Source organism: Archocentrus centrarchus, unplaced genomic scaffold (genome assembly GCF_007364275.1).
Source record: "Archocentrus centrarchus isolate MPI-CPG fArcCen1 unplaced genomic scaffold, fArcCen1 scaffold_95_ctg1, whole genome shotgun sequence".
NCBI lineage: Eukaryota > Metazoa > Chordata > Actinopteri > Cichliformes > Cichlidae > Archocentrus > Archocentrus centrarchus.
In genome coordinates this window covers 1,556-289,913 of record NW_022060304.1, presented here as the reverse complement: position 1 = coordinate 289,913, position 288,358 = coordinate 1,556, and the positions used below count along the sequence as shown (strand labels likewise).

At 41.5% G+C, this 288,358-nt stretch overlaps 4 protein-coding genes across 11 annotated transcripts; all 4 read left to right on the top strand.

Moving 5' to 3' along the window:
• The first annotated feature begins 58,503 nt into the window (after positions 1 to 58,503).
• On the top strand, positions 58,504 to 102,160 carry ttll4 (tubulin tyrosine ligase-like family, member 4). Of its 4 annotated transcripts, none has more exons than XM_030726037.1 (21): positions 58,504 to 58,644; positions 60,989 to 62,140; positions 63,925 to 64,351; positions 72,682 to 72,829; positions 72,917 to 72,993; positions 73,084 to 73,147; positions 85,593 to 85,711; positions 89,977 to 90,087; positions 92,727 to 92,803; positions 92,898 to 93,092; positions 94,713 to 94,795; positions 94,900 to 95,028; positions 95,120 to 95,242; positions 96,075 to 96,173; positions 96,588 to 96,722; positions 96,813 to 96,950; positions 97,038 to 97,134; positions 97,857 to 98,067; positions 98,615 to 98,682; positions 98,777 to 98,847; positions 99,974 to 102,160. In XM_030726037.1, the coding sequence occupies exons 2-21, from the start codon at positions 61,550 to 61,552 to the stop codon at positions 99,996 to 99,998; spliced, it is 2,988 nt and encodes a 995-aa protein (XP_030581897.1). In that variant the 5' UTR covers positions 58,504 to 58,644; positions 60,989 to 61,549; the 3' UTR covers positions 99,999 to 102,160. The 4 variants fall into 4 exon arrangements, 3 of the variants coding, with proteins under 3 accessions (XP_030581897.1, XP_030581895.1, XP_030581896.1); XM_030726035.1 differs by having other exon boundaries at positions 72,661 to 72,829; positions 99,974 to 102,155; XM_030726036.1 differs by having other exon boundaries at positions 58,527 to 58,648; positions 72,661 to 72,829; positions 99,974 to 102,155.
• Positions 102,161 to 112,969: 10,809 nt separating this feature from the next.
• Positions 112,970 to 116,449, top strand: LOC115778023 (lisH domain-containing protein C1711.05-like). Its single transcript, XM_030726038.1, has 6 exons — positions 112,970 to 113,017; positions 113,603 to 113,734; positions 114,085 to 114,234; positions 115,718 to 115,846; positions 115,951 to 116,069; positions 116,251 to 116,449. Exons 3-5 carry the CDS (start codon positions 114,121 to 114,123, stop codon positions 115,975 to 115,977), a joined length of 270 nt encoding a protein of 89 aa, XP_030581898.1. The 5' UTR covers positions 112,970 to 113,017; positions 113,603 to 113,734; positions 114,085 to 114,120; the 3' UTR covers positions 115,978 to 116,069; positions 116,251 to 116,449.
• A 9,348-nt stretch (positions 116,450 to 125,797) lies between these two features.
• Positions 125,798 to 219,505, top strand: fer1l6 (fer-1 like family member 6). Its single transcript, XM_030726029.1, has 48 exons — positions 125,798 to 126,050; positions 129,210 to 129,388; positions 135,765 to 135,847; positions 138,587 to 138,591; positions 141,001 to 141,112; positions 146,891 to 146,945; positions 147,152 to 147,283; positions 147,452 to 147,514; positions 147,671 to 147,749; positions 148,124 to 148,280; positions 154,210 to 154,396; positions 155,179 to 155,280; positions 162,624 to 162,714; positions 162,907 to 163,024; positions 163,172 to 163,403; positions 166,452 to 166,560; positions 166,726 to 166,969; positions 168,624 to 168,744; positions 171,065 to 171,165; positions 178,274 to 178,376; positions 178,836 to 178,955; positions 179,198 to 179,350; positions 179,541 to 179,712; positions 185,704 to 185,828; positions 187,553 to 187,687; positions 187,779 to 187,928; positions 190,149 to 190,256; positions 190,368 to 190,430; positions 190,637 to 190,735; positions 192,815 to 193,034; positions 193,935 to 194,077; positions 194,171 to 194,293; positions 194,389 to 194,434; positions 201,244 to 201,288; positions 201,819 to 201,916; positions 202,672 to 202,800; positions 204,029 to 204,169; positions 205,668 to 205,795; positions 205,879 to 206,049; positions 206,283 to 206,437; positions 206,930 to 207,072; positions 207,321 to 207,409; positions 207,511 to 207,609; positions 208,590 to 208,710; positions 208,819 to 208,939; positions 216,248 to 216,405; positions 216,501 to 216,601; positions 218,479 to 219,505. Exons 1-48 carry the CDS (start codon positions 125,798 to 125,800, stop codon positions 218,657 to 218,659), a joined length of 6,063 nt encoding a protein of 2,020 aa, XP_030581889.1. The 3' UTR covers positions 218,660 to 219,505.
• Positions 219,506 to 229,522: 10,017 nt separating this feature from the next.
• LOC115778020 (trichohyalin) lies at positions 229,523 to 273,176 on the top strand. 5 transcript variants are annotated; one of them, XM_030726031.1, is made up of 23 exons: positions 229,523 to 229,607; positions 232,318 to 232,487; positions 232,563 to 232,700; positions 232,780 to 232,857; positions 232,966 to 233,036; positions 239,151 to 239,316; positions 239,421 to 239,527; positions 239,658 to 240,041; positions 240,161 to 240,287; positions 250,916 to 251,050; positions 251,703 to 251,851; positions 252,240 to 252,383; positions 252,458 to 252,536; positions 252,761 to 252,838; positions 252,949 to 253,095; positions 253,222 to 253,331; positions 253,517 to 253,658; positions 253,771 to 253,964; positions 254,045 to 254,172; positions 263,257 to 266,033; positions 271,773 to 271,889; positions 272,724 to 272,870; positions 273,009 to 273,176. In XM_030726031.1, the coding sequence occupies exons 2-23, from the start codon at positions 232,347 to 232,349 to the stop codon at positions 273,174 to 273,176; spliced, it is 5,727 nt and encodes a 1,908-aa protein (XP_030581891.1). In that variant the 5' UTR covers positions 229,523 to 229,607; positions 232,318 to 232,346. The 5 variants fall into 5 exon arrangements, with proteins under 5 accessions (XP_030581891.1, XP_030581892.1, XP_030581894.1 ...); XM_030726032.1 differs by having other exon boundaries at positions 229,588 to 229,607; positions 232,304 to 232,487; XM_030726034.1 differs by lacking the exon at positions 229,523 to 229,607 and adding an exon at positions 229,608 to 229,745 and having other exon boundaries at positions 232,969 to 233,036.
• The last annotated feature ends 15,182 nt before the right edge of the window (positions 273,177 to 288,358 follow it).

Here is a 288,358-nt window from a genome sequence, read left to right as displayed (position 1 = left end):
TCACAGTCCTCAGCCTCCCCGGTAAGGACTCTGCCAGGGTGCTGCAAGGGAGGGTCTGCCTGTTAGTCAAACCTCGGACCCAAGAGGAACAATGCGGATTTTGTCCTGGTTGTAGAACACTGGACCAGCTCTTTATCCTCTTGAGGATATTCAAGTGTGCGTGGGAGTTTGCCCAACCAGTCTACATGTGCTTTCTGGACTTGGAGAAGGCATTCGACCGTGTCCCTTGGGGTATCCTGTGGGAGGTTGTGCGGGAGTATGGGGTGTCTGGCTTGTTGTTGCAGGCCACTCAGTCCCTGTACAGCCGCAGTGAGAACTTGGTCCGTATAGCCGGCAGTAAGTCGGACTCGTTTTCTGTGGGTGTTGGACTCTGCCAGGGCTGCCCTTTTTCACCAATTCTGTTCATAATTTTTATGGATAGAATTTCTAGGCGTAGCCATGTGGTGGAAGGCTTTGTCCTTGGTGGCCTCAGAATCTCGTCTCTGCTCTTTGCGGATGATGCGGTCCTGTTGGCTTCATCGGGGGGGTCGCCTCCAGCTCGCAGTGGAACAGTTCGCAGCTGAGTGTGAAGTGGCTGGCATGAGAATCAGCACTACTAAGTCAGAGGCCATGGTCCTCAGCCGGAAAATGGTGGAGTGCCCTCTCCGGCTCAGGGACGAGTTGCTGCCCCAGGTGGAGGAGTTCAAGTATCTCGGGGTCTTGTTCACGAGTGATGGGAGAACGGAACGGGAGATCGACAGACAGATCGGGGCTGCTTCTGCAGTGATGCGGATGCTGCACTGGTCTGTCGTGGTGAAGAAGGAGCTTAGTGTAAAAGCGAAGTAGAGGTAGAGGTAAAGCAGGTCTCCAGGGTTGGTGGATCAATCCCTGGCTGCTCCAGTCTGCATGCCAAAGTATACTTGAGCAAGATACAGAACCCCAAGTTGCTCTCTGACGCATCCTTCGGCGTATGAGTGTGTGTAAATGTTAGAGAGAAAGCACTTAGCTGTAGAAGGAAGTGCTTGTATGACTGTGTGTGAATGGGTGACTGAGGCATGTTGTATAAAGTGCTTTCAGTGCTCAAAGTTGAGTAGAAAAATTCCCTATGAAAACCAGTCCATTTAAATGTGTGTAATATTAAGGACACGTGAGCATCATGAGACATCAACAGGGAGCAACAAAAAGAAAAATCCAACTTAAACTCCCAATTAACTCTTGTTTCAAAAATTTTAAAAAATTAATATTTATCTCAAAATGAATTAGGAATAAATTGGACTGCCCAGCACAACATCGGTACAGCTTCAGTGCAGTAGATTAATATTACCTCGCATGTAGTGAATAACATCAGAACACAGTGAAACATTATAAACAAGGACAAACTGAACTCTGAGCATTTGAAGGAATCAAAGCTCAAATACAGTCTTTTAAAGACAGTACGTGTTTATATTTGTGTGTCACACAGTGGTGTGGACATCCCAGCATCAGTCAACACATTAATCAGTGCATCCTCCTGCTTGTGGTGTTCAAGCCAGCAATTATTTTTTTGCTGAAAACAGTCCATTGTGGTTGTCACCTTGCTGCAGGCCGCAATCTTTGTTCTCTGTTGGAGCCAGAAGAGCTACTCAGAGATCCTAGCTTGGTTAGATACTCACTATTAGGCCTGAATTGCTCTTCTGCACTGGGTCTTTGAGCGTGCTACGCACACAAGCGGCTGCCATCTACTGCAGTGACGTGCAGTCAGGGGAGGCAGGTGAGGCACGGCCTCACCTGTCATCGTGGAAATATAAAATTAAAAAATAAATTAAATGGTTATATTCATTCAGTGATTTGTATTTTAAAGTTCTTTTCCATTTAACTACACCATTTTTAGATTAGTTTTTTCAAAATCGCTGAATTTTTGCATTTGCCGGTCAAATACTAAGAGACGAACGGTGAGGCACCAGCCCGGCGAGCCGCACCACGGATTGCGCAATCCGTGGTGCGGCTCAGTATAGTCATTGCCAATGACTACTAACTGTGCTGGCATGCTATGCAGTGAGACCGGATTACTTTCCCTTTGCATGTGGCTATTAAAATGTTCTAACACTTTTACTATATGAACTAAATTTCTATATTTTAGCTGGTGTATATAATGCACAGTTTTTTTTTTTGTTGTTTTTTTCATTAACAACTGTATGTGTGTGTAATGCATTCTTGTGTTGAGCGATCATGAAACTGCTGCGAAGAGACACTAGGTGAGGCACGCAGTTCTCGTGCCTCATGGTAGGGGGCGCTGGTGATCCCAGGGACTCTACGACTCCTCGGCGGCAAGCTACCATAAACAGTTAGCAAGGCCAGTTAGTTTTTCCTGTTGCTTGGCCTTATGTTCAACATGGAAGATTACATAACTCAACTGAAAGAATTTTCTAAACTGGACTTTCAATCGAAGCAGAAGATAATAATTAAAGGAAGACCAACACCGGAGCTAAAAGGTTTGCTTCAGACTATGTTAATGTTAAACAAAACAACTGTTGCCAATCAAATGGTGAATAAGCTATATGTTTGTAAATCTGATGTGATGACGTCAGTGCCTCACCAGTCACGACCCTCACCGCACGTCACTGATCTACTGTGTGTGTTAACTACCTTGTGGTTGTGTCCCAGTGTTTTATCTATTAGCATTGAATCTCTGACAATGGGCTCTATGTATAAAAATGGTTGTAATTACTAAACAGTTAATGGAATACTTGTGTTCAGTTGTTTGAATTGAAGCTGAACATCTGCATTTCCATAACATCTTGATTGTTTAACATCCCTGTGGTAGTTTACAGTGGCAAAATAATAAGTATCATTGTCCAAAAACTGTAAAATTGTACAGTATAAATTTCACAAAATATACATTTACAACAATATTACTCTTATCACCTTCTGGTAGCATCTTGCAGCTGCCATAGTATGAAAGTACAGTATTTATATACCTAATGTTTGCTCACATAATTTAAAAATGCATTGGCATCATTGTTTTGTCTTTAATTTTACTTGCCACACATTCACCTCCTGGTCTTTTTATTGCTCTCTCGCTCTGTTTGCTGCCATGTGTTTCTTTTGGACAAACCTGTTCTCTCTCTTGCTCTCTGCATCCTCTATTTGTGACCTTCTCTCTCGCTTTCTGTCTGGCAGTCCAGACAGTAACAGACATGTGGCTTTATTAATTCATAGTAAAGTTGGTTAAAGTCTGCAGGAGGATTTCAGACAGCTCAACTCTCTTCTTGAAATAGCACAGGTGTCATGAGTCATTGAGTGATTTGCCATCATCTCAGCCCACTCTTCCTTTTTGTCACTTAATTTTTTTTTAAATATCCAAAAGATTTTTGGTAATGCTTTGGATAACCTCTGCAAAAATGTTTAGGATATTTTCAGTTTATGCTGACAAAATGAAAATGAAAATATTTTTGTTCATCTGACACGCAATTCAATGACTAGTCTCTTTTTTTCTTTTTTAAACAATTTCAATGTTTTCTGTTTTTCCTTTGAGAGGTTATGGTGAAGTTTAAGTGTTAAACTAAAGATCTATAAGCATGCTAGTGTGTTTAAGTGAAATGAATATTCACAAAGTCAAAGTCAAGAGAAGATAATTTTTTGGGGGTCTTGATCAGCTTTTCTTTGCCCTTCTTTTTTCCCTGTTCTTTCTAGTAGTGGCATCGGGTGACTTTTACAATCTGTTATAGTATCAGGAGTGATTTGCAGCAGAAGCTTAACAGTCAGAATGAAAGGGAGATCCACAAGAGGGTAATGAGACCTGCAATGGCATTGGCAGATGTTTAGGTTTTCAATGGGAGTGACCAAAAGAGACAGGATTAGAAACAAGTTTATCAGAAGGACAACTCAAGGCAGTTTGGAGAAAGAGTGAGAGGCAAACCTGAGATGATATGGACATATACAGAAGTAGAATGGTATATACTGGACAAAGGATATTGAAGGATATCTTCAGCTCTCAGCGGAGACGGTCGCACTTTTCTTCTCTCCCCAGCCCTTCCTTTTTCCCCTTGCTTTGCTGCTTGCTGCTTTAGAGCCTCTCTTCACACAACTTCCAAACTGGAATTTATAATTATGGATCTGGTCAGCTGGTCTCTTAACGCCATTGTTTTGATAAAATTTTCACCATGAGGAGATTGGGGGAAGGAGAACCCTATTCCCTCTTATCAATTGACATTCCAGCTGGCTACGTTATGGTTCCTGTGTGGTGTGGAAGATGACGTGCATTCAATGGAATACACACATTCGGCTTATTGACACTGGGATTTCTCCAAATTGGACCTGGAGATACCTGGCTTGTCATTGCAATAAAGAAGCCTAGGCAGCTGTCTGGCCTTGGTAAGGCTGCTTATGATGGGAATGCAGGAAGAAGGTACAGACTCAAACTCAGACTCTGTATATCTGCAGCTGATTTGGAGGGGTAAGATCTTGGAGATGTATGTATCTGTTTCTGTACGGTGAAAGAACGAACCAAGAAGCTTCAGATGAATTGGATTTTTTCACCACAGAGAGGTGCCAGTAAGACTGAAGGCTGTCAACAAATTAATCAATACAGTCTGTACCAAAACAAGTCGCAGAATCAGGAATTTGGCTCCCTGGCGGCCTTGGACTGCCACTTATCAAATTGTCTCTGGGATGTTTTGTAAATAGATGCTCTACGCCCCGCTGTCCTGTCTTCTTCTGACCTGTGTTGGACTGATCTCCCTGACCTAGCTGCTGATGAACTCTACATCTTATTAGAACGGTTAGCTGAGGAGGGAGTTTGAGTCAGCCCCACAGTAGCTACTGTACAGTAGCAATCATTCAGCCGTCCTTCCATTTTATTCCGCTTATCCTTTGCATGGGTGGGGGGGGGGGGGGCTACGCCAGCTGTCATGGGTTTCCAAATTTTCCTGGACCCAGTGAGCGGACAAAACAACCAATAACAATGAAACTGAATTTATTTAAAGTGAAGGGAAAACAGTGGCAGTGAATTGGAGTAGGTAAACAAGTCAGGCAATTAGGGAGAGTCTGAAAGAGAAGGAGAGGGAGCATTAGGGTGCCTCCAAACCCTACAAGGCATGTAGGGATTGGAGGCCTTACTTTGGATCCAGAGAGCAAATGGCTGAGGAGGTCTGAGGAAAGACTAGAGAGTGTGGAGGACGACACGGCATTCTCTCCACCACAAAGGTGGAGAGAATGCCGACGAAGCCCACTCATCCACCTGAGAGAAAACAACACAAAATCACCATAGCCAGCTGTGACATAAAGTTTGTACTCTCAGCTACAAGAGCAGACCCACCCAGAGATGAAACTGAACACTGGGAGAGAATCTGGGCGAAAGAGGTATCAAACAACATCAATGCAAGGGGGTAGTGGACCACAGCAACTTTCCAGGATAAGTACTGGCTGAAAATGAGTCTCTGGAATGAAGAGCTGGATAGCACCAGAACCTGACAGGAGCCATGCCTACAGGCTGAAGAAGCTAACAATACACAAACAAGGGGCCTACTAACAGCAGGTACTCACCCAGATTGGCTAACACATTGCAGAACAGTTATGATCATGAAGAATCCCCAAAAGGATACAACTTCATCAACCTACCAGTCAATTACCTCTCTCTCCACAATGTGAAAGCTCATCACAGGCATTGTAAGCTGAGTACAAGCTTACAGTACATAGTCTAAGTTGTGGCTCAGTCAATACACAAGCACAACTTAGAAAGCATTGAAAATAACACCAGAGGGCCAGAGCACTAGCTCCTGCATGATAGAGCAGTACACCGGGACTCCTGACCACTGCCTGGACTCACTGTAAGAAAGCGTGCAACTCAGTGCTCCACACATAGATACTGGAGTGCTTCGCATTATACACAGCTAATAGTGTGCTAATAACATTCATCTGGAACTCAGTGGGACTGTGCAAGACAACACTGGAAGACCTTTATTTGGCTTGGAAAAATAGTTTGTTGCTCCATAAAAAATTCTCCATAAAGGTAGGACATCTTGCTATTCCTCACTGATAGGAGAAAATAACAACCCCAGGTTTCTTTTGAGCACTTTGGCTGACAAAAAGTATTGCACTAACTAGTGATGACTTCATGAAGTTCTTCAGTTACAATTTTAATCATTAGAGGAAAAAAAAATATTCATTGCTGTCCCACTGTATTATGTAGATCAACTTTTAAAAGTGCTAAAATTTATTTAAACTCTTTTTCTCTGATCTTTCAGAGGCGCTATGCTGTAGTGATGCAAGGACTCAATGCAAATCTCTGTTTCAAAACATAGCAACATGCCATGGACTGCAAAAATTTAAGTGATTAGTTTTCTCCACCAGCTTATTTTTAGACAGCTTCAAAGGTAATAAAGAATCATGTCTAGGAATTTTTTCAATAATTTCAACACTCGGTAAAGCACGCCAAAGAAGATCTGGATAGTTTATAGATTTCTATAGACAAGTGTTTCAAGCAAATTGTCGTGGGGAAACTGGATAAGACACCAGTTCCCTTCAGCAGCAAATCAGCTACATCCAGAAGACTCCCCAGAGGCAGCCTCTCCACAAATCAGCACTGTGGTGGACATTTTGGGGTCCCTAAATAAAAAAATAAAAAAAAAAACTAAACTGTGCAGCTTTGATGCACGCCTGGCCCTTTTGGAAGGCCGTGCGGGATTCTGTAGAGTTCAGCCAACAGCAGGTGGAAACACTCACAATGAAAATGTTGTCCTCAGGGAGGAATAAAAATAAAAAAATAAAGAAACTGTTATTGAGCTCCAGGCCCACAGCATGAGGGGAAACCTTGTGTTTTCAGGCATCCCAGAGAAGGCAGAAGAAGCCCTGAAAAACTACAGTGAAAGAGTTATACAAACTCACCTGAAGCTCCTGGAGGACATCATGAACAGAATCGCCTTCCATTGTGTTCAACACCTGAAAGGGAAGCGACCTGGAGGTCACAGACCCAGAGGGATTGTTTTGAGCAAAAAGAAATGGTGAAGCGCTGTGGCCAGGAGCTGAGGTGACCTTGAACCATCCCTTAGTTATGCTGCTATCGGCCTAGGTTGTTGGGGGGGGGGGGTCCCATAATGTACTGAGTATATTTTTCTTTCACTTCTTTTCACTCTGTTTATACCCCACTCTGTATTAAATAATTAGTCATTATTAATTTCTGGATCTCTTCCACAGTGCGTCTTTTGTGTCTCCCTCCCCTCACTCCCAGCTGTTCATGGTAGATGACTGCCCCTCCCTGAGCCTGGTTCTGCCAGCAGTTTCTTCCTGTTAAAAGGGAATTTTTTCTTCCCACTGTCACCAACTGCTTTCTCATAGGGGGCCGTTTTGATTGTTGGGTTTTCGCTGTAATTATTTTAGGGTTTTTACCTACAATATAAAATATCTTGAGGCAACTGTATATTGTGATCTGGCGCTGTATAAATAAAATCGAATTGAATTGAACTGAATGTGCACTTCTTAACTTGTTGGAAGCTCCAAGATTTAGAATAAATTATAATAAAATAAGTACAGCACCATAAGAAAATACAAAAGAGAGCATGGCAGAAAGGTGCTTTACTGAGAAGAAAAGACAGAAGATCACCTACAGACAGAATCTCACAGAAAAGTGGAATTCAGCACATGGTCTGTTGTCTGTTTGATGCATGTTTTTTGTGACTGAGCACGCACACACACCTACACACCCTTATTAAAATGCCATAGCCAGTCTGTGTAGCAGAAAGGGCAGTCTCAGTGCTTCATCTCTTAATCATGATTGCTCTCGCTGTCTCTTATCTTATTTAGTCACTGTTGGTGTTTTTTTACAGGGCAAGTAAGGCTTGAAAATGGCCAAATTTTCTTACAACAAGACCAACAAAATCAACATTAAGCATTTTGATATCTAAGATAAGAAACAAAAGAATTTATTTTCTCTAAAATGTTGCAGGAAAGCTAGATCTTGATCTAGAGTGGTGTGGCTGTGGCACAGGAGAGCTACTATGAATGAATGAATGAATGAATGAATGAATGAATGAATGAAGGAATGAAGGTTTTATTGCCATGTGGGTGAACAGGTTCACACATTGGAAATAGCAATTAACAGAGCACCCATCCAAGAATACAACAAACACAAACACAACACGGGGGGACAGGTGTCCTGAGGTTATGCAGCCGACTTACAGCGCTACCTTTACAGTTCCCCGAAAAAGAAAACAACACATATCATGGGGTAGTTAGGTTAAAAAAAAGTCATCTGGTACAGTGCTCAAAAAGAGCACCACACCAGGGTCCAAAAAAACCACCTTAGCAAAGCATATTTGCACATTTAAAGCCAGCATAGCAATATGGTGCGTGAGGTCAGGTCAGGAGGGGATGCAGACGGAGACGAGAAGGTGGGGGCATTGTGGAGCCAGATGCCAGCTCCTAGCCAAAACAGTTCGCTGATAGTGATGGAATTTAATCGGCGGCCGTGGTACACCAGATCCAGCTTCACAAATCACAGAGAAGAGTGGGGGGGAAGAGCGACCGTCACACATAGTCCTGGAGCGATATGATTGCCAGCCAAGGCCGGCAGGGGAGCCGAATTCCTGATAATGCAGATGTTGTTTTGGAACAGGCTGCTTGTTTTGTTTTTTTTCCAACAGCCTTCAGTCTCACTGGGAGCCATTCAGTAAATCCAATATTCCAAATTCATTAGTTACCGTCCTCACTGTGCAGAACCGAACTATATCTCCACATCTAACCCCTCTCGCCTGCGAGCACGTTAACTTTACGGCTCAGGTCCACCAGGCTTTGAGTCTGAGTCTGTACGGCTCTGGACAGGCTGTCCACCTGGGTCGGCAGCCTCTGCAGATGTCGAACTGCCGCCCAGATTTTCTTGATTTCCTGGTAAATCAGGTATCCTCCGAGCCCAAACAGAAAAGATACCGCTACCAAAAGGCCGAATATGTAGGCGTCTTCCATGTCTTCGACCTCAAGGGCCGAGAAGCAGACAGGTCTCCACAAGCTCCAAGAATCGATGATGTATCCAACCGGGTCTGTTCCGCTCGGACACGCAGGCTCCCCTTTCCCCGAAAAAAATTCGATCAATGATGGTCAAGAATCAAGAATCAAGAATGCCTTTATTAGTCCCACAAATGGGAAAATTGCATTTAACAGAACATCCATCCAAAACAAGCATAAACATAACACAGACAGGGGGGACAGATGTCTGAGGTCATGCAGCCGTTTCTCAACGGCGCTACCTTTAGCAGAATGACAGAAAGAGATACATTGGGATAGTTAGGTTCAAAAAAATCATCTCATACTGTGTTCATAAAGAACACCTTATGAGGTTCCAAAAAACACCTCAGCAAAAGCATATTGCACATATAAAGCCGGGATAGCAGTATGGTGGGTCAGGGTCAGGAGGGGATGCAGACGGAGACGAGAGGGTGGGGGGGGGGGGGCATTGTGGAGCCCAGATGCCAGCTCCTAGCCAAAACAGTTCGCTGATAGTGATGGAAGTTCATCAGCGGCCTTGGTACACCAGATCCAGCTTCACAAATCACAGAGAGGGCTGAGGGGGAGAGCGGCCGTCACGCATAGCTCTGGAGAGATATGATTGCCAGCCAAGGCCGGTTAGGGAGCCGAATTCTGATAATGCAGATGTTGTTTTGGAACAGGCTGCTTGTTTTTTTTCAACAGCCTTCAGTCTCACTGGGAAACCATTCAATAAATCCAATAATCCAAATTCATTAGTTACCGTCCTCACTGTGCAGAACCGTACCTTATCTCCAGATCGAACCCCTCTCACCTGCTACTCCCCAAGTCTATGGCTCAGGTCCATCAGGCTTTGAGTCTGAGTCTGTACGGTTCTGGTCAGCCCGTCCACCTGGGTCGGCAGCCTCTGCAGATGTCGAACTGCCGTCCAGGTTTTCTTGATTTCTCGGTAAATCAGGTATCCTCCGAGCCCAAGCAGAAAAGATACCGCTACCAGATAGCCAAATATGTAAGCGTCTTCCACGTCTTCGACCTCGAGGGCCGAGAAGCACACAGGTCTCCACGAGCTCCAAGAATCGATGACGTATCCAACCGGGTCTGTTCCACTTGGACACGCAGGCTCCCCTTTCCCAGATCTCATAGTGGAAAAAATTCGATCAATGGTCGTGAATGGTCAGTTTGCCAGATCCGTGTTGCTATCAATCTTATTCTTATTCGGACAGTGTGTAAGAGACGCTCTCACAGCAAGCAGCAAGCGGAGAGATGGGGAGGGCAGGGAGAGAGAGATAGTGCGACCGTCTCCGACAAGAGCAGGAAGAGAAGTCCTAATTGGAAGGTTGGTGGTTTGATCCCTGGCTGCTCTATTCTGCATGCCAAAGTGTCCTTGAGCAAGATACTGAACCCCAAGTTGCTCATCGGAGTGTGATTATGTGTGTGAATGTTACAAAGAACTTCCTGCTCTTGTCGGAGACGGTCGCACTATCTCTCTCTCCCTGCCCTCCCCATCTCTCCGCTTGCTGCTTGCTGTGAGAGCGTCTTTTACACACTGTCCGAATAAGAACAAGATTGAAACATGGATCTGGCAAACTGGGCATTCTCCATCATTGATCGAATTTTTTCCACTATGAGATCCGGGACAGGGGAGCCTGCGTGTCCGAGTGGAACAGACCCGGTTGGATACGTCATCGACTCTTGGAGCTTGTGGAGACCTGTGTGCTTCTCAGCCCTTGGAGTGGAAGACGTGGAAGACGCATATATATTCGGCCTTTTGGTAGCGGTATCTTCTCTGTTTGGGCTCGGTGGATACCTGCTTTACTGGCAAATTAAGAAAATCTGGATGGCGGTTCGACATCTGCAGAGGCTGCCGACCCAGGTGGAAGGGCTGAGCAGAGCCGTACAAACTCAGACTCAAAGCCTGGTGGACCTGAGCCGCAAGATTAGCGGGCTCGCAGGCGAGAGGGGTTAGATCAGGAGATATAGTTCGGTTCTGCACAGTGAGGACGGCAATCAACGAATTTGGAATATTGGATTTTTGAATGGTTTCCCAGTAAGACTGAAGGCTGTTGGAAAACAAGCAGCCTGTTCCAAAACAACATTTGTTATCAGGAATTCGGCTCCCCTGCCGGCCTTGGGTTGGCAACCATATCTCTCTCCAGGGCTCTGTGTGCGGCTGCTCTTTCCCCCACTCCGCGTTGTGATTTGTGAAGCTGGGTCTGGTGTACCATGGCCGCTGATGAAATTCCACCACTATCAGCGAACTGTTTTGGCTGGATCATGGCATCTGGCTCCACAATGCCCCCACCTCTCGTCTCCATCTGCATTCCCTCCTGACCTGACCTCACCTACCGCCGCTGTCCTAGCTTTACATGTGCAAATGCTTTGCTAAGGTGGTTTTTTTGGACCCTGGTATAGTGCTCTTTTTGAGCACTGTACCAGATGACTTTTTTTTTAACCTAACTTCCCCGTGATGTGTTGTTTTCTCCTCCTGCCAAAGGTAGCGCTGCAAGTCGGCTGCATGACCCTAGGACACATATCCCCCCATGTGTGTTGTGTTTTGTGTATTCTTGGATGGTGTTCTGTAACTGCAATTTCCAATGTGTGAACTTGTTCACCCACATGGCAATAAACTTCATTCATTCATTCGGATATAGAAAGTGCTTGTATGAATGCGTGTGTGAATGGGTAAATGAGGCGTGTTGTAGAAAGGCCCAATAAGAACCAGTCCATTTTCCATCTATACATACAATTCATGTTCAATATTGAGTCAGAAGCTGTGCATCAGCAAAGAGTTAGCAGTTTAAAGGTATTTCCCACTTTAGCTGCATTAATAGCTTTTCTTTGTAGGTTTGCAATAATTTTGGACATAACTGAAAACTGTGTTCAAGTGAATTAAGATAATTGAAAAGCTCATGGACAAGGGCTTGTCCCTAACTCATGTTGGTAATTTTTTTATTGCATTAATAGTAATAAGTATTTGCAAATAACTTGATTATTAATATTTCTCTTCAGCTGTGTCTTAGTAACTCCAGTTCACATGAAGGTGCATCTGATGAGGTGCACAATGAGAGCAGCGAAAGGAGAAAGCATCACCCAAATTAATAGCAGTATGTAATAAAGACTCACACTGACCTGAAGTGAGAAGAGTAAATGTTAATGTTCCTACATTTCAATTTCCAAACTCAGGAAAGCAATATTTTTAAGTTGAGGTTGATGTCTTACACATAAAAGAATGATTCCAAGTCACTCAGAGTGAGGAATAGAGTTTATTAATTTCACATAGCAGATACCCAAAGAGAAGGCATCGGTGCTGTATTGGAATTGGAAACAGTGGACTAGTGCATCGCTATGTATTATGAGTGCATAACTTCATTCAAACTGACAACGACAAAGTGTACTATATACCTGAACGATGTACTCTAATTGTTAAAAAAAAAAAACATGAATGAATGGTGCACACCTCTCATATTTAATAGCTGCCATCTTAGCTTTGTAGCAGAGGTGGAATTAATAGCAACCATTTTATTCAGCCACAAGGAAGATGTACATCAAGGTGATACACAGGATAAAACATGGACTGGTGTGAAAAATCAAGCAAATGAAGGCTACTAAATGGTGATAGCTGTGGTTGCAAAAAGAAAAAACTCCCAATACTATAGAAGTCTATAGGAAAACCACTTCTGGCTTAACCTCTAATCACTTTCCTGCTGAGTTTGTGGGCTCAGTTACTTGTTAAGTCTTGGTCATACTTTGTTTCATAATGAAAAAAATTATCTATGGTATGAAACTGCACACTCCTTGGCAAACAAGTCAATCACAAGTCAAAAGCCAATGAGGTTCATAATGAGTCTCGCCCTGACACATTTCTTTTGTGGTGACAGCGGAAATGTGCAACTCAAGGCTTCAAAATGAGACTTCAGGAAACAATGGGTTATGTCACTGTAGCTACATCCATCTTTTCTATTGTCTATGATCAAGGCCAATACAATACAATACTAAAGCTAGCTAGCAAGCTATCAGACAATATGAGGTTTTTTTATTTTTATTTCAGGCATTTAATGTTACATGTTGTACTTGTGATGTTTATGTGTGTTTAACTTTCTTCAGTTTAAATGTGGTCAGAGGATCAAAAATTTGTAAAGGTTTGAAACAGTATTCAAAATTCACACACCAAGCAAGTAAGTATATAATGCACATAGTTTAATACAGGAGTCTACAGGTTTATGAGTCTCCCTTAAAATACAGGCAGTTCCAAAAGTGATGGTTAAAATTTTGGTTCATTTGAACTGTTTTTTTTTTCATTTTTCCCAATAAAGTGTGGCTTCACCATGCACACTTATGAAAGGAGATGCAGTTAGCAAAATTGTCAGCCTTGGCTGTTACTTCATGTGTCCCTTCTGTCAGACTAAAAACAAATGTTTAAAATGCGTGTAATTTTGGCAAAGAAAAGTGCTATGTGAGCATTTATTCCCCTGATCTCAGTGAAGTTCCATCTGGTCTTTTGAATTTTGAGAAACTGTAAAATTTGGAGAGCTTCTAATATAATTCAGAATTCCCACTCTCTAAGAATTTTGATTTCAGGCCTGAAGTAAGCAGCACCATCCTGACACAAGTTGCCTAAAACGCATTGCTTATCTTGTGGTTTAACTACCATTTTAATGTTTAGTTGTCCTTTGGAAATTTGTGCTAACAAAGGAGTATGTCCTGTCCTTACCGGACTAATCAGCAGACAAAAATGCAGAATGCTAAAACTGTGTGAGCAATATCAGCTTTTCTGTGAGAAATCTAAAACCAAAATGATAAAAGTTGCTTTGTTTCAATACAATCATATCAATAGCTGTTTATAACAATTAACATAAATTAAAGCCGCAAGCGGCGATGAGCGGGCCCTCGCACCCGGCGCGCGTCGACCCCTGGCGCGCTCCAGCCAAGCCGCGCGTCGACCCGTGGCACGCTCCAGCCGAACCGCGCTCGGAGGTTCTCGCAGACGAGAGAGTAGCTGGCTCACCCGGCTGCTGACGGCTCAGCAGGCTAGCCGTACTTCGCGTCGATCGTCTCCCGCTTCCACTAGGTGGCGTCGGTGAGTGCCCACTAATTAATATGTCACAATGCTCTATGTAATGCCTGCAGCCATCAATGAAACTGTAATGACCATAGGATGATGAGTATCAGTGTCCTACTGATTTCCTGTTGCCACTAGGTGGCGTTATGAGTGTGAAACAAAGCTGATAGAGGGGTGTGTCCGGTCTCCCTTACCCTCCCATTAAGCCTGTGAAGTTTGAGGCAGATCGGACAATGTATGTCAGAGATGTAACAATTTGGTGCACTGTGGTATATGAGTAAAATCCCACATTTAGAGGGTTGCTACGGCAACAGCGTTCAATATTCTACAAAACCATGAATATCTTTTGATGGGCTACTTGTGTAGATGATCTGGAGCCATTTTGGTGTGACTGGATGAAAAGCTGTAGTAGAAGATGATTCAAATAGCAGGCCTGAAAAATGTGAAAAATGCTGCAAAAATGACACCTTAATTAGAACATGTGAGGCTTCCTGTTGGATTTCGGCTATCGGTCCAAGAGACTTTTTGTACGTGTTAGGATGTTACTTCAGCATGCACGATTTCAGGTACACAGACCAAGCACTGCCCTGGGGCTGATGTTAAGAACCTATCTGGGCCTGAAATGGAAAAAAAGTCCAAATTCAGAGGGTTGCTACGGCAACACCGTTCAATATTCTACAAAACCATGAATATCTTTTGATGGGCTACTTGTGTGGATGATCTGGAGCCATTTTGGTCTCACTGGGTCAAATGCCCTAGGAGGAGTTGAGGCAAAAAGGCCTGAAAAAGGCGAAAAATGCTGCAAAAATGACACTTTAAAGTAAACGTGGCTGACTTCCTGTTGGGTTTGGGCTATCGGTCCAAGTGAGTTTTTTGTAGATGTTAGCATCTTACATCAGCAGGCACATTTTCAGGTACATAGAGAAAGCACAGCCCAGGGGCTGATGTTTAGAATCTCTGTGAATTTGAAATTGAAAAAAGTCCAAATTCACAGGGTTGCCATGGCAACACCGTTCAATATTCTACAAAACCCTGAATAACTTTTGATGGGCTACTTGTGTAGATGATCTGGAGCCAATTTGGTGTCACTGGGTGAAATGCCCTAGGACAAGTTCGTTCAAATAGCAGGCGTGGAAATCGCAAAAATTGACACCTTCAATTGAAGATGGCCGACTTCCTGTAGGGTTTAGGGTATGGGTCCAAGAGACTTTTTTGTACGTCTTAGTATGTTACATGAGCATGTACATTTTCATACATGTAGATAAAACGTAGCTCCGGGGCTACTCAAAAAACTTGCTATTTTAAGATATTCCGAGCTGCCAGTAGGCGGCGCTCTAACGTTTATGGACTTTATGCATATGAGTGTGTTCAGGGCAGCATGCTTATCACACCACTGAAGTTTGAGCCAGATTGGGCAAGTTGGCTTTGAGTTACAGCCATTTTTGTCTTCATGGCGAATCATCGAACTTTGCCGTCCCATAAGGGTCACGCCCTTTTGTCAAAAACTCACAGTTTTGAAAACACAGTAAGTCCAACTTCTTAAGGCTTTCCAGGTGAAATTTGAGATGGTTCTGCTAAACCACCTTGGAGCTGGACCTCCAAGTGTAAAATATGACATTTCCTGTTCCCACTAGGTGGCGCTGCGACTGATATTAAATATTGTCATATGTATGTGTTCAGGGGGGCACCCTCATCCTACTGGAGAAGTTTGATGCACATTGGATCATGTAGGTATGAATGAGAGGCAATCAAAATTTCATGGCGAATGATCAAAGTTCAAAGGGGCATAAGGACCCCTCCCCCTTGGCAAAAACTCACCATTTTCGAGATTTAGATTCCCCTGGGGGTGTAGGTTAGACAAACCAAATATGAAGATGATAACGTCTAAAACCTCTGAGTTATTAGAAAAAGTGTGAGGGCTGCAAATCGCCAAATTTGCATAATTAATTCAAAATGGCGGACTTCCTGTTGGGTTTAGGGCATGGCTCCAAGAGGATTTTTTGTGCGCCTGGACATGATATACATGTGTATGAAGTTTCATTCATGTACGTGAAACACAGCGGTGGGGCTCCAGTTTAGGGGGCGCTAGCGAGCCATTTGGGCGCGCCCTTGCCCGAGCCCATTAAAATACTTAAATTTTCACCAGGTGTGACGCATGTGCAAAGTTTCATGAGTTTTTGAATATGATAAAGCCCCCAAAAAGCCAATTCATTTGCCTGAATAATAATAATAATAATAATTAAAGCCGCAAGCGGCGATGAGCGGGCCCTCGCACCCGGCGCGCGTCGACCCCTGGCGCGCTCCAGCCAAGCCGCGCGTCGACCCGTGGCACGCTCCAGCCGAACCGCGCTCGGAGGTTCTCGCAGACGAGAGAGTAGCTGGCTCACCCGGCTGCTGACAGCTCAGCAGGCTAGCCGTACTTCGCGTCGATCGTCTCCCGCTTCCACTAGGTGGCGTCGGTGAGTGCCCACTAATTAATATGTCACAATGCTCTATGTAATGCCTGCAGCCATCAATGAAACTGTAATGACCATAGGATGATGAGTATCAGTGTCCTACTGATTTCCTGTTGCCACTAGGTGGCGTTATGAGTGTGAAACAAAGCTGATAGAGGGGTGTGTCCAGTCTCCCTTACCCTCCCATTAAGCCTGTGAAGTTTGAGGCAGATCGGACAATGTATGTCAGAGATGTAACAATTTGGTGCACTGTGGTATATGAGTAAAATCCCACATTTAGAGGGTTGCTACGGCAACACCGTTCAATATTCTACAAAACCATGAATATCTTTTGATGGGCTACTTGTGTAGATGATCTGGAGCCATTTTGGTGTGACTGGATGAAAAGCTGTAGTAGAAGATGATTCAAATAGCAGGCCTGAAAAATGTGAAAAATGCTGCAAAAATGACACCTTAATTAGAACATGTCAGGCTTCCTGTTGGATTTCGGCTATCGGTCCAAAAGACTTTTTTGTACGTCTTAGGATGTTACTTCAGCATGCACGATTTCAGGTACACAGACCAAGCACTGCCCTGGGGCTGATGTTTAGAACCTATCTGGGCCTGAAATGGAAAAAAAGTCCAAATTCAGAGGGTTGCTACGGCAACACCGTTCAATATTCTACAAAACCATGAATATCTTTTGATGGGCTACTTGTGTGGATGATCTGGAGCCATTTTGGTCTCACTGGGTCAAATGCCCTAGGAGGAGTTGAGGCAAAAAGGCCTGAAAAAGGCGAAAAATGCTGCAAAAATGACACTTTAAAGTAAACGTGGCTGACTTCCTGTTGGGTTTGGGCTATCGGTCCAAGAGAGTTTTTTGTAGATGTTAGCATCTTACATCAGCAGGCACATTTTCAGGTACATAGAGAAAGCACAGCCCAGGGGCTGATGTTTAGAATCTCTGTGAATTTGAAATTGAAAAAAGTCCAAATTCAGAGGGTTGCCATGGCAACACCGTTCAATATTCTACAAAACCCTGAATAACTTTTGATGGGCTACTTGTGTAGATCATCTGGAGCCAATTTGGTGTCACTGGGTGAAATGCCCTAGGACAAGTTCGTTCAAATAGCAGGCGTGGAAATCGCAAAAATTGACACCTTCAATTGAAGATGGCCGACTTCCTGTAGGGTTTAGGGTATGGGTCCAAGAGACTTTTTTGTACGTCTTAGTATGTTACATGAGCATGTACATTTTCATACATGTAGATAAAACGTAGCTCCGGGGCTACTCAAAAAACTTGCTATTTTAAGATATTCCGAGCTGCCACTAGGCGGCGCTCTAACGTTTATGAACTTTATGCATATGAGTGTGTTCAGGGCAGCATGCTTATCACACCACTGAAGTTTGAGCCAGATTGGGCAAGTTGGCTTTGAGTTACAGCCATTTTTGTGTTCATGGCGAATCATCGAACTTTGCCGTCCCATAAGGGTCACGCCCTTTTGTCAAAAACTCACAGTTTTGAAAACACAGTAAGTCCAACTTCTTAAGGCTTTCCAGGTGAAATTTGAGATGGTTCTGCTAAACCACCTTGGAGCTGGACGTCCAAGTGTAAAATATGACATTTCCTGTTCCCACTAGGTGGCGCTGCGACTGATATTAAATATTGTCATATGTATGTGTTCAGGGGGGCACCCTCATCCTACTGGAGAAGTTTGATGCACATTGGATCATGTAGGTATGAATGAGAGGCAATCAAAATTTCATGGCGAATGATCAAAGTTCAAAGGGGCATAAGGACCCCTCCCCCTTGGCAAAAACTCACCATTTTCGAGATTTAGATTCCCCTGGGGGTGTAGGTTAGACAAACCAAATATGAAGATGATAACGTCTAAAACCTCTGAGTTATTAGAAAAAGTGTGAGGGCTGCAAATCGCCAAATTTGCATAATTAATTCAAAATGGCGGACTTCCTGTTGGGTTTAGGGCATGGCTCCAAGAGGATTTTTTGTGCGCCTGGACATGATATACATGTGTATGAAGTTTCATTCATGTACGTGAAACACAGCGGTGGGGCTCCAGTTTAGGGGGCGCTAGCGAGCCATTTGGGCGCGCCCTTGCCCGAGCCCATTAAAATACTTAAATTTTCACCAGGTGTGACGCATGTGCAAAGTTTCATGAGTTTTTGAATATGATAAAGCCCCCAAAAAGCCAATTCATTTGCCTGAATAATAAAAATAATAATAATAATAATAAACGAAGCAATTACAATAGGGCCTTCGCACAGTTCGTGCTCGGGCCCTAATAATAATAATTAAAGCCGCAAGCGGCGATGAGCGGGCCCTCGCACCCGGCGCGCGTCGACCCCTGGCGCGCTTCAGCCAAGCCGCGCGTCGACCCGTGGCACGCTCCAGCCGAACCGCGCTCGGAGGTTCTCGCAGACGAGAGAGTAGCTGGCTCACCCGGCTGCTGACGGCTCAGCAGGCTAGCCGTACTTCGCGTCGATCGTCTCCCGCTTCCACTAGGTGGCGTCGGTGAGTGCCCACTAATTAATATGTCACAATGCTCTATGTAATGCCTGCAGCCATCAATGAAACTGTAATGACCATAGGATGATGAGTATCAGTGTCCTACTGATTTCCTGTTGCCACTAGGTGGCGTTATGAGTGTGAAACAAAGCTGATAGAGGGGTGTGTCCGGTCTCCCTTACCCTCCCATTAAGCCTGTGAAGTTTGAGGCAGATCGGACAATGTATGTCAGAGATGTAACAATTTGGTGCACTGTGGTATATGAGTAAAATCCCACATTTAGAGGGTTGCTACGGCAACACCGTTCAATATTCTACAAAACCATGAATATCTTTTGATGGGCTACTTGTGTAGATGATCTGGAGCCATTTTGGTGTGACTGGATGAAAAGCTGTAGTAGAAGATGATTCAAATAGCAGGCCTGAAAAATGTGAAAAATGCTGCAAAAATGACACCTTAATTAGAACATGTCAGGCTTCCTGTTGGATTTCGGCTATCGGTCCAAGAGACGTTTTTGTACGTGTTAGGATGTTACTTCAGCATGCACGATTTCAGGTACACAGACCAAGCACTGCCCTGGGGCTGATGTTTAGAACCTATCTGGGCCTGAAATGGAAAAAAAGTCCAAATTCAGAGGGTTGCTACGGCAACACCGTTCAATATTCTACAAAACCATGAATATCTTTTGATGGGCTACTTGTGTGGATGATCTGGAGCCATTTTGGTCTCACTGGGTCAAATGCCCTAGGAGGAGTTGAGGCAAAAAGGCCTGAAAAAGGCGAAAAATGCTGCAAAAATGACACTTTAAAGTAAACGTGGCTGACTTCCTGTTGGGTTTGGGCTATCGGTCCAAGAGAGTTTTTTGTAGATGTTAGCATCTTACATCAGCAGGCACATTTTCAGGTACATAGAGAAAGCACAGCCCAGGGGCTGATGTTTAGAATCTCTGTGAATTTGAAATTGAAAAAAGTCCAAATTCAGAGGGTTGCCATGGCAACACCGTTCAATATTCTACAAAACCCTGAATAACTTTTGATGGGCTACTTGTGTAGATGATCTGGAGCCAATATGGTGTCAGTGGGTGAAATGCCCTAGGACGAGTTCGTTCAAATAGCAGGCGTGGAAATCGCAAAAATTGACACCTTCAATTGAAGATGGCCGACTTCCTGTAGGGTTTGGGGTATGGGTCCAAGAGACTTTTTTGTACGTCTTAGTATGTTACATGAGCCTGTACATTTTCATACATGTAGATAAAACGTAGCTCCGGGGCTACTCAAAAAACATGCTATTTTAAGATATTCCGAGCTGCCACTAGGCGGCGCTCTAACGTTTATGGACTTTATGCATATGAATGTGTTCAGGGCAGCATGCTTATCACACCACTGAAGTTTGAGCCAGATTGGGCAAGTTGGCTTTGAGTTACAGCCATTTTTGTGTTCATGGCGAATCATCGAACTTTGCCGTCCCATAAGGGTCACGCCCTTTTGTCAAAAACTCACAGTTTTGAAAACACAGTAAGTCCAACTTCTTAAGGCTTTCCAGGTGAAATTTGAGATGGTTCTGCTAAACCACCTTGGAGCTGGACCTCCAAGTGTAAAATATGACATTTCCTGTTCCCACTAGGTGGCGCTGCGACTGATATTAAATATTTTCATATGTATGTGTTCAGGGGGGCACCCTCATCCTACTGGAGAAGTTTGATGCACATTGGATCATGTAGGTATGAATGAGAGGCAATCAAAATTTCATGGCGAATGATCAAAGTTCAAAGGGGCATAAGGACCCCTCCCCCTTGGCAAAAACTCACCATTTTCGAGATTTAGATTCCCCTGGGGGTGTAGGTTAGACAAACCAAATATGAAGATGATAACGTCTAAAACCTGTGAGTTATTAGAAAAAGTGTGAGGGCTGCAAATCGCCAAATTTGCATAATTAATTCAAAATTGCGGACTTCCTGTTGAGTTTAGGGCATGGCTCCCAGAGGATTTTTTGTGCGCCTGGACATGATATACATGTGTATGAAGTTTCATTCATGTACGTGAAACACAGCGGTGGGGCTCCAGTTTAGGGGGCGCTAGCGAGCCATTTGGGCGCGCCCTTGCCCGAGCCCATTAAAATACTTAAATTTTCAGCAGGTGTGACGCATGTGCAAAGTTTCATGAGTTTTTGAATATGATAAAGCCCCCAAAAAGCCAATTCATTTGCCTGAATAATAATAATAAAAAAAAAATAATAATAATAATAATAAACGAAGCAATTACAATAGGGCCTTCGCACAGTTCGTGCTCGGGCCCTAAATATAGGCTTTTTCACTAGCTGTTTAGTTTCTTTCAGTAAAGACTATACCCCAAGCAGCTCCATGCTGCAGCTGCTGCTGAACAGCAGCCAATTTCTGGACAAAAGGATTAAAAGGGAGCGTGCAGTTACTTTGAAGCATTATCTAATTTCATTGGTCACTGACACTGAAAAATTGCATGTATAGAAACACATGCAGTGCTATGCAAATGTGATCAAAACTGCTTGAAAGGTTTGCTGACTTTATGTCAGAATCCTCATTATAGCTTGAAAGCAAAAAGGAGAAAGAAGAGAAGAAAACTGCTGCAAAGGAATGAAAGAGACTAAGTGGGGATACATACAAAAGTAGAACGAAGTCAATCCCATGCAGAAACTGCAAGAAGAGAGCAAATGCAAATAAATAAAGGAATGAAGGCAGGGGAGAAACTGTGGTATAGACAAAAATAGCGAGAGATGATTTGTTTGAGAGATGAAATGTTTAAGTGCCCAAGAGATGCGGCGTCCACACAGACACACACTCACACAATGGGCAGAGCATAAGCTTGCACTGGTCTCTGAGAGTGCCTGTCCTCTTGCTGAACTCACAAAAACACAAACAAGCACACACACCAGAAACACAGTGTTCAGGACAGCCCCTTTGGGATGAGCTGTCATCTCTATGGTTACAATCTAAGTTCAGAGTTAGGACAGAAAATACACACACACACACACCAACACCCACCACATACATTGGTTAACACATACACTCACATGCACAAGCAAATATGTAGTTTTGGACTGCAAACGTTTATGGTGTGTGTCCATAATTCATTCTCTTTTTAAGTCTCCCAGTATGTCGCCATGTCATTCTTTTAGTTGGCCCTTCTGTGTTTCTGGTGCCAAAGCGCAGTCGGCAGGTTCTGGCAGCCCTGGTACTCTCGCCGCATCTCGCCATCTGTTAGAGGTGGTGTGGCATTGCAGGGGGCACCAGCCAAGGTCACATTTAAAAGACCCACCAATGGCTCCAGGAGGCGAGACATCCCAGCACCCTGACACATTATTTGTGGAAAAGGATATTAGAAAAGGGTTCAGGAGAGTAAAAAAGAAAGCAAAAATTCCCTCTAAAAAGTCACCTTTCCCAGGTGGTCCATCAGACAGGTGGCAGGACTTATGAAGGACCAGCTGCTGTCCTCCCAGCCTGGGCTCAACCTCTGGTTCAGGTGAGCATAAGTCGGCCTGGCCTGGCTCTGGATCAGAACTACGTTGAGGTGTTTCTGAGAGCCTTGCAGCCGCTTGGACAGAACACCACTATAGCTCTGATCCACAAATAGCAGGACACGAGTCGCTCTGCAGCCAGCCAGGTCAGCCAGCAGCTCATTGACTGAATATCGCTCCTTTAGATCTGCCTGGTAAAAGAAAGAGAGGAAGGAGAGAGAGGGTGAATCTTAAAGAAATCAATGACTTCATCAATAAAATGAGTTTCCGTAGAATGTGAAGGCAAACATGGATTAAAAGGGAACACGTGCTAGACATACTAGAAAGAAAAGTAGTCAAGATGCCAATCCACAACGTTTGTGTCAACAGCAGGAAAGAAGAAAGTCAAATATCATGATATAAAACAGATTTTTATTTCTGACTGGGACAGAGTCAGCACGTACTTTTTAATCCACTAACCAATTTGTCTTATTGCTGTACCATGCTCACTTTAAAAAAATACAGTGGTATGCAAAAGTTTGGGCACCCCTGATAATTTTCATGATTTTCTTCTATAAATCATTGGTTGTTCGGATCAGCAATTTCAGTCAAATTTATCATATAGCAGATGAATACAGTGATATTTGAGAAGGGAAATGAAGTTTATAGGATTTACAGAAAGTGTGCAATAATTATTTAAACAGAATTATGCAGGTGCATAAGTTTGGGCACCCTTGTCGTTTTATTGATTTGAATACCTTTAGCACTAATTATTGGAACACAAAATTTGTTTTGTAAGCTGACTGACCCTTGACCTACATACACAGTTAAATCCAATTATGAGAAAGGGTTAAGGTGGCCAATTGCAAGTGTTTCTCCTCTTTTCATCTTCTCTGAAGAGTGGCAACATGGGAGCCTCCAAACAACTCTCAAATGAGCTGAAAACAAAGATTGTTCAACATCCTGGTTTAGGGGAAGGATCCAAAAAGCTCTCTCAGAGATTTCAGCTGTCAGTTTCCACTGTGAGGAACATAGTGAGGAAATGGAAGACCACAGGCACAGTTCTAGTTAAGGCCCGAAATGGCAGGTCAAGAAAAATCTCAGATAGGCAGAGGTGAAGGATGGTGAGAACAGTCATAGTCAACCCACAGAGCAGCTCCAAAGACCTACAACATCATCTTGCTGCAGATGGTGTCACTGTGCATCGTTCAACTATTCAGTGCACTTTGCACAAGGAGAAGCTGTATGGGAGAGTAATACAGAAGAAGCCTTTTCTGCACACACGCCACAAACAGAGTCGGTATGCTAAAGCACATTTGGACAAGCCAGCTTCATTTTGGAATAAGGTGCTGTAGACTAATGAAACTAAAATGGTAAATGGTAAATGGACTAGTTCTTATATAGCGCTTTTCTACTCAGTATGAGTACTCAAAGCGCTTAAAACTGAGTTATTTGGACATAACAAGGGGCATGATGGAAAAAGAACACAGTACTCCAAGACAAACACTTGGCACCCACAGTAAAATTTGGTGATGGTTCCATCATGCTGTGGGGCTGTGTGGGCAGTGCAGGTACTGGGAATCTTGTTAAAGTTGAGGGTCGCATGGATTCCAGTCAAAATCAGTAGATTCTTGAGAACAATGTTCAAGAATCAGTGACAAAGTTAAAGTTGTGTCGGGGCTGGATACTTCAACAAGACAACGACCCTAAACACTGCTCAGAATCTACTGAATCATTCATGCAGAGGAACAAGTACAACGTTCTGGAACGACCATCTCAGTCCCCAGACCTGAATATTATTGAAAATCTGTGGTGGGATTTAAAGCGGGCTGTCCATGCTCAGAAACCATCAAACATGACTGAATGTTTTGGAAAGAAGAATAGTCCAAAATGCCTTCAACCAGAATCCAGACTCTCATTGGAAGCTATAGGAAGCTTTTAGAGGCTGTTATTTCTGCAAAAGGAGGATCTACTAAATATTGATGTCATTTTTCTGTTGGGGTGCCCAAACTTATGCACCTGCATAATGTAGTTTAAATAATTATTGAGAAAGGAACACAGCTTTATAAGTTTTTGTTTGTTTGTTTGTTTGTTTTGGTTTTGGTTTCTCATTCACCCATTCATACACACATTCATACAAGCACTTTCTACATCTAATTGCAGTCTATCTGACATTCACACAATCACACATGAACACATTAGGAGAAACTTTGGGTTCAGGCCCAAGGATGCTTCAGCAGGAAGACTAGAGCAGCCACCAACAGATGACCTGCTCTATCTCCTGAGCCACAATCACCTAATACAAAGTTCCCATTTTCAGAGGCTCAAATGTAATTTTACAAATGACTGACATGCAGTTTCATGGCCAGGTGAAGCCTGTGCTCTCATTAAACTATGACAAATTAATCAGATAAATCAGATACAAACATTTGCTGTTGATTCCATGTTTCTCCCTGCAATAGACTAGTGACCTCTCCAGGGTATACTCAGAAATACAGTTGACTGAGTGGTCTGTGTCTGTGCGTGCATGTGTGGTCAGAGGAACTATCTTATCCAGCTCATCTGTGTTGTGCTGCGTTTCCATTAGTACCTACTCAGCGCATCACGACTCTGCACGGTATGTAGGCTTTTCCATTAGGTGACCAGGTACCAGGTACTTTTTAGTACCCACAGTGCCGGGGTTCCAAGTAATCTGAGGTGATCCTAAACTGTGACTTCAAAGAACAGCATGCCATTGGTTGGCCAGGGAGTGTCGTCACTAGCTGAGTCATGAGAGCGACTCTTTCACCAGAATCAACCGTGCCATTTTTAAAACCTGACAGCAAGAAAATAGAGGCACGCAAACCAACACTGTGGTCAAATGAGGAGATGCAGACATTTCTGTGCTTGGTGGCAGATGAGATGAGAAATGAGAAAGTGTATCACGATGTCTCTGAGTTAATAGCTGTGTATGAGTATGCAAATTACGTCAAGAGACTACTCCCTGTGCTGCATATTGACTCCACCCACACTGAGGTGGTACTCAATTGTAATGGAAACAAAACAAGACCATGTCAAGTCGAGTTGAGTCATGCTGAGTAGGTACTAGGGATGCGCCGATCCGATATTCAGTATCGGTATCGGTCCGATACTGGCCTAAATTACTGGATCGGATATCGGAAAGAATTAAAAAAACGTAATCCGATACATTAAATAACGTTTCGCTCACATTAGCTGCATTACAGGGCTCAGTCATCTTCTTCTTCTTGTGGGTTTGCGGTTGACCAAACCAGCTTAGAGCTGCATTACCGCCACGTACTGGAATGGAGTGGGGGATCAGGAGTTAGAAAACAACCCCCTCAGATCCTCCGTCGCTGCGACGGATTCCCTTTGACACTGAGCGATCATCGCTGACATGTTTTTCCGCCTCCACCGCTCTCTGCCTTGTTTGTGTGTTGTGCTCGCTGTGCTGAGAATCAGCTGTTATTTTTTTCTCTACTTCAGCTCCCGGACATACTGCTAGCGAGCGCAGCTATTAGCACTAGTGACCGTCTGGTACCGGAAGAACCCCTTCCCCGTCAAAATATTTTTGATACTTTAATCCCTGATTTGTGACTAAATATGGACCTGCAGTAGAAACGTATTTAGGAGAATGCTTGTAAATATAAAGCATTACAAGATTGCGCTCATGCAGCCACCAGTTTTTCACGTGAACACTGATGACGCAACAGCAGCAATCAGCTGATTTACGTGCAGTCTGTCTGCACAAGCGGAAAGAGGCGGAGCCGGCACGCTCAGATGGAGCAGAAGGAAATGTTTTTCTAGTGTCCAAAAGAAGCTTTTTCGTCCCTGTAACCTACATTAAACCTTTACTGGGAAACAGCTGGAAGTCCTTCAATAAACAACCTGATCAGTAAGTGAAGAAAAGAGAACTTTGTAGCTGCTCCATCCACCCTGTTTGTTTCACACAGGGAAAAACTGCAGTACAGAAGTTAAAATATGCAGATGAACTGTTAATATGAAAAAAGTATTTCTTATCCAGTTACTTGAGTAATCAATATAAATAGAATACACAATTGCTAAAATAATCGATAGCTGCAGCCCTAATGAAATTTGCAACATGCCGTAAGCATCACCTTCTCACACAGAAGCAACAGGATTCAGGTGATAGTTATTGTTGTAAATAAAGTTTATTTATATAGCGTTTTTCACAGACAGAAAAGCGCTGTACAATAATTAAAACACAATATCACCTCCCCCCCCCCACCACCCCCAGAAAACACTATGTTAAAAACATAATAACATTACCATATTAAAAGAAAAAGAATAAAAATAAAGTCAGAAACCAGAAAGTCTGGTTAAACAGAAAAGTTTTCAACTATTTTTTAAATGATGCCACAGAGTCAGCTAAATGGAGCTGGAGTGGTAAACAGTTCCAGAGCTTTGGTGCCACTGCCTAAAAAGCTCTGCCCGCCCTGGTCCTTAGTCTTGTATGTGGGACAACTAAAAAACTTTGATTTTGTTGTGTGAGAGACTGTTGACTTCTTTTAAAAAAATATTTTTTAAATGTTTTTAAATGCCTGGATCAATTTTAAATATCGGATTTATATCGGTATCGGCCGATAGCCAAATGTAAAATATCGGTATCGATATCGGTATCGGACATAAAAAAGTGGTATCGTGCCATCCCTAGTAGGTACTAGTGGAAAAGAGGCATTAGTGCTCTGCTTTTAAAGACACTAGAGTTGTTTCACTTTGAAGTGAATGTGAATTCAATTTAGTTTCAATTCACTTTATTTATAGAGCGCCAAATCACAACAAACAATTGCCTCAAGGTGCTTTATACTGTAGGAATGTGAATGTGTATATCTATGTGTATGCTGAACGCTGTTGGTATTATGGTCTTGGCATAATTTCTTGACCAAATATGCCTGAGCTTCAGGCCACAAACTGATGACCTGACATTCTCAATCATCATTTTTTTTTTTTTTTACAGCAATTACAGTCGTCAAAGTCCTGAAGCAGCAAAGCAGTGCCAGACCATCACACTACCACTATCATGACTTCGACGTTTAATTTATGAAATGCTGTTTTATGCCAGATATAACAAGATGGAAATCTTAAAGAAAAGTCAACTTTTATCTTTTCAGTACACAGAATATGTCCCCAAAAGTCTTGGGGATCATCAAGATGTTTTTTGGCAAATGTGGCAAATGTGAGATGGTGTCTTGGTGTTTTTGCCTCAGTGAATGCCGTTTTGCCCAGTCTCTTTTGCCCAGTCTCTTTTTCACTGTTGAAATGTGTACACTGACCTTAACTGAGACAAATGAGGCCTGTAGCTCTTTAGATGTTATTCTGGGTTCTCTTGTGACCTTCTGGATGAGCCAATGATTTGCTCTTAGAGTAGTTTTGGTAGGCCAGCCACTCTGGGAAATGTTTACCATCGTTCAAAATTCTCTCCATTTGTCGATAACAGCTCTCAGCATAGTTCATTGGAGTCCTACAGCCTTAAAAATTACTTTGTAACCTTTTCCAGACTGACAGATGTAAATGACTTTGTTTCTCATCTGTTCTTGAGTTCATTTGATGTATTGCTTTTGGAGATCTTTTAGCCTACTTCTATTTAAGTGATTTCTTGATTCAGCGGGTCTGGTAGTAATCAGGCTTGGGTGTGGCTAGTGAAATTGAACTAGACCTTTTCAAAAAATGCAGTTAATCAATTCTTTTAGGGCATTTTTCCCTTTAGTGGAGACTAGAGCAGTGTATATAGGGAGAAAGAGAAGGGAAAGACTCAAACCCAGGCCTCTGCAATTTGGCCACACAGCAAATGATTGCCTGCACTGTTGGAGCACTGCCCAGTCCAGTTTTGCAATCAGTTTCATTACAGTATATAAACAGTCTGTGGTTAGATGCAGCAGTGCATTGTTTAGGCACTCAAGATATTCATTCCCTTGGAGAAGGCAGGCTCAGTTATTCCCAAGTGACAACCTATGAAAAATTAAGCCACTGTTAAAATCTGCAGTTCCTCTATTCTACTTGAGTTTGGCTCTTAAAGAGAGTAAATCTCCATAAAATAGCATGTTAAAATGTCCAATTTTACAGGAGAAATAAACATGTTTACAGTTCCCCTTTAAGGCAACTGTTACATTGTGAATTTTTAAAAACTCCCCACCAGTTCAGTTTTCAAGTCATTGAATTGGTCCTCTTGACCGTGCTTGTACTGTTGTTGCCTTTTAAAACATTTTAATACAATTATTGAACCAAATGACCAGCCAGTTTATCAAGATTGTGTGTCAGTGAGTGCAATTTTAGTTATCAGTCTGTTACCTGATACTAATTAGCACATGTGTGCTTGTGCATTACACTCATACACTTTACGGCTGCAGCTTGTTAACCAAGCTAGCTAGCATTACCTGATAACTTGCCACTCCACACTCCTGTTCCAGTGTGGTCACAACAAGCTAGAGACAGCAATAATGCTAAAAGGCAGTCTTTAAACCAGTGATGTCGTAGTAGCTAAGCTGATCATACAGTTTGTGGTTTTACAGCCACATACATTTGTTTTACTTTCTGAAGATAAAAAAGAAAATGGTGAGCTAAAGTAAGATTACAAAAGGTAAGATAGCTCTTTTGGTTTAATTCTTTTGTTACTTACTATAGAAACATTTAGGTCATATCCCATTTTAAAAGTTGTTTCCTGTTTTGATTGAAAACAGATGAGATCAGTTGCCACTACTAAGTTTTCATCTTGGTTTATATTTTATTTATCCTAATATAGTTCAGTGTGTGTGTGTGTGTGTGTGTGTCCATCCCTCTTACAATGCCATTAAGGTTGGCATCCCAAAGGAGCATGGTGCCATCATTGCATGTTGGTGAGTTCAGATATAAAACCAGCGTGTCGGCACAGTGCTGCTTCCTGCAGATGTATGACACATGATTACGGATCACCGTTTTCTCTGCAGAGTATGCACCTTCCACATCCTCTGCAAGTGGAGGACAGGGAAGAGGAGTCAGACATTTTACACACGTTTTAACGGACATAGTCAGTCGGTCAACAGCTTGTAAAATTTGGCTCTTTACTTTGCATCCAGACTGAGTAAATCCTGCACAGATATAGCTCTTTTTTTTTTATCTAAAATCAGATTTCTGTCTTGATATATATCAATTCTGATCATTCACTAACATAATAATAAAATACTAACAGAAGTCACAGTAAGTACTTTGAGTATATTTTGTGCATTTACTGCATTTTGAATACAGCATCTTTGTTATAGACATAGAATGCTCTTGTTAACAAAACTCAATAAACATACATACAATGCAGTGAAATAAGTTTAGTCCAAGTAAAAAATTAAAAACGAAGAGTTTCTAGTTAAACATAAGTAAAAAGTAAACTTTTGGCATGAAATATACTTTAAGTATCAAAAGATTGTGAGATTATTCAGAATGTATCAGAGTAATAAGTACCTATATCTAATTTATTATTTCTAATAATAATATAGAATCTAAATAATAAGTGAATAATTTGTAAGTTGATTACATTTTTTTACTGATCAGACATTGCAGTGCAAATAAAGTTATCAAGTAAAGTAGTGGACATGTACAAAGTAAAGAACACTTCACCGCTGCTGTTTTACCATGTTTGGATCAGTTGCAATAGAGTAATGGCATCCTACCAGGAAGTTGTCCACTGCTGCTGAAGAAGGTCTTGATGTGATCCTTATGGAAGCCGTTGTTCCTGAGCATTTTATAAAACCTTTGAAGATTCTGAATATGATGCTGGAAAATCATCTGCTGCTGCCAGCCACCTACACACACACATACACACACGCACGCACACACACACACACACACACACACACACACACACACACACACACACACACACACACACACACACACACACATACTAGGTAAAGTTTTTGTTAACATTATTTTTTGTCCTTTTTGGGTACAATAAAACTCGTAGTTTGGAAATTACACCTGTGCCTATATGTTTTTGGCTGCTTGGTCCATGATAGTTTCCATCACTGTACACGGACCTCAGTTCAGTTCTTCTTCTATCCCTAACCCTAGACCAAGCACTGATATTAAAAAATGATGATCAACATTATGGGGAGCTGTTCTCCACAACATGAACTATATCACTGTTTAGTGATGGCAGTTGACATGTAACCATATAAGGAAATTTATGGTAAATCCTAACTTGCCCTAGTGATAAAGTATCTTCCATAAAAAAATGCTCTTTGCTGATGTTTCATAAGCTGCATGTTTCTTTCTGTTTTGTTTCTGGACCAGTTTCATCCATGAAGCAACATTTTTCTGTGGAACCTGAACTGTTGATACCAGTTACCATACCATACATACCATGATACCATATAGTTGGTACCAGTTTTTGACACAGAGAAAAACATATTTTTGAGTTCACTGTGCCAAGTTTAGAGTTCAATATACTATTAAAAATATGTGCATACATATTTTTTTACTTACTGAATATGCTCAAAAATTTGTTTGTTTATTTACCGCCTCCATTGAGTGTCTTCACCTTAAAGATTCCCAGTGTAATGTTGAACACAAATATATTTTTATCTTTATATTAAACTGCCACGATTTTTGCAAACTTTTCTTTTTCTTGTAAATATAGTTTTATAAAAAAAATCTGTTTAAGTTAAAATGAAGTATATGCATGAAAACTAATTATTTTTTGTGCAACTAAAATGTCAGTTTGAACAGTCAGAGTTTGTATAGAGTGTGCAAAACATTTTTTTTTTTTTGGCTGTTTACATCAAACTTTAAGGTAGAATTTGGGTTTGCAATGCATCCGCTCACTTACACATTTTCAACATATCCCAAAAATAATGAAGTTGTTTACCTAAATTTAATTAACAAAATTCATTGGAAAGTGTTTCATATTGTAAGGAATAGACCCTACAATAATAAAGAGAAACCCAAAGATCACATTGTTCCCAATGAACACTTTGCAACAGTGGGAAAGAAGAACTCCCCTGTACCAGGAAGAGACTTCTGACTTGTAGGGTGGCTGTAGCTCAGGAGGTAGAGCAGGACACCTACCAATCAAAAGGTCAGCAGTTCGATTCCTGGCTACTCTACGCTGCATGCCAACGTATCCTTGGGCAAAATACCCAACCCCAAGTGTTGGAGTGTTAGATAATAAAAGCACTTAGCTTAGTTAATCATGGAAGTGCTTGTGTGAATGGGGAAAATGTAAACATGTTGTATAAGGACTTTGAGTGCTCAGACAGGTTAGAAAAGCGCTGTATAAGAACTAGCCCATTTACTTCTGCCATAATGAGGTTAGGGGCAGCCACCAGCTGAAGGGTGAATGACCAAATCTTATCTAAAACTCTACTCATCTAAAAACAGTGACAGCTTTCACATCTACCACCTTACAAGTCAACTACCCATATAGCTGCTTTAAGCTCATATGACAACAGCCATGAGGTAGCAGAGTGTTGTTTTTAAAATAAACATGCCAAAAAGAACCTTGTGAGGATCTTGTATATTGTTGTAATAACATAACTTTACTGTAAACATTAGTTTGGTGGCTTGCGTGAAATATGTAAAACAGCTAACTGATCATCTGCAGAGGAACGGTTTATTTGAAGAGTTTCAGTCAGGTTTCAGAATTCATCACAGTACAGAAACAGCATTAGTGAAGGTTACAAATGATCTTCTTAGAGCCTCTGACAGTGGACTCATCTCTGTTCTTGTCCTGTTGGACCTCAGTGCAGCTTTGATACTGTTGATCATAACATTTTATTACAGAGATTAGAGCTTGCTATAGGTATTAAAGGTACTGCATTGCAGTGGTTTGAATCATATTTATCTCATAGACTCCAATTTGTTCATGTAAATGGGGAGTCTTCTTCACACATGAAGGTTAATTATGGAGTTCCACAGGGTTCTGTGCTAGGACCAATTCTATTTACATTATACATGCTTCCCTTAGGCAGTATTATTAGAAAGCATTGCATCAATTTTCATTGTTATGCAGATGATACATAAAGGCCTGGATGACCTCTAATTTCTTGGAGTCATTTTTGACCAGGATATGTCCTTCAATGCACATATTAAACAAATATGTATGACCGCTTTTTTGCATTTGCACAATATTTCTAAAATTAGAAACATCCTTTCTCAGAGTGATGCTGAAAAGTTACTTTATGCATTTATTACTTCTAGGCTGGACTATTGTAATTCATTATTATCAGGCTGTCCTAAAAGCTCCCTGAAAAGCCTTCAGCTGATCCAAAATGCTGCAGCTAGAGTACTGACAGGGACTAGAAAGAGAGAGCAGATTTCTCCCATATTGGCTTCTCTTCATTGGCTCCCTGTTAAATCTAGAATAGAATTTAAAATTCTTCTCCTCACATACAAGGTCTTGAATAATCAGGCCCCATCTTATCACAAAGACCTTATAGCACCGTATCACCCCAACACTCTCAGACTGCTGGCTTACTTGTGGTTCCTAGGATACTTAAGAGTAGAATGGGAGGCAGAGCCTTCAGTTTTCAGGCCCCTCTTCTGTGGAACCAGCTCCCAGCTTGGATTCAGGAGACAGACACCGTCTCTATTTTAAGATTAGGCTTCAAACTTTCCTTTATGATAAAGCTTACAGTATAGTTAGGGCTGGATCGGGTAACCCTGAACCATCCATGAGTTATGCTGCAATAGGCCTAGGCTGCTGGGGGGTTCCCATAATGCACTGTTTCTTTTCATTCACCTTATTTACTCTGTTTATACTTCACTCTATATTTAATCATTAATTATTATTATTAGTCTCTGACTCTCTTCCACAGCATGTCTTTTGTCCTGTCTCTCTCCCCTCAGCCCCCAAGAAAGTTTTTCCTTCCCACTGTTGCCAAATGCTTCCTCATAGGGGGTCATTTTTGACTGTTGGTTTTCCTCTGCATTGTTGTAGGGTCTTTACCTACAATAATACAGCCTTGAGGTGACTGTTGTGATTTGGTGCTATATAAATAAAATTGAATTGAATTGAATTGCATGACATGAATAACATGCAACCAAAATGAAACACACCATAATATATATGACAGATTTATCTGTTTTTTAACATTGCCAGAAACATTTGCGGTTAATAAATAAGTCAGCAAAATACTATTGCATGATGCTGATCCAGACTTTAAAGTCTGAGGGCTAAGTCCAAATAAATTATGTCTGGAATGAGAAGCTAAGTTAAGCTAAGTTAGTTATTAAAATTTTGGAATTTGTATCATTCTTTGTGGTGTTTCATGAAAAAAATATTAACGTTTAGAGTAAATGTGTTTGCCTAGATTCCTAGCCTTTGTCATCCCTCCTCAATGAACTCCAGACATTAAAACATACCTTGATAAACTTCTGTATAGTCTCTTGTGTTTGTGCATTTAATGTATCTTTTCTAATGAAGCCATCCATTCATTGTCACAGGAGGGTTAAAACCTATCCCAGCGGTCATACGGTGAGGGATACAGTGCCCCCTGGACAGGTGGCCAGTCTGTTGCAGGGCTAACAGAGAGGCCGTCAACCATTCCCTCTTACATTCACACCTATGGTCAGTTTAGAATCAGCAAACTCTATGCATGTCTGGACTGTGGGAGGAAGTTGGAGTACCTGGAGAAAACATGCAAATCCCACACAGAAAGGTCCCAGAGAGGATTTGAACCCACGACCTGCTTGGTAAGAAGCAACAGTGCTAGCCACGCCACCACATGCCACCACACCACATCCCACCACACTACTGTGCTGTTACATTCTATATGGCTGTGTAGTGTTGACAGTTGGCATATAACCCTACTAACTTAATTACTACAAAAATTTTCTGCCAAGGTTTATTTTATGAGACCATTGCATAGATGAAAAAACACAGCCTACCTGAGATGAGCACAGCATGGTCACAGGTCTGGTAGAGGCGACAGGAGAGGTGAGTGGCCAGTGGCTGCTGATTGCAGCGTCTGGTGTTTTTATTCAACTCACAGCTTGACATGGGTAAATTAGGAGAGCTCATGGGCAGCAGCTGAGGACACCTTGCAAACTCTGTGTGGTCTGTCCAGGAAATAGAAAAGTATCACAGAAAAGGCACAGGTGCTTGTCTTAAAAGACTTTAATCAAAGCAAAGACTTAGGCCTGATACTGTACATCTCCGGATATCATGTGAAATCAGTCTTGGTGTCCTATACTCACAAGTCACAGTTTGCCTGTGTGGGTCACAATTAGGGAATATGTAATTTGCACATATTTGCAGGATGCAAATATGTAGTTTTTTTTATAGGGATTTTCTATGTTTGGCAAAGTTATAAAATACTATTTTCCCAGCTTTTTTTTTCTCATGAGACCAAAGTTGCTCACAGAGGCTTGAGAGGTGGGCAGTCTTGCTCCTCAAGAAAACAGTTTTGATTTTCACTCAAACTCTGAATACAGTGTAACAAAATTAGACTTCAAAACTCAGGTGGAGTTTAACAGTTTTGTTTTCAATCTCTTATATTTTGTATATTACATATTGTATATTTTGTATTTTAGTCATCTGAAAAGCATTGCACTGAAGTTTAAGTTGTGGTTTTGGCATTTTTCAAAAATATTGAGTGGATTGCAATGACATGGCAGTGATGTTCAAGGTTTCCAGAGGATGAGTGCTGATGTCTTTCTTGATGCTGCTGTCAGCAGTTTATTTATTTTTTTTGGTTGTGAGCAAGTTATTAGTGTAATTCTTTTAAAAAAAGTACCTGGCAAAACTGGTGGAAACACTGACATTAAGTCTCTGCTTAAAACAATGTAGTCACACTGTGACTAATGTAATGATCATAACATTTCTATAGTGATATGTACCCTATCTTCTACTTAATGGGTGGGCCGATCTGAAAGAAACGAACAGTCACACATAGAGTGATTGTGTTTCAAGAAAAGATTTATTAAAAATACCAGTTCTATGGATTTTCATATATGTCATGTTCATTTCGTTATTCCCCTGCACATGCAAAGTTATGTTCTCACATCATGCTCAACGTACATCACAGTACGTACTTTTAACAGTTACCAAAATTTGTATTCATGATAAAATTTTGTTTGAAGTGCAGCAGTTTCAATAAATTCATGTATTTTTTAATGCAGTAATTTACTGTCAATTATTGTTATTAAAAGCCTGTAGAGAAAACAATAAAAACAATACTTTTACTTTCATGTTTATCTACGTGTACATTTTGTCTCATTTGTTGCATAGTAACCTGCTTGTCTGTATAATCATTCCTTCTCCCCAATGTCAGTATTAGTATCAGTATTTAGTGTCAATCAGCTCTAATGGTCTAAGAATGGTCTAAGTCATTTAAGATTTCCTTGTGATGAATAATTTTGTCATGAATTCTTTTTTTCTGAAAAAAGTACATCCTGGCAACACTCCAGAAGCAGACAACATGTCTTTGTAGCACAGATTTCATATTAGTAGTATTTTCTAATAAGACCAGACACTGGAATGTTTGCTGGGTAGAGATGCACCGAATTATAAACTGCTCTCACTCTGTCCTGAACTACCAGGTGCCCTTCCTCTCCTCTGGTGATGTTTCTCTGGGGAGTTTGAAAGGATCCTACCCCAGCTTGGCCTTCAGAGATCGCTGGCAATCCTCTTGTGACAAAGCCTAACCTCTGCTTCCTTGTCAGCATCCTTTCCCTACCACTTCCTGCCAGTCCTGACTTGGATTGTTTTGTTGATCCCCTGAGTCTCTGTACCACTTATCTTGTTCTTGTTGCCTTTAATTCTTCCTCTGAGGAAGTCAGAGGGCTCCACTACAAAGCCAAATTAATGGCTTAGTGAGCTATGTCAACCTGAAATTTTTCTGTGTCACAAAAGTGGCCCTCTTTTTACCTGGCTAAATAACTGTGGTAAGTTGTGCTGATCATATAACCTGGTATATGTTCAAAGTTTTGGTTTTAAATCAGCTGAAAGCACATTTTCACAATTTGTTTTTATTTACAGCATGTTTTAGGTGCAATATAGATTCTCTGCTGAGAGAATACATTTTATATGTGGAAGCTGTTAAGTTGTATCTTACTAACATCACAAATGTCCAGATGTAAAGTTACAGCAACACAAACTGGGTTTTGTTATTGGAATCTGCATTGCAGTTAGTGATGCAGAAAATGTATAAATGTTTTTATATTTAAGCCACTTTTACACAGCTTGAATTGCAGCTAATAGAGAACAGAACATCAAAAACACCTATTCAATCAATAAAATTAATTTCACTTTGATCAGGCAACAAACTAAAGTGATTTCCTTATCTCTTTTATTCTTATCTTTCTTATCTTTATTAGGCTATGGGACAGTAACATTTAATATTTAAATGTATCCAGTTTAAAGTTTCAGAGCTATAATGGGCAGTCGTCACCTTAGAAATAAACAGCAGCACCAAGAGCACACTCAGCAATAAAATAATAACACAATAATGTATTTATTTTGAATTAATAAATGCCAAGATTAACAGCTTTCTACAGCATTAACTCATCCATCCATTTTCTTCCACTTATCCAGGGCCGGGTCCTGGGGTCAGCAGCCTAAGCAGAAAAGCCCAGACCTCCCTCTCCCCACCCACCTCATCCAGCTCATATGAGGGGACCCCAAGGCGGATAATCTCTCCAGTGTGTCCTGAGTCTGCTCCGTGGCCTCCTTCCAGTAGGACATGCCTGGAACAGCTCAACCAAGAGGTGCCCAGGAGACAACCTAGTCAGATACCCAAACCACCTCATCTGGCTCCTTTCAATGTGGAGAAGCACCAGCTCTACTCTGAGCCTCTCCCGAATGGCTGCACTCCTCATCCTATCTCTAAGGGAGAGGCCAGCCAGCCTTTTGGGGAAGCTCATTTATGTCACTTGTATTTGTCATTAGACCCCTCCTGGGGTAAAAGAGGATATAGTAGGATGTCATTAACACACCAAAAAAATGAACAAATGAATAAAAATGGATATGTCAACAGATTACCCATGTCCAAATGCAGACACAAATTCTTTACAAAACATTGCATTTACATTCATTAGTGATTCTATCACTAATGAAAACCCTTATGTTGCAAAGACAGCTAGTGAAAATTAGTGAATGGTTTATAGGAATGTAGCACAATGTACACAATGTAGGATAATATATAATATACTGTAAATAGTCCGGCACATCATGCACATTGTATATAGTGTTATTATTATTAGTAGTATTAAGGTTAATATTGTTTGTTGATTTTATATATATTCTTTTCTTAATAGTGTGAATTATTATATCTTTATTTATATTTATAATAACTGCGGCTGCTGTTACACCCAAATTTCCCCTCTGTGGGACAATAAAGGCTGTTTCTTCTTCTTCTTCTTCTTCTTCTAGCTGAATTTCACAATAATGCAAAATAAATACTTTTTAACAGAAAATTCTTAATCATGAAAATGAAGAAAATTCCATTTTCATCCAACTTTCATGTTGGATTGAGCAAAAATGACATAATGACACAAAAATATCAGTAGATATTCTAATCTGAAAAGAAAATTCTGGCATTTCCTGTGGTACTCTGAGAAAATTATATTGTTATATATATATGCATATTTTTCATTTTTGAGGCCTACTCTACCTACCATTTCGAGACCCTACTGCCCTGGAGGAGTCTTCTCATTCAGGTTAAGTTGAAAATATACTAAGAGGGATTAAAAATAACCACTCAAGTACCACTGTAAAATATTTTGTACATTAATATAGCAAACTATTGAAGAGTAATGAAAACTGGATTAGTAGCTCATTTCACGTGAGTAGACTTGGCATATGGCGCATCAATAATCCAATCCTAACCCCCCTAATCCAGCCCTAACCCTAATGCCACAACTGCTATAGGCAAGCAGGGATCAGACAATTGGCATGTTGACTGAAAAATGTATGCTGCAAGAATTGTAATGTATATGAAAATGCTACATTGTTACATTTTAATGTCTCTTAGTATATTTTAAACCAACCTGAACAAGAAGCACTCAGTGTATAAACATCCACTCACTCAATTTTTTTTCTAAATGTGGCAATATACAGTACACCACACTAGAATCATAGTTACTAAGTTATAAGACTTTTTGTCAGCTTTCAATCAATAAACTATTAAGTTGACCTTGAAAACATTGGTGGGTGTAATCCAAATTTGAATGGATTGTTAACATGACTCCACTCTGCACACCTATAAAGTTTTGCTTCCTGGCTGTAGCTCAGGAGGTAAAGCATGCCACCTACTGATCGGAAGGTCGGCGGTTCAATTCCTGGCTACTTCAGGCTGCATGCCAATGTATCCTTGGGCAAGATACTTAACCCCAAGTTGCTCTCCGACGCAAGCGTTGGAGTGTGAATGTTAGACAATAAAAGCACTTAGCTTAGTTAATCATGGAAGTGCTTGTATGAATGGGGTAAATGTAAACATGTTGCATTAGCACTTTGAGTGCTCAGATAGAGTAGAAAAGCGCTATATAAGAACTAGTCCATTTACCAATGACATTCGTGCACGCATGTGCTACCAGAAACAAAACCTCTTTGGCAGAGGTAATTGTAAGACTCTTCTGGGGCAGTAGGTCTCAAAAATCAAAAATATGTAAAGATTTTTCACAATGGGCTGTTAAGGTAATCAAATGTCTAGCATTTCCTTCTGAAAGAGCATTTTTAAGTATGCTTGCAATTTAAATGCAATTCCTTCTCTCTTTCCTACACTCAACTTTGAATCAAGCTTTACTTCATCTTCTATTCATATTTACACTAACAGTCTTCACTTTACCACATTTTTTCATATCTTCAGGGTTTTATTACTATGTATCCATTTTGCCCTGGACAGTAACCTCATATGCCTCATCTAATTCATTTAAAACATTCCTAATTGACTCCTGATTTAAACCATCAGCAAACCATCGCCTTTCTCTGAGACCAAAAAATATCTAGGCTGGCCTCTATCAATATGAATTTTTTATATTTGACTTTTTCTGGCACTTAATTCATGAGTTCAAGACAGATCACTGTGCTTATGAGATAATTTATCCAAAATATCAACTTTAAAATCCCCTACGTAAGACATGAATGAAGATGATTACGTAATCAATAGAGCTAATATTATCAAATATTGTCTTTCCAATAACCAAGTCTTTCCTGAAACTACCGTTTATGTGTAGGCCAAGTGTTTAGCAAAGTTCATTCAACAATTTTCCATTATTTCCATGTCTATCTAAATTATACCTCTGAGTACAAACACCTAAAGATTCCAGTAACTTGAACCTTGTTTTATCAAAGAAAACTCCAAATTACTAGTTACAGAATCCTTTAATTCTAAGAATGTCATGCCATGACTTCAAGCCTGTCCTTGGATTAAAATCACTAATAAAGTACACAGGAACATTAAACCTGACTTGAATAGTCTTCTATAATCTCCTTAAAGATATAATTATCATAGCCAGACCTCCACATATCTTACTTCAGCATCAACCAACATCCATAGCACATTGTTAAATACACTATCCACAACTTTACACTTTTTCAGTACCCTCCTTTCAACCCTGATTGCTAATCCATGTTTTACCCTAAAGGGTACATTCTTATCTTTTCTATATGTATGAAATATATTGAAATTATCAAGACTTTCACAATAGATGATAACAGTTTTAGGTTCACTCAGCTAGTGAAATAAAACTTTTTAATAATCTAACTTCTTAGGGAAGGGAGCCACAGTGAAGTTCAAACAGGAATGGGGAAAGACATGTGCAGAGATGATATAGTGGATACACTGGACAAAGGATGTTGAAAATGGATCTTTCAGGCAGGAAGAAAAGTTCACGGAAGTAGTGAAGGAGAACATACTGGTGTGATGCTAGGGTTCAGGTGAGATGGAGGCAGATGATCTGCTGTGGTGACCTCTAAAGGGAGCAGCACAAAGAAAAAGACAATGTTGTAGTCACTCAACCATATTTTGTTCGTTGTTTTGTGGAAATGTGGGGATCATGTAATTGGCTACAAAAGCGTTCCAATAGAAGAAACACCGTAGACTCCTATTTAAGGCTCTTGTGTATTTATATCAGTTGTTGGCCTTTTTGCTGTTATCACATGTTTATGTCAGTTTAGCATGGAGTCATTGCATATACTCCCGAACACAGACCACAGTGGTGCTAATTAGTTGTCATGGTAAAACCAAAGGGGAAAATATGCCTACCCAACCGCTGCATGTTTGTTGAAAGGATTGAGCTGTGATTCGTTCAGACGTGCTAAATCAATAAATGGAGCAATTAGAGACCTACCAACACATTTGAGTCTTTGTGTTCGGTTACTATCTCTGACTCCGACCACCAGTGGAAGGAAGTGGACCTCGCAGAGCCCTCCAATGGCATTCTCAAGCAGGAGGCTACCACTGCTACTGTTAATGGTGCCACTGTACCTTTCTGGCCTGGTTTGGCGATGCTTCAGCTGGTTCTGACAGTGACCCTTTAAAGCTAGAGTCAAACACTCATCACCTGAAAACACAAAGGTAGAAGACAGTGAGAGAAAGAACTATAGGGTCACAGTTTCCTGCAATGGTGAATGAAATGGAAATTGTGATTGCTGGGGAAGTAAAAATTAATTAGAAAGTTTGTCAGCTTGGCCTCCACTTCTCAGCTTTATAAGTTAAAATATATTTAACAAAACATTTAACACATTACATTGGAATGTCAAAAATAAAAAAAATTAAGTAATATCCAATGACAACAGGAGAGAGCTTGAAGCAGGTACGAGTGAAGAAATCTATTGACTGATATATAACAGGGTGGTAAATGCATTAGTAGATTAACTACAAAGCCAAATGCCATCTAGAGGCCACTTTCTTACTTGGCTAAAGCTAAAGCAAAGCAAGGAAGCTAGAGAAGAGTTGGTAAACTTTTTAAGAAATCGCTTACACAGTTTTTAAATTAAATCAGATGTAGTTTTAAGGCAATAAAGTAGTGTAGGGCTCTAACAACTTGTTTTACAGCCCTTTGGTACATCCCAAAGCTCAATAATTGTGAAAATAACAAACGATCTTGGATTCTATTAGTCCAGAGACGTTAAAGGGAATTTTATACAACTGACCTGTTAGCCATCACCATACTAGAATGACATCTGAATTACAGTAGTGTCAGACGGCTTCTGTTTAAATGCAACGGCAAAGGCACAACAGTGCTGTGTGTGCATGCATGAATAATTGACAGGTGTATGTTTATGTAACACAAACTCAGCTGAACATCTGGCCTTAACCCCTCTCACAGTGGGAGGTCATAAACTTGTGCTTTAACACACATGGCTTTTAGAAGAGTTGCAAGGACACACATGCTTCATAGAGAGCTTTTGTTTTGACTTCCTTTGGACCAGTTGTGCAGGAATAAAGCACTTTAAAAACTACCCTCCTTTTGACTATGTCCAGTAAAGCTATAGTTTGCCACAGCCACTGTGCAGCTTTAGATACATGCAAATTAATTGTGAAGTTCTCAACAATACTCACATCTGTCTCCTTGTGAATGATTAAGGTCATGTATCAAACTAACCTGTAAGTCTGTGCAACTTCTGAGTTAAGTGGCGCAAACAAGAGAAGTTAATACTGGCAATTGCAAGAGAGGTGGCCAGAAGTGATGGAGCTGTAAAGTTGTTTCATTATAGGAGGAGAAACACACAGGTAACACAGGAACCTTTATTGAGGTGAAGAAAATAATTCCTAAGGCAGCAAACAAAAATATGAACTTCAGGCAAGGCAGGAAATCCAAAAGCAAGCAAGCATGTGCACGCGTGCGCACACACACACACACACACACACACACACACACACACACACACACACACACACACACTAAAAGATAACACAGTATGACTCAACAGGTAAACTGAGACTTCAAATAGACACGTGAGGTAATTAAGGGAAGTGGACACAGGAGGGTGACAACTGAAACTAATTAAAACAGCAAAGGAAGTAAAAATGAGTACAAGGTACAAGAGACAAATGACTATCAGAATAAAGCAGGAAGTGAATTATTGAAAACACTCAATATAGACAGGACGGGGAACAAGGGCTCATAGAAAACAAAGGAGCCAAGAGTCAAAATCTACCAGAGAATACAAGACAATAATAAAACAATGAACATGATATCAAGATATACCAAATGTTTTACACTGCACAACTGCACAAGTTTTCAGCCAAGAACTCACTGAAAATCAAGTTGTTTGTATAAAAATACTATTTTACACAAAATGTTTTATCTTTGGCATTTTTCATAGTTTCAACTAAAGAAATTGGAATAAATTGTGTTTTGAAACAGGTTATTATTGTAGTAAAAAGGATACAACTTAAAATTGGTTCTTTACCAAGTTGTCTGATATGTGTAGATTGGCTCGTCGTGTGAGTTACGCAACTTTTTAGTGCTGGAATGATTCATAGCTCAGTGTTAAATGGCTTAATGAACTAAAAAAAAAAAAATGGTCAGCTGCAAGGAATGTACTGAAAATAACTGAAAACCCTTCAGAAATCCTGCTCAAGACCACTTTAAAAATTCAAGAAAGTCTGTCTCCCTGGAAGCAATAACCATTGCTACTGTTACTGTAATCAGAATAAATCTTTCTAGAATGCAGTGCTGTAAAGCATCAATGACCTACATTCAATAGTTTTCTCATTATTTTCATTACGTAAGTGTATAGGATGTGCAGATAGAGAAAAAAAATCTAAAATATTTTCCTATCTGCACTTGTGCTACAATCAGCTGGTTTCAGTTTTTATGCAGAGGAAGGAAAAAAATATGGTGTATTCTACAATTTTTGAGAATTAAAGATTTGAACATTAATTTTATTATCATTTCATGAATAGACAAGAATTTGATGTTAAAGTGCACGATGTATCCAGGACAGAAACAACTGCTGATAACAAGAGTCTTTTCATCCATCCATCCATCCATTTTCTTCCGCTTATCCGGGGCCGGGTCGCGGGGGCAGAAGCCTAAGCAGAGAAGCCCAGGCTTCCCTCTCCCCAGCCACCTCCTCCAGCTCATCCGGAGGGACCCCAAGGCGTTCCCAGGCCAGCCGAGATACATAATCTCTCCAGCGTGTCCTGGGTCTACCACGGGGCCTCTTCCCGGTGGGACATGCCCGGAACACCTCACCCAAGAGGCGGCCAGGAGGCATCCTAATCAGATGCCCGAGCCACCTCAACTGGCTCCTGTCGATGTGGAGGAGCAGCGGCTCTACTCTGAGCCCCTCCTGGATGGCCGCACTCCTCACCTTATCTCTAAGGGAGAGGCCAGCCACCCTTCGAAGGAAACTCATTTCTGCCGCTTGTATTCGCGATCTTGTTCTTTCGGTCACTACCCAAAGCTCGTGACCATAGGTGAGGGTAGGAACGTAGATTGACCGGTAAATCGAGAGCTTCGCTTTTACGCTAAGCTCCCTCTTCACCATGACGGACCGGTGCAGCGTCCGCATCACTGCAGAAGCAGCCCCGATCTGCCTGTCGATCTCCCGTTCCCTTCTCCCATCACTCGTGAACAAGACCCCGAGATACTTAAACTCCTCCACTTGAGGCAAGAACTCGTTCCTGAGCCGTAGATGGCACTCCACCCTTTTCCGGCTGAGGACCATGGCCTCAGACTTAGAGGTGCTGATTCTCATGCCAGCCGCTTCACACTCTGCTGCGAACCGTTCCACTGCGAGCTGGAGGCCCCCCCTGATGAAGCCAACAGGACCACATTATCTGCAAAGAGCAGAGATGAGACTCTGAGGCCACCAAGGAAGAAGCCTTCCGCCACCTGGCTACGCCTAGAAATTCTGTCCATAAAAATTATGAACAGAATCGGTGACAAAGGGCAGCCCTGACGGAGTCCAACACCCACAGGAAACAAATCCGACTTATTACCGGCTATACGGACCAAGCTCTCACTGTGGTTGTACAAGGACTGAATGGCCCGCAACAATGGGCCAGACACCCCATACTCCCGCAGAACCTCCCAAAGGACACCCCGAGGGACACGGTCGAATGCCTTCTCCAAGTCCACAAAGCACAGGTAGACTAGTTGGGCAAACTCCCACGCACACTCGAATATCCTTAAGAGGATAAAGAGCTGGTCCAGCATTCCACGACCAGGACGAAAATCGCATTGTTCCTCCTGGATCCGAGGTTCGACTAACGGACGGACCCTCCTTTCCAGCACCCTGGCATAGACCTTACCGGGAAGGCTGAGTAGTGTGATCCCCCGAAAGTTGGAGCACACCCTCCGGTCTCCCTTCTTAAAGATGGGGACCACGACCCCGGTCTGCCAATCCAATGGCACTGCCCCAGATCTCCACGCGATGTTGCAGAGGCGTGTCAACCAAGACAGCCCTACAACATCCAGAGCCTTCAGGAACTCAGGGCGAATCTCGTCCACCCCAGGGGCTCTGCCACCAAGGAGTTGTTTAACTACCTCAGTGACCTCACCCCCAGTGATGGTCAAGTCATCCCCCTCATCCCCAGACTCTGCTTCCACTACAGAAGGCGTGTCAGTGGGATTCAGAAGGTCCTCGAAGTATTCCTTCCACCGTCCGACTAGAAGAAGAGAAGAAGAAACAGCCTTTATTGTCCCACAGAGGGGAAATTTGGGTGTAACAGCAGCCGCAGTTATTATGAATATAAATAAAGATATAATAATTCACACTATTAAGAAAAGAATATATATAAAATCAACAAACAATATTAACCTTAATACTACTAATAATAATAACACTATATACAATGTACATGATGTGCCTGTGTGTTGAACCTTAACAGGCCGGACTATTTACAGTATATTATATTTTATCCTACATTGTGTAGGCTATTGTGGTTTTTGTTGGGAGCAGTGATGGTTATAAAGTCTTACAGCTGCTGGGAGGAAGGATCTGCGGCAGGGTTATAATAGTTTTGGATTTTACATTATAGTTTAGTTTTAGTTAGTTTTTACTTTTTTTCTCTAATTCAGTTAGTTTTAATTAGTTTTCAGAGTGGTTTTGCTCGTTTTTATTAGTTTTTATTTTTGGTTTTATGCTTAGTTTTAGTTAGTTTCAGTATTAGTTTTAGTATTTTCATACTTAATCAGGTACGCTTTAAAGATACCCTTTAAAGAAATATATTCAGCAACCAACTGTTCACAGACAGCAGAACTACATGCTAAATGTGTGTAATATTAAGGACACACATGAACATCAACAGGGAGAAACTGCTAACAATATGAACTCCAAAACTCGATAAATTCTACAATAAACTCCCAATAAAGTTCAGCCTCAGTGCAGCAGATTAACAACAGCTACATGTGGTGTTTGACAAAAACAAACTCCTTGAAGGAGTCAAAGCTCAAATCCAGCTGCATCCTGATGTTCTCTCCACCTGATGCTGCTTCTGTTTTGGAGCTAGCTTGGTTAGATGCTCGCTGATTAGACTTGCAGGGTCTTTGCGGCCTATGTAGCCTACGGGAGTGTTCGACCTCATGTCCGCATTTATGCATGTATAGCTGGATTGCATGTGTTAATTACCTTGTGGTTGTGTGCTGGGGTTTTTTGGTCCTCGCTCTTTGTGCTCAGTTTTTAGGGTGCAAACATATTTGTCCCTGTTTTTTCACTTTCTTCATTCCTTCACGTCCATTCCCATAGTTTCAGCAGCTCCCTCCGGGAATTTGCTGACATTTGTGAGTCCTTATATTGATGCTTTGATTATTAGTCCTGATTGTTATTATCTGACTGATAAAGTAGCCGGAAACGCACAAGGACTAAACACAACGTTGTGGCTGCGTTGACCCGACGAGTAGTCACGTTTCTCTGGAGGTGGAGGCCGGGTTGCCTTGTAGGATGAGAGCGGTTTCCGTATAGCTGCCTTGTGTGCGCTTCTCAGGTCTACTTTGATGTTGGTGTTTTTTTTCCTGACTAAGAAGTGTTCCGTACATCATCCACAACATCATCCACAACAAGACACTCGCTGCTATCTGTGCTATCATAGTAAAAAAAAAAAAAAAAAAAACACCACATGGGACTCTCTGAGGAGCAGCGCGGTGTGCGCACGCACGCACATGCGCACCCATTTGCCCGACGGCGTTCCGAGCTTAAACTCGGAGAGAGGAAAAAAATGATTTCATATCAATCCACAAGACTTTTGAAAAAATAACAATATCTATAATTTCAGTTAGTTTTAGTTAGTTTTGTAAACTCACAATTCAGTTTTAGTTAGTTGTCGTTTCTTCCTTTTAATTTTAGTTTTTATTTATTTCAGTTAACGACAATGTTTTTTCAATTTCAGTTTTCGTTATTTCGTTCGTTTTCGTTAACTATAATAACCCTGATCTGCGGTAACGCTCCTTTGTGCATTTAGGATGCAGCAGTCTGTCACTGAAGGAGCTCTCCAGCTCAGCAACAGTTTCATGCATGGGATGGGAGACCTTATCCATCAGTGATGTTATTTTGGTCAGAGTCCTTCTGTCTCCCACCACCTGCACTGAGTCGAGAGGACATCCTAGGACAGAGCTGGCTTTCCTGATGAGCTTGACTATAGCCTCAGTTGAAGTCAGCAGCACCCCCCCCCCGCACTATAAACAGTGTGAGTGAAGCACTGCTTTCCCCTCCTGAGTCGCCTGACGGTTTGCCAGAATCGCTTCGATGCCGTCCGAAAGTCTTTTTCCATAGCCTCACCGAACTCCTCCCACACCCGAGTTTTTGCTTTGGCCACTACCCGAGCTGCATTCCGCTTGGCCTGTCGATACCTGTCAGCTGCCTCCGGAGTCCCACAGGCTAACCAAGCCCGATAGGACTCTTTCTTCAGCTTGATGGCTCCCTTCACCTCCGGTGACCACCATCTGGTTCGGGGGTTACCACCACGACAGGCACCAATGACCTTGCAGCCACAGCTCTGAGCAGCAGCCTCAACAATGGAGGTGCGGAACATGGTCCATTCGGACTCAATGTCCTCAGCCTCCCTCGGAATGCTGTCGAAGTTCTGCCGGAGGTGGGAGTTGAAGATCTCCCGGACTGGGGCTTCTGCCAGGCGTTCCCAGCGCACCCTCACAATACGTTTAGGTGTGCCAGGTCTGTCCAGCATCTTCCCCCGCCACCTGATCCAACTCGCCACCAGGTGGTGATCAGTTGACAGCTCAGCTCCTCTCTTCACCCGAGTGTCCAGAACATACGGCCGCAGATCTGATGATACGATTACAAAATCAATCATCGACCTGCGACCTAGGGTGTCCTGGTGCCATGTGCACTTATGGACATCCCTGTGTTTGAACACGGTGTTTGTTATGGACAAACTGTGGTTTGCACAGAGGTCCAACAACAAAACACCATTCGGGTTCAGATCGGGCAGGCCGTTCCTCCCAATCACGCCCCTCCAGGTCTCACTGTCATTGCCCACGTGAGCGTTGAAGTCTCCCAGCAAGACTATGGAGTCACCAGATGGAGCACTCTCCAGCACCCCACCCAGCAACTCCAAAAAGGGTGGGTACCCTGAACTGTCATTCGGCGCATATGCGCAAACAACAGTCAGGACCCGTTCCCCAGCCCGAAGGCGCAGGGAAACTACCCTCTCGTCCACCGGTGAAAACTCCGACGTACAGGCAGCAAGCCGGGGGGATACAAGAATACCCACCCCAGGCTCGCCGCCTCTCACAGAGGGCAACTCCAGACTGGAACAGAGTCCAGCCCTTCTCCAGGAGACTGGTTCCAGAGCCCAGGCCATGCGTTGAGGTGAGCCCAACTATATCTAGCTGGTATCTCTCAACCTCACGCACTAGCTCAGGCTCCTTCCCCACCAGAGAGGTGACATTCCATGTCCCAATAGCCAGTTTCGATAGCCGGGGATCAGTCCGCCAGGGCCTCCGCCCTCGGCCACCGCCCGACACACACTGCACCCGACCCCTACGACACCTCCTGCAGGTGGTGGGCCTGCAGGAGGGCGGGCCCATGTAACCTCTTCGGGCTGCGCCCGGCCAAGCACCACGGGCTAATGCCTGGCCACCAGACGCTCTCCCTCGAGCTCCCTCCCCAGGTCTGGCTCCAGGGTGGGGCCCCGGTAACCCTATCCCGGGCAGGGTAAACTGTTCCCTTGTTTTTTCACTCATAAGGGTCTTCTGAACCGCTCTTTGTCTGGACCCTCACCCAGGACCAGTTTGCCATGGGAGACCCTACCAGGGGGACAAGCCCCCAGACAACATAGCTCCTGGGATCACTGGGACACACAAACCCCTCCACCACGATAAGGTGGCGATTCACGGAGGAGAGAGAGAGAGTCTTTTCAATTATCTGCAAATACAACATGCCAATACAAAGCTAGAAGTGAAGAACCCAGAATGGTATTAAACTCTGAGTGATTGCTGACTCCACCCAAACAGCCTGAGCCAGATTTTCAGCAGGTAACAGACGCAGTGAGGAGCAGCCAGCCTTGTAGCCTCCAATTTTGCCTGTATTTGTTTCTCCAAGAGAATCACTGTGATGACTGCTACACTGTAAACCCAGATTTTGATTTGACTTAAAAATATTTAATTCATATTACTTAAAATTGCCTAGAATGTGAACATTACTTGTAGACTGAGTAGACTGTACTTATTGATGGTCTACCTTATTGTAATTACAGTGCCTTGCGAAAGTATTCGGCCCCCTTGAACTTTTCAACCTTTTGCCACATTTCAGGCTTCAAACATAAAGATATAAAATTTTAACTTTTTGTGAAGAATCAACAACAAGTGGGACACAATCGTGAAGTGGAATAAAATTTATTGGATGTGTCAAACTTTTTTAACAAATAAAAAACTGAAAAGTGGGGCGTGCAATATTATTCGGCCCCCTTGCGTTAATACTTTGTAGCTCCACCTTTTGCTGCAATTACAGCTGCAAGTCTCTTGGGGTATGTCTCTATCAGTTTTGCACATGGAGAGACTGAACTTCTTGCCCATTCTTCCTTGCAAAACAGCTCGAGCTCAGTGAGGTTGGATGGAGAGCATTTGTGAACAGCAGTCTTCAGCTCTTTCCACAGATTCTCGATTGGATTCAGGTCTGGACTTTGACTTGGCCGTTCCAACACCTGGATACGTTTATTTGTGAACCTTTCATTGTAGATTTGGCTTTATGTTTTGGATCATTGTCTTGTTGGAAGATAAATCCCCATCCCAGTCTCAGGTCTCTTGCAGACTCCAACAGGTTTTCTTCCAGAATGGTCCTGTATTTGGCCCCATCCATCTTCCAATCAATTTTGACCATCTTCCCTGTCCCTGCTGACGAAAAGCAGGCCCAAACCATGATGCTGCCACCACCGTGTTTGACAGTGAGGATGGTGTGTTCAGGGTGATGAGCTGTGTTGCTTTTACGCCAAACGTATCGTTTTGCATTGTGGCCTAACAGTTCGATTTTGGTTTGATCTGACCAGAGCACCTTCTTCCACATGTTTGGTGTGTCTCCCAGGTGGCTTGTGGCAAACTTTAAACGGGACTTTTTATGGATATCTTTGAGAAATGGCTTTCTTCTTGCCACTCTTCCATAAAGGCCAGATTTGTGCAGTGTACGACTGATTGTTGTCCTATGGACAGACTCTCCCACCTCAGCTGTAGATCTCTGCAGTTCATCCAGAGTGATCATGGGCCTCTAGGCCGCATCTCTGATCAGTCTTCTCCTTGTTTGAGATGAAAGTTTAGAGGGATGGCTGGGTCTTGGTAGATCTGCAGTGGTCTGATACTCCTTCCATTTCAATATGATTGCTTGCACAATGCTCCTTGAGATGTTTAAAGCTTGGGAAATCTTTTTGTATCCAAATCCGGCTTTGAACTTCTCCACAACAGTATCTCAGACCTGCCTGGTGTGTTCCTTGGTCTTCATGATGCTCTCTGCACTTTGAACAGAACCCTGAGACTATCACAGAGCAGGTGCATTTATACGGAGACTTGATTACACACAGGTGGATTCTATTTATCATCATCAGTCATTTGGGACAACATTGGATCATTCAGAGATCCTCACTGAACTTCTGGAGTGAGTTTTCTGCACTGAAAGTAAAGGGGCCGAATAATATTGCACGCCCCACTTTTCAGTTTTTTATTTGTTAAAAAAGTTTGACACATCCAATAAATTTTATTCCACTTCACGATTGTGTCCCACTTGTTGTTAATTCTTCACAAAAAATAAAAATTTTATATCTTTATGTTTGAAGCCTGAAATGTGGCAAAAGGTTGAAAAGTTCAAGGGGGCCGAATACTTTCGCAAGGCACTGTATGTGTTTGAATTCAAGCAACTTAATATCAGGTTTTGCACCTGCTAAAAATCTAGGTTATACTGGTTTTAACAGACTGGATTAATACACAGCAGCACAGTGGCATAGTGGTTAGCACTACTGCCTCACAGCTAGAATGACATCTAGAAGGTCTGAGTTAATTTCCACCTTGGCCCAAGCCTCTCGCTGTGTGGAGTTTGAAAGAGTAGATATTTGGCCTTTTTGTTTGTTTTTTTCTTCACCTTCTGGATCTCTACTTGTACAGTTTTTTTTTTTTAGTGTTCCACAAATGTTATTTGTAAATGTTAATGTACCAGTGTTCAGGGCTGAGTTTTATCATGTTTGTTTATTTACCAAATTTAAACAGACACAGTTCAACATTGTAAGAAATATTCTTGATACTGAGCAGCATGGTGGTGTGGTGGTTAGTTGGTCAATTAGAACATACAATTTAGTTCAATTGGTAATGGAGTAGTGCTTACTTAACAAGCTGAGTTAAATAAATGGGTGAATGATTGCGTAGCCCCTTAACTGGCCAGGGCCTGCCGTTTGTAGTCCTTTTTATATGGCAGGCTAGACCCTCCCATTTTTAATTGACACCTCATTCGGCCAATCATGTAACTGGCTGTACCAAATCACCTGACAAAGCTACGTGACGCCCTCTGAGTATCACTGGCTCTAGCAAACCCATTTCTTAACATGATTGGCCGAATGAGGTGTCAATCAAAATGGGAGGGTCTAGCCTGCCATATAAAATGCACTTCATTCAGCTGGCGGACCAGACGGGGCCAGTTAATAGGCTATGAAATGGGTTTTTCAGAGCCAATAATAACTAGAAGGTGTTATGTAGTTTTTGTCAGGTGATTTTTTTGCTGCCAGTTAAGAGGTTAAACTAAGTATCTTCAGTTACTGAAACTCTGTTATTAGTACATTCTACTTAGATCGTCCATTCCATTCCAAAAGGGCTCAAGTACATTGAACATAGTCCCCTACCAATTATTCAACTGATGCTCATTACTTAAAAAATTTAAGGCATCGAGTTACCTTGTTTTTTTTTAAGTAGATTCAACTTATCCGGGTTTACAGTGCATGAAGTAAATGGACTAGTTCTTATATAGCGCTTTTCTACTCAGATATGAGCACTCAAAGCGCTTACACAACACGTTCACATTTACCCCATGCACACGCATTCATACAAGCACTTCTATGATTAATTAATTAAGCTAAGTGCTTTAATCGTCTAACATTCACTCACATTCATACTCCGACGGAACGGTCGGAGAGCAACTTGGGGTTAAGTATCATGCCCAAGGATACATTGGCACGCAGCCTGCAGTAGCCAGGAATTGAACCACTGACCTTCCAATCAGTAGGTGACCTGCTCTACCTACTGAGCGACAGCCACCCCACTGGTCTGTCTGGTCTGTTTCAGCTTTTACTTTTGGCATCGTGTTCATAATTAAAAACACAACAAGAAAGATCACGTGTTTTTGTCATTGTGAGTGACTGTAGCCTGAAATTTATATTGGTGTAGCTTGCTGACTGCTCAGCGGCAGACAAGAAAGCTCTGCAGAGAGTAACCAGGACAGCAGAAAAAGTAATTGGTAGCCCTCTGCCCACGCTGGCGGACATCGCTAACTCCCACGGACTTTGCCAAGCCAGGAAAATTTCCACAGACACCACCCACCCCGGCCATATGCTGTTCAGCCATCTGCCATCAAGCAAAGGGTTCAGGTCCCAGAAATGCAGAACCAACAGACTGAAAAACAGTTTCTATCTGTGGGCTTTCAGACTCCTGAATACATCATATTCACTCACCAGCTCCTCCATCCCATAAAACAATCACAGAGCAACAAAAACTGAACTGTGGAAATGCCTTTCCCCTCAGTAATTAGTGCAATATTCTCCTTCTGCAATACCTCAGACCCTTGTGCAATATAACCCATGTGCAATTCAATTGCATTATTTATTAATAGATATTTATTTAACAGGTCCCCTTGCTGAGAATATGTGGGATGTCAATATTCTTGCTGTGTGAATGCTGCTTTTCTGTTGTATTTCTATCTTGTTCTTACACACACTATATATGTGTGTGTGTGTGTGTATACATGTGTATATATGTACGTATATGTATATTACGGTAATTCTTGTAGTGATGCACTGACCAGCAGCAGCCGTCAAAATTTTGTCATGCACTTGTGCTTCTGATCTTATCTGATATTGTTATCCAGAAATTATGTGACAGTGCACCTCAGTCCTTTTTGTAGAGTAATGCAAAAGTAAAGTATAGCTTAGTGTAGGGAGTAATTAAGTAACGTGTTACTTTTTTAAAAGAAACAAACTATAATGTGTAATATTTTGTGTGCCATGACTCTGAAACTGATAATAATTAACTGTATTATCCAAAACTGAACAAAAAGGATAGCTCATTTGAAGTGTATATTGCTGAATGAGGTAATACAATGCTGATTTACAATATGGCTAACCAATCTAAATATTGCAAGTGTTATAAATGCATTAAAATGACAACATTCAAGTTGCACTTATCGCTTTTGCCAAACAATGTTAATTTTTGGCATAGTTAAATAAAACAGTCAATCAAAAATATTTCAAATCAGGACTGCATGAAGCCATCAGACTGTATTTTAAAGATCAATGTATAGCTACCATAATGTCTCCCATTGGTTTGTGGGCTACTAGGCTTTGAAGTTAAGTATTGTGGCTATTGCCTTGTTGGTCTTTTGAAACTTGACTTGACAAATTAGTCAGTAGCAACTTGTCAGTCACAGTTTGCATGAAAGATGGCCAATGACCCTTAGATCACATTTTTACCATAATTGGCTCAAGGTATTAACCCGTAATGTCCTGGGTCTTTTTAGACCCCAGAGGACAAAAGGTGTATGGAAATTGGGAGAACATTACGAGGGTTAAAAAAATTCCTATTTTTATCCTATGGAGTCAACGGATGCTGAGGAACAGGCAAAAGTTGTGTGTGTGTGTGTGTGTGTGTGTGTGTGTGTGTGTGTGTGTGTGTGTGTGTGTGTGTGTGTGTGTGAGAGAGAGAGAGAGAGAGAGAGAGAGAAAGAGAGAGAGAGAGATAAAAAGAGAGAGAGAGGTGAAAGAGAGACAGCGATATTGATAGGGATTTTAAAAATTTTGCGCTTTTGGAGTGTTTAGTTAGTGTGTAGTGTGTTTACTGTGTGGTGTAGTTATGGACAAGGCAGGTACTAACTAAATTGCCACCAAAGGCAGACTCAAATATAAATGCTGTCCAGGTGTACAGCAGGAGGAGTGACACACCTGGAAGTGTCAGGCCTGTGATGTGCCTCTCTGTCTTTTAATAATAATAAGTTGTGTGGCTTCTTATTATGACACCTGATTGTTCTGTAAATGCAAAAAATGCCTGAGGTAATGTCTGCATTTTAATGTAACTAGTAGGATAGAACTTTGCTAAATTTGTGCATAGATTTGTTTTGAAAATTATAACTTTTATTTTTCACCTTGAGGCAACTGTTTGTTGTGATTTGGCGCCATATAAACAAAACTGAATTGAACTGAATTTGTATCTCCATCTCTTCATATCTCCACTAAAAAAAGACACATCATCCTAATATGTTGTAGTAAAAAGCATGTCACTATTGTCCATGGACACGTAACATTTGATTGGAATATGATCCGGATGTGACACAATTTTAGACTTTCTATCAATCGTCAAATCCCCTAATATCGTCCACCTGACAAATCATGGCCCTGGTGGGCCACAAAGGTACTGCAGGTGGGCCGCTGTCATGACTTTTCTTCCAAAGAAAATTATTCCCATGAGTGCCGCCTACTCCAGAGATGTTATCAAATAAAAATTTATAAAGAACCAGTAAACCAGTAAAATGCAACACTTGTGGAAATCACTTCTATTTATTGCAGGTTAAAGTGAAGTGAATGTGATTGACTGAACAGGGACTCTTGGTGTGTGTTCTGAGTTTCCATCAGTGTCAAAGAGACTCAGTCCTGATTTAGGATCATATTTTAACATTAACAGGATAATAAAATTGTTTGCCAACAGCAAACAAAGAAAGTGCAATAAAGTTGCATCTACAAATGTATATATTTATTACTGATGCTCATCACCAAAGATTTTAGATATCAAAAAACTTCTTACTGAGGTAAGAAGTGAATCACCTTCATAACACAGAAATCCCTGAAGTTACCTGGATAAGCCAAAATCCTGTTTCATAGTACAGGGCCCAGAGGAGTTGCCTCCTGTTGGCAAACAGATGCATGTAAATTTAAGGTAATTTTTTTATCCCATGGCTAGCCCATCTTTTATGTAAACTCTATTGAGCCATAACACAAGGATCATCACTAAATCAACTAGCAGTGAAATTTTTGACTTTGGCACTGTAATTCATACTTTGTTTATAAACTCTCAAAGTACATGCATTGGAGAACTGTCCATGTCTGGAGACTCACCCAGGTAAATACCATCCAAGTGGGAACATCTCTTCTTTGTTACATTCAAATCCACATAAAAAAGGACCACTGGGTGTCCAAAGTTCTCGCCAGGGCTGGGATCGAGCACCAACACGGCATCATGGGCCATGGAGCGGGGACGAGACTGCTGGTGTCTGTGGGAACCCTGCCCCCCATTCAGCACCTGGCTGATGTGGAAACCACCCTGCAGCTTGGAGCTCAACATCCCGACTGAGGAGTCTGGTAGGATGGCCAAAACTTTGTCAGAGTGACCTAGAGGGATGTGAAACAATCAACTGTATCTAATAGCTGATACTATGCAGCTATTTAATACATACTTAATAATGAATAACGACACATTGACAATATACTACCATACAGAGGAAGATACAACTTCTAGAAACTTTTTTTTGTGTACAAACAAAAAAAAACTATTTGTGTTATGAATATTTAAAAAAAAAAGAAAAGTCAGCCTTTGCTTTTGTTGCTCTTGACTTTTTGATAGCGAGTGGGGTTGAAATGTTGAAACCTATTGTTCTTTTTGGGGGTTGCACAATGGACTTTAGTCCATTATGTTTGATTTTTTTTACCAAATGATAATCTTCACTGGGCACATGTGGAATCCTGTGGTCTCACTGCCTCGTTACATGAATTTATACTCAGACACAGTGTAAAAAAATAAATAAAAAAATAAAAACCTGCCAAATCAGGGTGACAATCTGATTTTTAAACTTAAACACGTAGAAAATGTACATTGAACACAATCTATGACCAAATAATAAGATGTCACTGTTGGCCCCTACCTGCAGTGGTACAAGGCTCTGACACATATACAGCCATAGAGGACAGCGGCAGATGGGCGTGCTGCCTGCACTCAGCCTCAGAGAGGGAGGACAGGCGACGGCAGTGGTCCAGCTGGTTGCGCTGCAGTGACTGGAGGCCTGAGCGGACCCAGCGCTCCAGCCTGCCCGGGGTTACGCCGCCTGCTGGGGCCTCCAGTGCAGTGTGGAAAATGAGAATGGAAAAGGAAACTGCAAGAGGCACTCCAAACTGCATTTTCACACCTGGGTTTTCTAACTAGTCCAAAGTTTTTGTTTTTCCCTTTTAAGTGTTTTCCTTTCTTCTGGATTCTTTAGTTGTAAAGTTCTTTTTTCTCTTTTTCTTATTGATTTTTTCAAACCTTTTCTGTTTATCCTCTCTTTTTTCCTCTTAAACTCTTATGTTGTTGAACTTTTTTTTTCCTAGTCTTTCAGTCTGAATTATCAAAATCTGAGGTACAGCTTTTTCCCATCTGACAAGCTGATATTCATGTATCTTTATCCTTCTTCTGTTCAGTTTGTTCTTCTTACTTTAGTTGGAATAAGACACAAATGTTGCTCTGCAGAATTGTTGTCCATTGATGGGCTGACAGAAAGACTGTTCTCCTCTGTTTCTTCTTTGTTTTACTTCATCTTTATTGTCAAAATGTTTTCTCCTTTAATTCTTCTTTTCTTTGGACGCAGTGGGCACCAACATCTTTTTCTGGATGATCTTACAATGAAGCACCTTCTTTTCTTGCTTTTTTCTTTATTCCTATTTTCTTCTTGATCTCAGAAGGAGAAAATATATCCAAAAATCTCCAAAGGTGTACTTGTTTGGGTTTGTCTTTTTCTTCTTTATTTTTCTCTGAAGCTGGATTATTTTAGTAGGTGAGAAATCATCCTCAGTTATTACATCTAGTTTCTTCTTCTGTTTGTCCTGCAGACTGTCCCCAGCTCAGAGGAAAGAAGCACTCCTGCTACTCAACTCACTGCTTAGCTGCTCAGTTTCAATCAGCGTGCGGTCTCCTGCTCCCTTACACTCTCCTACACAGTACACACACCTTTTAAACTCTCTCTCTCTCTCTCTCTCTCACACACACACACACACACACAGTGCAAGACAAATGTAAAAGGAGTAAACAGAGGATGAAAGGATGATTGATGGTCAGAAAAAGGGGTGAGGAAAGCAGTGATAAAAGTGAAATGAGATGAAATTTGGGAAAGGAAGGAAAAGAATCAGACAGGGAAGAAAAGAAAGATGAGATGAATAAAAAAAAGACAGTGGAAATGTCAACTAAGTGAAAAACAAGGGCAAAGATAAAAGTTTAAAAAGAAGAAATAAGGAGAGAAGGAGTACTGGAAGGCAAGAGTACAGCAGGAAAGAGGATAGAACTAGAAAATAATGGAAAAGGGGATCATTGGGAGAAGAAGGAAAGAAACTGTAAAAGAAAATAAAGGAAAGGACAGAAAAAAGAAAGGACAAGAGGCATTGAGAGCAGGGAAAACAGAAGTGGGAAGTATAGAAAGAGGAAAGAAGGGTAAACAAGGGACAGGGGAAAGAAAAAAGAAGGGAAGGAGGAGAACATGACTGAGTAACAGCAAGAAGCAAAACAGCATGATAAATGGGATGCATGTAGGGAGTTAAGAAGTGAGAAGAACAAGAACTGGCAGGAGGAATCAATGGAGACTCTAGTCACCCCTCTAGTGGTGAAAGGTAGAAAATACAAGACCCAATTTTTTGTGATAGTATATTAGAACGTAGTATATGGTGTATAATGATATTACTAAAGACATCCGACAAGGAAACTGAGATTAATTAAAATAAAGTTTAATTTAAGAGCTGTTATGCAAAGGATTTCAGGAGATTACTGTTATCTTATTTTAATGTTTATTTATTATGTTTATTTGCGTGTGTCTGTTACGTGGAAGAGGGGGAGGTTCATTTAAATCAGACAGAGAGAAGCTTAAAAAAAAAAAGAAAAAAAAAAAGGGAGGCAACCAAGGAGTAAGTAAACAGGATGCTATTTATTAAAAACAACAAAATAAAATTAACACAAGGCGAGCTCAAAGTCCAGCAAAGCATCATGTACACATTTCAGTTTTCACTATGGCCATCGCAACACAGTTCTCTTTATCTTTCACCATATTATGAAGTCCCTTGTTGTTTTCTTCCATAGCCATGGGTGTATCAGCTCTGTTGGTTCTCCTTTGTCTCTTGGGTCAGCTCCAGTTCATTCTTTTTCTGGTTTTCACTCCATTTCTCTGTGTCCTCACTGCAGTTCCATCTTGCTGCTTCCTCTGCCTGCTCCCCTCTTCTTCGCTGCTCCTCCAGTCTTTATAAAGATGCCCCAGCAGGTGTTGCCCATTCCCCTAATTGATGTGGCAGGAAGTAAAACCTAAACAATAAAAGCATGCAATACAAACATTTAAAAACATGCAAATATAAAACCAAATAAAACCTACAAGACATTAAAATTCTGCCACATTACATGTCCACAGTGTTGATCTGCCTTAGGACCAATCACTAGCACAGAATCGGATCCAATGAAGTGGCTGATCTTTACCAGGTGGCGGCGGTAACGCTCAGCCAAAAATCCTCACGAAGAAGTGCCGTTCTAAGCGCTGTCTCAATAGACGATCTTGGTTCATGATGATGTGACACTGCAGTGTGAGAAACTTCAACAAGTAGCTAGTTACCCGATTACGTCCACCATCTTTAGACATTACAGGAGTCAAAGTAGGTATTAACCATATTTTGATACCCTCATAGAAAGCCTGTTTTTCTAATTGTACCCTCCGGGCAGCCCTTAGAACGCCCGACAACAGTTTGTGTTGGATTTGTGTGGGTTGCTAAGCTAACGTTATGTGAAGGTATTCTGTGGGTTGTCGCGCTAAACGGAAGCACATGACAGGTTAGTTAAACTGGCCTTATGTGTCGCGTCGTTTTACTACACCAACGCATGGGCGCATTGTTTTAATGGAAACGTATAGCCTCAGCTAACGTTATTTATTTATTTTTCACTTAATTACCAGACTTGTAAGCAAGCTAATGTGAAGCTAAACTTGAATCGGCATGTCAGCTCACACGTGAATGCCCCTGCTTTCTCTGGACACTCGTCGCTCTGACGGGAGCAAAAACTAGCAAATAGACTGACAAATAGCAACAGCGACAGCTGTAAACATGAGGTGCTGTAGTTTGCTTCAGGCTAGCTAACTTCCATCATTCATTCACAGAGCTGGTACACGTAGCACATTTTTATCGATACCCTTAATATTATCTGAAGCATCTCAGCAGGAACATAAAAGCACCCCAAAATGAAAATATACGCGAAGTGCAAAAAGCCGTTCTCATTATGGTTGGGCAATATGTTCGGATTTTCAACTCTGCAACCGTCATTCGAACAGCTGTTATAGTGATGGGAGACTGTAGCTGACTGGGGTTCTTTTTTTAATATATTATTTAGGGTTTAAAATAAAGTATGGCATCAAGCCTAAGGAAACAGCAATGGCAAGAAGAACATCTCTGCTTGTAGACTCAATGAACAGCAAAAATTGTAAAGTTTGCCTGGCACTGGCCTGGCTCATCTTCATGTGTATTCTTATATAAATTCGTTCAGTCTCTCTCTTTTTTTTTAATGTGTAAAATGATTCACTTGTCTCTCCCTCACTCTTGACCATGCCCTCCCATCACACAGCAGAGTCTTTCAGATTTAAACTAGCATTCAAAACAACAGACAGAATGCCCTTCTGTTTAGTCATGTTTCAAGATGATGATGGACTAATACAGCCTGTGAGAAACTTTATAGGTAAAATATTTACCAGATTAAAATCTCAGAGAGTCAGACCATTACATTAGCGACATAATTTGACCAATAACAACAAAAGAAGAACTCCTAAGAAAATAAACTGATAAAATGAACCAACCACCAATAGCTGATATATTTGTCGATTCGCCTAGTGCTAATCTCCAAACATTAAGTGATGAAGATACAACATTTCTAAGTAGTTTCATGTGAATCTGTAACTTGCTTTAGGAGCAAGTATAATTGTGATTATAAGTATGGGACAAATGTTTGGATTTTCTGCATTGTGTATGCATTGTGTGTATATATATATATATATATATATATAATTAGGGGTGGGACTTGATTAAAAAAATTAATCGAATTAATTACAAGCTTTGTAATTAATTAATCGAAATTAATCGCATTTTAATCGCATTTCAATATTTGACATGAGAAATATTTAAGTTTAGTTGATGAATAAATCAATATACATAAGCTTAAACTTCAAAATTTTGTTTATTTTCCCACCAGTCTACTACACAGACCAACAAAGGGTGGAAGAGCTCCTGTGATAAGCAAACTCCTGAAATTAAAGTTAAGCATCATAACTGGATAGTTTTATTCAACATTAATGTCTCACTTGTTATAGTTGGAAATTAATCATTCTCTCAGCTGTATTCCTTGATGTTGAAATGTGTTATGCTTGTTTTAACAGCTTATTTTGATTAAAGACTTAAAATTAAACCACAAAAAGGAGAAAAAGTTCGTTCTCCGTTTAACAGCTGCTTTTACACAGCTGTGCTTCGCACTCACGGTTGCTAGGCGACATGAGCTACGCAGAGGTGACGGCAGCTGATATGAAGGCTAGCCGCTCACTTCCGGCCTTTGTGGTGTTCGTGGGCTGCGAAAGACGTGGGCCGGGTCCTTCGCAGGATGCGGCCCCTAATTTGGACATTGTGCGTCGATATAATCTGTATGCCGGGAACTCGTGCACTGAGAAACGTTCCACCGTGCAAAGTGCGATTAAAATGCGTTAAAATTTTTAACCCGTTAATTTCCCCATAATTAATTAATCGAAATTAACGCGTTAAAGTCCCACCCCTAATATATATATATAATGTATATGTGTTTTTTTTCAATAATCAAAACTTTGGATTACATGGCATATGTCCCTATTGCATTTAAAATGGCTCAAATATGTGTTTTTGTTTTTGCATAAGAAGGAATAGTGAATGATGATATTGTGAAAGGACTGGATTTTCGCAAACTGACTGTTTTTTTTTCTTGTATTTGCAGTTTCAGGACTGAAAGTGGACAGTTGAGTTTGCTGTACAGTGACTGAGAAAGATATGATGACTCTAAGGATTCTCCTTGAAGTTCTGATACCTTAGTTTGAGCAACTTTGCACAGCCAAATTTCTTAGCCCAGCAGTATATGAGAAGATGAAGGAGAAAGAACTTCCTGCTCGTGCTACATCAGTTAATGCCCTCAAGACTTAAGATTGGTCTTGAATTAGCCACGTGTCCTTCACCTAAAAATTTATAAACCTGTAACAACACCATGAGCCAATGTTGTCCTGCTGACCTCCAGCCCAGATGAGAGGCCCAAGTGTCATTGCAGTAGTGATTACTGTTGGTCTAGATTTATCAAGAACTAGTTATCTATTCAGTTGGAGTTGACCTTGAAAATCATTACCACTTTGAGTGTCACCAAGAGAGGGAATAGAGAGATTATTGTATACAAGCTTTCAGCCCTTTGTTCATTTGGTTGTTTCAGCTTTCCTTTTCTGGGATCACCCAAGACCTGTGCTACAAATCCCAGCCTTTAGAAGTAAGCACATCTTTGCTTGGCTTTACGATGCCCACCAACCAGTCCTCCCCCTGGGGTGGAGGGAAGCTTCTGACTTGTTCTAGTGCAGATCATCCCATCAATGAAACCTCTGTCAGTACACAAGCCAAAACAGTTAGAACTACAGAAGTGCCTTATAGTTATATATCCCTTGAGCCATCTAGAAAAAACAACCAAGCCAAATCTTTAATGTCAACTGATGTTGCCTCACCACCTCCTTCTTTAAGTCAGATATCAGCGGCAACACCTGTGGTTGCTGTGTGGGAAAAAGGAGATGGCAACTTCATCGCTGTGCCAGATGAAATTCTAAGCCCAAACCAACTTCTGGTACCAGGGCTTAAGCAGTCTGGCTGCAACCTTACAGAGACTAGTACCTCTTCTTCTGTCTTCAAGATGGAATACCAGGCGGGGTTTAATGTCCAGCTGTCAGGCACCATGCCGAAATATACATCACTCGAGACCTCTCAGTCTGAAAACATTTCGGCAGTGAAGAGTCATCAGGCTGTCACATGTGTTGCTCCCTTGGGACTGGAGGCAATTTGCCATCAAGACCTGTTGATTATGGGGAAGCATGCTCCCCACCACACCAACGGGCTGACAGTGAGTGTTTATCTTTTCCAGCACTGATAACACAGCAGCAAATTTCCAGATATTTTTAGAGATGCACCTGTTTTATTATAAGAAAATGACAGTCCTGTTTTTGAAGTATTTGTTGCTGTTTACCAGTGAAACTATGTTATGGTGTCAATAAGCATTGTTTTATTTGCAGATAAATGACTCGGCAGGGCCAGTATCAACTAATACTGATATTTAGCCAGTGTGTTGGTTCATCCCTATATTTTTTATCCTTTCAGTAGCTAGCCAGAGTGGCCATAAGAATGTTTAATGGCTGGATTTAAGGTTAATTTCTTTAGTACTTGCTGTCTATGTGGAACTAAATTGGATACATGCACCTGGGCCACCAAGTAATCTATGCCTCTGTAGTAAAAGAAAAACATTCACTAATATAGTGGCAAAAACATGGTTGCAGCTAGACATCCACGTAGGGGTGGGCAGTTTATTGTTTTTGTAACTTGTTTGGTCATGATAAACATGTGTTTTGGTTTTACACATCAGGGAGATCTGTTTCCCACAGGTGATGTACCTGCCACATTAACCATGAGTTGCAGGCAGTCAGTGCTTCCTGCAGGCAGTTATTTCGAACCGAGTTTGCAGTTGCACAGTTAATTGTGCTTAACGGCAAAGTTTTTATGGTTATTTGGTAAAAATGTAAAATGCAGCAAAATATTTAATTTACACATTCATTGTTTATTTCTGATTTATTGCGAAGTGTTGATATTCAAATATGTTTAAATATTGTGTATTCACAAAAATATTTTTTACACAAACAATAGAAATACACCAACTAATTATGGGGCGCAGTCTAAATTTAATGTTTTTGGTCTCTTGCTGACGAAAGCATATTTGTTATTCCTACAGTGGCCATCATAGCTAGGATTATGCATTTGCATTGGAAGGGCCAAGAAAACTGTTGACTGTAATCTGCAATCTATTTACATCTGGCCGTGTGATTTTAATACTTTTAACTTTCTTAATAGTGTGAATTATTATATCTTTATTTATATTTATAATAACTGCGGCTGCTGTTACACCCAAATTTCCCCTCTGTGGGACAATAAAGGCTGTTTCTTCTTCTTTCTTCTTCTTAAGAAGGATTTTGACAGAGTGTGGTGTGCTGGATGCATTTTTGGTGGGCTCATTTTCAGACAGATTTAGAGGGTGGCCTGTGCCATCAACCAGTGGTTGCTTGATGGGTGTATTTGTTGTGTGGTTAGCTCAGCAGCAGAGCTTCTAGTGTTTGAACACCAACTAGTTTCTTTGTCATCAGAGGGGTGTGCTGCAAAGTAAGAGTGATGGGTCAGTGAGCTATGTTGTGTTTCAAGCCTGTATTTTCAATGTCACAAAGGCAGAAGTCTTTTTACCTGGTTATGTCACCATGGTGACATATGCTAAATGCATAAGCTGTTCCAGAGTAGGTCTGACTTTAGTACATGGGGTTCAGATGTTACATTTTATACCAAAGAAGAATGAGTGACACACCAAAAGCTGGTTTTTTTTGTGAGCATGCACAGAGACTGAAGATGAAAAGCTGCGTTAACAAAAAAAGTTGATAACCCTCATTGGTATCTGTCTGGGGTTTCAGGTTTTGTCAGGCCAGCTAACACAATAAAAAGGCTGTCTTTGTTGAACTTGCTTCATGATGTACCCCTCAGACCTTTAGTTTGATTTGCATCTCTTTATAACATCTCTTCTATATTAGGTAAGCTTTATGTAAGTCTGTCTTCTCCTCTATGTCTGATATTGCCTTGTTTTTCCCTCCTTAGCATGAGCCTGCAGATTGTTTCTCTATGCCACCAGTGCCTGATATCTGCCTTAGTCTTTGTGAAAATCAGGGGCCAACTGTGAGGAAGGATGCCTCCAGTCTTAACAACACAAAAACAGAGATAAGAAGCACAAGAGGAGAAGCAAAACCTATGCAGAGGAGTTGTTCAGCTCAATCAGCAACAAAATGCGGGCAGACACAGAACAGCAGCACAACTTCTTTTGAGACTTCTTTTGACTGTCAGTTCCTTGTGAGAGGTGTTCCTCTCACAGATTTGGGAGCAACTACAAACAGCAAGCCCCAAACAAGTGCAACCAAGCAGACCCCAGGCAGAAGTATCAATCCCTTTCCAAACAATCCAATGCCAGCTTTGAATTGTGCCAGTGCCAGTCAGGCGGAGAAGACATCACCATTGGAGGCTGCTACAGGTAATCAGAGCTGTTTGTTTCCTTAATATGTACTAAAGCTGTTGAAAGGAACCCAGGAAGAGGAGACTGTCTGGGTATCAAATATGATTGAGTCAGCAAGCTAATTTAAAGATACAGGCAGTCATTTTTTGAGTTTATATATGTACTGTAGATATTGATTAGTGTGCAATTATGTCATGAAACAAATTGATGTGTTCTCATAAACTTAGAATTAAACTTAGAAGAACTTATTTTGTTGTTCCAAAAAAACAACAAAATAGTGGCTGGGGAGGACTTTGTCTTATTCTTGACCTGCAAATCTTGAACAAATACCTGCAAACATACAAGTTCAAGATGCTAGTACTCAGACAGCTTTAGCCGTTGGCCCGGTGGATTGGTTTACAGCAGTTGATCTAAAAGATGCTTGCTTTCATGTAACTATACACCTGCATCACTGAGGTTTGCATTTGAGGATTTAGCCTACAAATGCCTGGTGCTGCCATTCGGGCTGTCTCTCGCTCCTTGCACTTTCACAAAATGTGCCAAGGCAGCGTTGGCTCCCCTTAGAGAGAGGGTCATCTGCATTTAATTCAGTTCAATTTTATTTATATAGCGCCAAATCACAATAAACAGTTGCCTCATTATATTGTATGGCAGGAGTCCTCAAATCCAGGCCTCGAGGTCCGGTGTCCTGCAGGTTTTGGATGTGTCCCTGATCCAACACACCTGAATCAAATGACTGAATTACCTCCTCAGTATGCAGTCAAGTTTTCCGGAGTCCTGCTAATGACTTCTATATTTGACTCAGGTGTGTTGAAGCAGAAACACATCTAAAACCTGAAGGACACCGGACCTCGAGACCTGGATTTGAGGATCCCTGTTGTATGGTAAAGACCACAGAAGGCATTTTAACCTATCTAGATGACTAGGCACTTATAGCGGGCTCAAGACAGCAGGCGGCAATGCCGCTGTTGCTGGTTGTGTCACACATTTAGGCATGGGGTTTTTCTGTGACTTTTCAGAAAAGCTCACTTAGCCCAAGTCAGCAGAACTCTTTTCTTCGGGCTTGAAATATGTTGTAGCACAAAGTGATCGCGTTTCACTACTGCCTTGCTCAGTTTCAGTTAGTGCGAAGACTGCCTTTCCAAACAATCCTACAGTTGTTGGGGATGATGGCATCTATGATTGCCGTGGTGTCCGTTGGACTGTTAGGGATGAGAGCTTTTCAGCATTGGACTCTCTCACACTCACTCTATACCGAATGTCCATTTGCTAGTGCTAATGTCTGTGGCTGCTTGCAAATTCAGAATCAGAATCAGAATCAGAAGGTTTTTATTGCCATATGGGTGAACAGGTTCACAGCCTTAGGAAATTGCTGCGGTACTTCGTGCGTACAGAAAAAAACAAATAAGTATAAAAACTATAAGACAATATACAAGTATACAAATTGCAAATATACAGAGATATTAGAGCTATAACTATAGCACAATATTACAAAATTACAAAATATACAGTGCAGAGACTAATTAAAAGATAGAAGAATGTAGACTATATTCCACTAATATGTACATCAGTGCAATCAGACAGGTGCATAGACATAGGGTCATCAGCGTTTGTGGAGGGTGGTGGTAACAGTCTTAGGGTAATTGTTCATGAGTCCAACAGCAGAGGGGAAGAAACTGTTCTTATGGCGGGAGGTTCTGGTCCGTATGGACCGTAGCCTCCTGCCTGAGGGGAGAGGGTCAAAAAGTCTGTGCCCAGGGTGAGAGTGGTCGGCTGTGATCCGACCTGCACGCCCCAGTGTCCTGGAGGTGTACAGGTCCTGGAGAGATGGGAGGTTACAGCCAATCACCTTCTCAGCAGAGTGCACAATGCGCTGTAGTCTCTGTTTGTCCCTAGTGGTGGCTCCAGCGTACCACACAGTGATGGAGGAGGTGAGGATGGACTCAATGATGACAGTATAGAACTGCACCATGGTCCTTGCTGGCAAGTTGAATTTCTTCAACTGCCGCAGGAAGTACATCCTCTGCTGGGCCTTTTTGATGACAGAGGTGATGGTGGGCTCCCACTTGAGGTCCTGGGTGATGGTAGTTCCCAGGAAGCGAGAAGAGTCCACTGTGGTGATGGGGGTGTCAGTCAGGATGATGGAGGGTAGAGGGGCTGTGTGCTTCCTAAAGTCCACTATAATCTCCACTGTCTTCTGGGCGTTCAGTACCAGGTTATTGTGGCTGCACCAGGACGCCAGACGTTTGACCTCCATCCTGTAGGCCGACTCGTCCCCGTCTGAGATGAGTCCGATGAGAGTCATGTCGTCTGCAAACTTAATAAGCTTGACAGACTGGTGGTCAGAGGTGCAGCAGTTGGTATACAGGGAGAAGAGCAGAGGAGAGAGGACACAGCCCTGAGGAGTGCCAGTGCTGATGGTCCGGGAGTCCGAGACATTCTTCCCCAGCCTCACGTGCTGCTTCCTGTTCGTCAGGAAGTCAGTGATCCACCTGCAGATGGGATCTGGCACGTTCATCTGGGACAGCTTTTCTTGGAGGAGATCAGGGATGATGGTGTTGAAGGCAGAGCTGAAGTCCACAAACAGGATCCTGGCGTAGGTTCCCTGGGAGTCCAGATGCTGTAGGATGAAGTGCAGAGTCAGGTTGATGGCGTCGTCCACAGACCTGTTGGCTCTGTAGGCAAACTGCAGGGGGTCCAGAAGGGGGGCTGTGAGGGACTTGAGGTGGGACAGCACCAGACGCTCAAATGACTTCATGACCACAGAAGTCAGTGCCACAGGTCTGTAGTCATTTAGTCCAGTGATCCTTGGCTTCTTGGGGACAGGAACAATGGTAGCAGTTTTAAAGCAGACAGGCACGTGGCAAGCCTCCAGTGAGGAGTTGAAGATGTTCGTGAACAATGGGGCAAGCTCGTTAGCACAGTGTCTCAGTGTGGCAGGTGAGACACCATCTGGACCTGGCGCTTTGCGAGCTTTGACACTCCTGAACTGCTTTAGCACCTGGTCCTCCTGAATACAAAAGACTGTGGGGGTGGGGGAGGAGGGGGACTCTGGGGTGGAAGTCCTTGATGATGTGGGCTTCTCTGAGGTGTGGGGAGTGGGGGAGGTTGGGGGGTGAATATTTGTGAACTCGTTCAGTCTATTTGCAGTTTGTAGGTCGTCTGTGGAGTGGGGGGTTTTAGGCTTGTAGTTGGTAATCTGCCTAAAACTTTTCCATACAGAGGCCGCGTCGTTCTCTGAGATCTGCTGCTGTATATTCTCAGAGTGATGTGATCTAGCAGTGGCCACTTCCTTGCTAAACCTGTACTTGGCCTCTTTGTAGCAGTCTTTGTCCCCACTTTTAAAAGCCTCCCTCTTCTCTATCCACAGCTGCTTCAGTTTGGGAGTAAACCAGGGTTTGTCACTGTTATAACACACCCTGGTGCGTGATGGCACAATGCTGTCCTCGCAGAAGTGGATATACGAGGTTACAGTGTCCGTGTAGTCATCCAGACTGTCACAGGCAGCCCTCATTGAGTCCCAGTCTGTAGTTTCGAAGCATGTGCGGAGCTCCTCCACAGCCTCACGGGTCCACTGCTTTGTTGTCCTCACCACAGGTTTGAGAGCTTCAGCCTCTGTCTGTACGCGGGGATCAGGTGGATCATGTCGTGGTCAGAGAGGCCGAGTGCAGCGCGGGGCACTGCGTGATAAGCCCCGCTTATCGTGCTGTAGCAGTGGTCTAATGTCTTCTCCTCTCTGGTCGGACATGTGATATATTGTTTATATTTGGGAAGTTCCTGTCTCAGGCTGGCTTTATTAAAGTCCCCAAGTACGATGATAAGAGAGTCCGGGTATGTCCGCTCCATGCACAGAATCTGCTCTGTGAGCGCGCACTGGGCCTCGTGCACGTCCGCGTCCGGCGGGATGTAAACAGCAGCCAGTATGAATGAAGCGAACTCCCGCGGAGAGTAAAACGGTTTACAGTGAATGAAAAGATATTCCAGTGAGGGAGAGCAGTGCTTAGCAATCTCTGTCACATCCGTACACCAGCCACTGTTTATGTAGAAGCAGACTCCTCCACCTGTAGCCTTGCCGGAAAGCGCAGCTTGCCGGTCTGCGCGGAGGAGATGAAATCCCTCCAACTGGAGCGCGCAGTCCGGTATCTCCTCACACAGCCATGACTCCGTGAAGCATAACACACAGGATTTGGAAAAGTCTCTATTCATGCTCCTCATCAGTATCAGTTCGTCCATTTTGTTCCTAAGTGAACGCACGTTGGAGAGGAAAATCCCAGGTAAGGCTGTGCGTAATCCACGTCTCCTTAGCCTCACAAGCACGCCAGCGCGCTTCCCTCTCTTTCGGCGTCTCACTTTCTGGGCCAGAGTGTGTAATAAATCCGCCGCAGATGCGCCAAAAACAGGAAATAAATCCGAAGGTGTTGTGGACCTAATGTTGAAAAGCTCTTCTCTGGTGTAAGAATACCCAGAAGAGTGTCCAGACACAGAAATAACGCACAAAAACAAACAAAACAGAGCGCACCGAAGTACCAGGGCATCCATTCGCAGCGCCATCTTGGACTAGTCTGTCCAAATTGTGATGATAGCGATCCGTTCTGATAGCTAACAGCTGAAATTCTCTGCGACAGCACCTCAGCCAGGTGCAGCACCAGGCAATCAACTGCTAGTTAGAACCCTGATAAGTAAGGACCTTAACTTTAAATCTCTGTCCTTTAAGAACTTTAAGAAATGAATTAATGCTGGAATTTATATAGCAAAGGCATAAAAAAAGATTTTTGATGAAAATCTGATAGCAAAAATCTGTTCAGAAATCGTGTTCTGACGTGTTCTGTGGTGGGCGAAACCATTTCCATCCATTCATCCCTTTTACTGCTCTCCCAGAAGTACTCATAGTAGATTGCTTATTTGAAATAAATAGCAATTCAGCCTGGCATTAATATCCCAAAATGTCATCAAACAATTAAAGCACACTGAAGAATAAAAACGTATCCAAGACAAAAACATTTTTGGTGTTCCGATCAGCTGTTCGTCTGAAACAATAGAAACAATTCCAGAATTACTGTCAGGGGATTTTACAGCACTAAGCGGCTGAATTAGGTAGCCCATGTACGTACATATTGCTATTTGGTGTCCCGGAGGCAGTGTACGTTATTTATCAGATGATTTCTCGTGTCACCAAAATTACATCTAAAGTTACATCAAAGTAATAATCCATGGATTTTTAACCAAGGTAAAGTACAAATACTTTAGCATCTCTACCTATTGAATTATGACAATTTTTTAGCTAAAATGTGAAGTTTAATAGCAGTGGCCAACCACGCTGAATTTGAACTGTCTTTTGTTTGGGACACAAGTGTGTGATTTACCTGTCCTTAATTTGCAGTTTTTCTCAGATAGCTGGGATTCATTTTGGTTTGATAGATTTAAAAAAAAAAAAGCATTCTTTTCCATCATTGTTTTGGGCATGTCCAGCTGACATTTTATAGAGCTGCCAATATGTTGAGGTCAATTTAATTATTAATGTGTCATTTTGGGAATAAAACCTCCCGGCTATAATGAAAATAATCATTTTTTTAACATCTATGTAACACATTTGTACAGTTTAGTGTGGAATGACCTATATATGTGTATAGGTATGTATACAAATGTGTGTGTACAGAGACTGTATGGCCTACAACAATGGGCCAGACACCCCATACTCCCACAAGGATACCCCGAGGGACACAGTTGAATGCCTTCTCCGAGTCCACAAAGCACATTTAGACTGGTTGGGCAAACTCCCACGCTCACTCAGATATCCTTGAGAGGATAAAGAGCTGGTCCAGCGTTCCGCGACCAGGACGAAAACTGCATTGTTCCTCCTGGATCCGAGGTTCGACTAACGGGCGGACCCTCCTTTCCAGCACCGTGGCATAGACCTTACCGGGGAGGCTGAGGAGTGTGATTCCCCGAAAGTTGGAGCACACCCTCCGGTCTCCCTTCTTAAAGATGGGGACCACCACCCTGGTCTGCCAATCCAATGGCACTGCCCCAGATCTCCACGCGATGTTGCAGAGGCGTGTCAACCAAGACAGCCCTACAACATCCAGAGCCTTCAGGAACTCAGGGTGAATCTCATCCACCCCAGGGGCCCTGCCACCAAGGAGTTGTTTAACTGCCTCAGTGACCTCGTCCCCAGTGATGGGCAAGTCATCTCCCTCGTCCCCAGACACTGCTTCCACTATAGAAGGCGTGTCAGTGGGATTCAGAAGTGAACAGGACTGCTAGATGGTCAGAGTTGCCAGCTTGAGGAATCTTGAGGAATTTAGTAATCTAGTATTCTATTGATTATTCCATCGATTAATCAAGTAAGTGAATAAGAAATACTTTTGTCTTCTTAACAGTTCATCTGCATATTTTAGCTTTCATAGATTTACTGTAGATTTTTCATTGTGTGAAACAAACACTGGTGGATGGAGCAACTACAAAGTTCTCTTTTCTTCACGTTGATACTTGCTGATCAGGTGCTCGATGAAGGACCTCCAGCTGGTCTTCAGTAAAGTTTTTTTTTTATTACTTTCTGGTAGCTAAGAGCTGAAATTCTCAGCACACCGAGCACAAAATGCATACACACACACACACACACACACACACACACACACACACACACACACACACACACACGGGTGTAGAGCAGTGTATTTTTTTGTCAAGTTTTTATTACACACTAGTCACTTTTGGACCTTGAATCTTCCACCTGACAAAGAATGGGAAACTGATAAAGGTTAGTTAGCGACCTCCCAAGTTTACATTCATACATTGATTTACATTGAAGAGTGATATGCTCACTTTCCTTCATTGTAGCTACCACGTAACCATATAAAGGCTTACATCTATGCATCCTTGCTCATTTGCTGCACTCACATTATAGGGCATAAAAGCACATGAACACACACCAAATCTAGCTTGTCCAGCTGATACAATTCTGTCAGAACTCATTTTGCTTCTTTAAAGCATTCCAAAGACACAGTGTAAAGGTGTAAAAAATTTTATTTTAGGCCTTAGTTTAGGTTGTATGTATGCCTTATTTTATTTGATGTTACTGTATTTGAGCTTATTTATATTTGCATTTAAGAAAATATTTTCTTCAAAAAACTTAATATTCATATAGCACCAAATCACAACAGTCACCTCAAGGTGCATTATATTGTTAGATAAAAACCCTACAATAAATCTAAAGCATCACAATTTCTAAAGTGGAAACAAATGCGCAGTTAATTTTAAAAGACCTTATTAAGACAGAAATATTTATTATCTGATAAATCAATTAATCAAAGGAGTAATCAGTATAATATCCATCCGTCCGTCAATCCATCCATCCATCCATCCATCCATTCATTCATTTATTAATTTTCCTCCGCTTACCTGGGGCCGGGACGTGGGGGCAGCAGCCTAAGCAGAGAAGCCCAGACCTCCCTCTCCCTAGCCACCTCCAGTAGCTCCACCTGGGGCAACAGCTCATCCCTGAGCTGGAACTCCGCCCTTTTTCAGCTGAGGACATTGGCCTCAGACTTAGAGGTGCTGATTCTCATGCCAGACGCTTCACACTCGGCTGCGAACCATTCCACTGCAAGCTGGAGGCCACCACCTGACGAGATTCTGAGGCCACCAAGGCGGAAACCTTCCGCCACATTGGCTAAACCTTGAAATTCTGTCCATAAAAATGGTGACAAAGCGCAGCCCTGGCGAAGTCCAACACCCACAGGAAATTAGTCTCTGACTTATTGCTGGCAAAACGGACCAAGCGCTCGCTTGTACAGGGACTGAGTGCAGAGCATACAGACACCCCATACTCCCGCAGCATGTCCCATAGATATCCCAAGGTATGCGGTTGAATGCCTTTTCCAAGTCCACAAAACACTTGTAGACTGGATGGGCAAACTCCCACGCAAACTCAGATATTCTAGAGAGGATAATGAGCTGGTCCAGCATTCTGCGACCAGGATGAAAACTGCATTGTTTCTCTTGAATCATAGGTTTGACTTAACGGACGGACCGTCCTTTCCAAAAATCTTTTTTTTTTTTTTTGCAAAACAATTAAATGGTTCGGAAAAAAAACATGCTAGGGTAACCCTGCCCAGGACACTCTCCCAAATCAGATTCTTTAGATTTCTTAAGATTTTCAAGATTTAATTTCCTGATTGAAATAAAGGAGGATTGTTTGTTTTTTTTGTTTTTTTTTTTTAAAGATAATGTATACAAATTATTCAGTATGAATCCCACTTTTGGAATCACAGTGTGGTATGGTTTTCCATACAAGTTGCCCTGCATAACTCTTGTTTCACATACAGATGTGCCCTGCTGTCCTGCAGGAGCTTTGGTGGGCTCAGTGACCAATCAGATCTCAGCTATTCACCTCACAAGGCAGGGATACCCAGCCTCAGCATTATCTTCCTTCCCATCTCTTTCTTCTGCCTCACTGACACAGGAATGCCTGCTTGAAGAGACTCAGCCCTGTGGGTGAGAATCATCTGGTTTGAATTTCAGGTTTTCCTCTTTCACAGCTTTACTCAAGAGTATTTCACCTTGTGTTCATTTTCCCCCCAGCCCAGTGTATGTTGCACAAATAGATGGAGAAGAAGAGGAGCTGCCTGATGAGCTGGAAAATGCTGGTAGTGATGGTGGTAAGGTGTTCAATTAAACTGCATCATACTTGTTTGGCAATTAATCAACTGACAGTTTGTTCTATTGATGATAACCACTGTCATTTTTAGATGAGTCAGACTGCTCATCCATCATTTGCACTTCATCCAGAACATCCATCACTGTCCTCTCCAGGTAAGACATGCTAAAAACGCACGTACGCACACTGAAGAGTTCAGATATAAAACCCTCTATGTCCACCTGGCAACTTTTCTTTTAAAAGGGTCAGAGTCCTGTGTTAAAATTCAGTAATTTAATTTTACACACAATAATGAGGTTATTATTAAGAGAAAAAATTGCCTTTTTTACTCCACCTCCGGAGGGGAAACAGGGTATTGCTTTTGGGATGTTTACCTTTTTGTTTGTTAACAGAATTGCAGAAAAAATACCAGCCTGGTTCATATTGAATTTACGTGAAAGATGGCCATTGACCCCCTAGATCACGAGTCAAGGGTTAAAAAAAAAATTAGGAAATCCAGAAAATTTGAAAAAACAATCTCTATTTTTGGCCCTCTCGAGTTGACAGACGCACCTGCACGTCCAAATGAAATTGTCGATTTAAGATAAATAACAGCAGGATGCAGCCTCGGTGAGTCTCCAGTTTAATTTGTATTGAAAATGCAGACCTCAAACTACATACCAGTGTTAGTGCATGTTTTTTATTTGTGAAAGAAGACTCCTAAAACACTTTAATTAAAAAAATATAACATTTAATATATTAAAGAATTAGAAGATATCACATGTACATGTGGGCAGTCTTGTTCAGGGAGACACAGGCCTTCCCAGTCAGCTGCCTGTACTCCCCTCCCCAGAAGAGCACTGCTCTAAGCTAAACATAACAATCTTATACTACAAGCGCTATCTACAAGTGCTATCAATTCAAAAACAGTGGTTGGTTCCGGCATCATGGCACGAGCTTCTCCAATCAGCAATAAGAGCTCCGTAAAAGAAGCACACACCTCCCCCATCACATATTCCCAGTCATGACTTGGCAGTTTTATTCTCCTTATCAACAGGGTGCGATGACCTACACACACCTCCTTAGACACAGATGTACATGTCTTGGCAAAACCTTTAAGGATAAGATAAACATATTCTTCTCCAAGACCGAGAAGGTCATAAATAAGATGAACATATTGCCCAAAGGCCTGAATTTAGTCTGGCACTGTCTGTTGCTTTCTGTCTAATGTATTATTTAATTATTTAATTTTAATAGAAAAGCAATTTGACAAAGTACCGTATTTTTTGGACTATAAGGCACACCTAAAATCCTTAAATTTTCTCAAAAATCGGCAGTGCACCGTATGTATGGATTCTTGTTGTGCTTACTGACCTTGAACCAATTTTATGTGGTACACTGCGCTCAAAATCTGTCAGTATGTTTTAGTGCGACCTTGGTAAGGGACGCTTAACAAATATCAACATTTTTCAGAGCGTACAAAGTGTAGGGGGGGGCAAGTGTAACACCCAGCGTATGCTTTTCAAATAGTTAGAAAATTTCGCGCCGTTTGTGTAATTTGAGTGCTGCCGTCTGACCGCCGATGGCCGAGGCATCCACACCACTGCACCATTGTGTGGTCTGCAGCGATATTTCCTCCGGTCTCGCAGATCAGTTCAAAGGCCTCATTGAATTCTGTAAAATAGTCTATCATCGATTCACAAAATGACTCTACTGATGATATTAGACAGGAACAAGCTGTGAGTGCAGCGCAGCAGGTGTGGAAAGCAGCAAAGCCACCGGAGATAAATTCAACAAAGAAGTGTTCCAAAAATGGAAACGTTATGCTGTAAACCACAGAAAACGATGATGGATTTTATTCAACATGTTCCTGGCCTATTTCCATCTATGCTGGCCTGTATATTTGTGCGTAATCTGGCGATCGCGGCCGGCACAGTTTTGCCAACTTTTGTGTAACAAAACTTGCTGTGGGCTGTCTCAAAAGTTGCTAAAGGACGAATCGAGGTCCGGGGGTGTGTGTGCTGTCCTCCTTGGTGCCAAAGAGAGGTCCGGGCGACGCCACAGCGTACGAGCAGTACGAGCACTACGAGTACACAAAACACGGTGACAGCGGAGTTTTCAGGTTTCCGGTATTGTGTCAAAAAGGGATTTCCTTTTTTTTTTTTTTTTTAATATTTTTTCTTTGCTTATATCGGTAAATATACTGATGCACAGGATTTATGAAGGGCTTATATATAAAATGAAGAAATGACTTGTTCTTACCCTCATTAATAAAGAATATATTGTAGTGTCTGTTAAGACATTGAAGAAGATGGCGAGAGATTGCCAGCAAAAGTTTCCCTTTTATTAACAATTAAATGGTTGGTGTGTGCCACAACCAAAACAAAACAGTAACAACAACGAGACTGACTCAGATAATGACGAGAGGGAACCCGGCATGCTTGATGCCCAAATTGCCCAAGCTGTTCAACTCAGACACTGAAGATGAGGAATTTGATAGATTTGTGGAAGATGAATGATTTAAAATGTGTGTATTTTTCTGTATTTGTTACAACTGAACAATATTGTGAATGAGTTGAATAAAGTTCGACTTACCTGACGCTTTTGTTCGTTCTACATATGTTTTATCATGCGCCTTATACCCCGGTGCGCCTTATGTATGAAAATAGACCCGTTCATTGATAGTGTGCATTATAATGCAGTGCGCCTTATGGTCCACAAAATCCAGTCCTCGCGCTGCCATGCAGGTACAATTTGCTGTGAGGACTTAGTTCTCTGACTTGTTTGCAATGAGCCATATAGCAGATGAACACAGTGATATTTGAGAAGTGAAATGAAGTTTATAGGATTTACGGAAAGTGTGCAATAATTATTTAAACTAAATTAGGCAGGTGCATACGTTTGGGCACCCCAATAAAAAAATCAATATTTAGTCGATCCTCCTCTTGCAGAAATAACAGCCTCTAAAAGCTTCCTATAGCTTCCAATGAGAGTCTGGATTCTGGTTGAAGGCATTTTGGACTATTCTGCTTTCTGAAGCATCTCCAGTTCAGTCATGTTTGATGGTTTCTGAGCATGGACAGCCCGCTTTAAATCCCACCACAGATCTTCAATAATATTCAGGTCTGGGACTGAGATGGCCGTTCCAGAACGTTGTACTTGTTCCTCTGCATGAATGATTCAGTAGATTTTGAGCAGTGTTTAGGGTCGTTGTCTTGTTGAAGTATCCAGCCCCGGCACAGCTTCAACTTTGTCACTGATTCTTGAACATTGTTCTCAAGAATCTAATGATATTGACTGGAATCCATGCGACCCTCAACTTTAACAAGATTCCCAGTACCTGCACTGGCCACACAGCCCCACAGCATGATGGAACCACCACCAAATTTTACTGTGGGTACCAAGTGTTTGTCTTGGAGTGCTGTGTTCTTTTTCCACCATGCATACGCCCAGTGTTATGTCCAAATAACTCTTGTCTTGTCCAAATGTGCTTTAGTTTACCTCAAGTGATTCTGTTTGTGGCATGTGTGCAGAAAAGGCTTCTTCTGTATTACACTCCCATACAGCTTCTCCTTGTGAAAGTGCGCTGAATTGTTGAACGATGTACAGTGATACCATCTGCAGCAAGATGATGTTGTAGGTCTTTGGAGCTGCTCTGTGGGTTGACTATGACTGTTCTCACCATCCTTCGCCTCTACCTATCTGAGATTTTTCTTGACCTGCCTTTACGGGCATTAACTGGAACTGTGCCTGTGGTCTTCCATTTCCTTACTATGTTCCTCACAGTGGAAACTGACAGCTGAAATCTCTGAGAGAGCTTTTTGGATCCTTCCCCTAAATCAGGATGTTGAACAATCTTTGTATTCAACTCATTTGGGAGTTGTTTGGAGGCTCCCATGTTGCCACTCTTCAGAGAAGATGAAAAGAGGAGAAACACTTGCAATTGGCCACCTTAACCCTTTCTCATAATTGGATTCAGCTGTGTATCAGAGGCGATTGCTCTAAGACTGCAAGGGAAGCTCAGCTTCCCCTAAAATGTCAAAAAATAAGTGATCAAATATGGTAAATGGTAAATGGACTAGCTCTTATATAGCGCTTTTCTACTCAATCAGAGCACTCAAAGCGCTTACACAACATGTTTTACATTTACCCATGCACTCACATTCATACAAGCACTTCCATGTTTCTACTAAGCTAAGTGCTTTTAATTAACTATCATTCACACACATTCATACTCCGACAGGACGGTCGGAGAGCAACTTGGGGTTAAGTATCTTGCCCAAGGATACATTGGCATGTAGCCTGGAGTAGCCAGGAATCGAACCGCTGACCTTCCGATCAGTAGGTGACCTGCTCTATCTACTGAGCTACAGCCACCCCACTGAGCTACAGCCACCCCACTGAGCTACAGCCACTCCTCAATGCTTCAACATACAGTCATCAATGAGGGCTCTAATCAAAGATACTATCCTGAGGAATCCTGTACTACACACAAAATTACTGAATAAATCATAAATAAAGCCATATTAATCCAATAAAATATGAATGACACTATTGTACATTGTAAAAAAAAAACTAGTCACAAAACAAATCACCATTTCTGTAAATGCTATTTTATTTTTCAGAGTAATGTAAAAAAAAAACACAGCACAGCAAACTGCAACTATTTAAAATTATTCTGCTCTACCCCCACCCCCCCTCACATGGAATTTTCAATGTGCCACCGGTTATAACAGTCTCTGTTTGGGACAAAGCACAATGGCTTGTCACATGTGGTGCACTGGCCCTTCTGGCCCGTGCTGTAACAGGCATTAGATCCTCTTCATCAGATGAAGAAGCCTCTTCCACCATCTTCTCTTTGGCTGGCTGCCACTCATGATCAGAGGTTCCCCTAATTTGTAAAAGAAGGAAAATGTCAGGCCTTCATGCACCAAAAACCCAGTCATTTTTCAGTGATTCCCTTACACACACAAATAAATACATTGTATATCAAAAAAAGTTACAGTAAATGCAGACAGTGCATACACACATAAAATAAAAACCACACAATCCTCCCAGTAGTCCTTGTCTGATACAAAATGTACAACCTCCTCCCATACAATAACCCCCACCCCCAACTTGTAAAACTTTAGACACTTACTGGTCATCTCCATCGGAAAACGAACTTCTTCTGATGTTGGATCATCAGTTGAACCCGAAAAGTCTGATGCTGAAACATCACTCTCTCTCCGTGTGAGCAATTCCACAACCTCCTGAGCGCTGAACTTGGTCTTGCCGGCGGCCCGCTGTGCCATTTCGCAAAACTCCAAAACAACGATGCGATCACGACGAATCTCAAATGAAGCTCTGAGACGTTGTCCACCTCACCTTGCCCTTTTATCAGGTGATGCTGACGTAATAGAGAAGCCCGCGAAACCCCCAATCAATACTTACAGTACACCTTTCCCTACCCCCAAACACCTGGCACCTTTCAATATGTAAATCACACCACTATACAGCGCCCACGCAAACACACAATATAAGTGGCGCCACAGCGGCGCACGGTTATATTTTCTGTGTAATGGTGCATGCCAAGCTCAGCATTACATACATATTTACATCAGAACGGCATATAATACGAGGACGAGCTGAGAATAAAAACTTACCTTCTGCCTTCTGAGTAACAGGTGTTCATTTGCAGCGATAAAACTGGTCAAATCAGCGACGACATTCTCTAATACAAAATAATCCACTCTCGTGAGTCATTTAGTCACTTCGTTGAATAAATGTAGTCTGTTTTTGATGCATTCTGACAATCCGTTGCCGAGAGAAAACATTGTAAATACTGTTTATGCACGTCAGCGCATAGACTCCTACTTCCTGTTTGGTTTACGCATGGAGGACGCACCGACTACGCACTGAATACGCAGGGAGTTTATGCCTTCATGTGAAAACACACCCCATAGTGCCATATACCCACGTGTCGGGAATTTTATTGGCTATCCATCTGTGCTTTTAGATTTCGGGTTAGAGTTGACCAATAAGAACGATTGGAGAACATTTGGGGGCATGTCCTTAAATGTCACATGACGCTCTCTGGATATTATTGGCTCTGGAAAATCCATTTCATAACATGATTGGCTAAATGAGGTGTCAATCGAATTCTGAGGGTCTAGTCTGTCATATAAAAGCATCGTGAGGGCGAACGGCAGCGTTACTGTGACGCTATGAGGCTTCAAAGTCGGAAATCGCTACAGAGGGCCCGCGGGCGGGCCCTTGCCAGTTAACAGGTTAAACTCCACCATATTTCTGTTTCCTAAGTGCACGCTCATTGTTACCTACGTCATCATTGTTTACAAACAGGAAAAGAGTCAATTCTTCCACTTCCTAAGAAGGACCGATATAATGAATTGAATTAATTCTGAACCGGTGGCACTTGCCTCACAATGAAGCCATTGGAGAGGCTCTTTCTTAGCCTTCTCAGACCCTAGATGCAACATGACCAGGTCAGCAGCTGGCATACTGGGCAGGCTGGTGTGGAGAACGCCATCCTCTACCTGCTACACCAAGCGCATGTGTACCTGGATAAGGGAAGCGACACAGAGGATCCTCTTCTTGGATTTCTCAAGGGCCTTTAAAACCATCCTTCTCCTTATGCTTCAGGATAAACTGAACAGGATGCCAGTGGACCCTTGCCTGGTTACCTGGATCTCCAGCTACCTCACCAACAGGCTGAAGTACATCACGTCTGACACCGTGATCAGCAGCACTGGAGCACCCCAGGGGACTTCTCTTCACCATGTACACTGCATATTTCTGCTACTTCTCTGAGTTGTTTTACATTCAGAATTTTGCTTATGGTACAGCCATTGGGGGTGTGTCATTGATGACAGAGAGGAGGAGTATAGGAGCCTGATGAGTAACTTTGCTGTCTGGTACCACAGGAACCAACTGCAGCTCAAGACAAAACCAAGGAGCTGGTCATTGACTTTAGGAAGTCCAGACCAAGGTCACGACTGGTTCTTATTGAGGAAATAGAGGTGGAGGCTGTAGACTTTTACAAATATCTTGAACTGTGGCTGAACAGCAAGCTGTACTTCCTGAGGAGGCTGCAGTCTTCTAACATCTGCAGGAATCTCCTGGGGATGTTTTGTCAGTCCATCATAACAAGTGTTCTGTTGTACACCGTGGCGTGGTAGGGGGACAGCACATCCAGGAAGGACAAAGCCTGAGCCTTGCCAGGAAATTACTGTGACAGTTTGTTAAACATCCAGGTGGACATTTGTGAGCTTGAGACATGCCACAATCTTTTTTATTAATTTAATGAAGAAAGATTTGGTGCTCTTCCACTGATACATCCTCCTTATCTTTATCATGATTCTCTTATAGTAGACACATGATTGCTGCAGTTGTGATTGTTATGGTTTCTTTTTCACCTCTTTCAGGATTGCGCATAATAATCTTAGTGTGATCTTTGCAGGACACCCACTCTTAGGGAGAGTAGCAACAGTATTGAACTTTAAGACAGTTTGTCAGGTTGTGGATTAATAATAATGGTTTTTGAAATGCTTCTTTGTGCTTCTTCTAAGGTCCTGTGAAAGTGACTGAGGCATAGTTCACACCAGCCATGCTTTCTTAGGAACTTTTTCAGTAATCACGCTTTGTGTGACTTTATCTACAAGGAGGTTTGCATTGAAAACTCACAATTCCAGTGTCCTCTCCTAACTGGAATACCTGACTCTAAGTAGCTTTTGTGAAGGTGGGAGAAAATAGAATTGGCACAGAAATCCTGACCTGACATACCACCTGAGCTGCAGCAGTTCCAGTCTTTCAGTAACCAGTAGTTATACTATGACGTTATTTGTAGTTTTTTCCCATTTTCTTCAGAAGCTTACATATAAAGATTTGAACATCTTTTTCAGGGCCTGTTGTTCTATGTTTCTCCTAAACTAGTGTCAAATGTCCATCCATCAGAGCTTGTGAACTCTTTCGGGCTCTCTTTCATCCTCTCTCACTGTATTGTTAAAAGGGGCTGAAAGCAGCAGAGTGTGGTGGAAAGGTCTGCTGCATTGTACATCATATTGTTGTCCACTGTGATGGCCTCAATGGTAGAACTCCCTACCAAAGACTAGGAGCGGATTCTCTGTTAAAATGGCCTGGATAGGGACTGTTATTGTCACTTCTTCCCCCCTTTTAACACCACTCATTTGTTTATGTTCATCTACATACACTGACACTCCACTCCCACTCCCTGAAAGCGATAGTTGCTTTATGTCACGTACCTGTCAGCTGCGGAAGAATTTCAGTTGAGAAAGATCATCTGTCCTTCATATGACTGTCATGTGAGTGTTTTAGCATATTTATCTGATGGAGTTGACTGTGTGTACAAAAAATACATGCCATTTAATATTTGTTATTTGTTTCTGTAATGTTCGGCCATCTTTGGATCTCCACTAGCAAAACTGTTCTATCAGAAGGTCTGCCTCTTACTTTGTGTGAGTGGAGTAAGAGACTTGACATCAAACAAGCGTCACATTACAGTACAACTGTGAACTTGACTTGTGTTACAAAATTTGGTCAATGTAACTCTAAATGCATTGCTTTTTAATGTTGCTGTAGTTTGCTTAATTGTAACAATTTAAAGAAAGGTTTGGTGTGGTTGCCCACCTCTGGACTGACTGCAGACAGTTGAAAATCTCTCTTCTCAACACTTGTCTCTAAGATTAGACTTTTTCAGTACCAATTTGATACCAGCTGTATTCCTCACTGTAAGGATGAGATGTAATATATTTTTCCTATGTAGTGACAGTGTCTGCCATGACTTGAACTTTACTTTGCTATCTTATTAAATTAAAACTGAAATTAATTTTACTGAATTAGTATTAGTTATTATTAGTAACAATAGTATTTACTATTACTCCAGTACAACTGCATTGATACACATTGCCAGCATTGAGGCGTACTCGTTCCCATTGGGTTTTGGACTCCGCTGGGGTTGCCTTTTGTCTTTTGTTTCATTCATAATTTTTTCGTGGAAAGAATTTCTAGGTGCAGTCAAGTCATGGAAGGTTTCCAATTTCGTGGTTTCAGGACCTTGTCTCTGCTTTTTTGTCGATGATGTGGTTCTGTTGGCTTTATCAGGTGGTGGCTTCCAGCTCATACTGGGGTTGTTTGTAGCAAGAAAAGCAATCAACACTTCCAAATTCAAGGCCCTGGTTCTCTGCTGGAAAAAAAGTGGAGCCCCACTCAGGATAATGGACAAGTTGCTCACCCAAATGGAGGAGTTCAAGTATTTTCATTTCTTGTTTACAAGTGAGGGAGAGTGCATCGGGAGATTGACAGATGGTCTGGGGATGCATCTACAGGGATGTGGGCACTGTACCGGTCTTTCGTGGTAAAGAGAGAGTGGAGTGTGAAAGTGAAGCTGTCAGTTGACCATATGATCTAAGTTCCTGCACTCATCAGTGGTCACAAGCTCTTAGTAGTGAATCAAAGTAATCATGGATACTAGCTGTGGAAAATAGCTTCTTTTATAGCGAAGCGAAGCTTTTATAGCGAAGCTATAAAAGAAGCTATCGCTCTCCTATAGCGATAGGGTGAGGAGTACAGTCATTTGGGAGAGCCATCACTTCTCCACATTTTAAAGAACCAATTGAGGTGGTTTAGACATCTGACTAGGAAGCCTGCTGGGTGAGGTGTTCCAGCATTTCCTCGCCTCCTGGGTGAGGTGTTCCAGCATTTCCTACCAAGTGGAGGTCTCGGTGCAGACCCAGGGCACGCTGGAGAGATATCTCTCTCTGGAGCGAAACGCTATGCTGTAGTAAAGCGAGACTTTGTGAATCTCAGCAGCATTGCACATGGTGGCATGACGCTAACTACAAACTCTTGAGTGGTTAGTTTTTTCCGCCAATTCACTGCCAGACAGCGTTAAATGAAATAAATGTATATAGATTTCCAGCTTAATTTTAATTATCTTCAGCAACCTGGAGGATGGTGACGAGGACCTGGACAGTTTACTGCATTATATTGACGGGTGTTTTGAATGAGTCATCTTGTTGAACACAGACAAGACACCAACTTCCTCCACCATCAAAAGAGAACCTGCCCTAAAGATTCCCTGAGACGGCATCTCCACCTACCAGCAACACTGTGGACATTTTCAGTCCATAAATAGCAAGTTGTCAAGCTTTGTTGCTCACCTGGCCCTAGTGGAAATCCTCCACCAAGAGTTTCAGACCTTGTGGGAATCTGTAGAATTCAGCCAGCAGCAGGCGGAAACACTAGCTGCGGAAAACTGCGTCCTCAGGGAGTCGATGAAATCCCTCACCGAGGGAATGACCCAGCTCTCAGAAGAAAATTAAAAAATTTAAAAAAAGGTTATCGAGCTACGGGCCCACAGCATGAGGGAAAACTGCATATTTTCAGGCTCCCAATCTGGAAAAAGTTCATGCAAGGAGGCTCCCGGGCTGTCATCGCAGTCGATAAACTTTATGTGAACGGATAACTTTATTGTGATCAAAATACCATGAATTGGCTGTATTGCTCGACCAGGTGATCTGTGTCCACACCAACATTTCTTTCTTCTTATTTAACTGGGTCAATAGGCACGTCTGCATAGAACAGTTAATGCTGAATTAATCAGCATACTGTGTTGTTGGGTTTTTTTTGCTTATTTGTTTGTTTTTTGTTTTGTTTTTGGGATTTTTTTTTTTTTTTTAACCCCAATTTTGACATTGTTGTTTTAGATCACTTTCGGAATGTTTTTCTGGTGATTGTACTGTTTTTTTCATTTACGTCTCTTTTCACACCCCTTCCCTTCACTTTCCGCACTCAGCAATATGATTGCATTTTCTTTAATGCTGCAATTTGCCACACAAACATACAGCACATACACAGCTATGCAGGACAGGCACATAACAACATACAGCGTGCACACACATACACCTTTAGTGAACACACAACAATCCACCAGCTAGTTTAAACATGAGCACACTGAAGTTTGTCTCATGAAATGTACGCGGAGTTGGTTCGAGGGAAAAGCGAGTCAAAATTATTAATCAGTTAAATGATTTATAATCTGACATTGTGTTTCTACAGGAAACACATCTGATATGATACTTATGATAGTAGGAGACTTCAACCTGGTGTTTAATGCAGATATTGACAGGCTCACTACAGCAGTGAGTCAAAGGAACTGGCAGTCTGCAGACATTCTTAAACAATACATGAAGGATTTTGATCTTTGTGATGCTTGGCATTCACATCTCCCCAGTCTGAGGGATTATACTTTTTTCTCAGCAGTACACCACTCACACTCTCACTTAGACTACTTTTTAGTTTGCAGCTCCATGATGATGGATATCACAGACACACAGATTCATCCTATCACTATCAGTGATCATGCACCAGTGTCTCTCTCTCTCTGACACAGAAGAGAGTCACACCACCAATTAGGAACTGGAGATTTAATACATCATTACTTAAAGAACAAGATTTCATTAATTATTTCAAAAAGGAGTGGGCAATGTATTTAGAAAATAATGATCTGCCTGGAATATCACCATGTGTTCTTTGGGAAGCAGGAAAGGCAGTAATGCAGAGGAAAATAATATCTTACTGCTTGCATAAGAAAAATAAAGAAAACACACAAAATTAAATCTTTAGAAACTGCCTATGCTGCTTCACCACAAGAATGTATAATTAACAACCTGAGAAAACTAAAACTGGAATTAAAGGAAATAACTGATAGGAAGACACAATTCCTGTTGCAGAGGCTGCGTTTAGAAAACTTTGAACATGGAAATAAAAAAAATCATATCAGATGATATTTTTTCTAACATTCACATATATTCACACTCCAATGAACACATCAGTAAGCAACTTAGGGGTTCATGGGGTCTAAGGCTACTTTGGTATGCAGACTGGAACAACCATCAACCTTCCAATTAGCAGATGACCTCCTGAGCTACAGCCATCCCAACTCTGAGAATTGTTCAGTTGGTAAATGGCTTTACACTAAAGAATGTCAGATGTAGCCAATAATATCTTTGCAGATTATCGGCTGCCTTACTTAATGAGAGCTGCAAAGTTGTAGAAGTCCACATCTAGCTCTAATGTATGAGTGTGACTAATTGGAAAAATGGGACTTTAGGCTGTGCTGCCACAACAGGCGGGACAGATGTTTTGGAGCATTGTGTAACTGAGGCCTTAGCTTTCCCACCGGCAACCAGTGCACTCCTGCTGACAGTAAACACAGAAGAACATAAAGTGGAACTGAATAAATTAGCATGGTCTCTTCAATATCCTATCCAATATTTTTAGTTATGATCAGCCTGTTATCCAATCCAAAAATCAGCTAAGTGCGTCCTCATCTAAGCTAATGTTGACTGACATATTCAGTGAAAATGGAGTCTCATACACATGTCCTGTGAGATTAAATGACTTAAGCTATTTAAAAAATGTTGTCCATTTGGACTGGCTACATAAAAAGAAGTCAGCGCATGGGTGTTTGTTTTATCATACCTTAAATAAACAGATTTCTTTGTTTCTTTGTTACTGAGATGATGGTGCAGAGGTATCTATTGATCATGAATGTTGTTCACTCCTTTGTCTTTGGTTTCTCTGTTTGTGTCTTTCTGTTAGTATCGAGGAGCCGATGTTGTTGGGGGCAGGAGATGATCAAGAAGAGCAACCGGCACTAATTCCCAGTTTGTTCCCCCTCATCTCTCCAACCCTCTATTTTAGTACTGCCAACGAGAAAGGTTAGGATTCTGACAGATTTGACTATAATATTTAGCTAACTGACAATCACTGAGATGTGATGGTAATTTTCATGCCTTCACAACTTATGAGACCCTGTAACGTCTTGATTTATGACTTTATAATAATTCTACATTATCTCATTTATGCCTGCTTGTCTTTTGAGGTCACCAAACTCTGTTTCATAATTGCAGTGCCCTTGATAAAAACACTTCATAAAATCTCAAAATCATCTAGATGTGGTTAAAAAAAATGCTGTTCCTGCATATTTTTAGACTGCACGGATGCTGCTAGGTTGCAAATATTTGCAGTACTTGTTAATCTAGAAATTATGGTCTTGATCTAAAGGTCTGCATTTCTGGTGAATTCACAACTGAATCAACTGACTGCTATATTGTCTTTGAGTTGGCAAAAGACATTCTTCCTATTCACTAATTTACTACTTGATTAAATAGGGGGAAAAAATTCAGATTTGTTAACTAGTCTTAACCTGTTAACTGGCCACTCCAAAATCACCAAAAACGCCTGAAAAAGCATACCCAAATTAAATCAGCTGCTGTTCCTGAACTCTTTGGAGTACATGCAAAAGCTTGGGCTCTTTGTTAAGAAGACAACCTATATTTTTCATTTTTGCAAATGCTGTAACTGTAATGAGTATGTAGCTATTAAGTTTGGAACACAGAAAAATTAGACAATTGTTTTTATGTAACTACACACTGAGAGTAGAAGGTATGGATTGGAAAATATAATGAAGCTATAGAATGAAGTCTTTTTACCGTGTATATCAAATTTTATCACGATAGCACAACAACCTACTGTTTTGTAAAGGTTTTTGTGTGTTGATGTCCAGGCGTGGTCTCACATGTGCCATTTGGAGACTCCGAGTGCCACATGTGAGCAGCCTTTGTTATACAGACTTCAAATGGCTGCAACTCCTCAGTGCTTCAACATACAGTCATCAATGGGGGCTCTAATCAAAGATACTACCCTGAGGAATCCTCTGCTATACACAAAGTTACTGATAATGTGAATTAATTATAAGTATGGACATATAAATCAGAGGTTGCCCTAATTTGTAAAAGAGGGAAAATGCTTGGCCTTCATTCACAAAAACCCCAGTCTATTTTTAATGATTCCTTCACACACACGCCAAACTAAATAAATTGCATATTGATCAACAGTTACAGTGAATGTAAACTCTACATATACACATAAAAAAAACCCCACAATCCTCCCAATTGTCCTGATATACAACCTACATCCTCCTCGCAAACAATTACCCCAACCCCAAACACAAAGGAGCCCAAAGCCCACCACCAACCAAATATCACAAATATCAATAAACAGTGCACTTAGCCATTGTATAACCGCCATGAAAGCCCATCGAGACATCCATATTTACATCTAAACGGCATATAATACGAGCACGAGCTGGGAGTAAAAACTTAGACTTACTATGAAATGCCTTTTGAGTAACAGCTGTTCGTTCGTGTTCATTCCGGAGCGATAAACCGGTCGAATCAGCGACAAAGTCCTCTAATAAATAATAATCCACTGTCATGAGTCACTTTGTCATTTCGTTGAAGAAAAATAGCTTGTTTTGAGATATTTATACAATCCGTTAGTGAGAAAAATTACTCTAAACACTCTCGAGTCACTACAGCGCACAGAGTCTTACTTCCGGCTTGACTTTGCGCACGTAATACGCACTCATTGTGCAGCAACTTTGTGGGTCCATGTCAAATGGCTGCACTCCTTACCCTATCTCTAAGGGAGAGGCCAGCCACTCTTCAGAGGAAGCTCATTTCTCCTGCTTGTATTCGCAATCTCATTCTTTCAGTCACTACCCAAACCTCATGACCATAGGTGAGAGTAGGGATGCAGACTGACCAGTAAATCGACAATTTTGCTTTCACAACCCTTTTCCACCACCAGGGTTCCGATGCCCATGCTGTTCCCAAAAGAACCAGCGAAAAGCTTAGGAACGGGCCCACGTTTCCACCGCACTTGCAAACCACTCCTTTTATGTATGAGTGTGGGTGGGTCCTTGGCTGGACACAGAAACCGAAGAGCGCAAACGTGGGAGAACACGCTCCCCTTTCTTGTGCTGCGAACACATTTTACGGTCCAAACCAAACTACTGCAGCATCTTTGTGCAGAACAGAGGTAAACACAGACAGAAAATACGAGCAAGGCGACAAGTACGCACTTTGCATCCTTTTATCTGTGATATGAACTGATACAAAGCAGCAAGTTCAGCCTTAAGACCCAACCTAATTCACAGCCTTGAAAATAGCTTCGCTTTTCTCATGTAATACACATATAATATGGTAGAAAACTTTGTTAAGATGGAAAAGTCACGCCCTTCTGCCGCTTTTGTCACGCTTTCTTGGTTCGAGACCAGCTAGCTTGCGGGGCCCGAGTTGAACCCGTTTTTCGGCTGAGCACCAAGTGCGTTCGTGGTGGAAAAACCGCTGAACAGTTCAAATGCTGGCACCGGAACCCCATTAGTGGAAAAGCGGCTACACTCAGCTCCCTCTGTACCACGACAGACCGGTGCCGTGTCCGCATCACTGCAGACGCAGTTGTCAATCTCCTGCACTCTCACACTCTTCTCCTGCCACTCATGAACAAGACCCTGAGATAATTAGTCCTCTACCTCGGTCACTCCACCCTTTTCCAGCTGACAACCCATGGCTTCAGACTTAGAGGTGCTAATTCTGATGCCAGCCGCTTCACACTTGGCTTTGAACAGTTCTACTGTGAGCTGGATGGAGGCCACCACCTGATGAAGCCAACAGGACTGCATCATCTGCAAAGAGCAGAGATGAGACTTCCGCCACTTGGCTACGCCTAGGAATTCTGTCCATAAACATTATGAACAGAATCGGTGACAAAGAGCAGCCCTGGTGAAGTCCAACACCCACGGGAAACAAGTCCAACTTGTAGTACGGACCAAGCTCTCATTGCAGATGTAAAGTTACTGAATGGCCCACAACAACGACACCCCATACTCCCTCAGCACCTCCCACAGGTGCTCAGGGAGTATGGGGTGTCTGTTATTATCATCAAGATAACAGAAAACCTGTTTGTTGTAGACACCAGATAGGTGTCTTCTTAGTCTTGATTCATTCTTAGATCAGTGTTAAGAGGCTTAAAAAACATTCCCCTAGAGGTGTTTATTGACCCACTATTGTTTATGTCACATACACCAAGGTGTGAAAAAATTGTGAGACTTTGGCCCACTCTATCACCTGAAGAAAGGTGTGAGTGGGGGTTGAGGCACCTGGGCTTAGGACGTCATTATAAATGGGGGAAAGTTAATATCATAATTCACCACCTCTGTTCAGTGATGACAGTGACATAAATAGCTTCTCACTCTGAATTGGGAACATTAGCATCTTTGAAAGAATGCCCTTTTTCTTTTGGTGCAGATGTACAGCTGACTCTTGTCCCGTTGAGGTGGCTCTTTAATGTTTTGCCATGCGTTTGTGGTTTCTCCAATGTATTTAATGTATGTACCGCACAGCATATGCTATGTTGCTTAGCGTTTGGGAGTTTTGTCCTTGGATTGAAAAGGTTTTTTTCTTAGTATGACTAGGTTTGAAGTAAACTGGGATGTCATGCTTGGAGAAAATTCTCCTGAGTTTCTCTGACGCATGTGATTATGCACATGATAAATAGTGGATCAACCAACACCTTTGGGGAACAACCTCCACTGGGCTTTAAATACCTGGGACTCTCCACCATTTGGTTTTAGAACTGAAGAAGCCTTTCGAATGAGAGGTGAAATGTCTTCTAGAAACGTAAAGAAGTCCAGTCACCTTTTTCAAGGTCCAGTCATTAAGGATTTTCTTGGCACAAACCAGTGGGTATCGTTATCATAGTCTACATCAGGGATCCTCACATCCAGGACTCGAGAGCCGGTGTCCTGTAGGTTTTAGGTGTGTCCCTGATCCAACACACCTGAATCAGATGGCTGAATTACCTCCTCAGTATGCAGTCAAGTGTTCCAGAGTCCTGCTAATGACTTCTATATTTGACTCAGGTGTGTTGAAGCAGAGACACATCTAAAATCTGCAGGTCTCGAGGCCTGGATGTGAGGATCCCTGGTCTACATGATCAAAGTCCTGCTCAAGGTTATTAGATCCATGTCTCACAGTGTCTTGCTGTGAAATTAACTGAGCATATTAGCATTGTACCTGGACTCTGTGTTGGCATAGCATGTTTTACTTGTTAAAATAATTCATAGATGTGTTTTTTGCAGTGGAGCTGCTGCCTGCAGAACAAAGACGACTACTGAAATGGAAGATGAGCACTATAACTCCCAATGTTGTCAAGCAAACCATCGCTAGATCACACTTCAGAGTCACAAAGAGTAAGTTGTTAGACATTGGTGTCCAGTGACACACACTGCTGAGATTGGTTATTTGAAAAACTCTGGTATTAGATGTTGTAATTGCTTTATAATGCAGCTTTTGGCTTGTTTACAAGAATGCTCACCATTTTTTGTTCTTTCTATTCTTTATAAATCATTTGTCTCTGTATTCAATGTATCTCTGAGTGTCCTATTCACTTTGAGATGTCACATTAGACTAGACTAGATATCTTATTCATCATTAAAATGTATATTCATGATTTTAAGCAGCAACTAGAAAAAAAGCATTTCCTGAAGAAAATGCACTGTGAATGCTGCAAGCTGAAAGATTGCAGCTGAAATGCTAAGAAATGCTTCAAAGAGCTGAAACTTTGTTTGCTGGATGAGCTTCAACAGCTGAATTGCTGAATAGCTGAACAGCTGGATAGCTGAAAGGCTTGGCTTTATTTTAAAGCTTAAATGGTGTCTCTAGCTGAATGTATGCTGAACTTATTACATTTCAAAGCACAGCTGAACAGCTGAACTGCTGAACAGCTGGATAGCTGAACAGCTGAATAGCTGAAAGGCTTGGCTTTATTTTAAAGCCTAAATGGTGTCTCTAGCTGAAATGCAAGGAAATGCTCCAAAGAGCTTAAATCTGGCTGAAAGAGTTTAAGCTGGTGAATGAATGCTCAATGGAAAAATTTTAAAGTTTGGAGTAAAGTGGGACTTGAACCTGCTCTGTTTGCTTCTTGTGCATTGATGGTCCCCTTTTCTACCACTGAGCCAACAGTAGTGTCACACAAGCAGTGAGGTTTGCAAGCATACATATTGGAGAGCTCTGCCAAGCTGAGTGCTTGTAAATGCGCCAATTGAAAACACCTGCCAGGTGCACTGCTTACCTGCTGAGATGCATGCACTCTGTCAAATTTGCCTCGGTGCACCTGTCAAATAACTGCTTCTAAGTCAAAAACCGTAGCTCCTATCAAAATCATTTTTGAACTGTGAGCGTCACAAGGACCTGCTCTAAACAGTGGTGTAATTTTTATTTTCCTGGGCTCAAAAGTGTGGCCGTGGGAGCAGTTTAAAAAAGGTGCTCATTTCTGCTTTGGAGAAAATCACCTCTCTGAAATTACTATGGAGGTTAATGAAGGAGTTGGAAGGTACTCCCTCTGTTTGAAGCCTCACAGTTTCAAAATTGTACATTTGACAGGGTTTAAAGACACATTGTTTGAAAGTAGAGAAGCAGAAATCATGGCTGTAGAGTGAAGAGTGTGGACACAGCGGCAGTTTAAATATAAATTTTCCACATGAATGTTTTGAAGTCTCCCACTCTACTAATCAGGCTCCCACTCTAGTAAACGCAATACACAACCATTATAAACTCTGAAATGCCTGAAAAAACACCTTAAACTTAAACTGTGCTTAAACCGTAAAAGATTTTGAAACACCAAGTAATAGCTGAATAGCTGAAAGTCTTGGCTGCATTTTAAAGTTTAAATGGTTTTTGTAGCTGAAAGTATGCTGAAGTTATTAGCTTTTAAACCCTGAAAGGATTTGAAAAGGATTTGAAACTTCTTTAAGGTCCTTTAAGGTGTGGCAGATAAATGCAACAAAATAAATGATACAACCGGCATTAAAACTGGGATATTTTCTACATATAGTAGTAAACATCAACTCAGTGTACTGAAGAAATTTAAATAATAAGAGTGTGGCTGCTTAAGCTTTTATGTTTCTGCGTGTTCATTTATCGAACAGGAATGACACAGAACAACGGAATACACATATATGTGTGTGTATGTATGTATGTATCAGTGGCGGATGCTGGTCTTTCAAAGAGGGGAAGCTCAATTTCGGCCTACATCATAAAATGTGTCGGTTTATTTATACAGCAGCACCCGCTGGACAGAAACTGCGATAGAAGTCTGAAAGAGTGATAGAAGTCAGTCTCCAAACACAAGCAGCTACAAATTAAACACTCTGAAGACGCTCAGCGTCCACACTGTTTAAAGCACTGTGAAGCGGCAGGAATGAGTGAGAGGAAAGCCGCGTCGTTACCAGCGATAAGAAGCTGATTCTGAACAAAAGTTGAGCGCGTTGTAGCGCACATTTAGTCAATGACATGTACACACAACAGTATATATTTGATTTCACATGGAGAGTGACTGCAGAGCTGCGTTGTCGAGCCTCAGAGTGTGTCAGCTTAGCACGTGGCTGTATCAGCCTCACTGCTACCCCCGGTGTTGCTAAATATAGATCATAAATGGACTAGTTCTTATATAGCGCTTTTCTACTCTAGTTAAGCACTCAAAGCGCTTATACAAGCATTATGTAGGTCAGCCTACGTAGTTCGTTAGGCACGGGAGCCAGTGAAGCTTCTGGGTTTAATTTTAGCGGTAAGGTATCACGTGATCGAGACAAGCGTCTTGACATGTGTCAAAAGTGAGTCATAGATGGATGTAATGGAGAGAATCCACCCACTTTTCAAAATAAAAAATTGTTCAGACTCAGATAATAAATACATGTAAGTTATTTATTCTTTCAGTGCTACCTGATACCAAATGACCCACAGACCAGGGATTGGGGACCTCTGCTTTAGATGATAAGGTAGCACTTGTCCCTGGTTGATAAACATGTTTGTTGCTCTGTTATTCATATAGAAAGCCATGACTGGTTGGGCTGCTGGGGACACCATATGAAGTCTCCAGGCTTCAAAGTGATTGGAAGCCACCAGAAGGTAAGAGCTTAGACATGGGCTAATCTTGATGGTGCACCAATAAAGTCCAGAATTGTACTTGATTTGGTTTTGTTTGTATTTGTGTGTCTCCTAGCTGAACCATTTTCCAGGAACATTTCAGATTGGGAGGAAAGACCGGCTGTGGCGAAACCTGTCCAAGATGCAAGTTCGCTTCGGCAAACAAGAGTTCAACTTTTTCCCACGGACCTTTGTCCTTCCTCAGGACATCAAGCTGCTCCGCAAAGCCTGGGAGGATGGAGGCTCCAAGCAAAAATGGATCATCAAACCTGTATGTTCAGTTCATTTTGTCAAGTTAATTACCAAAGCTCTGCAGGCAAATCTATGAGCATCCATTGTAATAGATGGGCGGGACAATTTCTGCTATATTTATTAAGCAGGGAAAATTAGCATAAACAGAACACTGATTGAAGTGAAAAGTTCTGCAGTTGGTCTATTAACTGTATGCAAATTTATAAACACATTTATGAATTCAAATCGGTGAGAGGCACCTGAAGGAGAATCAATATACTCTAATGTGAGGGCGAACTTTTCAAATGAATTGGCATATTTTGGGGTCATGGAGGTGAACTTGTTCTTATATGGACTGGTTGTTATATAGTGCTTTTCTACTCTACACAAGTACTCAAAGCGTTTTATTCAGCATGTTTCATCTACCCATTCACAAACACATCTAAGTGCAGTCTGTTTAACATACACAATCACACTACGATCAATGCAACTGAGGGTTCAGTATATTGGTATAACCAGAGCCAGAGCCAGCCCTTCTCTGGATAACTCTAACAGACAAGAGAGAGCACAGAATTTAGAGAATTACAAACAAATATAATTAGAATTTAAATCTGAAATATGTGTATAGGAGCAGGTCTGTAGGTTGTGTAGAAGAATGCAAAGTATTATTTACTATCAGAACTTCACAAATTAGTGTGTTAAGGCAGTACAGTGCTATGTGTTGTAAATGTGTGCATTCCACATCTAGTTTGTGCACGTCAGTTGAGGCTCCAGGTGTAGTCAAAGAAAGGAATTAGTCTCAAGCACCTATGCGCAACAGACAGTTTCTGCAAAATCCCAGATTAGATTCAGGGATGTCAGACCTTCTACCTGCACCAATTACACATGCTCTGTCATTTCTGCCCAATAGAAAAACTTCATCACCCTGGCATTGCTCACAAAGTAACTCTCCTAGTAGCAACTCTCACAGCTACATAAGTGACAACATAAAATGTGTTCTTATCAGGTGTTACATTTGCACTAAATTGCCTGCCCTGATCCACTTATTAAATCAACTGTAAGATTCATTTATATATGCTAATATTCTAAACTTCTACAAATGAATATGCACTAAGGCTAGTTGCCAAAAAACTATTCCATAGTTTTCCATTTCAAAAATCCCTCAGTGTTGCAATAATAAGAATTTTTCACAAGTGTAATTAGGAGACATTGACAAATGTCTCTCTTTGTCTCGTCTTTCTAGTCAAGGAGGGAAAACAAAAGCAAACTGAATGTGAACTTGTCTTATATTTGTGGCTGTAAGTAAACCTATGCAAGTGAAGTATTACACCAGATGTATGCTTTTCTCTAGTAGTGCTTTTTTATTCATATTGGAATATAGTATTTTAGGATTAAATGAACCATCAAGCTCCTCAAGTAGGACAAGATTTCTTTAACCTTTATTTAACCAGGAAGTGAAACTCTTGAAATTTATCATTTATTTTGAGTCTGTGTCCTGGGCTGACATACACAGCGCTATAATCTAGCATGTTTTTCAATGGTGAGAGAAACACATTCAAGCACAGTAAGAACATGCAAGCAATAAAATATGTTTAGCTCTTTTATTTTTTAGTTTATCACTTTGACTTTTCTATGCTCTTTTTTTCCTCATTTTTAACAGCCTGCGTCAGCCAGAGGAATAGGGATTCAGGTTATTCACAAATGGAGTCAGATGCCTCGTAAGAGACCACTACTTGTTCAGAAGTAAGTAGCCCAGAATAATACTTCACTGGTTTAGAGCTAAGCAGCCTACAGATCATTTTCAAAGTATGTAACGCAATGTTACTGAGCTAACATATTGTTTGCAGGTATCTCCACAAGCCCTATCTCATCAGTGGGAGCAAGTTTGACTTGCGGATCTACGTCTATGTGACATCTTACAACCCACTGAGAATTTATATGTTCTCAGATGGACTGGTTCGATTTGCTAGCTGCAAGTGAGTTTTCCACCACATTGAACATATCTGATGCATTCACATGGAATGTATATAAATGAGATTCAGTTAGCATATCAGTGCATTCTTCCAGGTATTCATCTTCCCTGAAGACCCTGAGTAACAAGTTCATGCACCTGACCAACTACAGTGTCAACAAGAAGAACTCTGAATACCAGACAAACAGTGATGACAAGGCCTGCCAAGGGCACAAATGGTAACAGACAGAGAGAAGTTTGAATCCCAGGTTATTTGAAGAGTGTAACAGGGATTATAGTCTGTTCCAGATGCAAACACAATAAGTTGCGGACACCGCTAAGAAATCAGTATTCTTGTTGTACTTCTTGGAAGTTGGTCCAAAAGGCTCACGCATAGTTCGTGCACTGTAGTATTGTGGTCATCCGCATTTAGGCATGTCATTTGTCCTGTCTCCCTCCCCTCATTCCCAACCGGTCAAGGCAGATGACTGCCCCTCCCTGAGCCTGGTTCTGCTGGAGGTTTCTTCCTGTTAAAAGGGAGTTTTCCCCTTGCCACTGTTCCCAAATGCTTACTCATAGTGGTTGTCTGATTGAGATTTTCTCTGTATTAGTATAGGGTCTTTACCTTACAATATAATGTGCTTTGAGGTGACTGTTGTGATTTGACACTACATAAATAAAATTTAATTGCATTGAACTGAATGCAAGGTTTATGGTACTGTATTGGTTTCATTTCTTTTGGTTGGAAAATTGAAGCCAGTGCATCCATGTTTGATACTGTTCATGTTTAGAATCAGGGAGGGGCAACCGTCTGCTGTGATCAGATGGGGAGTCAGGGCAAACAGAATAGAGGAGCAAAGAGAGAGACTGAAGAATACTCAGAGCTTGATAGAATATACCTGGGAACCTGAGGTGACAGATTCTTTTCAGTATTCCAGTCGTAGCCTTTGTGGATCAATGGAAGGCTCAAGGAGCTTTTAGCATAACCCGATAAGGAAATACAATACTCCAATCTAGAATACATCTCCATTATATCTTTGAATGACTTATGAGTTTGCTTTATGTTTTCAGGGCTTTGAAGGCCTTATGGCAGTATCTTGGGATGAAGGGAATCAATACCACCCTGCTATGGGAGAAGATTAAAGACATTGTGATCAAAACTATCATAGCGTAAGTTTGTCCATTTGGTCACTGAGTGGCTCCAGAGCTGCAGGGCTGTTTGTTTGTTTGTTTGTTTGTTTGTTTGTTTGTTTGTTTGGGTTTTGTTTTGTTTTTAGCGAAAACTAGCCAGCTTGGTTAGATAGCCGCATCCATAAACTATACTCATGCACAGACAAACACATACCTGCTAGTTAGTATTGAATTGGAGACTAATAAAATACTAGAATTTCACTCACTAAAACTGATGCACAAAGTTCTTGTGTAGTCTGCACCTCACAACTAACCATTTTTGTCATATACTTCGATTAAAAATTACATCAGCATAAAAGACCACTGTTCTAAAGAGGGAAACTGTCCATGAAAATAATGATAATGATGAAGATGATGAAATCAGCATCCTCCCTCCTGTGTGTTGGTCATCAGGTCAGAGCCATACGTTAGCAGCCTGATGAAGATGCATGTTCGGACACCTTACAGCTGTCATGAGCTGTTTGGCTTCGACATCATGCTGGATGAGAACCTCAAACCCTGGATCCTGGAAGTGAACATATCACCCAGGTAACAAATACACACACACACACACACTAAAATCACATGTGTTTTTAAACCAAATATTTAACTGTTAGTACATCTGTAACTCTGATCCAGCCTTCATTCCAACACTGGACTGGATGTTTCCATAAAGGGTCAGATGATCAAAGATCTCCTGAACTTGGCTGGCTTTCGTATTCCTCCAAGAGAAGATGTGACTACCCCGTGCAGCAGTGCATCCAGCTCCACTAATAGGTAAGAATTTGATACTTCCCCTCTGTGGTTATCAGCTGCAGCCTCAAAAATGACCTTATAATTGAATTAACGTGTGTGTGTGTGTAGTTTGTGTGGAGGAAACAGAGAGAAGACCAAACTGGATCTGTCTGCTGATGAGAAGCTCAAACGAGCATTTTATCTTACACAGCGTTACGCCAACCAGGTAAACACACACACAGAACCAATTTGTGCCAAAGGACCTAAACTAATAATAAAGCAGTATAGTGTATGCTGAGTTAGACAAGTAATTTTACATAGTGAAAGCTTTCATTTTAGTTGAGCTAAAGTTGAAGAGTAAGCTTAAGTGGACAACTAAAGAAGCTTCATGTTAAAGGTTTTTACTTTTTAGCTCTGCTGTTTCGAAGTCTGTTCCTCAAAAACATTAACATTGGACATAAATTCAGAATGATGGGACCTAGAATGTTCAAATTCACACCATAGATCAAACTTCACACACATCTTCACTTACCATAATAGCACTTTAAAACCCCGTCCCCTTAACAGCAGGCCATCGCCACCAATACTCCTGTTACCTGCCTGACTCTATCACCACTTAGACATCCAATTAAACATACTTTTCATTACCGTAATTACCATTTGTCCTGTCAGAAAAATTCAAATGTTTCTGAAAACTAAAAAATTGCGCTTCACTCCCAACAAAGGGTTGTTATGGTATTGTTGCTGGAAGTCTGCAAACGGTGGGATATTTGAAATATGTTCACATGGTGAACACTGAAAGAAAAAGACACCTGCTTACCTTTAACAACTACCCAATGTGCCTCTTCTATGGTAGATGGTGGATGTACAACTCTATAATCAGTACTGATTTCACTAATTAGCAAAGAAACACAGCAGGTCTCATTTGTTTCCTTTTTTCTCTGTCAGGACTTCCTGTCAACAGTGTTGGATGTTTTGACTCCAGAGGATGTCCGGGTACTGGCAGAGAGTGAAGATGAGCTGAATCGTCGAGGAGAGTTTGAGCGCATTTTCCCATCACCGTCATCATCTCGCTACCTTAACTTCTTTGAGTGTTCAAGATACCTCAACATCCTGCTGGATCAGTGGGAGCAAAAGTACTGGAACAACAGGACAACATGTATGTTTTCTGCTACTTCGCAGTAATAATAAAATACAGGAACCTCACTGGTATTACTTTAGGTTTCAGGATGACCGTATTAATGGAGATGGAGTTTGAAGCATTAACTCTGAGTATGGTGGAAAATTTCTTATTTGCTGAACAGGAACAGTGGTTTTAGAAAAAAGCCAGTTCAAGTTCCCGTGGTCAATTAAAAAGACAGTGTGACAAAGTCAAGACCTGGAAGTGTTATCTTTGCAAATGATGTTTTTAAGATTCTTAGAAAAATTGGAGACAATACATTTTGTAAATCAGTTATAAAAATGCTGTGATTGAATTAATTTTTTTATGCTGTAGTTATACCAATGGGCTAGGAGGCAGCTAACCTTGTAGCATAATTATGTTCATCTTCTATTTGTCCACTGGCAACTTCACACTAGGTTGAAGTTGGCAGGGTTGCCAGTTGCTTAGTTTTCCTGTGAATTTGGCTACTTTGACTAGCACAAAGACACAGAGGGCACAGAAAACAATGAAACTGCAGCTTGGGCTTTCTTTGTCTTATGTATAGGTGTCAGTCTACTGAGAACACTCTGCCAGGAAGGTGTCCATCTGGGAACCAGTGACCCTGCTCACATGGTGAGAAACTGCATAATGATGGAAGTAAATGTAAAACTGGAAGAGGTACTGAAATGCTGAACCCTTCTATCTGTCTCTGTTTGTGTCTGCATAGTGGTCCAAGTCTAACTACATCTCCAAGTTTGAACACAAAAGGCAAGATGTGGCTAGCCCTTCCAGATCCAGGTACACAAAATAAAAACTGTCAGGAGTACACCAACACTGCTTTCTTTTTCCCAACAGATAAATAGACCAAAATATTTAATAGACCAGCGTACCCACTAGAAAATATGGCCAATTCACGTTTTCTGCATGTCCAAAAAGGTGGTGTGACTCCTCATAACTATAGAGGGGCCTATTCTGCTCATTTCCAACTTACGTTTTTATTCTTGGACACTATTAGGGCAGCTTTTATATGATTGACATTTCAAACTATTCCTTATTTATCTTATACTGGGACTTGGTGCTTCCCTTCATCCTATATCCAAAACCAGCTGTTTTAGCTTCCTCTTCCTCCTTTTAAGGCAACTTTCACAGTATCTTCGGATTGATTGATGTTTGCAAACAGGTTTGATCAGCAAGGATTCACAACCAGAGCTGTGTGCCTGAGATGACCATATTCCCTATATGACATTATACAGAGCCAGAAGAGTAGAACCAGAACAATGTGAAACTGGGCTAGTGTATGTTTAAAGCCTGAGCTTATACTGGCTTTATTACAACCTCAGTTCCAAAAAAGCTGTAAAAAATATAAAAATATAATGCAATGATTTGCAAATCTCATAAACTCATATTTTTTCAAAATGAAACACGGAATCATATCAAATTTTTAAACTGAGAAAATATCCCATTTTAAGAAAAATATTAGCTGATTTTGAATCTGATGGTAGCAACCTTTTATTTGCAGATTGGTGAACCTCTGCCTGTCCTTATAGTTGGGACTCTCTGCCCCTTTAACATCATTTTTTGTACCTAGTCTGTTACTGACCTGTTCCCAGTTTTAATGACACTTGAAAGTCATTGCATTCTGTTTCTATTTACATATTACACTGTGTCTCAGCTTTTTGTGGCTGTAGAAGACTTAGAAATGTTTAATATGAACATTACTATGAATATGATAAGCGCATAGTGCTGTTTTGCTGTTCTATCACCCCAATAGAGTTCCAAAGATTTGGAGAGGAAATGCCAAGCACTGCACATGTGTTCTGGCAGCATGTGATGTAATATGGAAATTAGAATAGTGAAAGATCTGGATTTATTGAGCACTAAACTCTAAATGAACTCTGCTCTTCTCTCCTGTGTTGTCTTCCAGGGTGGTGGTCAGCCATCAGCTCTAGTCCCAATGTAATGGCAGTACTGATGAGAATCACCAGTGGTGCCTGTGCCAGCCCTCACCCACAGCCTGTTGCCCTAGCAGTTTGCCTCGCCCTGATGATCTTATTTCCTAACCCAGAACATGCACAAAGCTCAGGACCTGTTTAGCCCCATCCTCTAAATAGTGCTTCCATTTTAGTCCTCATGAAGCACTGTAGGAAGGAGTGGATTTTTTAGGGTTTCACCTTTTTTCTTTGTTTTTTGTTTTGTTTTAAACTAATAATCACTCATATGGCATCCACTGTTGCTTTAAGAGGCTAAATGTAGAACCGAACTATGCCAAGCCATCACTGTCATCATCAAATGTGCCTAATTTATCATCAAGTTTATATAAGTTTCATAAAATCCACATTTTTTTTTCTACTTTGACAGCAATACATGGGGCAGACAGTGTTACCTAGTAATTGGCAATGTGAACCTGGTCCTTGGAAACACATTCAGCCATGTAGAATGAGTACTGAATTTTGAATATTCAATACTGAATGTGCCTTAAGACAACTAAAGAAGAGTACACAGACAAAGCAGTGCACACTGCACCGAAGCCTTACATCATCATTCTGCTAAAAACTTAAACCAATAACTGTTGTTTTTGTGAATCAAGTGGGAGCTTTTGGTGTGACTGGTAGATGGTTTGTAACTGATGTTCCCCATCCCAATTTTTATGCTGTTATGTTTGTAGCAGAGGACAACATGTAACTGCAGGATTGTCTGAGTTTAAGGATGTGTTACTTGGCCAGGGTCTTATTTCATGTTGTCACACCAAATCACAGAAATGTGTTCTTTTTAATCATGGTGCCATTTTCTGGATTCAACACCTGCTAAGAACAAGATCCTCCAATATGATCTTCTTACACATGTTGGTCCTCAGTGTTCTTTGGTACTGAACTCAGACTTTTAATGAGACACACTGGGTTCCTCACAGCTGTTCTTTTAACACCCACACACAGAGGCTAAACTTGTTCTGAAGTTGAAATGATGAGTAATGACAGTACTGTGATTTTAATCTGCATATTGGTTTATTATCAAAAAGGCATTTTGAGCCTTTCTGGGCTCTTGTTACACAAATTGAGGGATTTGGGAGCTCTAATTATCACTATTAACCTTTGTGTTCCCTGGGTGATGTGTTAATGGGTGTTTGACAGAATCTCATTTTAGTTAATGATAGTGACTTATGGGGTGTAGCTTGATGTGCATGTTGGTATTATTTCATCTTTAATTTGCAAAAAGGGCTTTTCTACATATAGTATTTCTTGGAGGCTGTCAAAATGGGAGTAAAGCGGCAGAATTTAAAGGGGAAATGCAGCTTCTTTCAACAGTGCATTTCCTAATAGTGTGTCTGTTGTGTCTCTGTATTATACTAACATTGCTCTCTGTTACAGAGACTCAAAAAAGCTAGAAAGCTTCAGGGCGCTCACAGTCTCCTCCAGACACTGATACACACTATTTGGTGTGACTATTTGTTCCCCCCAAAGGTGGGGAGTACAGTGTTAGTTATAGAGCCACAACAGTCACACAAGGCTAAAATAAACATATATATGATCCTTTAAGCCCACAGAAGTTGAATTAGAAAGCTCCACTTAGACTCTGTGAGCAGGGGTAGTTTTAAACTCGATAGGGCTGAATTGGTGTTCACAGGTGAGTTCTTTTTTCCTGAAGCATCTTATTTAAAAACAAAAAAACACAGTTACTGCGAGATGATTTCAATTTAAAAATAAACTACTTGAAATATTGTGAGGCACCTTCTGTGAAATCTGACAAATATCAGAGCAAACTGGCTGCACGTGTACAAACAATGTTTCAGCTGTCACATGTAATGTTACTCACTGTTACATAATTATTTTCAGTTTCCTGCCTCTTTTACAGCAGGAACTTTAAAGGAGACCTACTTTGCTGTGTTTTTCTTCTTGGATTACACTGAGCTGTACAGCCTGTGCTTAGTCTTTGTTGCAGATGACCATATCTAGAAACCTGTGACAAACTGATGCTTACAAGTACAAAAAACAAAGAAAAAGCATGCATTTAAAAAACTCTTTAAAGTTTAAAGCTTGAAGTTTTGGCTCTCGGGGATCATGGGCTGTAGCTCAGGACGTAGAGCAGGTCACCTGCTAGTTGAAAGGTTAGTAGTTAAATCCCTGGATGCTCCAGCTCCTCCTGCCTGACTGTGCCAAAGTATCCTTGGGCAATGTGTGTAAATGTTAGCTTGAAAGCAGCAGGGATTGAACCACCAACCTTCCCATTAGTAGGTGATCAGCTCTATCACCTGAGCTACAGCCACCCCAAGTATTGTATAAAGCATTTTGAGAAGTAGAAATGCGCTATATAAGAACCAGTCCATTTGCCATTACTTTATAGCATTATTTGCAGCTGCTGACAAATGATATGGTTACTTATTCATGATTTAATGCAAGAATATTAAAAGGTGCATATTACACACAAAATGAGGTAAGGCAAGCAAAGTCCATCCATCCATCCATTCGCTTCCGCACATCCTGTTAAGGGTCGCGGGGGGGCTGGAGCCTATCCCAGCTGTCATAGGGCGAGAGGCAGGGTACACCCTGAACAGGTCGCCAGCCTGTTGCAGGGCCAACACAGAGGGACAGACAACCTTTCACACTCACATTCATGCTCTCATTCACACCTTTGGGCAATTTAGATTAGCCAATTAACCTAACCCCAGTAAGTGCATGTCTTTGGAATGTGGGAGGAAACCGGAGTACCCGGAGGAAACCCAAGCAAGCACGGGGAGAACATGCAAACTCCACACAGAGAGAAGGAGAGGCCTGGGCCAAGGTGGAATCGAACCCAGGCCTTCCAGATGGTATTCTAACTGTGAGGCAGCAGTGCTAACCACTACGCCACCGTGCTGCCAAGCAAGCAAAGTCAACAAACGCTGACTATTATCTCTCTTCTCACTCATACAATTCATTGCATTCAGGTGTTCCAATCACTTCCATGGCCACAGGCCTATAAAACCAAGCACCTAGGCATGCAGACTGCTTCCCCAAACATTTGTGAAAGAATGAATAGCTCTCAGGAGCTCCATGAATTCCAGTGGCATGATAGGATGCCGTCTGTGTAACAGGTCCAGTTGTGACATTTCTTCACTACTAAATATTCCACAGTCAGCTGTTAGTGGTATTATAACACAGTGGAAACAATTGGGAATCACAGCAACTCAGCCAGGAAGTGGTAGGCCATGTAAAATGACAGAGTGGGTTCAGTGGATACTGCGACACATAGTGTGCAGAGGTTCAAATCTTTCTGCAGTGTAAATAACTACAGACCTCCAACCTTCATGTGGCCTTCAGATTAGCTCAAGAACAGTGGATAGAGAGCTTTATGGAGTGGGTTTCCATGGCCAAGCAGCTGCATCCAAGCCTTACATCACCTAGCACAATGCAAAGATCAACTGCAGTGGTGTAAAACATGCCATCACTATACAGCAGTGGAGACGTGTTCTCTGGTGTGATAAATCACACTTCTCCATCTGGCGATCGAGGAGTCTGGGTTTGGTGGTTGCCAGGGCGAACAGTACCTGTCTGACTGCATTGTCCCAAGTGTAAAGTTTGGTGGTGGGGGGGTTATGGTGTGGGGGTGTCTTTTAGGAGTTGGGCTCGGCCCCCTAGTTCCAGTGAAAGGAACTCTTAATGCTTCAGCATACCAAGACATTTGGGACAATTTGATGCTCCAAACTTTGTGGGAACAATTTGGGGATGGTAAAGTGGGACAGATGGGGCAGCATCTAGCTAGCACTACTGAAGAGGAGCGAAAATTAAGGGAATATTGTGTGGCAGGTAATTTTAAATGCAACGTTTATAAATGCTCAACAAGTAGCAAACACACAAAGTGTGTGCAGTTTGTCACCCAGTATGTCTGCTAGCTAAAAGAAGAACTGCTGTATTTCAGGGAGAACAAAGACTCAGAGATGGAAGAAAGATGACAGGAGAGGAAGAAGAGAAGTTAGATTTAAAACTGCAAAACAGACTGAGGTATGCTAACTTTGTGTAATTTAAAGATTGTATGAAAATACTGCAGTTTAGTACATGATAAACAGGTCAGCTTGTTGTACTGTATTTACAGTAAAGCTTTGTATTGGTGCACAGAGGCTGTGTTCATGGTCAGCATTACAGGTTACATCAGTGCAGCAGAGATGAGTTTGAATCAAAGCTGCTGATGCTGAGATTCATTCACTGAATCCAACATTTATACAACCTGCTGCTTCTACTTTCTTACTTTGAGTACATTTCAGAGCCTGTAGTTTTTTTACTTAAAGAAGCTGAACCAGTACTTCAACTTTTACCAAAGTATTTTTTTAACACAAGTAGTTGTACAGTTCTGTTCAAAATAATAGCAGTCCAACATGAGTAACCAGATCAATCTTTTTGGTAGAAATCATATTACTACATAGCAAACAATTTACCAGTAGGTGTAGTAGAGTCATAGAAAACCAACAGACCCAACATTCATGATATGCATGCTCCTGAGTCTGTGTAATTGAATAATTAATTGAAAGGGGCGTGTTCAAAAAAATAGCAGCATAGAGTCCAATCAGTGAGGTCATTCATTCTGTGAAAAAAGAGATGGCCCTTATTTAAGGATGAATCCAACACATGTTGTACATGCATTTCTCGCTGAAACCTGAGAAAAATGGGCTGTTCCAGACATTGTTCTAAAGAACAACATTTTTTGATTAAAATCTTGATTGAAGAAGGGAAAACATAAAGAAGTGCAGAAGATGATAGGCTGCTCGGCTAAAATGATCTCCAGTGCTCTAAAAAGTGGAGAAAAAAAAAGGCATGTGCTAAGAGATTAGAGTTTGCCAAAGAACACATTGAGTGACCTGTAGAGAAATGTAGAAACATTATGTGGACTGATGAAAGTAGATTTTTCTTTTTTGGTCCAAGAGCTACAGTCTGTCAGATGATCCCCAAACACTGACTTCAAGCCACAGTATGCTCTGAAGACAATGAAGCCTGGTGGTGCAAGCGTCATGATATGGGATGTTTCTCTTACTATGGTGTCGAGCCTATTTTTTTACATACCAGGGGTTCATGGATCAGTTTAGATGTATCAAATCCTTGAAGAGGTCTTGTTGCCTTATGCTGAAGAAGAAATGCCCTTGAAATGGGTGTTTCCAAACAAGACACCGACCTCAAAACACGCAAGTAAGTAAGCAGCATCTTGGTTACAGGCCAACAAAATTAAAGTTATGGAGTGGCCAGACCACTCCCCAGACCTTAGTCCGATAGAAAACGTGGGGTGACATCAAAAATGCTGTTTCTGAGGCAAAACCAAGAAATGCAAAGGAATTGTCAAATCCTGGGCCGGAATACCTGTTCACAGGGCCAGAAGTTGGTCAACTCCATAGATAGATGTGAAGCAGTTCTCAAAAACAGTGGTTATAGTACTAAATATTGGTTGAGTGATTCACAGGAATGCTAATCCTTAAAGATTTTTTCAGTTCATACAGTAAATGTTTGACTTTATAAAGAAAAGGCAGACACTATTTTTTTTTTTTGAACAGGCCAACATTTATTTTTCTTAATTTCCTGTAAAATAATTGGAAAATGTATACATTTTTCTTCATTGTTTTGATTTAGAATATATTGCACAGTGTTCCCAATGCCTGGAAATAAACACTATTATAAGGATTCTGAGCTTTACTCATGTTTTTGAGTGTACTGCTATTGTTTTGAACACAACTGTATTTCTACTTAAGTACAGAATGTCTGTACTTTGCCATCACTGCATACAGGGTACAACTAGCAGTCAAATGCTTTGACACTACTCTCACACTATAGCACAAGATGAAGACATAAATAGAACAATTTTGAAGAATGTAATCAAGAATATAATCAAAATGTGCATTGAGGTAAAATGGAGGTGGAAGGATTAACAAGATATAGTCTAAATAAAATATTTAAAAAGCAACAAATTAATATACACTAGAATATACATAGGTACTAAGTACAGTAAGAACTTGCTAGAGTCTGAGGATAGGGGCATTGGAGAATTGATAGCCCTGAAAATATTGTTGATGACATTTTTTTAATCTCAAAAGGAGTGTGATCTTACCTGTTGAATCAAATGTAAATGTAAAGTAAGTGCCCACATTTGTCACTCCCCCACCTGCTGAGTCAGCCCAACCAGCTACAGCTGATGTACCATTAGCTGATGTAATGAATGTTGCCACTTCTGTAACAGCAAATGCCCAGCTAGTCACTGACAATGATGTCACTTGTAATGTCTGACCAAAGAATGTCCAAAGGATGCTGTTAGAATGTGAGGATTTAAGCAAAAAAAACCTTCCCAACTTGTGTGTATTCACACTCCACAAGCCACAATCCAACCTACATCTACATGGCCTGTCCTACCAGATAGGACCCTACCTCACTCTGAGACATGGACAGATACTTCCAGATACCAAGGACCTGAACAAGGATCTTGCCTACATTCACCGCTGTGAATTTAAAGTCCAGGAGGCCAAATTGGGGACCACTCTTCTGACATTAGTTATAACAGTGTGGGCAGACACTGTGGAGATTGCAAGAGTTGTGCTAAGGATAATGAATTTCAAGGAAATGCTGGTTAATAAGGAAGACTGTAGCTGAGCTCATGGGGTTCCTCCAATCACACTTAAGGGAGAGGAATAGCACAGAACTATTTCAACAAACTAATGTGCACAAAACAAAAGAGCATGAAACCCCTCAACAGTACTGTGTTATTGGGCTGAAGCAAAGAATCCTGTTGAAATAAAACAGCTAGGTAGAGCCCAGACACAGTGCACGGTGTCTTTCTACACACAGTGTACCAGAGAATAGGACACAAGCACAATGATATTCGCTGGGAGCTGAAACCCTTACATTCAGACCTCACAGTTACAGATGAGACAATCATAAAGGATGTTATGAGAGTAACCAGTAATGAGAGTGAGTGCCAAAGGCGTCTGGGGTCAGCACAATGCTCAAAACAAGCTACTGCACATAGTGTGCAGGTTGAGGGAGCAAGTATGAAGCAGCCAAGTGCAAAGAGACTGCAGAGCATAAAACTAAGCCAGATGAAGTATTTTTCTGTTCCTAAACTTTTTCTGCTGCCGATATTTTGCCCCTTTTGATGTATACCTCCTGTTTTTACCTTCCTATGAGTTTCTCCAGATGTCAGCTATTGGTTTTTAATATGCAGAAAAAATAGATAGCACTCACCAAATTAGTAGACTTACTGGCAGAGAAAGTGGAAAGAAAGCAGATGTACAGCAGTTTACCTATCAAGCCACAAGTCACCAGAAGAGAGAACCACTATGTCTGTCCAAGGGGTGTGGCAGGGGGGTTTACAAGATTGTAAACACTGTTTCTCTCGTGCAACAGGGACACAGAGCTATAGGTTGCCTAAAACACCCATCAGGGAAACATGAACTGGTTGCTGTGGGGGGACAAACAGTAACCGGAATTCAGAACAGAACCTGCCATGCTACCAACAATACTAATCCATTCCTATCCACCAACCCATTTCTACCTACAAACCCTTTCCTTCCATCTCACTCGCTCAAACTCAACAACACTGAGTGATCGCAGCAGCTTACATCACACTAAGCTTGAGCCTCCTGTGTATACTGGAGATGACAATGTATGACCTGAGGACTGGTGCATGCAGTTGGCACGTATTAAATCCTCTTTGGACCTGACTGATGGACAATTACTAAATGAACTGTCTCACTTCCTCGCAAAAGAGCCTGGAAATGTTCAAAGCCCTGAGATCCCACATCACATCATGGGCTCAGTTCTGTCAACTGTTCAAGACAGTTTTTCTGCCTTCTGATAATCAAGAATGCATTCTGAGAGGACTTCTGGATCGTGTTTAGGCTGAAGACGAACCACTCCCAACTTTTGTCACCCACATGTTGACTGAGTTTGGCAAACTGAAAAGTCCTCCACCTGAAAAGACCAAATCGACCTGATTAGCAAACACTCTTGAAAATACAGTGTTGCACTGTATGGTGCTAACATCACTTCTGTAATGGACCTTCTGCTACAAGCTCATGAGCAACACTCAGTGCTCGGCCCAAGTTGTCACAACTGGTGCAGGCGAGGCAGGAAGGACCTCAAAGCAGGACGCAGGCAAAAGCTGATTTGGCGTGTAGATTTATTAGAAAAATATTCAAGCATAAATCAGGCTGATGGGGAGAACGCAACAGGAAGAAACACAAAACTCGAAACTAGAAACTCGAAACTTGAAAACCCGAAACTTGACACTTGAAAACTTGAAACAAACCCTAGGGCTGCAACGATTCATCTATTAACTCGATTAAATCAATTCTAAAAAAATAATCGACACAAATTTACTGTTTGGATGCTTCATTTAAACTCTGCAGCACTCAGCTGTCTCAGTGTAAGCGGCGCTCCTCACTAGCATTAGCAGCATTAGTGCTGACGTTTTTTTTTTGGGTTTATTGGGGGCTGGCAAACCAACATAGAACTGCATTACCGCCACCTACTGGACTGGAGTGTGAATCACGCACGCACACACACACCACACACCACACACACAACATTTCTAAAAAGCTCTCCGTCGCTGCGATGGATTTCCTTTAACACAGAGTGGATCATCACTAGAGTTGCCATCTGTCTCGTAAAATACAGAACCCCGTATGTTACGGGACTCCGTGGAATACGGCTCGCTGACATGCATTTCCAAGCCTCCACTGCTCTCTGTTGCTACTTTCCCACCGCCGAGGTTCCAGAGCCGGAGCAAGTTCCTGTGCCGATCCCAATGAACCGGCGAACGCTTAAGAACGGGCCGCACCCCCACCGCGTTTCTGTGAACTGCTTTCCATTACGTATGAGTGTGGGCGGGTCCTCGTCTGGACACGGAAGCTGAAGCGCACAACGTGGGAGAACACGCTCTTCCTTTCTTGTTGCTACAAATACGTTTTAGGGTCCAAACCAAACTATGCAGCATCTGTGTGCAGCACAGAGGGAACACAGGACAGTGATTAGAGCAAGACGACAAGTACACATTTTGTGTCCTTTTATCTGTGATATGAACTGATACAAAGCAGCAAGTTCAGCCTTAGAGCCCAACCTAATTCAAAGCCGTGAAAATCGCTTCACTTTCTCATGTAATACACATGAATTGGTAATTGGAAAACTTGATGATGAGACGGCAGAGTCACGCCCCTCTGCCGCTTTCGGCACGGGTTCCTGGTTCCAGACCAGCTAGTTTGCGGGGCCGGAATTGAACCCGTTTTTTCGGCCGAGCAACCGAGTGCTTCGCCGGTGGAAAAACCCGCCTACCCTTAGCAAAAAGTAGTATACTTAAGTTCGTTTTATGAAGTATGCTTAAGTATAAGTATAAGTATAGCAAGTATACTATAGACCATGTACTTTAAGTGTACTAGAAAGTATACCAATTTAATACTTTTTCGGACTAAATTGGAACATTTCAAGTTTATGAAAGTATACTTTAAAGTTCATTTTAAGTTTTGCAAAAGTAGTACACTCATCTATACTATCAATGTACTTGGTATATCCCTCTCCTATGCTTAAAGTATACCACAAGTACACTTATCGATATATACTGCCATTGTACTAGTTATATACTTTGAGTCCCTATTTTATTGTATACTTTAAGTATACTGTTATAAATGTTGGTTATTTCACTAGCTTATTTGTTATACTTTAAGTTTGCTTGGCACATTACTTGTAGCTTACTATTTATATACTGGAAATATACTCCTTAAAGTATTCTTAAAGTTTATGAAAGTGTGATGCATTTACAAAATCACAAGACAGAATGTTGAAAACAAGTTTTATATATTTTCAAAGATTTCAAACATTTCAAAAACAAAGACCTATGAAATCAAGTTCTTCCTTACTGGGAAAATGAAAGGAAAAAGTGCACATTTGCATCTAAAAATGTAAATAATGGTCTCTCCAGATCAAGTCCTTATTTGTAAAAGTGGAAAGCAAAACTTGTGCATATGCTTGTAAAATGTAAACAAGCTCTTCAACTGAGAATAAAGTCCTTCCTTGTCAAAAAAGGTAAAAGAAAAGCGCACCTTTGGAACCAAAAATAAAAAAGACAGAAACAAATCTTGTACTTTTATGACTTCTTTTCATCTACTTGTTGGCGTAGCTTATGTGCTGTTGCCTTTCTTTCTTATGTTCGTCTCACATCTTGCATGGTGGTGTCCAGAGATTTCACCTGGGCATGGTCTGTGAGTGAAAAAACACATACAGAACAACCATTACCTCCAGTGTTATCTTATTCACTGTCCCAATTAACACATGTCATGGCAGGGAGGATGGGTTTATCAGGTACATTTCTGAACTAATGCAATCACAAAAACTGTTATAAATGGGATTGCACACACATCCACGCCATCAGACTGAATAAGGCAGAGTGTAACTGAGTGGCAAAAAATGGGACAGCGTGCTGGCAGTGACATCACGTGTAAATCCTCTGTAATTTACGACAACTGAAAAAGCCTCGATTGTTTACCATCATATAGAAGCATTCGTATGTATTGTTTATTTTATATTTGTAGTACTGATAGTGTGAGTGAGTGTCTGATTATAACTATGTCTCTACCTATTATTCCAGTTTTGCCTTAAATTAATGCACTCACCAAAATATAGCATCAAGCTTGGTGTTTCCAGTTGTGGTTTTGATTCCACATCTTTGTGTGGCCCCGACTGCTCTGGTTCAAACTTGAGTTGGACAGAGTCGTTACCATAGACATGAACACCGCAAGATCCCCAAGTACAATGCTGAACTTGCAGTTCGCAGAGACTTCAGCTTTAGTCTTGGGACTTTTACATCACAACCTGGCGTATAGAGGCACCTGCAAACATTTTGACGATTACTCACCAAATAAACATGAATGAACAATTATATAAAATTCTTTGTAATAATTATTATCAGTGCAGTGAATATGCATTGGCCTATAACTATAGGACTAACTCCATAACATGAGAAATTTGGGGGGCATCATCATAGCATTCCAAATCAATCATTATTTGTATACATCCAGCACAAAGTTGATTAATATGCTTCTTTTTAAATTCTGTGTATAGTCACATGGTGTAGAGGGAAATGTATAGCAACATTTCCCCACGGATTAAACACATACCCTATCAATGCATTTTGAGGGTATTACATATTATGAGGGTCAGACAACACTTGAGGAGAGGCGGGTGGTCAAACTTGTTGGTCTGGTGTGGGTGTGTTGACCAGGTGAGCAGGAGTTGAGATCTGAACAGTGATTTTTTTTCTAAGATCTCTTTCAGCGTTGTCACTACTGCTGGAAGCTCTGTAAAGGTAATGAAAAACGGCAACAAAAGCTTTGTGTCATTACTGTGTGTTTGAGCCCATTTTAAAACATTAAATTAGTCCTTTTTTGATGAGACCGTGACTGGAAATGGCGCCTGATTAGGCAGGAACAGGAAGCAGGAGGAGACTGAATAGCCAAAACCTAAATGTCAGGTTGAAGCCAGGTGTGGACCTTTTTCCACAATTTCAATGCTTCAGTATGGAGTATATGAAAATTTCATTTATTGGTTATTAGTTTAGTTCATTATACCTGACCTGCACACCCACAGTGTTTTGACTTCAGGAATCAGTATAGGCACATATTCAGTCGTTAAAGCTGTTGTTTTTATAATTGCTTAGGCTACTTGAATGATAAAGAGAAAATACCTCTCACAGCATCTGTATGCGCTTTCCCATAGACTGCTTTCAGGCTCTCGATATCTCTGAAGCTCTTTCACTTCTTCTGTGCTCCACTCAGTTTCGGGCAGCTGCTCCTCATCTGATGACTGCCTCATTGAGTTAGTTGACTACACCAAAACACGTGAAATCAAAGAATCAGCCAGAAGATTAGGATCGGCAGAAAATCCAACACCATAATTTATTGCTTCAACTCAAAAATACCACAATAGTCAAATATTTTACCCTGAAGATATTTGTTTGCACCAGCTGCTTCTTCAGCTCTTCTATCATCACTCTTTTTCAGCACAACGATGACTTCTTCTCTTCTGTTAAAATTATAATTCAGTTTTATATGTTATAACAAGCAAATATAATAACATCCATGGTAATGAGAAGTTTACTTGCATTTACAGAGTCAGCTGCACCACTGAGGATCAATACCTAGATTCAAAAATGTGTAACTCAAAACAAAAATCAGATACTATGGAGTTAAGTTTTTATGCAACACCAGAAATGATAAAGAAATGTCACTTAGAATCAAGCTGGTGCATACCAAGGTATTTATTTTCTGTAATTAAAAAACTGCCAATGTGAACACCCCTTTAGCTTTTCATATAGGGTATAGATGAAGCTATGAAGCTAACTGAGAAGCAATACAATTAACAACTTACACCAACCATCAAAACCTTTGCTGGGAAAAAGTCTGGAGCTGACTTTTTCTGCCTTTTATGTCCCACTTATCTCATCACCTCATTCTTCTTCTTCTAGATCAGGAGGCAGCTGATTTATTTTGGACATTGTTGCTGTCGTCAGTACTTTCTCATCCATAAAATCTTCCCAACTTCCACAGTCTTGTCCTTGAAATAATAAATGGCAAATGGCATTGTGGGTATCTAATGCTGAAATTTCAATTTTAGCTAGGATAATGTCTCTCCTCCTTCTCCTTTCCTTGTTTGATACTGGTTGAGACCGTTATTTTTTTTTTTTTTTGCAAGGGAGACCTTGAATTGGCGCAGTACGCTGATGCGCAAGGGAGACCTTGAATTGGCGCGTGAGCGCTAATTTAAAATTGGGAGGCTCCCATTGGCTGCCAGGTAGGGGCGGGGGACCATGGCCAGAAGTGCCGTACCAGAAATTTCTGTGGTGATACTACCTGGAAGAAGCTGAGCTAGCTCATTAGAGCTAACGTGGCTAAACAGTGTGGACCTTATCAAAGATATTAGAGGATTACACAGCAGAGATTCCAAGGACTACCAAGTACAGATGGAAAGTAAAAGTAAGTAACAGTAATGAATTTGCTCGCACATAAAATTCTGTACTGCTCAGATGTTTCCAGTTAGGCTACATTAGCCGCATTAGTCACGTTGGAATGTTAGCAGCTTGTAATCTTAAATGAAAGATTACATGGCTGCTACTGTTAAAGTTAGCATTTTTGTTTGACTATGAGTGACAGACTTGTAAGCTAATGTCCGAATGCAAGTTTGTGTGAGTTGTCTTTTACAGTGATTGTTACGCAGCCAATGTAACCGGAAGTAAGTGAGCCGTAGTAAAAATGTTTATATGCAAGGAGTCTATTAAAACTGTTATGTTTTAATGTTTGATGTGTAAGATCTGAACACAGCTAGCAGCTAGCTGCTTACAATGCAGGTGAGATTTCTTTTCAATGAAGTTGGCAGAATAGGGAATGTTGAATCTGGTTTTAATTTCAAAGACAATTGATACCCATGCATTATGTACAGTCTCATGTGGAGGCAACTTCCCAAAATATGTTGGGATGATCTTAAATGCACTCAGTATACCCAAAGGGAATGAAAGGACCTGAGTAATAATTGAAATTTTTTTGAACACCCCACCTTTTCAGGATAGGGCAGAACTACAGGACAACTCACGAGATCACATTAGTCAGCCCACTGCTTCCCATAGAGAAGTTACAGATGATGTCAACAGTAGGAGCTCTTCCACACCTAGGCTTTTGGATTCTGCCCTTCAACAGGTAAATATGCAAAAGCACAGTTTCAGTCTAAGTGGAATTGTTGTGTTGCCAGTATACATTCCCCCATGTATCTGGGTAATCTTCATATCCTGCTTGATTAAAGTTTAAGAATCTTTCCTAAATTGTGCTTTCAGCTCCCCAACTAGGTACATTATGATAAGCACCTGTCATATGCCACATCACTGACTTATTTTTCTCCCATGACACAATAAGCAGTTGAGGTGGAAAGCACTGAAGTTGTCAGAAAATTAAAGTTTACACTTACTCTGTTTATGATTTGGTGATTGGACTTGACATAAAGGGAGTTAATTAATTCAGTTGTTCATTGTCTTTCTCTTGTTAAACTGTAGAATATCAGTCATGATGACATCAACACAGATGGTCACATGACTTACACTTCGACCAGTGGAGAGGAAGAACTCAACAATTCCAGCAGTGAAGATGAACTTGATAGTGAGAGCTCTTCCACGGACAGCCTGTTGGATATGGACATTCAAGAGGTACATTGGGGTAGGGTGGGGGAATACACTAGGCCAAGTTTGTTAGCATAGTAATATGCTTCAGAGGGCCTTCAGTGACACTCTACGGAAGTGTCAACAGTGCACACATTTTCCAATACATTTAGTTAGAGGTTTGCTGTAATGGTTGAGCACATTCATACCACACTTATGTGCATTTTGAGCTATCCTCTAGCTGAACCAAATGAATGAATGAAGTTTATTGCCATGTGGGTGAACAAGTTCACACATTGGAAATTGCAGTTACAGAACACATCCAAGAATACACAAAACACCACACATGGGGGGATATGTGTCCTGGGGTCATGCAGCCGACTTGCAGCGCTACCTTTGGCAGGAGGAGAAAAAACACATCACGGGGAAGTTAGGTTAAAAAAAAAGTCATCTGGTACAGTGCTCAAAAAGAGCACTATACCAGGGTCCAAAAAAAACCACCTAGCAAAGCATTTGCACATGTAACTAGGACAAGCGGCGTAGGTGAGGTCAGGTCAGGAGGGAATGCAGCGGAGACGAGAGGTGGGGGCATTGTGGAGCCAGATGCCAGGATCCAGCCAAAACGTTCGCTGATAGTGGTGGAATTTCATCAGCGGCCGTGATACACCAGACCCCAGCTTCACAAATCACAACGCGGAGTGGGGGAAAGAGCAGCCGCACACAGAGCCCTGGAGAGAGATATGGTTGCCAACCCAAGGCCGGCAGGGAGCCGAATTCCTGATAACAAATGTTGTTTTGGAACAGGCTGCTTGTTTTTTCCAACAGCCTTCAGTCTTACTGGGAAACCATTCAAAAAATCCAATATTCCAAATTCGTTGATTGCCGTCCTCACTGTGCAGAACCGAACTATATCTCCGATCTAACCCCTCTCGCCTGCGAGCTCGCTAATCTTGCGGCTCAGGTTCACCAGGCTTTGAGTCTGAGTTTGTACGGCTCTGCTCAGAGCCCTTCCACCTGGGTCGGCAGCCTCTGCCAGATGTCGAACCACCGTCCAGATTTTCTTAATTTGCCAGTAAAGCAGGTATCCACCGAGCCCAAACAGAGAAGATACCGCTACCAAAAGCCGAATATATATGCGTCTTCCACGTCTTCCACTCCAAGGGCTGAGAAGTACACCGGTCTCCACGAGCTCCAAGAGTCGATGACGTATCCAACCGGGTCTGTTCCCCGGACACGCAGGCTCCCCTGTCCCGGATCTCATAGTGGAAAAAATTTGATCAATGATGGAGAATGCCCAGTTTGCCAGATCCATGTTTCAATCTTGTTCTTATTCGGACAGTGTGTAAAAGACGCTCTCACAGCAAGCAGCAAGCGGAGAGATGGGGAGGGCAGGGAGAGAGAGATAGTGCGACCGTCTCCGACAGAGCAGAAGAAGAAGACAAATGACAAATGAAGTGTAGACAAATGACAACATTGCTAACAAAAAGCAAAAGTTACATTTTTTTATTCTCTTTCCTTTGTTCACATGTAGAATGATAATATAGATAACCACACTGACACAGAAGACCACTGGAGTAACACTTCCAGCAGTGAAAATGAAGATGATGAACTCGACACTGAGAAACCAACCACAAGCCAGTTGGATGTGGACGTCTCAGAGGTGAGTGCACCATTCTATGGGTTAGTTTATATACGCTTCCTTTAATCTTTTAATTAATTACTTCAAGTTATCTTTTTCCCTTGTCAACTTGTAAAATGATGAAGCTCTGCCACATTCTGAAGAGGACTTGATTGGTGCTGCCATTGATGAAGCTGAAAACCATGCTGATGACGAAGACGTGATGGAGGGGAGTACAAGAGGAAATGAACCTGAATTTCCAGTGGTATGTAGACAGTGGTTCAATAACACATTGTTAGTAGTTACTATTCGCACATTACATACAATTGGAACATTTGGAGACAGTACTACATAATAATAATGATGATAATACACACTGTATGTGTTAACTGTTACTCGTTCTAATTTATACATGCTTTTTCTATCTTTTTTTCCTATATCCATAGGGCATTGAAGACCACACAGATGGTGACAAGCCCCTATATCCTGGTGCACCTGTTTCAAAGGGAGAAAGTTTATTGATGCTGATGTCCTATGTGCTGCATAACAACTTAACAGGCAAAGCACTTACTCATTTACTGAAACTGTTCAATCTAATGTTTCCAGGTTTGATTCCACCCTCACATTCAATTCAGTCTTTTGTTGAAGAACTTTACATTAGTAAAAGGAAAACAGAAATTGTGAAATGCTAAATGAAAATGTCAGAGGTTTTGGTCACCCCCCGGTGCAAACAAGTATAAAATGTCATATAGGCTTGCCATTGTGGAAATCTAAGCAACTGCTTTTGGTCTTAGAACCGTTTTTGGTAAATGGACTTGTGTATCACAGTCAAAACTATGACAGACTAAAGAAGAGACACAATAGTGCTGCATGCTTGAAAGATGGTACATTTTGTTTAATTTCTGACTTGGTTATTTTTAAACAAACATGTTCACATCAAATCCCTGCTTTTGTTCATGTGGCAAACTATGTTGTGTTTTAGTTGAGGTACTTAGTAAATCAGACAGGCCTGTATTTAAAGATTCACACATCAGTGTACAAAGTACTTTCGTACATGTTGTGAAAAAAGCTGAAACTGTTAATGCTGTCTGGCCTGACATGATCAAAACAAAATGTGTTCTTGTTGAAACAGCTGATGCTATGTACATAACACCATTGCCAAACCCTTATGAAAGGGACTAGCTTGATCAATAAAGTCAAGTCAAAGGTTTTCTGTTTTTTGTATGATTTTTAAGGTACATAAAGGTAATGCAATTGAGCACACATACTATATACTGTAAAGTTTTAAACTCCAGCATTATATTATCAATATATAAATTCAATGTTAAGCATGAGTCAATGACTTGACCTTATTATGCACTTGGAGCAAGATATAGTAAGTATTAGTACTTGTGGCAGAAAGATGTAAAAAGTATACTAAAGTATAAGTCCAAGTTTTAGTATTAAAGTATAAGTGTAAGTCTTAGTATTAATGTACTTAGTCTTAGACTTTTGTTTATACTTTTCAGTATAAGCCAAGTATACTTCATTATACTATTCTTAAGTATATAAAATAGTTTATAAAAGTGACCTTCAAGTATACTTTCTCAGGTTTAGTAAAAAATAAGTATACTCATAGTACACTTGAATAAACTTCTTTTTGCTAAGGGTAACGGTTCAATTCACGGCTCCAGCTCCGGAACCCTGTTGGTGGGAAAGAGGCTCGTGTGTCTGTGTGTTGTGCTCGCTGAGAATTTCAGCTGCTATTTTTGTCTTTACTTCAGCTGTAGCTACCAGAACTGGTTTGCTAGCGAGCGCGGGCCATTAGCACTGGCAGTGGTTCGGTACCGAAAGGCCCGCCCCCCAGGACCGAGGGGCTCCGTCAAAGTATTTTTTTTTAATCCCTTATTAGTGGCTAAATATAGACCTGCAGTAGAAACGTATTTTCGAGAATGCTTGTGAATACAAAGCATTACAACATTACTCACACATGTGCCATGGGTCCCGCAGCCACTAGTTTTTCAAAACACTCATAGCAGGCAGCGGTTTTAACTGCGCAAATGCAAAGAGACGGTGAGCTCAAGTAGTGCAAAAGGAAACGTTTTTCATTTCAGTAACCACCATTAAATCTGTGAAACAGCTGGAGGTCCTTCATCAAGCACCTGATCAGCAAGTGTTAAGGTGAAGAAAAGAGAACTTTGTAGCTGCTCCATCCACCGCTGTTTGTTCACACAGCAAAAACTGCAGTACAGAAGTTAAAATATGCAGATAAACTGTTAATAAAAAAGTATTTCTTATCCGATTACTCGATTAATCGATGGAATAATCGATAGAATACTCAATTACTAAAATAATTGTTTTATGCAGCCCTACAAAACATTGCCACAGCCATTGCCACAGAGGCGTAGACAAGACGAGGACCTGAACAAAGAACAGAGGAAAACTAAGGACTTAAATACACACGAGGAATCAGGGAGAGTGGAAACAACAGGTGAAACAAATGAACCTAATAACACAGAACTGAACACAACACACAAGGAGCACGAGACTACAAAATAAAACAGGAAGTGACCAACATAAAACATGCAGACACAGAAAACTTGACACAGGGGATCAGACAATATGCAAAGAAACAAAAAAAAAAAAAGGGACAGATATATATATATATATATATATATATATATATATATATATATAGATAGATAGATAGATAGATAGATAGATAGATATAGATATATCTATACAGATATAGATATACACATATATATACACATAAACACACACATACATATATATATTATATATATTAAGAGGGCTAGATACACACACACACAGTCATGCTGTAGTTTGTAGCAATGTGTATGTGCCTCTTTCATTGAACATACTCACCAATGAGGGCAAGAAGCTGCACCCCCCCCCCCCCCCCCCCCCTCCCCCCTCCGGGAAAGAGGGAAAGACCCAGGGGACCCGGGCCATTCACGGCCCTCTAGGAACTTAGAAAATCCAAGGCTACACATCCTGATGGCATCCATGCACAGACCCCAGAGGAGGAAGGAGGGAGACCCAGACGGAGCCACCACAGTCAATGAGCAAGAGCTACCGGCGGCGCCAGTGTGGCTGCAGCTGAGGACACCCATCTCCTGGATGGTTGTTCTGAACGAAATTTCGTTATATGTACAATGATTGTTGTATGTGTAATGCCAATAAAGTTTTATCCTATCCTATCCTATGCTAACTGTGCTGGCATGCTATGCAGTGAGACCGTATTGCTGTCCCTCTGCATGTGGCTATTAAAATGTTCTAACACTTTTACTATATGAACTAAATTTCTATATTTTAGCTGGTGTATATAATGCACAGTTTTGTTTTTTTTTCATTAACAACTGTATGTGTGTAACGTATTCTTGTGTTGAGCGATCATAAGAATAAGATAGAGAGCAACATGGATCTGGCAAACTGGGCCTTCACCATCATTGATCGAATTTTTTCCACTATGAGATCGGGGAAAGGGGAGCCTGCGTGTCCGAGTGGAACAGACCCGGTTGGATACGTCATCGATTCTTGGAGCTCGTGGAGACCTGTGTGCTTCTCGGCCCTTGAGGTTAAAGACGTGGAAGACGCCTACATATTCGGCCTTTTGGTAGTGGTATCTTTTCTGGTTGGGCTCGGAGGATACCTGATTTACCGGGAAATCAAGAAAATCTGGGCGGCAGTTCGACATCTGCAGAGGCTGCCGACCCAGGTGGACGGCCTGTCCAGAGTCGTACAGACTCAGACTCAAAGCCTGGTGGACCTGAGCCGTAAAGTTAACGTGCTCGCAGGCGAGAGGGGTTAGATCTGGAGTTAAGGTTCGGTTCTGCACAGTGAGGACGGTAACTAATGAATTTGGAATATTGGAATTACTGAATGGTTCCCAGTGAGACTGAAGGCTGTTGGAAAAAAAACAAAACAAGCAGCCTGTTCCAAAACAACATCTGCATTATCAGGAATTCGGCTCCCCTGCCAGCCTTGGGCTGGCAACCATATCTCTCCAGGACTATGTGTGACGGTCTCTTTCCCCCCCCACTCCGCTTTGTGATTTGTGAAGCTGGATCTGGTGTACCACGGCCGCCGATGAAATTCCATTACTATCAGCGAACTGTTTTGGCTAGGAGCTGGCATCTGGCTCCACAATGCCCCCACCTTCTCGTCTCCGTCTGCATCCCCTCCTGACCTGACCTCACCCACCATATTGCTATCCTGGCTTTAAATGTGCAAATATGCTTTGCTAAGGTGGTTTTTTTGGACCCTGGTATGGTGCTCATTTTGAGCACTGTACCAGATGACTTTTTTTTTAACCTAACTACCACATGATGTGTGTTGTTTTCTTTTTCGGGGAACTGTAAAGGTAGCGCTGCAAGTCGGCTGCATAACCTCAGGACACCTGAGGTTATGCAGCCGCAACAACACAAACCCTGTGTTGTGTTTGTGTTTGTTGTCTTGGATGGGTGCTCTGTTAATTGCAATTTCCAATGTGTGAACCTGTTCACCCACATGGCAATAAAACCTTCATTCATTCATTCATCATTCATTCATAAAACTGCTGCAAAGAGACACTAAGTGAGGCACGCAGTTCTCATGCCTCATGGCGATCCCAGGGATTCTACAACTCCTCGGCAGCAAGCTACCATAAACAGTTAGCAAGGCCAGTTAGTTTTTCCTGTTGCTTGGCCTTATGTTCAACATGGAAGATTACATATCTCAACTGAAAGAATTTTCTAAACTGAACTTTCAATCGAAGCAGGAGATAATAATTAAAGGAAGACCAACACCGGAGCTAAAATGTTTGCTTCAGACTATGGGACAGAAGACCCGCTCTTTGCAGACAGACACACACAAAAAGGCTGGCTGTGTGGATGTCCAGCAAGAAACCGCCTTTTCTACTTTTCCTGCCTTCTTTTCTCAACTTGTCACAATGTGTGGACTCAGATGGGATATTGTGACCTGAAGAATTTACAAAGAAGCCTCATCAAACATGAGCGTTCCACCGCGCACATTCAAAGTCAAATCGCACTAAAAACGTTCGGGATGTCCAGGATAGACTTGGCTTCGGACGAACAGCGAAGACTTAACATCAGCATCCACAGTGCAAAGGCAAAGGAGAATCGAGAGATTTTAAAAGATCTCATCAATGCCACCTGCTTCCTTGGCAAACAACAGCTGGCATTTCGTGGAAATGATGAAAATACAAGCTCTGCTAATTGTGGCAACTATGTTGAACTATTACATGCTTTTGCTGAGAAAGATGACAGGTTAGCTAGACATTTAGAGACATCCACTGTATTTTCTGGCTTGTCAAATAGAATACAAAATGATTTAATCAAAGCAGTCGGTGATGTCATTAGAAATGACATTAAAAAGGAGATGCAGCCCCATCCGTTGCTCTATAAGTAGATGAGACCACAGATGTTACAAACCAAGCTCAGATTTCGGTCATATTAAGGTATGTGGCTACATCTGAAGCAGGCTGTGAGGTGAAGGAAGCATTTTTGGGCTTTGATGATGTGAATGAGGACAGACGCACTCCTGCCATTGCCGAGTACATCTTGGGAGTGTTGAGAAGTACAACTGTGCTGACAAGCTTGTAGCTCAGATCTATGATGGGGCCGCTGTAATGGCTTCAGAGCTCAATGGCGTGCAAGCTAAAATTAAAGAAAAAGTGCCTGAAGCCATGTTCACGCACTGTTACGCACACAAGCTGAACTTGGTGCTCTTGCATTCAGCAAAGTGCATGCCAGAATGGTCGCTTGTTTTTTAAAACAGTTGAGGGACTAGCATCATTTTTCAGCAAGTCCACCAAGTGCACTCACTTGCTGGATGGTGTTGTCAAGCGCCGTTTACCCAGAGCAGCACCTACAAGATGAAGCTCTAACTCTAGGCTGCTGCAGACAATAAGCATGCACAAAAATGATCTGAGCACATTATTTCGTGTTATTATGGAAAATTCCAACATCTGGGATAATGACACGCTGATGATGGCAGCAGGATACGATCGGTGGCTTTCAAAAGCATCAACATACTTTCTCCTTATGGCGTATGAGGACAATTTCAATGAAACTGGCGCACTTTTTTAGAGTGCTGCAAAACAAAGTGACGGACATTGAATATTGTCTTGCACGCATCCGCGACACTGTTGCAGCTCTCAATAAATCTGATGTGATGATGATATTCCTGGTAGATCTTTATGTTCTAAATATGTCACCCACTCCTTTTTGAAATAATTAATAAAGTCTTGTTGTTTAAGTAATGATGTATTAAATCTCCAGTTCCTAATTGGTAGTGTGACTCTTTTCTGTGTCAGAGTGACAGACACCGGTGCATGATCACTAATAGTGATAGGGTGAATCTGAGTGTCTGTGATGTCCATCATTATGGAGTTACTAACTAAAAAGTAGTCTAAGCAAGAATCTGAGTGGTGTACTTGTGAGAAAAACGTATGATGTGAAAGGTGATGTGAACGCCAAGCATCGCAAAGACCAAAATCCTTCATGTACTGTTTAAGAATGTCTGCAAACTGCCAGTTCTTTTGACTCACTGCTGTACTGAGCCTGTCAATATCTGGATTAAGTACCAGGTTGAAGACTCCTCCTATTGCAAGTGTGGTGTCAATGTGATCGGAGAGTGAAGAAAGCATGAAAGAAGGAGGGGTCATCAACATTTGGTCTATATATGCTAGCAATGCATAAATCTATGTTCTGGATTGATAAATTAAGTATTATAAATCTGCCTTCTTGATCTATTGTGGTGTTTGTAATTTTAAAGTTTATATTCCTGTTAATCAATATCGCTACGCCTCTTTGTTTGGAGCTGTAGCAGGCTGAGTATGTGTGAGGGAACTGTGGAGAGGAGAGAGTATGCCCAGATGTTTTGGACATATGTGTCTCCTGTAGAAGCACAACATCTGCTTTTAAGTCTTTTAGCCGATTAAAAATTTTTAGCCTTTCCCTTGAACCAGCGCCGTGTACATTCCATGAGACAAACCTCAGTGTGTTAATGTTTAAACTAACTGGTGAAGTGTTGTGTGCTCATTAGAGCTGTGTGTATGTGTGTGTGTATTAGTGTGTGCGTATTAGTGTGTGCGTGTGTCCACACGTGCATATATGCACTGAATGTTGTGTGTGTATATGTGTGTATATGCGTTGAGTGTTGGTCTGTGCTGTATGTTAGTATGGTAGACTACAGCATTAATAGTGAAATAAACAAAGTGCTGAGTGCAGAAAGAGAAAAGATGTGATCAAAGGGATCTAAGTGAAATAAAACAGTGCAAACACCAAAACAGCATTTTTAAAACTACAACGGGAAGAGGGGAAAAGAAAAAAAAAACAGCAACAACAGAAGATCACGGCACTATGCTGATTATACTGGCATTAACTATCATATTTAGACAAACTGTATACATTTCGAACACGTGGAAAAAAGACAAAAAAGAAAAGAAGAATCAGAAAAGGCATCAGTGTGGACACAGATCACCTGTTAAATTAGTAGAGCCATGGCGTGGTATTCAGATCTCGATAATGCTGTCCGTTAACATAAAGTTTATCCACAGCGATGACAGCGCGGGAGCCTTCTTGTATTAATTTTTTCCGTATTGATAACAGGACCTTGTGTCGCTCCAGGAACTGATTGTTAACGCTAAAGTCCGTTCCTCTCAGCTCCCCGCCGCCCTCTTCACCAGCTCTTTTTCTTTGTAATGTTCAAACTTGGCCACAATTGGTCTGGGTCTGTGTTCGTCGGGTTGCTTGCCATACCAGGCGGTGGACTCTATGAAAGGTGATGGTCTTCACGGTGTCCTCTGGGAGCTTCAGGTGGGTCTGAATGAAGGATTTCACAGTTATTTCTGGGTCTTCTTCTGCCTTTTCCAGGATGCCTGAAAATATGAGGTTATCCCTCATGCTTCGGGCCTGGAGCTCAATAATGGTATTTTGAATCATTTTATTTTCTTTGGTGAGATAATCGTATCGCTGCTATCAAACTACAAAACCTTTTACCAACGTTTTGCAAAAATTCCAAAATTGACTTCCCCTTTCACTCTGGGCATGGACTTTATGACAAGAGCTTCAGTGTCCATCCACGTTTCCACAAGAATGGTCTACGTGGATGACATCCCCTGCCCTTTCGCATACGAGGATGAGGATCTTCAGAACGATTACTGGCACCTAACAGACACAGTTATGTCATTGGATGTACTTCACTCAGACATCACAGCTAAACTGTCTGAAGCAAGCCAAAGACGCTTTACTCAGGCTGCTCGCCAAGGTTAGCTCCATGTTCGATGGGCATCTTGGTCGAACTGCTCTCACTGAATATGTCATAGAGACTGGCGATGCAAAACCAGTTAATCTCCCACCCTATTGCACATCACCTGCTAAGAAACAAATAATTGAAGAACAGGTGCAACAAATGTTAAATGATAGCATCATAGAGCCCTCCACAAGCCCTTGAGCTGCCCCTGTAGTCATTGTCAACAGAGCAGCCACTGACCCAAGGTTTTGTGTAGACTTCCGTGGCCTCAACCAGGTGACTTGAAAAGACTCTTATCCCCTGCCTTGTGTTGATGAATTGTTAGACTTTCTGGCAAGGGTGAAATTTGTGTCAATATTGGACCTAGCACAGGGCTACTGGCAATTCGCTGTAGCGGAGGACTCTAAACCTAAGACTGCATTCATCTCTCACTGCGGTCTCTTCCAGTTTTTTGTGCTGCCTTTTGGACTTTGCAACGCACCCGCAACTTTTCAGTGGCTCATGAACTCATTGCTTGCTGGCCTCATTTGCAAGACATGTGTATTCTATTTGGATGACATTGTCATTGTCTCACCTAACTTTGAACAGCACTTAGCGGATCTTAAAGAAGTGCTGGACAGACTGCAAGCTGCTGGCTTGTCCCCGAAGCTTAAAAAATGCCAGTTCTGCCTCGACAAATTCACCTTCCTTGGATACCAGATTACATCATCAGGCGTTAAACTTGATCCAGACAAAGTCAAAGTGGTTAGGGAGTTTAGTACTCCCACCTCAGTGAAAAATGTCCGTCAGTTCCTCGGCCTGATGGGTTATTATCGACGCTTCATTCAGGATTACGCCCGCCATGCCAAACCTCTTCATTACCTTACAAGAAAGAACAATGCTTTCCACTGGAATGACAACTGCCAAAGAGCCATGGACACTTTAAAAGACCATGTCATATCAGCCCCGGTTCTGTCATTCCCAGACTTCGAGCGCCCCTTTTCCATTCACACAGATGCATGTGACATTGGTCTGGGTGCAGCTTTAATGCAAAAGGATGACAAGGGTCGTGAGTATGTTGTGGCCTTTGCTAGTCGCTCCCTTCACAAAACTGAACTCCTCTCCTGAGCTTCAGAAAAGGAGTGCCTTGCTGTAATATGGGCCCTAGAACACTTTCGTCCATATGTTGAAGGTGTTCATGTTCATCTTCACTGACCACAATAGCCTTAAATGGCTCATGTCTCATCAAAACCCTACAGGCCGGCTTGCCCACTGGTTGCTTTGCCTATAGGACTTAAATTTCATGGTAGTGCACAAACCTGGTATGCACAACAAGGTGCCGGATGCACTGTCCCGAAATCCCTTACCCCTGCCCGACAACAAACAGACAGATCTACTGCCTGAGCATTCCATCATCAGCAGTCTGGACACTCGTGCCCTGCCCCCCATCGTGCTGACTGATCGTTCACAACTGAGACAGTTGCAGTTGGATGATCATGTCATGGGTCCACTCCTAAGAGACATTGAAGCGGACTCTCAGTCCACCTTGTCGCAGTATGTTGTGTATGATTCTCTCTTTATTATAAGAATTCTAAGTCCACGTGTGCTTTACACTCTTTGAAAGAGTTGAAACTGTTTGTTCCTACTTCAGTGAGAGTTACCTTGTTAGACTATTATCACAACCACCCCACAGCAGGTCACCTGGGTGTTTCCAAGACCTTAGCTAGATTGCATTTCAGGTTTTTCTGGCCCAAAATGGCTGCTGATGTGAAACGTTATGTAACTTCATGCCCAGTCTGCCAGTTCACTAAGCCGAGTCAGAAGAAGCCTGCAGGTTTTATGGTCCCCATTGTACCTCAAAAGCCCTGGGAGTACGTGGGTGTTGATTTCGTTGGGCCGCTTCCTCGTACCCCTACTGGTAATGCGTATCTGCTAGCTTTTGTTGACTACTTCACTAAATGGGTCGAGATAAGCACAGTCAAGGAGGCCACATCTCAAGTGGCGGCAGGTAAATTTGTTACTGATGTTTTTGCTAGACACAGTACCCCGATTTACCTGATTTCCGACAGGGGGACTCCTTTTGTGAGTGAGCTGTTTGAACATGTCTTTCTGCCCTAGGCTCTGTGCACAGGCTCACTACAGTGTAACCCTCACAGACAAACGCCACTGAGCATGTCAACCGAACTTTGAAGACTGCGATTTGCGCGTACGTGGGGGACAGACATACTTCTTGGGACACGTTTGTGCGCTTCGGCTTCAGTGTCCCGACGAGGACCCGCCCACACTCATATGTAGAGGATAGTGATGGGAATTCTGGCTCTTTTCAGACAGCCGGCTCTTTAGGCTCAGCTCCCAAAGAAGAGCTGGCTCTTTCAGCTCCCAAATGGCTCCTTAGATTTTAATTTTTTTAAAAAGTGTAAAATGAATTACTAATGTAAAAACATACATTAGGCCTATATCAAACATTTCGTTATATACTCAACATATAATAGAGTGCTCCAAATACAAATTATAAAACAAAAGATTGGAAATCAGAAAAACCAAGGGCCTTTGAGGCCCTTACCGTACTTAAGTAGATTTTTCAGGTATCTGTACTTTATTTTTCTGAGTACTTTTTACTTTTACTCCCTACATTTTTACACAAGTATCTGTACTTTCTACTTCTTACATTTTCAAAACAGACTCGTTACTTTTTAACACGTCAGAGAGAAGTTTGCATTTCCGTCAATCATCAAACAATCTGAGCCTAAACAGAGGAAAAATAACACATAAGAGACAATCGTACTGGCGTATCCTCCATCACTGGGGCTTATCGGGTACAAAGGGATTAAATACGCAAACCCATATAATTAATGTATCATTTATAATGCTATAATCAGGGGTTACAGCGGGCTGGACCAAGTCCATAAGTTGTTTGTGCGACATAAACAGCTTAGCTAGCGCTACCGAAGAGGAGCGAGCATAAAGGGAGTAACGTGTGTCAGGTAAATGCAACGTTTCTAAATGTTCAAGAAATATCAGCAAACACACAAAGTGTGTGCAGTTTGTCACACAGTGTGTCTGCTAGCTAAAAGAAGAACTGCTGTATTTCAGGGAGAGCAAAGGATGAGAGAGAAGTTCAGAGATGGAGAAAGAGGACAGGAGAGGAAGAATAGAGGTTAGAACTAAAGGTAAGGACTGGAGAAGAAGAGAGGTTAGAACTAAAGGTAAGGACTGGAAAACAAACTGAAGTATGCTGACTTTGTAATTCAAAGATTGTATGAAAATACTGCACTTTAGTGTGTAATAAACAGGTCAGCTTGTTGTACTGTATTTACAGTAAAGCTCTGTGTTGGTGCACAGAGGCTGTGTTCATGGTCAGAGTTACAGGTTACATCAGTGCAGCAGAGATGAGTTTGAATCAAAGCTGCTGATGCTGAGATTCATTCAATGAATCCAACATTTATGCAGCCTGTATGCTGTATAAATTCAGACAGCGTTAGTACACTGTAGGTTGCGTTGAGTACGTGCAACTGTTTGGTTCGCTCCCATTTTCCAAGTGTTCCTAGTTGGGGGGAGGTCATTATTTGTTTCTATATTTAAAGTGTAAAAAAAAAAAAAATCTAAGTAATGTTTAAGGATTTGCCACTGTGAATTGTTTACCTCAACCTGATTTGCCCAAAATTTTGTGTATCCTTTTACTCCGTGTGCATACCTAGCTTAGTTGTACTGTCTATGTATAGAGTGCTGGTAAGTGTGGTTTGTTGGGGTCAGCTGTGTGCGGCTGAGGGCAGCCTTTTTTTCACCTGGGGGACTATGTAACGGTCACTGTTGTTGTAATGCTGTGTACCGCCACATGGTGGCACCCCTTGCTTATTGTGACTATTAAGTTACCGTGTTTCTTCATTGTTCTGTAGAGCGAGAGACCTCACCTCTGTGTACGCGGAATGGTGTTTCTCAGTAGCGTGTGGCTTTGTTTTGCTGTTTGGAATAAACCACCATTTTGTGGAATATTACCTTTTAGCTATCCACCTGCACACCTCCGTGGCTGACTTCACCTCCCCTCACGTTACAATACCTCTAGGAAACCAGACAAAACATGATATCATTCTACCTCGAAAATCTTTGATTGGTGGTATCCACTCCATTAAAAAGTGTTCACCCCAAATCAGAGACACAAAGATTCAGAGTGCCACCACACCCACACCCCCAAACTCCAAACTGTTCAGCATTACTTTGGCATCCACCAGTTGATGTAAATCATCTTACGGAGGAGCAGCAAGGAATTGTGAAAAAAATAAAAATAAATAAATTGTATGAAGAGTCAGTTGCTTTTGCAAAAGATGCCAATGATAGCCCAAGTTTCTTTCCAAGCCTACAGATGTCACTAAACCTTAAAGATGACATTTCTGTACAAAAAGCCTACATCTCAGTCCCAAAGCCATTGTTTAATGAGGTAAAGGAGTACATTCAGGACCTTTTGGTGAAAAGCTGGATCATCAATCAGTCTCCTTATGTGCAGTATGTGTCGACAAAAAGGATGGCACATTATACCTTTGTATAGACCAGTGCTTCTCAATTATTTGTATAGACCAGTGCTTCTCAATTATTTTCTCAAATAGTGCCTAGGAAGGGCACTATTTGAGAAGGACTGGTATAGACTATTGTTTACTGAACCAAAAAAAAAAGCATCCCTGATAGGTGTCCACTAGTGTTCACTCGTATCCAAGATCTGATTCACACACTGGGGGGCTTTTCCTGGTTCAGTATTCTTGATAGTAAATTCATATATAATGCTTTTCTACTCTGACTGAGCACTCAAAGCACTTATACAACACGTTTACATTCACACAAGCACTTCCATATGTGTCTAAGCTAAGTGCTTTTATCGTCTAACATTCACGCACATTCACATTCCACTGCTTGTGTCGGACAGCAATTTGGGGTTCAGTATCTTGCCCAAGGATACTTTGGCATGTGGCCCGGAGCAGTCAGGAATCAAACCAAAAACTTTCTGATTGGTAAGTGACCTGCTCTACCTCCTGAACTACAGCCACCCCAATGAATCAAAGGAAGGCATTCACCAAGGATTTATGGCAAAGGTTCAGGCATCTCACAGCCTTTGTAACCCCCTGGGGGTTACATGAGTGGGTTAGAATACCCTTTGGTCTCTCCAGTGCTCCTGCAGCCCTTCAAAGGAGTATGGAAGAGATGTTGGATGCATTCAGGGATGAATGCTGCATTACCTACTTGGATGACATTCTCTGCTATACCAAGACCTTTGTGGAGGATGTTGAGGGCGACTGCAACGTTTTTAAAGCACTCAAACATCATGGTGTGAAACTGAGATATGAGTTTTGCAGACAAGTGAGATATTTGGATCACCTTGTATCTGTACACAGTGTGCAAATTGATCCAAAGGACCTAGTGCAGGTGTGACAAACTCAATCAGTTGCGGGCCAAACGGGAATTAAAAAAAAATATTTTATTCAGCAATATGAATTTGAATGGCTAAAATACAGTAACTTTTTTCTCAAACACATTAAATGAAATATAAAATTATATATTTCTTCAAAAATAACAGGGAAAATGAAAAAATTTCAAGCTGATGAAAATTTGTGATTATTTTCAGGTAAAAAATATGATGTGAATTTCTGCACTTCAAAGTCAGAAAAACGCTGCATAAACTGTGTGTCCAGTTTCTCAGCAAAAAGCGCAGTTGCAAACACAGCAGTGGAGAAGTGTCTGATTTTTTTCTTTTTTTTTTTCTTTTTTGGCAATCATACACTTTAAGCACTGGGCTCCTCCCTGAAGTTGCAGGGACGTATGAAGATGCTTCATTATGTTGCAGAGAAAGCCCGACTCAAACAGCCACCTTTCATCCTGGAGCCCTGCTGAGGCCTTTCCTTTCCTTCCCATGAACTGACAGATTTCCTCAGGCAGCTCATCGCACCTGTGTGATAAGGAACATCACCAAATTCACAAGCTCCTGGGCTTCCTCAGTTACTACTGTAGATAATTCAAGGACTTCTCAGGCATAGCAAAGCCTGTGTATGAACTTCTGCAATCTTAACCTGGCAAGTCACTGGCACAGTCTCACCACTCGTCCAGGATTTGAACCCAGGACCTCTCGCTAGTGCATGGATGGATTTTTACTTTATTAAAGCCTAAATACCTATGCAAATGGTCACACGATGAGATTTCTCATACTAATCACCTCGGCCAACGTGTGATGTAAGAAACTTTTGATAACTTGTTTAGTACATTAGCAGTGAAAGCTCTGATGATGGAAACAGAATATAAGCTCTTGCCATGTATATTTAATAAAACAGGCATGTTGAACTCTCGGAAAAGTAATTTGGTTGACCAGATGTACCAAACTCAGCAGTTTTTCATTCATTCTTAGACATTAACTGTCACATAGTACTCAAGCCTTTTAATTCAGCTGTGATTTCTTTTTATTAATATCTTTTAATTAAGTTATAGGCCTGTGTAAAAGCTATTTATTTAGAGATTTCTTGTTCTCACAGGACAACCATACAAAACATGTAGAATGTGATGCATTATTGTTGATTAAACAGAGTTTAAATTAAATGAGCTCAACTTAAAAAGTGTAATGTCCCTCCATTATTCTTCGTGGTTGCTATTGTGAAAGCATTCTGTACTTTGAATAATAGTTTCATATTATAACAGAGTTATACTTTAGTATTACAATATTAAATACAAATATATTATTCTGGCAGTTATTGGGTAATTATGACATTTACAAACTTAGGTAGGACAACGGTGCTACATTTATACAGATGGGTAACACAGCAATAATAATGGGAAATTTTATACCATTGTTGGAATGGAAAATTATGCAAAAATATTGCATTCTTAAAATTCAATGAAAATTTAGGTAGAGCACTGAAATGTGTAATTACTTTTACCTAAAAGACCATATTAAAATGAGCAAACATTTGTGTCCTCAAAATGTATTTGTATTTCTAATTAAAAGATCATATTCATGGAAATACATAACAGTGTGAATGATTTCTTTGCAATGACACTGAACTTACAAGCACAAACTCAAAATTTAATGAAAAATGTGCTGAATTAACATTTAGTTTGGTCAGAAATGTGTCCAATTGATGTGTAATAACATGGCATCCAGTTTTATTTGAGCATTTATCATCATCAGGGCGTGAGCTGCTCTGTTTACCAGGGGTGGGTTTGTTAACTCTCCAAATATCATACATCCTGGTCACATGAATACAAGGTTCAGCACAAGCACACACAGTACTAGATAAACAGCTTTGCTTATGTCTTAATGTTTTAGTGTCCACTTAGAGTAGTCTGTTTTCAAGTGAAGAAATATTGTTTGAGTTATTTGACAACCAATGATGAAAAAATAAAAAACAGAGAAAAGAATGTTAACACTCCTGCTAATAATATTAGTATTACTTTACTAGTAGTAAACTAGCATTATTTTTGCTACAGCTGCAGGTACTTGTACTACTACCAATACTAGTTAATGTAAAAACATGAATATGCAACCAAATAAATTAGTCTTACACAAAAGAAAACAAGAATTAAATTGTTGGAGACACTTTTGCTCTTTTACTTTCAAACAGGCCATCAAGGAAAACAGGATAATAAGGGTTAGTGCATTCATCAGCCACATGCTCCCTCGGCTTTACAACTTAATTTTTTGAACAAACAGTTCAACCACCAATTACATAGTCAGGTTACTGTTCAGCACATTGCTTCAGCAGCTCTCAGACCTTGTCTGTGTACAGCATGCAGTTTTACATGTCCAACTGCCAAATCTGAAGAGTGGTGCTATCTTCTGACTAACAAGGGACCCCAAACCAAGGTAGGAAGCTTGTTCTTTCCACTGCAGTGATGTTTAGCCAATTTGTCATTAACTGTCATATTTTATTATTTGAAAGTTTGAAGCCTCTTTAAAGTAGAGAGGACATCTGTCTCCTGAGCTATAAGAGAGGGGCATTATAGTTGAAGGCTCTTCCTACCATTCTAGATTTGGAAACTCTAGGAACTACAAGTAAGCCTGAACTTTGTGAGTGAAAAGCTCTATTAAGATCAAATAATCTCCTCCTTAGTTAAGCTTCTATTTCTATTGTTATATATTTGCTATATGCAAATTTGCTATAGTCAGCATCATTCTTCTCAGAGACATCTGAAAGAAGTATTTCTAAGACGTTTCTATGAAGTTAAACAGCCCAGCTCAACATTTAGCTGAATTTTGTTGTCTTGAAGTTTGAGTTTGTTCAACTTTTTTATCTGTAACCACATCAAAGAACAGTTTTATTGGCTTGAATGTGGGCATGATACTTTACACATATCAGCTTCACATGCTACAGGAAAGATACAAGTAAATCAAGCTCATGTTCATAAAATAATTTAGTAGTGTTTGATAAAGCTACTGACACCTTTCCTTTGTAAACCATTTTAAAATGGTAAGCACGAGGTTTGTTCCTGACAACCATTGATAGGCTGATGAAGTATTGCGAACTGGACTTAGAAAATGCCAGTTTTAGTGTTTTCATGGTTGTTTGCCCAAAAGCTAGAACACACAAATGCATAATAATGTATTCTCTCTGATTAGTGCTGTCAATATGGAACAATGCATAACTAAATATAAGAATCATGTTCATCTTCAGCAAAATGAGTCTTTTCAAATTCTACCGATAATACTTTTATCTTTTCATCAGAGGAGACTCTAGTGTTATAATTAGTGACTACTATTGCTCTCCTCAGTAAAAATGAAAGTAACAGTACCGTGACAGTGAAAACAGTACTGCCTTTCTAAGACAGGTGATTATCTGTTAAATGTAGAGAGGAGGGCACATCTGTTTACAGAAACCATAAATTAAACATGCTCAAGAGAAACAGAGCCAATTGAAACCACATGACGTGAGACATGTTTTCTTTAGAAATGGTGAAGACATTTAAGGCCAAGACTCGATCAAGTTAATTAATTTGGGCACAAGGAAACAAAGAGAAGAACCTTTTTCATGAGAGTCTGATTAGTTCTTTAGTTTAGTTACTGTACAGAAATAGTTTGATAAAGTCACTTTAATAAAGTTGTTCATTTCTCAGGAGAAAAGTAATGTTTTATCATAGATTAAAAGAAAATGTATTCTGTTGTGGCTGGCATTTGCGCTTAGTTGTTCACTGAAGGACCTTCCTTGACATTATTATTATTCTATGGACTTGAGCAGAATGGATCCTGTGGACAGTCCTGCAGCCCAGCAAGGTGAGTAGTTGAGTTTAAAATAGTTTAGATTTGAAATCTTTTGAACATCTCTCCAGGATTGTTGGATCAATTAAATCTTCAAACTAACTTCTTACCCTGTTTTTTTTTTTTTTTTTTGCATTCTGATAGCAGAGAAAATAAAATGACACATTCTGTACTAAGACCCTCACAGGATTAAGCATCCAGCAGGTCCCTGGTGATTAGATTTAAGGTTAGGGGTTTGCATTCAGTTAATACCCGTTCTTTTATTAATTCAAAAAAAATTCTAAGGAAAGTCTGAAGATGCTTACAGTAGCCATTCATGCAACAATCTGTTTCTTTGGTGCAGCAAGCTTGCTAAACTAGCTCTTATTTGGCTAACTAATTTTAACTGACATTTTTGAAATTAATTAGATGATTTTAGCAATCATATTTTTTGTAACTGCTCCTAGGATTTGGATAGGATCAACTTCATGTTTGGTTAGTCTAATGTACACACCAGGGGGAATCCAAATTACAAACTAGTGAGTTTTTGTTTGAGGGTGTGGCCGTGTGCTACAGCGAATTTGATCATTCACCACGAAATTATCATTGGCTCTCATACACCCCTGAACACATCCATGAGACAATATTTAATGATGCAATGCCACCTAGTGGGAGCAGGAAATGCCATGTTTACACTTAGAACCTACAGCTCCAAGGTGGTGAGCACAACCATCTCAAATTTTGCCACATTGCCAATCTGCACCAAAGTTCAGTGGTTTGATAAGCTCCTGTCCTGAACACATTAATATCCATATAGTCAATTAGTTAGAGTACCCCCTAGTAGGAACTGGAAATATCATGAAATACCATGTGTCATACTTTCTTATACTACTCCTTCCAGTTCTACCCAGTCCACCTCAAAAGTGATCTGAATAAACATCAGACACTGATGTGGATTCAGTGTGATAATTGTAAACTTTCAGTTAATGGCACACCCTGGTGGCCAACCAATTTGCTATGAATAATCAGTCCTTGATGAGGGGCTTGAAAAAGCTCAAAAATTTATGAATTTTGTCATACCCTCTGTCATGATGTGAGAGTTTCAAATTTGATTGCTGTGATCACTGAATATGGCAAAATGGGCTCCACAGTGCCACCTAGAATTTTTTTTTTTTAAATCAACCACAGACAATTTGCAGGCTTATGTAACATTCTGAGATGTGCAAAAAAGTCTCTTGGAGTTATACCCAAACCCAGGTCAGCAATGTTGAATTTAAGGTGTAATCTTTGCCATGTTTTTTTTTTTTTGCCATTTTCAGGCCTCATATTTGAAAAAACTTCTCCTATGGCATTCAACCATTGTGACCAAAATCACTGAACATAGTCTAGACAAGTGGGCCATCAAAAGTTGTCAAACTTTTTATAGAATACCAAATGGTGTTGCCATAGCAATGCTCTGGGGCAGGAGATGTTCAGTGGGCCGAATGACGCATATTCCAGTAGGCCTACTAGCTAACAAAATTCATGCGGGACCTTGATGCTCCCAACAATGGCAACCTCCAAATGGCAACATGGCTCAAACGTGCCACCACTTGACGTGCACCTGGGTGCGAGGGCCCAGTCATGCTGCTTGCAGCTTTAATTGGAAGTTGTCTTTCAAAATAGCAATTCAAAATAAAGTACATAGAAAAACCTAATGTACGTGGTGTGGTCAACTACACTGAAACTTTATGTTAAAACACTACCTCCTTGTGGTGCAAGTTTTCATTACATTTTCTAAAATAAATGTCGCATATGAACACACTTTGGAGCCACAGAAACGACTTTGAATACTTTTGAGATTTTCTGTTATCTACCATTTCATATAGGCAAATATTCAGTTAAAAGAAACGAACAATTACCAAACCCAAAAGCTTACCCTGGCCTCATTCCTACCTAATCCTGGATATATCGTTGGTAACGAAAACAGATTTCTTTCTTCTTTCTTTCTTTCTTTTTCTCTTTTTCTTTCTTCTTTCTTCTTTCTTTCTTTCTTTCTTTTCTTTCTTTCTTTCTTTCTTTCTCTTCTTCTTTCTTTCTTTCTTTCTTTATTTTGGGAACACTTTCCAAAACAATAAAAAAAAATCTACATCAGCAACACAAATCTTAAGTGTAAGAACTAAGAATATTGAATTTGACTGACAAAGATGCTGCAGAAATTATCAAGTTATGAAGGGTGAAGAAACCAAATATCTTACCATAAGATGGCTGATGATTATCTGCAGAATGTTAAAGGTTAAAAGTGTGATCTCACACAGAAATGTGAACTGGTTCTTCATTTGTCTATGCTCCACCTCTAAATCAGATTTCCTTAAAAAAAAAAAAATTCTGCTCATTACTTTTTGCTTAAGCTTCTGATTTATAAATTGCCTAAAATTGAGGGATGACGGCATCCCTCAAATTCAGTCATCATAATTTGAAGCAATAATGATAAAGATAAGTTTTGACTAAATGAAAGGTTTACTCTTCTGTGAGCAGAAAGCCCAAGATAATGTTGGCCTGAAAGTGAAGAAGAAGAAGAAGAAAGACGATGCAGATTTGGTTCTGGCAACAAGGGAGCTGTGGGTAAGTCCTGGAAAACACAGCACACACCACACACACACACACACACACACACACACACACACACACACACACACACACCACACACCAACACACACACACACACACCCAGAGAGAAACAGAGAGGGGGAGAGAGAGAGAGACAGGAACTCGAATAATAAACACACACGCTGTTAGCAGTGTTTGGGTCTTTCATAGATTAAACACATGCACAAACACAATTCAAATGAACTGGCAAATAAAGTATCAAAATATATCACAGATGTTTTTGCACCATTAAGACATTTTAAGACATTATTTAAATCCAGTGACACTACAGTAGCTTGAAAAATCAGTAAGGGGTCTTCACAATAATCAACATTTTTCAAGTTTACAAAAGTACTCTTTATCAGACCCCCCCCCCTTCTCAAAACTGTGCAAAGAAAATCTTGATCTTTTTTAAGACATTTAATTTCACCTGGTTTTGGTAATTTAAATGTACAGTAATCCCTCACTTATTGGCAGGTGTTACGTTCCAGGACCACCCGCGATAGTGAAATCCGTGAAGTAGGGACGCTATATTTATTTTATACTTATACATTATTTTAGTAGTTATACACTATTTAAGTTTTTATAAACCCTCCCCACACAGTTATACACCAAGTATATGTTGTACATATACATTACTGTACAATACGTACTATGCATATAAAGAACGAGTACCGCAAAACCCGTGAAACAGCGAAAATACCGCAATAAATATTTTACACTAATACTGATTGAAAACCCGCGAAACAGTGAGTCCACGAAAAGTGAACCACAAAGTAGCTAGGGATTACTGTGATAGGAAGTAATAAAATCATCCTGGTGTTGAAAAATGCTTTAAATCTTCAATATCAAACGCACTCTTTCCTTGTTGCACTAATAAACAGATATACCTATATGTTAGAATTTATAGGGTGCAATAAACTGATTTGAATTTGAATGTGAATGTGTACTGCACTGCCTGTACGTAAAATGAACATGCCCACACTGTACACAGTGGCAGTGGAGCAATTTGTCATCTGAATAGCCAGTCTTGTGCCAAAAAAGTGATTTATGGTATTTGCCAAGAAAATTATTGCTGGTGTTTATATTGTTGTAAATGACTTGTTGACCTATAATCTATCAAGCATATATCAAACTTTATCTCTCATGAATGATAACAATTAATTTTGAGTCATAAAGAGCATTCCTGTCACACCCCCAGCAACTTTTTTTTTTCAAAAAGCAACTAGTGACAAATATAGTGACTTTTTTTGGTGACGCTGGCAACTTTTGGAGAATATTGGAGCTAGACCGGAAACCTGAAATCCTCTGCTGTCACAGTGTTTTGTGTACAAAGTTAGCTTGTCATATTTCCCTATGTACGCTATGCATGCATCTGTAATAAACAAAAAGAGGACAAAACAACAGCAAACAGTACCTGGAAAAAACGTACAGAACAGCAAACAAGAATATACACTTGTTCTGTTGCCTGCTCTGTTGCTTGCTGTTGCTCTGTTGCTCGTGCGTGTGTGTGTGTTTGTCATGAAATGTATTTGGTAAGGAAGTTGAGAATGTCCCAAAAGCCCCAGATCCAGGACTAGCCATACACACAGGCACGCACCCAGACAAAGACAAAGACACCACGGGACACACTCTTCCACTCATCAACCCATCTTCCAAGGCGTGGGGGAGAATGAGTGCCCACAGAGCAAGCAGTCACTCCAGAGAGCAGCCAGCCCCACCTTGACACCATAGCCAATCCCTGTCAGGTGAAGGGTCAGGTGAAGGAAACAGGGGTATGAAAAGAGCTGATTGCTCCACTCCCCACTCATCTGGAATTTGAAATGTTGGGTGCATGTTTTGGGATATGTCAGTGTATGAAGTGTAAAAAGTAAAGTAAGTATGTCTGTATGAACACTAGAGGGTTATTAAAACTGAGGGAACAGAAGCATGCTGAACACCTGACTGCCAATGAGCAGTGCTCACCCACACCTACCCCCCAAAGCTGTCATCCATTTTCTTCCGCTTATCCAGGGCAGCCCAAGCAGAGAAGCCCAGACTTCCCTCTCCCCAGCCTCCACCAGCTCATCTGGAGGGACCCCAAGGCATTCCCAGGCCAGCCAAGAGATATAATCTCTCCAGCGTGTCCTGGGTCTACCATCCTGGGCATGTCCTATCAGGCCTCCTCCTGGTAGGACATGCCCAGAACACCTCACTGAAGAGGCTCCCAGGAGGCATCCTTATCAGATGCCCAAGCCACCTAAACTGGGTCCTCTTGATGTGGAGATGCAGCGGCCTCCCGAATGGCCACACTCCTCACCTTATCTCTGAGAGTGAGGCCAGCCCCCCATCATAGTAAGCTCATTTCTGCCGCTTGTATTCATGATCTTATTCTTTCAGTCACTAGACAAAGCTCGTGACCATAGGTGAGGGTAGGGATGTAGCTCGACCGGTAAATCGACAGGTTCGCTCAGCTCCCTCTTCACCACGACAGACTGGTGCAGTGTCTGCGTCACTGCAGATGCAGCCCTGATCCATCTGTTGATCTCCCGCTCCCTTCTTCCCTTACATGTGAACAAGACCCCGAGTTAGTTAAACTCCTCCACCTGGAGGAGCCACTACCAGTGGGTAGGCGCTCACCTTGCAGCTGGAAGGTTGCAGGTTCGAGCTCCTGTCCCTGTGCTGCATTGTGTCCTTGGGCAAGACACTTAAACCACATTCCTTAACGGTAGCACCGGTCTCTGGCTGCATGACCACAGATGCTTGTTTCCAGATGAGTGATCTGGAACGATCGTTTTGTTGTGTGCCTTGTGTGCACAATGACAATGAGTTCAATCTAACATCTAACCTGCGGCAGGAACTCATCCCTGAGCCAGAGATGGCACTCCACCCTTTTCTGGCTGAGGACCATGGCCTCAGACTTAGAAATGCAGATTCTCATACCAGCCGCTTCACACTCAGCTGCGAATCAGTCCACTGCAAGCTGGAGGCCACCACCTGATGAAGCCAGCAGGACCACATCATCTGCAAAGACCAGAGACAAGATTCTGAGGCCACCAAGGCAGAAGCCTTCTGCCACATGGCTACGCCAACACCCACAGGAAATGAGTCCGACTTATTGCGATACGGACCAAACTCTCACTGTGGGTGTACAGGGACTGAATGGCCCGCAACAACGAGCCAGACACCCCCATACTCCCGCAGGACTTCCCACAGGATACCCCAAGCGATGCGGTCAAATGCCTTCTCCAAGTCCATGAAGCACATGGATGGGCCCTCCTTTCCAGCACCTTGGCACCTTACCGGCAAGACTGAGGAATGTGATCCCCTGAAAGTTGGAGCACACCCTCCAGTCTCCCTTCTTGAAGATGGGGACCACATCCTGATCTGCTAATCCAGTGGCACTGCCCCAGATCTCCATGTGATGTTGCAGTGGCGTGCCAACCAACATAGCCCTACAGCATTCAGGAACTCAGGGCGAATCACGTCCACCCCAGGGGCCCTGCCACCAAGGAGTTGTTTAACCACCTCAGTGACCTGACCCCCAGTGATGGGCCTGTCATCCCCCTCATCCCCTGGCTCTGCTTCCACTCCAGAAGGCATGTCAGTGGGATTAAGGAGGTCCTCAAAGTATTCCTTCTACCACCTGACAATAGTCTCAGTCAAAGTCAATAGCACTCCACTCTATAGACCGTATGAGTAGAGCACCACTTTCCCCTCCTGAGTCACCTGACGGTTTGCCAGAATTGCTTCGATGCTGAAAGTCTTTTTCCGTGGCCTCACCAAACTCCTCCCACACCCAAGTTTTTGCTTCAGCCACTGCCTGAACCCTGTTTTGCTTGGCCTGTCGGTACCCATCAGCTGCCGCCGAAATCCCATATAAAACTTCCTCTTAAGCTTGATGGCTCCCTTCATCTCCGGTGACCACCATCTGGTTCAGGGGTTTCCACCACGACAGGCACCAACCACCTTGCAGCCACAGATCCGAGCAGTAGCCTCAACAATGGAGGTGCGGAACATGGTCCATTCGGGCTCAATGTCCTCAGCCTCCCTCGGAATGCTGTTGAAGTTCTGCCGGAGGTGGGAGTTGAAGATCTCCAGGACTGGGGCTTCTGCCAGGCGTTCCCAGCGCACCCTCACAATATGTTTAGGTCCGCCAGGTCTGTCCAGCAGCTTCCCCCACCACCTGATCCAACTCACCACCAGGTGGTGATCAGTTGACAGCTCAGCGCCTCTCTTCACCCGAGTGTCCAGAACATACGGCTGCAGATCTGATGATACGATTACAAAATCGATCATCGACCTGTGACCTAGGGTGTCCTGGTGCCATGTGCACTTATGGACATCCTTATGTTCGAACATGGTGTTCGTTATAGACAAACTGTGGTTTGCACAGAAGTCCAATAACAAGACACCATTGGGGTTCAGATCAAGCAGGTTGTTCCTCCCAATCACGCCCCTCCAGGTCTCACTGTCATTGCCCACATTGAGCGTTGAAATCTCCCAGCAGGACGATGGAGTCACCGGATGGAGCACCCTGGAGCACCCCAACCAGCAACCCCAAAAAGGGTGGGTACTCAGAACTGTCATTCTGTTGGGATTCTAGTGGCATTACTAGTTGATCCAAAAACAATATACCCAGTTCCACAAATCAGCCACTATCTCACATTCACACTACTTGACCATTTTAAAAACAAAAAACAAAAGGGCAAGGTTAGCACTGTGACGTCATAGCAAGAAGGTCTTGGGATCAAATCCACCATCTGGTCAGGGCCTTTGTGTCCTTTCTTTGTGTAGTTTGCATGCTCTCCCCATGTCTGCATGGGTTTCCTCTGGGTACTCCAGCTTCCTCACACAGTCCAAAGACATACAGTTGGTGGGGTTAGTTTAATTGGTCATTCTAAATTGCCCATAGGTGTGAATGTCAGTGCAAATGGTTGTCTGTCTCTATGTGTTAGCCCCGAGACAGACTGGCGACCTGCCTAGGGTGTAACCTGCCTTTACGCCCTATGGCAGCTAGGATAGGCTCCATCCTTCCATTAACCCTGAACTGGATAAGCATGAGAAAAGGCACTGATGGACAAAATATAGTACCAGGTTTTCTTTTCATTAAGACAAGCATTATTTTTTTTTGTGACATTTATAGATAGTGAGGTGGAGGTCCCTCCTGAAGCTTCTCTCCTGCAGGAGGGAGAAAACTCTGAGGATCAACCAGGAAGCTCTGCAGTTAGAACCAGAACAATACCAGACAGCAAGAGGTATGATTTTTTTTTTTTTTTAAACACCAAGCCTACAGTGCCACTACAGTCTTCTCTAGAAAAGCACTCAGCACCATTCAGAAATAAATTTTGGCCATAGTAACAGATCTGAAAATATATTACCTGTACATTCCTATATTCCTATGTGGGGTGGCTATAGCTCAGGAGGTAGAGCAGGTCACCTACTAATCAGAAGGTTGGTGGTTTGATTCCTAGCTGCTCCAGTCTGTATGCCAAAAATGTCCTTGGGCAAGATACAGTACCAGTCAAAAGTTTGAACACAAACTTTTGACTGGTATGTACTCAACCCCAAGTTGCACTCTGTTGTGTTCACGAGAGTGTAAATGTGTGTGAATGTTAGCTAGAAAGCACTTAGGTGTGGAAAAGTGCTTGTATGACTGGGTGAATGAAGGATGTTGTATAAAGCACTTGGAGTGCTCAAGTAGAGCAGAAAGTGCTAAATAAGATGCATTTGTAGCATGACAAAATGCCGAATCTAATTGTACACAGCTACTAGCATAGACAACATGGCAAAGAACACCTGCCATTTGTTAATCTACTGGTAGTCAAAGCTTATGTCTTCCTTTTTTTCTGGACTAGGCAATGTGATAGGAGTGGAGAAAAAGAGAAAAGGGGCCGCACACTGGCAAAGCTCCTGAATAACGTTTATTCTAAACAAACCTTGACAGCGAGTGACGTTTCGGGCCACAGATTGCCCTTCTTCAGACTTCTGTCTGAAGAAGGGCAATCTGTGGCCCTTCTTCAGACTGTGGCTCATTGATCCCCTGTTGATTTTGTAAGTTTGCTCATTTTCAAAGAAATGAACAGTCTCTAATTTTTATGGTTGTTTCATTTTAATTGAGAAAGACAGAATATCAGCCAAAAATCCAGAAGAAAGCAAATTACATAAAATTATAAATTAATTTACATGTTATTGAGTGAAATAAGTATTTAATCACCATGCAAAACATGACTTGAGAAACCATTGTTAGCAAGCACAGCTGTAAGATGTTTCTTGTACTTGGTCAGCAGATTTGCACACATCAGAAGTGATCAAACTGGTGGTTGTGACTCAGGAGGTAGAGCAGGTCACCTACAAATCGGAAGGTTGGCGGTTCGATTACTAGTTGTTCCGGGCTGCATCCCAAAGTATCCTTGGGCAAGACACTGAACCCCAAGTTCCCCTCTGACGCAAGGATGAATGTGTGTGAATGTTAGACAATAAAAGCACTTAGCTTACTTACATATGTAAATGCTTGTATGAATGAGTAGATGTAAATGTATTGTATAAGTGCTTTGAGTGCTCAGATAAGAGTAGAAAATTGCTATATACTGTAAGAACTAGTCCATTTGCCATCTTGGCCGACTCTGCTTTAGGTTTCTTTGTTGCTGCTTGGCAACATGAAGCTTCAGTTCCCTCCAATGATTTTCTATTGTATTGACATCTGGAGACTGGCTGGACCACTCCATGACCTTAATGTGATTCTTCTTTAAACCACTCTTATTGACGATATATTTTGGGTCACTGTCGTACTGGATGACCCAGCCAAAACCCACCTTCAGTGCTCTAGCTAAGGGAAAGAGGTTCACATCCAAGATTTTGTGGTACATGGCCCCATCCATTGGCCCCTCAGTACCATCCTATACCAAGTCATCCTGTATCTTTAGCAGAAAACCAGCCCCAAAGCATAACTTTTCCACCTCCATGTTTATCTATGGGAATGGTGCTCTCTGGGTTATACTCAGCATTTCTCTTCCTCCAAACATGGCGGGTTGAGTTAATGCCAAATTGCTTGACTCTGGTTTCATGTGACCACAGCATGTTCTCCCAAGCCTTTTCTGAATCATTTAGATATTTACTGGAAACAAAGTTACAATGAGTAAAAAATTCACTGCTAGATATCAGTAGATTGCTGATTGCATTCAGCTGAGTTCTGTTTTCTTACCCATTCCAATTCAAGTGCATCATTCTAGGTACAGTGGCTGCTATAGGACAAATGTGTTTTAGTCAGCCAAGAGAGATCAAAAACATTCAATTTAATTCAGTCCCATAGACTGTATCCCATAACAGCTGTAGCTGGACAGTGTGTTTCTTTTACTGTTTGTGTAAAAATAAATTTTGTATACTATATTTTAACATATGTTAATAATGCCAGCAGTCAGGAAACAAAAAGTGGATACAGTCAAGTAAATACTTTGCAGTATTTTACATTTTTACACCCAAGTCACCTCTAAAACTCAGACCCAAATTAAACTGTTCTGTACTCACATAACAAAGTGACTCCAGACCAAATCCACCCCAGAGGGTTTCCCTTGACTGCAAACTGTCAGTCCACTGTTTACTTTAGCTGTCAATGCTGGGTGAGAAGCATCCACCTTTATTTACTCTGGAATAGGTTGTTAAACCTTGTGAAAGGATTCCAATATGAGTCAGTGAAGCTCATTTCTGTCCAATATCAGTGACACTGAGGTGAGTTGTTCAGGATATGCTGAACTTTTTTGTTGGTAAGTGTTGCTATTTTTGCTGCTGTTAGCCTTTGTTAGTTGGTGTTAGTGAAACATTCTTTGAAATGGATCTAACATTATTAGAGCCTAACAATAGCTGGCACAATGTTAGTTTATAACCAGCTGTTGATTGTTGTTTAGCTTATAACCAGCTGGAGTTGTCAGCTGCCTGGAGATGGGGAGGTCTCATGTATAATCTGCTGACAATAGGTAATTGTGACTATAAATGGAACAGTGACGTGCAGTCAGGGGAGGCAGGTGAGGCACGGCCTCACCTGTCATCGTGGAAATATAAAATTAAAAAATAAATTAAATGGTTATATTCATTCAGTGATTTGTATTTTAAAGTTCTTTTCCATTTAACTACACCATTTTTAGATTAGTTTTTTCAAAATCGCTGAATTTTTGCATTTGCCGGTCAAATACTAAGAGACGAACGGTGAGGCACCAGCCCGGCGAGCCGCACCACGGATTGCGCAATCCGTGGTGCGGCTCAGTATAGTCATTGCCAATGACTACTAACTGTGCTGGCATGCTATGCAGTGAGACCGGATTACTTTCCCTTTGCATGTGGCTATTAAAATGTTCTAACACTTTTACTATATGAACTAAATTTCTATATTTTAGCTGGTGTATATAATGCACAGTTTTTTTTTTTGTTTTTTTCATTAACAACTGTATGTGTGTGTAATGCATTCTTGTGTTGAGCGATCATGAAACTGCTGCGAAGAGACACTAGGTGAGGCACGCAGTTCTCGTGCCTCATGGTAGGGGGCGCTGGTGATCCCAGGGACTCTACGACTCCTCGGCGGCAAGCTACCATAAACAGTTAGCAAGGCCAGTTAGTTTTTCCTGTTGCTTGGCCTTATGTTCAACATGGAAGATTACATAACTCAACTGAAAGAATTTTCTAAACTGGACTTTCAATCGAAGCAGAAGATAATAATTAAAGGAAGACCAACACCGGAGCTAAAAGGTTTGCTTCAGACTATGTTAATGTTAAACAAAACAACTGTTGCCAATCAAATGGTGAATAAGCTATATGTTTGTAAATCTGATGTGATGACGTCAGTGCCTCACCAGTCACGACCCTCACCGCACGTCACTGAAATGGAATAAATAACTATTATGGAAGTTCCACAAATTATGCAAGTTTTTGTGTGTTAGAGTCCTGGCTTCAGTTCAGGAGATGAGGCCTGAGGTGAGAAGGAAGAGGATAACATTTTATTAAGATGCAGTTGTCTCTTTCCTTCACGTTTTTACTTCTTTGGTGAAGTGGACCCCTTCTGAAATAATAAAACATAGGTTTTATCCTTCATATCTTGAGTCTGAAGGTACAGGCATACATTTAAATATCCGTACATGGCATACAAACACCTACAAGTTCTTGTCTCCTTTGTCCGGCCTACGTATGTGGCTGGTCTCTAGCCACATACAATACCAGTAAAAAGTTTGGACACACTCACCCATGTGTCCACACTTTTTGACTGGTACTGTATATAAAACACAATTAGATCCACTGTATTCAAATATGGTGGAAGAACATGGCGGCTTCCACAAACGCATCTGCTCCTTTGTGCCTTTATCCTATGTATTATAAGTGTATATGAATCCATCACTTTGTTGAAAGATGTAATTACACACTATCCATCCATCCATCCATTTTCTTCCGCTTATCCGGGGCCGGGTCGCGGGGGCAGAAGCCTAAGCAGAGAAGCCCAGGCTTCCCTCTCCCCAGCCACCTCCTCCAGCTCATCCGGAGGGACCCCAAGGCGTTCCCAGGCCAGCCGAGATACATAATCTCTCCAGCGTGTCCTGGGTCTACCACGGGGCCTCTTCCCGGTGGGACATGCCCGGAACACCTCACCCAAGAGGCGGCCAGGAGGCATCCTAATCAGATGCCCGAGCCACCTCAACTGGCTCCTTTCGATGTGGAGGAGCAGCGGCTCTACTCTGAGCCCCTCCTGGATGGCCGCACTCCTCACCTTATCTCTAAGGGAGAGGCCAGCCACCCTTCGAAGGAAACTCATTTCTGCCGCTTGTATTCGCGATCTTATTCTTTCGGTCACTACCCAAAGCTCGTGACCATAGGTGAGGGTAGGAACGTAGATCGACCGGTAAATCGAGAGCTTCGCTTTTACGCTAAGCTCCCTCTTCACCACGGCGGACTGGTGCAGCGTCCGCATCACTGCAGAAGCAGCCCCGATCCGCCTGTCGATCTCCCGCTCCCTTCTCTCATCACTCGTGAACAAGACCCCGAGATATTTAAACTCCTCCACTTGAGGCAAGAACTCGTTCCTGAGTCGGAGATGGCACTCCACCCTTTTCCGGCTGAGGAAAAGGGTGGAGTTACAAACTAATCTATGTATATTTATGAGTACAATGTCTCTTTTTTATATTAATAACCTAAAACAAATTACTGTCTGTAGCTTTAAGTCAGGCCTGTACATGTTCCTACTTGAGCAGGGACTGCGAGAATTCTATCCATTGTGGGGTAGTGTGTGACTAATGGTTCTCTTGGTGACTGTGGTCCCAACTGCCTTTAGATCATTACCAAGCTCCTCCATGTAGTTTTGGGCTGATCCAGCACCTTTCTCATGATCATCCTCACCCCGTGAGGCAAAGCTTGCATGGAGTTCCAGACTGAGGAAGATAGATGGTCATTTTATATTTCTTCCATTTCCAATAATCACACCAACAGTTGTCACCTTAACACCAAGCTTTTTTGCCGAGGGTTTTGTAGACCATTTCAGCCTTGTCTACAGTCTTGTCCCTGATGTCCTTTAACAGCTTTTTGATTTTGTCCATGTTGCTGGCGAGATTGGAACAGAAGAAAGTGAGTGAATAAACAGGTGTGCGATGTACGCATAACGAGTTGAGATCAGTGATTGGTTGGTTGGTTAGTTGGTTGATCAATTAATTGATTGTAATGGGCACACAGCCAGTCCAGAATCCTGGCTAGGTTATAAGGGATCAAATATGTATTTTACTCAATGATATACAAATCATTCTATAGCTTTTATGTAATGTGTTTTTTCTGGATTTTTTTTTTGTCTCTCTCCATTCAAATAAAACTATCATAAAAATGAAAAACTGTTCATTTCTTTATAAATGAGCAGACCTAAATTCAACAGGGATCAAATAAATATTTTCTCCACTGTAATTATTGAATTATAAAAAACAATAGCAAACTACAAAAGTAACTGCAGCACTGCATTTCGCTATTAATAATAACCTCATTTGTCTCTGACTTGTACAATGAAATTTCCTAAGGTCCACACTGAATACTCGCATTCAAGAAAGTGAAGTGAAACCCCAGAGCTTCCAGGTAACCACATACAAAAATGCACTATTATTGCACTAGATATGTTTTGTTTTATGTTAAAAGCACTGTGAGAAATTCTTGAGCTTGCTGGCATTACAGTTTTTGTTTTTTGCTTTTTAATTTTTTTACAAATTGGATGTTTTTTTTAACACTAATGGTGAGAAAATCTGGTTATCCTGCTAACGTCTCATTCTTTATCTGGCTAATAGATTGCCATTAACATCACAGAAGCCAGACAGCTTGTCGGGGAAAACATTGACCCAAGTGTAGTGATAGAGATTGGTGATGAGAAGAAACAGACATCAGTCAAGGAAGGAACCAATGCTCCTTTTTATAATGAGGTATATAAAAAGGAGGGGAGGGTGGGGGCAGAACTAGAAAAAAACCCTTTGACAGACCATTTGAACCACCTATACAGCAGTATAATAGTCAGTGTTTTCCAATAATCCAATAAGTTTCTGAGCCATTAAAGCAATCTATCACCCTCTCATGTCATTTCTTTCCATCAGTATTTTGTGTTTGACTTCTTTGCCCACAAAGAGGTCTTCTTCGACAAAGTCATGAAGCTGACGGTGGGTAAAAGCTTTTTGGGTCTTTTTGTTAAGATATGCATCTGTTTCATTTCTGGCATTTCTAAATGACCAGTTCAGAAAGCCGGTGTTTATACTTTCTTTTAAAGTGGTTTCAAGTTCACTCTCTGTTTCAGTGTGTCTTCATTCTCTTTCCAGGTTATACACTCTAAAATGCTGAGGAGTTTCTGTATTGGATCTTTTAAGTTGGATATGTGGACAGTCTACAAACAGCCCGGTATTGTAAATCTTACACACATAAAGTACCAGTCAAACGTTTGGACACACTCACCCATTCAAATGGGTGAATGTTAGTAGAGATTTATAGTTCTGCTAACATAATGTCAGAACAGCCTTGAGAAACTGCCTGCTTTGATGTTTTGACAAACTTTCAAGTATTTGAAAAAACAAACAAACTCTTGAGTCAATCTGAAATGGTTTTCACTTATTATTTCTGTCAGCCTCTACAGAAATGATCTTTTACAGAAGTTTATCGGTCCGAACTTGGCACTGATAAGCACATTTCCTAAATAAGCAGGTTGTTTCATTCCTTTAATTTATTTTATTTTCCTGTTCATAAATCACATTTGTGTCTCTTCCTTACCCCTTCAGGTCACCAGTTTATCAATAAGTGGGCAATGCTAACCAATCCTGGTGACATTAGCACTGGGATCAAAGGTTATGTCAAGTGTGACATCAGCATTTCTGCAAAAGGAGATGCCATGCAGCCAGGACAAAAAGCCAGTGATGCTGAGGAACAGATAGACAAGTATGATACTGACCTATTTTTTTAAATGTTGTTTGAGAGCATTTCTACTGTATCAGATACTTTTTCTGAGATTTTGGGGAAGAAGCAAAACTAGCAGGTGCGGAGTAGATTATATCTTTTATAATTTATAATTATAATTTATAATTATATCTTTTCATATGTAGATGGAACACTGTTATTGTTAGGTACTGATTTGTTATTTTATCCTCCAGATTATAGATTAACCTAACCTGAGGAATGCATTTTGCTTATATTATATTATTTAATATAATAATTAAATTAAATTTTTAATTCAATTTTATTTATATAGCACCAAATCATAATAGTTGTCTCAAGACACTTAGTAAAAAAAAAGTGTAGTTTTTAAGTTTTCTTTCATAGCATTTGTTTCAGTTCTTAGTATAGGAAACATCTCCTGCCTGACCTCATCAGAAGTAGCAAGAGTAGCAACACTAGCTAGTGCTGATGTTGAGTAAAAAAGTTAAAAGTTTGGACACAGTCATCTTTTGATACTTTTGGTACTGTGCTTTCACCCTGGGAAGTAGGAGTCTTGCCCAAAACAAAGTAGTAAAACTTTCTTAATAAGGTAACACTGGCAGTTCCATCAGGTTGCAATACCCATTAGCATCAGCATTAGTGATATTTCACATTTAGGTAGCAATACCACTAGAAAAGTAGCACTACTTTTCACTCAATACTAGCTGAAGATTTTTATTTTTTTTTGCCTTTTCACTTTAGCTTGGTGGTTACACAAGCTCTTGCATCCATAGCCCTCTAGCTGACCATGGGCACAGCTAATAACCCAAACAAAGTTGGAAAACTTTGTTTTTTTCATGTGCTGGGTGAGATGGCTGTGCCGCAGGGATAAAATTGTAACCAAGCCCACAGGTATTTCCACCTGTGGGCTTGGTTACAATTTTAGCCCCAAGCTAAACAGAAGCAGAACCTCAGCCCATCACCACAGCATTCCCACTTCCCATAGCTGCTACTCTCAAAATCCCATGGTCACCTGTGCAAACTGAGGTTGTAAAATATTGTTTTGATATTGTTTTGATGGCAAGAAATTTCAGAAGGCCAAAAAAAAAAACAAAAAACAAAAAACCAAAGGTAATCATGTGTTGCCTGTTTTTCTGGAGCTGCTTGAAGAAATAGTGATGACATGGAAAGTGAAACTCTAGGGCAAGAAGCTTTCTTCTGCACAAATTAAGGCATGCAGTCCTTTGACCTTTACCAGAAGCCAGAAGGATGCTGTTGGTAGGAGCCACTTTCATCTGAAGACCTTTCTGTCTTTGTCAGCCCTGTCCCTCCCTTCCAAGGCAGACCACTTCCAGTCCAGCCTCACTGATAAGTGCTACAAGGGAGCAGCTCTGTTAGCAAGAGCCCTCAATGCCTCTTCTATTCTGATGTCTTACCAATCTGGATGTATTATAAGTGAAGTAATATTTTATAATCTTCTGGCCAGGACCTTGCAAATTATTTTAAGATCTACATTAATAAGAGAGATTGGGCGGTAGCTGGATGGGAGTGTGGGGTCTTTGCCTGGTTTAAGAAGTAGGCTAATGTTAGCAGAGTTTATATTTGGAGATGGCGTTTGATCATTCTGAATCTGAGTTACCATTCTGAAAAGAGTGGGTCCTAGTTCAGACCAAAATTCTTTATAAAACTCATCTGGAAAACCATCTGGGCCTGGGGCTTTATTATTTGGGAGATGCTTTAAGGCTTCCTGGAATTCAGATATTGAAAGAGGTGAATCCAGAGCTGCAACCTGTTCATCATTTAGTTTAGGTAGATTTATATTGTTAAGAAATTCTTCAATGGTAGCATCAGATGGATTAATCTGTGTATAAAGCTTCATAAAAATCTTTAAAAGATTTATTTATTTGTTGTGGGTCATGAGTAATGTTACCAGTTGAATCTTTAATAGAATAAATAGCTGATTTTTTCTTTGTTTAGTTTTAACTGGTTGGCCAGGAATTTTCCAGATTTATTTCCATGTTCGAAGTTTTCCAAATGCAGGCTTTGCAACATAAATTGTGTCTTCTTAGCAGATATTTTATTTTATTCCAGCTTTCCTCAGGTTGTTAGTTATATGCTCTTGTGGTGAAGCAGCATAGGCAGTTGCTAAAGATTTAATTTTCTGTTCTAATTCAAACACAAGTGTGTTTTCTTTATTTTTCTTATGCGAGCAGTAAGATATTATTTTTCCCCACATTACTGCAGTTCCTGCTTCCCAAAGAACACATGGTGATATTCCTGGCAGATCATTATTTTCTAAATATACAGCCCACTCCTCTTTGAAATAATTAATGAAATCTTGTTCTTTAAGTAATGATGTATTAAATCTCCAGTTCCTAATTGGTGGTGTGACTCTTTTCTGTGTCAGAGTGACAGACACCAGTGCATGATCACTAATAGTGATCAGGTGAATCTGAGTGTCTGTGATATCCATCATCATGGAGCTGCTAGCTAGAAAATAGTCTATGCGAGAGTGAGACGTGTGCACTGGTGAGAAAAAAGTATAATCCCTCAAGAGTGGGGTGACGTGAACGCCAAGCATCACAAAGGCCAAAATCCTTCATTTACTGTTTAAGAATGTCTGCAGACTGCCACTTCCTCTGACTCAGTGCTGTACTGAGCCTGTCAATATCTGCATTAAGTACCAGGTTGAAGTCTCCTCCTATTATAATTGTGGTGTCAGAGTGATCAGAGAGTGTGAGGCCGTCTGGGTCTATTGTAGTGTTGTTAATGTTAAAGTTTACCTTCCTGCTAATCAGTATGGCTACACCTCTTTGTTTGGAATTGTAGCAGGCTGAGTACACATGAGGGAACTGTGGTGGTGTCCTGGTAGGACATGCCCAGAACACCTCACCGAAGAAACTCCCAGGAGGCATCCTTATCAGATGCCCGAGCCACCTAAACTGGCTCCTCTTGATGTGGAGGAGCAGTGGCTCTACTCTGAGCCCCTCCCAAATGGCCACACTCCTCACCCTATCTCTAAGGGAGAAGCCAGCCACCCTTCAGAGGAAACTCATTTCTGCCGCTTATATTTGCAATCTTATCACTACCCAAAGCTTGTGACCATAGGTATGATTGCGGTTTTGTTTTATTCTTGTTTTATTGTCACTGTCAGCTGCAAAACCATTTCCCCCCTGGGGATAATAACAATTTCTTAGATTCTTTGACCCTTTGATCCTTTGATCCTTGATCATTTGAGGGACATAGATCAACCGGTAAATTGACAGCATCGTTTTTACACTCAGCTCCCTCTTCACTATGACAGACCAGTGCAGCGTCAGCATCACTGCAACCATCTGTCGATCTGCCACTTTGCTCTCCAGTCACACGTGAACAAGACCCGGAGATACTTGAACGCCTCCACCTGGGGCAGGAAGTCGTCCCTGAGTTGGAGAGGGCACTCAACCCTTTTCCAGCTGAGGACCATGGCCTCAGAATTAGAGGTGCTGATTCTCATGCTAGCCACTTCACACTCAGCCTCAAACCACTCCACTGTGAGCTGGAGGCCACCACCTGATAAAGCCGTCAGGACCGCATCATCCGCAAAGAGCAGAGACGAGATTCTGAGGCCACCAAGGAAGAAGGCTTCCACCACCTGGCTATGCCTAGAAATTCTGTCCATAAAAAATTATGAACAAAATCAGTGATAAATGGCAGCCCTGGTGGAGTCCAACACCCACAGGAAACGAGACTTATTGCCAGCTATACGGACCAAGCTCTCACTGCAGTTGTACAGGGACTGAATGGTCCACAACAACGAGCCAGACACACCATACTCCTGCAGGACCTCCCACAGGATACCACGAGGGACGCGGTCAAATACCTTCTCCAAGTCCACAAAACACATGTAGACTGGTTGGAGAAACTCCCACGCACACTTGAATATCCTTGAGAGGATAAAAGCTGGTCCAGTGTTTCACGACCTGGAAGAAAATTGCATTGTTCCTCTTGAATCCGAGGTTCCACTAATGGGCTGACCCTCCTTTTCTGCACCCGGGCATAGACCTTACCGGGGAGGCTGGGGAATGTGATCCCCCGAAAGTTGGAGCACACTCTCCGGTCTCCCCTCTTAAGGATGGAGAAATACCAACAAGGGAACTGTTTACCCTGCCTGGGATATGGTTACCAGGGCCCCACCCTAGAGCGAGGCATGGGGAGCGAGCTTGAGGGAGAGCGTCTGGTGGCCGGGCATTAGCCTGTGGTGCCCAGCCGGACACAGCCCAAAGAGATGACGTGGGCCCGCCTTCCTGTAGGCCTGTAGACACATACACATGCAATGCCTGGACTGCTAATTGCACTATATGCACACGACTATTTGACACAAGACTAAACTATCATATGATTGCACGAACACATTTGATTTATTGTGGTCTACCTCATGTATACAAGATGTAGTTTTTGTATTGTTCCTTTATTTTATTTTAATTTTACATTGTTTTCTGCTCTTCTTTTTCTTAGATTATGTACATTTTCTTGTTTATTGTTATTGAGCCAGAGGAGAAGAAGCACAGAATAAGAACTTCATTGTTCAGTATAACTGAGTGTGTACTGTGCAAATGACAATAAAACTTTCTTAAATCTTTTTTTGTAACTTGGCATGTTGTTTTGCTGCTGCTGCAGCTGATTTGAAGACAGTGTATGATTGTGTGGGTTTTTATGTTTTAATCATCAGTACAGCACCTTAGAGATTCACAGATTATATGAAAGGAGATGTGCAACAGTTTGAAAAAATGAGAGTGTGTCGAAATAAATTGGGGAAAAAATGCTTCCAGCTTTGACTTCTCCTCCTACATCAACACTGATTTAGAGATATTTTTCTGAGTGGTGACATCTATTGTTCAAGAGAATACTCCAGTGGCTACCTGCACCATAACAGCAAGCATAAATGGAAGTCACTGTGTGATGATGTTACCTGGGGTGCGCAAAGTGACTAAAGCATAATTTATGGTCCCACAAACTATACCCACCATTATGTGAGGGTGTCAACAAACTGTTCACTTGCTCTTTGCCAGTAGAACAAAACAAGTTTCCTGGAGCAGGGTGTTACCACGGGGAGGGTACTCAGCAAGGTGGGCTAGAGTGTCACTCACAAGGGTAGTGGTGAATGGAAGATGGGGACCCTGTCATGCACTCTGGTGCTGCTGGCAGTTAATCTGTCACTAAAACATTTCTTCTTTTGACTGAGTGATCAGTCTCTCCCCTCAGCCCTAACCAGCTGCAGCAGATGACTGCCCCTCCCTGAGCCTATATAAAGCACCTTGAGGTGACTGTTTGTTGTGATTTGGTGCTATATAAATAAAATTGAATTGAATTGAATCAAATTGACTGATGTCAGACAATTCCACAGTTAAAGCCTACATCTGTGGTCAAGGGGGACTGAGATTCCCCAGGTTCACACAGGCTGATAGTCTGGAGCAGCACCTATGGTCACTGAGCGCAACTCATGTACTGCAGATTTTGAACTTCAGGGCAGATCTTTTATCCAGAGGCAACCCGCTGTACACAGAGTGGAAATTTCTCCCATAGTGAGACACAAATCAGATCATTTGAATGATAATTTAAGTTTGTGAATATAACCTGGTTCTCTCACTAGCATGAGTAACTGTTTCACCACACCTCCCTCTTTGCTACGGAAACAAGTAAGACATGAACTTGTTTTCTGACACTATATCAGCCTATTATATGGGAGGACCCTTATTCCTTCTGACATGAGTATTGCTACAGGAACTGGAATAACAGTGAGAAACTCATGCATATAGTGAGACACTGATGTATGCTAATCAGAGAACTGTAGTTATATCCTTAACCTTAAGTTATTACGAGACTTGCTTTACTGGTGCTCGTATTCTGACTTTTTTCTGATAAACCTTACTAGCTTTGATATAACTGTTTTGTTTAATGTCATTGTCCTCAGGAACCTGTTGATTCCAGAGGGTTTTCCTTCTGAACGACCATGGGCTCGTTTCTGTGTAAAGGTGTATCGAGCTGAAGGCCTCCCTCGCAACAATTCCAGCATCATGGCCAATGTCACCAAGGCCTTCATTGGAGAAAACACAGCACTCATAGACCCTTATGTTGTTGTCAGCTTCTTCAAACAAGTGGTTAGTTAAATATAATTCATTAGCAGATAAGATAGATTATTTATATTTAGAAATATATCAAGAAGCTTCCCTAAAGCTCACAGAAACTGTTATACAGGTTGTTCTGCAATGGTTGCCCAGTTCTAAGTTCTAGTTTAACTCTTACCTAATAATATGACTTACTGGTTGTCCTAAGAAATATGACCTTACTTTGTGATTTCATGTCTTTATATCATTTCTCTATTCTTACTGACCACCATAAAGCACTTTAGGCTACTAGTTACCATTTAACCTAACATGCATATCTTTGGACTCTGGAAGGAAGCCAGAGTACCTGGAGGAAATCTATGCAGGCACAGGGAGAACATGCACACTCCACACAGAAAGGGCTTAGCTGGGGTTTGTGCCAGGAACCTTCTTGCAGTGAGGTGACAGCACTATCCACGGTGCTGTCTAGGGTTGGCTGTAGCTCAGGAGGTAGAGGATGTAACCTACTAATTGGAAGGTTGGCGGTTCAATCCCAGACTGCTCCAGTCTGCATGCCAAAGTATCCTTGGCATGCAAGATACTGAACCCCAAGTTGCTCCCTGATGCAACTGTCAGGGTGTGAATGTATGTGAATATTAGATAGAAAGCAATCAAGTGTAGAAAGACGTTCATGGGTGAATGAGGTGTGTTGTATAAAGTGCTTTGAGTGTTTAAAGGAGAGTAGAAAAGCACTATGTGAGAACCAACCCATTTAATATTTTCCATTTAAGAATGCCGTGCCACCCAAAATCTAATCATCTTACCTGTCCCATCAGGGTCGCACATCCACTCAGAGATCCACAGCAGATCCAGTTTGGAATGAGCAGATTGTCTTCACAGAGATGTTTCCTCCATTGTGCCAGAGACTGAAGATTCAGGTATCAATGTAACTGAGCAGCAGACGCACTGATTTATGCTAGCTTTACCACAATTTTGTAAAGAATTAACTGTTTCCTGTGCACAATTACTGTCCTTATTTCACCATTATGCCAGGTCCTATAGCAATACTCATGTCAGGAGGAACAAGGGTCCTCCCATAAATGTATATGTTTTTATGTTTACTTTTATGAAACTCTGTATAGTGTTCCCAGCTTTCAGGACTCCCTTGTAAAAGAGATTTTAAATCTCAATGTGATTTTCCTGGTAAAATAAAGATATATATATATATATATATATATATATATATATATATATATATATATATATATATATATATATATATATATATACATACACATCCATTCTCTTCCGCTTATCCGGGGCCGGGTTGCAGGGAGAGGAGCCTAAGCAGAGAAGCCCAGGCTTCCCTCTCCCCAGCCACCTCCTTATCCGGAGGGACCCCAAGACGTTCCCAGGCCAGCCGAGAGATATAATCTCTCCAGCGTGTCCTGGGTCTGCCACGGGGCCTCCTCCCGGTGCGACATGCCCGGAACACCTCACCCAAGAGGCGGCCAGGAGGCATCCTAATCAGATGCCCGAGCCACCTCAACTGGCTCCTTTTGATGTGGAGGAGCAGCGGCTCTACTCTGAGTCCCCCCAGATGGCCGCACTCCTCACCTTATCTCTAAAGGAGAGGCCAGCCATCCTTCGAAGGAAACTCATTTCTGCCGCTTGTATTCGCGATCTTATTCTTTCGGTCACTACCAAAGCTCGTGAGCAGAGGTGAGGGTAGGAATGTAGATTGACTGGTAAATCGAGAGCTTCGCTTTTACACTAAGCTCCCTCTTCACCACGACAGACCGGTGCAGCGTCCGCATCACTGCAGAAGCAGCCCCGATCCATCTATCGATCTCCCACTCCCTTCTCCCATCACTCGTGAACAAGACCCCGAGATACTTGAACTCCTCCACTTGGGGCAAGAACTCGTTCCTGAGCACTCCACCCTTTTCCGGCTGAGGACCATGGCCTCAGACTTAGAGGTGCTGATTCTCATGCCGGCCGCTTCACACTCGACTGCAAACCATTCCACTGCGAGCTGGAGGCCACCCCCTGATGAAGCCAACAGGACCGCATCATCTGCAAAGAGCAGAGATGAGACTCGGAGGCCACCAAGGAAGAAGCCTTCCACCACCTGGCTACGCCTAGAAATTCTGTCCATAAAAATTATGAACAGAATCTGTGACAAAGGGCAGCCCTGGCGGAGTCCAACACCCACAGGAAACGAATCCGACTTATTACCGGCTATACAGACCAAGCTCTCACCGCGGTTGTACAGAGATTGAATGGCCCACAACAACAGACGAGACACCCCATACTCCCGCAAGACCTCCCAAAGGATACCCCAAGGGACACGGTTGAATGCCTTCTCCAAGTCCACAAAGCACATGTAGACTGGTTGGGCAAACTCCCACGCACACTCGAATATCCTTGAGAGGATAAAGAGCTGGTCCAGCGTTCCATGACCAGTACGAAAACCGCATTGTTCCTCTTGAATCTGAGGTTCGACTAACGGGCAGACCCTCCTTTCCAGTGAGGCTGAGGAGTGTGATCCCCTGAAAGTTGGAGCACACCCTCCGGTCTCCCTTCTTAAAGATGGGGACCACCACCCAGTCTGCCAATCCAATGGCACTGCCCCAGATCTCCATGCGATGTTGCAGAGGCGTGTCAACAAAGACAGCCCTACAACATCCAGAGCCTTCAGGAACTCAGGGCGAATCTCTGCCACCAAGGAGTTGTTTAACTACCTCAGTGACCTCACCCCCAGTGATGTTCAAGTCATCTCCCTCATCCCCAGATTCTGCTTCCACTACAGAAGGCATGTCAGTGGGATTCAGGAGGTCCTCGAAGGATTCCTTCCACTGTCCGACTATAGCCTCAGTTGAAGTCAGCAGCACCCCATCCGCACTATAAACCGTGTGAGTGGAGCACTGCTTTCCCCTCCTGAGTCGCCTGGCGGTTTGCCAGAATCGCTTCAATGCCGTCCGAAAGTCTTTTTCCATAGCCTCACCAAACTCCTCCCACACCCAACTTTTTGCTTCGGCCACTGCCCAAGCTGCATTCCGCTTGGCCTGCCGATACCTGTCAGCTGCCTCCGGAGTCCCACAGGCTAACCAAGCCCGATAGGACTCTTTCTTCAGCTTGATGGCTCCCTTCACCTCCGGTGACCACCATCTGGTTTGGGGGTTTCCACCACGACAGGCACCAACCACCTTGCACCCATAACTCTGAGCAGAAGCCTCAACAATGGAGGTGCGGAACATGGTCCATTCGGACTCAATGTCCTCAGCCTCCCTCGGAATGTTGTCGAAGTTCTGCCGGAGGTGGAAGTTGAAGATCTCCCGGATTGAGGCTTCTGCCAGGCATTCCCAGTGCACCCTCACAATACGTTTAGGTGCGGCAGGTCTGTTCAACATCTTCCCCTGCCACCTGATCCAACTCACCACCAGGTGGTGATCAGTTGACAGCTCAGCTCCTCTCTTCACCCGAGTGTCCAGAACATACGGCTGCAGATCTGATGACACGATTACAAGATCGATCATCGACCTGCAACCTAGGGTGTCCTGGTGCCATGTGCACTTATGGACATCCTTATGTTCAAACATGGTGTTCGTTATAGACAAACTGTGGTTTGTACAGAAGTCCAACAACAAAACACCATTCGGGTTCAGATCGGGCAGGCCGTTCCTCCCAATCACGCCCCTCCAGGTCTCACTGTCATTGCCCACATGAGCGTTGAAGTCTCCCAGCAAGACTATGGATTCACCAGATGGAGCACTCTCCAGCACCCCGCCCAGCGACTCCAAAAAGGGTGGGTACTCTGAACTGTCATTCAGCGCATAAGCAAAACAACAGTCAGGACCCATTCCCCAGCCTGAAGGTGCAGGGAAACTACCCTCTCGTCCAAACTCTCGTAAAAACTCCAACGTACAGGCAGCAAGCCGGGGGGATACAAGAATACCCACCCCAGCTCGCCGCCTCTCACCAAGGGCAACTCCAGACTGGAACAGAGTCCAGCCCTTCTCCAGGAGACTGGTTCCAGAGCCCAGGCCATGTGTTGAGGTGAGCCCAACTATATCTAGCTGGTATCTCTCAACCTCACGCACTAGCTCAGGCTCCTTATCCACCAGAGAGGTGACATTTCATGTCCCAATAGCCAGTCTTGATAGCCAGGTATCGGTCCGCGAGGGCCTCCGCCCTTGGCCACCACCCGACACACATTGCACCCGACCCCTACGACGCCTCCTGCGGGTGGTGGGCCTACAGGAGGGCGGGCCCATGTAACCTCTTCGGGCTGCGCCCGGCCGAGCTCCACGGGCTGATGCCCAGCCACCAGATGCTCTCCCTCGAGCTCCCTCCCCAGGCCTGGCTCCCGGGTGGGGCCCTGGTAACCCTATCCCGCGCAGGGTAAACTGTTCCCTTGCTGTTACAAACATAGGGGTCTTCTGAACCGCTCTTTGTCTGGGCCCTCACCCAGAACCAGTTTGCCATGGGAGACCCTACCAGGGGGATAAGCCCCCGGGCAACATAGCTCCTTTGATCACTGGGACATACAAACCCCTCCACCATGATAAGGTGGTGATTCATGGAGGAGTATATATATATATATACATATATATATATATATATATATATATATATATATATATATATATATATATATATATATATATAAAACAACAGTTAACATAGAGGTGAATTAAAATTGTTAGTCTTGAAAATTTAAATATATCCGTATTTAACCAGAATATTCTATCAGTTAAAACATGTGTACCTTAAAATCTTTTAAAGTGGTCTTAAAAGCATATAATGAGACCAACTCCTTTGGGTTAAGGTTTGTAATTCATTCCATGAAGATGGAGCAATAAGCTGAAAAAAATTTGTTCCAAGCTCTATCCGGACCTTAGGATGTCTGATGGAAGTATGTTAAAAGAAGGGAACAGACCCAGAACAGCCTTATATATAAGAATGTGCCAGTGATTCAGTCTGTGGGTGGACAAGAACAACTATCCAACTGGGGTATACAACACAGAGTGATATCTCAATGTTTTAAAATTGGTGATAAAACAAAATGCTCCATGGTAGACAGAATTCAGTAACCATTGACAAGATGCATGGATAAGACATCACCATAGACTTGTACTGGCATCAAAGTAGCTGCAACAAGTGCTTTTTTTGTTTTTTGTTTTTTGTTTTTTTGTTTTTTGGGGGGGGGGGGTCTCAGAAGAGAGGCAAGACTTGATTCTAAAATAAAAACCCAACTTTTATTTGAGTCTTCTAACAAGTTGTTGAATATGTAGTTGAGTTGAGTTGAGGTTTTATTGTCATTTCAGATACAAGTACATATTGAAATGAAACAATGTTCCTCCAGGGACCAAGGGTGCTACATAAAACAAAAAGGGCAAGACAGATACAGTCACGGTGCAGATACATGGTGCAATAAATGAAAAAAAAATACACTACAATAAATACAGAAAATGTTCTTATTCTAAAAAGTAATAAAGTAAGACAACATTACAATGGACAATTTTCATTAATATACATTTAGCAGCATAGATTCTAGCAGCAAGGAAACAGAGTAAGTGTAAACTGCAATATTGTGCAAGGTTGCAGTAGTGCAGTCATGGTAGTGCAATAAAATAGCTGTGTGCATTAAGTTGTGTCAAGAGTCCATCAGGTATGGATGTACGTGTGCATGTATGTGTGTGTTATAATTCAAAATGTGTGAGTCTATAATGTATGCATATTTGTGTATCAGAGTCTGTCATGTATGTATCAGAGTCTGTTGGATGTGCTAGCAGTCCATCATGTGTGCATATCAGTCTGTCATATGTGTGTCCATCAGTTCAGGTTGGAATTCAGGAGCCTGATGGCTTGTGCAATGAAGCAGTTTCACAGTCTGACTGTGTTTGTGCAGTGCTATGGTACCTCCTCTCTAATGGTAGGAGAGTAAAAAGTCCATGTGATGGGTGAGATGGGTCATACACAATGCTGAGAGCTTTGTGACTGCAGCGGCTATTAAAAATGTTTGTGAGAAATGGAAGAGAGACCCTGATGATCTTTTCAGCTGTCCTCACTACGTGCTGGTGGGACTTGCGGTCCGATGCAGTTCAATTCCCAAACCAGACAGTGATGCAGCTACTCAGCATGCTCTTGATGGTTCTTCTGTAGAATGTGGTGAGGATGGGACGTGGCAGGTGATCTTTCCTCAGACTTCTGAGAAAGTAGAGACACTGTTGAGCTTTCTTGGCTATGGCACTAGTGTTGCAGGATGAGGTGAACTGTTCAGCATTTTTTTTTCCACTGTGAACCTACTCGGTGCTCATCCAAAAAATGGGTTCAACTCCAGCTCTGTTGTCTTGCTCGCAATCCCTGTCTGTGTATACCTTGTGCCACACAAGGTATACACTACCTTTTGTTTGGACCGTAAAATATGCTCGCAACACGACAGCGTGTTCTCCCACGTTTGTGCCCTTCAGCTTCCATGTCCAGACGAATAACCGCGGTATCTGTGTCCTTCAAATGCGGTATCTGTCCTTTTAAAGTCAGTGACCATCTCTTCAGTTTCATCCACATTAAGAAACAGGTTGTTGACTTTAAACCAGTCTATTAACTGTTGCACCTCCTCTTTGTATGCTGACTCATTGTTTTTGCTGATGAGACCCACCATGGAACTTTACAATGTAATTAGAGCTGTGCATTGCTGTACAGTCATGAATCAGTAGTGTAAACAGCATTGGACTGAGAACGCAGCCCTGTGGAGCTCCAGTGCTCAGTGTGGTGGTGCCGGAGGTGTTCTTGCTGATCTGGACAGACATAGGTCTTCCAGTCAGGAAGTCCAGGATCGACACAGTTGCAGAAGACGTGTTCAAGCCCAACAAGCTCAGGTTTCCAATCAAATGCCGAGGAATGATGGTGTTGAATGCTGAGCTAAAGTCTATGTGTGGTGTGGCTATTGCGTCATCCATTGAGTGATTGAGACGGTATGCAAAATGCAGTAGGTCCATTGTGGGAGACAGACAGGTCTTGATGTGCCTCATGACAAGCTTCTCAAAGCGCTTCATGACATGATGGCGTGAGTGCTACAGGATGATAGTAATTGAGGCATGACAGTGATGACTTCTTTGGAACTGGCACAATGGTGGTTGCCTTGAAGCATGTTGGAATGACTGTGCTGCTTAAAGAGATGTTGAAGATGTCTGTGAGGGCATCTGCCAGTTGGCCTGCAAATTCTTTGAGCAGTCTGCCAGGAGCACTCTGCCAGGAATGTTGGCTAGCCTGGCAGCTTTCCGTGGATTGCCACCACGTAAAGTTTTCTTCATGTCAGCTGTTGTGAGATGAAGCACCTGATCATTGGAGAGTGGGATTTTCTTCATCGTCACTGTGTCGTTCTATGCTTCAAATCGAGCATAGAGGTGCATGCCCTCAACAGTGCATGCACCTCTGAAGTCATTCATGGCTACTGGTTGGGTCATGTGGTGATTGTTCTAGTGGTAGTGACATCATCAATGCACTTGCTGATGTAGTTGATCACTGATGTTGTGTACTTCTCTAGGTTGGTGGAATCACGATATGTTGCAGCCTCCCTAAACACGTCCCAGTCAGCACATTCAAAACAGTCCTAAAGACCAGAGATGGATCCTGCTGGCCATGTTTTCACCTGTTTCCGTTCCTGTTTGCAGTGTCTGACAAGTGATCTGTATGCTGGAATCAGCATTACAGAGATGTCATCCGAGTAGCCAAGTTGGGGGTGGGGCTCTGCCCTCTACGCACCGGCCTTGCCTTGCCTTAGTGAAATGTGGGGAGAACAGACTTGAGATTTCCATGATTTCAATGATTAAAATCTCCAGCAATGATAAACAGTCTATCTGGGTGAATGTTCTGCTGTTCACTGATAGAGCTATACAGTTTACACAATGCATCCTTCGTGTACATGCTGGGTGGAAGATACACTGCGACAATGAGCACACTGGTGAATTCCCATGGTAAATAAAAATGTTATCATCTAAAAATGACAAACTCCAGCATCAGAGAACAGTGTGTTGCAACAAGCACAGAGTTCTTGCATCATTAATTGTTAATGTAAACACAAACACCTCCTCCTCGTGTTTTGCCGAACAGAGCTGCATTCTTATCTCAATACAATGCTAGCCCATCTAGCGGCATGGTGCAAAGGAGAGCACATCATCAATCAAGTTTAATGCTTTGAAAAGTAGTGATTGTTGGGTTATCAGATGTCTAACTAAAGTATTAAAATGTTTAATAATAGTTTCTCTTTTCATAGGTTTGGGATGAGGGAAGTATGAATGATGTTGCCATTGGAACCCATTGCTTTGACCTGAGATGCATCTCCAATGAACAGGATGGTGACAAAGGTACAGAGAAAATAAGTGATGGTTGAGAGCTGAAATACTGTCACAAAACTGAGAATAAAGGAGACATATATGGAAGGATTTAAAGAAGGAAGCATGGAAAACAGGAAACAAAATTCATGATGCAAGAATTACTGAGGAAATTGTTAGTTGCCTCATGGTGATTTTATTTTCTGTTGTGTTGTATTTCTCCAGGGTTTTTACCAACATTTGGTCCTGCTTGGATCAACCTTTATGGTTCTGCCCGAAACTTTTCTTTGGGTGATGATACAGCGGAACTCAATGAGGGCATTGGAGAAGGCGTGTCTTACAGGTTCATATTAAAAGTTCAAATCAATTCAAGTTTCAATTTTATTTATATAGTGCCAAATCACAACAAACAGTCACCTCAAGGCACTTAAAGTGTTGATTTAGACAAAAAATTAATTGTTTCTTGCTGTCCAATTTTTGTTGGTATCAGGGGCCGTGTCTACATGGAGCTGGCAGTGGAGATTCTATCGGGAGGGACAGGTTCAGATTCCAAACTTAGCAATCTAGTCAAGCCTGTAAAAGATGCTAAAGCAGGAAAACCTGGAGGGAAGGATGGGAAGATCCCTGCAGGAGGAGGGGGAGGAGGAGGCACAGGAGTATTGGGTGATGATGACAAAGGAAAAGTTGAAGTAGAGGTCTTATCTGTGGAACCTCCTCTTGTGGTAAGGGAGGGGTTTTTTTTTGCATCCCATATAAGAGAATTTTACTAGTGTTGCATTAATTTCAGAAATGTTTCAAATATATTCTTTAACAAATAATGTTTTGGGAAGACTGCTTAATTTGGTTTTTCTGGTTTCTGAACCTAATTTAGGAATATTCTGAAAGTTTCTCTGCACAGCCTACACCTGGGATCTTGCCTTGTGTGGTAGAGCCCATCCTCAATTGATCTTGTGCTTAGACCTTGTTCCTGTGCTGCCATGATTAGTGCCTCTGTGCCATCTTTCAGTCCACCTTTGTCTACTAGCCACTTCTTCTATCTGCCAGTGGTAAATAGTAAATGGACTAGTTCTTATATAGCACTTTTCTACTCTTGTTGAGCACTCAAAGCACTTTATACAACACATTTGCATTCATCCATTCAAGCACTTTTTTCCCCTATTATAAAAAGTGTTTTCTATCTAACATTCACACACACATTTATACTCCCACAGTTACATCAGAGAGCAACTTGGTGTTTAGTCCCTTGCCCAGGGGATACTTTGGCATGCAGACTGGAGCAGCCAGGAATCGTACCACCAACTTTTCATGGTGGTTCCTCTTCTTTCTCTTGTTCTTTCTCAGGTTTCTGCTGCCTGAGGTACTTACTAAGCACATAATAATTTGTGGCCATCTTCCTGATGTACTCATAGATCTTTGTTGTTTTGTACAGGATAGTGGTTCTGACACGCAGTAGTCCTCAGCCTCCATCCTCCCGCTTAGTGTACAGATTCAGGGTGCTGGATTTGGGGTGAAGCTCTCCGTGCAAAGAGCCTTCTTGTCTTGATCTTCTCTTGATTTCACTGGCTTCTATTTCCTCCTTTGGCCAGCTTAGTATCCCTGCAGGGTATCTGACAACTGGCAGGATGTAGGTGTTGACTGCCCAGATCTTGTTCTTCTCATTCAGCTGACTCCTCAGGACTTGCCTTACTCTTTGCAGGTACTTGGAGGTTGCAGCTTTCCTTGGGGCCTCTTCATGATTCCCATTTGCCTGTGTGCCAAATGACATTCCGATAGATCCTGGTGGTGTGGATCAGTGAATCGATATCTCGTTCACTCCTGGCATACAGCTTGATGTCATCCATGTAAACAACATGGCTCATCTTTGCTCCATTCCGTAGTCTATATCCATAGCCAGTCTTGTTGATGATCTGGCTGAGGGGGTTCAGGCCTTTGCAGAACAGCAGAGGTGACAGAGCATTTCATTTGTAAATTTGATGGTGACTTGTGCAATTGGCTTGAAGTTGGCCTCTGAGTGATGAAGGCTCTTAGGGTCCTGTTGATCTTGTATAGTTTTAGGCATTCCAGGATCAATGTGTGAGGCATCGAGTCATAGGCTTTCTTGTAATCAATCCAGGTTGGTCAGTCTGGTCTTACAGTCTTGAGTGACTGCTCTATCTACCAGGTCCTGGTGTTTTGCTCCCCTGGTATCTCTGCCAATTCCTTTCTTGGCCCCACTGATGTATTGAGCCATATGCCTGTTCATCTTAGCTGCTGTGATGCCTGACAGGACTTTCCATGTTGGCCTGGTTATTAACTGGTAGTTGGATGGGATCCTTGGAGATTAGGACTGTTCAGCCTTCGATCAGCAATTCTGGTTGTGTCTTAGCCATAAACAACTGTTTCATTTGTGCTGCCAGGCACTCATGGAGTGCTTTTAGCTTCTTTTACCAGTAGGTGTGTATCATGTCAGGGCCTGGTGTTATTCATATTTGAGACTCTTTCCTTTATATTTGCCACTGTTATGGTTACTGGATCCTATACAGGGAGGTTGCTGTGGTTTGCTCTTAGATTCACTAAATTCTGAGCATTGGTGTCTTGCATCCTTCTCCCATTGCTCTTCCACTATTGCTCCATCTCCAGCCTTGTTGGGGGTCCTGTTCTCATATTGTTCCCCTGGCAATAAGAGTACACTGTGGATGGTTAAGTTCGGGATTCTTCTGGTTTCTATCTATCTGGTATACCAATGCCAAGGTTGTGTCTTTGCTTGGCTGTATCTGCAGTCTCAGGTATGTACAGCTTGTTGTACTTCTTAGGCACCTCATCATTCTGCAGCTCTGATAGCTGGCTCTAATAGCTGGCTTTTCCATGGAGCGTGCTGCTCCTTGTGGCTTTTCATCTTATAGGCAAGCATCTCAAGGATTACCGTTGCCGTGGTTTCAGTCATGGTTGAAGTAGGGATTGTCTGTCCTTCTGCATTTTCAAGCAGTCATGTATTTAATAATATCCGATGCCCAAATCAGGGAAGGGGACACGTGTGGGCATGTAAACACAAATTCAAATCTTCATACAAACTGGAGAATAGTCTAAACTTAATACACTGATACCAAAAAAATAATAAAAGGATAAATGAAGACAATGTTTACATAGACTATACATCCTAAATCATGCATCAAAAATATAATTATATGGACTGCAAATCAGAGAAGGCCTAAAATGTATATAAGGTAAAAAGATAATCAAAAATAAGTGAAAAAAATATTCTATAGTAAATAGTGAATACAGTTACAATAGAAAAGAGTGATGTAAATAAGAAATATAATATAAGAGATAAAATCTTAGGACAAAAGAATCATAGGACAAGAGAAACACCGGTCCTTACATCGCCACTCCTACATGATGTAGGAGTGGCGATGTAAGGACTGGTCAATTAACAATGGAAGGGTGTTGAATTAGAAAAGAGTACAGTAATCCCTCGCTACTTCGCGGTTCGCTTTTCGCAAATTCACTTTTTCGTGGGTTTTCAATCAATATTAGTGTTTTTGTGGTACTCGTTCTTCACATGTTGTGTACGTGTTGTACAGTAATGTATATATTTGGTGTATATGTGTGTGGGGAGGGTTTATAAAAACGTAAAATAATGTATAACTACTAAAATAATGTATAAGTATTAAAATAAATATAACGTCCCTACTTCGCGGTGGTCCTGGAACATAACACCCACAATAAGTGAGGGATTACTGTATTTGACAATTTACAGATAAATTAATATTTGGGGATATTCCTGTTTCCAGCTCAATGCAGATAACAATGAGAGCTTCCTGCTGTTTGGTGTACTGTTTGAGGCCTCCATGATTGATAGGAAAATTGGAGACAAGCCTATAAGCTTTGAGTTCTCTCTCGGTGAGTTTGTGTTTTCCCACTTGTCTTAAAAAGTTTTGCAAATTGTAGCACCCAACTACTCATTAAGTCATATTGTTCTTCTTTTTTCTATTTTATTATATCGTTCCTACAACTGTGTGGTTGATAGATAATGAAAGCATCCTCTATTTGTCATCCGTCTATCAGGTAACTATGGTAACATCTTGGAGTCTGCTCCTCAGCCCATGATGAGTGCCACCAGTCCTGCAGTCACTCGGAGGAGAAGAGCACTGGATGTCCCAGATACTAGTGATATGTTTGGTTCTTTCCCTCTAAGCACCTCTCCCACCAGTCCTACCTTCCCACTGCTACCCAGAGAAGCTCAAGACACTACCATGAGCTCAAAATCTGCCACGCCTCCAGAAAAACCACTCATCATGGATGGAAACAGGTTGAGACACACTCCAATGATTGTCCTAATTTTCTTAGGACAATCATTGGAGTTGTAAATTGAAACCTTTTTTTTTTTTTTTAATTTGAGTCAAAACATAAATAAATACCCCCCTCCTTTAAGTCAGACTGTGTACAGTGGCAATTATAGCATTGGGTAACACTGGATGTTAATATATGTGTGAGTGCAGAGACAGTCTATAAATATCAGGTAGCTATCAGGTGAATTACATGCAGCAAAATTCCACCCAGCAGCTTAATACACATCAGATGCTAAGAGCATTCTAACTGTCCAACTATTTGGTCTCAGATGAACTATGGCTAATCACAGACTAGTTGGGGAGCACAGCTGAACATAATCACAGCAGATGAGATAGGGAAGTAAAACTAAACACAGAGCACAGAAAGACAGAAAGACTTGAGACATACGGAGGAGCATAACATAAGTGTAAATAATCAAGGCACACAGAGGGAGAAACTGAATTGAAAACCAGAAACTGAAAACATAACTGAATATACTTAAATGGACAAAGGGACAAAAACCCACACCAGGGATCACAAAGGAAAAAAAAAATTTTTTTTCAAAAGTGCCTTAAACTCAAAACACTAGGCCATGACACCAACAGCAAATATGTAGAGTTAAATGGACTAGTTCTTATATAGTGCTTTTTTACTCAGTCTGAGCACTCAAAGCGCTTATACAGCATGTTTACATTTACCCATGCACACCCATTCATACAAGCACTTCCATGATTAACTAAGCTAAGTGCTTCAATTATCTAACATTCACACACATTCACACTCCAACGGTTGTCGGAGAGCAACTTGGGGTTAAGAACTTGAGTGACATCCCATTCTTAATCCATAGGGTTCAATATAATGTTGAGCTCACTATGTGAAACTATAACAGCTTCAACTCTTCTGGGAAAGATTTCCACAAAGTTTAAGAGTGTTTATGGGATTTTTTTGACAAATCTTTCACAAGCGCATTTGTGAGATCAGACACCGATCTTCTGCTGTGACCAGTTGAGGCTGAGGGTAGAGAGAATAATTCCCAATCGCTTCTACTTTGTTATAATACCACTAACAGTTGACTGTGGAATATTTAGCAAGAAAGAAATTTCATGACGGACTTGTTGCACAGGTGGCATGCCATCATGGTACCACACTGGAATTCACTGATCTCCTGAGAGCGACCCATTCTTTCACAAATGTTTGTAGAAGCATTCTGTATCTCTAGGTGCAGGTATTTATACACCTGTAGTCATGAAAGTGAGTGGAGCACATATATGTGGACTGACCCACTGTCAGTGTCATTAAGTAGCCATTAGAGGAACTGCAGTTTTTGGCACTTGGGTGGTACTAGGTTATCTTTGTTTATCAGCCCTCTTAGCCTATGGTTTGTGAATTCCTATTTGTAAGAATATAATTTTTTTTATTTCAAAGCTTATATTATTCTCCAGCTTTTAATTAACTAAATTAGGCAATTGTGCCAATAAAGTTAAATAAGATTTGTTAATAGTTAATAATATTAAATTGCTTCTATTCAAACTCATTTTAGTTATTACCAGTAGTTGCTATATGGTCAGAGACTGTATGCCATTTTTCATTTTGTAACATCTCCTGGTCAAATGTGTATCTGTGTGTCTATTTAGGTACTACATGCACTTACCCCTGGAGATGCGGAAGCCGTGTATTAATGTGCTGAGTTACTGGGAAGATAGGACTTACCGAATGCACAACTCAAACATGTTGGAGAATATAGCCGTTCTTTTTGTATGTACACACGCACACACGTCTTTTTTGCTGTTTTAAAATTATCAGAAAGTTCCAAGGTTCTAAACCTGGTGTGCACTGTTAGATTTTTTTAGGCAGTAAAGGTCCAATGATAGGCAAGAAAGAACTCACAGAGTAACTGCTTTAATTGTATATGAAAAGACAGCAGTATTATGAATGCATGTTTATTTAAGTGGTGCACTGGGTGGGCATTTGCCTTGCAGCCGGAGGGTTGCTAGTTCGAGCCCCTGTCCCTCCACTGCATTGTGTCCTTGGACAAGACACTTAAACCACATTGCCTAATGGTAGCACTGGGCTCTGGCTGCATGACTGCAGATGCTCATCTCTGGATGAGTGATCTGGAATGATTATTTTGTTGTGTGCCTTATGCGCACAATGAGTTGAATCTAACATGAAAAAGTTTGGGCACACCTGATAATTTTCAGGATTTTCCTTTATAAATTCAGTCAAATATATCATATAGCAGATGAACACAGTGATATTTGAGAAGTGAAATGAACTTTATAGGATTTGAAGAAAGTGTACAATAATTATTTTAACAAAATTATGCAGGTGCATAAGTTTGGGCACCCCAATAAAAAAATTGCATCAATATTTAGTAGATCCTCCTTTTGCAGAAATAACAGCCTCTAAAAGCTTCCTATAGCTTCCAATGAGAGTCTGGATTCTGGTTGAAGGCATTTTGGACCATTCTTCTTTCCAAAATATCTCCAGTTCAGTCATGTTTGATGGTTTCTGAGCATGGACAGCCCGCTTTAAATCCCACCACAGATCTTCAATAATATTCAGGTCTGGGACTGAGATGGCCGTTCCAGAACGTTGTACTTGTTCCTCTGCATGAACGCCTCAGTAGATTTTGAGCAGTGTTTAGGGTCGTTGTCTTGTTGAAGTATCCAGCCCTGACACAAATTCAACTTTGTCACTGATTCTTGAACATTGTTCTCAAGAATCTAATGATATTGACTGGAATCCATGCGACCCTCAACTTTAACAAGATTCCCAGTACCTGCACTGCCCACACAGCCCCACAGCATGATGGGACCAAATGTTACTGTGGGTGCCAAGTGTTTGTCTTGGAATGCTGTGTTCTTTTTCCACCATGCATACGCCCAGTGTTATGTCCAAATAACTCAGTTTTAGTTTCATCAGTCCACAGCACCTTATTCCAAAATGAAGCTGTCTGGTCCAAATGTGCTTTGGTTTACCTCAAGTGACTCTGTTTGTGGTGTGTGTGCAGAAAAGGCTTCTTCTGCATTACTCTCCCATACAGCCTCTCCTTGTGCAAAGTGCGCTGAATAGTTGAACGATGCACAGTGACACCATCTGCAGCAAGATGATGTTGTAGGTCTTTGGAGCTGCTCTGTGGGTTGACTATGACTGTTCTCACCATCCTTCTCCTCTGCCTACCTGAGATTTTTCTTGGCCTGCCATTTCGGGCCTTAACTAGAACTGTGCCTGTGGTCTTCCATTTCCTCACTATGTTCCTCACAGTGGAAACTGACAGCTGAAATCTCTGAGAGAGCTTTTTGGACCCTTCCCCTAAACCAGGATGTTGAACAATCTTTGTATTCAGGTCATTTGAGAGTTGTTTTGAGACTCCCATGTTGCCACTCTTCGGAGAAAAAGGAGAAACACCTGTAATGGGCCACCTTGAGCCTTTCTCATAATTGGATTCACCTGTGTATGTAGGTCAAGGGTCAATGGGCTTACAAAACAAATTTTGTGTTCCAATAATTAGTGCTAAAAGTATTCAAATAAGTAAAACGACAAGGGTGCCCAAACTTATGCACCTGCATAATTTTGTTTAAATAATTATTGCACACATTCTGTAAATCCTATAAACTTCATTTCCCTTCTCAAATATCACTGTGTTCATCTGCTATATGATATATTAACTGAATTTGCTGATCCAAACAACCAATGATTTATGAAGGAAAATTATCAGGGGTGCCCAAATATTTGCATGCCCCTTTACTTCTGCGCAGTTTTATGATATTAAAAACACAAAAGATTCTCATTTATTTTTATTCATGTATTTAATCACCAAGTTAGCTGAGTTAAATCCTCAATAATGTGAAAAAAATAATATAACATTATTTTAAACGTGTAACTATACCTTTTCTGTTTTTATAAACAATGCAGGCAGCATAAAGGACATATCATAAAGAAACAGATGTGTGCTAATGACACTGCTAAAACTTTACACTACCTAACAATGACACATAGTAATTGTCACAGTGATACACCTGATACAATTGTCAAAATTAAAAAGTGAGACAAACCTTTTCATGTTTTTCAGGAGGAAGGGGTGGTCATTGCAGGTGAACTCCACAGGAAGGCAGATCCAGCAGCCAAGCCCATGTTGAAAACTGTCCTCCAAGATTTTTGTATAGATGCCAGGTATTCACAACAATTTATGTACTTCATGAGGAAGAAACCCAAGTGACATGTCAATGCTAAAGTTCACATCAGAATTTAATGCTTTTGTTTTTTTGTTTTTTTAAATAGTCTTAAATGTTTCATTTCCTAGTGAAATAACAGCCATACAATCAAGTTAAATATCGAATTAAAAAATGGATGGATGGAAGGATGGAAGGATGGATGGATGGATGGATGGATGGATGGATACTTTATTGATCCCGCAATGGAAATTATTATGTTAGAGCACCAAGAAAATTGTACAATCTACAATAAATTACAAGTGAGAGTGGAAGTGTGTCACAGGCACAGAGCAAAAAAAAATATGTATACAACAGTGATAAAAGAAAATAAATGAAATATATAAATGTAGGTAAAGAAGAGTAATGTAAGACTGACATTGTGCATTAATAATTTATATTAATATATAATATGTACAGTAGGAATCTGAGAACTGAAGAGGGTGTCGAAAACATTAGGAATGATTTCTTGAAGTGTTCTTTATGGCAGTGAGGTTGAATCAGTGTGAGGGAGAAGGAGCTCTGCTGCCTCAGTAGAGTGGAGTGGAGTGGGTGAGATGGGTTGTCAATGATGGAGAGCAGTTTTTTCAGTGACCTTCTGTCCCTCAAACGCCTCCAAATTCTGACCAATGATGGTTCCAGCCTTGCAAATCAGTTTGTTGATCCTGCTGGCATCTCTGGCACTGATGCCCCCCCAAGCAGACAACAGCAAAGTAGATGGCACTTGTTACAGTGGTATGCAGAAGTTTGGGCACCCCTGATAATTTTCACGATTTTCCTTTATAAATCCTTGGTTGTTCAAATCAGCAATTTCAGTTTAATATGTCATAAATCAGAAGAACACAGTGATAGTAGAGAAGTGAAATGAATTTTATAGGATTTACAAAAAGTGTGCAATAATTATTTAAACAAAATTAGTCAGGTGCATAAGTTTGGGCACCCCAACTCAGAAACCATCAAACCTGACTGAACTGGAGATGTTTTGGAAAGAAGAATGGTCCAAAATACCTTCAACTAGAATCCAGACTCTCATTGGAAGCTATAGGAAGCTTTTAGAGGCTGTTATTTCTGCAAAAGGAGGATTTACTAAATTTTGATTTTTCTGTTGGGGTTCCCAAACTTATGCACCTACATAATTTTGTTTAAATAATTATTGCACACTTTCTGTAAATCCTATAAACTTCATTTCACTTCTCAAATATCACTGTGTTCATCTGCTATATGATAAATTTGACTGAAATTGCTGGTCTGAACAAGCAATGATTTATAAAGGAAAATCCTGATAATTATCAGGGGTGCCCAAACATTTGCATACCACTGTATGTGTGGCTAGAAGATGAATGAAAGTCGGTAGAAATAATAATAAGAATAAATGTGTGTGAATGAGAGGGAGATGGGTGTAACAGTGAAGGAGTACAGGTAGTGAAGGTGGATTAATTTAAATATCAACCATCCAAAGCAATGGACACTGCATACGAGAGGTGCAGAAGGAAGTGCAAGCAAGGTGGAGTGGGTGGAAACAAGGGTCAGGGCGATTTGTGACAGAAGGATTGCTGCATATACAGGTGCTGGTCATAAAATTAGAATATCATGAAAAAGTTGATTTATTTCAGTAATTCCATTCAAAAAGTGAAACTTGTATATTATATTCATTCATTACACACAGACTGATATATTTCAAATGTTTATTTCTTTTAATTTTATGATTATAACTGACAACTAATGAAAACCCCAAATTCAGTATCTCAGAAAATTAGAATATTGTGAAAAGGTTCAATATTGAAGACACCTGGTGCCGCACTCTAATCGGCTAATGAACTCCAAACACCTGCAAAGGCCTTTAAATGGTCTCTCAGTCTAGTTCTGTAGGCTACACAATCATGGGGAAGACTGCTGACTTGACAGTTTTCCAAAAGACAACCATTGACAACTCGCACAAGGAGGGCAAGACACAAAAGGTCATTGCTAAAGAGGCTGCTGTTCACAGAGCTCTGTGTCCAAGCACATTAATAGAGAGGTGAAGGGAAGGAAAAGATGTGGTAGAAAAAGGCGTACAAGCAACAGTGATAACTGCACCCTGGAGAGGATTGTGGAACAAAACCCATTCAAAAATGTGGGGAGATTCACAAAGAGTGGACTGCAGCTGGAGTCAGAGCTTCAAGAACCACCACACACAGACGTATGCAGACATGTTTCAGCTGTCGCAGTCCTCGTGTCGAGCCGCTCTTGAACCAGAGACGGCGTCAGAAGCGTCTCGCCTGGGCTAAAGACAAAAAGGACTGGACTGCTGCTGAGTGCTCCAAAGTTATGTTCTCTGATCAAAGTCAATGTTGCATTTCCTTTGGAAATCAAGGTCCCAGAGTCTGGAGGAAGAGAGGAGAGGCACAGAGTCCACGCTGGCTGAGGTCCAGTGTAAAGTTTCCACAGTGATGGTTTGGGGTGCCGTGTCATCTGCTGCTGTTGGTCCACTGTGTTTGCTGAGGTCCACGCAGCCGTCTACCAGGAGGTTTTAGAGCACTTCATGCTTCCTGCTGCTGACCAACTTTATGGAGATGCAGATTTAATTTTCCAAAAGGACTTGGCACCTGCACACAGTGCCAAAGCTACCAGTACCTGCTTTAAGGACCATGGTATCCCTGCTCTTAATTGGCCAGCAAACTCGCCTGACCTTAACCCCATAGAAAATCTATGGGCTATTGTGAAGAGGAAGATGTGATACACCAGACCCAACAATTCAGAAGAGCTGAAGGCCACTATCAGAGCAACCTGGGCTCTCATAACACCTGAGCAGTGCCACAGACTGATTGACTCCATGCCACGCTGCATTACTGCAGTAATCCAGGCAAAAGGAGCCCCAACTAAGTACTGAGTGCTGTACATGCTTATACTTTTCATGTTCATACTTTTCAGTTAGCCAACATTTCTAAAAATCCTTTTTTTTATATTGTTCTAAGTAATATTCTAATTTTCTGAGATACTGAATTTGGGGTTTTTATTAGTTGTCAGTTATTATCATCAAAATTAAAAGAAATGAACATTTGAAATATATCAGTCTGTGTGTAATGAATGAATATAATATACAAGTTTCACTTTTTGAATGAAATTACTGAAATAAATCAACTTTTTCATGATATTCTAATTTTATGACGAGCACCTGTGTATACATTTATATGTTTTACTTATTTATAGTTAATGTCTGTCCACTAATCAGAGAATAATGGTTAACCCAATGTTAACCATGACTAATTTTAATTTGTTTCATTTCAATTTTATCTGTAAAGCACGAGTTCACAACAACAGGTGTTTTATTTTGCAAGGTATTGCAAAAACAATTGGTTACGAGCAAGAATTTGGCAAAAAGTCAGAATGAAGTACTCCCTTTTAACAGGAAGGGATCTCTAACAGAACTAGGCTCAGGGAGGAGCAGTCAGCCTGACCAGTTTGGAGGTGAGGGGAATAATATAGAAAGTGACAAAGGACAAAATGTAGGCTATGGGAGAAGAAAACAAAAGTTAATGCAGGTTCTATCTGCATTCTGACCAGTTTTGAGATATTAAATAATAGAACCTCATAATACCTTTTTGTTTTGTGAATAAAATGGCCAAAGTTGTATATAATTAAAAAAAATCTTTTACATATTGTTGATTTAGCGGTCAAAGAATAAGAATATGACAATAAGTCAGTTTTGTCAAAAATGTCAGATAGAACCTTATAATTCTAAAGCGACAATTGGGTGAGAACCGGAGTACACCCTGACAGGTCGCCAGCCTGTCACAGGGCTGACAGAGAGACAGATAACCATTTGCATCTACGACCAATTTAGAATAACCAATAAAACTAACACCACTAACTGTATGTCTTTGGACTGTGGCAGAAAACCAGAGTACCCAGAGAGAACCCATTCTACATTATTGCATTCACTTTGTACAATGTACATAGTGGATGGCAGCAGAACAGCCCCAGAGCCCGATCATATCACCATCATGCTTGACAATTGGAGAAGGCCTCATTTTACTCCTCCAAACATATCAATGACTGTTATCAAATCTATTTTATGCTGGCATCATCATCACTATTTTTTTTAAACCTTCATTTTACCAGGTAAAATGTTTGAGAACCAGTTGTCATTTACAAACATGACCTATGAGAAGTTAATAGGCCTTGGTACCTACAATAGAACACGTCCGCCAGACCATATTTTTTACATTTTTACATGCTGTAGTGCCATTTTTTTGGACTATTTCAACTTTCTATATATCAATAGAATCCTTACATCCCAAATTTTAATAATATGTATGAAATAAATCCATAACAACTACAGAAATTAGCTAAAAAGTGCACTAATCCACAAAAAAATAAAAATAATTTTTTATTTTTACATATTTTTCTAGATAAATAAAATCCATAGCTGTATCCCTCAAAATTGTAAATAAGAAAAAGATGCACAGAGGTCTTTCAAACTACAGAAAATTTATTTGGAGTGCATCCATAACTTCATTTTGGAGATACACTAATTTTTATAAACTGTAGCAAAAACGAAAAATGCAATATTATGAACAATTTGCAAAAAGACAGCATGTATATCAAAATAAACTATTTACAAAACTGCAATCAAATTTTAACTGTCCCAGGAATTCATAAAAAGAAAGGCATTGTTAAAACTTTCCATTTCATTAGCACCAGTGGAGCTGTGAGAGATTATTGAGATTATTGAGAAACGCTCATTTTTAGTGTCGCAGAAATTTGCATAAAAATTGTATTGGCACAATTTTCAAAAAATACAGCATTTACCTCAGAGCAAATTATTTACAATAGTACAATCAAGATCCAAGTGTCCCAAGAACTGAAATACAGAGAGGCATAGTAAAATGTCACTTCTCAGTACCACCACTGTCACAGCTCCACTGGTGTCACTTCTCAGTACCACAGTGGAGCTGTGAGGTCTTGTGAAAGTTCCTGTCCACAATGACACACAGAGGTACTTTACATGCCTCACACATGAAGGGAGTGCACTTTCCACACAGCCTGCACTTCCTGCACCCCTGTGTGGCCTTTTTCTGGTCAGATGCCCCTTCAAAAACGGCAACAGGAAAATGGTGATAGCTCTCCAGGACTGGTTGTGAGGGGACCCCACAGAGCTCAGCTGTCACCAGTTCCTGGAAGGCCTGGTGTGTCATTGGTTGCTGCTTCAGTCTGCTACACAGCTGCTTGCTGAGCAAATAGCTGTTTGTTACAGCAATGTCAATAAAATGATGCAGCACTGTGATGTACCATTTCCTGCTCTTTCTCCATGAGGAATAGGAGCCAATTAGCTGGTCTGAAAGGTCAACCCCACCCATGAAGTGGTTGTAGTCCTTTACAGCTGTTGGCACCTGCACCTCAATTGCTCTGTGTTTTCCACCAAAGGTCCCCTGAAAAGGCAGTGTGCAGGGTGGAGCACACACTCGCCTCCCTCGTTTAGCATGAGAGTAATAGCAATGGTGCGTATTTGGCGCGAAATTCTTACAGTTGTATATTTTTCTTACTTTTCTCTATCTAAAAAAAAACCCCCAATATAATATGTGCGGCAGTGTGTAGTGTGTTTGTGGCAAGTTTGTAATGTGTGCGATCTGTGTCTGTGTTTTCTGCAAGCGAGAATCCAACTATGAGCGACAGCGAGTGCGCGACTACAGGTAAACAGATTTTCCCGGGAGATGACGTCACTTCCTGTTGTTATGTTCAATGGCGCGCCAAAAAATCCGGGAAAGTTGATGTTGACATCGTGATGGTATGCATTTCAATGTAGGAAGCCCCGTGAACAGCTAATTGCATCAAAAAAAGCAGCCGCGTCTGGCTGCTTTTTTGCAGCCAGTTTTTATTGTTTTGCGCTTTTTACAAGATTTCTACAAATCTGTTAGAGAAAAGATGCAGCACCCTGGGACACACTGAATGCACAAAATGTAAGTGTAATTCCTCTGGTTTTAGATGCAAAAAAGTGTTGCTGTCTCTTTTATTTGGTTGCAGTTCTACCGAGGATACAGAATGCATATGCAAATGGGAGCGCGGGCGCTCCCGTCGGTATTATTAATAGGCATTGTAGAACCTTCAGCACCACTTGTGCTGACTTAAGTGAATGTATGTATATATTTCAGTATGTATAATTTTGACCGTGTGTGGATTAGAGAAAAATCCAAAATAAATTCAAACTTGTGCTCCCAAAGTTTTTTTAAATTCTTGTTTCAAAGTCTTGTTTTTCTAAAGTCATTGAGATGTATGCTATACAATCATTTCACCCTGGAAAAAGAACGCTTTAAAAACTCATTAACAGCCCCAAATTATAATGATATTCATGCTCATGATGAGATGAGGAGTGAAAAGAGGGGCTAGAAAAGAAATGCATGGTGATCATTTTAGACCATGATATGGCCTTTCATTATGGGAAGTCCCCCAGAAACCTGAGCTTATAGCAGCATAACTTATGTATGTTTCAGGCTCACCTGATCCAGCGCAAGGTCAAAAAGAAAAGTTGAATCCTAAGGTGAAAAGTAGAGAGGGTGCCTGTCCAATGAACCCAATGTAGGAGCTGCTTCCACAAGAGAGGAGCATGGTAGCTGTAGCTTTTGCCTCTCATGCTGCTTTTGGAAACTTTAGGATTGCATTAGTTGCAACCTAGAAGTAACAAATGCATGAACTAGTTTTTCATCATCAATTTTAACAATATTGCACAGATGAAAAACAGCTGTCCAACATATTTATCTGTCTGTTGTACACCATGACCAGGTTTTTGACTTTCTTTAAAATCAGCAAAGTTTATCAGCTTACTGAACATAATACAAAAATCAAAATGCTGAGTTTTTATGGTCTGGTTGTGTTTTCCCTTACATATATTTTTCCACCTGTCAACAAGGGTTTTCTTTAGTTTTTATGTTTGTTTGTTTTGTTTATTGCTTAAACCTTAGTAATTGTTAAAATTTTCCCAAAGAAGGCTTTTGCAGTGGTCTTTTTCAAACTCAAGAAGGTTGAAAAACATCAGTTTCAAAAATGTGCATCTAATTCTAACTGTGCTAAATATGTTTTTGGTTGTTTGTCAGGAGGTTCATTGCAGCAGCAGAGGCCAAGTTGAAGGCTGAGCTAAAGTCAAGTTACCTAACACAGCTGGACAGGAAACGCCTCACTATGTGTAAACAGGAGCTGGTAGGAAACACATTCCGATATTACTTAAATTTGAGCAGTTCTGTATAGTCTATGGCCTGACTGTCTTAATAACCCATTCTCTGAACCTATTTTGGCCAAAACTTTTTTGAACTAATTTACCTATAAGTAAATTCACATCTTGTCCATTTTTTTAATGTTTACAATACATTAGAAAATGCTTTGGAGTCTACAACTTTTTAGTAAACAGTTTTGGTTATAGGCATTTGTTGACAAAAATATCCCATATGTATTTATTTACATCTCCTGGGCAGTTGAAGCCAGATTTCCAGTTCAGTAATTCAAATGCATAATATGGTAAATGGACTGCTTCTTATATAGCACTTTTCTACACTCAATGAGCACTCAAAGCGCGTATACAACACTTACAGCATGGAGTCTAAAGAAGCACATAGTATTTATACAACATAACATACAACAATAGGTGTATGTGTATTACAGGAGACTATGATAGGAGAGGCCCAGTCTCTGGGAGAGAGGAAGGGAAAAGATGGTGGTGTGAAAGAAATGCTTCAGGATGCAACAAAACTCACACATAAACTTCGCTTTCTTGTGGAGGAGGTTTGTAGTTTATTTGTTGTCATACGACATCGTTGGATTGTTTCAGTTTTCGCACTAATATTGTAGTCTTTACCTTTTAATATAACGCAACTTTAGATGACTGCTGTGAACTAGAACTATATTAATAAAGTGAATTGTAACATTGAAGTAAAAAGTGTAATGCAGGCACAGAAAAAGTGTTTTTTTTTTTTTGCTTATAAATGACAACTTTTCTCATTCACATCCATCCTCACACTCTCCAGCCCCAGCACACAGTACCAGACGTGTTTGTGTGGTTGCTCAGCAACAACAAGCGTGTTGCATATGCCCGGGTTCGAACCAGAGACCTGTTGTACTCCAGCAGCCAGGAGGCCCGTGGAATTAACTGTGGCAAGGTTATAACCCTGTTTCTGAAGGTAAACACACATACACAGAACTTAACATGTCTTACCCAATGTACCAAGGCTGGCAGAAAAAAAATGGCAGTGAGACCTGGAGGGGCGTAATTTTCATACTGGGTCATTTGTCTAGGCACAGGGTTAAGGTTACAAAGGTGCATGCTTTAACTCCAAACCTCCATGTATGTGTGTGTGTGTGTGTACATAGCCTCCAGGGAAGCGTGTTGTAGGTTTATCACTCCAAGCAAAGCTGGATGTCTATCTTTGGTTTGGAGCTTGCAGGGACTCTAGCCATATGCTGGACAACCTGCCTGCAGGATTCATTCCAGCTACAGGGGGGGCTGATGCCAATAGCCCTCCAACATACCTGCACTGCAAAGGTAAGTCTTACGCATGTCTCTTCAGCTTCTCTCCTCCTGACATACCCCAAAACCCCATCCCCATAGAGACAGTGTCTGCTCCCAGACCAAAAATCAAACTAAAAACCAGCAAAAAAACAATTCAAGCATAAAAACTGAAAAAAGAAAACTCAATATAGCGTCCTCAATTGCATCAAAGAGTCAAACAATTAAATATGGATTATTAAACATTAGGTTTGTCTCTTCAAGTCCCTGTTATTAAATGATTTAATAATTGATACTGATTTATTCTGCCTTACAGAAACCTGGTTACAGCAAGATGAACAAGTTATTTTAAATGACTCAACGCCCCCGACTCACACTAGCTGTCAGAATGCTCGAAACACAGGTCAAGGAGGAGGAGTAGGAGCAATCCAGCTTATTAATAATAATATAATAATAATATTATTATTATTCTTAATCATATACCCAAACAGAGTTATAATTAAATTGAATCTCTGACTCTTCGCCTTCTCCACCCTAATTGGAAAATTCAAGAACCTGTTGCTATTATTTATCATTCACCTGGTCCTTAATTAAGAGTTTCTGTCTGATTTCTCAGATTTTTTGTCTGATTTACTGCTCAGTTCAGATAAAAGCACCAACACAGCATCAGCAACACACTGTCAACATGTTAGCAGCCAACACTGATATCTCTGGATAAGAACTGGATAAGTATCAGGCTGTTTTTCAAACGATTCACATAGAACATTAACTCATTAATTGCTTTTTGGAAGTGGTGGACATTATTGCTGCTTTAATTATCCTCAGTGCTTCTGGGTAAGAAGGCTAAACTGCAGCTGTAACAGTGATTTGGTGCTCTGCATGCTTAAATGAAAACACTTTTATTTATTTATTTTTTTAAATGAAAAGACTTTGGCTCCTGCAGTTCCTCCTGATTAAGAGGATTTTTACAGCAAATCTACCCATCGAGCTGTGAATGAATCTACTGTGGAGTCTTGGCACAGTTTATCATTGTCTCAGGATTTCCAGAGCATGCTGTCAGGCTGGACATGTAGCCTGCTACCTGGATCTGGAGCTGGAGTGCAGCAGAGACTATATTTGGTAGTTCTGATCTTTGGGCTCTGAGGGAAAGTGTTATCTTTCTGGTCACTTTATTGACTCAACCTACTGGCTCATCTGGATGCTCTGAAATAGATCACCTTTTTCATGCCATTTATCCAGTGTGTTGCTTCACTGGCTTGGCTTCGTCTTTACATGTGATGTAACACCTCAGACTGGCCAACCAGGATGTTAGCAAAGTCTGAACTGAATTTCCTGATTACTATCCAGGATTCTGGTGACTCTTCCTGCTGCTATAGCATTTTTAAATTGTCAGTATGTCTTCCTTCTTCAGACTTCAGTCATCCAATCTAATAAACAATACCAATTTTGGTATTGGTATTGGTAGAGAAGATTTGGCAAGTTTTTCTTGGGCACAACCCACATACCTTTCTTTTTGTGCTAAGTGTACAAAACAAAACAAAAAATGCCACTTGCCCTGCGGGCAGATTTTTTCCCCCAAACTCAGATCCTCAACCAGAGGCCTGGGAGCTTGAGGGTCTTGTGTAGTATCTTAGGTGTTCCTAGGACTGTGCTCTTCTTGACAGAGATCTTGGATATTATTCCCGGAATCTGCTGGAGTCACTCTCCCAGTTTGGGTGTCACTGCCCTGAGTGTTCTGCAGGGAGCACTGTTACCTTCACCTTCCACATCCTCTCTAGCTCTTCTCACAGCCCTTGGTATTTCTCAAGCTTCTTGTGTTCTTTCTTCCTGGTATTACTATCCCATCCATCACTACTGTGTCTGTTTGGTTAGCCATCATCAGTTTGCCTGTCTGTATCTGAAGGTCCCACAAATTTTAGCCTAGTCATTTTCAACCACCTATTGGGGCATATCCCATTTTGACCTGGGGATTTCCAGGCCATACTCAGCACAGATGTTCCTCTATACTATGCCAGTCACTTGCGGCTTTCTATGTTTGCCCTGCCTGCTAAGCATCTTGCACCCTGCTGTCATGTGCCAGATTGTCTCAGGTCCCTCTCTGCACAGCCTGCACCTGGGGTCTTGCCTGATTTGGTAGACACCAGACTCCATCAATCTTGTGCTTAGGGCTTGGTCATGTGAAGCCATGATTAGTGCCTTTGTGCTTTCTTTCAGTCCAGCTTTGTCCAGCAGTCTCAGGGTGCTGGATTTGGGGTGAAACCCTCCATGCATGGTAAGAAGCTTTCTTCTCTTGATGTCAGTGGCTTCTGTCTTCTCCTTTGGCCAGCTTATTATCCCAGCAGGGTATCTGATGACTGGCAGGGGATAGGGCTGATTCACTGGAGCTTGTTCTTCCCATTCAGCTGGCTTCTCAGGACTTACTTTCCTTGCTCTCTGCAGGTACTTGACTGTTGCTGACTACACTTCTTCAGCCCAAATCACTTTCCAATGTCACTGTCGTAGATCCTAGTGGTTTGGATCAGTGAATCAATGTCCCATTAACTCCTGACATACCTGTCCTTGTAAAGGACATTCAATTCAGTTCAATTTTATTTTTATAGCACCAAATCACAACAAATATTTGTCTCAAGGTGCTTTATATTGTAAATTAATAACCAAACAACCCCCTATGAGCAAGCACTTGGAGATAGTGGGGAGAAAAACTCCTTTTTAACAGGAAGAAACCTCCAGCAGAACCAGGCTCAGGGAGGGGCAGTCATCTGCTGTGGTTGGGGCTGAGGGGAGGGAGACAGGACAAAAGGCATGCTGTGAAAGAAAGACTGAGATTCATAATAACTCATAATTAAATGTGGAGTGGTGTATAAACACAAAGAGTGAAAAGAAGTGAATGAAAAAGAAACACTCAATGCATCATGGGAACCCACCCACCAGCCTAGGCCTATTGCAGCATAACTAAGGGGTGTCACGCTTCGCTGGCACACAGCAGGCAGTGCAGACGACACTGCCCATACAGAGACGACAAGGACGCGACAAAGACCAAAGCAAACCCAGGGGCTTAAATACATACAGAAGGTAATGGTGGGTAACAAGAAACAGCTGGGGAACACAGGGCACAGGTGAACAGAATCTACCTAATAAACAAGGGAAGCAAAACTAGACAGGACACACAGGGAGTACTAAACTATCAAACTAAAACAGGAAGTAAACAAAGACACAAATGCAGCCTAAGCACAAACCCATAACCAACTGAAGACCCACATGAGAGAAACCAAATAAACATAATCAGAGATAACAAAACATAACCAAAAGAACACAAAGCACTGGGCCACCGGCCCAGGATCATGACAAGGGGTAGTTCAGGGTCACCTGACCAGCCCCAACTGTAAGTTTTATGAAAACGGAAAGTTTTGAGCCTAATCTTAAAAATAGAAAGGGTTTCTGTCTCCCGAATCCAAGCTGAAAGCTGAAGGCTCTGCCTCCCATTCTACTCTTAAGTATCCGAGGAACCACAAGTAAGCCAGCAGTCTGAGAGCGAAGTGCTCTGTTGGAGTGATTATGGGACTATGAGGTCTTTGAGATAAGATGGTGCCTGATTATTCAAGACCTTGTAGGTGAGGAGAAGGATTTTAAATTCTATTCTAGATTTAACAGGGAGCCAATGAAGAGAAGCCAATATGGGAGAAATCTGCTCTCTCTTTCTAGTCCCTGTCAGTACTCTAGCTGCAGCATTTTGGATCAGCTGAAGGCTTTTCAGGGAGCTTTTAGAACAGCCTGATAATAATGAATTACAATAGTTCAGCCTAGAAGTAATAAATGCATGAGTTAGCTTTTCAGTATTATGTTGAAACAGGATTTTTCTAATTTTAGAAACATTGTAAAAATGCTAGAAATCAGACCTACACATTTTTGTGTAGTATGTGCACTAAGGGACATTCCCTGGTCAAAAATGAAGATTTCTCACAGTGTTAGTGGAGGCCAAGGGTAATACCATCCAGGGTAAATATCTGGTTAGACAGCATGGTTCTAAGATTTGTGGGACCAAGCACAAGAACTTTAGTTTTATTTCAATCAGGGCTGCAACTAAAAATTATTTTGGTAGTCAAATAATCAACAAATTATTGATTAGTTAATTAGTACGATTATTTCAGTCTTAACTCACCTGTTCAACCCTGCCCACCTGTTAACATCACAATTAAAATAATGGCCCATAAAAATATGAGTTTGAAACTAATCAACTGTATTTTAACATTAATGTGACCATCACAATAAATATAAAATAAACAATGCATATTAAAGTGAATGCAATTTTTATTTTTAAATGAAAATATAATGTGCAAATGAATATAAATTGCCTCTGTACAAATAAGGCTTCAAATTAAGCTAAAAATATTTTTTTCCATTAAAAACAGCTGAAAAGTTTACAGATAACTGCTGCCAGCAGCTCTATTTGTCATCTCATTCCTCCGTGGAACATTACCTGTCAATCACTGTCACTGTAAGCAACATTAAATAACTCCACATTAACATGGAGCAGTGAAAGCAAAGTACAAAGCATAAAGGTGGCACTGAAAAGATGAGAGAGAGAAAAAGAAAGCCCTGCTGGAGAGTGCATCAACAAATGTAAAAATTTCTGACCTGCTTGGTGGGCCTTCCCACCAGACATGAAAGGTCAGATGGGGTTAGCATATATTATTTTTCTAACTTGAAAATATTTTTTCTGATATGGCATGTTTTTTACATAGCCCTTTACACATTAGCAATACTAATTTCTCGGATAGACGGCGGCCAAGGTTGACCCCGCTGAGCCAATAGAAAGCCAGAGGGACCAAAGCTTAGATTTTGATATGTGGAAAGGAGAAGAGCTGCCTGAAGAGCACTTACAAGAACAAAGGCAAAGCACTATGGTTAGAATAACAATAATCTTTACTCAGTAAGTCATGTACTAAAACCAAATAGTCAAATTAGCATATTGTTGAAAAGAAAACTATTATATTGAAGAGAAGAAAAACCTCCCTACAAATGCATACAGTACAGCATCATAGGGCTTGCATACAAGTTTGTTCTCACCCTGTCTGTAACACAGGTAGCTTGTGAAAGAAGCTTTTCCACGCTAGAATTCATCAAAACAGGCTTAAGGCCTCTCTTTCACAACAGTACCTTGAGGCTTTCATGCTCATGGCTATTTAGCCATATGTACTAAAGATGCTGGAGAGTGATAAGATAATAAATGGTGTAGCAGAAAAGAATCAATTGCTGCAGAGGTTACTCATAGAATAAATAATGTAGGCGTACAAAAGCACAAGCTTTCCAGTTTTTCTTCCACTCTTTTTTCTCAGTTTCAAGTTGTTAAGTTTAAAGGTTACTTTGTTGATGGCAAAAAATCTGCGGTTTTGTATATATATATATATATATATATATATATATATATATATATATATATATATATATATATATATATATATATATCCTTCATTGTCTCCTCAATATACTAGTAGCACTGAAGACCACAAATATACAAGGCTATTTTCAAAATATTTGGGTGAGTACTCTCTATCTTGTAATGAAGGGCTACAGGACAGAGCTAAAACTTTGGTGTGACTATCACAGCTTTGAGCCATCCACCAACACCAGTTATGTTATTGTTCTGACAACAAATTTTACATTCTTAGAGGAAACTATCTCAATCATATAAGGTGCCAAATAAATATGATTTTTGTGATTTTTAAATTCAGCTGACAAAAGGCATGTTTTATTTACATTGCCTGTTACAAACTTTAGTAAATTATGTAAGTGCAATTAATTTAAATACTCTCTTTTCCTAAATGTTGCCTTCTAAAAGGGAAACACCTACAGATACATATGGAATTAATCTAACTGCAAAAATTGTTGTGTCCACACCATTTAGTGTCAGAATTGACACTGCATTTCTAATAAATCCCTACAGTAGATTTTTAGCAATAAAAGAGGTTTTTGTTGACAATTGGCCCTTAAAGTTGTAAATTTCCACCTGTGTTTCTGTGTCTTCAGAGCAACATCAGTTCCAGTTGAGGTGCCATATGTTTCAGGCTCGTGGTCTGATTGCTGCTGACAACACTGGCTTGTCAGATCCTTTTGCACGAGTCACCTTTCTGTCACACAGCCAAACCACCAATGTAAGTGTGTGTGTGTGTGTGTGTGTGTGTGTGTGTGTGTGTGTGTGTGTGTGTGAGTGTGTGTGTGTGTGTGTGTGCGTGTGCGTGTGTGTGTGTGTGTGTGTGAAGTATGTAAAGTTCTTTGTGGTACAGGTTAACTAGCTGCTTTTGTTTGTACCTTCTATACAGTTATTTTTTTTTTTCAGATTTTTTATTTACTAATTTCCTTTTCATATTGACATTTTCATATTTTTCTGCTTCCACATACATTGTTACCTTCGTCAACTGCAACAATGTATTTAATCTGTTTATAACCTGTGTTTCCATTTGATGAGGATAATGAGGAGACAATTTGCAGGTGGAATCCTTTTTGTTTGAATGGTGGTCAAAAGGTTAAAAATGTGCAAATGAAGCATATGAATATTGTACTTGTTCAGAAACCCATGACAGTTTGTATTAACATGGATTGCCATCAGCTGAAAAAGATTAATGAAAACCCATCTGTCCATCGTACATATACACAAAGCCCTCATCCTTCTGTTCAATTACAATACAACTGCTGAAAATAAAGTGATGTTTCACTTATACATGTGCATTTATTATTCAGGTGATAGATGGTGGTTACACATTAAAATCTAATGTCTAAGTCATCATTTTAACCCTAATCTGCTACTGGAACATACAAGAAATTTCTTTGTTTTTTTTAAGCTGTTCTCAGACAGTAAGACAGTAATGAGTCTGACACACATGAGTAAAATTTTTTGCTTTTCTATAAACATAGTTGGGGTTGTCACTGATGATACCTTTGACATCAGAGGATTAAGAATAGGGTTTGATTTGGACTTACAACTTCTTCCAACTGCACTGAATAGATACAGTACCAGTCAAACTTTTGACTGGTACTGTTCATGGCAGCAAATCAACAGTTGATTCTCAAAGTTGAGGTGTTGGAAGCAGGAAAATGCCATGCATAAAATTATGGCCAGAAAACTAGGTCAGACCACCTAAAAAAAGACAGGTCTTTTGGGGCATTGCAGTATGGTTAGTGGAGAGTTAGGTTAGTACCTAACAAAAGTGGTCCAGGGAAGGACCATGATAGAAAAGTTTCAGGACACAATGCTTGATAGATGTGTATGGGCCTATGTAGGAACAGGTTAGTCATGCTGAACTCTTTTGTCACTGAAAGTTCCTACAATGGTCAAGTGAGCTTTGGATCTAGACCATGGAGCAATCAAAGAAAGCAGTTTGAACTTGTGAATTATCTTATGGAAATTATTTACCTGGGGAGGAAATGGCAGCAGTCTGTGCTATGGGAAGTTGTCTGAGCCCACAAAATACCTTTAGAGGTCTTTTGTAGTGTATTACTGGATGATTCAGATAAGCTTTACTTTGCTTTGGGTGGCTGTGTTTCAGGAGGTAGAGCAGGTTGTCTACAAATTTGTAGGTTGGTGGCTCAATCCCTGGCTGCTCCAATCTGCATGCCAAAGTATCCTTGGGGTAGATGCTGAACCCCAAGTTGCTCCCAGTGTGTAAACTGGAGTGTGATTATGTGTGTGAATGTTAGATAGAAAGCTCTTAGACATACAAAATGTTTGTATGAATGTGTATGTGAATGAGACATGCTGTATAAAATGATTTAAATGCTTATGTAGAGTAGAAAAGCACTATATAACCAATCAATTTACCATTTACTTTTGAGCTGGTGTTATCCAAGTCTGATTTGCTTTGTGATACTATGTTGTCAGATTATCAGTCAGACTCTCAGTCCTACATGGAATCAGTGTTTGCCAATGAGCCATCTTCTACTGAGTGGAGATTTGCAGTACATCCAGGAGGAGCCACCACGTGTCCTCATAGAGGTCTATGATGACGATGCACTGGTAATCCCTAATGCAAATAAATGATTCAATATTGTTTTAGATAAATTGCTGCTTGAACCTCCCCTCTCTGCTCCCCCCATGCTGTGTGCAGGGAAAGGCTGAGTATCTAGGCTCCACAGTGGCAGTGCCTAAGGTCTGTCTGTCCTCTGACCCCTACACACCTCCGACTCTGCAGTACAGCCCTTTGCACTGTGGCAGCCAGCCAGGTGGAGACCTGTTGGCTGCATTTGAACTGCTGCAGGTCAGTCACACTCTTATAACCAGATATTTTCTACTATAATTCATCACTGTACAGAAACAGCATTAGTGAAGGTTCCAAATGATCTTCTTACAGCCTTGAACAGTGGACTCATCTCTGTGCTTGTCCTACAAGACCTCAGTGCAGTGTTCAGTAATGTTGATCATAATAATTTATTATAGGGATTAGAGCATGCCATAGGTATTAAGGATACTGCGCTGCTAGTTTGAATCATATTTATCTAATAGATTCAAATTGGTTCATGTTAATCACACACTAAGGTTAATTATGGAGTTCCACAGGGTTCTGTGCTAGGACCAATTTTATTTAGACATGCTTTCCTTAAGTAGTATTATAACAAAGCATTGCATACATTTTCATTGTTATGCAGATGATACCCAGCTTTATCTATCCATGAAGCCAGATGACACACATCAATTAGTTAAACTGCAGGAATGTCTTAAAGACATAAAGACCTGGAATACCTCTAATTTCCTCTTTCTAAATTCAGATATTCAGTTATTGTACTTGGCTCTATAAATCTTAGAAACACAGCAACTAAGGTACTTACTCTGAATGGAATTACCTTGGACACCACTAACACTGTGAGAAATCTTGGCGTAATTTTTGACCAGGATATGACCTTCGATGTGCATATTAAACAAATATGTAGGCCCGCCTTCTTGCATATGTGAATTATTTCTAAAATCAGAAACATCCTTTCTCAGCGTGATGCCAAAAAGCTAATTCATGCATTTATTACTACTAGGCTCGAATATTGAAATTCATTACTATCAGGCTGTCCTAAAAGCTCCCTGAAAAGCCTTCAGCTGATCCAAAATGCTGCAGCTAGAGTACTGACAGGGACTAGAATGAGAGAGGATATTTTTCTCACATTGGCTTATCTTTATTGGCTCCCTGTTAAATCCAGAATTTAAATTAAAATCTTTCTTCTCATATTCAAGATCTTGAATAATCAGGCCCCATTTTCTCTTTAAGACCTCATAGTCCCATATCACCCCAATAGAGCACTTTGCTCTCAGACTGCTGTCTTATTTGTGGTTCCTAGGATACTTAAGCGTAGAATGGGAGGCAGAGCCCTCAGCTTTCAGGCCCCTCTTCTGTGGGACCAGCTCCCAGCTTGGATTCGGGAGACATTTAAGATTAGGCTTAAAATCTGCCTTTTTGATCAAGCCTGTAATTAGAGTTGGTGACCCTGAACCATCCTTTAGATAAGCCGCAATAGGTCTAGACTGCAGCGGGTTTCCCATGATGCACTGCATATTTCTTTTTCATTCACTTCTTTTCACTCTCTGTGTTTATACACCACTCCAAATTTAATTATGAGTTATTATGAATCTCTGTTCATATATCATTTATATATCATGCAGCACAGTGGTGTGATGGTCAGCACTGCTGCCTCACAGCTAGAGGGCTTGGGTTTGAATCCACCTTGGCCCAGGCCTTTCTGTGTGGAGTTTGCATGTTCTCCCTGTGTCTGTGTGGGTTTTCTCCGTGTACTACAGTTTCCTCCCACAGTCCAAAGACATGTAGTTAGTCGGTTTAGGTTAACTGGTGATTCTAAATTGCCCATAGGTGTGAATCTGCGTGAATGGTTGTGTTAGCCCTGCAAAAAGCTGGTGACCTGTACAGGGTGTACCCTGCCTCTCAGCCTATGACATCTGGGATAGGCTCCACCCCCATGTGACTGTGAAAGGGATAAGTGGCAGTGAATGGATGGATAGTTAGTATTAATTTCTGGCTCTCTTCCACAGTGTGTTTTTTGTCCTGCTTCCCTACCCCACCCCCAACTGCTCATAGCAGATTACTGCACCTCTCTGAGCCTGGTTCAGAGGTTTCTTCCTGTTAAAATGGAGTTTTTCCTTCCCCCTTTTCCCAAGTACTTGGTCATAGGGGATTGTTTTGATTGTTCGTTTTTCTCTGTGTTATTATATGGTATTTAAAGTGCCTTGAGTTTACTATTTGTTGGAATTTGGCACTCTATAAATAAATTTCATTTAATTTAACTTAATTTCTCTCAGATTTTATATATTATTCATTCTTGTTTTTGTACTGAGTGTTCACTGTTCTTTTGCTGTTTTGATGTTTGCAACATCATAAATTTCCCACAACGTGGGAGAAATAAAGGATTATCTTATCTTATCTGAATTGCATAACTAAATGCAGATAACACTGAAATCTTATCTCGTGATGATTGTTTAGATCTCAGAGTACGGCCAGCAGAGTCTGACCAATTTAGAGGAACAGGAAGGAGGGATCTACACAGTTCCAGCATATATCAGGCCTGTTCTCAGCACCTACAGGCTAGAGGTTTGAGTGCATGAATGTGTGTTTGTCTAGATTTGAGACTGGTGAAGTTGACAATGTTTTTTTCTACCTCTCAACACTCCCAAAAAAAACAAATGTATGTTTTCCATATAGGTGTTATTCTGGGGTCTGAGGGAGCTGAAGAATGTTCAACTCCTGTCTGTTGATAGGCCACAGGTACAAAGACAACTTTACTTTACCTGTTTACCTGTCTGACTATAGGAGATTATTATTATTATTATTATTATTAATAATAATATTAATAATAACAACACAGTCAAAATATTGGGATTAGTCTATTGTACTTACAATGAAGTGATGCCCAACTGATACCCTTATGTCTAAGATCACAATATCCTGAATCAGTATCTTTCTTTCTCTAGGTCTTTATAGAGTGTTCAGGTAAAACTTTACGCTCTTCTATTATTCAGAAGTACAAGTCCAACCCAAACTTCACCACAGTGGTTGATGCCATAGAGCTGGTAAGACAGATTTCTTACATTTTGTACCTAGTCGAGCAAATGCTCAGGGCTGGTATTGATTTTATTAGAAGGAAAAACAGCATGATGACCATGCAGTTAGGTCCATAAGTTTTGGAAAAATGACAACTTTTTTTGTAATTCTGCAAATGATGTGATTGAAGTGCAGACTTTCAGTATTGCAAGAACAGTTTCATAAATACAGCTATTTTTATACATAGTACCTCAATTTATATCAGTAAATATAGCACAACATAGAGAACTGACTCCCTCCTATCCCACATTGCTACACAGCACCATATGTTCAACTGCTCTCTGTTGCTGTTTGCTTTCTTATTTTCTTATTTTTGTTAACTAACACTTAACATGCCTATTAGTGGTTTTCTGCTTTGTGGATTCTACCTTTAGTCGCTGCCTGCACAGTAAACACAGGTGGATTCCACCTCGGCCACCCAACACTATCAGCTGTGACCAATGGCATCACTCTCCTCTCCTTTTAGTTCTTCTGGTAGTTTTTGATTTTGGTCACCTCAGTTCATGAGGAGGACCAGTGGCCCAGGCAGATTTGTATTGGTATAAACAGCAGGGGTGGTGGGATCGCAGTTGTATGTTATGACCTTTAACTTGAAGTCAAGGTTGCACAGATTTGAATGGGTCACTGGCCATCTGGATTGCAAATTTGGTATAAATCAGACTGGTAGTTTTGCTGTAATATTGTTAGCAAATATACCAAAAAAATAACTCAGTCTCAACTCCAGGGATGGGGTATAAATCAGTGTTATTCTGTGTTTTGGTTTGTTTTTTCATCTCTTGATTAGTTTATCCTTCTAAAACATATCGACTGACTTTGTTTCCACAACTAAAGTAAAGTTTCTAATGTTCAAGGTACTATCCTAGCCTTTTTATCTAGTGCTACCTTATATTCTTATCACATTACTGCCACAAGCTGCATTCTCACTAGTAAATTCTAAAGATTTTAGAAGAAGTTACTCATCAATTAAAATCCCCAGCAAAATACTTGAAAAAAACTTTTTATAATCAACTGAATTAACACCTATCAACTCACAGTATTTATGATAAATAGCAATCAGGTTTCAGAACCAATAATAGCTCAAAACAGCTCCAACTAAAGTCATCAGTGACGTCAACAGTCATTCACAGAGAGTTTCAGTCTTATGCAGATACAGTTGCACCTGTCCTTTTCCTTTGATTATCTAACCCCATTCACAAATTAATAAGCTGCACTAATGACATAAACTGCTGGTGTCTAAAAACAGAGACAAATTTATTTCATTTCATTTATTCATTTATTTAAATTAGGACAATGCATTTTAACTGTCCCCGAAGACAGTATAAAACTGTCAGATTGTCCCCTTTTACCTGGAGGTGGCCTAGCATGGCCGTAATCCAACAGACGTGTGAATAGAAGATGTTGACTCTGTTTAGCTGGCAAAAAGATTAAATTGTCCCTTTTCCGTGGCCATGTTAAACCAAGGAGTAGGTAAAAAGATATAAAAACAATAGACAAATAAATTGATGGCAAAATCCGAGGTTTTTTTTATGTTTTTTAAGAATTTTTGTGGCAAACACGCGGGACCTGCCAAACTGTGTGTCTGTACCCCGGCAGCCATTTTGGAAAAAAAAAAAAAAAATCATGGACAGGAAATTTGTTTTGCTATCATCTTTTCAAACACAGTGAGCAAGTCAAGAACCTGGGCATAATTATTGATGGTAACCACAGTTTTCATTAATAAGGTCACCAGAACTGCTTTCAACCACTTAAAAATATAACAAAAGTTATATATATCAAACAGTTTAAACTACTGTAGTGCTATATGTACAAGATTGTCCAAATCATCAGTAAGACAACTTCAACTTCTTCAGAATGTTGCAGAGTCCTAAAACATAGGCAGAAGTTTGGACACACTCTCCTACTCATATGATTTTTTTTTTCTTTTGACTGGTACTGTAGATTGTTCTCATCTTCCCTAAAAGAAACAAACACACACACACACACACACATATATATATATATATATATATATATATGTAGAAAATGTATACTCTGTTACTGTTCTGCAGGAGTTGCCAGAAAATGAAAATCTACATCCTCCTCTCAGTATCACTGTTGTTGACTGGCGTGCCTTTGGTCGCAGTACGCTGGTTGGAAACCACATCATCAACAACCTCAAATCTTTCAAACACAGTCCAGCTCTTTCTACGCCCATACAGATACACAAACAACCCAAAGATACAAACACCCCTGGACCTGCCATGACATTGCAGCAACACAGTACTGAGGGTAATGCTTGTGTGTGTGTGTGTGAGTGTCTGTTCATTACACAAGTATCTACTACCAAATGCATGTTATGGCAAATAGTTATCATATATATATATATATATATATATGCATTATGGAGTATAATGGTAAATGGACTAGTTCTTATATAGCGCTTTTCTACTCAGATCTGAGCACTCAAAGCACTTACACAACACATTTTTACATTTACCCATTCATACAAGCACTTCCATGATTAATTAATTAAGCTAAGTGCTTTAATTATGTAACATTCACTCACATTCATACCGACAGAATGGTCGGAGAGCAACTTGGGGTTAAGTATCTTGCCCAAGGATACATTGGCATGCAGCCAGCAGTAGCCAGGAATTGAACCACTGACCTTCCGATCAGTAGGTGATCTGCTCTACCTACTGAGCTACAGCCACCCCGATGGTAAATCCATCAACTAAAAACAATCATTAATGACTTGGACAAAAGCAACCATTACATTTTCCCATGAAACTTCATTTGTCCTGAGTTTATTCTTGTATTTGGACCACAGACTGTGTTTACATTACACTCAGAATGATCACCACTTTCAAATATACCCTAAACTGTTAAAAAAATGGCATGTTTTTGTTGTTAATATTTCTGGTACACCGCATGTACAAGTATTCACACTACTAAGCCTATAAATGTAATATTTTGGAAATAGTACATATAGTACATTTATAGGAAAATAAAAGTGTGACTCACTTAATTGAAATACCCCTTTTTTGGTCATACTTCATTGCCTTAGACAAACTGAATTACCTGATGTGTCGATGTCCCTTTACTTTATTTTCTCTTACATATTCCTTGCACAAAGATTTTCTATTGAAAATATAATTATGCTGGATTTTTTTGCCTCTTGTCTAGCAGGACTGTCACAAGATTCTGGAGAGATGAGTTCAGCTGTAATACTAACTAACCAGGATATCCTGATAACTGTAGAGGATGAATCCCTACCCCCTGCTCCACCACCTGCTCCACCCATCTTTAAGCAAGATACCAGGAAGAAAAGGGTCAAGAATATTTCACACACAACAAAATGTTTTGGTCTGTCACATAAACATACATATATATTCTTCACATTTGTACGTACGTTCTAAATCCAGGAGAGTAAGTCAAAGACCACCCGTGGTCGTTCCACCAAACGCAGGAAGCGGACCATTGCTGATGAATCAGCCGAGAGTGTCATCGACTGGTGGTCCAAATACTATGCCTCTGTAAAGAAAGAGGTAACTCAGATTGTTGAGCTTTGTTCCAAAAGGATCAAAAAATTATTTAAATAATTAAAAAAATGTGAACATATGCTTCCCTATTTGTTTTCCAGGCCAACCAGAAGGATGGCTCTCCATTTCTCCAGGTCTTTGAAAAAGGTACATATGACAAAGATCCAAACTGTGTCATCTTTACTTTACACTAAAGTGCCTTGAGATGACTGTTTGTTGTGATTTGGCACTATATAAATAAAATTGAATTGAACTAAATTAAGTTGAATGGCGAGCAGCTGCTTGTGTTTTGTTTAATCCAGGGTCAAAGGTCAGTATTAGAGGACTGAGTCCATATTTAAAGAGTGAGTGAAGTTTGAAAAATTGATCTGCAGTGATAATCACAGACATCTCTTTTTTTCCCCTTTTTTCTGTAAGTTAAGATTTTGGGAAATGTACAGCTCTATAAACAACTTGTGTAAAGACTCAATCAGTTCAATGTGCAGCTGTTTTCAGTTAAACTTTATTTGTTCTTAATTTATCAGTGACCCGATTGAGAAGTTATTTTGGAATTACAAATAATGATTTCATTATTTTGATCTACAGTAGAAGTGGTCTTATAATAATCAAGTAATACTAGACTAATAAGGGAGTACTGAAACACTTTCTTCTTTTGTGAATGTAATGCAGGTATGTAGTTCAGTATATAAGAAACGGTATGTTAAAAAATATTTGGAGATTGGCTGTATTAGAGCTCAGTATACACATAAACTTTTGACTGGTACTGTAGATTATTTATATCCACCATAAAAGAAACAAATTCCCCAAAAAAGTGCATATCTTTGTTAAAGACAGAAAGCACAATTATAATTAGAGTTCCACCAGTACTGGATTTTATGTTCTTTTTTTTTTTTTTTTTGTTATGATGTTACACTATGTTGTTATCTAGATTAATTGAGCTGCACAGATTTAACAGCTCTGGAACAGGAAGTGATATGATACCCAGTGACAGCCAACACAGTAGCTGTGTCCAAATTCAGGGGCTGCATCCTTCAGGGCCCACAAAGACTGCAAAGGCAGTGAGCAGCTGTGAAATTGGACAATCTAGTCTTCATATTTGCATCAGCCGCCCTTACCTCAGCGTAGCTCCTTTTGCCTAGCAGCCATGATAGTGTGATGCACAGCTGTGGAATAAAAGCTGTTAAAATGGAGCACGAACATTTGCTCCTTTTTCTTGCTTTATTTAAAATCAGCTCTTAATTGAAAATAAGCTGTTAAAACAACACATTTCTACACCAAGGAATACAGATGAGCAGATGATTCATTTCCAAATATATCAACAGCTCTCTAGTAAGACATTAAAATTAAATAAAACTATCTAGTTATGAAGCTTAACTTTAATCTCAGGAACAAATGAAACACTGAAACAAACCACGCGTCACCCATTAGAGATGATCTGTTATTATGTCTGTGTTTAACTTACACACAGCAGCAAAAGCCAGGGAGGGTTTGAAAAGGATGTGCCACAGGTTCAGGCGTTCTCTCTGGGTAAACTGAGCCTTGACGGCCCAGTCAGCTGGCAACTGGCACGGTGAGCTGTTAGAGCAGCAGGAACAGACATCTCTGAAAACCTTGGAGCACTTTTGCAATTTAATACTGAACCTGTCACCGGCCAAAGGATGTACTTCAAAAGTGCTTCCGTTTGTGGACTTCTGATAAAAATTACCATAAGAACCCTATGTTGGATGTGAAGCACAATTTCAGGAACAATTTCAAGGGATGCAGTACAAAGGCTGTACATACACAAAACATGCTTATAGTTAGGTCTGGATATGAGTTTGAACACTCCCTGAGTGAACATGGTGACTATTAGATCAGAGGTGGATACATTAAGGGTGACGGTGAAAGATATGGAGGGTCTGCTGTCGTCATGCACTGATGATGTGGTTTCACTCAAGAGCAAGTTGGGCAGACTTTTGACCCAAGTTTTCCCCCTTGAAAGTGAATGTGAAGATTTGGACGCAAGATCTCGGTGTAATAATATCAGAATAATAGGACTACCAGAGGAGAATGCCCCAGTCAGTGCGACCATGGTTTCCACCCTGCTTAAAGACACCCTCAGGCTGGAGGAGGAACCAGTTGTGGACTGGGCGCACCGATCTCTACAACCCAAGCCGAAGCCCGGGGAACGGCCCCTTCCTATAATAGCTCATCTACATTATTATGCTGACTGTACCGACATCGTATGATGTGCCAGAGTCCAGCAGCGGATTAGGGTGTGAGTCCCCACAATTTCGATCTTCCCTGATCTCACAGCTCGGATGGCAAAAGCCTGTGCAGCTTTTAACACCATCCTACACCAGCTCAGAGAGATTTGGGTCATAGGTTTGGGTTGCTACATCCAGCTCACCTCCGGATCACTAGAGGGGGTGTTACAAGAGAATTTACATCACTGGGCAACGTTGCTGTTTTTGTGAAAACATTAAAATGATAACTGGCTTCACCACCTTAAAGTTAAGTTTTGGACCTGAATGTAGGTGCAGCTGTTGTCATGTTTCCCTTTAAATCATATCCAAAGGGGCTTTCAATAGTTCTATCTACAATACAGTTCTGATAATTATTTCAGTATTGAATATTCAACTTGATGTGAGTGGAACCAGGCTCATAATGCTCTAACAAGCAGACACATCGGGGTTGCCATCATAATTAGTAAATCCTTACCACTCACACTGATAAAAACAATCTCTGACAAAGATTGTGCTCTATTCCATGTTCCCATCATACTAGTTAATGTTTATGCACTAAATTTTGATAATCCGTGTTTTATGAATAAGTACATGGGTACATTTCTGGGGAACATAAAATGTAACCAGCTACTTTGAAGAGCCTCTGATGGCGGGGTGTGTGTGTGTGTGTGTATATATATATATATATATATATATATATATATATATATATATATATGTCTACTTGCAACTTCGGCATAACTGACCTTGGACTCCAAAATTGCTGCGAGAAAAAAAAATGACAGATTCACGAGATTGGTTAGGTTAATAGACAACAAAACGTAACAGGGAATACAGAAAACTGAACAGACTGAAAAATATGACCCAAAAAGCATATAAAGAATTATGTGCTGAATGAGAGTTCAGAGTACCCACTCTTTTTTTTTTTCCCCCAGTGATGGGTATGATTCACCCATCACTGGGGTGAGGTCACTGAGGTGATTAAACAACTCCTTGCTGGCAGGTACCCTGGGGCGGACGAGATTCGCCCTGAGTTCCTGAAGGGTCTGGATGTTGTAGGGCTGTCTTGGTTGACACACCTCTGCAACATCACGTGGAGATCTGGGGTAGTGCCACTGGATTGGCAGACTGGGGTGGTGGTCCCCATCTTCAAGAAGGGAGACCGAAGGGTGTACTCCAACTTTAGGGGGATCACACGCCTCAGCCTCCCCTGTAAGGTCTATACCAGGGTGCTGCAAAGGAGGGCCTGCCTGTTTGTTGAACCCCGGATTTAAGAGGAACAATGCAGTTTTCGTCCTGGTTGTGGAAAGCTGGACCAGCTCTTTATCCTCTTGAGGGTGATTGAGTGTGCGTGGGAGTTTGCCCAACCAGTCTACGTGTGCTTTATGGACTTGGAGAAGGCATTTGACGTGTCCCTTGGGGTATCCTGTGGGAAGTCCTGCGTGAGTATGCGGTGTCTAGACTGTTGTTATGGGCCATTCAGTCCCTGTACAACTGCAGAGAGATCATGGTCCGTATAGCAGGACTCATTTCCTGTGGGTGTTGGACTCCGCCAGGGTTGCCCTTGGTCACTGATTCTGTTCAAAATTTTCATGGACAGAATTTTGAGGTGTAGCCATGTGGTGGAAGGCTTCTGCCTTGGTAGCCTCAGAATCTTGGCTCTGCTTTATGCAAATGATGTGGTCCTGCTGGCTTCATCAGGTGGTGGCCTCCAGCTTGCAGTGGAATGGTTTGCAGCCTGGTATGAGAATCAGCACCTCTACGTCTGAGGCCATGGCCCTCAGCCAGAAAAGGGTGGAGTGCCCTCTCCAGCTCAGGGCTGAGTTCCTGCCCCAGGTGGAGGAGTTCAAGTATCTCGGGGTCTTGTTCACAAGTGACGGGAGAGCGGAACAGGAAATCAACAGCTGGATCGGGGCTGCGTCTGCTGAGCATAAAAGCGAAGTTGTCAATTTACCGGTCAATCTACATCCCTACCCTCACCTATGGCCTCGAGCTTTGGGAAGTGACCGAAAGAATAAGATTGTGAACCGAAGCGGAAAAAATGAGCTTCCTCCAAAGGGTGACTGGCCTCTCCCTTAGAGATAAGGTGAGGATTGTAGCCATTCGGGAGGAGCTCAGAGTAGAGCCGCTGCTCCTCCACATCAATAGGAGCCAGTTGAGGTGGCTCGGGCATCTGATAAGGATGCCTCCTGGGCGCCTCTTGGGTGAGTTGTTCTGGGCATGTCCTACTGGGAGGAGGCCCCCATGTTCAAGATATTATATCTCTCAGCTGGCCTGGGAACCCCTTGGGGTCCCTCCCGATGAACTGGTGAAGGTGGCTGGGGAGAGGGAAGCCTGGGCTTGTCTACTTAGGCTGCTGCCCCTGCGACCCGGCCCCAAATAAGCGGAAGAAAATGGATGGATGGATGGATGGATGGATGGATGGATGGATGGATGGATGGATGGATGGATGGATGGATGGATGGATGGATTCGGTTAAGATAAACATTTTGCCAAAATTTCTGTTTCAGTTCCAATGTCTATCTGTATTTTTACCAAAATGGTTTTTCAAATCATTAGATTCAGCTATCTGTCATTTTCTGTGGAATGGCAAAACAACCAGAGTTAGACAAAAAATACTTCAGAATTGTAAGTCCTATGGCAGCCTCTCTTTACCCAATTTTCAATTTTACTACTGCCCAGCCAACATAAATAAAATCATTTTCTGGTCCAATTCAATTAATATACCCTAGTGTCAACTGGAAGCATAGTCGTGTCCCTCTGCCTCACTTTTGACTTTATTAACAGGTTCAACTTCTGAAAATCCCTGTGGTCTAACCATGGAATATGGTTCCAGTTTAATTTAAATTTATGGGCCCCATAGTCTTAACCCCCCCTCCCCCTCCTTTAAAAAGCCCGGTGTTTACACTCACCCTTGCTGACCCCACTTTCTCCCTATGGCAGAATAAGGGACTGAAATTTTGGGGGGATTTTCATGAGGGTTATTTTGCTCTTTCACAAATCCGGCTTCTGAATTCAGTCTTCCACCTGCTCGTCTTTTTAGATACTTCCAGGTGAGGTGCTGTGCAAAATCCTTATTTCCCAATTTCCCTCACCTACCACCTGAGCCGTGGCAGTGAACATTTAGAACTTAACCCCTTGCAAAGGTCGCTAATTTCAAGGATTTATAACTCAATTCTATCGTATGATTGCTTAACCATAAACACTAAAAAAGCTTGGGAGCGTGAACTAGGGTTGGTCTTTGATGAACACTGGTGGGAAACTGCTCTGAAAGCATTCACAAAACCTCTATATGTGCCTGTCTCAGTTTGATCCAGTTCAAAGTGGTATTCAGATGTTACTACTCAAAAACTAGGCTGGCACTGATCTTCCCAAATACGGGAGATGTTTGTGACCGATGTGGAGGCTCGCCTTGCACACATGTTTTTCTCCTGTTCAGCTTTGACAAATTTTTGGCAAATTTATTTTCACATGTCTGCTGTACTTTCAAGAACCATTGACACTTTCAGCTCACATTGGCATTTGTGGTCTTCTGGAGGAATATAGTCAATATTCTGCAAGAGATTTGGAAGTAATAGCTTTTACCTCTGTAATTGCTAAACATCACCTCCTCTGTAACTGGAAATCAGCTGCAATGCCATCCAGCAGAAAGGAGGTATTTTTGGAGGTGTTCTGCTATTGTTTTCTGTTCTTGAAAACATGCAGCCTAAATTTAATTGTGTATATAATATGTTTAATCTTGACACCATTGTGCCCTGGTATATGTAAACACCATTGTTTTGTATGCAAAAATATCAATGAAAATATTAATTTAAAGAAAAATAATTATTAAACTCTGACTCATTCCCATAGTGTGTTTTTCACTCTCCACATGCTTCAGCCATTGAACTAGGGCTGCAGTAATTTATTATTTTATGAATGAGTATTCTATCAATTGTTCCATTGCTTCATCAAGTCATCAGATAAGAAATATTTTTGACATATAAAAAAATATTCAAAAGAGAAAAAACACAGGTCTTTTACAATGAACTGCTCATTGGTTTTATTTTGGAAATTGTAGTGTTTTTAATACTGCATACTGCATATAAAACAACATACAACATCTGTCAATAAAAACTAAACCATTTCAATGTATTTAATGACAGATACAATAAGGTACATATACAGCTTAAATATGACTAAAATAACCTTTACTCTGTCCTCTTGGAATGCTTTATTACATTAGATAAACCAAAAAAAGGGAGTGTTCTGGCAGTACTGTATCTGGTTGAGGTAAATTTGGTATGTGTTCATGTTTGTGTTTTTTGTATGTGTGTTGTTTTTTGCAATATCTCTATACAATAAAAAAAATCCAAACATGTAATAACTGCACACACTGCTCATTTTTAGATAATTGCTTACACCCAAGATATAATTAATCACAGACTTTAACAGGAGAAGTAAGGATTTTCACAGGGCAGGATAAAGATTAACTGTGTCTGTTGGCCGGAGAAAACAGTGGAATTATTTGGTACCTAAATATGAACCTCAGTGTTGCACTGCTTTATTGTTTTGTTTCAGCATGACCTCAGTAACAGGGGTCAGCTAAAAAAAATAAAAAGGTAAACTTCAGAACTCATTTGCCTTTAATTCCACCTGATAATCATCAAATTGGGAATGATCAATTTGCCCCTGTGAAAGATTAACTATTTTTCTTTTGCCCTGACACACGCGCATTGTTGTGCTTTGCAGCTTTGTCGTACCACAGCTTGCTCAGCAGTGGAATAGAATTTTTGGGTAAGGATTTAGATGTCCAAAATAAATAAATTAAAAAAAATCTGTTTCATTAAGGGGGAATTTTAGCTTGCTAATTTTCACTTTCTGGGATTAAATTTTCTGCTTGGTAACTTGTCTACAAAGGAGTTGAGGCTCTGGGAACTGACTGGTTTTGGTGTTACGACCCTGCAAACAGATTTTAGTAGCTCTGTTTTTGACTAGTTTATAATGTTATTGGATCTGGTTGCTTCATGCATGATCTGATTGATATTTCTGGATGTTTAAGTATGCAGCATTTGAAAGATTTGAGAAATTCTCCAGAAAAGACCTGCAAATGAACGAACATAAATATAAGAGACAACTTTTGTGTTGCTTCTGGTGGATGGGATGGTTCTGAGACTCAGGGCATTCTACTTGCTAAGTGAAATCAGTAATCGAGTTTGTTACCTATTAAATACTGTCATCGCATTTTAAACATTACTTTTTCCTTTTTATTCTGTGTTTGGGCTTTAGTTTTTACAACTGAAAATATGTCTTGTTTATTCCATTAGTCAGCCAGTCAGATGGAGACAAGAAGAAGAAGCAACTAAAAGGAAAGGGAACTTCGGAGCCCAGCATCGGCCAGCATACTAAATTAGCCACACTAAAGGTAATTTTTTTCACAGATAATACAATTCCAGTACAGTTCTACCAAGCCCTGTATTTGTTTTACTATCAAACCAGAGAATAAAAGGGTACTCAGACTCTGAAAATGCAGCTACCAGCAGACATGAACAGCAGTAAGCAGTAAACACAAAAGGCTGTTATCTGTTGCAAAGATTTTCTTGTACCCGTTAGGGTCTATTGGTAGGTGAAAATTGTAGACATTAGACATTTGCACTTCTTCTAAAGTGTGGGTCTAATGAACAATTTTTTTTTAGTTTTAAAATTTGACAAAGAATATCCTGATAAAAGACATGTTTTGGCCTAAATTGGACAAGTTCTGGCACTCAGGTGGCACACTTAAGTGCCAAGAAGATTGTTTGTTCAAACCTCTGCTGGGGCCTCTCTGTGTGGAGTATGCATGTTCTTCCTCTCCATTGTGTGGGCATCCTCCCACAGTCCAAAAATATATATATTAGACTCACTAGCAATTCTAAATTGGATGTAAGGTAGATAAACTGCATGAAGTGTATAAAATAAAGTACTGAATGAATGTGGCTTGGTCAGTAGGACTACAAAAGTGTCATATACTATTGCACTTATAGCCCAGTTAAAAAACTGGCAATTCACTGGCAAAGTCTTAGCAGTGTTCAACTCTCAGTCCTGCATAAACTGTATACTGCCTTAAAAATACACTGTTTAAAAGGCTTTTGTCTTACATACATTAGAAAAGCTTGGTTAATGCTGATCACCCCTCTGCAGCTGTACAGCAAGGAGTTGGAGTCAGAGTTTGGGCCCTTTGATGACTGGGTGAACACATATGAGTTGTTCAGAGGGAAAGCCAATGAGGAAGTCGGATCAAATGAGGAGAGGTTTGTTGGCAAATTTAAGGTGAGATACAAATTTTTTTTTTCTGCTCTCAGAGGAGACGGGTGTGTTTTTCTCTTCTCCCCAACCTTCCTTATCTACCCCTGCTTTTGCTGATTCGCTCGCGTGTCTCTTCACACATCCCTAAACTGGAAATTAAATTATGGATCTGGTCAGCTAGTCTCATAACTATTGATGATCAAATTCTCATCATGAGGAGACTGGGAGAAAAGGAACCCTCTTTCCTCTGGTCTGACTACATACCCCACTGGCTACGTTATGGATTCCCGTGGGGATGGAAGATAACATTCCTGGCTGCACTGTGTGGACGTGGCATATACAGTATATTGATACCAGGATTTTTCCCAAATTGGACTTGGGGATACCTGATTTCTGGGCAGGTGTTCAGGCCCTAGTAAGGCTGCCTATGAGAGATGCAGAAACAGTATGAACTCAATCAGACTCAGTAGAGCTGAGTTTAAATGGATTAGATCTGGGGTGTGTTGGAGTGTCTGTTTCTGCATGGCGGAGTAGAACCAAAAATTCAGATGATGGATTTTTCGCCTGAGAGGTAACCAGAAAACTGTAAGGTCTGTCAGCAATCAGTTATCGAGCAATGATAGCCTGAACCTAAACAAGTGTAGTTTTTGGAATTTGGCTCCCAGACGGCCTTGGATGGCTGTGTATCTAAGTCATCTCCTGGAGATGTTTGTAAACAGATGCTCTTCACCCCCGCCCCGTGTTGTGTCCTGTATGAAGTGGTATCCTGGCAACCAAGGCTGACTATTCCATCTTTTCATGAACATTATCATGAGCTGCTTGTCGAGGAAGCTGGCTTGCCACCACAGTATCCTGGCTTACTCATCTCCGCTGGCACAGCCCCTCCCCTCCCCACCCTAGTGCTCTCCAGGCCTTAAATGTGCTGCTGCTTTGCTGAGGTGTTTTTTGGAACTTCGTAAGGTGTTCATAATGAACACAGTACAAGATGATTTTTTTGAACCTACCTATCCTACTGTATCTCTTTCTGTTTTCCCGCTAAAGGTAGTGCCTGTATAACGGCTGCATGACCTCAGACATTTGTCTCCCCTGTTTGTTTTATTGTTTGTATTTCTTGGATGGGTATTCTGGAATGCAATTTCATTGTATGTCTTGATGTATAATGACAATAAATTCTTCTCTTGAAATAATAATCTCTGAGGGTACTGCTCTATTTTAGGCAAAGCTGTACATAAATCTTTATGCTGTTCCTCAGGGTCGATTTTGCCTCTATAAGCTCACTGACAATGAGGAGGAGGACAGGGATGAAGCCACAGACACTGGGCAGTTCAGAGTCAACAGAGGAATCCCTCCCAATGTCCCAGTCCAAGTCCTCATACGGGTTTACATTGTCTGTGTGAGTTCTGCTCTGTTTTTGGCCTTATTCTTAAAAAGCTTACAGCTCAAGGGTTCTTTTTGGAGTTAATATTTGTATCCTTTATGTCAAAATTTTACCGCAACATGACAAATGTTTTGCTAGAAAGTTTTACAGTAGTTCCCCATTCCTCTAATTGGTGCAAAACAGCACCAGCACTTGATGTTTGGGTGCTGGGGGCCTCCTGCATTAGTTGCATACCTCTGCTTCGCTCCGACTGGTGGGACTCGTTCTGTAAGTGTGACTGCGTCAGGCTGCAACTCCAGATGTTTCTTCAAATTTGACGTACTGTTTTTGAAGCTAGATAGCACTTTGTCGCCAGCACAGAGTGCACAACTAACACTGATATTGTCATATTTAGCTGACACAAACTCAAAATAGTGCCTGTATTTCCAGCTAGAAAACACGCATCTCTCTCCTCCCTCCATTGTTTACATTTGTGTCGCTGTGTGCTATTATTGTCCTTGTGCTGAAAATGGGACTTAATTGTCCCATCAGCCAGATGTCACTCCCCTAGATGCAAGAAGAAAGCAAAAATATATCTTTGTACTGAGAAAAATGAGTAACTTTAATCTGATTACTGGACTGCAAATAATAACACGTTAGATTACTCATTACAGAAAAAAAAGTAGCCAGATTAGAGTAATGTGTTTCTAAAGTAACGCGTTACTGACATCACTGACCATTTCCTCTTTTTCTCATGTTAGACTCAGACCAGACTGCACTCTACATTGACTTGCTGTACCGTCTTGTGTGCAAATTAGTATTACACAAAAGTACCTTCACTTGATATTGTAAGAAAATTGATTTTTTATTTGTTTTAGGAATACATAACGCTGCCAACACCTTTGCTAAAACATTCCCTCTAATTAAGCAGGAATTGCTAAACATAATGGCTACTGGGGGTCACTTCACAGCCTTAAGATGCACAGGGTAATAAAAACAGGTCTTGGCCCCAAAAGACAAACAAATTTCACAAAAAAATCATAAAATAGCTTAACTGATCCTGTTCCTTGACCCCCTGTGTGGGGTCTAAGCACAGGCTCTCCACGTAAATCTTGAAGACATAAAGTGAGAGGTGTGTGTGTTCTTCAAGCTTCAAACACAGACATTAGGTCACTACCTAATTCCTGGTCCCTCACTACCTAAAGGAGGATTCCAGCTTCCCCTCCTAGCATAGGAACAGCTCACTAACTTGTCTGTCTGTGTTGCTGGCAACACTAAAAGTTGCAATGAGCCCCAGGAGGTATCAGAAGGCACCAGGAGGTGCTCCAGGGAGGCAGATGATGCTGTGGTGACCTCCAAAGGGACCAACCAAAAGAAAAATTAGAGGAAGCAGACATCTTGGACTATCATAGTTGTCACTTCTTCACATTATGTTTATAGCATAATTCTATTCTGGAATGGTTTAAACACAAACAGTACTACTTTCAGTACTTTTTTAATGTTTTTTTTTTAATGATACCTCTTCTCTCTTCAGGCCTCTAACCTGCACCCAGCAGACCCAGATGGGAAGGCAGATCCTTACATTGTTCTTCGACTTGGCAAAAATGAAATCAAAGACAGAGACAATTACATTCCTAAACAGCTAAACCCTGTTTTTGGAAGGTAAATAAATGCTCAAACTTCTCAGGAGTAGAATTTAATCAGATTTTAATTCTGACTTCTCCTGTGCTCGCTCCTCTTTCCAGATCTTTTGAGATGCAAGCTACATTTCCTCAGGAGTCTCTGTTATCAGTGCTGATCTATGACTATGACCTGGTGGGAGGGGATGATCTGATTGGAGAGACCCGCATTGACCTTGAGAATCGATTTTACAGCCGACATAGAGCTACCTGTGGATTACCTACTGAGTACAGTCTGTACGTCTGGACATTTGAAGTCCTTCAGATCAGAGTCAAAGTTATTATTCCATTTGAGTCACTTAAATAAATTACCTCATGCTTATGTTACCTTTGTACTATTGTTAGATTGAACTACCAAATTCAACTAATAAAGGAATGGAAATTCAAAACCATATATTCTCAAACCCTGCATTCTGTATTTACATTGCACTAAAAAAAATGTTCACTGTGTCTGCCTTGTTGTCTGTCAGTGAGGGTTACAATGCCTGGAGAGACTGTCTGACACCATCAGAGCTGTTGTCAAAGATGTGCAGAGAGAACGGCGTGGATGGTCCTCACTTCAGTCCAGGGCGCATCATTGTGGCAGACAAAGTTTTCACTGGCAAGACAGTCTTCATGCATGAAGGTCCACACAGGACATTTCGATGTTTCTTTAAACTTAGCATTTAGAAACAGTATTCAAACATTTAGTGCATTCATCTGTGTATTCAGTCTATTAAGGTGATACCTTCTAGTGAGGTGCATCATCTCAATTCAATTTTTGTAGCCTAAAGCACTTTGAGTGGTCAGTATGACAAGAAAATTGTTAAATTAAATGTGAGTACAATAAGAATAGAGTTGTATAATTCTAATAAAACTCCCCAATCAGTAACTGTAGATGTGATTTCAGTTTTATTTATTTAGTGCCAGTTAACAACTGTATTTGCAATGTAAAGGTCATGCAATGAAGAGAACCGCAACAATCGCACTATCCCCTTTAACCCAGGACTTGGTGACTGCGGGGAAAGATAGGATAGATCAAGAAAATAGCTGTGAGAGCCAGAACATGTATACAGGAGTCTGATTTGTAATTGTCATGTTAGTTTTTGGTCTTTATATGAATGTGTCCATCTCTTAGACCAGCCAGTGGAGTCCTATGAGCACTTGTCACTGAAGATCCTTCACCGCTGGGCCGAGATCCCAGCTATTGGGTGCTCATTGATACCAGAGCACATTGAGACCAGAACTCTGTTTAATAAGGCCCGGCCTGGAATGGACCAGGTATGTTTACATTTAGCATCCAGGTGAAAAATGCTGCATTCCTATTAGAATCAAGCTTTGTGGGTTTTCCAACAGTAGCAGTGATAGCAATACAACTTCCTGCCCAACTGTCCAACTAAAAATGCTTATTATTCTAATTTGACACAGTAAATTTATTGGCCTGAACTTCATTCAACACCAACTTTATAAAAATTTTTCTTTCAATCAGTTTTCATTAACTGACTCTGTTTTTGTGCATATCTGTGTAGGGTCAGGTCCAGATGTGGGTAGACATGTTCCCAATGGACTTACCACATCCAGGACCTCCAGTGGACATTTCACCACGAAAACCAAAAGGGTGAGATTTACCAGCTGCTGGTCACCTCAAAGTCTTCATAAAACAGTGTTGTTTTTGTTTTGGAAAGTGACCACTCAAACTCAAACTCTATCTTTGTTCAGATATGAGCTGCGTATCATCATCTGGAACACAGAGGATGTCGTTCTGGATGACAACAATTTCCTTACTGGTCAACAGTCCAGTGATATTTATGTCAAGGGGTAATTAATCTGTGAGATCCTGGTATTTTTGGCAGAATCAGTTTGTCTTTAGTTTTGGAACTGAAATAAAATAGAACTAATTTTTGCTCTTTGTTTAAGCTTAGCTGATTCCTTAGTAGCTACAAAAAAAACCGTTCTAATACCCACATGTTGCCTTCAAAAAGAAGGACCAGAAGTATAGCAGAATTTTAATTATCAAAAGATGTTCTTAAAACATAGGTAAAATATTTCTAGGTACCCTTGATGGGGAATGCAAACTCACAGTACAAAAAAAAAAAAAAAAAAAAAAATATATATATATATATATATATATATATATATATATATATATATATATATATATATATATATATATATATATATATATATTCCACCTCAAGAGCTTTATTTATGAGAATGTTTTAAGCCTTTTTTAAAAATTCATGCTCATTTGTTGTTCATTTGAGTTCATTTCATGCACCAGAGTGACAAGTACTGCAGAGCCATGCTGCTGGAATACATTAGTGGTGGGCGGATAAATCCAAATATCGATAATATTGATACCAACGTTGGTATTGATATCAATAAATACCAGTGTAATGAGATCAGTACTTTAGTTCAGTTTCTCTCCTGTATGCAGTGCTGCGGTTTCATCAATTATGCGAGCTGACTGTGTTGCTCCTGTCACAGCACAGAGCAGGCACACTTTGCTCCTCCCCTCCCTGCATGTTTTGACATTATACCATCATGTAACATGTAATATATTTTACTGGGGGAAAAAATGTCAGCGGGCTCAAATTCCCGGCCCACAGGCCACTTCCGGCCCCACCCCCTACTTCTGGCCCACAATTTGATGTCAGAAATGTAAGACGATTTGGCCCTTTCAGTTACTTTTTTGATATTTGCTTTCCCCTCCAATTAAGAGGAGGTAGCGAAATGTCAAAAATGTCAAAAAAGTAACTTAAAGTCACCAAATCTACTGACCTTCTTTTTCTCTGTAGCTGGCTGAAAGGTTTGGAGGATAACCGACAAGAAACTGATGTGCATTACAACTCTCTGACTGGAGAAGGAAACTTCAACTGGCGCTTTGTGTTCCCTTTCAGCTACCTTCCTGCTGAGAAGGTACTCATACTTGTGTCATCTTTGGCCCTAGGTGCTTAAGCTGACAGCCTTATGTAAAAAAAATAGTTGCTACAGCATCAAATTGTTCACTACCTCTCCCTTTCACAGGTAGTGGTGGTGAGAAAGAGAGAGAGTATTTTTTCTCTAGATAAAACAGAACAGAAGATTCCTGCTATCCTAATTCTGCAAGTCTGGGACTTTGAGACACTCTCCTCTGACGATTTCCTAGGTGGGTGTGTATAACTGCGTGTCCACATTGATCTGTATTTTACTGATCAAAGATGAAACACTGTTTCTGAAAAACAAAGCCAACAATGAAACTGCAAAGACTTCAGTTCCTCTAATTCTCAATTTAGGGTGGCTTTAAAAGCACTCGCTCGCTATCAGGGGTATAATAGTTTTGGATTTGACATTATAGTTTAGTTTTATTTCATTGTAACTTCTTTTCTCTAATTCGGGTAGTTTTAATTAAATTTTAGAGTGGTTTTGCTCATTTTTATTAGTTTTTATTTTTTGTTTAATGCTTAGTTTTACTTTCGTTTTCATTCGTTCTAGTATTGGTCTTAGTTTTTCATACTTTGTCAGTTGCAAGATTCAAGGCACAAGAGTAACAACTGTGTAATAAAAACTCAACAAAAAATACCATTAAAAGAAGTATTCAACCACCAACATTCAACTGTTCATAAGATAGCAACATTATTTGCAACATGTGTGTAATACTGAGGACATACCTGAACATCACAAGACATCAAAAGGAAGCAACATAAAGAAAAGCATAAGCTCAGTAAGCTACAGTAAACTCACAATAAACTCTTATCTCAAAAATAAATTAGGAATAAATTGGACTGCCCAGCAAAGTTATTATCATTAACAAAAACAAACGAAATAATGAAAACTGAAATTGAAAAAAACATTTTTAACTGAAATAAATAAAAGTGATAATTAAAAGGAAAAACAATAACTAACTGAAACTGTGTTGTGGGTTTACAAAACTAACTAAACAGAGCTGACATGATAGATAAAATGAAAGATAAATTTTGTGTTTGTCAGTTTATTTAAAAGCCTTGTGGACTGATATGAAATCACTTTCCTGCTCTAGCAGTTTTAGCCAGGAGCACTATACTACACCTCGCTACGTGAGTGTGTGTGTGTGTGTGTGTATGTGCCAGTCCGCAAAATAATGGCAACAGTAAAAGTTGAGAGAAAGCAGCAGAGTCCCATATGGGTTTTCATTGAATACAATAGCGAGACAGACAGAAGCAAGTGTCTTGTGGATTATCACAACATGCATGGGGAAAATCCCACCAACCTTAAAGTCCAACTGAGAAGTGTGCACAAGGCAGCCATGGAAACTGCTCTAAACCCTAAGCAGTAACCTCTGATGTAAACTGACCTATGTCTCTCAAGAAATGTAACTACACGTACGGTCCACGCAGCCTGCAAGTACTGTGATTGGCCTGTTCAGCACTGTCGAGGCCTCGTGTAAATTTCCAGCTACTGTTTCCTGCAGTTTTTGAATTTGTTGGTGAGAGAAGTAAGGAGTAATTGTCAAGACGTGGAGAAGGAGGGGACACAGACAACGCTTAAAAGATGACAATATGATTTATTGATAGTGTGGAATATGAGAGTTTCCTGAAGGGGCTGGGCGAGAGCAGGCTGCGCGGTGGCTGGTGGTGTGAGGTTTCGCCAAGGGGAATCCAGAGAGAGTGAGCGATGGCAGGGGTGGTGTGAGGGACGGCAGGCAGGACTTCAGCAGGGGTGTAGTGAGGCAGCGTGACAGGCGGCGTTTAGAGACAAGGTGGCGACAAGGAAAAGCAAGCAGGAACTTCCACCGCAGGTCTAGGGCAAGGAGCGAAAAGCAGGTAAGTAAAAGCACAAACGAGCAGAGAATCACTATACAAGCAGCCAAACACTGACTGTGACTTAGTCAATGATCCAGCGAAGACTGAAGGTCTGCCGGCAGCTTAAGAAGTCTGCGTGATTACCCAACACGGCACAGATGTGGAGCCGTGCCGCTGAGTGCCTGCCAAGAAAGAGTAGTCTCAGGTGGTAGCCGCCTCAAGGTCCGTCAGCCAGTCTCCAAACATGCCCACATCACGGAAGAAGGACAGGGGAAAAACACAACACATCCACACAAACACACACCAAAAACCCTCGAGGCATGACCCCCCCGCCCCAGGAGGCTCCTGGTGACTCGAACTTGTCAGGGTGCAGCTGACGATACTCCCTCACCATCCGTTTGTCCAGCATGTTAGACTGGGACACCCAGGAGCGTTCCTCCGGCCTGTAGCCCTCCCAGTCCACCAGGTCCTGGTAACCGCGGCCACGGCGATGTGCATCCATGATGCGGCTGATGGTGTAGGCTGGCTGGCCGTTGATGATGCGAACTGGAGGTGGAGAGGCGGCAGGCGGGCACAAAGGACTGGTGGACACAGGTTTAACTTGGGACACATGGAAAACGTGAATGCGCATACTGCGAGGGAGATTGAGCCAGACCGAGACAGGGTTGACAACAGAGTGAATCTCAAAGGGACCAATGTACGTGGGGGCGAGCTTCTTGGATTCTGCATGAACAGGTACGTATTTGGTGGAAAGCCATACCTTCTGGCCAGGTTGATAATCCAGAGCTGGGGTCCGATGACGATCCGCCATGCGTTTGTTTTGGTCCTTGGTGCGCAGCAAGGCAGCTCAAGCCGATCGCCAGACCCGGCGACAGCGACGGAGATGGTGTTGAACAGACGGAACCGTGAGGGCTTCCTCTATGGCCGGCAGCAGAGGGGGTTGGAAACCCTGGGAAGTCTCAAAGGGTGACATACCAGTAGCGCTGGATGAGAGGGAGTTATGGGTGTACTCGATCCACGCCAGATGGGAGCTCCAGGTGGCTTGGTTGGTGGAGGCCACACAGCACAGAGCCACTTCTAACTCATGATTGGCATGCTCCGTCTGACTATTTGTCTGGGGATGATAACCGGAGGAGAGGCTCACCTGGGCTCCCAAGGAATTGCAAAACTCCTTCCATACTTGGGAGGTGAATTGGGGCCCACGGTCCGACACAATGTCCCCGGGGATGCCATGGAGGCAGAAGACGTGATCCGTCAAAAGCTGAGCTGTTTCCAGGGCCGATGGGAGCTTGGGCAGCGCAATGAAATGGGCGGCTTTGGAAAAACGGTCCACGATGGTCAGGATGACTGTCTTTCCCTTGGAGGGGGGAAGGCCAGTGATGAAATCCAGAGCGATGTGGGACCAGGGTCATTTGGGTGTAGGCAGGGGCCTGAGGAGACCAGAGGGAGAAGAGGTAGAAGGTTAATTTTGGGCGCAAGTGCTGCACGCTACCACATACTGATGGGCGTCCTTAATAAGAGTGGGCCACCAGAAATACTGCTGCAGAAAAGCGATGGTCCGATGAGCTCTGGGATGACAGTTGAATCTGGCAGTGTGGCTCCACTGCAAGACCTGAGCCCAAACCTGGGAGGGCACATAGAGGCGATTGGGTGGTCCAGTGCTGGGGTCCGGTTCAGTTTAGAGAGCTGTCTGGATGGCCAATTCGATCTCCCATGTAATGGAGCCTATGACACAGGAAGGCGCCAGAATGTATTCCGGCTGGGGAGAGTGGTCCGAGGGACTGAATTGACGCGACATGGCATCTGGTTTCACATTTCGAGATCCCGGTCTGTAAGAGATGGTGAAGTTAAATCTTGTAAAAAACAGAGCCCACCCAGCTTGCCGGGGATTGAGTCATTTTGCGGCTCGGAGATAGGCTAGATTCTTGTGGTCAGTCCACACCAAGAACGGATAAGTAGCTCACTCCAGCCAGTGCCTCCATTCGTCGAGAGCTAGTTTGATGGGTAACAGTTCCCGATCCCCGATGTCATAATTTTGATCAGCAGGTGTGAGGCGGTGAGAGAAGAAGGCACAGGGCTGGAGGTTACCTGCATACTGTTGGGAAAGGACGGCCCCTACGTCGGATGCGTCGACTTCAATGATGAAGGGTTTAGACAGATCGGGTTGGATTAAGATCAGGGCGGAGGCGAAATGGTCCTTAAGGAACTGGAAGGCTTCAGCCACGGCAGGGGTCCATCTGAAAGGAGACTTGGGAGAGGTGAGAGAGGTTAACGGAAGAGTGATCCGGCTGTAGTCCCTGATAAAGCGTCTGTAGAAGTTGGCGAAGCCCAGGAACTGTTGCAACTGTTTCCAGTCAGTGGGTGCAGGCCAGTCCAACACCGCCTTCCCTTTTACAGGATCAGCCCTCATCCGCCCCTTTTCGATGACGAATCCCAAAAAAGATGTCGTTTCCATGTGAAACTCACATTTCACCCCCTTGACAAAAAGAAGGTTCTCCAGCAGCCTCTGCAGAACCTGCCGCACATGTTTCCGATGCTCCTGTAAGGATGAGGAGAAGATGAGAATGTCATCGAGATACACAAACACGAAATGGTTGATAAAGTCCCGGAGCACATCGTTTACAAGGGCCTGAAAGACGGCCGGAGCATTGGTCAATCCAAAAGGCATGACAAGATATTCAAAATGGCCCAGGTGAGTGTTGAACGTGGTTTTCCACTCGTCCCCCTCGCGGATCCTGACGAGATGATAGGCATTGCGAAGGTCCAATTTGGAGAATATGGTTGCCCCTTGTAAAAGCTCAAAAGCAGAGGTGAGGAGTGGGAGAGGGTATTTGTTTCTAATGGTGATGTCGTTTAAGCCACGGTAGTCGATGCATGGGCGGAGAGTCTTGTCTTTTGTCGCGACAAAGAAGAAGACAGTCCCCAGCAGAGATGTGGAGGGACGGATGAGACCAGCAGCTCTGGCTTTGGTTATGTACTTTTGCATCGCATCTCGTTCAGGCTTGGAGAGACCGTAGAGACGACTGGATCGGTAGGATGCTCCTGGTCGGAGATCGATGGCGCAATCATAGGGGCGATGAGGCAGCAGGGAAAGAGCCCGATCTTTTGCTGAATACCTCGGCGAGGTCGTGGTACTCCTTGGGCACACCGGAAAGGTCAGGCGGCGCCACGTCGTCGGAAGACGGTGAGTGCTGGATGGAGGGAATGGCGGATCTCAGACACCGCTGGTGGCACTGCTCGCTCCATCCAGAGATGCTCCAAGTGGTCCAGTTAATGTGCGGGTTGTGCTGTTGTAGCCAAGTAAGCCGAGTATGATTGGTGTCTGGGGAGACTCAAAAAGGAAAAACGAAATCTGTTCCGAGTGGTTGCCTGAGAGAGTGACAGAGATTAATTGGGTCTTGTGGGTGATTTCGGAGAGTTTGGCAGCATCTAGGGCAGAAACCTGAAGAGGTTTGACTAGTTGGACAAGGGGAATGTTTAATTGAAGAGCCAGGGCTTGATCCATAAGGTTTTGCTCGGCTCCCGAATCGACCAATGCCAGGGGGCAGAGTGGCTACACAGAGGCAGGTTAATCTTACCTTGAATGGTCAATCTTAGTTGGGAGGAACAGGCGTTGACCGTGCCCGCCAGTATCCCCACCATTACTGACGGGCAGGCGCTTTTGGCCGCACCGGGCAGAAATTAATGAAATGCCCTCTTTTGCCACAGTAGAGGCACTCACCACTCGCCAACCTCTGTCGTCGCTCCACTGCCGTCAGCCGGGTGCGACCGAGCTGCATGGGCTGCTCCTCCGAGCCACCAGGTGTCTCCTCATCCTCCTCCAGGAAGTATCTCCGTTCCTCCGGGGCAGAGCGGCGAGGGGCATGATGGGAACTGTAGTTTCTCAAACCGTGCCGAGTGCTAAGGCGATCATGTAAGCAAATGCAAAGAGAGATAACACCCCCCAGAGACCGCGGCATATCTCGGGTGGCGATTTCATATTTAATGTCATCATTCAAACTGTTTAGAAAAACTCCCCTGAGCGCCTTCTCCTCCCAGCCGGCCTCCTCCGCGAGGATCCTGAAATCCACTGAAAAGTCAGCCACACTTCTCCTTCCTTGCCTCACCCTTATGAGCCTCTGTGCGGCAGCCTCTGGACAGGTACCTTTGTTAAACACCTCCTTAAACCTGGACAGGAACTCTTGGTAAGACAGCTCAGGGTCCCCCCGCAACACTGCATGCCCCCATTCTAGCGCTCTTCCCCGTAACAGGTTAACCATGAAACCAATCTTCACGCTGTCAGAGGCATATGCGGTCTTTTGCTGCCGGAATATCAATGAACATTGGGTGAGAAATTTCCCACATTTTGCCAACTCACCATGGAAGACCTCCAGAGTTGGTAAGGCTTTTTTCGAAACGTTCAGCAGGTTCTGGGGATACAGTTGCTCCCGGCTGCGGCAAGGACAGCGTTGAAGTAGGAGCGGAGTCCCCAGTCTCCAAACACGCCCACATCACGGAGGAAGGATAGGGGAAAAACACAACACATCCACACAAACACACACCAAAAACCCTCGAGGCATGACAGTAATAATCAAAGCATCAATATAAAGACTCACAAATTCCTGGAGCAAGATTCCTGAAACTATCAGAATGGATGTGAAGGAATGAACAAAGTGTGGGGGGGGGGACCAAAAGAACAAAAAAGAAAAAATTTTGTGGGAGTATAAGTTTATTGGATTTTTCTTTATGTTGCTCTCCATTGATGTCTAATGTGGTTCATGTGTGTCCTTAATATTAACACATTTAATAGTTAGCTAAACACATTTAGCTAACTTGTGAAGTTGTTGAGGTCTTATTACACAATAGTTGTTTGCACCTTGAATCTTGCACCTGACAAAATATGAAAAACTAAGACTAAAACTAATGAAAACTAAAACTAAACATTAAACAAAAAATTAAAAAACAATAAAAATGAGCAAAACCCTTCAAAAAACTAATTAAAACTAAATGAATTAGAGAAAAAAGGTGAGAAAAAAGTTAAAACGAAATTAGACTAAATTAAAGTCACCTGCATGCCTCTGCTCCTGCCAAACCCGCTGGCAAAAGATGCAACTTTTGGCAATGACGGGATCAATTTAGGGGGCGCTGTGGAGCCATTTTGCCACATTCTATGATCAGAAAAGCTGAAATCTTCATGATGGATGGTAGCAATGTCAACGTGCACACAGTGCTAAAACAGATAAAAAAAATAATTTCATATCAATCAACAAGGCTTTTAAATAAATTGACAAACAAATAATGAAGGACCTTTTATTTAAAATTTTAGTTTGTTTTAGTTAGTTTTGTAAGCACACAATACAGTTTCACTCAGTTATTGTTTTTTTTCATTTAATTACTGTTTTTATTTATTTCACTTAACAAAAATGTTTTTTCCATTTAAGTTTTCTTTATTTTGTTAATGATAATAACCCTGTTCCCCCATAGACTCACATGTTAAATACTATAGTTAAAAGCAGATATAAACACATTTACAGCCTGGTACAAATATGGGTTTGGGCTCTATAGCTTTAAGTAAGTGAAATTCTAGTATATTTTTTAATTAAATGTGTGTTGCATCTGCACAATTTTTCCATACAGTTTGCTTACCAAACTAGTTAGCATTAGTTGATAACTTAATAGTTCAATCTTCCATTAAATTATGGTCTGTGTTTTTGCAGGCACACTAGAATTAGATCTCCATGGATTTCCTCGGGGGTCAAAAACAGCCAAGTTATGCAAGGTGGACATGTTGACAGAGGGGACTGAGAGAATATCAATCTTTCAGCAGAAGAGAGCACGAGGCTGGTGGCCCTTCATCAAGTCAGGAGAGCTAACAGTTAGTAAACAGTAACACACACATGCACTGTACAGACTCAACATGAAAATAAAATCAGACAGATATAGTTCAGTAAACACTTATTATTCCTCCAGGGGAAAGTGGAAGCAGAGTTCCATCTTGTGACAGCTGAGGAGTCGGAGAAAAATCCTGTTGGCCGTGCCCGCAAGGAGCCAGAGCCACTGCCGAAACCAAAGTAAGAACAACCACACAAGTAGTCTGGCTGCTATTCTCTCCAAATACAATCTAATTTATGTAAGAATAATACCTAAAAGGGATACTCATTTTATACTTCAGTAATTTGGAGTTGAATTTTACTAATACCAACTAAGGGATGGTTTAGGGTCACTGATCCAGCCCTAACTATAAGCTTGATCAAAAAGGAAAGTTTTAAGCCTAATCTTAAAAATAGAGAGGGTTTCTGTCTCCTGAATCCAAGCTGGGAGCTGGTTCCACAGAAGAGGAGCCTGAAAGCTGAAGGCTCTGCCTCCCATTCTACTCTTAAGTATCCTAGGAACCACAAGTAAGCCTGCAGTCTGAGAGCGAAGTGCTCTGTTGGGGTGATATGGGACTATGAGGTCTTTAAGATAAGATGGTGCCTGATTATTCAAGACCTTGTATGTGAGGAAAAGGATTTTAAATTCTATTCTAGATTTAACAGGGAGCCAATGGAGAGAAGCCAACATAGGGGAAATCTGTTCTCTCTTTCTAGTCCCTGTCAGGACTCTAGCTGCAGCATTTTGGATCAGCTGAAGGCTTTTCAGGGAGCTTTTAGGACATCCTGATAGTAACAATAAAAATAGTTCAGCCTAGAAGTAATAAATGCATGAATTAGCTTTTCAGCATCATGCTGAGATAGGATGTTTCTAATTTAGAGGCAAATGTGAAAGCAGTCTTACATATTTACTTAATATGTAGAACTGAAGAACATATCCTACTCAAAAATGACTCCAAGATTTCTCACAGTGTTACTGGAGGCCAAAGTAATGCCATCCATTCTAAGATTTGTGGGGCCGAACACAAGAACGTCAGTTTTATCTGAATTTAGAAGCAGGACATTAGAGGTCATCCAGGCCTTTATGTCTTTAAGACATTCCTGCAGTTTAACTAATTGATGATGGTGTCAGCTGGCTTCATGGATAGATAAAGCTGAGTATCATCTGCATAACAATGAAAATTTATGCAATGCTTTCTAATAATACTGCCTAAGGGAAGCATGTATAATGTAAATAGAGTCTATTAAATAAATATATAAATTCTATTTATATAGAAATAAATAACAAACAGTCACCTGAAGGTGGTACAAACAATTACTCTTTCTATAATTTTTGAGACAAAAGGAAGGTTGGAGATTGGCCTATAATTAGCTAAACCAGCTGGGTCAGTCATTGCTTTTCTGTAAAGTGAAAGGAATACTCGGCTCTACAGAGCTCTGACTCTTTGTCAGCCTGGCTACAGTGCTGAAAAAAAAAAACTGGCATTCTTATTTTCCTCAATTAATGATGAATAGTAAGATATTCTAGCTTTAGGGGGGCTACTTGATAGAGCAACAAACTCTTTTTCCGGGCTAAATGAGAATCTTCTGAATTAGTGAAATGCCATTTCCTCTCCAGCTTACGGGTTATCTGCTTTAAGATGATTTCATTAAATGTTAAATATAATTAAAATGAAAAACAAACAAATGAAATATAGAGGTCAAGGTGGTGGTGAACACATGTTTCCCCATAATGGGGGTTACTGTTGAATTTTTATTGAAAATTGAAAATGAAAGTTATATACTGGGAAATTTGAGAAATTTGTTATTAGAAAGACAAGAATTTGGAACTGGAAAATCCCAGTTGGCAGAAGAAAACTGCAATAAGTGCATCTCTATTTACCATATATTATCTGGGTGAACCAGGACATGTCAGTTATGATTTCTGGAGTTATGTTTTTAATGTCTTATTGTCAGATAATCTTCTGGGTGACTCATGGAGGGCTGGTAAAGTCTCAGCTTGTGCCTTTTCTGAAACAAGATTGTAAGGAATTGTAATGCACCAAAGCAGTTAATTTTCTCCTCTTTTTATTCCCCAGTCGTCCAGACACCTCTTTCTCATGGTTTGTTAACCCTTTCAAGTGTTTTTTTCACTTGGTGTGGCAAAGCTACAAGAAGTACATCATCATTGCTGTCATCCTTCTCATCACACTGCTGTTCCTTGCTTTGCTCTTCTATACACTGCCAGGAGCCATCTCTAATAAGATTATCAGCGGCTAACCTCAACAGTGACCTAAACTATATATGTGTACACTGTAGTTCTAAACTTGGCAACTAAACTGGCAAGAAATTTTGTATAGTTGGTCCCCAGGTTTGCACATGTCTCAAGACGGATTTTGGCCCACTCCATGACTTTAACATGCTTCTTCTTTAGTCACTCCTTTGTTGCCTTGGGAGTATAAACAGTGAGATGCTTTACTGATCCCAAAGGAAATTAGGGAAATTGGGATCTCACTACGTCTGTAATTTTTAGAAATATTGTATAGATGCAAAAACAAAGCAGTCTTAAATCTTTAATATGTGCTTTAAATGACGTATCTTGGTCTAAAATCTTGGGTGCGGGACAATACATTAATGTCTCCTTCAATATGCATGTGATGAAAAGTGAATGAAAAGATCCTGTGAGAAGTGTATAAAGTTGTGCATAATTTTGATTGCGTGATAGGCGGTTATAATGATCATTTGTGTGCATAAAACATTTGATGTCTCATGTTGTTTTGTGATATGTTATTAAAAAGAGAGAATATGATGGAATAAACGTTCATAAAGATGGAATGATACACCTCTCTATACAGGATAAAAGCTATAGTTTTTTGTTCCAAAAGAAAAGGACTTTTATGTGATTACTGTTTCTGAAAACATAGCGACTGTCTTAAAAAAAAAACAATCTATGCATCTGATACTTTTTCCACCTAAAACATCCAAAGTAGCAATTATTTCACCTTCGTGCCAGAGAGAGATTTGTTCAGGTGTATCTGATAATGAAAAAAGCTATTACACAAATAAAATCGTGATGTTTACTATGTATGTAGCTGTGGTTCCAAAATAAGTGTACAGATGTGTGTACGACACCTGTTTTATTACAAGAGCACAACAAATATGTGTGTGTTTAATTATCTTATTAAATAAATGTGTTTTTTTTTTTTTTTATTCTTTCTTCATCTACATAACCCTGTTGCTGGTATTCCTGTACTTCAGCAGATCTATGAACTTACTCCGAGGTCTGTCTCTTGTTTTTTTTCCCCACTGCATAGCATGATCGCTGTACCCGTGTATCCATGTGCAACTTCATTATAGTTACTTAACTCAATTTTAGATTCTACTTATAACTGATGCAGTTTCTGAAAATACCTGGATAATTTACTCAATCGTGTGGTTATACTAAATGAGTTAAAACATTAGTTTACCCATAACAAAATGAAAATTAAACATCAGGCTGTAGGTTTAAATCAAACACAGAACTGTTGGTATGAGTGCGGGACAATACTCTAACATCTCCTTCATTATGCATATGATTAAAAGTGTAAGACAGTTGTACACCTACACATCTTTAATGCTTGAAGGCTTTCCTTAGTGTTTAGGATAATTTCAGAGTTCATGTATTCTTAGTTATCTCCTTGTTTGTGAGGATTTTGCATTGCTTAGAGTGCATTTTGCTTAATCTGTGTATCCGTGAACTTTTGAGTCAAACTTGTAAAGCATGCATAAAAGATGGTAGGAACTGAAGGAATTTAAATAATAAGAGTGTGTGCTGCTTAAGCCTTTAGGTTTCTGTGTGTTCGTTTATCGAACAGGAATGACACCAAACAACGGAATAAGGAGTCCAATTATTAAATTTAATAAAGCCATTTCAAACAGTTTACAGATAATCTGGACCAGACTGCATATCATGCCCATGTGAGATGGCATGAAGTACTGGCACATTCTAATTCAGCTTACAATTTCATATAGTCACAGCATATCAGTCTTGGTTACATCATTATACAAAACAGAATGTGGAAAACAGAATTTCAACAACAGGGTGACCTCGAAGTCTCCATTTCTATCATTGTGTAATCTCCATCAGTGTGGTTCATTGTACAGTCAGAACACAAAGGAACATTATAAGCTTCTGTATTTTTAATCAGTTATGTTTATCTTCCAATCAAAAGCAAATTTCTCAGGGAAGTAAATGTACATGAGATATATATGTGGCATATACCATGAATATTCCTTTAGAACCTACAGCAATAATGTTTTCAGAATGCTGAATGCTTTGATTTGCATACATAAACATCACAAGCATGTGTGTGTCTTAACTAATGCAATTCAATATGATGATTTTACTCGTAAAAACAACACCTGATAGGTAATCCTATCTGTTATTCATCATTTCATAGTAGACGTGAGAGGTGGGAGGTTTGAGTAAAACTTGGACCATTCTTTCAAGTGTGTTGCATAGTTAGAATACAGTTGAAGCTTTTTCTCTCTCTCTCTCTCTCTTTTATAAAGTGCTTTAAACAAAAACCAAATAGGAGTGTTAAACAAACCGTGGAGATAAACAAAATACTTTGTGTCCAACTTGGAATATGTGAAACAGTAAAAATGGATGCTGTGATAATCTACAGCCATATTATGAACACATCTGAAGTTTTTATGTATCATTATCAGATGAATAGTTGGGTAATGATCTTTTAAGAATAATGTTGATAATAGTAATACAACGGAAATGCTGCAGCAATAGTGAAGTACAAAGATACTTTGATCACATAGACCAACAGCCATCTTACACAGCGCAGAACCAACCTCCACCACTTCCAAAGAGACAATTCCCTCTACAAGTATAACCCAAGGAAAGGCTAAACTATATTGTCTTCATTGCAACAAGTCACTGCATTCCCTAGACAAGTGTGCAAACTAAGAAGCGTCGTGGTTCTGGGTCTAGGACCAGGGGTGAAAGTAAGCCGGTACGGTCCGGTACTGCGTACCACTAAAAGATTCTGCGCTGGTACACAGTACCGGCAAAAGTTGGAGCGGCTGTCTGCTGTAAAGCCATCATTCAGAACCGGTTACGGCTGTACTTTGGGTCAGAATAAATCCGCTAGCAATAAGAAGTCTAAAACACGACGTAATCAGTTAATAAATTGCTTTTTTTTTCCTCATTTCAAATTGTTTCTGAACTGTTCGTGCTATGCTGGAGCCTCAAATAGCTTCTCTCCCCTCAGAGATCGAGGACAGCCACATCCTGTAAGCAGAACAGATGCAGTGCATTTTATATGGCAGGCTAGACCCTCCTATTTTGATTGACATCTCGTTCGGCCAATCATGTAAAACACCCCTGGTTATTATTGGCTCTTGAAAACCCATTTCTTAATATGATTAGCCTGCCATATAAAATGCACTACATCCCGACGGACAGGACACGGCCAGTTAACAGGCAACGACGTGGGTTTTCCAGAGCCAATAATAACCAGAGGGCGTAGTTTTTTCACGTGATTTTGGTTCGGCCAGTTTAGAGGTTAAAACGTTCACTGCTACGTTTAATGTCAGTCAGCTTGTTACAAACTCTCTCAATTAAAATACAGATTAACTAATTGTATTTCATGTTATTCTGCTTAATTTTAACAACACAGCACAGTTCAAAAATACTGCTTATGACATTTATGCTACACGAGAGCGCATTCAGCTCCAAAACACAGTGGATGCCAAGGGGATTGGAGTTTGAGAAAGTTTGGTAGTTATTTACTTTCCAGAAGTTTTGTATTGGTGGACAGAGCCAGAATGCATGGAGGTGGTCATGAATTGTGTTAAGTGTGCATTGTGTGCAAACATCTCAGTTCCTTAACAACAAAATATATTCCACATTGTCAGCTGATTCTAATTTCTGCCTTGTATATATATACATATATATATATGTGTGTGTGTGTGTGTGTGTGTGTGTGTGTGTGTGTGCTTGTCATAGTACTGGCAAGAATTTAAAACTACTTTCACTAGGACCCAGTGTTTTCTGTTCTTTGAACATTTAGATTCTGTTTTAATTCTTAGTTTAGTCATTGGAGTTCTGTGCTGTGTCATGGTTTTTATATTTAGCTCCTCTCTCCCTGTATTCCCACTGTATGCCTCCCTCCTCATGCTTCAAATGTGCTTTTCTGTGTGCGGTTGTTCATTTCCTGTTTTATTTTCCTAGCATCCTGTTCCCTGTGTGTTGTGTTTAGTTTTACTTCCTTTGTTTCCTGCCCAGCTGTTTCCCATTGTTTCATTACATGTGTATCTATATTGTCTCAGTTTTCCCGTGTCCTTTATCGTGACATCATTGTTGTAGTTTCAGTCCCACTGTGTGCTTTCTTGTCTGTCCGTTAATGTGAGTTTTCTACTTTATGCTTCTGGCCCTGTCCAGCTTTGTTTTTCTCTGTGTTTTCTGGCAAAGCTGAGATTCTTTAGTTTAACTCTGTCTCTGGAGTCCTGCATTGGGTCCTCAACCTGCCCGCCACAGCGATACATAACAAGAAGAGCATGTGAGGGAGATCCAGCAACAAATGTTGGAAGTGTGGTTGTGGTCATCAAGCAGCCTAGTGTCAGCTCAAACTAACCTGTCCAATATGCAAGGGGCAACATATCAAACTGATGCATGATGTCAACCGGAAACCGGTATGAGAGGACCCTAGTAGCGCAGGTTCAGCCAGTGATGTAATGTGTCTGGATCAACAAACTGGATGTAATCAAGTACTATTGAAGATCACTAAAGTCCTTCTCCAAATGGAATTCAAACCTTACAGACCTATGCAATATATTTGCAATATCTGTGAATAATTTCTGGATTTATTACACCTCATGTTATATTAGTTAATTCCGTTGACCTGTTTTCCCCGGGTGTCTCCTCTGTCCCCTTATCACCTAAGTTCAGTCCAGTTCCAAGAGTCCTGCTTTCAGTCCAATACCTGCATCCACACAGCACTAAGCCAATTCAGAGGCTGTATCCTTCGAAGAATGCATTTGAAGACAGAATGTGTCAGTCATTTAAAGCTGCATTTTGAAGGTACTGCAGCATGTCTTTTGTTTCGCCTCTCTCAATATAATATATAATGCCCCTTGAGGCAACTGTTTGTTGTGATTTGGTGCTGTACAAATAAAACTGAATTGAATTGATATGTCATCTTCATATCCTAGAGTGGATCAACCCACTGACTCACAGCCCATTCTACTCCCAGATTCATTGCGAGTGGTGGTTTTTAGAGACTATGGATGGCACAAAATTTTATTCAATGCAATAAAAAATCATAGATGTATTAAGTTTTACAAATGGTATCAGTTACACTGAGTAATAAATAAAAATTTAAAAACCAAGAAAAACTACATCCATTAATTACAGGTGATCTAATTCTTCTCCTTTTTTTTCCAACTGAGGATTCTAGTGTAATTATCTCAACAACAGGAGGAGAAAGGCTGCAGGTTCAGTGTAATCAAAGCCTCAGACTGAGTAAAGCAACATGTCCATGTCACAAGATCTGACATCCACAGCAGTACAGGTTGCCAGCTTGCTTGGTGTAGTTTTTGATCATTCTTTTTTCATTTTAAAAACAAATATAAAAAAAAAAAATGGATGGTTATTTTATTTTCATTTCATACTCCAAATCCATATAATATAGAACAAATTATTTTTTGTTTTTCATTTGAAATCAAAACATAAATTTGCAAACAATAAGAAGTCTCTTTTTTATTGATTTGTAATTTAATTTAAATATTTATTTTTTAATAAACTGAAAACAAAGCATGACGCTACACCAACTTCTTGCGTTTTATTGACAGCGTGTAAAACAAAGCTGATGACACCAGCTCCCTGAAATCTGTAAAGTAAATCAAACATCCAAAGCCTGAGGGGTTTTTTTTGTTTTGTTTTGTTTTTTGTTTGTTTTTTTGTTTTTTTCCAAGGGCAGGGACAAAAGACATCTGTGTGGTTATCTCAGTAAGCATAGCAGTCTTTTCTCTGTATATTTTATTTTATAAGATAAGATAAGATAAGATAAGATAGTGTTTATTTGTCACATGCACAGTTATACACAGTACAATGCACAGTGAAATGTATTTTGTACCTGCAACCATATATACACACACATATAAATAAGAAGAATAAAAATTAAAAAAAAGTAATTCACACTATACACTATACTCTATATACTATACACTATACACACTTTTATAAATTATAATATTTACATTGTGCAATAATGGTCCAGTTAGGGCTCAGAGTTGAGCAGACGGATGGCTTGTGGGTAAAAACTCTTCTTCAACCTTTCAGTCTTAGCCCTCAGGCAGCGGTAACGCCGGCCTGATGGGAGCAGGGAGAAGAGAGAGTGTCCGGGGTGGCTGGGCTGTTTTAGGATCTTCATGGCCCTCAGCCTGCACTGCTTGGTGTAAATGTCCTGCAAGTTGGGGAGGGTGGTTCTGATGGTCCGTTCAGCTGAACGAACCACCCTTTTTAGGGCCATGAAGTCCTGCTTGGTGCAGTTTCCCATCCAGGTGGTGATGCTCCCACGCATGATGCTCTCGATGGTGCAGGTGTAAAAGTTCCTGAGCACCTTGAGTGGGAGCTTGAAGTCTCTCAGCCGCCTGAGGAGGTAGAGACGCTGTCTGGCCTTCTTCACAGTGATGTTTATGTGATGAGTCCAGGACAGGTCCTGTGAGATGGTCACTCCCAGGTATTTGAAGGTGTCCACTCTTTCCACCTCAGCACCACTGATGACAAGTGGATGGTAGTCCCTCTGCTGCTTCCTGCTGAAGTCCACGATCAGTTCCTTTGTTTTGCTGACGTTGAGCAGGAGGTGGTTCTCCTGGCACCAGTTCTCCAGGCGGGAGACCTCTCTCCTGTAGGCTGTCTCCTCATTGTGAGAGATTAGTCCCACAACAGCAGTGTCGTCAGCAAACTTGATGATGACGTTGGACGTGGCCTCGCAGTCATGGGTGTACAGTGAGTACAGCAGAGGGCTGAGCACACAGCCTTGGGGGGATCCAGTGTTGAGGGTGAGGGAGGATGAGGTGAGGTGACCCACTCGTACCACCTGTGGTCTGCTGGTCAGGAAGCTGTGAACCCACCTGCACAGGGATGGGCCCAGGCCATCCCATTATAAATTGGTATAATGTGTATTCCACTGAACTAAGCAATTGAAACAACCTCACAAATGTTAACAGAAAAAGAATATTGTATTTTCTGAAGCACTGTTCACTACAGTCACAGGGTGCTATCTAAACAGTCTCCATATTTTTTTCTTTCCTTGTTTGCACTGGAATTTCTCCAAAATATGTTTGTTCATAATTTTTGATAGTCTGGTATAATAAAATAGCTTTGGTTGGAATAAATTGGTAAACGATAAATAAATGTTTCCAAGCACTTTTTTGGGAAGGGGTTCAAACGATTTATAAGATTTTCTGCCACCCAGCTCAGCTCTCATTCAGAGCACGTACATGCAGAGGGATGTACGCTATCGCCCCCTGTGGTCGCAGAATATGATGGGTCGCAGAATTTGGTGTAACACCGGCACAAATGCTTTGAATGTTTCAGTGTTTCACAAAGCCTTACTTTGCACATCACTAGTCCTGTCTCCCTCTCCTCACCCTCAGTGCTCGCGGCAGATGACTCCCCCTACCGCAACCTGATACTGCTGGAGGTTTCTTCCTGTGAAAAGGGACTTTTCAGCGCCAGAGTGTCTCGGCGGATGACCAGGATGCACAGGTTCACGTCCTGACCTCTAGCAATTTACTGCGTGCCTCCCCCCCCAAACCATACCTGTCAAATCTCTCGTTTTGGCCGGGAATCTCCCGTATTTTACCCCTCTGTCCCGCCGTCTTCCCGTATTATTATTTTCCCGTAAATTTCCCGTATTTTAATATAATAATTTAAAAAATGTTCCTGTGCCACTCCAAACTGAATTGTCACTAGCCTCACGAGAACTGCCACCTGCAGTAGCTTGGGTGGCAGTTCTTGCGAGGTTGGTGCCGACAGCCGAAACAACCCCGTAAAAACAACTGGACCTCAGTTGGGCTCAGTGTTGCCAACTTAGCGTTTTTTTTTTTTTGTTTACTTTGTTGTTGTTTTTTTTTAACTCTATAAAGCATCTAGCGACAGCAAAATCCTCCGCTGTCGCCATGTTTTGTGTACATAAACCCTTCTTACTGCATCCCTTCGTACGCTTTTGCATCGCCCAGACCTTACTTCGTCTCCACCGTCCAACCCCCAGACCTCACTTAAGCACCGAGCCTGCCCACCCGCTCCCATCCCCGGCACTCGCTTTGGCCTTTATCAACCTTTGAGACAGCTGACAGCGAGTTTTCTTACACAAGTTGGCAACAGCGGCTCAGATAAAGGTGGAGGGTTGAACGTAGCTTGCAGTTGCACCCCACAGTGTTTTCGTTAAATTTGATATTCTAACATTCAACAATACAGCACGGTGGTGCAGTGGTTAGCACTGCTGCCTCACAGTTAGAATACCATCTGGAAGGCCTGGGTTTGATTCCACCTTGGCCCAGGCCTCTCCCTCTCTCTGTGTGGAGTTTGCATGTTCTCCCCGTGCTTGCGTGGGTTTCCTCCGGGTACTCCGGTTTCCTCCCACATTCCAAAGACATGCACTTACTGGGGTTAGGTTAATTGGCTAATCTAAATTGCCCATAGGTGTGACTGAGTGCGTGAATGTGAGTGTGAAAGGTTGTCTGTCACTCCATGTTGGCCCTGCAACAGGCTGGCGACCTGTTCAGGGTGTACCCTGCCTCTCGCCCTATGACAGCTGGGATAGGCTCCAGCCCCCCTCCCCCGCGACCCTTAACAGGATGTGCGGAAGCGAATGGATGGATGGATGGGGACAAAATTGATCTATGCAATGTGGGTCTAGGCAAAGCATTAAAGTTATTAAGTTATTTCACAATATTGATTTGTAGTTCTAAACATATTTAGGGTTTTTTTTTTCTTCTTCACTTTTTGTTTCTCCAAATATGTTTTTCCTCTCTCCTACAGCCTCGATTGCGACTACATCCAAATGAACAATTATGCAAATTTGGCGATGGCGTCATATACTGTAGCGACTTCTATTTTCAGCAGCGGAAAATTTTTGTTATTGTTGAATAGTTTTATTCAACAATAATGACTCACTTAATATAGTTGGAAATTAATCATTCGCTTAACTGTATTCCTTGATGTTGAAATGTGTTATGCTTGTTTTAACAGCTTATTTTGAATTTAAGCCTTAAAATTAAACCACAAAAGGAGCAAAAGTTCGCTCTCCCTTTAACCAGCTGCTTTTCCGCAGCTGTGCTTCGCATTGTCACGATTGCTAGGCGACATGAGCTACGCTGAGGGAGGTGACGCTGATATGAAGGCTAGACCGTCCAATTTCATAGTTGCTCACTTCCGGCCTTTGCGGTCTTCGTGGGCTGCGAAGGACCCGGTCTACGTAGGCTGGGTCCTTCGAAGGATGCGGCCCCTGAATTTGGACACAGCTTATCCCTCTACAGCACAGCGTTGCCCTAGGGCAACAGAAAGTTTTCTAAGCCCCATGCCCAGTACATGTGAACCTAAATAATGCAAACCAATCAGAATGTTTTAAAAAGGTTTAAATTTCAGTCCAATAACATGTTGGAGTCACTATCAAGCATGATTTGTACATCCTTTTCTGACACATTGTCCAGGCAGCACATGGTGTGAGAAGAAGGTAAGAATAATTGCCCTAGTAATCATTTAAAATGACATAAATCCTAAATAAAAAAAATACAGGAGTGTTTATGAAGTTGTAGAGAGGGATTTTTTTTCAGGTTTTTTGAATTTTTTGAATTTTGCATTTTCAGAAATTCAGTTTTTCTTTTCATTGCCTCAGGGCAACATTGTGCAGTAGGGGTACTTCTAGAGGGAGACTTATAGGCTTGGGCTTAGGGCACCTTAGGTAAGGTAAGGTAACCCAAACACTCAAAAAAAGTGGTACCACTACTTTGATATACATAGCAGTGGTGACGTGCTGGCTGTTCTACAGACTGGACTGCACTGAGAATGGGATGACAAAAAGGGACCACATGCACGTGTATGGATTCAAATTCCAAACTGCACAAAGTGTGTGCAGTTCTGTGCAAAGTCTGTCCAAATCAAAAAAAGAAAAGCAAGGGAGGGCAAACCAAAGGTGGGATATCTCAAAAGTATGAGGAGTAGAGGAAGTAGCAGGGGCCCATGGCCCCATTCCTAATCATGATATCTATCCGCTTGGAAAGTTCATCACAATGGCCAACAATATGTGAGAACAAATAATAATAAATTAGACTTATATAGCACTTTTCAAGATGCTTTACAATTTCATGCACTATTCATTCACACCTCAATCATACCATGCTTCCAATTTGCCATAGGTGCAAATTGGAAACACGGCTGCCAATTTGCACCTACAGCCTCTCCGACCACACCACATTGACACTTAGGCAATATGGGTTTAGTGTCTTCACAGCATGCACTCAGACGGGCATTGGAACCAGACACCCTACGGTTCCAAGGTGAGCACCTACCCACTTCACCACTGCCACTCTCAGTGCACAAAGAAAGATGGAGAGTTCCTTGGGTGCACAGGAACACCAAAAGCAATGTGTATAAAATGTAATGTGCACCTGTGTTTTACAGCATACAAGAACTGTTTTGTGAAGTTTCACACACACAATATGACAGCAGTGTCTCACAATATGAGTGTCAACATGGCATGACAATGGGTCATACAAATCTGAGCCTGTATGTTTCAAGTGTTTGTCAGTTCTTTGTTTCATCATTTGTTGACATTTTTGGAAACAGTTCTGGTGTTTTTATTGCTCTGTAACACTTGTCTTATGATCTATGAGTTAATAATTTTCTCTGTAGTTTTATACCATTGTTGCACAACGTTGCCCCTAGGCAATGAAAAAATATCTCTGGAGGGGGGGGGGGGGGGGGGGGGGGGTCTGAAATAAAAAAAAATTAGTTTGGCAATTAAATGGCCAAAAGTGAATCAGTAAATGATGTCAAATAATTTTCAGCATGTACCATCACAATGTGTGCAGTAGAGGGATTTACAGCGCAGCTCTGCCACATCCAATATGGCGGACGCGCTGACGTATTCCCTGCAGGGAGGTGTCGCGCAAACTAGTGACGTTTCTTTTCGACGGGATCACGTCACTGTGGATGTCCGGGTAAGAGGTGAGGTTCTCTGTTTGAATAATTTGATAACACCAATTTCTGTTCGCAAGAAAAGGGAAACAGCGTGGGATTTACATTTTTATCCTTGCACGTTTTATTTGTGACATTTTGTAAACGAGACTCGTGCAACAGTTCAAGGTACGAACTTTCGTGACTGTGAGCTCAGTATGTTTCCTGCTTTTATTATGCTAGCAGCAGGATATTTTAGCACTGTAAAGTAAACCGTTGACCTCGGTTCGGTTTGGTTCGGGCAGGAAACATGCGAACTCGTAGTTGTCCAGTAGTTAGACGGTGAAACGGGAGTGATAGAACCTGTTTAGTCCGGATCTGTTTATGACTTTGTGGCTGTTGCAAGTTACTTAAATTGCGCTCTGTCTGTGCAGTTTAACAGCAGGATTAACAGTCAGTACATGCGGATAGAATCCGCACTGTTACCTAGCAAGGTGGTAATGTTGCAGACAGGTTCATCTTTCCGCATAACAGCATCCCAGGCCAAACACCATTTTGTTTCTGTTGTACTTTGCAACTGCAGAAATTACAAAAAATCTTGAATTTATATATATAAGTAATTTACAACTAGGGCTGCAACAATTCTTTGGGTAACTCGGATAATTCGATTATAAAAAAAAAAAATCCTCGACACAAATTTGTTGCTTTGATGCTTCGCTCAGGTGTTACCGTGTAGCGGAGCGTTTCACCCGCTGCGCTGCTCTATCCACTGCTGTTTGTTTCACACAGCGAAAAACTGCAGTAAAGCCACGAAAGTTAAATTATGCGGATCAAATGTTAATAAGACAAAAGTATTTCTTATCCGATTAATCAACTGAATAATTGGTAGAATACTCGATTACTAAAATAATTGATATTACAGCCCTATTTAAACATGGGCAGTCATTTTTTTCGACTAATGCTACAATTGAAAACACAGTGTAAGTCGGAGGCCAAATGGGATTAACCTTTATTGAACAGTCTAAAACTGAAAATATTCAGAATTTGAATGGTCATAATACAGCAACTTTTTCCTCAACACATGATACTTTTCTAATTTTCCCTTTTGTTATTTTTGAAGAACATTTCATGTTGATGAAAATTTGCAAATTTCTTTTTTGATGGGATACCAGAAAAAAGTCAGAAACAACAAGTTTATTAGTTTGCCGTCTTTTCCCATTTCTTTCTTACTTTCCATAAACTGACAATTTTCCCCTGGCAGGTTGTCGCACCTCTGTGTGATAAGGCATGTCACCAAATTCAGAAGTTATTTCCTCCAGAAAAGACTGAAACTAACAGTGATTGAAACCTTTGCCTCTTACAAAGTCCACTGTCGGTGTTATGTTATGACACATTTTGTCGTCAGGACTTTGCTGCATAGCGTTCCGTGCTGTGTGCACTGTCAGCTTACCTGTGCAGGTCTCCCTCTGCATCTTCTCCCGTACTCTTTTCCCTGCACGTCACAGGCGGGGAAAAGAGACAGGGTTTACCTCCGACGTCAGGGACCTGGTCCTTTGCCTCCCACCTGTTTTCCCTTCACTTTAATGTTGGTCATCATTTTGGTTTGTGTAGCCACATGAAATCAAATGTGAACAGGGCTGTCGTGAGTTCACTCGTGCACATTGTTAACAAAACTGGTCGTCTACTGTGGCAGATTGCAAATTGTGGTGAAATAATTTTATATTGCAGTGATCTAGCAAGAGAAAACTAATCGCTTTAGTTTGTGTTCAGTTCTTTGGGTTAAATACCATGCTAATCTAATTGATCGATTTTCTGATCTGAACTCTAGTAGTTGCAGTTTCAGCAATGTAAAGAAAAACAGCAATAGGGTCAAATGTAAAAAATATAAATTTTCTGCATCAACAACAAATTTATGCAAATACCAGTGACAATGCCACTGTAGCAATGTGCTGTTGTAACTTTACAGCTAGGCTTCATTTGAAATACAGTTCAACTGGTTGATATAAATATGTGCTCCTTCAGCAGAGAAGCTATAATCACACTGAAGGCGTACTGTAAATAAAAGATTTAGTGACGAAGTTGGGTGTTGGTTTAGCTAACTGGATTGAGTCAGCAACCCTTATACCGTAATACAGAGTCCCAGGTCCAAATACACCTTGAGACTATTTACAGCGTATCTTCTGTTGCTCTTTTTCCCAGCTTTCCTGTCTACAGTCTGCTATCTTATTGCAGTAAAGGCTAAAATGTGGTGCTTCTAGTCTTTTGTAAAACAAAACTGTCAACATAACCTGTTCCTGATCAGGTGATCTGTTCAGCTTAAGTTGGCATGGTGATCTAGCCTGGTAAAAAGAGAGCCTCTTTCGTGACATAGCTTGCTAACATATTCATCTCACTTTGTAGTACACTGTTCAGCTCAGTTCCTTTCATGAAGTTTTAATAATATACAAGGTTTGGAATTAAAATAAATAGTAACGCTTTCTTTTAATGCCCGCCCTTAGGCCGTAACTATCCTGTAAGTAAATTTTAGTTATGTGGAATTACGCCGTAATTATTTTTTAATTCCGCTGTAATTATTTGTAATTCCGCCGTAAATATTTTTACTACGGCTGAATTAAAAATAATTACAGCACACTTGTACAGGCCAAGGTTAAAAAAAAAAGTTATTTTTTGCAATAAATAAGACATTTTGTTTGTTTGTTGTTTTTAAACCAAACATTTTTAATTCATTTATTCATTTTCTAATAAAGTCATGTGTCTCCAGGCATACTGCAGACAGGTGGGCTTCCAAACATGGAGTCAAGGCTACTGATTGGCTGGCGGCAAGAGAAGGAGCAGCTTAAACAGGAGGTGTTTCGGCTGCAGGAGGAGTTGGCAGAGAGTCGAGCCGAAAAAGAGGAGCTGGAATCCAGGAATAGAGCTTTGAAGGACAGGGTGAGAAGGGGCAGGAGGAGTGTTGGTCATCATTAGAAGAAATCAAGGCATTACATCTTTAACTGTCTCCCTTAGCTGTGCCAGACATTGTCTCCCTCGCTTGCTCTCTCTCTGCGATTGGAGGCTGAGCAGAGGAAATGGAAGAAAATGATGAGGGAGGGGAGAGAGAAGGAATTCAGGCAGGCCCTGCTGATCCATGGGCTGCAGAACAAGGTAAGACTAGAGAGTAGTGCTGTACTGGTAGATAGACTACATTCCAGGAGATGGAAAATAGTAACTAAGTTTACTGTAGGTGTTGGAGTACAGAGGCCGATGTCAACATTTGGAGCTTCAACTGCAGGATTATCACACACAGATGCTCAGCACTGAGGTCAGACTCAAATAATTGTATTTGCAGTACTACTATACACTACCTGCTGTCTTACAGTGAAACTACTGGAGTTGATGTTGGTGTACAACTGTTGTGTTTTTTCTTTAGCAGAGGATCATAGATGGACACAGTGACTCTCTGGAGAGCACCCTCATCAGGCTGGAGGAACAACAACAGAGGTAGGTGGGTGGGTGGGTGTGTTTCTTGATTTAGTCATGTTGTGGCCAGAAGTGACCATTTATGGACATGAGCGTGGAGTGTGAGCAGCTAATGAACAGTGGTTATCAACCTGTATCCATAAGCTGTACTGGTACAACACACAAGCACACATCTGCAAATACAGGTACTGGTCATAAAATTAGAATATCATGAAAAAGTTGATTTATTACAGTAATTCCATTCAAAAAGTGAAACTTGTATATTATATTCATTCATTACACACAGACTGATATATTTCAAATGTTTGTTTCTTTGATGATTATAACTGACATCTAATGAAAACTCCAAATTCACATCTCAGAAAATTAGAATATTGTGAAAAGGTTCAATATTGAAGACACCTAGTGCTACACTCTAATCAGCTAATTAACTCAAAACACCTGCAAAGGCCTTTAAATGGTCTCTCAGTCTAGTTCTGTGGGCTACACAATCATGGGGAAGACTGCTGGCGTGGCATGGAGTCGATCAGTCTGTGGCACTGCTCAGGTGTTATGAGAGCCCAGGTTGTTCTGATAGTGGCCTTCAGCTCTTCTGAATTGTTGGGTCTGGCGTATCACATCTTCCTCTTCACAATAGCCCATAGATTTTCTATGGGGTATTGGTTAAAGTTAAGGACTAAGTACCAGAAGGGGCAGAGCTTTTCAGGCAGTGGCGCCAAACCTCTGGAACTGTTTACCACTCCAGCTCCATTTAGCTGACTCTGTGGCGTCTTTTAAAAAACAGTTGAAAATTTTTCTGTTTAACCAGGCTTTCTGTTGACTTTATTACTGTGAATGCTGCAAGGGAGCCTGATTAGTAGAGTGGGAGACTTCAAAACTTTCAGGTGGAAAATTTATTTTTAAACTGCCACTGTGTTCATCACAGTACAGAAACAGCATTAGTGAAGGTTACAAATGATCTTCTTAGAGCCTCTGACAGTGGACTCATCTCTGTTCTTGTCCTGTTGGACCTCAGTGCAGCTTTTGATACTGTTGACCATAACATTTTATTACAGAGATTAGAGCTTGCTATAGGTATTAAAGGTACTGCACTGCAGTGGTTTGAATCATATTTATCTCATAGACTCCAATTTGTTCATGTAAATGGGGAGTCTTCTTCACACACTAAGGTTAATTATGGAGTTCCACAGGGTTCTGTGCTAGGACCAATTTTATTTACATTATACATGCTTCCCTTAGGCAGTATTATTAGAAAGCACTGCATCAATTTTCATTGTTATGCAGATGATACTCAGCTTTACCTATCAATGGAGCCAGATGACACACATCAATTAGTTAAACTGCAGGAATGTCTTAAAGATATTAAGGCCTGGATGACCTCTAATTTCCTGCTTCTAAATTCAGATAAAACTGAAATTCTTGTTCTCGGCCCCACAAATCTTAGAAACATGGTGTCTAACCAGATACTTACTCTGGATGGCATTACTTTGGCCTCCAGTAACACTGTGAGAAATCTTGGAGTCATTTTTGACCAGGATATGTCCTTCAATGCACATATTAAACAAATATGCAGGACTGCTTTTTTGCATTTGCGCAATATTTCTAAAATTAGAAACATCCTTTCTCAGAGTGATGCTGAAAAGCTAATTCATGCATTTATTACTTCTAGGCTGGACTATTGTAATTCATTATTATCAGGCTGTCCTAAAAGCTCCCTGAAAAGCCTTCAGCTGATCCAAAATGCTGCAGCTAGAGTACTGACAGGGACTAGAAAGAGAGAGCAGATTTCTCCCATATTGGCTTCTCTTCATTGGCTCCCTGTTAAATCTAGAATAGAATTTAAAATTCTTCTCCTCACATACAAGGTCTTGAATAATCAGGCACCATCTTATCTCAAAGACCTCATAGTACCATATCACCCCAACAGAGCACTTCGCTCTCAGACTGCTGGTTTACTTGTGGTTCCTCGGATACTTAAGAGTAGAATGGGAGGCAGAGCCTTCAGCTTTCAGGCGCCTCTTCTGTGGAACCAGCTTCCAGCTTGGATTCAGGAGACAGACACCCTCTCTATTTTTAAGATTAGGCTTAAAACTTTCCTTTATGATAAAGCTTATAGTTAGGGCTGGATCAGGTGACCCTGAACCCTCCCTTAGTTATGCTGCTATAGGCCTAGTCTGCTGGGGGTTCACATAATGCACTGTTTCTCATTCACCTTATTTACTTTGTTTATACTCCACTCTGCATTTAATCATTAATTGATATTAATCTCTGGCTCTCTTCCACAGCATGTCTTTCTCTCCCCTCAGCCCAACCGGTCGCGGCAGATGACTGCCCCTCCCTGAGCCTGGTTCTGCTGGAGGTTTCTTCCTGTTAAAAGGGAGTTTTTCCTTCCCACTGTCACCAAGTGCTGCTCATAGGGGGTCGTTTTGACTGTTGGGTTTTCTCTGTATTATTGTAGGGTCTTTACCCACAATACAAAGCGCCTTGAGGCGACAGTTTGTTGTGATTTGGCGCTATATAAATAAAATTGAATTGAATTGAATTGAATTGAAAATTGAATTGTCCACACTCTTTGCGCTACAGCCATCATTTTATGCTCAAAATGTAGAATTGCTTCTCTACTTTCAAACAATGTGTCTATAGACCCTGTCAAATGTAAACTTTTTAAAATGTGAGGGTTTAAGCATAGGGAGTACCTTCCAACTCCTCCATTAGCCTCCATAGTAATTTCAGAGAGCTGATTTTCTCCAAAGCAGAAATGAGCACCTTTTTAAAACTGCTCCCATGACCACATTTTTGAGCCCAGGAAAATAAAAATTACACCACTGATTAGAGCAGGTCCTTGTGGCACTCACAGTTCAAAAATTATTTTGATAGGAGCTACGTTTTTTGATTTAGAAGCAGTTATTTGACAGGTGCGCCGAGGCAAATTTGACAGTGCATGCATCTCAGCAGGTAAGCAGTGCACCTGGCAGGTGTTTTCAATTGGCGCATTTACAAGCATTCAGCTTGGCAGAACTCTCCAATATGTATGCTTGCAAACCTCAATCCTCCTGTGACTGTCCTGTTGGCTCAGTGGTAGAAAAGGGGACCATGAATGCACAAGAAGCAGACAGAGCAGGTTCAAGTCCCACTTTACTCCAAACTTTAAAATTTTTCCATTAAGCATTCATTCACCAGCTTAAACTCTTTCAGCCAGATTTAAGCTCTTTGAAGCATTTCCTGGCATTTCAACTAGAGACACCATTTAGGCTTTAAAATAAAGCCAAGCCTTTAAGCTGTTCAGCTTTCCAGCAGTCCAGCTGTTCAGCTGTGCTTTGAAATGTGATAACTTCAGCATACCTTTAGCTAGAGACACCATGTTAAGCTTTAAAATAAAGCCAAGAGTGCATGCACCTCAGCAGGTAAGCAGTGCACCTGGCAGGTGTTTTCAGTTGGCGCATTTACAAGCATTCAGCTTGGCAGAGCTCTCCAATATGTATGCATGCAAACCTCACTGCTTGTGTGACACTCCTGTTTGCTCAGTGGTAGAAAAGGGGACCATGAATGTACAAGAAGCAAACAGAGCAGGTTCAAGTCCCACTTTACTCCAAACTTCAAAATTTTCCGTTGAGTTTTCCATCCATCCATTTTCTTCCGCTTATCCGGAGCCGGGTCGCGGGGGCAGGAGCCTAAGCAGAGAAGCCCAGGCTTCCCTCTCCCCAGCCACCTCCTCTAGGTCATCCGGGGGGACCCCAAGACGTTCCCAGGCCAGCCGAGAGATATAATCTCTCCAGCGTGTCCTGGGTCTGCCGCGGGGCCTCCTCCCGGTGGGACATGCCCGGAACACCTCACCCAAGAGGTGGCCAGGAGGCATCCTAATCAGATGCCCGAGCCACCTCAACTGGCTCCTTTCGATGTGGAGGAGCAGCGGCTCTACTCTGAGCCCCTCCCGGATAGCTGCACTCCTCACCCTATCTCTAAGGGAGAGACCAGCCACCCTTCGAAGGAAACTCATTTCTGCCGCTTGTATTCGCGATCTTATTCTTTCGTTGTTTTCGTTGAGTTTTGAACTTTAAATCTTTTCATATTCAATGATATTATACTCCTTCATGTTTAGGACAAAGTTTCAGTGTGTTTTAATTTCTTCAAGCCATTTTTGACCCTTTAAAACTTTTTATATTGACGCTTCAACAAACTTCAGCTGAAGAAGAAAAAAATCTTCTTGCTTTTTTGCTGTGACTGCACTCACCTTAGTGGTTAACCAGAGACGCAGCAGCTTTAATGACACAATGTCAGAACAGCATGCGCTGGAAAAATGGCCCAAGGTCATCAGCTGCCATAGCCACTTGGTGGTGCCCTTTCAATATCTTTTCTCTTTTTTTCTTCAGCTGCAGTTTAAATTTTTTCAGGCATTTTTTTTTTTTTTATATTTCACAACTCTTTATATTGATTGATAATTTAACAAGCTTGAGCTGAAGAAGAAAGATATCATCCAACTCTTTGCTATCCCTGTGCTCACCTACTGGTTGCACATAGGAATTGCACTTAAGTTACACAAACTTGAACAGGAAAAATGGCCCAAGGTCATCATCCAATACTCATCTGTGTCACACACACATCAACACTAAATGTGACAATTAAGCACAAAATGAACTACAGGAAATACTTAGGCCAGCAAAATTGTCTTGGATCCTCTTAGGACCCCCCCCCCCCCCGGCACTGCTGTCACTGTTTCCTAGTGATAGACCTCACACACCCGCACCTTTAAAAATGTCTGCTATTACACCCAACAGTCCACCACGTCCCCAGAAATGAAAACGTATGCAAAGATACAGATGTGAGTGGGAAGACGCACATCCATGGCTGAAAAGTGTCAGTGGGGTACAGTTTAAGGCAAACTGTAACATTTGCCGGCAGGTATGTTCAGTGCGCATGGTGGGCTGTCTGATAGCATGGATCAGGAGAGCAACACTGCAGAAACATAAGAGCTCAGAAAACCCAGGCATCAGTGTCGCAGTTCTTCATAACACAGTCATCTACGAAGACTGATATGGTACAGAACATTGTTATTATTGCTTCAGTTTCCTATTGTGCTTTAGCAGACTATTGTGGCTTGATTGATTGTTTAGGATGTTGAGTTTGAATGATCGTTAATTGAATATACAGTAGTATTAGTATACATATATATGGCCATTGAAAGAACAAATCATGCCAATAGGTTAACAGTAAACCTTTGATTCTTGAGACTTTGGCAAAATCATGTCCCACCAAAAAAGTGCAAATTCCATTGCACATTAATTGTAAAAATTCATGAAGCATAACTGGGGTCAATCTTTGAGAGATTTTGGCACAAATATTTTGATTTTTATTTAGTGAGTTATATGATTTTATGATATGCGGGTGCCCACAAAATCATATGTCCCAAGACAAGAGTCTATAATTGTGATTTGATGAAAAACTGTTTAAAAGTCTTGCTGTCACCCTGGCTCAGGCCTCAAACATGTGGAGTTTGCATGTTTGCATGCTTGCGTGGGTTTCCTCCAGGTACTCCGGTTTCCTCCCACATTCCAAAGACATGCACTTACCGGGGTTAGGTTGATTGGCTACTCTAAATTGCCCATAGGTGTGAATGAGCACGTGAATGTGAGTGTGAAAGGCTGTTTCTCTCTGTGTTGGCCCTGCAACAGGCTGGCGACCTGTTCAGGGTGTACCCTGCCTCTCGCCCTATGACAGCTGGGATAGGCTTCACCCCCCCCGCGACCCTGAACTGGATGAGTGGAAGCGGATGGATGGATTGACATGTATACCTGCATATGAGAAGACATACAATTTTAACTACAGTATAAGGTTACTTTGTAAAAATGTATACAAGCGTATCAACATGTACTACCAAAATGTATGTGTCAATGTTTGCTTTTTCCTTTTTGTTGTCTTTTCCATTTCTTTAATCCACATTCTGTGCTTGTCTTTTCTTTTCCATATCTCCTACATCTTATTATATAATAGACCGCTGCACCAGCACACCTGTACAATATAAGTTAATTGCAATTGTTCTATATAAATATTGTCACTTTTTTCATCACAGCAAGAAAAGTTTGAGGTGGCTGCTTGAATAAATTATAGCGTAATCACCATGTGTGTGTCCCTCCTCAGGTCAGTTAGTTTAGAAGACACCAACAATCTCCTCTGCAAACAACTCATTCAATCAGACCAGGCCAACCAAGCACTAAGGGAGGACCTCCAGAAGCTGACAGTTGATTGGATGAAAGCCGTGGAGGAGGCAGAGCAGCGAGAGGCTGATTTGCAGAAAGCGAGAGAGGTCTGCAGTTTGTTAGATTTATTTATTTATTTTTTAAATGTGATCATTTCAATCTTTTTTGTATTTATGTGTGTGTGTGTGTGTGTGTGTGTGTGTCTGGTTAGTGTTGGTTGGGTCATGTGGGTGAACAGCAGGCTCGGTTGCTGTCTGTTTGGAGATCTGTGGTTGCTCTGAGACGTGACTGTTACACTATGAAAACGTCTGCTGACAGGTATGTCTGAGATAAGGCCGGTTCACTCAATAAGTAGTCTCTACGTTTGGTTGTCCAATCCAATTGCTGGTTTTATACAACTTAAATTTCCAAACATGCTGGATGTTGACCACTCTGTATCTGTCTGTAGGGATCTGTGGCAGCTGAGGGCTGAGTTTTCCCGTCTTTCATCCACGCTCCTCTCCACCTGTGACTCTGTCTCCTTCTCTCTGAGCCTCAGCGATCTTTACATTAATCCTCTTTCCTTCTCCTCTGAGTCTCCCCCTTTTCTCACCTCTGACTTCCTTCCCTTTTCATCTTATTCTTCTCCTCCTCTGTTGTCCTCCAATCTGGCCCTTCCTCCTCCGGACTCTTCTGCACCTCCCCTCATCTCATCATCCACAATGGGAACCTTGTCCTTGGGAGAGCTGGAGCACAAAAAGAAGATGGTTGAGGAAAGGAGGGACGAGAGAGAGCGAGAGATTTCAGAGGTGAAACTTGCTAGTGAGACGCGAGTTTTGCAGCTGCAGCAAAGGTAAATGTTTCCTATGTTTAGTGTTGATTAGGGTTCTGCTTGAAGTTCAAACATATCAGCACCTACACCTCTCTCTGTTCTTCTGTCTTTCTTTTTCTTTCTTCTTCTGTCTTTGTCAGGATTGAAGCTCCCTCTTGCTCACTGCAGGCTGAGGCCAGTCTGAGGGAGGAGAGAGAGAGGGAGGCTGAGAGACATAGAGTAATACAGAGAAGCCTGCAGTCTGTGAGTCATGCTGTGATCAAACTGGTGGGTCTATCATCACATCAGATGTACAGGGACAGCTTGGTGTTTTTACAACTGTCCTGTTTGGGGGAAAGAAAGTATAACCATGCCATTTATAGTCGTGTAGGCCTCTAGTGGATGAAGCCCTTGTGCTTTGGACTGTTGCCGCCATACTTAAGAGCAGACCTTTACCTATCAAATTTGATGTGTCAACAGGTAAGCATATAGCTGGCACAGTTCTGGGCAACTGCATGAAGCTGCCAGAACCTTGCTGCTGATTACATTTACATACCACAACTGTGCTAGCCACCAAAGAACAACCAAAATCAGAGACAGAAATGTCCTCTGTTCAGAATTTGTGGTATCATGTGTAACCACCATTCCCTTACCAGGTGTCCACCCTTTGAGAGAAAGTTTGGCCAAAGTTGGCCCATAACATGATTGGCTTTTAGGGACAGAAAACAAACACCACACCATCACAGGAGAGAGCGAGACAGCTTTAACACAAGTAGGGATTGTGTCTCTCCCTGGCTCTTTATGCAAGAAACCACATTTGTATTGGCTGTTCTGACCAGGACATGCTGGCCCATCAGACAAAAATGCTTGAGCACTAGAAAAGCGGTTATCACTATATATATCCAAATAGTTGATATGCAGCTTCTCACTGCTGCACCATTGTACTGAGCCTCCCAAGACCTCAGGGAGGTGAAGGCTCTGTGGACGTTGGGAGGCTATCTTTTTGCAATCTGAGAGCCTTGACATAGCAGTCTGGGCTCCCTCCAAGGATAGATAGATATATAGAGTGATAGATACTTACTTACTTGCTTACTTACTTATTTGATTGATTGACTGATTGATTCAAGATATTAGGGCAAAGGAAGTAGCAGGTTTTGTCAGCCTCCTCCACAGGTCACGTAAAGAACACAGGAGGTGAGAGAGAGAGAGACCAGCACTGAAACATTATCATCTTTAGCAACCTGAGCAACACTACAGCAGTATGGGAGGCTAAGCAATTCAAAAGCTTGACCAAACTAATTATCCACCTCGACCCAGCGTTCAATCCATTGGGCAAGGTTGGCGGTTCAATCCCTGGCTGCTCCAGTCTGCATGCCAAAATATCCTGGGGCAAGATACTGAACCTCAAGTTGCTCTCCGATGCAACCATCGGAGTATGAATGTGTGTAATGGTTAGATAGAAAGCACTTAAGTGTAGAAAGAAGTACTTGTATGAGTGTGTGTGAATGGGGCATGTTGTATAAAGTGCTTTGAGTGCTCAAGTAGAGTGGAAAAGCACTATAGAAGAAACAGTCCATACCAGTGTTAATTTTGCCAGCAAATTTTGATTTAGTCATAGTCTTTTTTTGTTGCATTTTTGGCCATAGTGGCTTTTTTTGGCAGTGGAGATAGACAGGAAATGGGGGAAGATACAGGTGGAAGACACACGGGTAAATTGGCGACGGGTCGGGACTCGAACCCGCACCGCCCGCACCGTGGCATATGTATGTGGTTGCTGGCTTCACCACTAAGCCACCCAGGTGCCAGTCAGTCTTTTGACGAAAACGTAATTTAGTTTTAGTCATAATTTAGTCATCTGAATAGTTTTAGTCTAATTTTAGTCAACTAATTAGCGTAAGAATATAGTCAACTAAATCCACAGTCGATTCAGTCGACTAAAATATTAAGGGTGTAAAATGTAAATGCTTTATCTACAGTTCCCTTGAATTAGTCATTATACACACTTACACAAAATCAAACATTTACTAAAAGTTATGGAAGTTATTAATGCTTGAAAAACCAGTACACACAAACATATTAAACATCTTTATTTACCTGACCTTGTTTATTGAGCATAAAGATAAAATATTGATGAGTAGGCCTGCTCTGCCTGAAAAATACTGCATTGTTTATAACAAATTGCATATTATGTTCTTTATAAAACTGAGTACCATAAAAGCAGTAGTGCCATTAGTGCAAAAATACACACCAAACATGACGAAACAGCTAATGTATTAATAATTAATTATTCAGAAGTTATTTTAACAGCTGAAATTCTCAAAAAAATTCTAAAAAAGTGCACAAGCTATAATGCCATCAGGCATGCTCTCCCTGAAATTAGTATAACTCAAACATTAAAATAAAAAATTGGTGAATTACCCCAAAAAATTTCCAGAGATAGTTGCCCCACATGGTTTACACATCGTTTTGTTTGTCACAACGTCAAAGGAGAAATGTGTCCATACATCAGCTCTTCTCTTTCTCCCTGCTGACATTGTGTATATAACTTAGTTCTATCAGAAGTAACGACACAGGTTAGTTTGGCATTCCTGGGTTTAGATCAAATTTATGCAACTGTGCATTTGATTGGATGTTTTCCTAAATTGTTCCACCCTATCACAAAATTAAATCAGTTCTGATTGGATGTTTTCCTAACTTGTCCCCGCCTTTCACAAAATTAAATAAGTTCTGATTGGATGTCATCCCCGCCAAGCATTTTTGTCTCGTTTTCATTGTTTTTATTCTTTTAGATAATTTTTATTTAGTTATCGTCTCATTTTCATCATGAAAAAAGGGTCGTTGATGAAATCTATGATGAAAATAGTTTGTCAACAAAATTAACACTGGTCCATACTTCGAGCTGGTCATGTTGCATGACCCACTTGGCAGCACAGAGGTCCAAACCAGAAATACTTTGAAGGATTTTTGCATTTCTCCTCGACAGTGGCTCCTGATTGTCTTTTAGCAAATTAAGTGGGCTTTGATTGTGGAAGATAATTCTGAATATGATGGGCACCCTCTGTGTGTTATTTTTGCTGTCATATTGCAAAATATTGTCATGGTATGTTATTTTGAGGAACTTAGTGGATTAGTGGAAATAGCTTTCAGATTAATAAAATCAGTTCTGATGTTTCTTAGATTCTGAATGGTTGGCACAGATTGCCTAAATGGTTGTTGTATTGTTTGGTCAAGTTTCTGAAATGTTCGCTTCACCATACAGCAATCATAGAAGCCATCATACCCAGCAAAAGTTTGAAAAGTCAATCTATGTTCCAGCTGAAACTGAGTGAGGCAGAAATGAAACTCAGCCACTCTGTGTTCCTGTAAATGTGCCTACCTGGAAAATGAGAATATTTCCAGCCTGATAAAAGAAACCTACAGACTTAGTGTTAGAAAGCTTTTTTGAAAACATACTGAAAAACCCAGTGACATCTGTAATTACCAGAGCCCAATTGTCCAGAGAGGCATTTCCAAGCCAGCTGAGAAATATAATCTTTCCATCATGTCCTGGGTCTACCATGGGTCCTCCTCTCATTGTCCTCTCAGTAGGACATGCCCTCACCTCACCCAAGAGGCGCCCAGGAGGTATCATTGTCAGGTGCCTGGATTAGTGGCTCTACTCTGAGCCCCTCAGGAATGACTGCAGTCTTCCCTGTCTCTAAAGGAGTGGCCAGATATTCTTCAGATGATGTTTATTTCTGCCTCTTGCATCTATTTGCTTGGAACCCTGGGTGAGTACGAAAAAAGTACCTGCAACCTCGTACCAGATACTAATGGAAATGCCTTCAAACCGCAGCGAGTTGAGTTGCGTCACGTCCTTCCATATGGAAACGTGGGTATATTCTTCCCCGAGACCGGGAAGGCCATAAATAAGCTACTGTATTTTTTGGACTGTAAGTCGCTCCGGAGTATAAGTCGCACCAGCCAAAAAATGTATAATAAAGTAAGTCGCATTTTTTGAAAAAATCTTGAAAGGCAATTTAAAATAATAATAGATTAAAGAATAGGCCGAACAGGGTTACGCCTACGGTATGCTAACGTAACACATTCAGCTACATGACGCATAGACTACGAACTGAGTACGTTTGGTATGTTAACGTAACATTAACAGTTATTCAGATAAGCATAGCATAAAGAACATACTAACAAGTTTACCAAACCATCAATCCAATTGAATTCTTCATCCTCGGTGTCACTTCTAAAAAAAACTCCGCACACTCCGTAGGTAGACGAAGAACCGCTTCCTCTTGTATATCGCTTTCGTCAGACTCATCGTCAGTTGCAGTTCCAATTATTCTGGCCTTTATGAATCCCTACAGGATGGTTTCAGTTGTCACTGAAACTCATGCTTTGTTCATCTATCCAATGACTTCCAGGAAAGTTGGGTGGCGCATTCTCCCGGTTGCTGTGAAGCTGTGCTCTCCATCCATCATCCACTGCACCCACAGATTATGCAAGACTGCCTTAAAGCTCTGGTTCACTGAGATGTCAAGTGTCTGGTTAATGTGTTAATAATTTCACATATAAGTCACTCCGGAGTATAGGTTGCACCCCCGGCCAAACTATGAAAAAAAGTGCAACTTATAGTCTGGAAAATACGGTAAACATATCTCCCAAAGGCCTTGAAAGTTAGACTGGCAACCACTTGCCCATCTGTCTGCTCTCTATTTAATTTATTTATTTAATTGTCAATTATTTGCTTGAGCCACTATTTAATTATTTTAATTCAGTCACTAGTTTGATCATAATAATTTGACTATAGGTTAAACGTTATTTGACTCAAGCATTTTTTTTTGCATTTTTGGCCACAGCGGCTTTTTGTGACAGTGGAGAGAGACAAGAAATGGGGGAAAGATACAGGGGAAGACATGCGGGCAAATCGGCGATGGGCTGGGACGCGAACCTGTGCCGCCCGCAACGTGGCGTGTGTATGTGGTCGCCGGCTTCATCACTAAGCCACCCAGGCGCCCATCAACTACTATTTAGAGCTTTGAATCAACTGCTAATTATTTATTTAATTCAATTATTGTTAATTTAATCGTCTGATTTATTCACCAATTACTTAATCAACTAGTCAACTAGAGATTAACGAGGTACAACACAAATGCTACAGCAATGGGGAGCCAGGATGACAGGTCGGGGGATATTTCATCATTCCCACAGATTGCGTACCAAGCCCTAATAATAACTAGTACACTGAATGCCAGAGCAGCTGATCTGAAAGATGATAAAGAGAACTGGACCCCCCGACGCGGACTACCAAGACTACGGACAATCCCTACCATGACTGAAACCAATCAGCCAGGATGACAATATGAAAGGGCAATGGCAATAAGAATAGCACCATGCTGAACCAATCATGTAGTTGGAATAGAGCCACATCAGGTATGGTTGACACTAGGGCTGTATAAAACGATTATTTTAGTAATCGAGTATTCTATCGATTATTCCATCGATTAATCGAGTAATCGGATAAGAAATACTTTTTTTTATTAACAGTTTATCTGCATATTTTAACTTCCGTAATGCAGTTTTTCGCCGTGTGAACAAACAGCGGTGGATGGAGCAGCTACAAAGTTCTCTTTTCTTCACCTTAACACTTGCTGATCAGGTGCTTGATAAAGGACCTCCAGCTGTTTCACAGATTTAATGGTGGTTACTAAAAGAAAAAGCTGCTGTTTTGGACGCTGGAAAAACGTTTCCTTTTTCACTACTTGAGCTCACCGTCACAGCTTCGCCTCTTTGCGCTTGTGCAGTTCAAACCGCTGCCTGCTATGAGTGTTTTGAAAAACTAGTGGCTGCGGGAGCCATGGCGCATGTGTGAGTAATGGTGTAATGCTTTGTATTCACAAGCATTCTCGAAAATACGTTTCTACTGCAGGTCTATATTTAGTCACTAATAAGGGATTAAAGTATAAAAAATATTTTGAAGGAGCCCCTCGGTCCTGGGGGGCGGGCCTTCCGGTACCGAACCATCGCTAGTGCTAATGGCCCGCGCTCGCTAGCAACCAGTTCTGGTAGCTACAGCTGAAGTAAAGACAAAAATAACAGCTGAAATTCTCAGCGAGCACAACACACACAGACACACAGAGAGCAGTGGAGGCGTGGAAATGCATGTCAGCGATAGTTGCCACCCGTCCCGTAAAGTACGGAACCCCGCATGTTACGGAGCCGTATTCCACGGAGTCCCGTAACATACGGCGTTCTGTATTTTACGAGACAGGTGGCAACTCTAGCGATGATCCATTCTGTGTTAAAGGAAATAAATCGCAGCGACGGAGAGCTTTTTAGAATGTGTACGTGTGTACGTGAGTGATGCACACTCCAGTCCAGTAGGTGGCGGTAATGCAGTTCTATGTTTGTTTGCCAGCCCCCAATAAACCCACAAAAAAACGTCAGCACTAATGCTGCTAATGCTAGTGAGGAGCGCCGCTTACACCGAGATAGCTGAGCGCTGCAGAGTTTAAACGAAGCATCAACACAGTAAATTTGTGTCGATAAATTTTTAGAATCGAGTTAATCGATGAATCGTTGCAGCCCTAGTTGACACACAGTGTAGAAGGAGCAGCTGTCAGCGGGCTAATCTTTAGGCTACTGTAGCCATACACACCAGTACGTTAGAAGTGTGAGTGATTTGAGTGAGATAAAAAGCAAATGCTAATGAAAATTCAAGGAGTGTTGCCGAACATGACAACATGACAACCCAATGGACACAGCCCAAGGCTCAAAAGATTAGGGCATTATTAAAAGAAGGGCCTGAGGAATTTAGTAATGTCATGATATTTTGGCTATTTAAAGTCTGGCAAAGAAGCAGTGTAGCATAGAAAGCATATTTTCACAAAGGCAGGTAACAATAAAGCAAGCACAGTTGAAAATGTCAGATTTAAGCACCTGATTACAGTAATTGACCCTTGACATCACTTCCTATGGCATAAAAATTTCTCTCAGCACTTTCTCAGCTATATAGGAGTGCAAAACAGTGGTGCCAAACTTATCAGCTACATCCGTTTAGTGGTCAAGTTGCATGTCTAATCCATATATGAGCCGCACTGGCCACTTTACTGAGACAGTACTGCATATGTCCCTGTATTTATTTAGCATGAATTGGTTGTTTAATCTTAATTACTTTGAGTGATTGCCCAAAATAAACCATAAGCAGACAGGGAGGGCACTGCACAGTAGGACACGGACAATGTAGTCCATGATGACTCTGACCTCATTAAGTGGGCTGTCTTTGGGAACCAGTGGCCGGAGCTCTGCAAGGTACATTGCCTATTATGTCTGGAGCAGGACAGGAGTCATGGCATGGGCAATGCATGCCTGATCCCAGTATATTACCGTATTTTGCGGACCATAAGGCGCACCGCATTATAAGACGCAATATAAATGAACGGGTCTATTTTCACACATAAGGCGCACCGGGTTATAAGGCGCGTGATAAAACGTAGAGTGAAACAAAAGTGTCAAGTAAGTTGAACTACTCATTCACAATAACTATTGTTGTAACAAATACAGAATATTACACTCACATTTTAAATCATTCATCTTCCACAAATCCATCAAATTCCTCATCTTCAGTGTCTGAGTTAAACAGTTGGGCGATTTCGGCATCTATGTATCTATGTATATGTGTGTGTATATATATCAGAGGCGATTGCTCTAAGACTGCAAGGGAAGCTCAGCTTCCCCTAAAATTTAAAAAAATAAGTGATCAAATATATACTGTTGTGTGTACATGTCATTGACTAAATATGCGCTACAACGCGTTCAACATTTATTTAGAATCAGCTTCTTATCACTGGTAACGATGCAGCTTTCCTCTCACTCATTCCCGCAGCTTCACAGTGCTTTAAACAGTGTGGACGCTGAGCGTCTACAGAGTTCAATAGCAAAGCAAACAGTGCAACGAAACGAGACGAGTCATTGGATAAATGCTGGGCTTTGTCCCGCCCATCGGACGCTCAGCGTCTCTGGGGGTCTATGGGGCAGTGGGCTGGCCTTGGCTGGCCTCGGCTGGCCCGGACGCTCAGCTTCTACATGATGATTGGATGATCTGTCTGAGGCTGAGTCCCTTTTTGATTGACAGCGAAATGAGCGAATTAGCAATCTTTTGGTGTAAACATCCGTGGGAGCATTTTTAAGTTTTCATTCTGTTCTGAGTTGAACCGGAGAATTTCCTAATCCTCTTAGCGGCATTTTCTTTGTTAAAAACGACTAGCGACAAATCAAGCTTCTATTTCTGGTGTTTTTTTTGTAGCTGCTTGTGTTTGGAGACTGACTTCTATCACTCTTTGTGACTTCTATCGCAGTTTCTGTCCAGCGGGTGCTGCTGAGCCCCTCCACCGTCACAAAGCACTCACAGGCGGACACACTTCACACTAACCTCGCACCAGTCCCAGCTAGCAAGCTAGCTAGGGTAGCAAGCTGCACATAATGGCAGACAGTTTGAATGTTGTGGACCGGAGCTGGACAGTGCAATGCCTCAGGTGTACAAACTATTGTCATTAGTGGCAATGATTGGAGCTACATCTGCAGGTGTAGAGAGGAGCTTCTCCTGTTTAACGCGGCTCAAGTCTTACACCCGCAACACCATGGGCCAAGGCCATTTAAGCAGCCTAGCTCTGCTGGCCATTGAGAAGACACTAGTCAAGTCCCTGGAAAAGACGCCTTGTTGGTACGACAGGGTCACAGATCATTTTCTTGAAAAGGAATGGAGGGTAGAATTTACGTATAAATAAACCGACACATTTTATGATGTAGGCCGAAATTGTGCTTCCCCTCCTTGAAAGACCAGCATCCACCACTGATTTTTTATATATATATATATATATATATATATATATATATATATATATATATATATATATATATATATATATATATATATTAATGAGGGAAGTCAATTCTTCATTTTATATATAAGCCCTTCATAAATCCTGTGCACCAGCATAAGCAACGAAACAACATTAAAAAAAAAAAAAAACCCGTTTTGACTCAACACCTGAAACCTCAAAACTCTGCTGTCACCATGTTTTGTGTGCATACAGCGCTCGTACTGCTCGTACACTGTGGCGTTGCCTGGACCTCTCTTTGGCACTGAGGGAGACAGCACACACATCCCCAGACCTCGATTCGTCCTTTAGCAACTTTTAGCAATTTTTGAGACAGCCTAAAACAAGTTTTGTTGCACAAAAGTTGGCAACAGTGCCAGCCACCGATCGCCAGATTACGCACAAACATCCAGGCCAGCATAGATGAAAACAGACCAGGAACATGTAGAACAGGGCTCTTTAACTCCAGGCCTTGAGAGGCCCTGTCCTGCAACTATTAGATGTGTCCCTTATCCAACACACCTGAATCAAATGACTGAATCACCTCCTCAGTATGCAGTCAAGTTCTCCAGAGTCCTGTTAATGACTTCTATATTTGACTCAGGTGTGTTGAAGCAGACACACATCTAAAACCTGCAGAACAGGGGCTCTCGAGGCCTGGAGTTGAAGAATAAAATCCATCAATGTTTTCTGCGGTTTACTGCGTGCGGTTTCCATTTTTGAAACAATGCTTCCACTTCTTGTTGAATTTATCTCCGGCAGCTTTGGCTGCTTTCCGCACCTGCTGCACCGCACTCGCAGCTTGTTCCTGTCTAATATCATCAGGTGCACCACCGATGTTTGAGAAAATTTAAGGATTTTAAGTGCGCCTTATGGTCCGAAAAATACAGTATTTCCAGGGGAAAATCTGCAGTGTTTGGATGGAAAAGTTAAGCTGCCAGGGAGAGTTCTATAGATGGTGGATTTACAAAGCCCACATTTTTATCACTGTACAGTGATGTACAGTCTAGCTCCAGATAGTGTCCATAGCTGGGAATAGTGATGTAGGTAGACAGTGGTATGCTCCATATAGCAATTATCTTAGAGACAAAATCTGGGAACATGGGCAGGCAGTTTTTGACAGCCATAGTATTCTAGGGTAGGAAAAACCTAAAAATCAGTGACCGTGTCTGAGCCAGTAGAGGAGAGGCCAACTCTACCTGCAGCTTTTCCGCTGTCAGACAAAACATGAAAAAAAAAGATCAGCCAGCACATCAGTGGCAGCATACTGGGCCAACAACAGGCTCTTCTTGTCCTCCTCCAAAAACTCAGCATCTACCAGTAACCACCAACCGCTATCATGGTAAACAGCTGTCTCATTCTGTAGTTAGCTATTACTCTGGCACGGTTCTTGCTCTTGCTTGGCTAACTCATCAACATATTCCATATGGCCAGCCCAGCTAGTTGAAGGTAGATCAACCGAATACTCCTTGACTTTGGACTCAGAAAAATTGGGTCATGTGAAGAAAGGGTCATACTTTATAACAAGTCTTTCCTAGTGCTTTTGCCATAAACATGACCTGTCTTGTCAATGTTGAGTGTTAGAACTGGCAGCAGAATGCACAGGCTTCATGCTCAGTCAGTGCTCTCCTAGAGGGGACAATCCTGAGGATAAGTGAACAGGTGACTTCTTTGCTTGTTTTGGACTGGAACTCATACCAAGATGCAAGGCAAAAAATACTGCATGGAAAACTTGAAAATAGCCCTCCGTGTGCAGCCTATGCACCAACTAAGTGATGTGACTAACACCAACGGGGGGAGTTAAGCTAATTTCAAGTTGAAGACAACAAAGCTAACTAGCAGTAGCTAGCAAGCCTAGTTTTGTATTGGTTTTGTTGTCACACTTTTAGAGAGCTCTTGTTCTTAATCGTTTCTCGCAATAGTACATATTAGAAGAAGAAGAAGAAAGAGCTTATTAACAGCTGGTATGTGTAACGCTTTAAGAGTCTCTGTCAACAGCAACAGGTGAAGTATATGAGGTTAGCCTGTGTTATGATTTGTGTTCAGTCCAGAGTCCTGAGCAGCACCAGTCAGTCTGTAAACATCTCCTCAGAAGGTGTCCTCAGCCTGGATCTGTCCTCCTTGCTGTCTGTCCTATCTCAGACGGAGAGTGCCCTTCAGAGGAGAAATGAGGAACTACAGGTCAGTATATACCTTATGCATATGCAGCATTGGTCAATGCTGTATTTATGAATGATATGTCAGCACAGCCAACGTATCTGCCTTCTAATCCATGTATGTCTGTGGAGGCAGAGGTCTGCACACAATCAGAAATTAGAATTCACAGAATTTTCAGTCAATTTTGTAAAAAATAAAAAAAAAAACAGGATTAGTTCATGATTTTAAAGAGCTGCCCATGCAGACAGAGACATTGTTGAAAAATATAATTTTCAAACTTCTGATAAATTACTTTTTTTCTTTACCTGATATAAGACTGTTTTGCATAATTTAGTAGGATAATAGCCACTTAATTCTTAAACCAATTATTTATTGACATATAAAATTTAAAATATTCATCACATTAAAATATTGGAAACTATTCCTCAACTGTGTAACATTATTCATGTTGCTTAGTTTGAGATTCATTATACACTCAAAAGGCAACACAAAGATTTGCCATTTTACATGTAAGTGGGTCAGAATCCATAGTTCGACATCCTGAGCAGCAGATATCCATCTCACATATCAGGATTCTGCATTGATGTGCTAACGTAAACTTTCTTATGATGATTCAAAAGTCACAGAGGTGTTACTGTGCATGTGTGCGCGTGTGTGTGTACGCGCATTTTGTCAGAGGGCACAGCGATCACTGCAGCAGCTTGATGAGGAAAAAACAGCCCTGCACCTCCGACTGAAGCAGCTAGAGGATGACAACCAGCAGCCACACGCACAAACCCGGCACAAACAGCAGGAGCTTGCACGCACTCTGGACGTACTGAGCAGGTTCACATCTGTACACGAACACACACACACATACCTGGCATCTAGAATGTGTTTCAGGGTGAACTCAGTTGCACATTAACCCAATCTGTATCAGGAAGATGCAGAGCTATGAATAGATGGATGAATACATGAAACTGTTGGTTTAAATCTGCTGCTGCTGTTCAATAATTAATGCAAATTTCTTCCAACTCCAACCAACAATTTTTCAGCCAAAGGTCTGGATCACAAGTGGGCAGGAAGTATAGGAAAAATGATTAATTGTTATTTTATTCTTCACTTTTGTGGATGTAAAAGAAGTTATTCATGCTTCTATGTGAGTTAGTGAACTAATGACTGTAATTTACTTTATACTTCTGTATTTATTCATGTGTATATTCCTGTGTGACAGAGAGAAGGAGACGCCATCCTTCTTGCGTCCGCAGGTTGAGGAGGTGAGAGAGGAGGAGTTGAAGAGGGAAAATAACAGACTGAGAAGGGAGAGAGACAAACAGGAGGAGAGAAACAGAGAGCTGGAGTCAGAAACACACAGACGGTACTTAACACAGGACACCACTCCACTGTACTGTGGTTTGCTGCTTCATCACCTGTGCACTGGTTTTATTTCAGAGTTGAGACTGAGCTGTTAGAGAACATCCAGCTGTCAGAGCGGGACACTCTGCAACAGATAGAGATTTACAATCTGAAGGTAACAAAATCAGGTTCACTTTACACAAGACATTCTTATACGTGAATTACAGATGATGTCTGGAGAATCAGATCAAAAAATTGTTCCAAGTTAGCCTTTCTCACATGTAGCACACAGCAGGAGATAGTCCCCTTCAGATGTTTGAAGTTTTGTATTATTTCTCTTTATTTGGATGTCTCTATTATCTTCGTCTCATGTTGTCCTCTTGTTGCTGCTTCCTGCAGGGGTCACTAGAGAGAGAACAGTTGGACAAGCAGAGGGCAGAGGAAGAGGCATCTGATCTCAGAGATGCCCTGCAGAAGGTACAGATATGACACTAAAAAGGTGTAAACCCTCAAAGGAACACTCTTGGTTTTGCACTAATTTGTATAGAACGATATTCTGGCTCTCATCTTTGTCTCCCCCTCATCAGTCCAGGGAGGATGTGTTGCATCTGTTGTCCTCAGAGAGTGTATTAAGACAGGAGGTGGAAGAGGGACGGGATGCTTTAGAGAAAATGGCTGCCCTGAACTCTGCTTTGGCCTTAGACAAGAGAGATCTGAACAAGCAGCTGCAGCAGGTACTCCTGCTTGCCCTCTCTCTCTCTTTTTTTTTTTTCTCTCTTTTGCTTAGTGACAATGCGTATCCCTGTGGCTTCAATCCTTTAGTACATCCCATAAAACAGTTGATATGTTTTTTTTACCAGCTGGAGTCTGAGCTGTCAGACTACCAGTCACAGCTGCTGGCTCTGAGATCACAAGTCAGCTCTCTGCAGAGAGAAGTCAAAACCCTAAACATGGACTGCAGCAAGCTCAGGTGAGATCAGTTTGCACCACAGTGTTTGTACCCAAGTTCTTAATCCAGAACACTAAGTTTATTTTTTTATTTACTAAAAAATTGAGTCCAGAAAAAGGCAGATTAGAAAACCCTTTTATCCTGAAATCCTGAACATGAGCCCTTTAATCCTCATATAACTTATTGAATTGTGTTGTATCTGTTAGAGTACAGAGAGAGGCTGAGGCAAAAGTGGTTCAGCAGCTGAGAGAACGAGAGACAGAGCTGGAGGGAATATTGGAGGAAAAGGGGAGAGAGATTATCTCCTTAGTTGAGGAGCGACAGGGGGCTGGACAGCAGTTGGAGGAGGTAAAAATGAGAGGGGACAGTTATGTGAAAATCAAGCATGAAGACCTGTTTATTGTATCATGTATGAAGTGTGTGTGTGTGTGTGGGGGGGGGGTCCCGTGGGGGTCCCCAGCTGTCCTTTCAGCATGCCTTGGTGTGTGGGGAGCTGAAGGAGGTGCAAGACAGGCTGGGCCAGGTGATGGAGGAGGTGAAGAGCAGGGGCATACAGCAGGAGGAGAAGCACAGAGAAAACAGGAGGCTGCAGGAGGAGCTGGATACCCTGCGGAAACACAGGGAGCAGCTGGAGGTTGATCTACAGGAGCTCCAGTACTGACCACACCTGAGAACACACAGTATGTGTTTTTGTAGATCACATATATATTGACATTCTCTCTCATTGCCTGCAGGTCTCTGTCAGTGTCTCTCCACCAGCAGCTTAGCCAGCAGCAGAAGCAGCTCTCACAGTTGGAGGTGGAAAGATGTCAGCTGCAAACACACATCCAAACTCAACAGCAGGCCAAAGACACCTTACATGGTCAGTGAGTATGACAGCTACAGTCATAATATTAAACTTTTATTCCTTCAATCTTGCATAGAAAAAAATAAAGAAAACACAAAAATATAGTAGTTATTAGTATTAGTATAAACTCAATTCCAAAAAAGTTGGGAAGCTGTATAAAATAAAAACAGAATTCAATGATTTTCAAATCTCATTAACCAATTTACAGAATTAGAAACCATCAGATGTTTAAACACAGAAAATGTACCATTTTTGAGAAAAATATTAGCTCCACCCATGCCTCCAATAAATTGCTACCAGGTCCTCATATTTTGACCTCTTTTTTTTCCTGGGCCTCCTCTAACCAGTCTAACCAGTCGCCTAATGTCCGAGATCATTAGGCGACAATAATCAGGAGCAATAATCAGTGTTTCGGTTTTACCAGTATTTAACTGGAGGAAATTGTCATTTAACCATTGCTTGATTTCTGTCAGGCAATTACTTAAACTGGACAATTTATAAAACTCAGAGGCTTTGAAAGAGCAATATAGCTGAATGTCATCAGCATAGAGATGATAAAAAATTTCATTGTAACGTCTTATAATTTGGCCTAGAGGAAATATATAAAGTAAGAAGAGAATTGGACCCAAAACAGATCCCTGAGGTATCCCACAAGACAAAAATGTTGTTTCAGACATCACTTGTCTGAACACTAAAAGATCTCTCAGATAAATATGACATGAACCATTCTAAAACAACACCAGTAATCCCAAACAGATCCCTAAGCCTGTTTATCATGATACTGTGATCAACAGTATCAAAAGCAGAGGTGAGATCTAATAAAACCAAAACTGTTAACTCTACAGAGTCTGCTGCCATCAAAATGTCACTAGATACTTTAAGTAGCGCAGTTTCAGTGGAGTGCAATTTGCGAAAACCAGACTGGAAAGTGTCCATAACGTTATTTTCTTCCAAGAAATGGTTAAGTTGTTCTGCTACCGTTTTTTCCAAAATTTTTGACAAAAAAGGCAATTTGGATATTGGCCTGTAGCTGTTTGGAAGAGATGGGTCCAAATGAGGTTTCTTTAAAATTGGCTCAACAACAGCTTGTTTAAAGAAGCTGGGAACTGAGCCAGTTTGAAGAGAAGTATTTATCATTTCCACTATACAGGGGCCAATAGAGTCAAACACACTAATGAACAATGAAGTGGGAAGGATATCGAGGGGGCTTGAAGTCGGTTTCATACGATCAAGCAAATGTCCTGATATCCTGTAAGGTAACAGGAGCAAAAGAGGACCAGGTGTCAGAAGTAAGCAAATTGCAGGAATAATACTGAGAGCATGATGGAGAAATACTTGACCTGATGGCAGCGACCTTATTCACAAAATAATTCAAAAACTTATTGCACTCAGACTTTGTATAGACTGATGCATGAGGAATATCAGGAGAGACAATTTTCTTAATTGTATCAAACAAGAATTTTTCTTTTCTGAAACTATAAGCTTTGCAAAATACTCTGTTCTGGCGTTTTTCAACATGTCATTTAATAAGATAATAGAGTCTTTAAGATGTAACCTGTGAACCTCAAGCTTGGAAGCCTTCCATAAACATTCTAACTTGGACAATATCTTCTAAAATTACGAATATTTTCGTTCATCCAAGGGCAACAATTTGAAGATTGGGCCATGCTTTGTTTTAGAGGTGCCACGATGTCTAAAACAGAATTACACTGATTGTTAAAGGACAAAACAAGTGAGTCCACATCACTGTGAGGCATGTTTGCATCAAACAGGGCAAAGAAACTTTCATGAGTGTCCTGGTTGATTACCCGCCTTTATATTTTCAATTTAGGAGGCAAAGGATCCAAAAACAACAACAGATTAAAATATATGCAGCTATGGTTGCTCAAATGTACATCCTCCACACATACATCATTTATATTTAAACCCAGGGAAAAAAACAAGGTGTGGCCCTTTATATGTGTGGGACCAGAAACATGTTGCCTAAAGCTAAAAGTCTCAGAAATAGTGATGAGATCAGCAGCTGTGTTACAGGATGCATCATCAATATGAAGGTTAAAATCTCCCAATATTACTACCTTCTCCAGTTTGATGATGGATGACAGCAGATCATTAAATTCACTTAAAAAGGCTCCGGTAACGCCAGGAGGGTGGTAGATTAAGATACAATAAAAAGTTTTCAAAGAACCGACCTTCATCATCTGTAGCTCAAATGAAGTAAAGGAGTCAGAGTTCATCTGCTTGCAAGTGAATTTGTCTTGGTACACAGCAGCGAGTCCTCCGCCGCATCCGGAAAGAGTTCCAATGACGGAGCAGCCAGCCGGACAAATTTCCTTCAAGTGACTATAATCCATACTTTGCTGCCACGTCTCAGTCAGTCACATGAAGTCTAGAGACTCTTTAATAAACAAATCGTTGAGAATAAACGATTTGTTTTTATTTGAGCGAGCGTTAAGCAGGGCAAACCGGATCGGTGAAGGTTGAACTGCACACTCCACAGCTGACTGAAGCGGCACTTGAATTAAACACCTGTGTGCACCTGTACACCTTACGCGCAGGGTTGTAAATCCAAAACCAGGTGAGACCGGCATCGATGTTGGGGCAGCGCTCCCACTAGCAGAACGGAGGACGCCAGGTGAGCACACCAACATTAAGCCACGGAGCCGCAGGGTCCACGACAAATGACAGAAGAGGAACTGGTCGCAAGCACCGGGAGTCTTTCCACAGCCAAGAAGCTAGCCTCCGGTATCTTCTCCGTTTCACCTGGACGCTGGCCCTGGTTCCCCTTTTCCGCTTCTTGGGATTAAGAGTCCCGTGGGTTTTACACTGTAGCAGGCACTCAGGTGAGGAACACACAAGGGGAGGTGGAAAAACTTTCCTGAAGTTGTCCCAGCTGTCACAGTAGCTGTCCATTGAATCCTTAATGTATAGCAGTGTGCCCCGATCATAGATTTGAGCAGCAGACACATTATAAGAAAAAATTGTAAAAACAGCATTGCAAACAAGAGCGGCAAGGCCAAACACAGGCGCCATCTTGTCCAAGGAGGCAAAGACCACACGAGACTGTTGCTGAGTATGTGGGCGTGCTGTGCGAGCTGGCTGCAACGTGTGGGTTCACAAGAAATACAGATGAAATGATACGGGACCAACTCATAGAGCATGCTAGCTCACAAAGAATACGTAAGAACCTGTTACTGCAGATAGATGGAAATGTCACACTGGACGCTGCAATAAAAATGGCGTGCCAAGTGGACGCGGCATTCGGGCACATGCAGAGCCTCTTGTTGGAGCCGCAAGCAGCAGTACAAGTTTTGAAGGCAAAGCCAAAGCGGCCATTCAGACCCAAGACAAGGAATTATGACCCTACAAACCAGCCACCAGCACCGAAACAGGACCAAAGGTACCTTAGATGTGGCGCATCAGCTCATCTTGCCGATGCTCCAGATTGCCCAGCACGTAAAGTGAGCTGCTAAAACCGCAACAAAATATGACACTTTGACCGCGTATGCAAGTCCAAGAAACCTACAGTTAAGGTAGCAGAAGTGGTTGTTCTTGAAATGAATACAGTGATGATGTTACAAAATGGACAAACAAATGACAAGATCACATGCGCAGTTACAATAAACGCAAAGTCAGCTTCCTGCCAGGTGAAACTAGTGGTGGACACAGGCTCTGCAGTGTCTATTATTCCTGAACATCTCTACAGAAAACACTTCAGTGATGTGGCGCTACCGACCAATCTTCAATGTTAGTGACATATACAAAAGTTGAGGTCCCGGTACTTGGTTGCCTATCAGCCACCATGCAGCATGAAAGCTGATCTGTGCCAGCTAAGTTATATGTAGTGGAAACGGGCACAGTTTTACTAGGACTGGACTTATTCAAAACCCTGAGACTCTATTGAAAACAACACTGTGCTCTCAAATGCATTCACCTCTCCAACAGGCACCTTACCTGCAGCTCCAGTCGCAGAGGTTACAAAGACTGGACCAGTGTGTGGGGAGAAACTGGGCCTTGCTAAAGGGTTCATTCACCGAATAAAAGTCAGAGAGGGCATCCAGCCTGTGCATCAAAAGCTGCGAAGACTCACGCTCTCTGTCAAACAAGCTGTCTCTGCTGAACTGAAAAGCTGTTGGACATGGATGTCATTGAAAGGATTGATCCCTCCCCATGGGTATCTCCCGCCGTGGTCACAGTGAGAATAAATGGAAAAGTGAGACTGTGTGTGGATTTCTGTGAACCAAATAAGGCAGTAGTGATGGACAGTCACCCACTTCCCCATATGGATGACATATTTTCTGAAATGCGTGGAGCCATGGTTTTCTCCACTATTGATCTGGTGAATGCTTATCATCAGGTGTTGCTGGCTGAAGAGAGCTGTGACATAACAGCATTCATAGTCTGTGTAGATTCTCAGTTATCCAGGTCATAGTAGTCTCTGGAGCTTGAAAAAGGCGACTGGACTTCTTTTTGTTTCTTGAAGACGTTTCACCTCTCATCCGAAAGGCTTCTTCAGTTCTCAACCAAATGGTGGAGAGACCCAGGTATTTAAACCCCTGTGGGCATAGTCCCCTGGAGGTGGTTATGACCCTCTATTGATCATGTGCTTGAACACATGTGCCCAGGTGTGAAGGGGGCGTGGGTCATATTTAATCAGTGGTTTCAGTTGAAACCAATTTAGGACTCCGCTCCATTGTTTCCTGTGGCCTATTGAGGTCACTGGAACAAAGGTGTGAATGGGGGTTGAGACGTCTGGGAAGGGAGCTCAGGACAGCACTGTAAGCGGGGGAAAGTTGGTGACGTAATCCACCTCCTCTGTTCAATGATGGTTGTTCACAGTGGACATAGATGGCTTCTTTCACTCCTCTTTCAAACCATCTGTTTTCCCTGTCCAAAATGTGGACATTGGCATCCTCAAAAGAGTGCCCTTTTTCCTTCAGATGCAGATGTACTGCTGAATCTTGTCCTGTTGAGGTGGCTCTTCTATGTTGTGCCATTCGTTTGTGAAGAGGCTGTTTGGTTTCACCAATGTAGAGGTCCGAGCATTCTTCTCTGCACTGAACAGCATACACTACATCGCTGATCTTGTGTTTGGCGGGTTTGTCCTTGGGATGAACCAGTTTTTGTCTTAGGGTGTGACTTAGTTTGAAGTATACTGAGATGTCATGCTTGGAGAAAATTCTTCTGAGTTTCTCTGACAAGCCTGACACATATGGGATGACAATGTTGTTCCTCTTGTCCTTCCCATTCTCTGAAGGCCAAACACAAACTACAGAGAATGGGAAGGACAAGAGGAACAACATTGTCATCCCATATGTGTCAGGCTTGTCAGAGAAACTCAGAAGAATTTTCTCCAAGCATGACATCTCAGTATACTTCAAACCAAGTCACACCCTAAGACAAAAACTGGTTCATCCCAAGGACAAACCCGCCAAACACAAGATCAGCGATGTAGTGTATGCTGTTCAGTGCAGTGAAGAATGCTCGGACCTCTACATTGGTGAAACCAAACAGCCTCTTCACAAACGAATGGCACAACATAGAAGAGCCACCTCAACAGGACAAGATTCAGCAGTACATCTGCATCTGAAGGAAAAAGGGCACTCTTTTGAGGATGCCAATGTCCACATTTTGGACAGGGAAAACAGATGGTTTGAAAGAGGAGTGAAAGAAGCCATCTATGTCCACTGTGAACAACCATCATTGAACAGAGGAGGTGGATTACGTCACCAACTTTCCCCCGCTTACAGTGCTGTCCTGAGCTCCCTTCCCAGACGTCTCAACCCCCATTCACACCTTTGTTCCAGTGACCTCAATAGGCCACAGGAAACAATGGAGCGGAGTCCTAAATTGGTTTCAACTGAAACCACTGATTAAATATGACCCACGCCCCCTTCACACCTGGGCACATGTGTTCAAGCACATGATCAATAGAGGGTCATAACCACCTCCAGGGGACTACGCCCACAGGGGTTTAAATACCTGGGTCTCTCCACCATTTGGTTGAGAACTGAAGAAGCCTTTCGGATGAGAGGTGAAACGTCTTCAAGAAACAAAAAGAAGTCCAGTCGCCTTTTTCAAGCTCTAGAGAACAGCATTCATAACACATGAAGGACTATTCAGGTTCCACTGAGCCCCATACGGACTATGTTCAGCCCAAAGTGCATTTTCCAAGCTCATGTCTGTGGTACTAAAAGGCCTCAAAAGGGTCCAGAACTAGATGGTGTGATAGTTTATGGCTGGGACCAGGGGGAACATGACCGCAACCTGCAAGAGGTGCTCGCTGCACTGAAGGAAGCAGGCTTCCAGCTCAACACAGAAAAGTTTAATTTTAACCAGAAAAGTCTGTAGTTCCTGGGACACATAGTGTCAGCCTAGTGAGGACCATCTAAGAGCAATCAAAGAAGCTCCAGCACCTAATGATGCCACCACTCTGCGCTCATTCCTGGGGCTCACAGCATGGTATTCAAAGTTTGTGCAAAATCACGCATTGCTGGTGGAGCCCATGCGTGACTGCCTACATAACGATGTATTCAAGCGGACTGCAGCTGCACAGTCAAGCTTCGACAAAGTTAAGGAGTGCATCGTGAACAGCCCAGCACTGACGGGCTTTGACCCATGTGAGGTACGTCCAGAATTTACTGCCCTGAGAGAGTACAAATGAAAAAAGGATGGCCCAGGACAGCAACGTCCTTACCTGCAATGCTTCAGCCTTACTTTGCTGTCAGAAATGAACTTTCAGTCCAAGATGTGACAGTGTACAGGGGCCCTCAGCGACAGTTGGTTCCTGTGGCCCGAAGAAAACAGCTTGTAAGCCTAGCACATGAGACCCACCAAGGCATCATCTGGACTAAGCAGAGACTGTGGGATTTATACTGGTGGCCAAGCGTGGATGTGTGTGTGCAGGACAGCATCAGCATGTGTGTGACTTGCCAGATGAATGATAAAAGTGCTAAAACACAAGTTGCACCTCTGCACCCAGTACCCCTGCCAGATGGCCCGTGGCAGAAGGTAGGAATTGACATTGTGGGTCCGTTTGAGCCAGCGACCTGGGATTGTCGCTACACTATAACTGTGATTGACTACTTACTACACAAAGTGGCCAGAGGTTGCTTTCACTCCTACCATTACCACCACAGCAATCACCACGTTCCTGTCCACATTGTTTTCAGGTTTGGAAATCCTACAGAGCTCATAAGTGATAATGGGACACAATTCACATCAGGCGAGTTTGCAGAATTCCTGGCAGTGAGAGACATCACACATAGGAAAGTGTCTCTATATTACCCTCAAGCAAATGGCGCTGTGGAACGCTGGAATCGCGTACTTAAAGAAACACTTCTCACAGCAGAGCAAGAGAGGAAGCCATGGAAACCTTTCATACAGGAATTCCTGCTCACATATGGTGCCACTCCACACAGCACTACAGGGGTGTCACCGTATGAACTCATGTTCAACAGAAGGATGCGCACAAAAGTGAACATTGGCCCAGCCAGTAAAGTCACACCTCTGCCAGAAGAGCAACTGCGTGATCGTGTTGCCTCCAGACAGAAAGCATCAAAAACTTACACAGATGCGAAGAGAGGTGCAAAAGTACCTAAAATTAGGAAGGCAAGTCTGGTTTGTGTGAGGAAGCTCTTTCATGTTAAAAAAGGACTATCAAAATTCCATGCCTCTACCAGGGTGACGGAGAAAGTGAATGCAAGCTCCTATGTGCTGGAGGATGGCCGCATTTGGAACGCTGCTCACCTGTCTCTGGTTCTGGAAGGAGCAATGGCCATTGTCACAGGTCCTGCTGCCCCAGATCCTGAGCCAGGGCCTCAGCAGAAGACAAATGACAAAACACCAAGACCCGCTCGGGTCAGGAAGAAGCCTGCTTGGTTTAATGATTACGAACATTAATCATAACTAATGGCCTTCGGGGAGGAGGGGAAGAACATTACAAGTAATCTAAAATAAAAACAAAAAAAAAGAAAAATGCTTGAAGAATGCAAAGTGACTGAAATGTACTAATAGTGTTCATACCCAAAGTTCTTTGGATGTTTGCAAATATGTACTGTGAATATTTGATGTTGTTAACACTGTTTAGTCAAGTGCAGCGTACAGGTCAGATATGGTTAGTTGTGCAAGATGCAGTTTATATAATGAGCAAAGGAGTTATTCACACTACTTGAAAGGGGAAGCAACTGTTTAAATTTGTATTATGTTACTGCCAGGATATTGTTTGAATTTAGGAGATTTATGTTTCTGTCCCAATGGGTAAGCTGTTAAACAAGGGGGGAGATATGTTGTGTATTCAGTTACTATAGTTCAGCACTAGGCGTCACTGTAACCCAGAACTAGGTGTGTTGTAATGTTTTTTCCTGACTGAAAAGAGAAAGTATAGTAAACAAGTGGTATAGAGCTTACATTGGAGTTCGTTGTCTTTCTCTCACTACGTGCCTGATTATTATGTACACACTATATATATATATATATATATATATATATATATAAAAAGTGAGCTCATATTTTTCTTAAAATGGTACATTTTCTCACTTTAAACATTTGATTGGTTTTCTGTTGTACTCGTGAAATTTGTAAATCATTGCATTCTGTTTTTATTTACATTTTTCACAGACTCCCCAACTGAAATTGGGTTTGTACGAAGAATTATGATATTTGTGAAATATTGCAGTGTTTCCCACAGACAGATTCTGTTTGTGGCTCTGGGAAGATGAAGAAATGTGCATGTCTGTGTGGTGCCTGCATGAAAGGAGGCACACCAGTTCCTTTTGAAACTATTAAATATTACTGTATATTAGGTTCTCCTGTGCAAATATTTTAACTGCCATGTCATTTGTTGCAAATAATTAACAGAACAATATGTCAGAAAATGTTAAAGCGTCTGAGTATTGACTGTAATAAAGTGAAAAGTAAAATAATGTGGCTCAAAATAAAAGTGCCAAAATTGAGCTGGCAAATATATTTGAGATGGCTGCCCTAGATATGCTAGCACCTTCTCAAGGGAAACATGTAAAATCAATTGTGTTAACAGAAACAGTAGTAATATTGGTATAAATTACTGCATTTGTATTTAAAAACACTTTTTTTCTGAAGGGGAAATCATGTGTCTGAGAGGTGAGCTGGAGCAGATGTTGGCCAGGAGAGAAGATGAGAAGAACAGGAGGAAAATGAGTGAGGAGGAGAGGGAGGTTCTGCAGGAGGACATGAAGAGGCTGACAGAAGAAATGGAGAAACTGAGAAAAAGAAGAAAAAAGGAGGAAGAGGAGAGGAAGGAAGAGAGGGAGGCCTGGCAGAAAGAAAGAGTGTTTATGAGTGAGGAGTTGGGGACAAGAGGCGGAGAGCTGGAGGTGCTGAGGAAGTGCATTGAGGGACTGACTGAGGAAGTGGAGGAGAGGCAAAGAAAGGAGGAGAAAATGAGAAAAGAGGTAATGGAGGGGAAGACTCACATCTCTCTCATGATGGAGAGAATACATCAGCTGGAGGGAGAGAAGGTGAAACTGGAAGAGAAAGTAAAGAGGAGGAGAGAAGAGGAGAAGCAGAGGGACAGAGAAGTTGAGATGCAGGGATTAGAAAGGGAGGAGAAGAGAGAAGAGGTTGACCAGTTGAGGATGGAAGCTGAGGAGGTGGGGAGATGGCAGGTGAGGGTGGAAGAAGAGGAGGAAAAGATTAACAGACTGAAAACCAAAATCTCAAAATTACAGGGGGACAAAGAGGATGAAAGGAGAAAGAAAGAGAAACTGCAAGAGCAAAAGGAGGAAGTGGTGGTGAAGCTACTTGAGAAGCTAAAGGAAAAATCAATGGAGGTGGAGCTGCTGAGGGTAAAGCTGAACATGGCCAGTGAGGAGATGAAGGGGGAGGTGGAATGCAAGGAGCAGAGCCTGGAACAACAAATAAGTGCTGTGAGGGAAATAGAGGAAGAAGTGGATGAACTGAAGGAATGCCTGAGGCTGGTCAGTAAATGGAATGAGGAAGGAGAGAGGGAGCAGGAGGTGAATGCCAGACTAAAGCCAAAGGAGGTAAGAGATGAGAACTTGGAGCTGCTGGTCATGGAAACTCAGGTGCTCGTGGAGAAAGAGAGGAGGCAAGGTACAGAAAAAGATGACAGGATCTTCTCCCAGGTTAGGGAGCTACATGAGGTATGGACCAAGAGTGAGGGAGTAAGGAAAAGAGCCAGTAAAAGAGAGGAAGCCCACCACAGTCTGCCAGAGGACATAAAGGAGTGGCATGAAAAAGCAGAATACAGCAAGAGTGAGGCAGCAAATCTCAACCATATCTGTATGGAGCGAGAGGAAGAGGCGCAGCAGTTAAGAGCAATGCTAGATCAGAAGGAAGAGGAGGGAAAAGAATGGGAGGCATTTAGTAGAACTGAGGAAGAAAAGAGGAGACTGCAAAGCAAGGTGATAGAGGTAGGGGAGGAGAAGATGAGTTTGGCAGAGAAAGTTAGGGAGGTTGAGGAAGAGAAAGAAGCATTGGGGAGAGCTTGGGACAAGATGAGGCTGGAGAACAAATTGTCCGAAATAGAAAGTGATGTAAAGGATCAAAGCGAGGCGCTGAGGAAGACAGTGGAGGAAAAAAGGAGACTGGAGACCATGCTAAAGGAAGTTCAAGGGGAGACGAAAAGAAAAATGGATGAGCTGAAGAGGGTGAGGGAAGAGAATAAAAGGCTTGAGGATAAGTTGATAGAAAAAGAGAAAGAAGTGGCTGAACAGAGGGAGGTGCAGAGGATTAAAGAGAAGGAAATGAAAAGGCTAAAGGATGAATTAAGGGATGTGAAAGAGGATCAAGGGAGGTTGTTGAACACTGAGCAAGATCGACATCTTCTCATGGAAGAAAGAGTGAGATCTAGAGTGAGACAGCTAGAGGAGGAGAAGGCAGAACTACCAGTGGAACTGACAAGCAGGGAGAGGGAGGTAACAGCTCTGAGGGAGGAGGTGCAGAAAGAGAGGGCTGAGGAGTTAAGGCAGGAGAAAGAGGAAATGTTTCTTCTTAGAGAGGAGGTAATTAAGAAACAAAGAGAGAAGAATGATATGCTGGACAGGCTGAGAAGCTCTGAGGAGGAGGTGACGAGTCTCAGAGAGGAGCTGAAAAGGGAACAAAGAGAAAAGGTGGAGGTAAAGGAGAAAATTACAGCCCTCAAAGAGAAAATAAGGAAAAGGGAGGAGGAGAGGAGTTTCAAGGACCTGAGAAGTAAGGAGACCCAGGTGGAGTGTAGACAGACGGAAGAAGTACAGGAGGAGCTGAGGATGACCAAGAATGAGTTCATGGTCACTACTAAAGAAAAGGAACAAAATGAGAAACAACATATTAAAAATAAGTTGATGAGGAAAGAGGAGGATATGTCATCTCTTGGGGAGGAAGTGCAGAAGGAGATGGAGAGAAGCAAGATAGAGATGTTGGTGCTTAGAGACAAGGTGCAACCAGAAAAAAGGGGGGAGGCCGCAGCACAGGATGAGCTGATAAAAAGTAGAGAAGAGGTGCTATCTCTCAGAGAGATGCAAGGAGAGGAGATACAGGAGAAGCTGAGGAGGACCAAGATTGAGTTGGTCATTACAAAAGAGCTGCAAGAGGAACAAAATGAGAAGGAGCAAATAAAAGAGACGTTACAGAGGACAGAGGAAGCGGAGACAGCTCTCTCTGAAGAAATGCAAAAGAAAGAGAGAAGCAAGAAGGAGGCCTTTCTTAGAGAGGCGGTACAAACGGAACCAAGAGAGCAGAAACGAGCACAAGATGAGCTGATAAACAGGAAATATGACATTACCTTGCTTGGTGAGGATGTGCAGAAGGCGTGGAGGAGGAAGGAGGAGGAGCTGAGAGGAGTGCACCAAAGTATTGAAGTGGTGGTGCAGAACCTCAACTCCTTGCAGAGTCAGGTACTTCAATCTATGAACTATAGAAACACTGGTTGAACTATAGAAAAATCTGCCTCGGTCACACTGGTTCAGCAGAAACACTTCCCTACATTCACATTATGCTACTTTTCCACTGCTGAGGTGCTCGTGTCAGCGCTGGTGTCTGTTTCAACGAACCAGCGAAACGCTTAAGAACGGGCCTGCGTTTCCACCGCGTTTCTGTGAACTGCTCCTTTATGTATGAGTGTGGGCGGGTCCTTCTCTGGACATGAAAGCTGAAGGGCACAAACGTGGAAGAACACGCACCCCTTTCTTGTGCTGCGAACACATTTTATGGTCCAAACTAGTGGTGGGCAGATCCATCTATTTGTTCTCTTCCGCTTATCCTGTTCAGGGTCGTGGGGGGGCTGGAGCCTATCCCAGCTGACATAGGGTACACCCCAGGGGTGTCCAAAACTTGCGGCCTTCCCCTCCAATTAAGAGGGTTAAGCGAAATGTCAAAAAAGTAACTTAAAGGGCCAAATTGTATGTTATTTTTTACATCAATTCGCGGACTAGAAGTGAGCGGGGCCGGAAGCGGCCCGCGGGCCGCAAGTTTGGACACCCCTGGTACACCCTGTACTGTACAGGTCGCCAGCCTGTCGCAGAGAGACAGACAACCATTCACACTTACGTACCTATGGGCAATTTAGAGTGACCAATTAACCTCACCCCAGTAACTGCATGTCTTTGGACTGTGGGAGGAAACCGGAGTACCCAGAGGAAACTCAACAGGGAGAACATGCAAACTCCACACAGCGAGAGGCCAAGGTGGAATCGAACCCAGGCCTTCTAGATGATATTCCAGCAGTGCTAACCACCATGCCACTGTGCTGCCTGAGATTGATCCTAATATTGATACCTATTGGTATTCATCAATACCAGTGTAATGAGATTGATACTTTAGCTTCAGTTTCTCTCCTGTATGCAGTACATCAAAGATGTAAGCTGGCTGACTGTTTAAGTGCTGCTCCTGTCACAGCACAAAGCAGGCACACTTTGCTCCTCCCCTCCCCACAGTGTTCTGACGTTATACTGTCATGTGACACATATATTACTTGGGAAAAAAAGGAATTTGCTATAAAACATTTAAAGCATTTTAAAACATTTTGGTACAGCTTGTTTATTTAAGAAAAAATCCAGAAAATTAGTGAATGAAGGAATATTTTTTATTACATTTTTGTATTGTACTTTCTGAACACTACTGGGGGGGGGGGGGGTTCACTTGTTCTGGAGTGATGATTTTGTACACTTAATTTATGAAAAAAATCCTGACATCAGTGTATGGGGAAAATTATTTTGTTAATGTTCTATTGTTTCAGAACGACTTTGCCCAATTCTGTTCTGAGTTTTAACTAATTAATGATCCAAAGGAAAAAAATCACAAACCAGTTCAACTTCATGAAAATTCTTCATAATTTCAAAAAGTATCGGTATCAGTATCAGCGATACTGGCCCTGTATTTACTTGGCATTGGATCGATACCAAATTTTGCAGTATCGCACACCACTAGTCCAAACCAAACTACTGCAGCATCTGTGTACAGCAGAGAAGTAAACACAGACATAGATTATGAGCAAGACGCACTTTGCGTTTTTTTTAACTGTGATATGAACTGACACAAAGCAAATTCAGCCTTAGGGCCCAATCTAATTCACAATCTAATTTTCCTGTAATATACACCATGTAGAGAAATAGCAGTAGAAAACTTTATGTTGAGATGGCAAAGTCACGCCCTTCTGCTGCTTTTGTCACACGTTCCTGGTTCGAGACCAGCTAGCTTGTAGGGCCCGAGTTAAACTCGTTTTTCAGCCGAGCAGCGAGTGCGTTCGCGGTGGTAAAACTGCTGAACTGTTCAAATACTGTCACCGGAACCCCGTCGATGGAAAAGAGGCCTGATTGAAAAAAATGTCTTTAAATCAAGATTATGTGCCATAACAAAATGATCAAGGATCATTCAAGGTTCACCATAATTTGGTTTGCATTATTTATGTCCTTTGCTCTATTGCCAGCCTTTATTTTGCTTCACGTGAACTGGGATAGGTTTCAGCTCTTAAAAACTAAAAAAAACGGATGGACAGAATTTTACTTGGGTCACAAAAAGTCTTAACAAAAGAAGTTTCACTGGAGCAAGAAAGGAAAACAAAATTGGACAAACATTTAATTTCACTTAATTGGTTTCATGTAGAATAGCTACAGAATAGACTACACAATGGATTCCTTGATAATGAAAGTTATTTTTCCCTGTTTTATGTGACTTGCCTCAACTAGCTATCTTCTTTTGGCTGCTTCCTTAATCACATTCAGTCAGGGTGCCCATGCCAACCCTTGTCCGGAGGGTTGCTGGTTCGAGTCCCCGTCTGAGCGCATGCGTCATTGTGTCCCTGGGCAAGACACTTAACCCACATTGCCCAAGTGTGAATGTGGTTGTGTGTTCGGTAGTGGTCGGAGGGGCTGTAGGCGCAAATTTGCAGCCATGCCTCTGTCAGACTGCCCCAAGGCAACTGTGGCTACATTAGTAGCTTACCACCACCAAGTATGATTGAGGTGTGAATGAATAATACATGAAATTGTAAAGCGTGTTTGGGTGTCTAGAAAAGCACTATATAAGACTAATGCATTATTTTGTTATTATTGTAATAATACAGAGCAAACCCCAACAATCAGACAACCCCCTTATGAATAAGCACTTGGTGGCTGAAGAAACCTCTGGCAGAACCGTAATTTGGGGGGGGGGGGCTGGTAGGACATGGGGGGAGGGTAGACAGGACAGGACAAAAGACACCATGGAAGAGAACAAGAAATAATAATAACTAATGATTAGATGCAGAGTGGTATATAAACACATAGAGAGTGAAAAGAGGTTAGTGAAGAAAAACAAAACTAAGGGATCAGCTGGTTCAGGGTCACCTGATCCAGCTCTAACAGCTTTATCAAAAAAGGAAAGTTTTTTTTAAGTCAATCTTAAAAGTAGAGAGGATCTCTATTCCAAATCCAGACAAGGAAATGGTTCCACAAAAGACGAGACTGAAAGCTAAAGGCTCTAACTCTCTTTCAACTGTTAAATATCCTAGGAACCACAAGTAAGCCAGCATTCTGAGAGTGAAGTTTTCTATTGGGGTGGTATTGTATTATGTGGCCTAAGATAAGATGGGACCTGATTATTCAAGACCTTGTATGTGAGGAGATGGATTTTAAATTAAATTCTGGAGCCAATAAGAATGCTCTTTCCTTCTAGTCTATGTTGGTGCTGAAATTTGGATGAACTTAAGGGTTTTCAGGGAATTTTTAAGGACAACCTTATTGAGGCCTTATGAATTACAATAGTCCCACCTAGAAGTAATAAATGCATAAACTAATTTTTCGGTATCACTCTGAGGCATAATGTTTCTGATTTTAGAGATATTATACAAATGCAAGAAAGCATTCCTACATATTTGTCATGTTCATTGAAGGACATATCTTGGTCAGAAATGACTCCAAGGTTCCTCACAGCTTTACTGGAGGCCAAAGTAATTCCACCCAGATTAATTATCTGGTTAGACACCATGTTTCCATGATTTTTAGGACTGAACTGAATACAGTAACCTTAGTTTTATCTGATTTAGAAGAATCTTAGTTTTTATGGCTTAAAGAAATTCCTGCAATTTAACTAATTGATGTGTGTCATCTAGCTTTATAGATAGATAAAAGTTGGGTATGAACTGCATAGCGGGGGAAACATAGTGGGGAAAAACAAAATTGGCACATGAGCATCAGAACTGGACCATTGAGCAATGGAAAATTGTGTCCTGGTTTGATGAATCTCATTTTCTTTCACATCACGTGGATAACTGGGTGTGTGTGTGTGTGTGTGTGTGTGTGTGTGTGTGTGTGTGTGTGTGTGTGTGTGTGTGTGTGTGTGTGTGTGCGCCGCTTACCAAGGGAACACCTGGCACCAGGATTTGTAATGCTTTGGGCAATGTTCTGCTGGGAAACCTTTGGTCATTCCATCCATGTGGATGTTACTTTGACATGTACCAAAGCATGGTTGCAGACCATTTACATCCTTTCATGGAAACAGTATTCCCCAGTGTCTGCAGCCTCTTTCAGCAAGATAATGTGCCCTGCCACAAAGCAAAAATGGTTCAGGAATGAGGGAACAATAACATATAAGGCAATCCTTTTGGTATATCAATCACTGGGGCTTATCAGATAAAAAGAGATGAAAGAGCAAAAACCATATAATTTATGCATCATTTATAGTTATACTGAGGGGTTAAAGTGGGTCATGCTGCAGATGTCCTGTGGTTGCGGTGCTTCAGCATCTAGCTAGTGCTACAGAGTCAGCATAAATGGAGTAAAGTTCTGTTTCTGGTAAATTCAACTGCTACAACTCTAACAGCTGAACATATATCAGCAAACACACAAGCTGTGTGCAGTTTTTCACAGTGTGTCTGTTAGCTATTGGTACAGCTGCTGTATTTCCAAGGAGATAAAAGAATGAGACAAGTTTTTTTCTTTTTTGGTGGGAAATAAAAAACATAACTTGCAGGAAGTTTCACCATATGTTGTGAAATGTCATGCAAAACAAAGTGAGGTTATTAACTTTTTGTGATTTAAAGGTTGCATGAAAATAATATAATGCAGGATAAACAGGTTATCTTGTCATAGTGTGGTAAAGCACTGTGTTGGACTGATGCGAAGCAGCTGTTCATGGTCAGAGTTACTGTAGCAGAGATTAATTGGATAGTATAGCCTAGTATAAAGACAGTATTTAGTTGTTAAATCTGCAAAGCAAATACATATATTTTTTTAATTAATTATTTTTCTTTTTCTCTGCTCCTGTTCTACATAATAGTGTTCAACCGGGGTACATTCATTAGAATTAGAATTTAGATTGAATAAAGTTTGTATGCCCATCTACTAATGTTTTATTATTAAATTAACATAGCATAAGGTGCAGTTAGCTTGGCACAAAAATCGGTTGTAGAAATGAGCTACTTTTGTTTTCTTTGAGTGCATTTCAGAACTTTTTCACTTTTACTTGAGTAAAGAAGTTGAATTTGTACTTCAACTTTTACTTCTACTTTAGTGCAGAATGTTTTTACTTTTGCCACCCCTGTATATAAAATAAATAAATGACCCTGGAACTCTGGTTTATTCTATCTACTTTTTCTGTTTTCTACATTATAATCCAATCCTTTTTGACCACTTAAAATATCTTTATAGATCTGTTGCAATTTTTGCTGCCCCCTTGACCAGATCTCTCTTGAAAGACATTTTTAATGTCAATTAGAGTTTTTACCTGGATAAATACAGGATATGTAAAAGTCACTTTACCAAAAACTCATTGCAGCATCTGCCTTGTGATAGGTACGAACTACTTTTTGTCAGATGATCACTTTTTGGCACAACCTGTTCAGCTCTGCAGTAATTATTCATCTCTAACTAAAGTCCTCTAATATATATATATATTTCTCACTCATATCTAGCTAGCTTTGACTTATGTTATAGCAACTTTTATGTCAAAATGTGTGTAAACAGTAAGTGTTGCTAATCAACTCATTATCCTGAAATATTTGTTTTATATTGATTGCTAAAAATGATGTCCCTGGCAGTTGCTAACAAATGTTTGATGGGTCACACTTTGACATTTAACTTGAAAAATTTTATATTTTAGGACATTGGTGTGTTAATTTGAGCACCCGCTGTTACTGAGCTCCTCCTTTTGTGTTTCAGCTGTCTGATCAGAGTTGGAGCAGGGAGCAAACAAGGCAGGAGGAGGCGAAGCAGCAGATGAAGGAGGGCCTGAGGGCTGTGCTGATGGAGATGGCCAAGCTTAAAGGCCTTCTGCAGGTATACCAACTCCTGTGGGACACAATCACTGTGACTAAGTACATCACGGTTTCCTCTTCATAGCAAACCATTGTAATCTCAGAGATCTGAAAGAGGTCTGAAAATTTCATGAAGCTTATACTGTCACTGTTTGAAAACCATAAAAGATAAAAACAAACAAACAAAAACAAATAATGCTTTGGTTTGAAAAGGATTTCAACATTTCATTTCATTTCAATGGTACAAAAAAGTTATAAAAAAAATCTAAATATATTAAAAACTGGTGGATACCGTGCATCAGCCTGGCATTGCCCCTAACATTGTATCTGTGTGCGTGCGCACAAGTTGTGTTATGTTTTTAAAGTACCGGATGTGACCTTGCATAGTTTACAAAATCTTGGCAGCATAGTAAAGCAGCTGGTTACAAGATGAGCTATAGAATATATTGGTGCCAAGACTTTTAATATTATGAGTTGTGCCAAGCACTATAGAATAACCTGCAGCCAGAATTTGTTTTCTGCTCCACGAGTGAATTCTCTGATTTGAGCCTGTGTATAACATTTGATAAATCGTCCATTCAACTCCTCCACACTGAGCAGATCAAATGCTGGATTACAGCACTGCCCTACTATATTTGTCATTTCAAACTTGTATTAAAGTCATATTAAATTGAATTACACAGGGTGCTATATGCTCCCAAGCTGAAAAAAAGCTGCATGGACTTTCTCCAGGTCCATGAATCTGTGCACTTCAGCATTATTTTAAATTAAATAATGTTTTATTCAGGTTGTATTTAGTTGTTACAACACTGTTCTGTGACATTGTAATGAAATTATTTGTATTGCTGTTGTGTAGCTGTACACTCTGAGTCAAAGGACAGAGGAGATGGAGAAGAACAGAGATCGAACCAAATTAGCTCCAGAACAAACAGAAGCTATGATTGGCTACAGAGAGGGAGCCCACCAAAAGAACTGGAGCCCAGTGGGAAGGTCTGATACAGAGGTCAGTTTATGATCAGTTTGTCAGTTTAGATTTACTCAGACAAGACAAATACATTGACTGGAGTAAGACTGACATTTGTTTGTTTTTAAAAACTTGATGTCCTAAGCACTCAGCTAAAGTGGTGCTGTGTGTCTGCAGAGTTTGAGGGAGAGACTGGTGGCCCTGCAACAGCTGGTGGCTGAACTGGAACTGGACCAGAAACAACTGAATAAGAAAAACTTGCATCTGGAAAATCAGAAAGACAAACTGAAGAGAGAGACAGACACACTGAGAGACACACTGCAACAGGTACAGTACAAACAATGAGACAGGTACACATACCCACTGAGAGATACACGGTATACACATGTTTATCAAAGCACACTGAGACACACACACACCAAGATGAAACACACTGACCCCAGTCATACATCGGGTTGCGTTGTGGCTCTTAAGTGGCCACCTGAACTGATTTCACCCACCCATGTGATTCCACCAGATGTACTGCAGTGGGTCTAAGAAACATCAGTGTCTTTGCTCCATGTCAAGTCTATTTTTAACAGAAGGTGCCTCAAGCTGCACATAGCAGGGCAAGAATAGGACACAGGAACAGCACAGAGAATCTGGTCAGTGTTACAGTGGCTTGCAAAAGTATTCATACCCCTTGAACTTTTCCATATTTTGTCACATTACAGCCACAAACATAAATATATTTCACTGGAATTGAATGTGATAGACCAACATGTGGTATACAATTGTGAAGTGGAAAGAAAATTATACATGATTCGAAACATTTTTTACAAATAAAAAACTGAAAAGTGCAGTGTGCAAAAGTATTCAGCCCCCTTTTCTCTGAGTGCAACCAATTGCATTCAGAAGTTGCCTGATGACTGCTAATGACTACAAAGAGTCCACCTGTGTATAATCTAATCTCAGTACAAATACAGCTGCTCCGTGATGGCCTCAGAGGTTGGTTAAGAGAATATTGGGGCGTAAACAGCATCATGAAGTCCAAAGAACACAGCAGACAGGTCAGGAATAAGGTTGTGGAGAAGTTTAAAGCAGGCTTAGGCTATAAAAAGATTTCCCAAGCTTTGAACATCTCACGGAGCACTGTTCAATCCATTATCCAGAAATGGAAAGAGTACGGCACAACAGTAAACCTACCAAGACAAGGCCGTCCACCTAAACTTACAGGCCCAACAAGGAGAGCACTGATCAGAGATGCAGCCAAGAGGCCCACGGTGACTCTGGACCAAATGCAGAGATCCACAGCTCAGGTGGGGGAATCTGTCCACCGAACAACTATTAGTCGTGCACTGCACAAATGTGGTTTTTATGGAAGAGTGGCAAGAAGAAAGCCATTGTTAAAAGAAAACCATAAAAAGTCCCATTTGCAGTTTGCCAGAAACCATGTTGGAGAGACAGAAAACATGTGGAACAAGGTGCTTTGGTCAGATGAGACCAAGATTGAACTTTCTGGCCAAAATGCAAAACACTATGTGTGGCGGAGAATTAACACTGCACATCACTCTGAACACACCATCCCCACTATGGTGGTGGCAGCATCATGCTCTGGGGCTGCTTCTCTTCAGCAGGGACATGGAAGTTGGTCAGAGTTGATGGGAAGATGGATGGAGCCAAATATAGGGCAATCTTGGAAGAAAACCTGCTGGAGTCTGCAAAAGACTTGAGACTGGGGCGGAGGTTCACCTTCCAGCAGGACAACGACCCTAAACATAAAGCCAGGGCTACAATGGAACGGTTTCAAACCAAACATATTCATGTGTTAGAATGGCCCAGTCAAAGTCCAGACCTAAACCCAATCGAGAATTTGAGGGAAGATCTGAAAACTGCTGTTCACAAACGCTCTCCATCTAATCTGACTGAGCTTGAGTTGTTTTGCAAAGAAGAATGGGCAAAAATTTCAGTCACTAGATGTGCAAAGCTGGTGGAGACATACCCTAAAAGACTTGGAGCTGTAATTGCAACAAAAGGTGGTTCCACAAAGTATTGACTCAGGGGGGCTGAATACTTTTGCACACCGCACTTTTCAGTTTCCAAGTTTCCAATAAATCACTGGGATAAACAGGTTCCAGTGCAGGCTGTTTATTTAGACATCTTAGTTACACAAAACACAGACAAAGACCAAAACACAGACAGTAACATAGAGAGGAAAGGACCGTAAGTGAGTGAAGTTAAAAAAGTATGGTTGGAAAAAGTGAGTAAAATTGGGTGAAAGAAGCGGTCCAGAGTTAAACAGAGTACAAGAAAGCAAAAGCCCTCCCGGGAGTGAATGCCTTGGAGCCGCTGCAAAGGTGATAGAGGAAGAGCAAAAAAGTGCGCTAAAAAAAGAGCTATCTCCCAACCTTGCCTCTGCCTTTTATCGCCCAAACTCACACCTCCCCCTGCTGTTATCAGGAACAATGGGCATAGTAGGATGCTCCCAATCCACTATGTATCGTACTAGCTCGATCCTCATGCAATGGCTCCATGACTTGTTCTCTGGGGCCTGCCAAAACAAACAACTTTCCCACGTGAAAATACCTCCCACCGGAGCACTACCTACTTGACCTTCTCACTGGCAATACTGTGTCAAAAGTGCACTGTGTACAAAGGTGAGCCTCTAAATATGAATGAGTGCAGTACTACTAGTGGAAAGAAAAAACAAGGCCCTGGGCAGAGCAGGCCTCAGTCCTTTCCACTCACCTAAAGCATGCAGTGTTTCAGTGTATGAGTGACAATATAGGTGACAAACAATATACAATGTGACCATTAATTCAGATTAATATAGGTACTAATAAATGATATAGTGAAATACCAATATCAGAGTGATAAAAATATCCAACAATGTGACATAATATAATGTGAAAAATGATAAAAATCACTTCTCAAATTGATCTGAAAGATCCACATTCCCATAAAATCACCCTGATATTAAACACTCACAGCTCAAATAAATTTAACCATTTTTAATACTCCTGGGTGACTTCCATCATTTATCACAGAATCTAAAACAATTATTCATAGTTCATCACAATACTCTTAACTGTTCTTTGCCTTTCATAAACATAAAGTTATATTGTTTTTAAACCAACAACAATCCTTACAAAAATGTGCGCTATTTCAAAACCACATAGCTAAATGTGTAAAAATGGCAGAACAATCATCGACAGTAAGAACTAAAGCTACAAGTTTCTCTCATATACAGATTAAAGCTGCAGTATGTATCTTTTATAAAAAAAAAAAGAAAAAAAATCATTTTTTTTTACATATTAGTTAAGACTGACACCATGTCAGGACAGTATGCGACTGATAATCTGTGGGAAAAATCGAGTTCCTCCACCTCCTCCCTGAACCGCTCCCAGTCAAGAACAACCAATCAGAGCCAGGAGGAGGGTCTTAGCACTGTCAATCACTCCTCTTGTATGTACTGCTCAATGTAGTTGTGTGCGATACTTCAAGATTTGGTATCGATCCAATGCCAAGTAAACACAGGGCCAGTATCACCGATACTGATACCGATACTTTTTAATAATTATGAAGAATTTTCATGAAGTTAAACTGGTTTTAGATTTTTTTCCTTTGGATCATTAATTAGTTAAAACCCAGGATAGAATTGGGCAAAGTTTATATGTAAGTAGAAAATACTTTATCAAAATAAAAGTAATTGTTCTGAAACAAAAAAACATTAACAAAACAATTTTCCCCATACATTATGACTGGATTTTTTTTTTTGGTAAATGAAGTGTACCAAATCGTCACTCAAGAACAAATGCAAACTGTTTTCCAGGTAGATTGTTCAGAAAGTATAATAAATTTAATAAAAATGTCCCTTCATTCACTAATTTTCTAGATTTTTTTCTTACATAAACAAGCTGTACAAATTTAAATTTAATTTAGCTTTAAATGTTTCATAGAAAATTCCTTTTTTTTCCCCCAAGTAAAATATGTTATGTGTCACATGACAGTATAACAAACCACTGTGGGGAGGGGAGGAGCAAAGTGTCCCTGCTCTGTGCTGTGACAGGGGCGACATTTAGACAGTCAGCCTGCATCTTTGATGAAACCGCAGCACTGCATACAGGAGAGAAACTGAAGCCAAAGTATCGATCTCATTACACTGATATTGATCAATTATTATCGATATTAGAATCAATCTGGCCACCGAGAGGAGGTTCTGGCTAGATTTACGCCCTGGGCAAACCACCCCTTGACCCCCCGCCGCCACTAACACAACAATACGTTGCATATTTGTATTATTTTATTATATATAGTCTTAAATACAAAAATGAAAAAAGAACAGAAAAAAACACAATAAATAAATTAATGAAATACAGTATATAAATACCAATATAAATTGCACAAATCCTTCAGGTACTAATAACCATGCATGTGAAGTGCAATCTAAAACTTGACTTTTCGAGCCTTCTTTGCTGCAAAATTATCAATTACATCATCATATGATATCTGTTGTGCAACTGTATGATTGATGCTGATGATGGCAAGTCCAGAGAGACGCTCCTGTGACATAGTGGACCTCAAGTATGTTTTAATGTGCTTCAGCTTTGAAAAACTCCTCTCTGCTTCAGCTACTGTCACTGGAAGGGTCAAACCAATTCTGAGTGCAGTCCACAGATTGGGGTAGATTTCTGTGAGCTCTTTCTCGTGGATGAAAGTCGGCAGCTCCAGTAGAGTCATGGACTTTGATGGAAGGTCAAGCCAAGCCAAGCCAATTTATTTATATAGCACTTTAAAACAGTAAGCACTGACCAAAGTGCTGAACATGGAAGAATAAAAACAACAAAAGACAAACGTAAAAGTCAACACCCAGAAATAAGAGCATCAATAAAATATAAAAATAAATAAGAGCATCAGTAACATAAAAATAAAAGAGCAACAATAAAATTTAAATAAAATACACAATCAAAAGTCAGGATAAAATTAGACTAAAAAACAAATAGATACATAAGAAATAAATACACTGCGATACAAACATCTCAAGCTTGTTTGAACGCCTGGTAAAAAAGGTGGGTCTTAAGAGAAGATTTAAAATTAGCTAGTGAAGAGGCCTGTTTGATGTGCATAGGCAGAGCGTTCCACAACCTGGGGGCTGCCACGGTGAATGCTCTGTCCCCCCTGAGCCTCCGCTTAGTCCTCGGTACGACCAACAGCAGTTGGTCAGCAGATCTAAGTGGGCGGGAGGGGGAGTGTAGATGCAGCAACTCTGCGAGGTAAGGTGGTGCAAGGCCATTTAAGGACTTATAAACCAATAAAAGAATTTTAAAATGAACTCTAAAATAAACAGGAAGCCAGTGCAGAGAAGATAAAACTGGAGTGATGTGTTCCCTCTTATGTGTTCCAGTCAATAGCCGTGCAGCAGCATTCTGTACAAGCTGAAGACGAGACAGTGAGGAATGATTTATGCCAAAATACAAGGAATTACAGTAATCCAACCTAGTTGTAACAAAGGCGTGGATTACTGTATTAAAGTGATCTTTCGACAAGATATTTTTTATTTTGGCGAGCTGTCTCAGATGAAAGAAACTAGACTTAACCACAGCATTAATCTGACCCTCCAACTTGAGGTTTTCGTCCATTTTGACGCCCAAATTTGTGACCGTGGGCTTAGCATATTGAAATAAAGAACCCAGATCCACAGGAGTGACCCTCCCCGTGATGCCCGGACCAAAGATGACGACCTCCGTCTTTATATCATTAAAATTCAGGAAATTTGAAGCCATCCAAGCTTTGATGTCATCGAGACATTTCATTAGTGTGTGGACGGCGTTCGCATCACTTTGTTTTAGGGACATGTAAATCTGGGTGTCATCTGCATAGCAGTGGAAGGCAATTTTATGCTTCCTAAGAATGGAACCAAGGGGGAGCAAATACAGAGAGAACAGTAGTGGTCCAAGTATTGAGCCCTGAGGCACCCCACACGACAGAGGTGCACAGGATGATCTAAAATCGTTTAGGCCAACAGAAAATGTTCTCTGGGTCAAATATGACCTGAACCACTCCAGAGCTGTGCCCCGAATACCCACCCAACATTCTAGACGTGAAATTAAAATGTTGTGGTCCACTGTGTCAAAGGCAGCCGTTAGATCTAAAAGAAGTAAAATCACATAGTCTCCCGCATCTGTAGTTAGGAAAATGTCATTAAACACCCTTAGCAGGGCAGACTCGGTGCTATGGAGAGGCTTAAAACCAGACTGAAAAGTTTCAAGGATATCATTTTCATCTAAAAAGGCTTTCAGTTGGCTATAAATGACTTTTTCCAAGATTTTTGATAGAAAAGGGAGCCTAGAAATAGGCCTAAAATTTGACAAAACAGTTGAATCTAACCCGGGTTTTTTAATCAATGGCAACACTGTCGCGTGTTTGAAAGATTGAGGAACCACCCCAGAGGACAGGCTGCTGTTAATAAGAGCAAGAACAGCAGGGCCTATTACTGGAAAAACCTCTTTAACAAATCGAGGTGGGATGACATCAATCGGGGAGCCTGAGGGCTTTAAAAGGCTGACAATCTCGGATAAAAAAGAAATACTGATCGGCGCGAACTGGTGCAAAGCAGCAACAACAGAGCAGGGAACAGAGACTGAGGGGTCACAAACAGGAGGTGATATGAGAGCCCTAACATTTTCTACTTTTGCCACAAAGAAATCACGAAATTTCTCACAAGCCTCAGTTGAGGGCTCGATGCCAGCAGATTGAGGGGCATTCAAAACAGTATTTATAGTATCAAACAGTACACGAGGCTTGTGACTGTTTCCCACAATAATACTTGACAGGTACTCTCGTTTGGCCTCTTTTACAGTTGCCTGATAGCGACGCCAACAGTCCTTTAATATTTCAAAAGACACCTGCAGCTTGTCCTTTTTCCACTTCCGTTCAGCCTTTCAGCATTCACGTCTGACAGTACGAGTAGAGTCATTCAGCCAGAGCTCAGATTTAGTTTTAGGCCGCCTGGATTTTACTGGAGCCACCATATCCAAAACAGACTGGCAGGTGGAGTAAAACCAGGAGGTGAGCAGCTCTGTATTAGAAGACTCAGGAATGTCACAGTTTAAATTAAAGAGAGCGGAAAAATGTGCTGCAGTGGACGAGTTTTAAAAATATGAGGTTTAACAATGTTACAGGGCAAAGCAAGGTCAAATAACACAGGCTTATGGTCTGAAAACACTGCATCACAAATTGACAGATTAGAAATCGATAAACAATACAATAAAACAAGGTCCAGTGTGTGTCCACGTTCTTGTGTGGGGCCCGATACCCACTGGATAAAGCTAAAAGAGTCCACTAAATTTAAAAAGTCCTTAACCATCAGCTTGTCAGGACAGCACACATGTATATTAAAATCCCCGATTAAAAGGGCTTGGTCATATTTAGGCATAAATTCAGACAGCAATTCAGAAAAATCATTTATAAAATCCTTGTTGTATTTGGGTGGCCTGTAAATAACAGCGCACAGCACTGGATGAGAGCGACCCAGCTCAAATAAACTCAGTTCAAAGCTGGAATACAAAGATGGAGACAGCGGCTTACATTTATACATATTCTGAAAGAGAGCCGCTATTCCTCCTCCACGGCTTGATGTCCGCGGAGAATTAAAATAGCCACAGCCAGGCGGTAAAAGCTCAGAAAAAACGCTGGACTCACCAGCGTTCACCCAGGTCTCAGTCATACAGAGGAAGTCCAGCGCCTTGGAAGTAAAGAAGTCCTTAAGAATAAAAGTTTTGTTCGAGAGGGATCTAGCATTCACCAGACCAAACCTGGTAGGAGCCACTGGGGCCGGGGCGCCAACACTGCAGACGTCCCGGCGAAGAGTCCGCAGGTTCCCCTGATTTACTCCAGTCTGCCTGGAACGAAAAGAGAGGAGGCGACGAGGCCGTGAAAGCTGGAACAGACCCTCCGGGCCAGCAACAGGTACCAACCAGGTGTAAGGAGGATCCCGTGAGCAGCAGAGAGGAAAACGACCATAAGTCACTCCATATGTGGGACGAGATACAGTTCCTCCAACGAGCCCCGCAAGATGTGTCAAGGATGCCTTCAGCCGCACCAGTCTACCGCTGCGTCTCCCACGGGAGCGGCGGCGCCTCCTTCGTGGGGGCAGAGCCCGTGCTCGGCAAAGGTAGTCCGGGATCTCTGACAGGAATGGAGGTAAGATTTTGGGGTCATCATAAAACAACTTCACTTCTGCTAGAAGCCGGAAACCCAGAAGCGTCTGACGATCATAGTCTAGTAAGGTATCAACGTAGATATTTTGGGTAATAAGCGTCGATAGCAGCACCAACGCAAGCAGGGTAGGTAGCGACAGACGGCAAGCCAAGCATACCGGCGCCATCTTGCAGCAGGAAGTATCCAGCCAAACTACACTGCACTCAGGGAAATTCTTCAGCTCCTGCACAAGCTCCCTGCCATCCACGTCTGAGTGTCCCTTAAAGTGCAGTGTAGTTTGCAGGGTCTCACATTCTTTTTGCAGCTCGTTGTCAGGGAGGTTTCTGAAGTTAGAGAGCACTCTAATTTTTCTCTCACATTCTGCAGTGTGGGAAATCTTTCCTGAACAGCTGAAGCTGCAGCATCAACAACAACATTGAAAAATGTGACCTTCAGCTTCTTCAGAGCATCACTTAAAGGCTCATCAAATGCCTCATAGGAGAAGTCATGCTTTGTGGACATCAGTCTCTTCTGTTTCAGAGCAGCCTCAACATTCATTTCTTCACAGATGTCCTTGGCTGACATCTGTTCTGTCACAAAGCCTGTTGCCCTGTAGCTTTGAAGATCTTTCTCAATCCGATTGAGAAGACTGACGGCAACATCAGCTTGCATGCTGGGAGACTGCATCAGCTTGCTCACATGGTGTGTCTGGCTCAAGATGTCGTACCACACCACTGTACAGATGCTGAAGCGGTAGGATCCCACCTCCTCTGACAGGGATTGGGCCTCAACCTTAATGGTGGGGTCTTTAGTGTGATCTCTCACCTCAATCAGTGCCTCTCTCACAGCAGCTGCCTGATCTCTCAGGGGCTCAACACTCTTCACTTTACTTTCCCACCTTGTGTCAGTCCACATCTTCAAAGTGATGCCCACATGTTTTTTCAGTATGGCCCATCTCTGAGTGGAGGCTGAAAACAAGGTGAAAAGCTTGTGTAAGATGCCAAAATAATTCATGGCATCAGTGGAAGCCTTAGAAGCATCGGCCACAACCAAATTGAGGGTATGAGCTCCACATGGCACAAAAAGAGGTCTTGGGTTAATTTGTTGAAGCCTGGCTTGAACACCCTTGTTTCTCCCCTTCATGTTTGCTCCGTTGTCGTAAGCCTGTCCTCTGCAGTCCTCAAAAGGAACTTAGAGCTCCTTTAGTCGCTTGAGAATCAGAGATGCCAAATGCAGACCTGTGGATTCTTCTGCCTCCAAAAACCCCATGTAATGCTCCTTTATGCAGGGCTTCTCCTCTGTCAGTGACACCACACGGATTACAACTGACAGCTGTTCGGTGTGGCTGATGTCTGGTGTGCAATCAAGAATTATTGAGAAATATTTTGCCTGCTTGATGCCTCTCACCATTTCAAAAATGATCTTGCTGCTCATCAAATTACCAAGTTCATTCTGTATGCTGTGACTGAGGTAGGTGGTGTGACCAGAGATACTTTTTTGGACCCGGTTAAGGTGCTCTTTCATCACTGGGTCAAACTGTGCCATCAGTTCAACCTCTTTGAGGAAATTGCCATTAGATGGCATGTACAATGTTTCTGTACTCCCCCTCAGTGCCAGATTTCTCGCCGCCAGAGACTGCACAATCGCAATCAAACGGGTCAACACTGCTCTCCATCTCATCTTCTCAGCCTCTAATAGTGCCATCTCTTGGTTGCCAGTTCTTTCCATATTTTCATAGAGTTGAAGTGTTCTGGACTGTTGTCGTGAGAGGTGAGCAAAGAACTTGCGTGTTTCCAATCTGTCAGGCCTGAGCTTGTTAAGTTAATTGTCCTCTTAGAAAAGACTTTGCAGCAGAAGCAGAAAAGGCTGCTGTTTTTCTCTGAATAGACTAACCAGCTTCTGGGAATCTTTTCACCATTAACCAATGTCTTCTTGAAATACTGGTGATGGCAACTTCTTCCATTCAACTCATTCCTGAGGAAAACAAAGTCAGCAGGTACCTCACTTGGTCCTCTGCAAACCTGCTGTGTCCCAATTCTGTCAGTCAGAACTGAAAGCCAATTAGCAGGGTCAGTAGACAGAAGCTCATCCTCAGGGACAGCATTTGGTGGGATTTCAGGTTGAGGCATTTCTAATAGAGAAAATGGTATTGTCAGTACATTTTATTTACAGCATTTATAGTGTTCACAAAAGTAAAAATTTATGCAAAAACACACACACACACAAACACCTGAGGAGTCCTACAAGGAGCATGAGGCTGAGACGGTAGATAGCTCCAGGACCATCCCTGAAGAGGCCCGTGTGGCTGCAGAGGTAGATGGCCCCTCATCAGACTCCAGGACCATGTCTGTGGCTGCTGTGGAAGTATCGGACTCCTCATTTTGGACACTGGGTCCTCCAGCTCCAAAATATTTCAAAAGTGTCCCTGAATTTACAATTAAGATAATATTATAAGTTAGATGACACTTACATCACACATACATCAGTTACCCTATTAGAAGATAAGATAAGATAAGATAAGATAAAACTTTAATGATCCCACGACAGGGAAATTTGCGCATTACAGCAGCTCAGTACAGAAAACTAAAAATAGAATAGAATAAAATAGAAAAACACTATACACATATACATAAGCACTATATACAGAAAATATATAGTCAATACACACATGTACATATACACACATATACACACACATCAAAACACTATATACAGATATCAAAATATTATATACATTTGTAGCCGGTAAGGTACACAGCATACACGGTATGCATTATATGGGTGAGTGTAATAAATAAAATGTATCTGGACTGTAAGGATAAAGTGATGGCAGAGGAGGTAAAGTGTCCAAGTGACTCAAGACATTATGAAGTGTTGTACAGTCTAACTGCTGTTGGGATGAATGACCTGCGAAAGCGCTCCTTCCTGCAGCGAGGATGTTTCAGAATGACCATGATGCACTTTATCAACATTTGTTAACATCCTGTTAACTAAGCACAACACACGACAATTTATTTTAAAAGATATATGACATGTAGCTTACAAAATGCTATGTCAATGTATATTATAAGTTATTCAATTTAGCATACCCTATAGCAATAAAAACAAATCCACAGTCAGGACATATGAGTAATTTTTGCACTTGTGTTGCAAACACAAACCAGACTAAGTTGTCTTGGTGAAATTAGTTGCATGACATGATGCCTCAATTCTAATTCTAATTCAGCAAAACTAAAAACCAAATAGAGTTGCCCTCTGTGACTAATTAGCAACATATTAGCAAGAGGCTAATAAATAGTCTATTGCCTAATGTCAATCATGTCACTCACAGAAATCTGCGTACCTTTATCCTTTGCCCATTTCTCCTCTTCTTCTTTTTCTAAACTGTGCACCTGATGCTTCTTTGGTCTTTTACCTTGATCCATATTACCTTTCGACAACAGTCCCTTCACCCGTCAATCAACCAGAGTCACGTGACGTAAACAAATTCACGTGGCCTATGACTTTTTTTTTTTTTTACATTTTTCACATAGCTAACCCAATTAATTACATGAAGGTATGTGGGTCTATGTTAATTTTAGGAATGAAATACAATTTATTTTAAAGCAGTTTGTGTTATATGGCCTGGGATCAGTCTATCCCCTGGCCTCCCCCCCTTGCCTCCTCTTACATACACAACCTGTATGACTCTAACTCCGCAGCAAGTTGACGTGACAGTGAGGGCGCCCCAGCGCCCACTCCACTAATCTGACATGGAAATGAGCCGTGGTCTAACCCTAACCCTCTACCTAACCCCCAAAACTGGCGAGTTTTGTTTTGAGTTTTTTTTTTTTTTTTTTTTTTTTTTGACGGCGCTCGCACCCTCAAATAGATTGCGCCCTGGGCAGTCGCCCACATTGCCCATAGCAAAAACCGGCCCTGTGCCCACCACTAGCTCAATGTACTAATGGTGGAGAAACAACTTACTTACTTATCTGCCATCATTGGTAGCCGTGGTAACTACAGGGTTCAAGCAAGAAATATTTTTCAGCCCAGCCCTAACGCTAATACTAATTAGTAAGCTAATGCTAAGCACTAAATGCCGCTTCCACTTGTTAACTGAGTGACAGAGACTACAGTGTAACTGGAAACCACCTCTGAAGCCTAGGCAGTAATTACAGTCTTTGTGGACATGTAGTTACATTTCTCGAGGTGCATGTCAGGATAGGTTCAGAGAGGATTTTCAGTTATGTACAAAGGACCAATGCAGAACTCTAAATCACGACTTATTAGATTGATAGTGATAAATTTTGCATATAATCCAGAAAAGTTACATTTATGTCATGCATTTAATGTGTCCCAGAGTGCCGTCTCCTTCCACTAATGTGTTTGCAGAAATCACATAAAAAGCCTACACAACAAAAACATAATCCAGATTTTTTAACGATCAGCTGATCAAAGCATTTCTTACATTCGAATATCAGCCACCATGTTGTGAGCATAAACTAGCACGTTTTTAATGCAACAATAAGAAGTGACATCATCTTGCTGGGAACTGGAAACTTGAAGGCCTTTCATAGCTCCACTGGTGCTGAAAACTAATGTTTGATTATGGCTTTCTGAATACAAGTAGGGCTGCAACTATCAATTATTTTAGTAATCAAATATTCAATTTATTACTCTGTCAATTAATCAAGTAATTGGATAAGAAATATGTTTTCATTTTAACAGTTTATTTGCATATTTTAACTTCCGTACTGCAGATGTTTCTCTGTGTGAAACAAACAGCGGTGGATGGAGCAGCTACAAAGTTCTCTTTTCTTCATGTGGCTGATCGGGTGCTTGATGTGGCTGATCAGGTGCTTGATTTGCCCCTCCAGCTGTTTCCCAGTAAAGGTTTTAAGGTGGTTACAGGAACAAGTGCCCCTTTCGCTCCACCTGAGCTCACGATCTCTGCCTCTTTGCAGTTGCTGTGCCTGTGCAGTCTGACTGTACATAAACAGCTGCTGTTGTGTTTTTGTTGTAAAACTGGGGGCTGTATGAACTTAATGCTGTAATGCTTTTTATTCACCAGCATCCTCCAAATTACGTTTCTACTGCAGGTTTTTAGTCTCTAATCTTAAAGATAAAAAACATTTTGACGGAGCCTCTCGGTACTGAAAGGGGTGGAGGGGGCCACGGAAAGATTGCTTGTGCTAATGGCAGCCCCTGCTAGCAAACTGTGGTTATAGATCTGTTTTGGTGGCTACAGCTGACATAAAGAAAAAATAACAGCTGACATTCTCTGCACAACACACGCCTGTACATTCAAACACGCACACTCACAGCACAGAGCAGTGAAGGCATGGAAAAACTTCTAAGCAATTATCCACTTGTGTTAAAGGATGTTTTTTTTCCAAATGACGGAAATTAGTTGAAGTGACAGAGAACTAACGTGGATGAAATGCTCCGCTTACACGGAGACACCTGAGTTGTAGCGTTAAAAGGAAACATCTAAGCAAAAATTTTGTGCCGAGGATTTTTAATAATCAAATTGAGTTAATCCAAGAATTGTTGCAGTGCTAAAATTTGCATTAAATTTTCAGTTTGTGTATCAAAATACATGAAGGTTGGTATTTACCTTTCATGCTGGGATTTTTTTTTTTGCTCATTTTCCCTCTTACTTCTCGCATTCATCCCAGTTGTCATTTAATTGCCATTTTAATTTCTATAGCCCATGAAATCAAGCACACACATGACCAAATGTGCACATTGTGAATGAAACTGCCCGTGCCTTGTGTAGATTGCGAACTACGGTGAAATGATAGAGGCGTAAGCAGCGATAATAGCGACCGGGGTGCGCTCCTGGGAGAGGCAGAGGAGCGCAGTCTATGTTGGATTTGAATCAGTACGTTTTGCATCCAATAAAAGCAAAGATGTTAACAAATTAACTGGACAATATTCTGGCAATTTAGTGATATTTCCAGAGCTGTGGTCTTGACTGGTCTTGAAATAAAATCCAGAGTCCGCAAGGCCCGAGTCCGTGACAAGACCGAGACCAAATGCGGTCGAGTCCATGACAAGACCGAGACCATCAAAAAGCGGTCTCTACAACACTAGTAAAAGGTAGTAAACTGAATTTGACTTGGTAGTAAATTTTTCATCACCCCTTCAATATATTTTGACTTTTCCATTGATTCAGACTTTTTGTTTTAAGTTTAACTATAAACTCTGTATAAAATAAAATCTGACCTGAGCTGACGTTGATAGACAAGTGGTTCCACTGTCCGATCTGCTGTGCACATGCGCAGTCATTTTGCCCCTCATCATGGGAAAATGTAGTTTTCTATGGCAGGCCGTTTTAACATAAAATCAGTTTGTCTGATTATTCGTAATTACATTTCAGATATCTAAAACTGCATTTTGACTAGACAAAACTACATTTTGACTATCCAGAATGGTAATTTAAGATATCTGCAGTTACATTCTGACTAGTAAGAATAATAATTCAAGATATCTTCAATTACATTTTGATGAGTCAAAATTCCTTTCAAGATATCTCAAATGACGTCACCGGGTTCGTCATTTCACGGGTCACACATCCCTAATTACAATTTAATCGGATTTTATGTTAAAACGGCCTGCCATAGTTTTCACAACTTTGGCGCGATGACCCGGCATTCAAAGACTGGCTTAACCCTCTGGAGTATATGGCAGGCTGTTTTAACATAAAATCCGATTCACCATACTTACATTTCAGATATCTGAAATTGATTTATGACTAGATGTATTAGTAAATTAAGATATCTCTAATTATGTTGCCACTTAAACAGTGATACTGTATGCGAGGTAATAAAAACACACACTCCAGAGACATTTAAGAAGCTGCTTTACCTCTTCAATGCGTAGTTACGCATTATGGGCATAGTTTGTTATCTCATTATCAAAGGACTGATTCCGGTCATCCTCTCGAACTGTACGGGACTCTATCAAAGGAAAGGTAGCTCCATAAATACTTGTTTGACTGTGGCCCACAACATCTGTTTTGTAAAGACTTGGAGGCTCCTTACATGTTTTTCTTTTGATGTTAAGTTCAAATATATTATTCCTATTTTTTTACTGTGGTCATGGTGGCCTTTAAAATATGTCTCAGAAATCAATAACACTGTGGGGGACTTTCACTTATGCCAAGCTTACTAGGGGCAGTGGTTAGTTTGTTATATCTGCTTTTTGATACTAAGGTTATCTATAGGAAGATTATTACATTAGGAATGTTTAGTTTGAAGGGCTTGCTGCCGGTTTTGGTTTTTTTTTGGTTTTTTTTCGGCAGCCGTTTTTGTTGGGGGATATATTTGGGGGAGGGTTAAGGTCACTGCCAGGAGTCTCACACA

Bases quoted from the DNA above. Each gene is read 5' to 3' on its own strand.
- fer1l6 (XM_030726029.1), top strand. From the start codon at position 125,798: ATGGCTGCTGATGTGAAACGTTATGTAACTTCATGCCCAGTCTGCCAG. The intron at 154,397-155,178 runs GTTAGTTAAATA...CTGTCCCATCAG, and splicing joins TCAGCTTCTTCAAACAAGTG to GGTCGCACATCCACTCAGAG. The intron at 207,073-207,320 runs GTATGTTTACAT...ATATCTGTGTAG, and splicing joins CCCGGCCTGGAATGGACCAG to GGTCAGGTCCAGATGTGGGT.
- LOC115778023 (XM_030726038.1), top strand. From the start codon at position 114,121: ATGACTTACACTTCGACCAGTGGAGAGGAAGAACTCAACAATTCCAGC. The intron at 114,235-115,717 runs GTACATTGGGGT...GTTCACATGTAG, and splicing joins TGGATATGGACATTCAAGAG to AATGATAATATAGATAACCA. The intron at 115,847-115,950 runs GTGAGTGCACCA...AAAATGATGAAG, and splicing joins TGGATGTGGACGTCTCAGAG to CTCTGCCACATTCTGAAGAG.
- ttll4 (XM_030726035.1), top strand. From the start codon at position 61,550: ATGCCCACCAACCAGTCCTCCCCCTGGGGTGGAGGGAAGCTTCTGACT. The intron at 85,712-89,976 runs GTTAGGATTCTG...TGTTTTTTGCAG, and splicing joins TAGTACTGCCAACGAGAAAG to TGGAGCTGCTGCCTGCAGAA. The intron at 93,093-94,712 runs GTATGTTCAGTT...CATTTTTAACAG, and splicing joins AAAAATGGATCATCAAACCT to CCTGCGTCAGCCAGAGGAAT.
- LOC115778020 (XM_030726031.1), top strand. From the start codon at position 232,347: ATGGAGTCAAGGCTACTGATTGGCTGGCGGCAAGAGAAGGAGCAGCTT. The intron at 252,384-252,457 runs GTACTTAACACA...GTTTTATTTCAG, and splicing joins GAGTCAGAAACACACAGACG to AGTTGAGACTGAGCTGTTAG. The intron at 272,871-273,008 runs GTCAGTTTATGA...GTGTGTCTGCAG, and splicing joins TGGGAAGGTCTGATACAGAG to AGTTTGAGGGAGAGACTGGT.